At 50.2% G+C, this 280477-nt stretch overlaps 8 protein-coding genes across 28 annotated transcripts; 2 read left to right on the plus strand and 6 right to left on the minus strand.

Moving 5' to 3' along the window:
• Window positions 1-12928: 12928 nt before the first annotated feature.
• On the plus strand, window positions 12929-46906 carry TOP2A (DNA topoisomerase II alpha). Of its 5 annotated transcripts, none has more exons than XM_051825664.2 (35): window positions 12929-13128; window positions 13881-14036; window positions 14241-14331; window positions 14637-14700; window positions 15885-16030; window positions 16499-16596; window positions 16790-17002; window positions 17327-17500; window positions 17661-17762; window positions 17870-18007; window positions 20265-20403; window positions 22468-22625; window positions 23273-23398; window positions 23716-23826; window positions 23970-24075; window positions 24155-24264; window positions 24597-24689; window positions 25037-25151; window positions 25241-25362; window positions 27539-27687; window positions 30077-30308; window positions 30484-30618; window positions 30744-30944; window positions 31068-31263; window positions 33933-34024; window positions 34128-34292; window positions 34426-34509; window positions 35908-36090; window positions 37824-37914; window positions 42480-42632; window positions 42837-42960; window positions 43074-43117; window positions 43840-43980; window positions 45116-45315; window positions 45895-46906. In XM_051825664.2, exons 1-35 carry the CDS (start codon window positions 13108-13110, stop codon window positions 46021-46023), a joined length of 4602 nt encoding a protein of 1533 aa, XP_051681624.1. In that variant the 5' UTR covers window positions 12929-13107; the 3' UTR covers window positions 46024-46906. The 5 variants fall into 5 exon arrangements, with proteins under 5 accessions (XP_051681624.1, XP_051681625.1, XP_051681626.1 ...); XM_051825665.2 differs by having other exon boundaries at window positions 43843-43980; XM_051825666.2 differs by having other exon boundaries at window positions 13011-13332.
• Window positions 46907-56579: 9673 nt separating this feature from the next.
• Window positions 56580-58446, plus strand: GJD3 (gap junction protein delta 3). Its single transcript, XM_017349304.3, has 2 exons — window positions 56580-56709; window positions 57320-58446. Exon 2 carries the CDS (start codon window positions 57399-57401, stop codon window positions 58293-58295), a length of 897 nt encoding a protein of 298 aa, XP_017204793.2. The 5' UTR covers window positions 56580-56709; window positions 57320-57398; the 3' UTR covers window positions 58296-58446.
• Window positions 58447-63495: 5049 nt separating this feature from the next.
• Window positions 63496-85849, minus strand: RARA (retinoic acid receptor alpha). Of its 3 annotated transcripts, none has more exons than XM_070060737.1 (8): window positions 85671-85849; window positions 71167-71315; window positions 69808-69949; window positions 67870-68030; window positions 67600-67776; window positions 66250-66454; window positions 65397-65555; window positions 63496-65001 (listed from the first exon to the last, which is right to left on the minus strand). In XM_070060737.1, the coding sequence occupies exons 1-8, from the start codon at window positions 85846-85848 to the stop codon at window positions 64784-64786; spliced, it is 1389 nt and encodes a 462-aa protein (XP_069916838.1). In that variant the 5' UTR covers window position 85849; the 3' UTR covers window positions 63496-64783. The 3 variants fall into 3 exon arrangements, with proteins under 3 accessions (XP_069916838.1, XP_002719400.2, XP_051681628.2); XM_002719354.5 differs by lacking the exon at window positions 85671-85849 and adding an exon at window positions 76243-76844; XM_051825668.2 differs by lacking the exon at window positions 85671-85849 and adding an exon at window positions 72600-72831.
• A 225-nt stretch (window positions 85850-86074) lies between these two features.
• Window positions 86075-130355, minus strand: CDC6 (cell division cycle 6). Of its 7 annotated transcripts, XR_011383480.1 has the most exons (13): window positions 128497-130355; window positions 127697-127884; window positions 126287-126568; window positions 125986-126185; window positions 125536-125711; window positions 123251-123357; window positions 120910-121049; window positions 119946-120046; window positions 118733-118797; window positions 115430-115632; window positions 114395-114535; window positions 113964-114134; window positions 86075-86200 (listed from the first exon to the last, which is right to left on the minus strand). XR_011383480.1 is itself a non-coding variant. In XM_008271437.4 (12 exons), the coding sequence occupies exons 2-12, from the start codon at window positions 127872-127874 to the stop codon at window positions 114045-114047; spliced, it is 1683 nt and encodes a 560-aa protein (XP_008269659.1). In that variant the 5' UTR covers window positions 127875-127884; window positions 128541-130355; the 3' UTR covers window positions 113454-114044. The 7 variants fall into 7 exon arrangements, 6 of the variants coding, with proteins under 6 accessions (XP_008269659.1, XP_008269663.1, XP_008269661.1 ...); XM_008271437.4 differs by lacking the exon at window positions 86075-86200 and having other exon boundaries at window positions 113454-114134; window positions 128541-130355; XM_008271441.4 differs by lacking the exon at window positions 86075-86200 and having other exon boundaries at window positions 113454-114134; window positions 127697-127887; window positions 128541-130355.
• A 2163-nt stretch (window positions 130356-132518) lies between these two features.
• On the minus strand, window positions 132519-189395 carry WIPF2 (WAS/WASL interacting protein family member 2). 4 transcript variants are annotated; one of them, XM_008271434.4, is made up of 8 exons: window positions 189179-189395; window positions 159610-159741; window positions 155070-155202; window positions 153061-153177; window positions 151239-151895; window positions 139539-139745; window positions 138438-138539; window positions 132519-136547 (listed from the first exon to the last, which is right to left on the minus strand). In XM_008271434.4, the coding sequence occupies exons 2-8, from the start codon at window positions 159670-159672 to the stop codon at window positions 136507-136509; spliced, it is 1320 nt and encodes a 439-aa protein (XP_008269656.1). In that variant the 5' UTR covers window positions 159673-159741; window positions 189179-189395; the 3' UTR covers window positions 132519-136506. The 4 variants fall into 4 exon arrangements, with proteins under 4 accessions (XP_008269656.1, XP_069916840.1, XP_069916841.1 ...); XM_070060739.1 differs by lacking the exon at window positions 189179-189395 and adding an exon at window positions 188913-189044; XM_070060740.1 differs by lacking the exon at window positions 189179-189395 and adding an exon at window positions 188712-188905.
• Window positions 189396-208603: 19208 nt separating this feature from the next.
• On the minus strand, window positions 208604-221491 carry RAPGEFL1 (Rap guanine nucleotide exchange factor like 1). 3 transcript variants are annotated; one of them, XM_051825660.2, is made up of 15 exons: window positions 220580-221491; window positions 217828-217906; window positions 216845-216980; window positions 216512-216609; window positions 214743-214855; window positions 214400-214567; window positions 213046-213143; window positions 212809-212931; window positions 212136-212314; window positions 211948-212038; window positions 211527-211658; window positions 211198-211285; window positions 210993-211057; window positions 210642-210696; window positions 208604-210450 (listed from the first exon to the last, which is right to left on the minus strand). In XM_051825660.2, exons 1-15 carry the CDS (start codon window positions 221097-221099, stop codon window positions 210326-210328), a joined length of 2070 nt encoding a protein of 689 aa, XP_051681620.1. In that variant the 5' UTR covers window positions 221100-221491; the 3' UTR covers window positions 208604-210325. The 3 variants fall into 3 exon arrangements, with proteins under 3 accessions (XP_051681620.1, XP_051681619.1, XP_051681621.1); XM_051825659.2 differs by having other exon boundaries at window positions 211527-211661; XM_051825661.2 differs by having other exon boundaries at window positions 211527-211577; window positions 220580-221490.
• A 4164-nt stretch (window positions 221492-225655) lies between these two features.
• CASC3 (CASC3 exon junction complex subunit) lies at window positions 225656-247609 on the minus strand. Of its 3 annotated transcripts, none has more exons than XM_002719352.5 (14): window positions 247315-247609; window positions 246919-246946; window positions 246518-246555; window positions 236121-236276; window positions 235881-236032; window positions 234891-235067; window positions 234025-234707; window positions 230742-230806; window positions 230327-230441; window positions 229511-229609; window positions 229046-229260; window positions 228007-228129; window positions 227803-227866; window positions 225656-227339 (listed from the first exon to the last, which is right to left on the minus strand). In XM_002719352.5, exons 1-13 carry the CDS (start codon window positions 247543-247545, stop codon window positions 227843-227845), a joined length of 2106 nt encoding a protein of 701 aa, XP_002719398.2. In that variant the 5' UTR covers window positions 247546-247609; the 3' UTR covers window positions 225656-227339; window positions 227803-227842. The 3 variants fall into 3 exon arrangements, with proteins under 3 accessions (XP_002719398.2, XP_051681614.2, XP_008269654.2); XM_051825654.2 differs by having other exon boundaries at window positions 225656-227621; XM_008271432.4 differs by having other exon boundaries at window positions 225656-227344; window positions 247315-247608.
• A 2162-nt stretch (window positions 247610-249771) lies between these two features.
• On the minus strand, window positions 249772-262440 carry MSL1 (MSL complex subunit 1). Of its 2 annotated transcripts, XM_008271431.4 has the most exons (9): window positions 261310-262440; window positions 258645-258868; window positions 257277-257659; window positions 255330-255377; window positions 254803-254867; window positions 253466-253533; window positions 252952-253076; window positions 252721-252793; window positions 249772-252323 (listed from the first exon to the last, which is right to left on the minus strand). In XM_008271431.4, exons 1-9 carry the CDS (start codon window positions 262075-262077, stop codon window positions 252233-252235), a joined length of 1845 nt encoding a protein of 614 aa, XP_008269653.2. In that variant the 5' UTR covers window positions 262078-262440; the 3' UTR covers window positions 249772-252232. The 2 variants fall into 2 exon arrangements, with proteins under 2 accessions (XP_008269653.2, XP_051681616.1); XM_051825656.2 differs by lacking the exon at window positions 255330-255377 and having other exon boundaries at window positions 261310-262346.
• Between the last annotated feature and the right edge of the window lie 18037 nt (window positions 262441-280477).

The raw sequence follows: 280477 nt of genomic DNA on the forward strand, positions 1-280477 counted from the left end.
GCGCCCATTAGTATGAGTGTTAACCCTTAAAGTCCACAGTGCTTCATGCTGGAACCTGGCTCTTTACAGCAACCTCATGGAATGAGTACTATCATTAACCCCTTTTTAAGACAGGGAGAGTGAGGCACAGAGCGGTATATAACTTACTCAAAGTCACACAGCAAGTAAGTGCAAGGACAGGGAAATGAACCAAGGTAATCTGATTTGAGTTTGCAATGAACCCCTATACTCTGCTGTCTTGCAAAACAGCTGTCAGAGCATTCTAAAGGAAGGCCAACATGAACAAAAGACGTACAAAGTGACATCCGGGTGAGGGGGATAGGAACAGGTGGCCCCCAGGCTTGAGATGCCTTAGACGTCCAGCCTCTTTGCCTCTCTGCCGACTTCCCTAGACTCCCGCTGTGCGCACACTGAGCGGTGGGGCTCAGATCCCTTCCTCGATGGCTGACATCCAGGCCCTAGGTAGGGCACCGCTGTGGTCTCCCCAGATGTGGGCAGAATAATGGTACATCAGTACAGCTGCCTGCCCGCCCCCCAGGGCCCCATCCTTGGAGAGGTCAGGACAGCCAGGATCTGCCCAGACCCCACAGTGCAGAGAGCAGCCTGGTCCAGTCCACTTCCGGCACCTACGTCCTTCCTGCAGGACACGTGGCTCCAGAAGTGAACCTGCGGGCCACCGCGACACTGAGAGGACAGGAGCCCATCTGTAGTTGGGCTGCCACGATCCAGTTCCTTGTCCCCAGACAAGCCAGCTCTTCTGCTTGTCAGCTTTGTGACCACGTCCCCTTACTCAGCTTGTTTCGCCATCTGTTAAATAAGCCATGAGTACTCACTGAATTGTGAAGCTGCTTCCAGCTCTGGCCGCCTAGGAATCTAGGACTCGCACCCTTTTGCATGGCCCAAGGCCCCACACTGGCACGGCTCCCGGCCCTCCCAGCTCTGCACCATTTCCAGGCTGACTGGCACCAGTGAAATTGTTCTCATTGGCATCACAATGCCCGCGTAGGAGACAAGTGAATGATGTTGGACACTGTGAGAGCTTCATCTCCACCCAGAGAGGGGACGAGGCTCACCCAAGAGCACACAGCCAAGACTTGTACCAGATACATCCACTGCCTGCTACAGACTGAGCCCTTCGTGCCATTGCCAGCCAGCTAGGAGCTCAGGACTCGAGAAGGGGAGGGTGGGAGAAAGAAGAAGAAACTGGGAGAATCTATGCAAAGGACGCTGTGAAAGTAGAAATACACAGGGGATTCTGAGCCAGGGGCCACATACTGGAGTAGGAAATAACTGACCCTGCCTCTGCTACATTTGCTGAGTCCAAGAGCAGGCTTTCCACTTGCCAGGGTGTCCCTTGGCATGACAGATCAGAGGCCCAGGGTCACAGCAGGCTCCTCATCCTTGCCCCACACCTCCTGGAGGGCCTCCAGGCCCTGCCTCCTGCTCCCATCCGCTCCTTAGGAGACCCCAGAGATTCCCCACTAAAAGTCCTCTGAACACAGAGAAGTCCCAAAAGGGCTCTAGGCTCAGAGAGACCCTACAGAGGGGTCTTTGGACTCAGTAGTCCTCCAGAGAAAGGGCCCAGGACCCAGAGAGACCCCTGGCCTCCACACACACAGGCCGCACCCTTCACCCCGGCCACATGCCTCCTCCCGCCCCCAGCACTAAGAGTTCACACTGAGCGCCAGTCCACGCCTACTTATCCCCAGACCTCTCTTCTGGCCCATCATTCCACAGCAAAGTCAGGGCCTCGGCTCCCTCGGGCCAGCCTTTGTGCCTGAGCCTTTCTCTCCTTCCCCTCCTGTGCACTTCACCCCGACCTTCTGCCTCACCCCACCCAGGAGAACATCCCGGCCTTAGAGGCCTTAGAGCTTGGTGGTGAGCAGATGTCCAAATCCCATTGGGAAAAGTCAGGAGGGGTCCCCGGGAAAGGTGAATGGATTTCAAGAGAAGAAGGAGAAAGGAGGGACCAGGTCTTCAACGTCCTCATCTGCAAACCACCTGGCTTGTAGGATCATTGTGAGAAGCGGTACAGAGTGCTTCCTGCCAGGTATGCCTCATTGAATATATACATATGGCAGGGGCCGGCGCTGTGGTGCAGTGGGTTAACACCCTGGCCTGAAGCACCAGCATCCCACAAGGGTGCTGGTTCTAGTCCCGGCTGCTCCACTTCCCATCCAGCTCTCTGCTATGGCCTGGGAAAGCAGTGGAAGATGCCCCAAGTGCTTGGACCCCTGCACCCACGAGGGAGACCTGGAAGAAGCTCCTGGCTTCTGGCTCCTGGCTTCAGATTAGCGCAGCTCCAGCTGTTGCAGCCAATTGGGGAAGCCAATTGGAAGACCTCTCTCTCTCTCTCTCTGCCTCTCCTACTCTCTGTGTAACTCTGACTTTCAAAGAAATAAATCTTTAAAATAAATAAATACATATGGCAAACCCAATGGGATCCCACTACATACCCACCAGATTGGCAAAAGATCAAAAATATTGAACGTGCCAGCATGTGGGGAAAAGGTCCTCTCATCTAACGCGGGTGAGAAAGCAGATGTGGGGCTGGTGCTGTGGAGCAGCGGGTTAAGCCACTGCTTGTGCCACCTCCTGGATGGGAGCGCCACTGAGTCCTGGCTGATCTGCTTCGGGGCCCTGCTGACGCACCTGGGAAAGCAGCACAGGAAGGCCCAGGTGCTTGGATTCCTGCCACCCTCAGGGGACACCCGGCTGGAGTTCTGGGCTCCTGGGTTTGGCCTGACCCAACCCAGGCCATTGCAGCCATTTGGGGAGTGAACCAATAGACAGAAGATCTCTCTCTCTCTCTCTCTCTCTCTCTCTTTCTCTCTCTCTCTTCTCTGTCGTTCTGCCTTTCAAATAAAAAAAAAATCTTAAAAAAAAAAAGAAGTGAGGATAAAGGTGACTTTGGGAGCAGAAGGGTGAGAGTAGTTTTATGGAGTGAGGGAGATTTTTTTTTTTTTTTTTTTTTTTTTTTTTTGACAGGCAGAGTGGACAGTGAGAGAGAGAGACAGAGAGAGAAAGGTCTTCCTTTTTGCCGTTGGTTCACCCTCCAATGGCCGCCGCTGCAGCCGGCGCACCGCGCTGATCCTGGCAGGAGCCAGGAGCCAGGTGCTTTTCCTGGTCTCCCATGGGGTGCAGGGCCCAAGCACCTGGGCCATCCTCCACTGCACTCCCTGGCCATAGCAGAGAGCTGGCCTGGAAGAGGGGCAACCGGGACAGAATCCGGCGCCCCAACCGGGACTAGAACCCGGTGTGCCGGCGCCGCAAGGTGGAGGATTAGCCTATTGAGCCACGGCGCCGGCGGAGATATTTATTTTTTAAAAAGATTTTATTTATTTATTTGACAGGTAGAGTTACAGACAGTGAGAGAGAGAGAGAGACAGAGAGAAAGGTCTTCCTTTTCCGTTGGTTCACTCCCCAAATGGCCGCCACAGCCGGAACTATGCCGATCCGAAGCCAGGAGCCAGGTACCTCCTCCTGGTCTCCCATGTGGGTGCAGGTGCCCAAGCACTTGGGCCATCCTCCACTGCCCTCCCGGGCCACAGCAGAGAGCTGGACTGGAAGGAGCAACTGGGACTAGAACCCAGTGCCCATATGGTATGCCGGCGCCGCAGGCAGAGGATTAACCAAGTGAGCCATGGAGCCAGCCCCATATGGGAGATATTTATTAGTTACATGGTTTATTCCCGATGCTTTCTGTGAGCTGAGCATTTCTTATTTCCACACCTCTCTCTCTGTTTATGTGTAACTGAAATGGTTTTCATGAAAGAAAGCATTTTTGCAGAGTTTTTGAACGTGTGCTGGCTTTCCAGTTATCCTGCCCAGGCTGGACTCCTGGCAGTAGCTTCAGTGCAAGTTGTCTATGCCTCAGTGTCCTCATCTTTAAGTTAGCACCTACAAGGTGGCTGTGATGACTAAGAATGAACCTTATGAAGTGCTCAGGATGGTGCCTGCCACCTAGGAAGTGTGTACTGAGTGTTAGTTATTAGCCATAACCAGCCCAGTGAGTGAGCCTAAGAGCCCAGAGCCAACCGCCTGCACTGGATCCATTTACCAGCTGTGTGACTTTGGCGGAGCGACATCCTCCCTCTTATCCTCAGAAGCCCTAGGCTATAACAGAGGGAGAACGCCAGCCCAGGCTAGGAGGGGCTGTGCAAAACCAGCCGAGACGATGCATGTAAAGCCCTTAGCACAGTGCCTGGCATGGAGTAGGGCTCAATATATGTTAGCCATTGTGATCCCTGATCGCCATGGAAATCCTATAAACCCACTTTATAAACGGGGCTGCAAGCAGTGAAAAGACCCGGCCTAAGGTCACAGGCGACTGAGTGCATTGAAACCCATTTGTGAGACAATAGAGCCGGTGCTGCATTCAGGCCCAGCATTCTCCAACTGGCAGCCTCGCCACACACATGGAGGTTCCATGGCCTTGGAGAGCTTCCCCAAACTCGGGCAGCATCTCCTTCTCTTGCCAAGCAGCCCTGCTGCCGCAGGTGTCGGGTTCCACGTGCCTGGAAGCTGCTGAGTCTTCCCTGCCAGCCCCGCACTAGCATCAGCCTGACAGCTCTGGGACCCTGCATCCAGCTACCGGGCATGCACGGCTAAGCCCCAGCCCCAGTGACGGGAAGAGGGGTCTCTGGGGCAGAGTCTCCTCCAGGACAACCTAGCCAGTGGGTCCACAGATAAGAAGTCACCTACAGGGGCCCGTGTTGTGGTGTAATGGCTAAAGCAGCTGCCTGCAATGCTAGCATCCCATATAGGTGCCCGTTCATGTCTCAGCTACACCACTTCTGATCCAGCTCTCTTCAGATGCGCCTGGGAAAGCAACAGAGGATGACCCAGTGCTTGGGCCCCTGCTCCCCATGTGGGAGACCCCAAGGAAACTCCTGGCTCCTGGCTTCAGCATGGCACAGCCCTGGCCATTGCAGCCATCTGGGGAGTGAACCAGTGGATGGAAGCACTCTCTCTCTCTCTCTCTCTCTCTCTCTAACTCTCTCTTCCTCTGAAACTCTGACTTTCAAATAAATAAATCTAAAAAACAACAACGAATTCACCTACCATGTCAGTCCACTTCTCTGTCCCAAGCCCTCCTGAAACCTTCCTCGGCATCCCCTCTTGGCTTCTCTCTGGGGACCGCTCACATCCCTGGAATTTTTAGCTATCCTTTCTCGAGTTGTCCAGTTGCCACAGCTAGAACATCAACAACCATACCTTTAGTTCCTCCTCTTCCCTTTATGTCTTCAGTTTCTTTCTTCCCTCTCCCTCTCCCTCTCCCTCTCCCTCTCCCTCTCCCTCTCCCTCTCCCTCTCCCTCTCCCTCTCCCTCTCCCTCTCCCTCTCCCTCTCCCTCTCCCTCTCCCTCTCCCTCTCCCTCTCCCTCTCCCTCTCCCTCTCCCTCTCCCTCTCCCTCTCCCTCTCCCTCTCCCTCTCCCTCTCCCTCTCCCTCTCCCTCTCCCTCTCCCTCTCCCTCTCCCTCTCCCTCTCCCTCTCCCTCTCCCTCTCCCTCTCCCTCTCCCTCTCCCTCTCCCCCTCCTCTCCCTCATCCTTCCCTACATCCTTTGCTACAACAAACGCTGCTCCCCTGTGAGCGGCTGCATGCTAACACCCCCGTGTGGCTGGAGACTGGCATTGAATACATTTTCCGCAATCCCTCTTGGCTCACCAACCCCCTATCACACCTCCCCTTGGATCTCCTCCTTGGACTCTTCCCTCGGGGCTGGAAAGCTCATCTCCTTCTCTCCCTCTACCCCTCTTCCCAACACACGCTTGTGTGGTGGGAGATGCCTGCAGGGGCCTCCTGGGCCCCCTAGACCATGGGAAGATCATCTCTGCTCTGCTGTCTCCCTGAGAGAACAGATGTGGTTCTTGTCCTCAGGCCAGAGCTCCCTTCCTTTCTGGCTGCCCCCAACTCTTTTTCTTTCACCTCCTCTTTCTCCCTGAAGCAGCATCCTCAAAAATGCCTCTCAGGTCTCCCTGCGGCATTCAAGGTTACTTCCCTTGGCCTTGAGAAGGCAGTGTGTACAGGAGAACACCCCATAGACTGGGAACTGTAATCTTGGACTTGTCACTTCTTATATATGTCACGTCAGTGAGGCCTGCAAGAATGCCTCTCTCCTCGAGATAAATAATTCCAGATGCCTCCCAGCCCTCTCTGCTCTCATCTGTGTACTCCAAACTAAGCCATCGGCAACGCCCTGCCGTTCCCCCGGTTCCATCATCGGCTCTGCTCTTCTGAAAGTTCTCTGCCACAGTGGGTGCGCACAACCCCCACACCTTCTGCCTCCAGGCGACTTCAGGGACACCCAGTGACTACCGTGGCTCCACTTCCAGAGGTCAGACTTATTAACCTGGTTCCCACCTCTCCGCAGAGCTCAAGGGGATATAATAGCACATCACCCACTCCCATGCCCACATTGCCCCATCCTTAGACATGATCTGGGAGTCACAGAACAGGTTGGAGAAAGGCAGGAGGTAAGAGGCTTATAAATGAGATTGCTGGAGCCGCTGGCACTCTAGCCTCTAGCAGGGTCTCTCTGCCCTGGTGGGGAATTCTCCTTCCTCTTCATCTCAGGGGATTTAGCCCTAGGCAGGAGAAGGCCCATGGGACCCTGGCTGCTAAGCCCTTTGGCCACTTCTGGGTTCCCCTTCCTGCAGCTCCCTCATGAGGTCCAGGTGCAAATACTTGGGACCAACCTCTGTGTCCCTAAGAACAACCTGGCAATGTCAGCAGTGGGCATGGCACTTTCCAATGAATCCCCAAGGGAGGGAGCAAACAAACACTGGTACAGCCGACCCCAGTTCCACGTGGGCATGAGCGGAGGCACATATGGGTCTTTCCCTTTGCTTCAGGAGCTGACTTTGCTCAGCCGCAGGGCCCTGAGTCCTGGCCCTCTTGCACAAAGTGCCTGGAGCTGAGTATGCTGCCACCAGGTGGTCGATAAGAGTACTATTAGCACCACTCAAGCACAAGTGCTGAGGGCCCCAAAGGAACAGGCAAATCCACCTGTCCAAGAGCTTGAGTTCTGAAGAGACCTGGGTAGGAGCTCACTATGAGCAGTGAGCAGTGTTGTGTGATAGAGAGAAGTGCACAGGGTGCCAGGAAAACCGAGGCGCCCAGGGTGGCCAGGGAGAGCTTCAGAGGGAGGTGACCCTGGATCTGAGTCCTAAAAGCTAAGTGGAAATTCACAATCCTGGGGGCATTACTAAACCCCTTTGGGCCTCAGTTGCCTTGATTTAAAGCATATTTTGGGAGCTGAATATGTATTTTATTTGAATATGTATTTTCCTTTAAATTTCTGCCTTTAATTATTTTGTTCCAAAGATTGTGTATTTTTCCTTTCCTAAACTGTGGTTAAAAAAAAAAAACTATAAACTCCTAGGAAAATTACTGTAATATTCATAAAGTCAGAAGAGATCGTGCAGCTGTTTGTGTCCAATGCTTACCCTAGAGATCTCTTGCAACATACCTGGAAAATGATCATCTAGACTCTTCTTGAACATTCCAGTACTGGGAAAAGTCCCTATCTCCTAAGAATGTATATTCTTCCCCCACTCTAATTGGAAACAGTTTCTTTATATGGTACTTTTTCCCATGTTCACCTTTCTGCTCTCCTTGGAATCCAGAGAACTTCAAGACACCTTGACTTCAAGAGCTCTGCAGGCTTTCTCCTCTAGTGGGTAAAAGACTCACTGCCTGCTCCAAGTGACGGCCTCCACTGTGCTCTGTAAAACTCCCCTCTTTCTGCTCCTGTAACTTCTCTCCTTTTATGATCAAGAGGGAAGACAGGGAAACATGTAAGCAGGGGGCCTGCGCTGTGGTGTAGTAGGTTAAGCTTCTGCCTGCGACACCAGCATCCCATTTGGGCACCAGTTCAAGTCCCAGCTGCTCCACTTCTGATCCAGCATCCCTAATTATGGCCTGGGAGAGCAGCAAAGGCTGGTCCAAGTGCTTGGGCCTCTGCACTCACGTGGGAAACCCAGAATAAGCTCGTGACTCCTGCCTTCAGATCAGCCCAGTTCCTGCCATTGCGGCCATTTGGAGAGTGAATCAGTGGATGGAAGACCTCTCTCTCTCTGTCTGTCTTTCCCTGTAACTCTGCCTCTCAAATAAATAAATCAATCTTAAAAAAAAAAAAAAAGACAGCCTCTCAAAAACAACAACATGTAAACAGTGCTTCATGGCAGATCTTTGGAACGCACTGTGACTTTCTTCAATCATAAACAAAAGGATGTAGCCTTCCGTTTTATTCAAGTGAATGAGTTGCCCTTAGCGCCACTCCTCCTGTGCCACAATGCTGGCCCCTCAGAAGGAAAACTTTTGAACTTTGCTTATTTAAGCTAATTTTTTTACATTACAAAAATAACATGTGCCCATGGTTTTAAATTTTTAGATTAGGATAGAAGGGAAAATAGGAGGCCGGCGCCGTGGCTCACTAGGCTAATCCTCCACCTTGCGGCGCCGGCACACCGGGTTCTAGTCCCAGTCGGGGCGCCGGATTCTGTCCCAGTTGCCCCTCTTCCAGGCCAGCTCTCTGCTGTGGCCCAGGAAGGCAGTGGAGGATGGCCCAAGTGCTTGGGCCCTGCACCCCATGGGAGACCAGGATAAGTACCTGGCTCCTGCCATCGGATCAGCGCGGTGCGCCGGCCGCAGCGCACCGACCGCGGCAGCCATTGGAGGGTGAACCAATGGCAAATGGAAGACCTTTCTCTCTGTCTCTCTCTCTCACTATCTACTCTGCCTGTCAAAAAAATAAAAAAAAATAAAAAAAAAAGAAGGGAAAATAGGAAAGGTGAGTCTGGGGCCAGCATCGCAGTGCAGTGGTTAGGCTTCCCCCTGCAATGCCAGCATCCTGTATGAGCACCAGTTCACATCCCAGTTGTTCCACTTCTGATCCAGCGCCCTGCCAATGCACCTGGGAAAGCACTGGAAAATGGCCCAATTGCTTGGGCCCCTGCCACCCATGTGGGAGACCAGGATGGAGTCCCAGGTTCCTGGATTCAACCTGGCATAGTCCCAGCCATTGCAGCTATTTGGGGAGTGAACCAGAGAATGGAAGCTCACTCTGTTTCTCCTTTTCTCTGTAACTCTGTCTTTCAAATAAACAAATAAATTTAAACAGTGAGTCTTCCTCCCCTTCTACCTATTTGCAATTCCTTCTAGATGTTTTCAATGCATAGATAGATAGATTAGATATACTTTTTAAAGATTATTGATTTGTTTGTTTGAAAGGCAGAATGACACAGAGAAAGGGAGAGACAAAGAGAGAGAAAGATCTGCTAGCCACTGGTTCACTCCCTAAATGACCACAACAGCCAGGTCTGGGCCAGGCTGAAGCCAAGAACCAAGAATTCCAACCTAGTCCCCCACATGATTGGCAAGAACCTAAGCACTTGGGACATCATCTGCTGCCTTCCCAGGCACATTAGCAGGAAAATGAATCAGACAGAGGGAAGCCACAATGCCTGCTCCTAAATTATATATAATTTTATTTAACCCAATGTAATTATAATTTACACACTACCCTTCATCTCATTTTTTTAACTTAATACATCTTAGTGATATTTCCATATCAGTATACTTAGACTAACTTTATTCTCTTTAATAGCTGATTATTCTATTAGATTGCTACTAGTTCTTTTCTATTAAAAACAATATATTTCTTGGGGGTGGGCATAAGATGCAGCAGTTAAGATGGTACTTGGGACCCTTGTATCCCCTATCAGAGTGCCTGGGTTTGAGTCCTGGCTATGCCTTTGATTCTAGCTTCCAGATAACATGCACGCTGGGAGGCGGCAGATGATGGCTCAAGTACTTGGGTCCCTGCCATCCAATTAGATAGCAGGACTGAGTTCCAGGTTCCTGGCTTCTGCCTGGCCCATCCCTCACTGTGGTGGGGAATTTGGGGAGGGAACCAGCAAATGGAAGATGTTTGTCTCTGTCTTTAATTGCATTTCAAATAAAAATGAAGCTGACAATTCAATGTTAAATAAATAAAAACAATATTACCAATAACCCTGTTGTTTGTACAATTGGTGAACTGCATCCAGTATTCTTAGAAGTTAAATTGCTGAGTTTAAAAGTGTGTACATGTTTGAAATTTTGATAGATTCTGCTGAGGGAAACATCTGAGAGATTCGGGAACTAATCTCTGGGCCTAGCTGCTCCTCTCCAGAACCTCTCTTACCCTCCTCCTACCTCTGTCTGAGCCCTCCAGGTTTGTTTGCCAGGAATTACCTAGACACTGAACTTTGTGGGACACTCTGGGTTTTCCTCCAACCCAAGGCTGGTATCCCTGGCCAAAAAAAAAAAAAAAACCTGACCAGAACCCACCACCACTTGTCAACCTCAAAACAAACAGAGCCTCTTGGCTCAGCCTTAACCACCTGAGTACCCTGGCACTGGCCCGGCCTCATCCAAGAACTCCCAGTGGGCTCTAGTCTAGCCTGTTCCAAACCCCAAATCCAGAGCCTCGCTTTCAGTCTGGCCGCTGTCTGCTCGGTCCCCTCCCTGAGTGGGGAATCTGAAACACACAAAACCCCCAGAGAAACCAACCAAAGAATACTTATTAAAAGAAATTATCTGCATATGCTAATATGCTCCAAAAGACTTGATGGAGCTTCAGTTAAACAGATAAGCTTCTCAGAGCCTTGAATTTTGAAGTGGCTTTGACACTGACAAGGGGAGGAAAGTCCTGCAAGGGAGCAGAAGTAATCATTGTCAATATGGTTTGACCACTTGCTCTTTGCCAAGGCAATACACCAAACCAGCACGTCACCTGTTATCTCACTAGTCTATAAAGAGAAGGAGGTACTCCCCATTATCACCATTTTAAATGTGTTATTGATTTACTGGAGAGGCAGAGAGAAAGAGACAGACAGACAGAGCTACCATCTCCTGGTTCACTCCTAAGTGCCCACCAATAGCTGGGAAGTCAATCCAGGTCTCCCACATGAGCGGCAGGGGCCCAGCTACTTCAGCCATCACTGCTGCCTTCTAGGATGTGCATTAGCAAGACGTTGCAATCCAAGAATTGAACCCAGGGAGTCTAATATGGAATGCAGGCATTCCAGCCAGCGTCGTCGTAATGCAAACCCCATCCCCGTTTCTTTTTTCTTTTGGCCCATCCCCATTGAGATGAAGAAATGGAGACACAATGAGACTGAGTGACTTGCTCAAGGTCATATACGTGGCAAGTACTCACCAACCACCCCCCTACACATGGTTGGGGTAGGGCTGAGGGTAAGTTCCAGTTTGGACCCCTGCTGAGTGAGGGAAGGCTGTAATGAGGACCACAGCTTCCCCCTCCCACACCACAGCCCTCAGGAATTGAGGCCCAACCCATTTTGCTTAGCAGATTAGTGGCTGGCAGGCTCCAGGTGTTCTCTTTTATGTTCTGTGCCACTCAGACCCATCTGTCCAGAGTACTTCCTTCTTCAGTGATTCCCAAAATGTCCTGAAGGTGCCCCTGTGAATGGCTGTGTGAAGGGGTCAGGCCAAGCAGGAAACAGCTTGTGCCCAGAAGAGAAGGCAAAGGCGGAGGCCAGGGTAAGGTCACCCTGTGCCACAGGGTGGGAGAAGGATGGTCCTAGGTGCTTCCACATCTCAGTGAGCCCTCTGTGGCCTTGATAAAGGACAACGACCTGAGGAAACAAACCGAGCCTCAGGGATGTGGGAGTCCAAAATCCTTTAGACTCCATGGCTCTGCTTCTGGGTTTTGGGGACAGAGATCCATACAGTCAGGATAAGGCCAAGCGACAGGTGAGATTTAAGGCCGGGGGACAGAACAGAGGGTTGGAACTGCCTTATCTCAGATAGGTCGAGGCGGGGTCCTGCATGCTTGGGTGAACCACAGGGTGAGGGCTGGGAGCTGTAGGGGCCGACTGCCAGCCTTGGGCAGGCTCTGCGTTCCAGGAGGAAGAAGGCAGCGTGATTGACAGGGCCAGCCTGCGTCTGGGGAAACTTCGAGACTGGACGCTGGCCCTGGAGCCCAGGGCCTGGTTAGCCTTTGGCTGGGCAGAAGCTACCAGGGAAGAAACGGAAGCTTCGGGAAGCTTCCTCCCTCAAGATGACACAGCTGGCAAACCGCTGAGCTGGGGCTGAAACGTAGGTGGACGGAAGGAGGGGGCTCAGCCGCAATCAGCAGCCATTCCCGCTGTGCTGTTTCCCCAAACGCGCTGAACTGTGCTGAGGCGCGGGGAGAAAAAAAATCCACTCAAACACCCACAGGACGAGGGCGAGAGTAACAAGCACCACCCCCCGAGGAGGGCGCGGGGTCCCTGGCGGCCCCAAGCCCCGCTCCGCTCCGGAGCCCTGTGGATGCGCGGGCGCCGGATCCACACGGCCCTGCTGGGAGCGTGACCGCCGCCCTCTATCGCGCATAGCCTCTCGATGCCCCAAACCCACAACTGTGGAACTTTTTCGTATTTGGAAACTAAATCCTTGGGGGGAGCGGAGATGGAGGGATGCCGTGAAGGCGTCAGGTTGAGGCAGACGCCAGAAAATCTTAACCGGATGGCCCGAACTGCCTGTCCGGAAAGCCGGGGCTCAGTTTCCCCCAGGAAAACACAGAAATTGCCGTTCGCTCGCTAACTACTTTATTTCAGGGTTCTGACATAGGTTAACATCGCCTGAGGAATAAATATCTCCCTCCTCTTCCTCATAAGCCAGCAGGCAGTACAGGAAACCCCTTCCCGCTTCTTCGGCTCCGCTCCTCAGGGTTTTCGGCCAGGAGAGAACAAACCAACGCTCATCATTGGTCAGATTCCTTTTCAATCTCTCAGTTCAGATTCCCAGAGTGCCTCTGCTAACCCTCTAGACCCGCCTCCCCTGCCTAATTGGTTCATTCGAACAGGCCCGGCCTCCTTGGCCGTCCAAGGGAGGATATAAAAAGTCAGCCACGATTGGTTCTTCAGGAGGGTGTCAATGAGAACAAGTTGGGGATTGGCTCGTCTGTTTTGGGCGGGCTAGAGGCTGGTTCAAATGAGTCTAGGGGACTTCCAACCGACGCGCGTCTGTGGAGTAGCGGCTCGGTCTCCGATCGTCTCGTGGGTCCCACCGGTTTAGTCGCTTTTAGGGTTCTCGAGCCCCTTTACGGCCGTCACCATGGAGGTGTCACCACTGCAGGTACCGCTCGAGGAAGGGGCCGGAGGGTGGAGCCTCGGTGCGGCCGGGGCGTCTCTCTGGCTGCCCGTGAGGGGGTGAGGCTCCTGGGCTGTAGTCTGGCCCGCGACCGGCCGGGCGTCCATATTCCGCGGCCGGGGTGATCGCGAGGAGAGTGAAGCCCCTCACGGCGCTAGCAGTGACTCGGCTGAACGGCTTCGGGGCGTTGTATGTCGTTTTACTGTTTCTGGGGACAGTTCGCCCTCTGGTCGGCCTCCGCGCCGGTCCGTGCGGGACTCGAAGTGGCGCGTCAGGTGCTTCCCTCCTGCTCTCTGCGTGGACGCGGGATGGAGGTCGCCCGACTCGGAGGGTGCAGAGCCTGGCCCAGGGCTGCCGGCGAGGAGCCGGCCGGCCCGGCTGGCCCAGAGAGCCTCCTCCCGGGGCCAGTGGGTTGGGTTGATAGCCCCCAAACTGCCTAGACGCTTCCGTGCCTAGGACATGGCGGGCACGCAGTAGCTTCGTGTGCGGGTGACATCCAAAGTCGTCCAAGGAACAGGTGTTCGCAGCATCGACAGGTGCTGAGATAATGTGATGTCCATTTAATCTGTCGCCCGGGAGGCTGGCTGCACTGAACTTGAAATTGCCCTGTTTGCTCTAAACGCCACCAACAGCAGACAACAGATTGCAAAGTGAAGTGCATCGCTGTGGTAGACACTTTTTCGTAGTTTCCTATAAACCTGTGAGTAAAGAGCCCTTTTCTTTTTTAAAATTGCTAGCCTGTCAATGAAAATATGCAAATGAACAAAATAAAGAAAAATGAAGATGCGAAGAAGAGACTGTCTATTGAAAGAATCTATCAAAAGAAAACGCAGTTGGAACATATTTTGCTCCGCCCAGATACCTACATTGGCTCTGTAGAATTAGTGACCCAGGTAAAACTAAGCTACCTAAATGCAGTTAATTTATCGATTGAAATGTTACACTTTTCTAAGTTAGCTTTTTCGTACTTCATGTACGAGGTGTCATTGGAACTGGCCTAAACTACTATATCTAAAACCTAGAAGATTTTACAGTAACCATGATGACAAAACAATAAGTACAGAAGAGAAATAACTATGTCTTTGCCTTATTTCTAGCACATGTGGGTTTACGATGAAGATGTTGGTATTAACTACAGGGAAGTCACTTTTGTTCCTGGTTTGTACAAAATCTTTGACGAGATTCTAGGTGAGTGGTGAATGCTTTAAAGATCTACTGGTCAAATCCTTCAACTGGTCAAATCCTTCATAGGGAGCATCGCGCTTTCCAAACCCTCTGTAGTCAGAGCTCCTGTCATTTCGCACAAGTGGCAGAAGTGAGGCAGTCTACTGAAACCCAGAAAACTGTTTCCTAAAACAGCACTAAGAATAAAAATTGCTAAATTAACATTTTGTTAATGCTACTCCTGTGCTGTTTGGGAAATTTTTTTTCTATAAAGGAATTCTTTAAAACACTTCAATTTCTTACAAATATGTATTTTACTTTTCTTTCAGTTAATGCTGCGGACAATAAACAAAGGGACCCCAAAATGTCTTGCATTAGAGTCACCATTGATCCGTATGTCTCTTGCTTGGTTCTTTTGTTTCTTATAGTTCATTGGGTTGTTGTTGGTTGCATTTACTTTGGTTACCAATGAAGTTGAATTTCGTTTAAACAAAGATTTGCAAAAGTACAGAAAAGCAGAATGCTAAAATGAACAACCTGTGATACCCACTAAATAAACCCACCAGTTGTCAACGTTTTTCCATGTCTGCTGCATCTATTTTTTTTTTCTGAGTCATTTCAAAGTAAAGACATCATGGCACAGTGCAGAACTACTTCAGCAGGCATCTTGTAATTGCTCTGAGTATTATATAGTCTTAGTTTTTTCTCTTGGTGTTATTCAAATAATAAACCAGCAGATGGGAGTAGAGAATGTTCTGATATACCATTTCTGGTTATAAATGTCACTGTCCTTTATGGATGGTCACAGTGTTTGTGTCACCTTTTTATTAGCCTGCTCAGTTATGACATAAACTACTTATGGCTCTTTTGGGGAGTATATAAATGACAAACTCCTAAATAAGGACTCAATATCATAGTCTTTCAAAAAATACTGAGCTAGTTTTAATCAGTTTTGTTTATAGATAAGGTTAAGTAGTGTTTGAAATAAAAACTGTAGCATGTATCCAGTTATAACCAAAATATATTTTCTAAAAATTAGCCTAAAATAATCAGCAAGTAAATGAGTCCAAATGAATTGTCAGCATTTTATTAGTGAGCAAACTACTTTATTATTGATAATGTTTATAATGTTTTTCCCTTTTATATTTGTTTTGGGATGTGCTTTGTTGGGTGAGAAAGTTAAGGGAACTAGAGAGGCACAGCTGATCCTCTTAAAAGGGGCATGATGGTACTATTTCCAAGTTTGTTCTTTTCTTTCCACTGGGCATAAATCTTTTCCCTTTGTTTATCCTAACATTTTTAAATCAAATAGTATTTCAGCATTATCAGTGGCTCCCTCAGTGGTTGGAAAAGATATTTTTTTCCTCTTTGCTCCTATTTTAGGAGTATCGGGAAATAAGCATGGTAGAAAATGTTGTTCATGATGAATTTCAGAAAGTATTATACATGAAAAGAGTCAGAGAAATTGGACTTATGAATTTATCTATTTTAGAAATAATATTATTTAAATACTTTAAAATGTTAAGTGTTAGTGTAACATTTGCTTTACAATAAAGTTTTCAACCTTCTTTGCCTAGAGAAAATAATTTAATTAGCATATGGAATAATGGAAAAGGTATTCCTGTTGTTGAACACAAAGTTGAGAAGATGTATGTCCCAGCTCTCATATTTGGACAGCTCCTAACGTCCAGTAACTATGATGATGATGAAAAGAAAGTAACAGGTAGAGCATTGAGATATTTATTGCTGAAAAATACCTTTTTTAAAATTTTTTTTATTTTTTAAATATTTATTTGAAAGTCAGAGTTACAGAGAGAGAGGAGAGGTGGGGTGGCGGGGGGTCTTTCCATCTGCTGGTTCACTCCCCAATTGGCCGCAATGGCCAGAGTTGTGCCGATCCGAAGCCAGGAGCCTGGGAAAGCAGTGGAAGATGGTCCAAGTGCTTAGACCCCTGCATCCATATGACAGACCCGGAAGAAGCTTCTGACTTTGGATCTGTCCAGCTCCAGCAATCATGGCCATTTGGGGAGTGAACCAACTGATGCAAGACCTTTCTTTCTCTCTCTCTCTCTCTCCCTCTTCTGTCTGTAACTATGCCTTTCAAGTAAATAAGTACATCTTTAAAAAAAAAAATAAAATAAAATTGTCAATGAGATAATAACAATAAAATGGTGTTTTATATTTTGCCTAGGTGGTCGAAATGGCTATGGAGCCAAATTGTGTAACATATTCAGTACCAAATTTACTGTGGAAACAGCCAGTAGAGAATATAAAAAAATGTTCAAACAGGTAAGTAAATAGTAATTGTGTGCTTTGGTTATGAACTATAATTTTACCATTTATACTAATGTAGTTCATTTAACTTAAGTTATAAGCTATTAAACCATGGAAAATTATTGAGTTATTTTCCAGGACTCATATATTGTGTTAGTTTGTTTTTGAGATGACGGGTTTTTCATTTTTTCTATTCTCTATTTCATAGACTTGGATGGATAACATGGGGAGAGCTGGTGAGATGGAGCTCAAGTCCTTTAGTGGAGAAGATTATACATGCATCACCTTTCAGCCTGATTTGTCTAAGTTTAAAATGCAAAGCCTGGACAAAGATATTGTTGCACTGATGGTTAGAAGAGCATATGATATTGCTGGGTCCACTAAAGATGTCAAAGTCTTCCTTAATGGAAATAAGCTGCCAGTAAGTGTGTTCCTAGGTGTTAAGGGACTTTGATCATTGTCAAGTGCAAATTTTGGTGTTTTTTCTCCCATATGGTTTTCTTACTATTTTCCAGATATGTTACTAAAAAGAAAGTAGTATATCACATTTTTAAAATCAGCTCATTTAAAGCTAACAGAAGGAATTTTTTCCTCAAAGAGACACCTAAAATACTTTTGTACCCTTCTTTAATGAGCATTCTCTTATGCCCATAAGTGAACATTGTTTCATTAGTTTTAAAAAAATCCTCATAGACTATTATTTATTCCACTTTTACTAACTTTATTACCTTTAATTCCCATTCAGGTGAAAGGATTCCGTAGTTATGTGGATATGTATTTGAAGGATAAGGTAGATGAAACTGGTAACCCACTGAAAGTAATACATGAGCAAGTAAACCACAGATGGGAAGTATGTTTAACAATGAGTGAAAAAGGCTTTCAGCAAATTAGCTTTGTCAACAGCATTGCCACCTCCAAGGTAATTTTAGAAGTGTTCTTATTGTTTTTAATATAAAAAATGGATTTGATCATCTGGCTACCTTGATATAAAGGAAGCTAAATTAGATTATTTTTAAATGTTTGATTATTATGATTTTGAGTATACTGAGTTTTAAACAATTTGGTTATTTCTTCATTAGGGTGGCAGACATGTTGATTATGTAGCTGATCAGATTGTGGCTAAACTTGTTGATGTTGTAAAGAAGAAGAACAAGGGTGGTGTTGCAGTAAAAGCACATCAGGTATGATATTTTAGCAGTTTTCTTTTTCTAAAGTCAAGGGAAAAGAAAAAGACTGTAAATAAAACATGAATATATTTTTACTGGCTTTATATCAACTTTTATTGCAGGTGAAAAATCACATGTGGATTTTTGTGAACGCCTTAATTGAAAACCCAACCTTTGACTCTCAGACAAAAGAAAACATGACTTTACAAGCCAAGAGCTTTGGATCAACATGCCAGTTGAGTGAAAAATTCATCAAAGCTGTGAGTACTTAGAGGAAAATAAAAATAGAAGCACCTTACTTTTTTTTTTTTTCCATTGCTCTTTTCAGCTCTGCAGAAACAAAGATTCTTCCCACACAGATCATTGCCAAATCTCAGTCTGAAAAGAAAGTTAAAAAAATAGCTTTTACTTCACTGGTTTTACCAAGGCTTTAATTACCATCTACATGCCTATACTTCCCAATTACCTAACACCATTCAATTCGTATCACTTTCTAATTAATCTGCTTACCAAGTACCTTCACTTAAATGCTTAATATTACTCTTAATCAATACATCTAAAATTGAATTCGTCTCTCCAAACTCACTATTCCCCATGCACGGAACTCCCTACTACCTAGCAAACAAAACTACTGCCTATCTTATTTTAAAAGCCCCAACGAGCAGCTGGAATTGTGGCAGCAGTGGGTTAAGCCACCATCAGCAATGCCAGCATCTCATATGAACACTGGTTCCAGCCCTGGCTGTTCTACTTCAATCCAGCTCCCTGCTGATGCACATGGAAACATAGTGGAAGATGACCCAAGTGTTTGGGCCCCTGCCACCCATGTGGGAGACTTGGTTGGAGTTCCAGGCTCCTGGCTTCCACCTGGCCCAGCCCTGGCTGTTGCTACCATTTGGGGAGTGAACCAATGGATGGACGATTTCTCTATGTAGTTCTGCTTTCAAATAAATAAATACATTTTTTTTTTTTAAAGGGCCGGCGCTGCGGCTCACTAGGCTAATCCTCCGCCTAGCGGCACCGGCACACCAGGTTCTAGTCCCGGTCGGGGCGCCAGATTCTGTCCCGGTTGCCCCTCTTCCAGGCCAGCTCTCTGCTGTGGCCAGGGAGTGCAGTGGAGGATGGACCAAGTGCTTGGGCCCTGCACCCCATGGGAGACCAGGATAAGTACCTGGCTCCTGCCATCGGTTCAGCGCGGTGCGCCGCCGCGGCGGTCATTGGAGGGTGAACCAACAGCAAAGGAAGACCTTTCTCTCTGTCTCTCTCTCTCACTGTCCACTCTGCCTGTCAAAAAAAAAAAAAAAAAAAAAAACCTCAATGACAAGAATCATGTCTCGGATACTTTAGTGGCCTCCTACCGTTCTCTCTTCTGGATTACTATAACAGATTCTTAGTTAACCTTCATTCCTTTTCAGTCTTTTCTCTGCAATGTTCTTGAGTGATAATTATTGTCGTCTGCCTGAAAGAGATCTTCTGTCCACTAGAGCACTTCCCCAAATGCCCAAAACTGCCAGGGTTAGGCCAGGACAAAGCCAAGAGCCCAGTACTCCATCCAGGTTTCCAACATGAGTGGCAGGGGCCCAAGCGCACATGAACCATCATCTGCTACCTCCCAGAAAGCATTAGTTGGAAGCTGAGCAGCCAGGACTCAGACTGGCACTATGATCTAAAATGTGAGCATCGCAAGTACCAGCCTAACCTGCACCACAAAGCCCACCTCTCTCGGGTGATTATTTTGTGTTATAAAAGCACACATTTTTGTCTTTATGTTCTTTTGAAATCTTTTTTTTTTTTTTTGAAGATTTATTTTATTTACTTGAAAAACAGTTACAGAGAGAGGTCTTCCATCCTCTGGTTCACTCTCCAAGATGGCTACAACGGCCAGAGCTGCACCGATCTGAAGCCAGGAGCCAGGAGCTTTTTCCGGGTCTCCCACCTGGGTGCACGGGCCCAAGGAGCTGGGCCATCCTCTACTGCCATCCCAAGCCACAGCAGAGAGCTGGATCGGAAGAGGAGCAGCCGGGACTAGAACCGGCGCCCATATGGGATGCCAGTTCTTCAGGCCAGGGTGTTAACCTTGCCATAGCACTGGCCCCTTTCTTTTGAAATCTTTTGATGACTTCTATTCAGGAAAAGTCTACTTCCCCCCACCCCCCAACTAAGTTACATTATTTGGTAAACTTTACCTAATCATGACATTCATCACACGTGTAATATTTTATTTCTGGCTTCCTTGTTTTGTCTTAAAGTCTAGGCAAGGACCGTGTCTACTTTGTTTTAACCACTATAGCCCCAACCAGTACTCAGTACTTAGCACCATGCAGGTACACAGTAAATGTTTATTGAATGAATGAGCCAAAGGAACCAGCTCCCTTAACGCTGATTGTCTGACACGCCTTCTATCAGAAACTGTTCTGCTTCTTTTTAGCCTTTGCATTACTTTGATTGTTATAGGGCCTTACTTATATTCTAGATTTCTAACACAACTCTTCATCCCTATTGTGAATCTTTTTTCAGGCAATTGGCTGTGGTATTGTAGAAAGCATACTGAACTGGGTGAAGTTTAAGGCCCAAGTCCAGTTAAACAAGAAGTGTTCAGCTGTAAAGCATAACAGAATCAAGGGAATTCCCAAACTTGATGATGCCAATGATGCAGGTATTCATTTCAGATGTTTCTACACTGTAAATCTTGGAGTTTGGTTGTTTTATACATTAACAACATGCCATAGGTGTTTTTCCCATGAATAGAATAATTTTGTTAAAAATCAACCAATTCCCTCTCACTGAACATTTAGATCATTTCCAAATGTAAGCTATTTTAAATAATATTGATGATTATTTTGTAGTATAAAGCAAGAATTTTATATAGTAAGCCCATTGCCTAACAAATATTATTAATAAATACGATTGAATGAATGCTTAGGATGGACAATTGTTGTGCAATGGGTTAAGCTGCCACTTGGGTCTCCTATATCTGATATGAGAGTGCACTGTTTGAGTTCCAGCTAGCTACTCTGCTTCAGATCCAGCTTCCTGCTACTGCGCTGGGGAGGCAGCAGCTGATGACTCAATTACTGAATCCCTTCCACTCACATGGGTGATGTAGATGGAGTTCCAGGCTCACAGCTTCAGCTTGGCCCAGCTCTGGTTACTGTGGGTATTTGAGGAGTGAACCCTTGCCTGGTGGATGGAAGATATCTCTGTCTCCCTTTCTCCCTTCTACTTCCCCCCTCCCTCTCTATCTCTCTCCTGCTCTGCCTTTCAAATAAATAAAAATAAAAAAAATTTTGAAAAGAGGACATTTAAAAAAACATGAATGTATAGAAACAATGTAAGTATCATTACTTATCTTTGGGGGATATGTTCCAAGACCCCTATTGGATGCCTGAAACCATGGGTGGTCTCAAACCCTATATATACTATTTTTTCCTATACATCCATACTATGATAAATCTTAATTTATATATTAGGCACAGTAAGAAATGAGCAGTAATAGCATGTAGTTATAACAATATGCTATAATAAAAGTTATGTGAATGTGGCCGGCGCCGCGGCTCACTAGGCTAATCCTCCGCCTAGTGGCGCCGGCACACCGGGTTCTAGTCCCGGTCGGGGCGCCGGATTCTGTCCCGGTTGCCCCTCTTCCAGGCCAGCCCTCTGCTGTGGCCCAGGAGTGCAGTGGAGGATGGCCCAGGTGCTTGGGCCCTGCACCCCATGGGAGACCAGGAAAAGCACCTGGCTCCTGCCATCGGATCAGCGCGGTGCGCCGGCCGCAGCGCGCTGGCCGCGGCGGCCATTGGAGGGTGAACCAACGGCAAAGGAAGACCTTTCTCTCTGTCTCTCTCTCTCTCACTGTCCACTCTGCCTGTCCAAAAAAAAAAAAAAGTTATGTGAATGTGGGCCTTTTCTCAAAATATCTTCTTGTACTTATTGTAGTCATTCTTCTTGTGAAGGTGTTAGATGATACAGGGCGTATGTGAGATGAAATGAGGTGAATGCTGTGGGCATTGTAGTTAGGCTACCAGGGAAAGGTTACTTGACCACAAGCACCACAGTATACTCCAAATATCCATCTGATAACCTGGTTATTAGCATACATAGCATAGCTACATTAGACAAGAGGATGAATCATGCACCAGGCAGGATAGAGTGGAATGGTTAAAAATTTCATTATGCCACTCTGAACAGTGTACAATTTTTTTAAATTAATTTATTTTATTTAAAAGTCAAAGTTACACAGAGAGAGAGAGAGAGAGAGGTTTTCCATCCACTGGTTCACTCCCCAGTTGGCCTCAATAGTCAGAGCTGTGCTGATCTGAAGCCACGAGCTTCTTCCAGGTTTCCCACGTGGGTGCAGGGACCCAAGGGTTTGGGCCATCTTCTGCTCTCCAGGCCATAGCAGAGAATCAGATTGGAATAGGAGGAGCAGCCAGGACTAGAACCAGTGCCCATATGGGATACCGGCAATACAGGCGGAGGATTACTGTCCCCGCATAGGTGTTTTAACCATTAGGTCAAAAACTTAGCTCCATATTTTTAATTTTTTGATGAACTTTAGTTAAAATATCTCTCTATTTACTGGCATCGCTTTACTCCTAAGCCAACTTGTATGCTGTAAATTATTTGTGTTTTATCCAAAGTCTATTAATAACATGTCCAAGTTAGTATATTTGAGGTTGAATTAAATGTGATTATAATAATTTGTGTGTTTTTATTTCAGGGAGCCGAAACTCTGCTGAATGTACACTTATCCTGACTGAGGGAGACTCAGCCAAGACTTTAGCTGTTTCAGGGCTTGGTGTGGTTGGAAGAGACAAATACGGGGTTTTCCCTCTTAGAGGAAAAATACTCAATGTTCGAGAAGCTTCTCATAAACAGGTAAAATATAAAACTATTTCTATAATCTAAATCTAGTTTATAATGAGGATTTCATGCTTGTATTTTACTCCCAAATTGGGCATTTTGAAATATATTTTAGATAATTATTTTTAAAAATTGGGTACATTGGCTGGCGCTGCAGCTCACTAGGCTAATCCTCCGCCTTGCGGTGCCGGCACACCGGGTTCTAGTCCTGGTCGGGGCACCGATTCTGTCTCGGTTGCCCCTCTTCCAGGCCAGCTCTCTGCTGTGGCCAGGGAGTGCAGTGGAGGTTGGCCCAGGTACTTGGGCCCTGCACCCCATGGGAGACCAGGAGAAGCACCTGGCTCCTGGCTCCTGATCAGCGCGGTGCACCAGCTGCAGCGCGCCGGCCGCGGCGGCCATTGGAGGGTGAACCAACGGCAAAGGAAGACCTTTCTCTCTGTCTCTCTCACTGTCCACTCTGCCTGTCAAAAAAAAAAAAAAAAAAATTGTGTACATTGTAGCATACCCTAATAGATCTTTCTGACTTATTGAATTATAGGCTAATGCCTATAATTCAAAATATTGAAGCTCAAAAAAACCCAAGCAATACATACTGTTATAATTCTTTGTTCTTTTCAAATTTATAAAAATTATTATTTGGGGGGGACATATGTCTATTTCAGATTATGGAAAATGCTGAAATTAACAATATTATCAAGATTGTGGGTCTTCAGTACAAGAAAAACTATGAAGATGAAGATTCATTAAAGACTCTTCGTTATGGGAAGATAATGATTATGACAGATCAGGTCAGATTTGTTATTAAGTAGTTTAGATTGTTAAACACAATTAAGCGTATCTTATTGTTACATTGCTTTCCTGCCATAATAATAAGTTATTTAAGTAGCTTTATTCATTATCTCTAATAAATTTCTAATCTTGTGTCTTGTGCCTATATACTAAATATATAGATTAAATGAGTCTGAATTTGAATAGCTCTTTTTTAAATCGTTTGTTTTAAGTTATTCCCATAGAAGGTTTTTTGAGAAATTGCCAGTAGTTCAATTATAATTTTGCTTAGTTTCAAAATAATCCTTTTGTACTTTATCTTTCCAAATATTTCTAGGACCAAGATGGTTCCCATATCAAAGGCTTGCTGATTAATTTTATCCATCACAACTGGCCTTCGCTTCTGCGACATCGTTTTCTGGAAGAATTTATCACTCCAATTGTAAAGGTATGCTAATTTCTGCGATACCAGAGTGAATATTTTAAGGTCCTTTTCCTCAAACCTGATGTATACATAACCCCAGTGATGTGAGGTGGTATGCAAGGGACTCCACAGAATGCAAAGCCACAGCAATGTGCACTTCCTCACAGGTATCGAGAAACAAGCAAGAAATGGCATTCTATAGCCTTCCCGAATTTGAAGAATGGAAGAGTTCTACTCCAAATCATAAAAAGTGGAAAGTCAAGTATTACAAAGGTTTGTATTGAAACCATATAGAAATTCTCATTTTGTTATATACCATTGTACAATATTTATATGGGTGTTCATTTCGTAGGTTTGGGCACTAGCACATCAAAGGAAGCTAAAGAATACTTTGCAGATATGAAGAGACATCGTATCCAGTTCAAATATTCTGGTCCTGAAGATGATGCTGCAATCAGCCTGGTGAGTCTGAGTTGTAATTTTTATATATATATATATATATATATATATATATATATATATATATATATATAAATGAGTTGTAATATATATATATTATATACACTTATATATATATTCTAATTTTAGAAAGCACTGCTGTAACTATTCAATCAACATGTAAGTTTTTATGTGAGTGTTTTGTAAAATAGAATATTTCTAGTAAGTATATTCCATAGAAGGACCCAGTTTATTTTAGATAACAGGATTTTTGTTCTTGGTTGGTTGTTTTTATGAGAGAAAGATTTTAGAACCTGTTAGTGCCACTGACATATTTTTCCTTTTCTAATTTGTAGGCCTTTAGCAAAAAGCAAATAGATGATCGAAAAGAATGGTTAACTCATTTCATGGAGGATAGAAGACAACGAAAGTTACTTGGCCTTCCTGAGGTAACAATTTTAAATATATTCCACGAAATGCACTATTTGATAGAGCTTTTAGGATTGATACTATAGCAAATTACACTTACTGAATACTTATTTCAGTAAAAATTTAATATAATAACTATATAAATTTTCTTATTTCAACTGCTGGGTGAATGTATGAGGCCTGAAAGAAATTACAAAGGTGATGCATTCTTTTTCTAATTGTGCAACAATTAAATTCGTTTTTAATTTTTAAAACATAAATACTTCCACATAATTTATATTTTATATTTTATTTCTGTGTCTTATTAAGACCAGTGATTTTTTTTTTAAACTAAATCATGTAATACTTACCCTCTTTGATCCCTCAGGATTACTTATATGGGCAAACCACCACATATCTGACATACAATGACTTCATAAACAAAGAACTTATCCTCTTCTCAAATTCTGATAATGAGAGATCTATCCCGTCAATGGTAGATGGTGAGTTCCAATTTGTTGGTATAATTTTATTGTAAAGTAGAAATCAGTACCCAGAAATGGCTAACTATTTGCCCGTCTTCATTTTACAGGTTTGAAACCAGGGCAGAGAAAGGTTTTGTTTACTTGTTTCAAACGGAATGACAAGCGAGAAGTGAAGGTTGCCCAGTTAGCTGGGTCAGTGGCAGAAATGTCTTCTTACCATCATGGTGAGGTAAACAGACAATCCATATTTCCAAAAAGCATTACAGCAGAAATCTGCAAAATCATTCTCCAAACATGTTTGGCAGAAATGTAAGATGGTATATCCATAATAGAGAACAATTTGGTAAAATCTATCAAGCTATAAAATGTGCTTGCCTTTGATCTAACCATTGTATTTCTATAGAAATAATATTCCTACAAGGATATTCATAAATATGCAAGGTGTTCAAAGATATTTAATGATGCATATTATAACTTGGTTAGGTGAAAATTTGACATCCAAAATATTCATTGACTGGCAAATTATTATATTAAAATGTGACATATGCAGGCATGGAATCTATGATATAACTTAAGTAAAAATGTATGCACTAACACTGAAGAGGGGCCGGCACCATAGCTCTCCTGGTTAATCCTCCGCCTGTGGCGCTAGCATCCCATATGGGCGCCGGGTTCTAGTCCTGGTTGCTCTTCTTCCAGTCCAGCTCTCTGCTATGGCCCGGGAGGGCAGTGGAGGATGGCCCAAGTGCTTGGGCCCTGCACCCACATGGGAGACCAGGAGGAAGCACCTGGCTCCTGGCTTTGGATTGGCGTTTGGAGGGTGAATCAACGGAAGGAAGACCTTTCTCTCTGTCTCTCTCTCTCACTGTCTAACTCTGTCAAATAAATTAAAAAACAAACAAACAAACAAACACTGAAGAATCACCATGGTATGTCAGATAGGAAAATAGAGGCAGAATTCTTTCTTTCTTTTTTTTTTTTTTTTTTTTTTTAAATATTTATTTATTTGAAAGAGTTCAGAGTTACAGAGAGAGGTGGAGCCAGAGAGAAAGAGAGGTCTTCTTTCTGCTGGTTCACTCCCAATGGCCGCAACGGCCAGAGCTGAGCTGATCAGGAGCCAGGAGTTTCCTCGGGGTCTCCCACGAGGGTGCAGGGGCCCAAGCACTTGGGCCATCTTCTACTGCTTTCCCAGGCCATAGCAGAGAGGATCAGAAGTAGAGCAACCAGGACTCGAACCAGCACCCATATGGGATGCCAGTGCTGCAAGCCAGGGGTTTAACCTGCTGCACCACAGCACTGCCTCCCCACTTTTTTAAGAAAAAAATATTTACTTACTCATTTGAAAGAAAGAGTTACACAGAGAGAGAGATCATCCATTCTGTAATTCACTCCCCAAACGGCCACAATGGCCCAGGCTAAGCCAGGCTGAAGCCAGAATCCTGAAACTCATCTGGGTCTCCCACATGGGTGCAGGGGCCCAAGTATTTGCACCATCTTCTGCTGCTTTCCCAGGTGCATTAGTAGGGAGCTGGATTGGAAGTGCAGCAGCCTGGATAGGAACTGATAGCTATATAGGATGCTGTCATCACAGTCAGCAGCTTAACCTGCTGTACCACAATGCCAGCCCCCAAGGCCGAAGAATTCTTACAGCAAAGTGTCTAGCAGGTTTAACGCCAAATTGTTAATTTTCTTTGTCCCTAGAAATTGGAAAGGGCAACTTTATATACATCTGAATCTTATGACTACATTTCCCTTTATTCTTTTTTTGTATTTTGTTATTGAATTGCTTTTTTGCATTTATTATATGAAACAATTTTAGAAAATTAGGCTTCCTTTAATTTTCTGGAAATATAATGATTATCTTGTTGCTTTAAATCAAAATGTAGTGAAGACTCAGTAAATATTCACCCAATAAACATTTGTTGAGTGTCTACTTTACACAGCATACAACAGGATAACTATGTTCTCTACCTCCAAAGTAGAATCACAGTTTAGCCAGATGGCCAACACACACTTATAATTGTAGGATAAAATGATACATGCTAGAATAGAAATGAGCACTATTTTAACACAAAAGTGGAAATTTTCAGTTTGCTAAGAAACTTTTATAAAGGGAGAGGAACTTCAAAATTAAGAGAACTTAATAGATAGAAATTGTTGAAGGCAAGAGCCCTGAACTTATGAGGTCAGACAAGATTGGTGCGTTCAGAGTAGTATGGCCATAGACAGAGCCCTGAACTTGGAACCAAAAGTCTTGAATTTAGGTACTACTTCTGCCATCTGTTTATCTGGGAAACATCTAAACTTCATAAAACCTTACAGAATTATAGTGGAACTTAGTTATAATAATGGATGTATGTTATTAAGAGCCTACAAGTGATATTAATGAATCTTTTTCTCCCTAGATGTCGCTAATGATGACCATTATCAATTTGGCTCAGAATTTTGTGGGTAGCAATAACCTGAACCTCTTACAGCCCATTGGTCAGTTTGGTACCAGGCTACATGGTGGCAAGGATTCTGCTAGTCCTCGATACATCTTCACCATGCTTAGGTGGGTATACTTTCAAACTTATAGTAGATTGCTATTTCTAGTTTTGAAGCAATATGAGGCTAAAATACAAAAATTAATTAGAAAATACTGTTATCTAGTGAATAGAGGCTAGGGACGCTATTATAAATATTTTATAATACACAGGATAGCCTCACAAAGAGTTCTCCAGCTGGAGCAGGTGTTGTGCTGTAGCAGTTAAGTCACTACCTGGGACATTCACATCCCATGTCAGAGTACCTAGAGTCAAGTCCCACCTCTCCTTCCAATCCAGCTTCCTGCTAATGTACACCCTGGGCGGCAGCAGGTGATGGCTCAAGTATGTGGGTCACTGCACCATATGGAAGACATGGATGAATTCCTGTCTCCTGGCTTGGCCTGGCCCAGCTGTGCCTGTTGTGGCAATTTGAAAAATGAAATAGATGGAAGTTCTCCCTCTATCTCTGTCTCTGTCGCTCCACCTTTCCAATAAACAAAAATAAAGAATTATCCAGCCCAAAATGTCAATATTACAAGGGTCATAAAACTCTGGTATAGAGTTTGGGTCTGAATCAAAATGACTTTGAAATTTACTTCCTTTATAAGTCTGTGGAAAGTATAGTATGAATAGGTAGTTTTTAGCTCTCATTCAACATTTTGGTGGCATTCAACATAGTTATTAATCACTCCCATCTTTCTTAAAACTCTTCTTTATTTGGTCTCTATGACAATAGATAATTCTTCTCTTCCTTATTAGTCTTCCTTACTGGGTCTGTTTTATCTTACCAACCTCTAGATATTGCCCTGCCCTAAGGCTCCGTCATCAGATCTCTTCACTGTCTATACTCACTTCTCAAATGATCGCCCATCCAGTCTCATATATTCAAATCTGTGTCCTGAACTATAAACTATTGTATTTGTAACTTTGATTCTTTCTCCCAACACTTGCATCCAATTTATCAGCAAACTCCATAGTATCTGCATTGAAATGTGTAATTTAACCTGTCAGTCTTTCTTACAGCAAATTATTTTTTTAAAAAAACAAGCCACTATAGTTCAGAGCCTTTCAGCTGTTCACAGCAAAATCTAAAGATTATTTAGCTAATTAGACCTGAGCTCTGTGCCCCAATTCCCCATATGTATTTTTTTTATCCTATAGTTGATCTTTTTTTTAAATATGCTTTTAAAAATTTTATTTATTGGGGCTGATGCTGTGGCGGAGTGGATTAAAGCACTGGCCTGAAGCGCCGGCATCCCATATGGGTGCCAATTCTAGTTCCAGCTTCTCCTCTTCAGATCTAGCCCTCTGCTATGGCCTGGGAAACCAGTAGAAGATGGCCCAGTCCTTGGGCCCCTGCCACCCGTGTGGAAGACCTGGAGGAGGTTCCTGGCTCCTGGCTTCAGATTGGCGCAGTTCTGGCCGCTGTGGCCCTCTGGGGAATGAGCCAGCAGATGGAAGATCTCTCTATCTCTACCTCTCTCTGTAACTCTTTCAAATAAATAAAATAAATATTAAAAATATAGATTTTATTTATATGAAAGGCAGAGTTACAGAGAAAGAGGTCTTCCATCTGTTGGTTCATTCCCCAAATGGCCACAGTGATGATGGCTGGGCCAGGCCAAGCAAAGCCAAGAGCCAGGAACTTCATCCAAATCTCCCATATGGGTCACAGGAGCCCATGCTCTTGGCCATCTTCCTCTGTTTTCTCAGACACATTAGCAAGGAACTGGATTGGAAGTAGAGCAACCTGCAACTCATATGGGATGGTGGCATAGCAGGCAGCAGCTTAACCCGCTACGCTACACGGACCCCTCCCCATATCTTCTGATCCTTTCTCATACCATCTCTATTTCAACGATACTAGCCTCTGCCTGTCCTCAAACATGCGCCACACATGCCTTCTTCAAGGCCTTTTACTTAACTGTCTCTGCCTACAGCACCTTCCCCAGATATCCACCTGGCTCAGCTCACTTTCAGTTTCTTCTCTATGTTCAAATGGTATCCTTTCAAAAAGAGTTTACCTTCCCTGAGTACTCCTTTAATCATACTTTCTACTTCAGTTTTTTCCCTTGGCAGTTCCACACCACCTGACAAAATGTGTGTTCATTTTCTCTCTCCCTATACTAGAATGTGAGCTCCTTGCGAGCTGAGACTTTGAGTCCCAATACTTGGCATATAGAAAGTACTCAGTAAATCCTGTTAAATGAATATTAGTCAGCAAGCAGAGCCAAGGTAATTTTCATAAATAAGTATGAGATAACGTGTCCTTTCCATGAAAGTGTCACAGTCAGTGTCTTTTTTTTTTTTTTTTTTTTTTGACAGAGTTAGACAGAGAGAGAGAGAGAGAGACAGAGAGAAAGCTCTTCCTTCATAGCCAGTGTCTTGTAATATAACAGTCTTTGTTTTCTTTAGCCCTTTGGCTCGGCTATTATTTCCACCAAAAGATGATCACACATTAAGATTCTTATATGATGACAACCAACGAGTTGAGCCTGAATGGTACATTCCTATTATACCCATGGTGCTGATAAATGGTGCTGAAGGAATTGGTACTGGGTGGTCCTGCAAAATCCCCAACTTTGATGTTCGTGAAATTGTGAATAACATCAGACGTTTGATGGATGGAGAAGAACCATTGCCAATGGTAAGTATTCTGTGTTGTAAGGAGCCTTAGTTTTCCTCGGGCTTCAATTGTGTAGACTATCTGATTAAAGAGGAGACAGAATTTACTTCATACCTTACACTTTTATTGTTCACTGTGATTTCTGTCTTTGATATCATATTTAGAAAACATGTTATTTTTTAAAATGCCATTTTAGCTTCCAAGTTACAAGAACTTCAAGGGTACTATTGAAGAGCTGGCTCCAAATCAGTATGTTATTAATGGTGAAGTAGCTATTCTTAATTCCACAACCATTGAAATCTCGGAGCTTCCCGTCAGAACGTGGACCCAGGTGAGTAATGATTTGGATTTTGGTTTTAGTTTTGAGAACAGGAGAAACACTTTTTGTCCTGTTACTGTTGAGTATTCAGGAGCCTATGTTTTAGAAACTTACAGTAGGCTTAATTCTTTCTTTAGACATATAAAGAACAAGTTCTAGAACCCATGTTGAATGGCACCGAGAAGACACCCCCTCTCATAACAGACTACAGGGAATACCACACAGATACCACTGTGAAGTTTGTTGTGAAGATGACTGAAGAAAAACTGGCAGAGGCAGAAAGAGTTGGGTTACACAAAGTCTTCAAACTCCAAACCAGTCTCACCTGCAACTCTATGGTATGTCTTGTGAGAGAGATATATGGTTCAATTTATACTGAAGACTAATGTCAATTTTAAAAGGATATCTTAGGCTACTTCTATATAGTTTATCCAGTTTATTCTTGGCTTTTCCTTTTTCAGGTGCTTTTTGACCATGTAGGCTGTTTAAAGAAATATGACACAGTCTTGGATATTCTAAAAGACTTCTTTGAACTCCGGCTTAAATATTATGGCTTAAGAAAAGAGTGGCTTCTAGGAATGCTTGGTGCTGAATCTGCTAAACTGAACAATCAGGCTCGTTTTATCCTAGAGAAAATAGATGGCAAAATAATCATTGGTATGTTTTTGGAACAATGACTGCCTCTACTAAAACTGTGGTTATGCTAACTTTCTTTAAATATTTTTGGTGAAAGTAACATTGATAAAGGGAGGGCAAAATCCATTTGGTTCACCTGGTTACTTATACAAGCATTTCTTTTAAATACCTGAATAGGCATTTACAGTTTCAAAGAACAAGCTTTTCCTAGATTAAGCATCTTGCAAAATCAAAACTTAGTTGACATTTAGACAGGAAGAGAATAAGGAGCTAGTTTATCTTGTGTAAATTGGATGATCAAAAGAAGAGATAATGTCTATAGAAAAAAGAAATCAGGAAGGAACTTACAAATGGCTTACATTATAAGTATATTATGTAACCAAAACTATTAAGAGTCAAGTCTTGAGGTTAGTTTTGTTTGTTTAAAGAAAGTCTAGGCTGGTGCCACGGCTCACTAGGCTAATCCTCCGCCCTGCGGCGCCGGCACACCGGCTTCTAGTCCCGGTCGGGGCACCAGATTCTGTCCCAGTTGCCCCTCTTCCAGGCCAGCTCTCTGCTGTGGCCCGGGAGTGCAGTGGAGGTTGGCCCAGGTATTTGGGCCCTGCACCCCATGGGAGACCAGAAGCACCTGGCTCCTGCCTTCGGATCAGTGTGGTGCGCCTGCCGCAGTGCACCGGCTGCAGTGGCCATTGGAGGGTGAACCAATGGCAAAGGAAGACCTTTCTTTTCTCTCTGTCTCTCTCTCTCTCTCCCTGTCCACTCTGCCTGTCAAAAAAAAAAAAAAAAAAGAAAGAAAGAAAGAAAGAAAGAAAGAAAGAAAGAAAGGAAGGAAGGAAGGAAGGAAATGAAAGTCTAGGGGAGGGCTTGCCTTTTTTTTTTTTTTTTTTTTTTTTTTGACAGGCAGAGTTAAGACAGTGAGAGAGACAGACAAAGGTCTTCCTTCCGTTGATTCACCCCCCAGATGGCTGCTACGGCCAGCGCGCTGCGCCAATCCGAAACCAGGAGCCAGGTGCTTCCTCCTGGTCTCCCATGAGGGTGCAGGGCCCAAGGACTTGGGCCATCCTCCACTGCCTTCCCGGGCCATAGCAGAGAGCTGGACTGGAAGAGGAGCAACCGGTGGAGGATTAGCCAAGTGAGTGCGGCGCCGGCCGGGGAGGGCATTTGACTCTGTAGTGAAGACACCACTTGGGACACTCACATCCCACACTGGAGTACCTGGGTTCAAGTCCTAGCTCCAGCTCTCCATTCCAGCTTCCTGCTGATGTTCACCCTGGGAAGCAGTTGGTGATGGCTCAAGTACTCAGGTGTCTGCTGCCCACATGGGAGATCTAGAATGAGTTTCTTGGCTCCTGGCTTCAGTGTGGCCCAGCCCTGGCTGTTGTGGACATTTAGGAAGGGAACCACTTCATTTCTGCGTCTCTGCCTTTCAAATAAATGCAAGCAAATTTTAAAAATTTTAAGGCCTTAAAAATTTAGAAACAACAAAGTCAGGGTTTAAGTGACCAGGAAGAAAACAGTCTCAACAAGCAAGTCTCAAAATATACTAACACAAGTGACTGATCATCAAAGGCTAATTTTATGATGGTAAATAAAAATATTTAATAGTTATATGTTCATTTTCATGTATAATTAAAGAAATCACACTGGCATTATAGCCCTCTTATTTCACAGATGTTATTGCTTAAGGCATGGCTAAAGTGAGTAATACTGAATATGATTTGAAGAAAAAAGTTTATACTCAGTGACTGGAATTCAGGAAATACTAGCAACTGTCCAGTCTTCCTGATAAGTGAATATTAGAGGGCCTAAAGTTGTAATCTATGTCAAATTAACTAACAAAAGGTGGTACTCCAAAACTCATACTCTAGCTGGTAACTCCCAGTATACCTTCAAGTGTAATAAATAGACTACAGAAGACATTGAAAGAGAAGTATTACAGAAAAAAGGAGCAAATACATCCTGGAGAACCATGGTTAAGAGAAATCAGCATTTGGTTGGGTGGTACTAAAACTTGCCTGGTCAAGTTTTAAAATAAAAACCAAAGGGTATAATTGAGATAGAGTCTTATCAGAAATAGAGGTTTTGTTCTCTTCTGATCTTACAAGTTATTAGAACTTGACCTCATGTGATTTGACTGCCCCCTTGTGGTAATTTCCATTTGTCAATGAATTAGGAAGACTTGTCTATTATATCAGGATATGCAAATATATACAAGACAATATAGCTTAATTTCCAGTTTTACTCTTTTGGCTTAGTGTAGTAAAAAAAATTTTTTTAAGATTTACGTATTTGAGATGCAGAGTTACAGACAGAGAGGTCTTCCATCTGCTGGTTCACTCCCCAAATGGCCACAACAGCTAGAGCTGAGCTGATCTGATCTGATCAGAAGCCAGGAGCCAAGAGCTTCATTTGGGTCTTCCACGTAGGTGGCAGGGACCCAAGCACTTGGGCCATCTTCTACTGCTTTCCCAGGCCATTAGCAGGGAGCTGGATCTGAAGTAGAGCAGCTGGGACTTGAACCGGCACCCATGTGGGATGCCGACACTGCAGGCAGAGATTTAACCTACTATGCCATGGCGCCAGCCAACGTAGTGAAATCTTGTCTGTTTTCTGAAATATTGCTGAAAACCATTATCTTCCGCTGTCATGGAAAAACTTTTTTTTCATTATCTTTGTTTATATTTTAATAGAAAATAAGCCTAAGAAAGAATTAATTAAAGTTCTGATTCAGAGAGGATATGATTCGGATCCTGTGAAGGCCTGGAAAGAAGCCCAGCAAAAGGTACTTTCTTGCTTAGCACTTGGTTTCATATATCATTAAAGACTTTGTATAATGTTTATGTTTTACCTTTCTTATTAAACCTACCTTTTGATTCATACTTTAGGTCCCAGATGAAGAAGAAAATGAAGAGAGTGACACTGAAAAGGAAACTGAAAAAAGTGACTCTGTAACAGATTCTGGGCCAACCTTCAACTACCTGCTTGATATGCCCCTTTGGTATCTAACCAAGGAAAAGAAAGATGAGCTGTGCAGACAAAGAAACGAAAAAGTAAGTTGTTGATAGGACATGGATGTTGCATATTACTTAATTTTGCTCTAATATTAAGACTAAAGCTTGTGTGCTGCATGAAAATCTATTTTTGTACATATATATTAACTCAGTTTCCTGATTATTTATAAAGGAGCAAGAGCTGGAAACATTAAAGAGAAAGGGCCCATCAGATTTGTGGAAAGAAGACCTGGCTGCTTTTATTGAAGAACTGGAGGTATGTGGTTTATAATGCCCATGTTAAAATGTTTATTAATGAAATCATGTAGTCTAATAATATACTCCCTTAACAAGAAGTTACACAGTTAGCAATAGAAAGAATATAAAGGATATAAGGACACATTATAAATAATATATAAGAGAACAAATTATTAAATAAAGTCAATGTGCTGGGAACCCGGTTTTTAGACAGAGAGAGGAAAGGACGGAGTTGGTTTTTGATAAAGGGAAGGATCTGCTGCAGCTAAGAAGAGCAAGACAGCAGGAACGTGGGGACAAGCTGCGGCCTCCTGGTCAGCGTGAGGACAAGGCCAGCTCGTCTTCTGGGCTCACCAGGTAGACAGCCTCATAAGATCCTTTGCTACAGTTTTATAAACTTAATGCACATGTTTATGCATAAGCTTTAGTGTAAATAACCAAATCATTGTAGTCAGTGGACTGGATAAGTGCATATTACTGATATCACATCCTTTCTTATATTTGCATTTACAGATACATGTATATGTTCTATCCTTAACTCAGTTTCCCCCTTTTACCCTCAGAAAGGTTGAGTGGCAGAATCAGGAAAATAATCCAATCTGTCCCTACACTTTTCAAAGTGACCATTAATCATATCTTTACTACTGTGGTATGGGTTTTTTGGTATAGAGAGAGTTACCCTGTTCTCTGGTTCATTCCCCAAATGCCTACAAGGGCTAGGGTTGGGCCAGGCTGGAGCCAAGAACTGGAAGCACAGCCCAGCTCTCCCACACAGGTGGCAGGGATCCAACTAGCTGAGCCATCAGCAGGCCTTTCTGCACTAGCAGCAAGCTGCAGTCAGGAACCAAACCTAGGCATGCGTGGTGTGGGGCGTGGGCTCTTTACCACCGGGCTGAATGCCTGCTTCTTATCTCCACTGTGCTTGATGTTATTCTTAGTTGTTAAACAGATTACCACAAATTTATCTTAAGATATAACAAATTGAGGCCGGCGCCGTGGCTCTGTAGGTTAATCCTCCGCCTAGCGGCGCCAGCACCCCAGGTTCTAGTCCTGGTCGGGGCACCGGATTCTGTCCCGGTTGCCCCTCTTCCAGGCCAGCTCTCTGCTGTGGCCCAGGAGTGCAGTGGAGGATGGCCCAGGTGCTTGGGCCCTGCACCCCATGGGAGACCAGGAGAAGCACCTGGCTCCTGCCTTCAGATCAGCGCGGTGTGCCGGCCGCAGCAGCCGTTGGAAGGTGAACCAACAGCAAAGGAAGACCTTTCTCTCTGTCTCTCTCTCTCTCACTGTCCACTCTGCCTGTCAAAAAAAAAAAAAAAAAAAAAAAAAAAGATACAACAAATTGAAATCAGTATAACCTGATACCTTTTAGATAATTGTGATGTCTTAGCTTATAATCTTACTTATATCCCTTTGGTAGGCTGTTGAAGCCAAGGAAAAACAAGATGAGCAAGTAGGACTTCCTGGGAAAGGGGGGAAAGCAAAAGGGAAAAAAACACAAATGGCTGAAGTTTTGCCTTCTCCACGGGGAAAAAGAGTCATTCCTCGAGTGACCACGGAGATGAAGGCAGAAGCAGAAAAGAAAATCAAAAGGAAAATTAAGGTAAACTCTTGAATGTTAAATATAAACTAAGTATATTTTTGCTTAAAGTTGAACAAATTATATTATTAAATTTCTAACCCCCATCGTTTAGAATTTACTATACATCTAAACCATAACTTTCCTTTCTTATTGTGCCTGGTTGTTGTTTATAAGAACCAACTCTGTGTGTGTGTGTGTGTGTGTGTGTGTGTTTAATTTGTTTATTTATTTATTTATTTGAGAGTCAGAGTTACACAGAGAGAAAAGGAGAGGCAGAGAGAGAGAGGTCTTCCATCCGCAGGTTCACTCCCCAGTTGGCTTCAACGGCTGGAGCTTCGTCGATCCGAAGCCAGGAGCCAGGATCTTCTTCCAGGTCTCCCACATGGGTGCAGGGGCCCAAGCACTTGGGCCATCTTCTATTGCTTTCCCAGGCCATCGCAGAGAGCTGGATCAGAAGTGGAGCAGCTGGACTCAAACCGGCACCCATATGGAATGCCAGCACTGCAGTGGTGGCTTTACCCAATACACCACAGCACTGGCCCCCCAACTGTTTTTGTTTCTTTTTTTTTTTTTTTTAAAGATTGATTTGTTTATTTGAAAGGCAAAGTTACAGAGAGAAAGAGAGAGAGATTCCATCGGTTGGTTCACTCCCCAGATGGCCATAAGTCAGGAGCCTGGAACTCCATCCAGGTCTCCCACATGTGGTAGGGAATGAATACTTGGGCCATCTTCCACTGCCTTCCCAGGCACGTTACCTAGGAACTGGATTGGAAGCAGTTCACATGGCATACCAGCGTCCCAAGTAAGCAGTTTAACTCCTTGCACCACAACACTGGTCCCCTGTATTTTATTTTTAATTTATTTGAAAGATAAGGAGAGACAGAGACAGAGATCTTCCATCCATTGGTTCACTCCCCAAATGCCCACAATGGCTGGGGCCAAGCCAGAAGCTGGGAGTCCAAAACTCAAGTCTCCCACATGGGTGGACAGGAACCCAACTACTTGAGCCATCACTTGCTACCTCCCAAGGTACACATTAATTAGCAGGAAGCTGGATCAAAAGTGGAGGAGCTAGGACTCAAACCAGGCACTCCCAATATGCAATCAAGGTGTCCCAAGCAGCATCTTAAACAAAACACTGCCCCATGATTGCTTTTATTTTCATGTTTAAGAATCATGAAAAACTCACACCTATACATTTATTCAGAGCTTTTAACCAAAACCCAAGGTAAACAATAGCCTTTGGTCAAATAAAGGAGCTCCAAAAACTAGAAAATGGAATTTAAAATATTGCAAATCAGGGGCCAGTACTGTGGCATAGCAGGTAAAGCCACTGCCTGAAGTGCTGGCATCCCATATGGATGCCAGTTTGAGTCCCAGCTGCTCTACTTCCGATCCAGCTTCCTGCTATGGCCTGGGAAAGCAGTAGAAGATGGCCCAAGTCTTTGGGCCCCTGCACCCTCGTGGGAGACACAGAAGAAGCTCCTAGCTCCTGGGTTCAGATCGGCACAGCTCCAGCCGTTATGGCCATTTGGGGAGTGAACCAGCAGATGGCAAAGCTCTCTCTCTCTCTCTGCCTCTGCCTCTCTGTAACTCTGCCTTTCAAAAAATAAAAATAAAGTCTTTTAAAAAAATATTGCAAAATTTCCATGGACCTATGTGAAGCTCCTCTGCAAATATATATATATATGTATTTGATATATAGTATTCTAAATAATAAGGTGACAGAACTTAACTGGTTTTTACTATCTTAGAGTGAAAATACTGAAGGAAGCCCTAAGGAAGATGGTACAGAACTAGAAGACTTAAAACAAAGATTAGAGAAGAAACAGAAAAGAGAACCAGGTATAATAAATAACATTTAGGGAAAATGGTATAAAGTTAAGATTAAATTGTGTTTGTTGTCTAGTAAATGCACATAAATGTTCAAAATGCTTTTGTTGAGTTGAATTACTAACTTGAAGGAAAGCTATGTCTGACGTATACTTGAATTTTCCTTATATATTGACCTTTGGATTTGATTCATATTAGAAGAGATCATTTTGGAATGAAATAGTTTAACATTGTAATTTGAATTCCTTAGTTGGGAATCTAAGAAAACAATGATATGCCACTTACTGGCCAATTTCAAGATTCTAGTATATAAATCTTTGAGAAGAAAGATTCACATACCAATTTCACCCATTTTAGGTGTACCACTCACTTTTTTTTAGCAGAGCCAAAGAATTTCATAACAACTTATTACCCTAAAAAGAAGCACTGTATCCATTAACAGTACTCATTATTTCCCAAAACACCCTCTCCCACTAAGCAACCATTAAAAAAAAATCTGACTCTAGATATACCTATTCTGGATGTTTTCTAGAAACAAAATCAGATGATACGTGGTCTTTTGTGACTGACTTCACTCAGTTGACAAGTTTACAAGGGTCATCCATGTGTTAACATATATCAGTTTTTTTGTTTAGTTTTGTTTTTTAAGGTACAGAGAGAGAGCTCCCGTTCATTAGTTGACTCCATCACTACCCAGGGCTGCTGTTAGGAGCTGAGAACTCCGTCTCAGTCTCCCACTAGGTGACAAGAAGTACCTGTCTGCACTATCGCCACTACCTCCCTGGGTCCACAGTGGCCTAAAGCCTACCATTCTTTCTTTTTTGATTGCCAAATAGTATCTGGCAACATTTGGGACTAGAGGTATTTCATATTCCAGAGTTTTTCATATTTTGGAATATTTGCAGGTTTTTTTGCTTAAGTATCTATTATCTGAAATGCTCCAAAACCTAATTTTTTTAGGTTTTTCCTACCCTTTTTTGACCAATATTTTACTTTTTTTATTAGAAGTGTGTGTGTGTGTTTGTGTTTTAAAGATTTATTTATTTGTTGGAAAGGCAGACTTACAGAGAGGCAGAAGTAGAGAGAGAGAGGTCTGAGAGACAGTAGGAGAATTAGACAGATAAATACTACCCAAATGCCTGCAAGGGCCAGGACCAAAGCCGGGAGCCAGAAATTCAAAGGCCTCCCATGTGCCTGGCAGAGTTTACGTGAACCATCACCATTGCCTCTCAGGCTATACTGACTGGCAAGAAGCTAGAGTTAGGAGTTGCAGCCAGGATTAGAACCCACATATTCTGTTACAGTATGTGGGCATCTTAACTGCTTGGCTAAAGAAACACCTAGTCCTAGAAACCTGAAATTTTTGAGTGTGTTCAGAAACCTTCAGATTCTCAAGCATTTTAAATTTCAATTTTTTAAAAAAGATTTATTTATTTGAAAGGGTATCAGAAAGAGGCAGAGACAGAAAGATCTTCCATCTGTTATTTGTTGGTTCACTTCCCAAATAGCTATGGCTGAGCCAAGCCAAAGCCAAGATCCAAGGACTCCATCCAGGTCTCCCATGAGGGTACAGGGGTCCAAATATGGACCATCCTCCACTGCTTTCCCAGGCATGTTAGCAGGAAGCTGGATCAGAAGCAGAACAGCCGGGACCCCAACATGGGATTCAGCACTGGAGGTTGCAGCTTAATCCACTGTGCCATGATGCTGGTCCCTAAATTTCAAATTTGCAGATTAGAGGTCATCAACATTAATTACTTATCTGTCCATCAGTTAATGGGTATTTGGGTTGCTTCCACTTTTCTGGCTACTGCGAGTAATGATACTTTGAATATTCATATACAGGTATATGTGTGGATTTCTGTTTTCTTTGGGTAGATACTTAGAATTTTTGAATTACATGATTATTCTGTTTGGACTTTTGAGGAACTGTTGGATGGACTGTTTCCCAGAGCAGCTGTGCCATTTCACATTCCCCCAGCAGTATCTGACTTTCCAGTTCCTTCCTGTCCTCACCAGCACTTGTGGTCATCTTTCTCTTTGATCTTAGTCATTCTAGTGGGTGGAAAGTATGGTTTGGATTTGCATTCCCATAATTGCTGATGATTTTGAAAATGTTTATTTGCTTATCTTTTTGCGGAAATATTTACTCAGATCCTTTAATTGGGTTATTTGTCTTGTTTTTCTTGTTGAGTTGTAAGAGCTACATTCTAGATACCAGGTATGATTTGGAAATATTTTTTTGTTAAAGTCCAATTTGCCTGTTTTTTGTTGTTGTTGTTGCTCATGCTTTTGGTGTCATAATCTTTTGCTCCTGTGTTTTCTTAAGGTATGTGATCCACTTTGAATTAGTTTTTTTATATGATATAAGGGATTCACATTTATTCTTTTGCATGTAGATATCCATCTAAGATAGTACCACATAAAAAGATTTCTTTATCCATTGAATTATCTTCACCTTTGTCAAAAGTGAACAGGCCGGCGCTGCGGCTCACTAGGCTAATCCTCCGCCTAGCGGCGCTGGCATACCGGGTTCTAGTCCCAGTCAGGGCGCCGGATTCTGTCTCGGTTGCCCCTCTTCCAGGCCAGCTCTCTGCTGCGGCCCAGGAGTGCAGTGGAGGATGGCCCAGGTGCTTGGGTCCTGCACCCCATGGGAGACCAGGAGAAGTACCTGGCTCCTGCCTTTGGATCAGCACGGTGCGCCAGCCACGGCGGCCATTGAAAGGTGAACCAATGGCAAAGGAAGGAAGACCTTTCTCTCTGTCTCTCTCTCTCTCTCACTGTTCACTCTGCCTGTTTAAAAAAAAAAAAAAAAAGTGAACTTAACTACAAATGTGAAGATTTATTTAGACTCTCAATTCTATTCCATGGATTTATCTGTATATCTATCCTTGAGTATCTGCTTTTGATAGAATTAGCTATCAAACATATGCTAGATCTATGGACAAAAGCAATATAAAAAACAGATGGAAACATCTTAATATGTTTAAAAAGTAATAAAAGTATTTTGTGGGTACCATTTTCTACAACATTATATACTGGCCTTATAACAGCACACATTTAATTTTAGACCTAGCTGGTATTTAGTATAAATGATCAATGAGTAAAGTACTTTGAGCATTCATTTCCAATCAATGTATCACATAGTGATGAGGCACAAGAAATACAAGAGCATGATATTTACCAACAGGTTTATCAAGAAAGAAAGTTAGGGGCAGGCCCTGTGGTGCAACAGGTTTAACACCCACACATCACATATTGGAATGCCTGGTTCAAGCCCCAGCTACTCTGCACTATCAATACAGCTTCCTGCTAATGCAGCTGGAGGCAGTAGATGGTGGCCCAAGTACTTGGGTTCCTCTGCCCACATGGGAGACCTGGATGGACTTCCTGGCTATTGACTTCAGCCTGGCCTAGCCCTAGCTGTTGAGCAGGTATTTGGCATGTAAAACAGGGGATACAAGAGTTTTTCTCTCTCTATTATTCTGCCTTTCAAATAAACAAATCTTAAAGAAAGTTAAGCAGTATATACTTATATGCATGGAATTCAAACTTTTGTACCAAAATAAGTTTATCTTTCCCACAAATTTTGAAGTTCCTCATACTAGCCATTGTAGGGATTTAGAGAAAGGTTGAGATCACTATGGACCCATGTACATTACAAAGCCTTTATGAAAGAGATAAAACTTGAGTTAGAGTCTTGAAGATTGATCAGGACTTAAGTATTCCAGATTGGAAGAAGGAAAATGAGCACATAATATACACAGGGAAAAAAAACAGTAGGAAATGAATAAACACCAGACTGTTGCAGGGAAACAACTAAAAAGACTATATTCAACTGGGAAACATGACACAGATGTATTGAAGGAAAATTCCCTTCTGAGACCATGAAGAAGACTGTATCAGGCCAGTAAGACTGCCCTTGTTATCTCTGTGGGCCAAGATGAGGGAAATAAAAAGCAAAGGATGAGTGTAAGATGTTTGGGGAACAGAATGACCATGACTTAGTAACTTGAAACTTCATACTCAGTTTAAAGGCCCATCAAGGTCTGGTCCTAGGCATTCTTTTCCCTTTGCAGTATCTCCCTTGCTTTGACTTTAGCAATAGCCTCCCACTGGTTCTATATTCTTGACTCTGCATAGTCTCCAAACTACAACCTGAGAAAACTGTTAAAAATGCAAACCTGGTCGGTCATATTGGTTCTCCGTTTAACACAAAATCCTCCACCACCACTCTCCCCCGATTTCTGCTTTCTAGTTGTGGACTTTCAGTTTTCTCAGTGCACTGTTTCCCCGGAGGGTCTCTGTACAAGTTATCTCTTCCTCCCTTCAGCTAGTCAACTCCTACCTAACATTCAGATCTCAAACATCTTTCTTAAAGAAGCCTCGTCCACATAAGCACATTGTTTATGAGATTAAACGAAAAGCTTTTCATTTCACAAGAACAGGGACTGTGTCAGTTTCTGTTCACCATTGTATTACCACTGCTCAATAATTATTTGAAGGATCAATGGGTGTTGTATGGAGAAGTGAGTCAAAGAATATATAAAGGTGATTAATTTCTATCTTCCCTCTAGGTACCAAGACAAAGAAGCAAACTACACTGCCATTTAAACCAATAAAAAAAGCAAAGAAGAGAAACCCCTGGTCTGATTCAGAATCAGATATGAGCAGTAACGAAAGCAATTTTGATGTCCCTCCAAGAGAAATAGAGCCACGGAGAGCAGCAAGTAAGGAAAACTGAAGAGCATTGCTGGTGTGCTGTGAGATTTGAATGGCCAGTATATGTCAGGGCGCTTAATCCCAGAAGTTACTATGCCGTAAAGTTCTGAAGAACTGAAGCATTTTTTTAGGAGACTACAATGAAGTTAAATATTCAGGATATCTTATCAATCTGTGAACTAAGTGTTTCTTTTATTGTATATTTTTAACAGCAAAAACCAAATTCACAGTGGATTTGGATTCAGATGATGATTTCTCAGATTTTGATGAAAAAACTCAAGACGACGATTTTGTCCCATCATATGCTAGTCCACCTCAGACCAAAACTTCCCCAAAGTAAGTATCTGATCTAATGTGGATTTCATCATTGTTTTCAACAGTCCATGACAAGTTTTTGTAGTTTGACACATTTAGAAATGGTTGTCAGGATGTTATTTTTTTTATTGTAGACCCACTAAGAAAGAACTGAAGCCACAGAAAAGTGCCATGTCAGGTATGTATTTAAATGAAAATAGTGAGACTTCTGCTTACTGAGACAGAATTAGAGACAGAGACAGAGATCTTCCATTGGCTGGCTTACTCTCCAGATGGCCGCAACAGTCAGGACTGGGCCAGGCTGAAGCCAGGGGCCAGGAGCTTCTTCTAGGCCTCCCATGTGGGTGCAGGGGTCCAATTACTTGGGCCATCTTCTGTTGCTTTTCCCAGGCCATAAGCACAGAGAGAGCTGGATCAGAAGTGAAGTAGCTAGGAAGCAAACTGGCACCCATATGGGATGCTAGCATTGCAGGTGGTGGCTTTACCCAATCTGCCACAACACCAGCCCCTACATTTGATTTCTTATTAGCCATTATATTGAGATTATTCATTACATCTAGTTTTGTGTGTGAGTAAGTTTCCATGTTTTCTAGGATAAAAGTAATCATAGTGGGGTGGGTTTTTGTGGCACAGCAGGTTAAGCTGTTTGGGAAACGCACATCCCATGTCAGAGTGCTGATTCTGAAGGTATAGGGCATAGGGGCCAGCGCTAGAGATGGGAAAAATGAAATCTGTTCTTACTGATGAAGTACTCAGAAATTAGAACAAAGTTGTAGAAGTACTGTTTTAAATATGCTAGAAAAGTCATACAGAATCAGTTTCATACAGGAATTCATGGCAGGGACAAAGCATTCAATGATTTTTCTTGTGTTGCTCATGCGTACTGTTTTCCATTTGAAGTAGCAGACCTTGAAGTTGATGATGCTAAGGATGAGGCACCACTTTCTTCAAGCCCTCCTGCTGCTGATTTCCCAGGTGAAACTGAAACTGTAAACCCAGTTACTAAAAAGAATGTGACCGTGAAGAAGACAGCAGCGAAAAGTAAGTCTAAATCTTCAACATGAGTTAATAGTGAGATTAACCACGGCTCTCACAGTCAGTCTCAGGTTTTCATCCTCAAAACTGAGACTGATGTTAAACCTGAACCTTTTCCAAACAGGAGCAATTTCTTTTAGCTCTTTATAATCAAAATTACAGTCAAAAAAGCCGGCGCCGTGGCTCAATAGGCTAATCCTCCACCTTGCGGCGCCGGCACACCGGGTTCTAGTCCCGGTTGGGGCGCCGGATTCTGTCCCGGTTGCCCCTCTTCCAGGCCAGCTCTCTGCTATGGCCAGGGAGTGCAGTGGAGGATGGCCCAGGTGCTTGGGCCCTGCACCCCATGGGAGACCAGGAAAAGCACCTGGCTCCTGGCTCCTGCCAGGATCAGCGCGGTGCGCCGGCTGCAGCGGCGGCCATTGGAGGGTGAACCAACGGCAAAGGAAGACCTTTCTCTCTCTGTCTCTCTCTCTCACTGTCCACTCTGCCTGTCAAAAAAAAAAAAAAAAAATTACAGTCAAAAGGTTTAAAATCAGCATGTTTCTCAGAATGCCAGGTATTATCCAATTCATTTCTGACAGGGTTAGAATTTATACGCTGTTGCAAATGTTAAGTTTATTTTTTAAAAATTGAATGCTTAATACTACTTTGATTTTCTTTTTTTTTTTTTTTTTTTAAGATTTTATTTATTTTATTTGAGAGGTAGAGTTACAGACAGTGAGAGGGAGAGATAGAGAGATCTTCCTTCCGTTGATTCACTCCCCAAATGGCCACAACAGCTAGAGCTGTGCCAATCCGAAGCCAGGAGCCAGGCGCTTCTTCCCGGTCCCCCACATGGGTGCAGGGGCCCCATCATTTGGGCCGTCTTCTACTGCTTTCCCAGACCATGGAAGAGAGCTGGATCGGAAGTGGAGCAGCCAGGACTCAAACAGGCGCCTATGTGGGATGCCTGCACTGCAGGCGGAGGATTAACCTACTGCACCACTGGACCGGCCCCTCTGTTTTGATTTTGTAATGTATCTTCAGCAGTATTGTCTTTTCATATATTAAATGTGCACAGTCATTAGGTTGCTGAAGAAAGTTCATAATGAGAAAAATTCAGCTAAGACTCACACTGATCCAATGCCTTGTTGACCTACAGGTCAGTCTTCCACCTCCACTACTGGTGCCAAAAAAAGGGCTGCACCAAAAGGAACCAAAAAGAATCCAGCCTTGAATTCTGATGTCTCTCAAAAGCCTGAACCTGCCAAAACGAAGACTCAGCGCAAAAGGAAGCCGTCAACTTCTGACGATTCTGATTCTAATTTTGAGAAAATTGTTTCCAAAGCAGTCACAAGCAAGGTGAGTCCTAGTTATTCCTTGTGCTGTGCACATTTTAAAACACATGAACTAACCTCTTGCTCTTAATTTGGTATAGTGATTTTGTTTTGTTTTGTTTTTGAGAGACAGAGAGCCCTCATCCTAAGTTCACTCCCCAAATGCCCACAATGGCTGGGGCTGCCCTGGGGCCAAAGTCCAGGTGGCAGGAACCCAATTACTTGAGCCATCACCACTGACTCCCAGGGTCTGTATTAGTGAGAAGCCAGAGTCAGAAACCAGGGCAGGGAATCAAAACCAGGCCCTTCAGGGTGGGACACAGCTGTCTCACCCACTGTGCTAGATGCAAGCTGTAATTTGGTGTATTTTTAAGGAAATAAATTTAAATTTCACAATCCATTAGTTTTTACTATGTGTAGTTGTAATAAAGTTAAATATACCACGTATTTCGTCAGTGGGAGGATTGGTAGCCTTTGATTTATTTCTTACTAGTTAGTAGAAGATGGAAAACTCCTTGAATTATAATCTGCTGCTCTATTTTTTACAGTGAAATTATGCTGTCAGGTTTGCAGTGTACACATTGCTTGAGCTTTTCTTTTTCAGAAATCCAAAGGGGAGAATGATGACTTCCTTCTCGACTTAGACTCAAGTGTGGCTCCTCGGGCAAAATCCAGCAGGGCAAAGAAACCTATAAAGTACCTTGAAGAGTCAGATGAAGATGATCTGTTTTAAAATGGGAGGTGATTATTTTAAATAATGGTCTTGTCAAGCCCAAGACTGCTTTTAAAGTTACCGAAGCTCTGAATTCCCTCCCCAGGTGCTTTAGCTTCTTATAATACTGTCCAGATAGTGACTGTCTCATGGACATTATTTTCTTCTGTACTTTATCAATGTTTGAGTTCGTTTTCTTTTGTCTTTAAAGTCTCATTTTAAGTTCTGGACTCTAGAGTTAGTTATGTGATCACTTGAGCATAAAGTAATTTATTAACCATTCACTAAGCTAAAACTGGAGCATTCTCACTAAAGTGTCACCTGCCTGTCCTGTTTTCAGCAACTGTGAGATACACTGTGATTATTTGTTTTATCTTAGCTTTAGAAGTAATTTTCCATCAAATAGAACTTTATGGTACCCAGATGCTGTTCAGCCTTTTTAAGTGCTGAATTTTTGTTCAGATGATGAAAAACTGCTCATATTCTTTGTATCTTTTGAATATCATCAGAGGTTAAAGAGAAACATCGTAGTCATGTCTGTATAACTTCAACACAGTCAATAGGATGAAGAAAACCAGGCCAGTTGTATGACTGCCTCAGCTCCTGACTTGTCCCCTTTGGCTGCCTCTGAAAGAACACATTTCTAGGGCGCACTGCATTCCAGAGGAGTACGGCAACAAAGACCTCGTGTATTACACTGACGCTGTGCTCAGAGGAGCGCGCTACATCCATGAGGAAGGAAATCGCCACGTGTCAACGTGTAAGCCTTTCAGACCTTTTTGCACTGTTTCATGTGTGTGACTTGTGTGATGTTATCCATGTTTTTGTAAATATTTACTATGTTTTCCTATTTAGCTTAATTTCAGCAATTTTGTACTTTAATAAATTTTAGCTCTAAACATCACATTGCCCTTTTTTTATTTCAAACACACACTATACCCTTTTTCTTTTTTATATATATAGATTTTATTTATTTACTTGAAAGGCACAGTTATAGAGAAACAGAGGTGCAGAGAGACAGAAAGAAAGGTATTTCATCCACTGATTCACTCCCCAATTGCCTCAACGACCGGAGCTGTGCCAATCCAAAGCCAGGAGCTTCTTTCAGGTCTCCCACACAGGTGCAGGGGCCCAAGGACTTGGGCCATCTTCTACTGCTATCCCAGGCCACAGAAGAGAGCTGGATTGGAAGTGGAGCAGCTGGGATTCAAATTGGCGCCCATATGGGATGCTGGCATTGTGGGCGGCGGCTTCACCTGCTACACCACAGTGCCAGCCCCTACCCTTTTTCTTATTCTAAAATATAGCCCTCAAGTTTTTTTTGTTTCATTTTTTTTCTTTTTGTTTTTGCTTTTGTTTTTTGTTTTTTGTTTTTGACAGGCAGAGTGGACAGTGAGAGAGACAGAGAGAAAGGTCTTCCTTTTTTTCCATTGGTTCACCCCCACAATGGCCTCTGCGGCCTGCGCACCGCGCTGATCCGAAGGCAGGAGCCAGGTGCTTCTCCTGGTCTCCCATGGGGTGCAGGGCCCAAGGACCTGGGCCATCTTCCACTGCCCTCCCGGGCCACAGCAGAGAGCTGGACTGGAAGAGGAGCAACCAGGACAGAATCCGGCGCTGCGACCGGGACTAGAACCCGGTGTGCCGGCGCTGCAAGCAGAGGATTAGCCTACAGAGCCACGGCACCGGCCAAAAGTTTTATTTATTTGAAAGGAAGAGAGAGAGAGAGAGGTCTTCCATCCCTTAGTTCACTCCCCAGATGGCTGCAGCTGCTGAAGCTATACCAGTCTGGAGCCAGGAGCTTCTTCTGGGTCTCCCACGTGGGTTCAGGGGCCCAAGCACTTGGGCCATCTTCTACTGCTTTCCCAGGCCATTGCAGAGAGCTGGATTGGAGGTGGAGTTGCCGGGACTTGAACCGGCACCCATATGGGATGCCAGCACTACAGGCTGTGGCTTCACCTGCTATACCACAGCACTGGCCCTCTCAGGATTTTATACATAGGTATTAAGTTCTTAATCTCCTCCACACTCAATCAGTTAGTAAAATAGTTTTAAATATGGATGTATCTTTTTTAAAAGATTCCCTAGTTAGCAAGTATTTTGATAATCTCATCAGCTCCTTGATGGTATCGGTAAGTTCTAGTGGAGAACTGTAGCAGGTCAAGCCTCTGCTCGCAGCACCAGCATCCTAATACTGGAGCGCCAGTTCAAGTCCCAGCTGCTGCAATTCCAATTCAGCTTCTGGCTAATGTGCCTGGGAAGGCAGCAGATGATGGCCCAGGTGGGAGACCCAGATGGAATTCCTGGCTCCTGGCTTCCACCCAGCCCAACTATGGTGGATGGAAGATCTCTTTTCAAATAAGTAAATAAATCCAGAAAAAGCTAAGAAAGGGGGCCGGCGTTTTCACGGAACAGTGAAGCCAGTCCAGCTCACTGCTAAAGGTCTGGGAAAAGCAGCAGAAGATGGCTCAAGTGTTTGGGCCCCAGCCACCAGTGTGGGAGACCTGGATGAAGCTCCTGGCTCTTGGCTTTGACCTGGCCCAGCCCTGGCCATTATGGCCATCTGGGGAGTGAACCAGCGGATGGAAGATCTCTTGTGTTTCCCTTTCTCTGTAACTCTTGGCTTTCAAATAAATACATAATATTTTAAAATAATTTTTCCTCTATCTTTGATTAGTGAAAAATTTTTTTAAAAGTTGGGTTGAGGGGCAGGTGTTACGGTGCAGCAGTTAAGCCTCCATCTGCAGTGCCAACATCCCATATGGGCACCAGTTTGAGTCCCAGCTACTCAGCTTCCGGTCCAGCTCCCTACTAATGCGCCTGGGAAAGCAGTGGAGAATGGCCCCATGTCCTTGGACCCCTAAACCCACAAGGGAGACTTGGAAAAACCTCTTGACTTTGGCCTGGCCCAGCCTCAACCATTACAGCTATTTGGGGAGTGACCCAGCAGATGGAATATCTCTGTCTCTCCTCTCTCTAACTCTACCTTTCAAATAAATAAATCTTAAAAAAAAGTTGGTGGGGTACTAGGTTAAGTCACCGCCTGCAGTGCCAGCACCCCATATGGACACTGGTTCAAGTCCCGACTGCTCCACTTCCAATCTAGCTCCCTCCTAATGTGCCTGGGACAGCAGCAGAGGATGACCGGTGTGCTCGGGCCCCTGCATCCATGTGGGAGGTCCAGAAGGAGTTCCAGGCTCCTGGCTTTGGCCTGGCACAGCCCTGGCCATTGGGATCATTTGGGGAGTGAACCAGAGGATGGAAGATCTATTTGCCTCTTTTTTCTCTGTAACTCTGCTTTTCAAATAAAATAAATCTTTAAAAAAAAAAAAAAAAAAGTTGCATTGTGAGGCCAGTTAAGTTGCTGCTTGTGACGCCAGCATCCCATATTGGAGCACCGGTTTGGGTCCCAGCTGCTCCACTTCTGATCCAGCTTCCTGCTGACGTGCCTGGAAGGCAGCAGGGGATGGCCCAAGTGTTGTGCCCCTGTACCCACGCAGGAAACCAAGATGGAGGTCCTGACCCCTCTCTTCAGCCTGGCCATTTCAGCCATTTGGGGAGTAAACCAGCAGATGGAAAATCTCTCCCCCCAACCCAGTACCCCAAATAATAAATCTTTTTTTTAAAAGTTCACGGGAAGGGGCTGGTGCTGTGGCATAGCCAGTAAAGCTGCTACCTGCTCTGCCAGTATCCCACGTGGGTGCCGGTTCAAGTCCTGGCTGTTCCACTTCCGATCCGGCTCTCTGCTGTGGCCTGGGAAAGCAGTAGAAGATGGCCCAAGTGCTTGGGCCCCTGCATCCACGTGGGAGGCCAGAAGAAGCTCCTGGATTCAGATTGGTGCAGCTTTGGCCATTGCAGACATCTGGGGAGTGAACCAGCGGATGGAAAACCTTTCTCTCTCTCTCTCTCTTTCTCTCTCTCTCTCTGCCTCTCTCTAACTCTGCCTTTCAAATAAATAAATATTTAAAAAAGCAAATCCTTGTCAGGGGCTGCCACCATGATGTAGTGCGTTAAACCTCCGCCTGCAGTGCTGGCATCCCATATGGGCGCCGGTTCTAGTCCCAGCTGCTCCACTTCCCATCCAGCTCCCTGCTAATGTGCCTTGGAGGGCAGCAGAGGCCCCTGCACCCACGTGGAAGACCTGGAAGAAGCTCCTGGCTTTGGCCTGGCTAAGTACTGGCTGTTGCAGCCATTTGGGGAGTGAGCCAGCAGTGGAAGATCTCTCTCTAGCTCTGCATTTCAGATGAATAAATCTTAAAAAAAAAAAAAAAAAAAAAAAGAAAGAAAGAAAGAAAAAACCTCTTTCAGACTTTACAAACTCAAATTGATAAGAGCAAGCCAAATGATTATTTCATAAATGCAATAGGATGACCAGTGTGGAGGTGGGGGGGGAGGGAGAAGGGGAGGGCAGGGGAGAACTCTGAAAGGTGCAGATGGTTACTCCCTAAATGTCTGCAACAACAGCCGGCGCCATGGTGCCATGGTGCTGGCATCCCATATGGGCGCCGGTTCTGTCCCGGTTGCTCCTCTTCCAGTCCAGCTCTCTGCTGTGGCCCGGGAGTGCAGTGGAAGATGGCCCAGGTCCTTGGGCCCTACACCCACATGGGAGACCAGGAGGAAACACCTGGCTTCTGGCTTCGGATAGGCACAGTGCCAGCCTTAGCAGCCATTTGGGGAGTGAATCAACGGAAGGAAGACCTTTCTCTCTGTCTCTCACTGTCTTACTAACTCTGCCTGTCAAAACAAAACAAAAAAGTCTGCAACCAGCCAGGAACTCAATCCAGGTTTCCCATGAGGATGGCAAGAACCCAGCTCCAGAAGCCATCACCTGCTGCCCACCAGGGTTGCATTAACGGGAGCTGGAACCCAGGGAGAAGCCAGGTCTTGAACTTAGGCACGCCAATGTGGGATGCAGGTGTCCCAAGCAGGTTCTTAATCACTGCACCCAATGCCAACCCCACAATCACCATCACAGTCAAGACAGAAGGCATATCCATCACCCCGATAAGTTACGTGCCCCAAACACTGATCTGATTTCCACCACTATAGGTTAGGTCCTCCTATTCTAGAACTTCATATAAGACAAGTGGATTAGCTCAGCTCAAGAGTAAATGCTGGGGCCGGCACGGGAGCATAGGGAGTAAAGCTGCTGGCACCCTATGTGGGCGCTGGTTCTAGTCCCAGCTGCTCCTCTTCTGATCCAGCTCTCTGCTATGGCTTGGGAAAGCAGTAGGAGATGGCCCAAGTGCTTGGGCCCCTGCACCCACGTGGGAGACCTGGAAGAAGCTCCTGGCTTTGGATTGGCCCAGCTCCGGCTATTGTAGCCAACTGGGGAGTGAACCAGCAGATGGAAGACCTCTCTCTCTCTCTCTCTCTCTCTCTCTCTCTGCCTCTCCTTTTCAAATAAATAAATCTTAAAAAAAAAAAAAAAAAAAAAAAAAAGTAAATGCTGGCCAACAATAGCAACTACTCTTTTTTTTTAAAGATTTATTTATTATTTACTTGAAAGTCAGAGTTACACAGATAGAAGAGAGGCAGAGAGCAAGAGAGAGGTCTTCCATCACTGGTTCACTCCCCAAATGGCCACAACGGCCAGAGCTGCGCCAATCCGAAGCCAGGAGCCAGGAATTTCTTCTGGGTCTCCCATGTGGGTGCAGGGGCCCAAGGACTTGAGCCATCTTCTACTGCTACCCCAGGCCACAGCAGAGAGCTGGATGGGAAGTGGAGCAGCCGGCTCTCGAACCAGCGCTCATATGGGATGCCAGTGCTTCAGGCCAGGGCGTTAACCCACTATGCCACAGCATCGGCCCCAGCAACTACTCTTAAAAAAAAAAAAAGCTTGGCCGGCGCCGTGCCTCAATAGGCTAATCCTCTGCCTGCGGCGCCGGCACACCGGGTTCTAGTCCCGGTTGGGGCACTGGATTCTCTCCCAGTTGCCCCTCTTCCAGGCCAGCTCTCTGCTGTGGCCGGGGAGTGCAGTGGAGGATGCCCAAGTGCTTGGGCCCTACACCCCATGGGAGACCAGGAGGAAACACCTGGCTCCTGCCTTCGGATCGGCACAGCGCCGGCCATAGCGGCCATTTGGGGGGTGAACTAACGGAAGGAAGACCTTTGTCTCTGTCTCTGTCTCTCTCTTGTTGTCTAACTTTGTTAAAAATAAATAAATAAAGCTTTATTTCTTTGAAAGGCAGAGGGACACAGAAGTGAGAGAGAGAGAGAGAGAGAGAAGACAGAGATCTTCCATCCACTGATTTGTGGGTGATGCTGTGCCTGGCTGGGAGACTGCCTGCCCTGCCCATGCAGGAGGCTGAGGGGCGGGCACACCATGCCTCCCGGGAAGGACCCTATGACCTGACTGCTGGCAGGCAGCGGGAGCCCCAGGCGCATGTCCCTCACTCCGCTTGCTTGAAGGGCCTTGTAACTGCCAACCAGGTAAACAGTTCCCATAGAATTAGTGTTGCCCTGAGTTAGCTTCGCCCCCTCTGCCTGCTGTGTAAAAGGTGTGCTTGGTGGTCAATAAACGGACATGTTCGAAACTTGTCTCCGGTGCCTCTCGTTGAACACCGGCGCCCCACCATCCCGGCAGTGCGCGGGCTCCCAGGACCAGTCCACACTAATTCAGTCCCCAAATGTCCCCAGCAGGCAGCCCTGGGCCAAGCCAAAGCTAGGAACCCAGAACGCCCTATGAGTCTCCCACATGGGTGGCAGGGACCAAGCACTTGGGTCATCATCATCACACAGGTACATCAGCAGGGAGCTAGACAGGAAGTGGAAGCAAGGGAACGGAAACATATTAATTGCTTTAAAAAATTCCTTCCAGGCACACTAGCAGGGAGCTGGATCGCAGGCAAAGCCAGCACTGCAGGCGGAGGCTTAACCGTGATGGGTGCTTTTATTTAAGTTGAAAGGCAAAGTGACCCTGAGAAAAGCGAGCAGGATCTTCCATTCACTGGTTCACTCCCCCATGCCACAAAAGCTGGGGCAGAGCCAGACGAAAGCCACGAGCCCGGAACTCCATTAAGATCTCCCATGGGAGCAGCAAGGACCATCCCCCGCCGCCTCCCAGGGCGCCATCGCCCAAGAAGTGGCATCAGGCAGAGCGGAGCTGCAACTCCAGCGCTCCACGGTGGGCTGCGGCCGGCCCAGGAAGCATCTTACCCCTTATTCCAGGCAGGCGAGAAGGAAGCCCAGCCTAAAGGAACGATTCTTGCCGCCCCCAGAACTGTGGTGAGAAGGAGTTGCTATGGTGCGCCAGCAAGTGATCGAGCTGACCTTGTCCACTTCCGCCCTGTGTGGTCCTTGCTGAAAGATGCTGGGAGGGCGGGGTCCTCAGAGTAGTCTCAGTACTGCCCCCAAGTGGTCAGATTCGCCAACAACAACCAGGGCAGGGCCAGGCCAAAGCCAGGAGTCAGGAGCTCCGTCCGGGTCTCCCACACGCGTGGCAGGGGCCCAAGCACGTGGGCCATCCTCCGCTGCCGCCCCAGGTGCGTTAGCAGGGAGCTGGGTGGGAAGCAGAGGCGGAGCCTCAACCAGGCACCCCAGTATGGGATGCGGGCTGCCCACACGGTGGCTTACCCCCGCACCACAGCGCTGCTGGGAAAGACTGCAGACCGAGACCCTTCCCTCTCCTCCCTCCACCCCACAGCAGCCCTCTCACCTGTCACTCAAGCCGGGCTCTCAAGGACGCGAAGGGAGGGACTCCGGGTTGCTCAGAGGGGGCCACTGCAGAGCCCGGCCACCTTCAGGCAGAGTTACTGTCTGGCTGCCACAGGCACAACCGAAACACGGGTGAAATGGAGCAAAGAGAGTGGTGGGGGCCTCTCCTTGAAGGTAATGAAGACCCCCCACGTCCCAGCCTCGCTGCCCAAGGACGGGACCTCACGGGGTGCAGAAGGCGCTTGTTTGGAAGGGCTTGGGGACAAGAGGAGGAGGCAGCCTGGGGCCGCCTCCCCATTCCTGAGAGGAGGTGCGCAGGGGCGGCGGGGCCTGGCCAACACCTGAGACCCGGAGGGCTCTGTGGTCCCCTCCTGGACGCGAGGACGCCCATCATGAGGACCACACTTCCCAGCGTCCCTTGCCGGTGGGCGTGGCCACGGCGGCTGGCCAATGACGTGCGAGCAGGCTGGTCACGTGACCAGCCCGTCACGCTCCCAACGGCAGCCCTCCGCGTGAGAGAAGCGAGGCGAGCCGCTGCATGGTGGTTCTGTGGCTGCGGCCGAGCCCAAGACGCCCACATTGTCCTAGAGCCCGAGGCGGCGCTGGGCTGACACGGCGCCCTTAGTGCGGAGCCCGCGGTTCTGTTCTAGCGCCGGGCTGAGGCCTAGGGTGGGCGATCCGGCGACCTCGAGGTCCTGGGTCCAGAGTTTCCAGGCGTCGGGTCAGAGGTCGTGCGGCCAGCCGGGGGGCGGGGGGCGCAGAAGGCCAGAGAGCCCGCGAAGGGCCACCCTCGCCCCTGCCCTGCCCTGGCCTGCCTTCAGCGTCCCGCGTGGTGCTGCGCGAAGGCTCCAAACCCCGGCCGGGGGGACGCGTCTGGGGCAGGCAGGGCGGCCTCGGAGCCAGCCTGTCTTCCAGCAGGGCCAAGAATGGGGTCGCGTGCACCGGCTCTGGGCAGCATCAGCGACACCTCCCAAGCCGGGTGGCGCTATCTGGGAAGGGGAACGGGCCCTAGAGATTGTGGAGTCTCCTGTGTCTGGCCTGGTGGCAGCGGGCTGGGAACCGCCCAGGGTGACCGTCGGCTGTCCGCCCCAGCCCACACCTCAGTCCCCTTCCCTCCCCATCCCCCACACCCAAAGCCAGACAAGGGTTGGATGGGATTTTTCCAGGCTGGGCTGCTGGCCTGGCCCGGCGGGGGCCACGGGGGGATGGGGCGGGGACCATCTCTGCACAGATGGGGGAGATGAGGTGTGACCCAGGACCCCTGTGGCTGGGGACCAGGGAAGGCAGCCGCTTTGCCACGAGCAGAGATCAGCAGGGCCCCCACCCCACATCCTGTTTTTGGACCGTGGGACCCCCATGTGCTTTTCCCTTTGTAATTTATCCGGGACATATGTCCTACCCCTCACCCCCCACCCAGCCCACTCCCGAGGGACTCCTCCCCATCCTCATGCTCTCCCAAAAGGGGTTAACTTTGCGTTTTTCCACTCTGGGCCGGGACCCTGAGCCAGGGGGGAAGGGCATGTTTCCCACCCCTTCCTGACAGTGGGGCGGGGCAGGGTGGGGGTCACTAGCAGATGGAAAACAGCGCAGGTCCCTGGGGGCCTACAGGGCCCAAGTGGGAGCAAAAGGCAGGCTGGCGCGTGAGCCGGGGCAGGACAGGGGCTTCGTAGGGGCTCTCAGGCATGGGGCAGGATCTGTTCACTGGCTGTGAGATGTGGCAAGTGGCTCAGCCAGTGAACAGTGCCCTCCTGCGGGCCGCGCAGAGGACTGAAGGAGCTAATGGCTGGGCAGGGCTCCACACCACAAGGGGGCTGGCCCAGCAGGTGCACAGGTTCAGGAGTGAGTTGTGTGAGCATTTGGCAGACTCCTTAGGAAGGCGGAGGGGACAAGCTAAGCATTCTAACCCAGGAGTGTCCCTTCCTGGACACTCAGATCCCCATCAGTGGTCCTGGCTCCCCTCCCACAGCACGGCCTCTCCCACACCCACAGCAGGAGCAGGGACTCAGTTCAGAGCCTTCTCGCCCTTTGTTTTCCCGTTAGGAAATAACATCTTCATTGTGATAAGCCCAAGATGTGCTTACTCAAGTCAGAATAACAGAGAGAGGAAGAGGTCTTCCATCCACTGGTTCACTCCCCAGATGGCCACAACAGTGAGGGCTGGGCCAGGCCGAAGCCAGGAGCTTCTTCCTTCCAGGTCTCCCACATGCGTGCAGGGGCCCAAACACTTGGGCCATCATCTGCTGCCTTCCCAGGCGCATTAACAGGGAGCTGGATCAGAAGCTGAGTAGTTGCCAGGACTCCAACTGGCACAATTAATATGGGATGCTGGTGTCGCAGGCGGCGGCTCAACCTGCTGTGCCACTGCGCCAGACCCGCCAGCCGCTCTTAACACCTTACTGTTGCTGTCTTGTTTTCTGGGCTCTCTGTAACATGGTTGGGACCAAGCGCTAAGATGCAGGGCTAAAAGAAACGCGGGTGTGAGTTGGCCCAGCCTCCTTGGGTCACAAGCCATGAGATCTAGCCGCAGAGAGCAGAATGGTTGTCCAAGGTCAAGTTCTGGCCGAGCTGGAACCAGAGGCTCTTAGCTGCTTCCTGCCCCTCGAATGCCAGCTCACCCCCACCGCAGCATGGATGCCCACCCTCCAAAGGGCCTGTCACTCGCAGCCGAGCTAGTCTCCCTGGTCCCGGGGTCTGCTGGGGGAAGCGCCCCCCCTGCACCCCCTTGTTCCCCAAAGAAAGCATGTGGTCTGGGTACTCCTCCATTTCCAGAGGGAAACAGCTATAGGATGGGGTGGGAGGGGGGATGGAAAGAGAGAGTTGGCAGAGCCCATCAAGAGGCGTGGCCCTGGATCTGTTCCCAAGGGCAGCGCCGTCCACCAGGGCCACCCTGTCCCTTTAAGAGAAGGGGGAGAGCTAGCCCCTCTCAGCCATCCCATCCTGTCATCCAGCCCGGCCAAACCCAAACGGGAAAATGAAAGAGGGACCAGGAGCAACAGGTCCCAGCTGGCTCCCGAGGCCCCTGGCTCAACGCTGAGGTCCTGGCTGCAGCCCAAGGTGCGAGGGGTCCAGTGAGGGGCTGGGGGCCGCTGGGGGCCTGGGACAGTGTGGGGGGGGGTGGAGGGGCCTGGGGGCTGGAAGCAGCGAGTCCTTGGGTGGAGGTGGGAGAGGGCCAGGCCGTGATCCCTCCACTGGGGCAGGAGTGACAGCAGACACCTGGGCCAAAGGCCCTGTGAGAGCTGTGGAGGAGGGAGGGCTCATTCTGCGTCAGTCCCCCACCCTCAGGGGAGCTCCGTGCGGGGAGAAGGAGCTGAGGAAGGCAGGCTGCCACTGCTCCTCCCTCCCCCCCTCCCCGGGGTCCGGAGGCCTGGGCGGGAGGCGCTGGCTGGTGACTCCTACCCCCTGAGAGCACCCAGCACCTTAAGGGCCCTGCTGGCTGTGTGCTTCCTCGGTGCCAGTCATGGCGGCCCACTGTTCCCTGGAGGACCACAGGGTCCCAGAAGCAGGCCAGGGTGTGTGACTGACGCCAGGGTGGGGCTCCTCCCCAGACCCCAGAGAGGAGGGACCCCCTTAGTGGAGAGTCACCCACTACACGCAGACCCTGGCCGACCCCAGCTTCTGGGGTCGCTCAGTGCCTGCCCTACCCACTCCCCATCTTTCGCCCTAGAGATTGAGAAGGTCAGGTTGCCCCCAGAGGACGCGGGGGTCCCTGATCGCGCCTTCTAGCCCGCTGTGTCCCCAGCGCCATGGGCGAGTGGGCGTTTCTGGGGTCGCTGCTGGACGCTGTGCAGCTGCAGTCGCCGCTCGTGGGCCGCCTCTGGCTGGTGGTCATGCTCATCTTCCGCATCCTGGTGCTGGCCACGGTGGGCGGCGCCGTGTTCGAGGACGAGCAGGAGCAGTTCGTGTGCAACACGCTGCAGCCGGGCTGCCGCCAAACCTGCTACGACCGCGCCTTCCCCGTCTCGCACTACCGCTTCTGGCTCTTCCACATCCTGCTGCTCTCGGCACCGCCGGTGCTGTTCGTCATCTACTCCATGCACCAGGCCGGCAAGGAGGCGGGCGGCGCGGAGGCGGCAGCGGCGGCGGCGGCGGCGGAGGCGGAGACGGAGACGGCGGTGGCGGCGGAGGCGGCGCGCGGCCCCCGCGGCCCCCGTGCCCGCGCCGCGCGCCGCTGCTACCTGCTCAGCGTGGCGCTGCGCCTGCTGGCCGAGCTGGCCTTCCTGGGCGGCCAGGCGCGGCTCTACGGCTTCCGCGTGGCCCCGCACTTCGCGTGCGCCGGCCCGCCCTGCCCGCACACGGTCGACTGCTTCGTGAGCCGGCCCACCGAGAAGACCGTCTTCCTGCTCTTCTACTTCGCCGTGGGGCTGCTCTCGGCGCTGCTCAGCGTGGCCGAGCTGGGCCACCTGCTCTCGAAGGGCCGCCCGCGCGCTGGGGAGCGCGACAACCGCTGCAACCGCGCTCACGAGGAGGCGCAGAAGCTGCTCCGGCCGCCAGCCCCGCCGGCCCCGCCAGCCCCGGGCGCTGGCCCGGACCCGTACGCGCCGCCCGCCTATGCGCACCAGGCGCCGGCCAGCGCCGGCGAGGGCGGCAGCGCGCGCAGCAAAGCGTCCCTGGTCACCGTCCGCCAGGACCTGGCCATCTAGCGGCGGGATCCCCGCCTCCTGCGTCCACACCGCTGGAGCACGAAGCGGCTTCCGCGGGAACCCGAGCAGGGCTCTGCCAGAGCAGGCGGCGCGCGGCAGGGGAGCGGCGCGGAGAGCGCGTGGCGGGTGCCGGACGCTGATGCGGGCAGGAAGGGAGGAGGCCGGGCCGAGAGAAAGTGGACAGAAGGAGGGCAGCTGGTGACCTGGCCGTTTTACTGGGGACAAAAACAGCTGTGACACCAGCGTTCCCCGGCGCTGTCCCCTGCAGAGGGGGCGCGGGCTGGGTCTGAGTGTGCACACAAGCACAAGCGGTACGCGGTGGGCTGCGTGCGGGTGCCGGTGCACCGGTGACCCCTGTGCGAGGTCTCTGCGCATGCGCGTGCACCTGTGCCTCAGCGTGCAGCTCGCACCCGTGCACGTGTATGTTCTCGTGAGCTCCGCGTGTGCACACCTGCACATCCTCGTGAGCTCCGCGGCTGCGCTCTCCGCTAGATCCCGGGCGGGTGGCTGGGGCGGGCGCGAGGTCGGCAGCAGCCATCAGCCCTCCCTGGGCGGCAGGGCGTCACCGGAAACGCTCCCCCGCTGAGAGGGCCCAGCTAGGAAGGGAGGGAGGAGGCGCCCCTCCGCCTGGGTCTCTGCGGTGGAGACAGCTTGGGGCCAGAGGCCAGGGCAGACGGTGGTTCTCCTCCGTCTTCAGCCGCCCTGTCCGCCGCTGGCCTCCCAGTCTATAAACTCATCCCCTCCAGCCTCAGAACCAGGTGCTCCTGGCCCTGCGCTCCCCTCCAGCTGCCCCAAGTCCCCTGCCTGTCCCCCCACTCCATCGGCCTCCCCCGCACCTCAGTGGGGGTGCCCAGGACCTCGGCCACTGTGGGACCGCGGGCGGCGCCTCGGCTGTCTCATCCCAGTTCTGTCCCAGTCCAGATGTCCCCTCCCACTCCTCAGCCCCCTCAGGGCCCCCCCCCCCCCCAGCCATCGGGGTAAGGCCAGTCACTTCCTAGGGTGCTCTGTGTGGGCTGTGAACCACAGGACTGTCCCTAAGAAGCCCCAGGGCTGGGCGTGCCCTGCCTTTACCGGGAGCTGCCTCTCTGGGGAGCCCTGTCCCGCCCCGGCTCACGCGCCAGCCTGCCTTTTGCTCCCACTTGGGAAGAAAGCTGAGGCTGCCAGGGCGGGCGTCCCCTGCTCGCTGGATGCCAGGGCACGGTGCCTCCCCGGGGACAGCCCTTCCCCTGCCGCTCGGCCTCACTCCCTCCCCGTCCAGGGCGCATAGTGGGTGCTTAGTATGTGTTGGGCGAGAAGCTGAAGCTGTCCCCAGACCCCAGGCCATTGCCATCTCCCTGATGCCGGCCACTCAGCCGTGCACGCCCAGCTGTCTCCCAGACGCACTCATTCCGCAAGCTGTGTGTCAGCATCGTGGGACAGGAACCGCAGGGGGCACAGGGGCCATCAAGCTTCCCATGAGCCACATTAAAAAACTGAAAACGGGGATGGTGTCCTGGCACAGTAGGCTAAGCCGCCGCCTGTGACACCAGCATCCCGTGAGCGCTGGTTCGAGCCCCACCTGCTCCACTTCCCATTCAGCTCCTTGCAAATGAGCCTGGGAAGGCAGCAGAAGATGGCCCAAGTGCTTGAGCCCCTGCAGCCACATGGGAGACCCAGATGGAGTTCCTGGCTCCTGGCCATTGCAGCCATTTGGGGAGTGAATCAGCGAATGGAAGAGCTCTCTCTCTCTCTCTCTCTCGCTCTCTCTTTCCCCCTCCAACTCCCATCTTTAACTCTGCCTTTCAAATAAACATCTTTTTTTTTTATTTTAAAGTAAAAAACAGATTAAATAAATTCCCAAGTATATTTTCTCTAACACGGCATATCCAAAATGTTATCATTTCAGCACTTCAGCATCGGAAAGTACTAAGGGGCTGTTTGCCATTCTTGTACCCCCACCCAGCCTCCCAGGTCTGGTGCGTCTTCCCAGCGACAGAGTGTCTCGGGTCAGGCCAGCCGCACTCCCAGGGCTCAGATCTGCATGTCGGCTGTAGGGGGACAACCCCTGTCCTGCAAGGGGCTCACAGGAAGCAGCGAGAGTGCGGGGAGAAAGCAACATCTCCAAGGAGGTGGCACTTTAACGGCTGTGGCCAGGGGCTGGCCATGAAGCTGTCCCAAGAAGAGCCCTCAGGGGAGGAGATAGCAGGTGCAGGCGGCCTGAGGTAGAAGTGCATGTGGTGGGGCGGTTAGGCCAGTGGAGCCAGTGGTGCTGTGCAGGGAGAGGGACCCAGCACCTGCAGTGCCCTGGACCCCGGGGTCAGTGAGCGGCACCTCCCTCCGCCCAGCTCAGGCCAGCTCATCAGTCACCCGGTCCTCCCAGGTCTCACCACCTAAGCACATCGGCCCCTCGGCCACCCCAGTTCCCACCAGCACTCTCCACTCCTGACTTTCAAACTGCCCTTCCCTGCTCCTGCCCTGGGGACCAAGTCCAGGTCCTGAACTGGCTTTGACCTGAGCCCATCCCGGCGTCACCAGAAAGAAAAGAGTTAAAAGGCAGAGCTGATGGCTCATCACCTCTGCCCCTCACCGGGCTAACTTTTCCCCTTGGGGTTGTAGCTGGGGGTCACCTCTTCCAGGAAGGCTTCCGAGCTCTGTCCCAAGCCTGGCTACGACCTCTGTGCCACATTCCCATCGTCTGGGGTCAGTGCCCTCCCCAGACTGCGTTCAGCCCCACCACTGAGTCAGTCTCCCTGAGCCCTCGTGAGCCCTCCGTGATCAGACTCAACAGCAGTGGTCTCGGCGGGGCGGGGGACCGATGTGGACAACTGTCCGAGCTCAGGAGGCGGTGCCATCAACATCTAACCTGTAGCAAGGGGGGTGCTGCTGCCCGGGGGACCGCGCACGCGCACAGGACTCCCTGTCACACCAGAGAATCTCAAAACGTCACCAGCAGCAACGTGGAAAAAGCTGCTGGGTGGCGGCGGGCGGCGGCGGGCTGTGGGGCAGGGAGGAAGACTCCAGCCCCAGGTTCCCAGCAGCAAAGACGCAGCCCGGGGGGCGCCTGGAAGATGTGGCAGCCACAGCCTTGGTTGCCATAGTGATGGGGTGGGGGTGTTGGCACTCGATGGCAGGAGTTCCGAATGCCAACACAGCCTCCGAGGTAAAGGGCTGTCACCCCCACAGGGTGGGCCTTCAGCCGCGCGGGAAGAGGCTGCGACGCCCACATCGGGGGTCGGAATGCCTGCCTCTGGCCTCCCACGGCTGCAGACCCCAGGAGGCAGGGCCGGGGGCCCTCAGATGAGACCGGGAAGGAGCTCCCAGCCCCGGCCATTGTAGATCTTTGGGGAGCAAACCAGCAGAGGGCAGCTCTGTCTGCCTCTTTGCTTCTCGAATAAGTAAAATAAAAATCTGTACAAGGCGTCATCACACGCAGCGGTAGAGCGAGTCTGGTGAACCAGCTCCAGCGTTACCTGAGCCCGCAGCCCAGCGAATGCCAGCAATTTTGGTTGGGATTCCTTTCTGTTTGTTTGCATGTTTGTTTTTTAATGTAGCAAATGTACCAGTTTCTATTTTATTTTATCCTATTTTTATTTATTCATTTGAAAGGCTTCCTGCTCATGCACCTGGAAGCAGCAGATGATGGCCCAGGTGCTCGGGCCCCTGCACGCATGTGGGAGACCCACGTGGAGTTCCTGGCTCCTGGCTTTGGCCTTCCCTAGCTCTGGCTACTGCAGTCATTTGGGGGAATGAACTAGCAAGTAGAAGATTGTCTCTCTCCCTCTCTCTCCCTCTCTCTGTGACTCTACCTTTCAAATAAATCGTTTTTTAAAAATCCCAGTGCATTCGTTAACAAGAGTGAGGAGCGAGCACCAAGGTACTGGCTCACCCAGCACGTGCGCAATCCCTGTGCGGTGCCGCGGCGGCTAATGTCTGAAAGCGTGGCAAAGACTGTGAGGAAGCGCCGCTTAGCGGGGGCCGTCACGGTGGCAAGGGTGAGGCTGCTGTGTGGGGCGCCAGCATCCCTTGTGAGCCGCAGTTCGAGTCCCAGCTGCTCCACTTCCAATCCGGCTCCCTGCTAATGCGCCTGAGAAGGCAGTGGAGGATGGCCCAAGTGGCTGAGCCCCGGCCACACACGTGGGAGCCACAGATGGAGTCCCTGGCTCCTGGTTTAGGTCTGACTCCAACCTTGGCTGTTGCTGGCACTTGGGGAATGAACCAGCAATGGAAAATGTCTATCTATCTCTCCCTCTCTAATTCTGCCTTTCAAGTAAGTCATTTTTAAAAAGAAAATATGGTTAGATGAAAAACGCCTCCAGCCGCTCCCTCCAGCCTGAGTTATGCAAAGAACTGCTGCCACCTGGTGGCCCAAGTGGGAATGGCTGCCGGCTGCCAGAGGAAGGACACTGCTCTGCCCGGCCCCACCTTGGCCTTAGTGATTGATAATCCTTCTGAAATGACTTCTGGGGCTTCAGCCATCCAGGAAAGGAGCCCTGGGGTGGAGGGGGGAGCCCTGACCTGCCACCACCTTGCTGTGTGAACCCGGGCAAGGGCACTTGCCCTCTGTGGGCCATGACACATAATGTGAGTGACGGGCAGAGCCGGTCTCTGGGGGCCGTCCAGGGCCTGCCACACGCTCCCAGCCAGCAGCATCCAGGATTTCTACAACTTCATCCACTGCTCCCCGCCCACAAGCGTGGCCTTGAAGATCAAGAGAGGCGGACAGGAGCCTGCAGACAGGTGGACAGGCAGCCTGGCCTCCTAGGCCACCCCAAGCTGCCGTCTTGACCCTTGACCCCAGCCCCAGGGCTGTCTGCCATTCATGCCATGAAGGTTGTCTGTGGTCACTCCCAAAACAGAATCCCTCTGCCACTAAGGCCAGACCCAGGCTCTGGCCTAAGGACCAGGAACTGGGGCTGGATTCCTGCCTCGGACTTGGGGGAAGAGGTCATTTTTTCCTCCTCCGTCCTCCCCATGCCCACACTGGGGCTCCCTGACATGGGTGGTGGTGATCCCCAGGTTGAGAGCTCCGGGGGGCGGGTCCGCCTCCTTATCCAGGGTCCCCACCGACCCCAGCACCGTGAGACAGGCTGGGAGGGCAGCTTGGAGGGAGTGCGTTGGCCAAGCCCTCGGCCCCCGGCTCGCATCTGACTGTCTGGGACCCCTTCCCGAGCCCTGAACACAGACGCTCAGAGAGGGCGGAGGCAGCAGGCGGAGGCACAGGTAGAATAAATAGAACTTTATTCTTTATCCAGTAGATCTCAGTGGAAAGTCCAACAGTAACAGGTGCACCAGCGGGCTCCAGGGGGATGAGACCCCAACCCCGGGGCGAGGAGGGCAGGGCAGAGCCGGCTCCCCCAGCCCAGGGGTGTAGGGATGCAGGGTGGGGGACCCCCTGTAGGCCCGTCCTGCGGGGCAAGGAGGGGGCACAGGTGTGGGGCAGGTGGGGAGCAGGGGCAGGTCAGGGAAACGGAGGAACTCAGGCCAAGTGTGGGCCCATCTACTGTCCACAGTGTGTGTGTGTGTGTGTGTGTGTGTGTGTGTGAGAGGGGGCCCCGTGGGGTGCTGGTGGCTGTGAGGCAGGGGGCGGGGGCAGCACAGTCCCCTTGGCTGGCCCCTTCACAGTGGGGGCTGGGGGGCTTGGATGACGTGGGTCCTGACGGGGAGGCAGCTCCGCCCGGAGACAGCGTGTCCACAGGGGCCCCGGCTTTGTCCCCGGGCGGAGGCAGGTGGGTAGGCCAGGAGCCCCTGCTTCTTGGGCAGCCGGAAACTGCCCCCACCCAGTGGTCAGGCGGAGGGAGACAGGGCACAAAGGAGGGCCCGGTGGGCTGGGGACGTCAATATTTCACAGTTTGAAGGAGAAAACCGAGGAGAAGAGGCGGAGGAGGGCTGGGGGGTGGGGGAGAGCAGGAGCCCCTCTGAGCCACGCCCTCCCGGCCCCTCCCTCCAGCTCTGAATCCAGCTCCCCCCAATACACAGCACAAATTCCTTCAGTATAAATGTGCTTAAAATGAAAATTCTTATTTAAAAAAATCAAAACAAAAAAATTAAAATAAAAACAAAACCAGCGCGAATTAATACCTGGGGTTGGTACGGCGGGGTATGTACAGGGAAGCCCGCCCCGGCCCACCCCGCTGTCACCAACCGAGGCAGGCGAGGGCCCCAGCCGGGGCGATGGCTTGTGAGTCGGGCGGGCGGGGGGCCAGGTCCTGGAAGTTGCTGGTGATGAACATGTGGCGAGGCGGGCAGGCGGCTGTCCCGACGGGGGCGAGCCCCAGGCCCGGGCCGGGGGCCTCACTCAGTTCACAGCTTTGCCCCTGCCGTCAGCCCAGGCTGCAGGGGTGGGCGGTCCATCCCGGACCCAGGCCTCTGTCCAGAGAGCCGCTGCCCCACCCCCCCAGTTCTGTCTGGGAGGACAGGCGGGGCAGGGCTGGCAGGGGTCGCATGGGCGGCAGGAAGGCAGAGAGAAGCCGGGGCGTGGGGCAAGGGCTGTGTCCATGTGGCGCGGGCGGTCACGGGGAGTGGGTGGCCGGGCTGCTTCTGTTCGAGCTGGGGCTGAGGCTGGGGCTGCAGCTGCCCGGCGGGGGCCCCAGGCCACCCTCGTCCCGCCCCCCGCCCCCCTGCTGTCCGCTCAGAGTGTCCAGGCCCTCCGAGTTCTCCAGCATCTCCTGGATAAGTGGCGGCATGGAACCCGGGATCTCCATCTTCAGCGTGATCACCCGCTCGGCCCCTGCAGGGAAAGGCCAGGGTCAGCGTGCCGGCCACGCCCCGCTCTGGGAAGACTGGGGTAGCAAGGTCAGCACCTACAGCTCCTCCTTTGGGACCCATTTCTGTGACAGAACCCAAGTCCAGGGGCTTGCGGCAGGAGGGCGGTGGATCTGAGCCCAACCTTGGTGCTTCGTCCTGCAGACGCCTCCGTGACACCCCACCCCCGACTCCCGAGGTGGGAATCTAAGGCCGGCGGCTGTCAGGTGACCTGCTAGGGGCCGTGCAATGGTGAAGTGGCCATGGCAGAGCTCACAGGGACAGGGGTGGGGCTTCTGAGGGCCTCGGTCTAGCAGGGATGGCGACAGGGTCCCAGCACTGGATGGGGGTGCAGCAACCCTGCCGGCCCGGGAGCCTCACCCTTGGCGCTGATGCTCCGCAGGTCGGTGATCTTCATCAGCATCTTGGGGAACATGTGGGGGCGGCTGGGTCTCCGCTTCCGCACGTACACCTTCAGCGCCTCGAGCAGCGGCTCCTGCAGCATGTCCACCCTGTCTGGCTGCTCCAGGTCCTGCCGGTCTGAGGAAGACAGGGCCACCCCCTGAGCAGCTGCACTTCCAGCCTCGGACACTGGGGGGCGCACTTGCCCAGGCCACAGCCAACAGTGGTCCTGCATCGGTTCTCAGAGGCCTCTCCCAGAAGGCAGGGCTGGGGGGGTCCCTGGGCTGCCGGCGGGGACAGACAAAGGCTCTTAAATGTGAGCACGGAGGGGCTGCAGGTGGAGGGGCGGCCCACAGTGGGGGTGGGACCCCCGAGCACAAGGCAGCGCCATCCTGGAGGAGAGGAGATGCCCAGGCAGGCCTCGGGCTGGTGGCAGCAAAGGGCAGACATCACAACAGTGGCGCATCTGACAGCCGTGGGTCTCTCCCTGAGCACACTTGTTCACCACCTCCCCTAGCCTCCCATCGACTCCAGGAGGCCAGCACTGGCCCCGTTTTGTAGAAATGTAGGCTCAGACAAGTTCAGCCATCTGGTCAAGGTCACACCCACCACCAGGCAGAATCTGAACCCAGGTGGTCTGACTCCAGCCCCCAGCCCTAGCCCCCCAGAAGGAGGATGCCCAGGAACAGAGGGGCAGAGCTCAGGTCCCTGGTCCTCGCTACTCTGGGCCTTGGTTTCCCCTTGAGGGACCAGGCCGGGCGGCAACTGAGCATCCCGCAGGAGCTCCGGAGGCTGCACCCCATTGCTGGGCCTGGCCCCAGCCCCTGCCCACCTCCACAGATGAGGCAGATGGCGCTAAGCAGCCCAGTCTCGGCATCGTCCATCTCCAGGGGCAGCAGCTGGTTGGCGAAGGCGAAGACCAAGTCGGTGAGAGGTCCGAAGCCAGCGTTGTGCATCTGGGTCCGGTTCAGGGTCAGTCCATCCGAGAAGGTCATCGTGTCCTGCTCGGGCGTGTACCGCGTGCAGATCCGCAGGATCTGGAGGCCGAAGACGCACAGGTGTAGGGATCCAGCCCCAGCACTCCAGGCCCAGCGCACCCCAGACGACCACCAGGCAGGCAGCCAGAGTGGCGCTGTCCAACCAAGTTCTCTACCCTGATGGAAAGCATCGGGGTCGGCGCCATCCCCATCGGCAGCCAGCAGCCACAAGTGGCCGTGGAGTCCCTGCGATGCGGCACGGAATCGAGTTTGGTGTTAATTAACAGCCGCCCCGCCCGCGAGAGCAGCTGCGGGCCTTGGCGGTGCGGGCGGGCCTGGGAGTTTAAGGGAAGCCAGAGTTTGCAGGAGGTGCGGAGCGTGGCGGGTTGAGGGCTAGTTTCCAGGACGAGCCACATGGGAGCGGGTAGTGAATACATGCCTGCTTGACTGTGCCTCCTGCTTCTGGGGCCTGGGGCTGTGAGGCCCCCGTGCAGAACCCGAGACCTCCCACCCCACCAGCTCCTCCGCGGCACAGAAGGAAAACGTCAGACTGCTCAGATCCCAGGTTCCGCACCCAGAGGCGGCCGAGAGGGAACCAGCAGACTGAGGCCCGGTCGGGGCGACAGAGCAGAGTCCTCCTTCCAGCCTTGGTCCTGACAGTCTCCCTACTACCCCACATCCTGCCCTGCCTGTCCACATGCAGGGCTCCACCAACTACTCTGCCTTCCCCCGAGTCAGGCAGGTCTCACAGCAGCAGGCCGTGCGTCCATCTGTCCGCCTCCTGCACCCAAGTCAGGGACCCCCCGTGCCTCTCCTACAAACCCCTCGATACTTCCTCCTCCAGGACGCCTCCTCGGGGGCAGGCGGCCACGGCCTCCCCACCTCCACGCGACCTCTGCTCACGTATGTGTTGCCCCTGTCACACGGAAGCTTTCGGGAGGGGAGGTGGTGGCCAACACCCCAGTGTTCCCGACAGCCAGCAAGGTGCGCGGTGAATCTCACGACGCAGTGGGCGGATGGATGGAAGGGCCGTTGGACAGACGGGGTGAGGCCGGGAGACGCACGTGTGGGGGAGTGGGGAGGCTGTGCATAGCAGGACGCAAGCAGCCAAGCGGGGAGGTTAACTAACTACGGGGACGGGAAGAGGTGGGGCCCCAGGGCAGGCAGCAGCTGCATGGCTGGGAGGCCAGGGCACAGATCCTCACCAGGATGTCCAGGCAGGCAGCCTTGAGGAGGGTGATCTGGTCAGCGATGGTGAGGGTGGTGAAGCCGGGCAGCTGCTTGGCAAACTCCACGGTCTTGATGATGCACTTGGTGGAGAGTTCACTGAACTTGTCCCAGAGGTCGATGTCCAGGGAGACGCGCTGCTCTGAGCTGTTGTTCTGGGGGAGGGGGAGAGTGAGGCCCTCTGTGGACTTCCCCGCCCCCCACAGGTCCCCGCAGAGGGCGGTGGGGCCAGAGGAGGGGTGCCGTACCGTAGTGTACTTGCCCAGCTGGCAGAGGGCGGGGAAGGTCTCCTGGTGCGCTTTGCGCACTTTCTCGATGAGCTCCCCCACCTCCGGCGTCAGCGTGTAGCTCTCGGAGCACTCGGGCTTGGGCGCCTCCTTCTTCTTCTTGTTCCGGTCGTTCCGCACAGCTGTGGAGGGCAGGGGCCGGGCTGGAGGACAGCTGTGGCCACAGCCCGGCCCTGTCCAGAGCTCTTCCCACCAGACTGACACCCGCTGAGGAGGTCACGGCGCTGGCCATGCACACGCATACACGGTATACACACCACACACAGCCAGACGCCCCCACCCCCACCCGCCCCACATGCACACACCCACAGTCCTGCAGTGGCCTCGCACACTTGCCCCGTAGCCATTCCACACCCCAGGGACTCGAGGGCAGCGCCCTCCTCTGTGCCTGGTCTGCCCCCAGGTAGGATCTGCACCAGCCCTCCCGGCAGGAGTCCCTGGGGGCGCCTGGGATAGGCTAGGGAGTAGGGTCCCCCAGGATGAGAGTGGGGGCCCCGACAGGACAGTCTCTTGGCCCATTAGCCGGGGAGCTGACAAATCACCGGGGGCGCTGAGCCGCACACACCGCTCGGCTTTAAAGAAGCGATGGGGTCGTTACCAGCCGATTATCCCAGACACACAATCACTCACAGGGCCAGTGGTGGCGGCTGCTGACGAGGGAGGAAGGGAGGTGGGGGTGGGGGCCCGGGGAGGGGGTAGTGGGTGGGGGGGCGCTGGCATAATTTGGAGATCACTCATGTCGATTCTGCAAATTCAATAAAGTGAAGGGGAGAGAAGGGAGAGGGAGAGGGAGAGTGGGGGGATAATTTGGGAAGAGAAAATTGCAGCTGTGACAAGACGTTTATCATTCGGAAGCTTTAATTCTATTGAAATGGCAGCTGCTCAGCTCCGGGGCACAGAGCAGCCAGCCGGGAGAAGGGAAGGAGGGAGGGAAGGGGGGCTGTTGGTGGGAGGGAGAGAGGGTCCCCACCCTGATCCTGCTGCGATGAAAAGAGCGGAAGGGGGCGCAGAGGGAGGAGGAGGTGACGGCCTTAGGTGAAGGGTCCCGGGCCTGTGGGTCCCACGTTGTCACCCACTCTGCATCAGGAAGCCATGGCTTCCCGGGGGCAGGACAAGGCAACCGAGTCTCCTGTGGCAAGAGGAAGCAGGACACTGCAGGTCCCTCTGCTCCTGTCTGGGCTACTGCCTGTGATGTGAGTCAGAACCACTCTCCGCAGTGCCCCCTCCCCACCTCCCTCTTCACTACCCTCCCCACAAAGGGCTAGGGGGTCCTGCAGACCCCTCCCCCTTCTTCATCCCCCAAGGCTCAGGCTCCATGGCAACGGCCACGCAGACAAGGAGGCGTCTGTCAGCGTCATTTATCTCTGACATCATCAATCACTGGTCACCACGGCAACACCCATGATTCAACACAAGAGGGTCTCCCTGTCCAGCCCTTCCCTCCCTTCCTCCCTCCCTCAGGCCTCAGCTGAGCCCAAACGGAAGACCCCATTTCTCTGGGACCTGAGAAGTCCCAATTCTGTCTTCAAACTCCAGATCTTCAGCTTCACCACATCCTGGCTTTTCAATCCTTATGCAAAGCCCTCCAAACCCACCCAGCACCCCTCGGATCCCAGGCCTCTCCCCTAAGACACACGCTCGGAAAGGACTCAGGGAACCCTGGGAGCAAAAACACACACACGCACATGCAAGGACACACAGCCAGTCGCACATGCACACTGGACCTGCACACACACACAGCCAGCCAGAATCTCACAGGTCCCTGCAGCTTTAGCCACACGCCCCAGCACGCATGCTCAGACACACGTGCACACACAGCCACAGGGCCCAACGGCCCGGCCTGCAGGAGCACCACGGGCCCCACCCACGGCCAGTCCGGCCTCCGCCCGTGGCACTCACACTCCTTGGACATGCCCACTTCGAAGCACTTCTGCAGCCGGCAGTACTGGCAGCGGTTCCGGGTCACCTTGTTGATGATGCAGTTCTTGTCGCGGTGACACGTGTACACCATGTTCTTCTGGATGCTGCGGCGGAAGAAGCCCTGGGCACGGAGAGGGGAGAGTCAGGTCACCAACACCCACAGCGGGAGTGGCGCCCAGCCGGCAGTCGCAGCTGGGGAAAGTGGGCCAGGCCAGCGGCTGCTCCCAAGCCTTCGCCCATCACCCCCCTGAGCAGGCCAGAAAAGATGGGGCGATGAGTCACCCCTGGGAGAAGCCCGCTACTGCCTCAGCGCTACGAGGTGGGCAGGAGTCTTCCCCCAGCCTCCATCCACACACCTGACCCCTTCCCTCTAGGGAGAAGGACCTCGGGCTGCTGCTGAGTCAGGAATTGTAACCCGTGGGGCTGGCTGGGACAGAGGCGGGAATCTGGAGCCCACAGCCTGGACTCAGACACGTGAGCTGGCCAGAGACGGAGGCACTCATGCACTCACACACGCTCAGGAGCCAGGTGGCAAGACCCAGTCACCACCCGGACAGACGTGCATGAAGCACTCAGAGATGGACCCGGGCTGGTCAGAGGCCCCACACCCAGGCTCCCCAGGGACACAGATGAGGAACAAGTCAGAAACGACCTGACAGAGCAGGCAGACACACACAGTCTAGGTCCTGAGCTGTGCCCTGAACCTGTGTCCCACACCGACAGGTAGCTGATGGGCAGCCCAGAGCCCCAAGACTGTACAGCTTCCAAACCCTAATATCTAGAGAGAGAAACTGGTGTGGAGGCTCTGGTCCTAGGAAGAGGACCAGCCAGGCCCAGAGCTGCTGGGGCCTAACATGAGGACGGGAAAAATGCAGACGCTGGGGAGCCCACAGCCTCAGCACCTGTAGGGGAAGCCGAGGCAGGGTTCCGCTCCTAACTGCCGCCTGCCAGGCTGTCATGGCGAGGTGCAGGCAGGGCCGCCGGGGGCAGGCCTCCTGGGTCCCCAGCCAAGAGCCGGTCGGCAGCCAGCTCACCATGGCAACCTGGGCAGCGGTGGCAGAGCGGAGCACGCCCTGCCGGCTGGAGCATGGAGACGGGGGCGGGGGGAGCTCGGGCAGGAGGGGGCCTCTGGTTTGGGGGGAGCCCTGCTCATCTATGGGGGAGCTTCTGTTGCTGGCACCCCCTCCTCCTTCAAGGCTGCTGGCAACTTCCACACACAAGCAAGAGCAGCAGCATCAGGGACAGCCCCTGCCCTCAACCGAATTCTCCCAGGGCGTGACAGCGGGGACATCCCATTTATCTAAGCAAGACTGCCCTTCCCAGAGTCCCCAGTCTCACCTTGCAGCCCTCACAGGCGCTGACCCCATAGTGGTAGCCAGAGGATTTGTCTTGGCAGACAAAGCAGGGCTTGTAGATGCGGGGGAGGGGGGGTGGCGAGGGAGGGCTGGGCACTATCTCTTCCGAACTGCTGCTCTGGGTCTCAATGGCTGGAGAGAGAGAAAGGGAGGGGGCGGTTAGAGACCAGGCGCCATCCCTGATGCCCTGCCCCGCCCTGCTCAGGGTCTCCCTCCAGAGCCTCTCCCAGCCTCACTACTGCTGGCAGGGACGGTCTCGGGAAAGCTGGGACTCCCCAGTCAAGCTTGGGGGAAGCCTTGGGACCCCATCACGCCCGTCTACTTCCCCAGGACCCCGTCCTCAACACAGAAAGCTGAGATCATAAACCATCAGATGTGGGTGTGTGTTGTGTACTGGGCTCTGCCTGGGAGGAGGTGGTCCGGCCCTATTCTTAGGCCTTGCCTCGGGTGGCCTGGCCGGTACTCCCCCAAGTTAGGAAGGAGTTAAGGCTGGATGAGGAGGGAGGAGAGAAGACACAAGCTGGGGGCAGAGGAAATGGGGGTCAACAGGATATTCAAAGCCAGCCACTCCCTCACCCCCTCTGCTTCCGCTTGCCCCTCCCTCCACCCCCCTCTGCCAACAGCCAGGGCCCCTCCTCCACCCAAACAATCCCCAGGCCGAGGACCCAGGCAGACCCAGGCGGGTGTACAAAGAAGAATCCCGAAGGCTGGGGCACAGCAGGTGGGGGTCCCCTGAGATAGGTGGAGAGACCACCTGGGGACAGAGCCCTAGAAGCCCATCACCCTGGGTGCCCCCTGCCTCAGGGGAGGCAGCATGACAAAGGGGGGTCTGTTCCCATCAATGCTCTGTCTGTCTGGCTTCAACAGTATGTCCGGGTTACCACCCCTCCCCTCCTGTTAATTCAGCCCCCAGAGGGCAGCCAGGAGGGGTGACCTAGCCAGCAGGAGCTGTCCCCCACTGACCAAAGCCTCCCCAGTGCCTGGCTCTCTGCCATCGCCCCAGGCAGAACAGGGATGGGCTGGCAGGGGTGGGGGGTGCAGTGTGCTGGATGAGAACCGTACAGCTTCTCCTGCAGCCCTGGCCACCTCCACCTGTGCAAGGCCTAGGAAGGGTGAGGATGCGATCCTGACAGCCCAGCTCCACGCCCCAGCCCACAGCTCCTGGCTCAAACACCTCACGGCCGCGCGTCACCCCTTAGCCGCAGACACGCCCGAGACCCAGGCTAACAGCCTTGGCACCAGAGCCCACATCAGCCTGACAGCCCTGCCCTGCCCAGAGACCAGCCTGCAGCAAAGGGACAGTAGATGCTGTCCCCCACTGGTCCACAGATTCACTCCTCACTGACCTCTCCCAGAACCTCAGCTCCTCATCCCCACACCCAACCGCCCTGGTTTTCCCCCCCATCTCATTCTCACCAGGCCAGACAAGCAAATCAGACAGGCAGGGAGGCCTGAGGACAGCTGCTGGGGGGGGGGGGGTTGGGGTTGGGGGGCCTGGGTGAGGCCAGGAGGCAGAGGGGTGAGCCACAAAGAAGCCCTTTGTTGTGCTAACTTTTTCCAAGACGTAAAAACAGTAACAATAGACAATCCAGACTGGGGGGGGGGGTGTCAAGGACATGGGGGGGGCAGCCATGGCCTAGAATCCCCGCTCAGCATTCCAACAAGCAGAGGAAGAAGGCACTGGCCTCCCTTGTTAATCCACCCTTTGCCCTGGGCCCCGCCTCCTCCCAAGGCCCCACCCCAAAAATGAGCCAGACCAGCAGCAGCGGCAGGACCCAGGGGGCAGGGGGCAGGGAGCAGAGTGGAGGCCGGGAGGCGGGGCCCGGGGAGAGGCAGGGCTCTAAGGCCCGGGAAAGGCACACAGAAATTGGGAGCTAAGGCAAAGTCCAGAGGGTGTGTGCAGAACTGGAGGAAAGTGCTTTTTAAAATGATCTTTGGCAAGACGGGGGAGACAACCCACGCAGGGGCTACAGTTCGGACTCGGTGACACCTCCCACCTCCCTTCCGGCCACTGACCGCAGGCCCTTGAGGCTGCAACACCCCAGCCTGAGAATATCCCCACCTTTCTCCCAGGTAACCCAGCTCTGAGGTTTCTGGCTCTGCCCTTTGAATCCAGAGCTTGGGGCCAAGGCCTCCAGCCCGCAGCCTAGGAAGACCAGGTAAAACGACCCAAGGCAAAAGTGTGAGGGACCCCAGGCGCCCCTCAGTTTCTGCGCGAGTTAGGATACAGCAGGAACTCCTGCACTCGGGAGAGGCAGGGAGAGGCCGCCCGACCCGGCCTCTCCCCTAACCTCCCTACCCAGAGGCCCTGGCCCACAAATCCCTCTCCAGCTGCAGAAGGGCTCAGGCGGGAGAAGAACCACACCTTCTCAGCTCAAAGTTCCAGCGCCCAGCGGAGGGCTGGAAGCGGACCAGGAAGCCAGGCGTCCCCTCCCGCCGCCGCCAGGGCGCCCCTCCCCCGCACCTCCCTCCTGGCCGCCGGGCGAGCTGAGCGCTCCGGATTCCCCACGCCCCAGAGCCGTTCGTTCGCAGGCTCGCACAAGGGGCCGGTTTCCTGGAGGAGATCAGCAGGAAATCAGCCGGGCCCCCGGCCAGCGACTCCCCTTCCCAATCCAGCTGGCGCCCTCTCCTCTGCAGCTCCCTAAACAGCCCCCGGGGAGGGCTGGGGAGTGGGCTCTGGGCCCTCGGTGCTGCCCTTCCTCCTCCTGGGAAGCGGGTGGGGGTGGCTCCGGGTGTAGCCCGGCGGCGGAAGAAGGCCCCTAGCCCAGCGGCCGGCTGATAAGCATCTCCCCCTCCCCCCACTACGGGCATCCACGTGCTTCACATTCTTGGACGTCTGGGAGCGGGTGGAGGCGTGAGCGGCGCAGACGGGTGGGGGACAGATGGGGAGCCACGTCCTGTGCACCCCTTGTTCTCTAGTGCATGAGAAGGGGACTGCGGGGGGGGGGGCAAGGTCCAGGGCCCTGCAAGACCCAAAAGGTCTCCTGCCACAGCTAAGCCTCTCCTGCAACCCTTGGCAGAGGGGAAGGGGGAGGGGAGAATTCTCAGGGAGGGGCTGCAAGGCAGGTCCAGGCGCTGGGAGACCTCCACCCACACCAACGGGCTCCTTCCAGGGTGGCTAACATTGCCCCCACAAACTCCATACTGCGCTGGGTCCTGACCTTGGCCTCCAGGTCCTGCTCCTTCCTGTGCCTCAGAGCAGCCCCCACACCGCCATCACAGCCAACCCCCAGCCTTGGGGACTTCACTGACACCCCCACCCAGAGATTACAGGAACAGGAAGCCCAGGTCTGTGGCTCTATCCCACCCCAGACCCCACTTCCCCACGTCCAGCGGTTGGGGGAGTCATCGGCTGCCTCACTCTGGCCCTCCTCCCCCTCTAGTTCAGTGCCAGGAAGAACTGAGCTGTCCCCACCAGACACTCAGGGAGAGCCGGGCTGGAGCCCCAGGGCTCGGGTCCCAGCTTCCACCCAGTCCTGTGGAGAAGGCAGTGGAAGGTGTAGTAGCCCTGATGACCCTGTCCCTGTTACCCCCACCGAGCCGGCTCTGGTAGAATGGTCCTGGCATCACCCCTCATCTCTGTCCCCTTTTCCAAAGCCTGCGGTCACTCACCCTCCCTTCTCCCCTCTGCAGCTTCTACAGCCTTTTCTGCCCTGGAGGCAAAGGTCAGGGGCAGGACAGTAGGAAAGGCTAGGGTTCAGGAGGTGCTGGGAGGGTAGAGGTGGGCTGTCTGCCTTGTCTCTTCCTAAACCAAGGGGGGCTGTGTGTGTGTCTCTTAAGGGGTTAGGAATCCTTTACCCTCCGACCTTCTCCAGTCTCCCTGGGCCCCAGAGACCCACTCCTCCCCTCCTCCCTGGCAGGCAGGAGGGTGGGAGAACCTCCAGGGAAGAGCTGAGCCCAGAGCTGGGTTAAGAGGAAGGAACCTGAGCCAGCTAACAATAACCCCCTAGCACCTACTTCCAGCCACCTAGCAGTACTGCCTCACAGCAGGCCATGCACACGCCCAGGTGTGCACTACCTGGCTCACCCCTCCTGGGTGTGCACAAAGCCCCTCCATCCCAGAGGAGCCGGAGGGGCATCGGGCAACAGGGCGAGGTGCCCAGGCTGCAGGATGCCAGGGCTCTCCTCAGTGCCCCTCTCAGGAAGGGACAGTGCAGGGCCTGGGCCTACCCCCAAGTGCAGATGGGGTAACAAAAGGACGCCACTCTGCAGGGCTGGGAGGAAAGGAATTCCTTCTTTCCAGAGCCAGCCCCAGACCCACAAGAACAAACTCATCCCCCAGAGGAGACAACCGGATTAGGATTAGAGGGAGGGAGGATTCTTCCCACCAGAGCAGCTTCTCCCTCCATTTATAGGACAGAAGCCTTGAAGATGCCCGCCAAGTGTCGGCCCAGGACAACCCCCAGATGGCCGAGATGCCCCTCCCCGAGATGTGCGCGCTGGGCTGGATGGCCAACGGGCCTCTGATGAAGTTGCTCCCTCCTGCCACACCCCACTGTCAACACCAAAGACAGGGAGAGCTCCCCTGACACCCACTGTCATGACGCAGGCACAGGGGCTGGGTGCAGCAGCTGTCACACAGGGAGGGGGGCCTCTCCCCCAGGTCTTGGCAGGAGTGGGATCTGGAGGGGTGGGCCCTCCTCCCTGGAGCAGGCAAGCCCAAAAGCAAGGACCCTTACCCAGCCCCCAGCCTTGCTGTGAAGCAACTGGATTTCAAGCCAAGAAGACAGAAACTGCGGCAAGGGGTCCTGGGCTTCATGTGCCCCGGAAAAAGTGCGGACGAGAGAAACAAATGTTTCCTCCAAGAGCGAACCCTCAAAGTTCCTCAGCCCGAACATAACTGAAATAGCTCCCAGGATTACTGGGGCGGGCGAGAGGGGGTGGGGGAGTCCAATTGTCCAGCGAGGACACCGAATTGCAGCAAGAGACACGGGTAGTGAGGGTAGAAACAAGACCCCACCTCGACTCCTGGTCCCCATCTCCCCGGATAGGAACGGACGCACCACCGCCCACCCGCACCCCCGGGGCGTACAATGGCAGAGGGGCGGCCGGTACGTACAGTGGTTTGAGCCATTCCAAAGCGGAGTCCGGAGCGGGGTGGAGTAGGGACCAGGGGCGGGGAGCCCCTTCTCCGGAAGCAAACAGGCCCGGTTCTGGTTATAAAAATCCACCACTAGGAATGGGTTAGGGGCGGGGGTGAGCCCCCCCACTTCCACACTCTCGTACATCGTCCCCCGCGAAGACAGGAGGTCCGGGCGGGGAAGACCTGCGCGCCGCCTCCCTCACTCAGCTGGCGGAGCCATCCGAGCACAGCAGCTGGGGGCGAGGGGCACGTCCCCTCGCCCCGCCTGGCGACTGGGCAGGGGGCGCCCCCTGCCCTGAAGCCCCCGCCTCTAAGTCCGCCGGTCGTTGCGCCAGTCCCAAGTGAACAGCGGAGAAGTTGTGTGTGCGGGGAGGTGGGTCCCTCGATCCTCCCACGGAACGCCCGACAGAGGCCTGGGAACTCAGTGGCTTCACCTCGAGGGGCTCCGGTCTCCAGCCTCTCGGGGCCTGAGACAGAGGACCGCGGCTCCCCGAGTCCGCAGCCCGGGGGCGGGATCGGCGCACGGCGGGGGGGGGGGTCACCGAACACTTCCTCCTGCCGGCCGGGGCTCCCGGGTTTCTCCGGAGCGAGGATTCCGGGTGGGGGTGGGGACCCTGCGGGCTCCGCCTCCGCTGAGCCGGGGGCGGCGGCGGCTCGCTCGGTCTCCGGCGGCGCGCGCCGCGCCCCCTCCCTGCAGGCTCCGCCCCGCTCGGCGCAGGCTCCGCCCCTGGCTTAACCCTTTCCTGGCGGTTCCAGCCGCAGCGACGAGACGCACAGGACCGAGAGAGGGAAGCGACGTGAGGACAGGCGGATGAGGGGGAGCCTGGGAAGGGGGAGGAGAAAAGAGGGACAGGAGGAGAAAAAGGCACCGGAGGGGAAGCACGCAGAGTACGGGGAGGGGAGGGGTCTGCGGGCGGGGGCGAGGACGCAAGAGGGGCGGGCGTCTAAGCCCTTCCCAGTTCCGGCTCCCGGCCTCCCCCGTGGTCTGGTCAATCCCCGGCCCGGTGATTCCGTGGCTGGGGAGCTGATGGGGCGGGGAGGACGGGGGTGGTCCCGGTGTCCTCCCCCTAGCACACACCCCCCACCCAGCCCCGGCCTCATTTGCCTAATGCAATGCGGCTGAACTCTCGCTGAACTCGCCTGGCGGCGTCTCACCTCCGGGTGACCCACCCACCACTGCCCGTCACTTCGCCAGCGCACGGGGCCCGGCCGGGTCGGGCCGGCTCCCCCGGAGACGCGCAGCGCCGGGGTGCATGTGGCCAGGTGTTAGTGCCACGAACGCGGAGTGCCGGGTGTCCCCGGCTGTGACACTGAGCAGCTAGGGTGCCGTGTCCGAAAGAGACGGCCGTCGGTGACATCACTGTGTGACTCGGACCGCCCGCCGCCAGCCGAGCTGCCGGCACACACAGCGGAGGGGGGCTCTCCTCCTGACGCTCGGCGCGCTTCCGGCGAGCAAAGCCCCGCCCAGGGTGTCTCCCAGCTGGGGAACCAGGCTCAGCCCCTCCACACGGGCCGGAAAGATGAAAGGAGGCTGGTGCCTTCCCGCTGATGACTTCCTCTCGGAAGCCCAGGGATGCCTGTTCCGTAGGAAGAAAAGCCGAAGCTGAGCAGGTCCCTAGAAAGAGGAGACGCCGATGGAGGGGGTATCCTAGTGCCTTGAGAATCTACTTGCTACCCAAGGATATTCTAGAAGCCAGGTTCTCTGCATATGTTCTCATGTAATTCCACAGTGACTCCTTGTGCATGCCCGCCGAGCGCAGAGTGGGTATTTGAACTTGCTGCCAGTCATGCTGTGCTCCCTCCAAGTCATGCCCATTCCAGAAACACGTCCTGAGTGCCTTCCATGTGGACACCCTGGTGAGCCTGCGCTTGGAGACCTTACGGAGTAACAGTCAAGCAGATAACAAATATGCGTATAATACACTACACGTAACTGCAGATTGAGGTGAGGGGTACTGTAGAGTGGTGGTCTCTGATGGAGAATTAATGTCGGTACCCTATTTAGGCTGATGGGTCAGGGAATAAGCAGCAGGGACTAAAGAGGTCAGAGTTCCAAGGAGTGTAGTCCCAATAAAAGGGAACCAGCGTTGGGGTGCAGGGGGTTAAGCCACCATCCCACACTGGAGTGCCAGTTAGAGTCCCAGATGCTCCGGTTCCGATCCAGCTCCCTGCTAATGTGCCTGGAAAGGCTGCGGAAGATGGTCCAGTACCTGGGCCCTGCCGCCCATATGGGAAACCAGAATGGAGTTCCTGGCCCCTGGCTTCAGCCTGGCCCAGCCCTGGCTGTTGCCACCATTTGGGGAGTAAAACAGCAGATGGAAGATATTTCTCTCTCCCTCCCTTCATCCCTTCCTGCATCCTTCTTGTTTTTAAAATATTTATTTTATTTATTTGAAAGGCAGAGTTACAGAGAGAGAAAGATCTTCCATCTACTGGTTCACTCTCCAAATGGTCACAACTGCTGGTGCTGGCCCAGGCTGAAGCCAGGAGCATGGAACTTCATTTGGGTCTCCAAAGAGAGTGGCAGGGGCTCAAGCACCTAGGCCATTTTCTTCTGCAGTCCCAGGCACATTAGCAGGAAGCTCAATCAAAGTGGAGCAGCCGAGACATGAACCGGGGCTCATATGGGATGCTGGCAATGCAGGTGGCCACTTAACCCGCTGTACTATATCGCTGGCCCCTAAATAAATCTTTTAAAGAGCCTGTGCAAATGTCCTGGGGTTATAGAAGTTAGCGAGTTCATTCAAGGGAACTGATAGAACACTGGGATGGATTGAGCACTGAATTAAAGAGGAAAAGGTACACAAGCGCAAGCTGAAGAGGTAGGCTAAGGCCACAGCAAGCAGGCTTTTCAATTCTATCCTAAGTTCAGGAGAAGCCATAGAGAGGTTCCCAGCAGAAGACACATAAGAGCTGAGTTACAGCCTGCATAGATCTCTTCCAGCAGCTGTGTGCAGAACAGATTATGAGGAGCAAGAGAGACCAGGCAGAAGCTCCTGCAGCTGTCCAGGCAGCAGACAGAAGGATACGTTTTACAGGGAGACTCAATGGAGGGGTGGGGAAAGGAGGCAGCACGCAGGACTGGTGCGTGGCTTATGCACTAGCAGAGTTCCCGATCCTGCAAAACCAAAGGCCGTCAGGCAGGCGGGTGGGGGCTGGAGGGAGGTCTGCAGTCCTGCAAGTCTTGCCAGGGGACCAGTCTGGGGGAACATGCAGAGGGCTTGCATGCCCGGGGTGTCTGTCCTCCCAAATGATGTGGCACCTGGCGTGCTAGGCTCATGCTCCCGGTTACCAGGTGCTAAGGGGCCTGAGACTCTTTTCCCTTATGAAGAGGGAAAGATCTCCCAAGTGATTATAGCTCACAGCAGAACAGGGAGGAAATAACTCTGTGGTAGACAGATGAGTGTTCTAAGCGGGAAAATAAAGACCCACAGGCCTTCAAAGGAGAGGGGGAGAGTGGCAAGGGACAGGGAACATCTGTGAAGGTTTCTGAGATGAGGCGGCAGTCAAGATGTTCCTTGAGGGACAGATAGGATTTCCGGAGCTAGAGAAGAGGAGCTGGGGTCAGATGCCCGGGCTGGGCAGCAGCAAGGCCACAGAGAAGGTCAAGGCAGAACACCGTGTCCTGGGGGAGAGGGGGGAGTGGGAGATGAGGGGAAAAATGAAGGTTCTTGCCAGCAGCTGGGGCTGGGAGACTTCGGTAGCAGCTGTCTGCAGGCCTCATCCCCCTTAAATGCTTTGTGCTTTGCAGCCCCACAGCAGATGAGGCTGAACTGGACCCACTGGTGCTACCCAGGTTCTGTCCTGTTCCCAACCCCATCTGGAGGGGACAACAAACAGGAAATTATGAGGCCTGGTTCCAGGTGTACACTGGGTCCAGTACAGGGTGGCAGTCCCCCAGCTCCGCCCATCCCCATCATCCCTGCCCTTGAAGGGCACTTGAAGCTCACTGCGGCCATCACCAGCAAGAGGTCACCCTGGCCTCACAGCAGCTCGCCCAGCGAGGGACAGATAAGGAGCCTTGCTTTAAAGATGAAGAAACAGATTCAGAGGGAGGCTGGTGACCTGCCCAAAGCCAAAGCCACGAAGAGTTGTCTCGTAAGATTAAGAGGCAGGGGGTTATCTTTAGGCTGGAGGAAGTCTACCAAATGGGGAGGAGGAAAAGACATTTATTTCTGACCTAGCCAGGGCAGAGCGGACTCCAGTCTACCTCAGGAGAGCCATCTTGACTACCCCACGGTGTCATGAGAGAGAGGAGGAGGAAGGCATTGCCCCAAAATGATTGGCAGAAGAGAACCACTTCCTCTTTCCTAGATGCTACCGTGCAAAGTGTAGTCAGGGCCTGCACTGGACACGATGCCTCAGGTTCTGGCTAGCCTAGGTTCCTCCTCCAGTCCATGCTGGGACCCTGCCCTGATGCCCTGCGGGGGTCTGTGCATTTACTCGCTGGGGAATGAAAGGTGAGGGCACCCATGTTCATGGAAACCCCCAGAAAGGTCCTTTGGCTGACTGCGTGTTGGACCCAGGAAAGGCTTTGCTTGGCAGCATCCCCTTCCCTTGGGCTGTCCCTCTTATTCTCCAGGGAAAGAGAGGGAAGGAGGACCCCGAACTGCACAGGGAAGGAAGTGGCAGAGGACAGGGCTCTGTGTCCTACCCGGGAGTTCCCCCAGACCCTCAGGCCTTGTCCCCACTCTCCAGGTGCACATGCTCATCTGTGGATGGAAAAGTCTAGGCTCCCCCTTTCCAGCTCCCATCCCCAGCTTCCCGCTTCCCTGCCCCCACCCTACAAATTGAAACAGAATCAGGATAAGAACTGTGGCTTTTACACTCTGTTCCTTCAGTGCCTGTCTGCAGATGGGGGGAGGGTGCCTGCTGAGTTCTGCAAGCTCCCTTGGGCTGCTGCGGGCAGATTCGGGGGTGGGGATGGGTGTGAACAGATTGTATCCACAGCTTCCAGGACAGGATGGAGATCTGGCCCAGGCCTCTTATCTTTCTTTCCCTCCAGCCTTCAGGATCCAAAACAGAGCAGGGGTGGCATGGCTGGGGGGGCGGGGAGGGCCGGAAGGGGGCCTTCCTTGTGCCTCCTACTGGAGGCAGAATATCAACAGTGGGGGAGGGGGTTTCAACATTGGCACTGAGCCCTCTCCCGGCTCCCCACACCAGGAACCCCCATGGCAAAGCTGCCTACTGGGTGGTGGAAAACAGCCCCCACCTGCCCCCACTTCACAGCCCTACACACTGGCTGCTGTGGTACTAAACTTCCCCAACCCTGTTTCCTCTTCTGTCAGTGGGGGATAATGTCCCTCTCCCAGGACCTTAGGAATTAAGGTTTCTAAAACAGAGGAGCACAGATGTTGCACCCCATTCTCGCCAACTCCAAGCTATGAAGGGCCTGGGTCCCACACACAGGGTCAAGTACAAGGTGCAGGGCTGAGTGCACCGTGTCTGTGATACTGCCTGCTTCTCAGCCCTTTCAGGTAGCTTCTGGTAATACCCCTGCTTTACAAATGGGAAAACAGGCTGCTCAGAGGGGTTTTCAGGACACAGCAAGTGGCACAACTGTCCAAGTTTTAACCCAAGCTACAGTGCCTATTCCACAACCCCTGGTCAGACTTCAACAGAAAAGGCAGGAAAGTTCTCCCCTCCAGACAGAAGAGTGATAAGAAATAGAGATGCTCCTCTCCCAAACACACAATCCAATCTGAAGACCACCCCGCTCCCCTTAAGCTCTAACCCTGCCCCGCCCCAGCCTCAGCACACAAACAGGCCCACTGACAACCCCTCGGCAGCTCTAGATGGGATCCTTACCAGACAAGACAGCTCTCTGACCCTCTCACCCAGTATGCAAAAGCCAATAATCCCCTTCCCAACACACACTCAGCCTTGACCCCTACTCCTTAGACACACACAAGCATGACCCCCCCTCCCAAAATACACACCACCCTGACCCACCCCACAATGCACACAGAATCCTAAACCTCCAGGGTAAACACCAGTCCCCAGAGGCCATGCCCCAGGGGCTATTGTGGGGGCACAGGGGAGAAAATCCAGTCCCAGCTCTGGGGCCTCTCAACCTCTTTCCCTAGGAGACTGTGGCAGGACAAATACTCACCCCTCCCCAGGGACTAGGAAGGGCTGCCTGCTGTCCCACACCACCAGGACACAAAGGTGCTACCCTCCTTCTCAACTGTGGAGAGGGCTGGGAGGGGAAGGAGGACCATTTCCACACCTTTGTTTGGTGGGGATGGGGCGAGGTGACAGAGGACCAGAGCACCCCATTGTTGTTCCCTGCAGGGATGGAGGGCCACCCACTTCTACTCTACCCCTCCTAGGGACTGCCTGAACCTCCGTGCAGAGGCAAAGCTGCCTCCATCTCTGGGGCAGGCCTGTCTTGCTTCCCTACCCAGAGCTGAGGTGCCTTGCACAAGAAGGAGGGAAGGGGGAGGGGGGCCAGTGCTGTGGCGTAGCGGGTAAAGCTACCCCCTGCAGTGCCGGCTTCCCATATGGGCACAGGTTTGAGTTCCAGCTGCTCCACTTCTAATCCAGGTCTCTCCATGGCCTTGGAAAGCAATAGAAGATGTCCCAAGTCCTTGGGCCCCTGCACTTACGTGGGAGACCTGGAAGAAACTCCTGGCTTCAGATTGGTGCAGCTCTGGCCATTGCAGCCAACTGAGGAATGAACCAGCAGATAGAAGACTGTTCTCTTTCTTTCTCTCTCTCTCTCTCTCTGCCTCTGCTTCTCTCTCTGTGTAACTCTGCCTTTCAAATAAATAAATAATCTTTTTTTTAAAAGGGAGGAGGTGGACATTGTGATGCAGCAGGTTAAGCTACAACTTGCAATGCCCACATCCCATATCCAAGCTGGTTCAAGTCCCAGCTACTCCGCTTCCATGCAGGTTGAGTTCTGGGCTCTTGGCTCCTGCCTGGCCTCACCTTGGTTTGTGGGCATTTGGGAAGTGAAACAGCATATGGAAGATCTTGATCTCTCCCTACCTCTGACACCTTTCAATTAGATGAAAATAAACTTTTAATTTTATAAAAAAATATTGTTTACTTGACACGAGAGTGACAGATCTTCCATATGCTGGTTCACTTCCCAAATGCCCGCAATGGCCAGGGCTGTTCCAGGCGTGAAGTCAGAAACCAGGTCTCCCTTGTGGGTGGCAAGGGTCCAAGCACTTGGGCTATCCTCTGCTGCCTTCCCAGGATGCATTAGCTGGGAGCTGGATCAGAAGCAGATTAGCCAGAACAGTGCTCTGATACGGGGTGAGGGCGTTGTAAGCAGTGGCTTAACTCACTGCACCATAGCACACACATCCCTTTTTAAAATTTTTGTTTATTTATTTGACAGGCAAAGTGACAGGGAAGAGACCGAAACTTTTTTTATTAAATTGGAGGGAGGAAGATGCCTGTCTCCCTCAGGTCCACTGCCACATCCCTGGTCCCAAGGAGGTGAAGGTCAGTGAGGAGGGAAGAGTTGTTGTTTACTAGGGAGGGGGAGGAGCTGGGAAGGGAGGGGGCAGGAAGGGGGCATTGCCTAACCTGGGTGGGGAAAGCGAAGAAGGCTGCACTTGCCCGAAATGTGGGCACCCCACCCTGGGGGTAGAAGGTTACCAGGGTGGGAAGCCCTCTCCACCCAGCTCTAGGAAAGAGGAAGAGGCTTGCAACACTCAGGGGAGGGTAGAGCATTTGTTCATCTGGCACAGCACAAGCAAGGACTGGGCCAGGTCCTAGCCCCCTGCCAGCCCTGTGGTGATTCCAGGCCCCAGGTGGGCAGTGTAGAGCACCTCTGTTCCTGTCACCTGGGGAAGGACACGTTGTCCACAGACGCCAGGTTGCAGGCTCCAACGCCTCCCCTGCTTAAAAATCCCATCCTGGCAGGATGCAGACGCGATTCTAGCTCCAGTGACCCAAGCCCAGAATATGAATCTCAATCCCTTTAAATACAGTGATTATCCCACTCAGATACACCCATCTATTTCCCAGCAGCCCAGAACCCCCTAGGCTGGCCTCCCCCCATTCCCAGCACAGACTGGACCAGGGTCAGAGTTCCCGGGCCCCATCTGCCTCTCACTGTAGTGTGAGGTGAAGAGAAGAGAGGGAGAAAACAGAAGACGAAGGTTTGAGGAGGGATGGCACGGGAAACTGAGGCAGCACCTGCCTGCCCCCCTTGCCCCAGGGTGTAAAGGAGCACAGAGTGGAGTTGCTGCTCCTGGCAGCTAGTGGGGCCTGGGAGGGAGGGGGCTGCGGCAGAGCCAGAGGAGGCGATCCAGGAAGCAGTGGTGGCGGTGGGCAGACGGCCAGTGTGGGCAGTGAGGCGCCCAGCCAGGGCCTGCCCCAGGGACAAAGAGACTCCCTGGCTCCGGGGAGAAAACGCTGCCCCCACACCAAGAAGGGGGCACTGACCCAGCCCAGCCCGGGCACACAGGGCAGTGGTGCCAGGCAGCCTGCCAACAGCCGTGGGAGGGGTGGTGGGTGCCCGGGGCAGGGTGTTCAGTCCCTGTTGGCCCACAGAGGTGGGACACGTTTCCCAGGTCAGCAGCTGACCGGCCAGCCGCTGTCCATTGCCTTTTCTACTGCTTCCACCCACTCCCGCCCCAGGCCAGGCCCGGCTCCCTCCTCCCCAGCCCTGGCCTAGAGCCCAGCTGGGCCCTGGGGGCCAGAGTTACTGTAAGCGGCCTGGCAGGCCCCAGGCCTGGACTCTGCCAGCTGGCCATAGCTGCCGCCACCTCCCACTACCTGGCTTGGCCAGCCAGGAAAAGGGTATTGAGACCCCTGCCCAGCCAATGGGTGACCCCCATGGCAGAAGGCGGAGGCAGAAAGAAAACACAGGCCTTGCCAAGACCATGCAATCATCCAAGGACAGAGTCCAGGCTGAGCGCCCCCTCCTGGGACACTTGCCCTGTCCACCAGGCTAAAGGGAAGCCCATCCTAGCATGGCCGGGAGCAGGCAGGCTGGCCGGGGAGGAGTGGTTTCCCACCTTGCTCCTCTACTGGCTGGGGATGGAGGTGGGGGGGTGCTCTCAGTAGAGCTGCCATTTCCACCAAATGTTGAGAGGTTTGTTTACCGGTCTCTGGCCTCTTTGTCCAGTCCTTGGAGCTATTTATAAGGCCCTCAACAACAGAGCACAGGAGAGGGGCCCAAGGGGCACCAGGGGCTGGAACATCATGGTTTCCTCTCTCCCTCTACCAACCCCCTGCATCAAATATAACCATTGTTATCAGCTCACAAGCTATGGGCTCTCATCCTTGAGCCCCCCAAATGATGGTGCCCTTTGTATGAGGAAAAGCTCCTGGCTCATTGTACCTGCGGTAGAACAGATGTGCCCAGAGCCCAAGCCCTGAGGCCTGCTGCCCTCCACGGCCCCCTCCCCCACTCCCACCCCCACAGCGCCACAACTTACTGGCTGGGGATGGTGTGCTGTATCCACTAACTGGAAGCTGGTGCTGAAGAGTGGTCAGAGCGCCTGGCGGAGAGAGGCCACCCAGCATAGGGGGGAAGAAGAAGGCGTAGGGGGGCACTGGGTACCCATTGAGGTGCCCGCCCCCAGGTGTTGGGCAGGAGCTGCTGTTGCTGGCCATGCCAAGCGGCCACAGTCAGAAGGACAGGCAGACAGTCTGGTGCAGGCTGTGGCGGGCTTCAGGCCGCCCCTCCTCGGGGCATGGGGCCTGGGCCCAGAGGGGGCTTGGGTGGTCAGCCCACCCCCCCCTTCGGTCTTGAAGCTGCTCTCTAAGGTCAGCAAGCAAATTTCAGCCTTCCGGAGGCCCCCAGCCGGGGGCCAGATGGGTTGGGGATGCCCCAAGAGCCAGTCCGTTGGTCAAGCAGTTCTGGGAGCTTTCCCGGGAAGGTCCAGAGCCGGCTTTCAGGGTGCCAAGGATGCTGCTCCTAGATGGGCCCCAGTTCAGCGGCTGGGGGGGGCCACGTCCTGTGACGCTGCAGAAAGAGGAAAGGCAGGTGAGTGGGCGCTGAAGAGCAGGCACTCGGGCATTCCCCATGGAGCTCCCCAACCTGGGCGGCCTGAGATTCTCCTGTGGCACCCAGCTGAGCAGACAGCTGGCACCGTGCCTGGCTGGCAGAGACAGCCTGGGAGCAGGGCCCAGACACTGCTGGGGGTGGCAGGATAGCACCGCCAGGCTAGGGAGGCAGGACAGAGTCCAGAGCCTTGGAGGGCCTCCCACCCACAATCCTGGGGGAAAAGGGTTCACAGTACCACCCTAAAGAGCGCTGCAGTGGAGGCAGAAGCTGGCTCCTTCCCCCAGTGTGGGTTACCTGAGGTCAAGATGCAGAGAACGTGTGCTTGGCGGGTGGGGAGGGAGGAGGGAGTGGGAGGAAAAGCCGCTTCCCTAAAGCATTGGCACTTCTCAGAAAAATGACTGCTAAGCTGGAGGGCCCCTCTTACACCACTTCCCTCCCCCCAAATCCAAGCCCCAGCACCCAAGATGGGCTGGTCCCACAGGCCTGGGGAGAAAGCCTAGGCACACACAGACAAATAGGGAAATGGGGACCAAGAACTGTCAGGTTATCACCTCCAATGCATAACAGCATGGATGGTTCAGAAGTAGGTCCAGGAGGGCAGGAACTGCCCAGGACAGGAGCCTCCTGTCCCCAGGCAATGAAGGAACAAGAGACCAATCTCAGAGTTCACCCATACTTCTGTCTGCAGAGGCAACACGTCAGAGGGCAGGAGGTGGGCAGGAGATGAAAGGCCAGAAGCCCACCTCAACATTGTAGACACAGACCCACACCCTGTTTGAACAATGGGGACCAGAGCACAGGCATATATAACACCAGGAGGTAGAGAGAGAAAGATGAACCCAGAGATCCTATGGCAGGGTGAGACAGGCAGTGACAAGGGCAAAGCAGAAGATGAGAGCCACAAGAGGATATTTCAGATCCGTTTTAGGCACACATTATACATAAATACACACACACACACACACGTGAAAAAAGTGAAACAAAAAAGAAGCCAGAAATGAGGCAGCACCTCACACACTAGGATGGCTATAATCAAAAAGGTAACAAGTACTAGCAAGGGTGTGGAGAATGTGGAATCCTCACCCACTGCTGGTGGGAATGTAGAACAGTGTGGCTACTCTGGAGGACATGTGGGCAACTCTTCAAAAGATTAAACACAGAGTTACCATGGGCTCAGCAATTCCTCTCCCAGGTGAGAGATCTGACAACTCTCAAGTTCACAAAGAGAACTTGTACATGAATGTGCATATAGCAGCCAAATGGCAGAACAGCTCCAATCTAGTCAGCTGATGAACAAAGTATCATACAACCACAAGAGAATATTACTGTGTCAAAATAAAGGAACAGGAAGGAAGGAGTGACACACTACAACAGGGATAAAACTTGAAAACTCTATGCTAGTTACAAAAGATCAAATATAATTCCATTTATACGAATGTCCAGAACAAACAAATCTGCAGACAGACAGCAGATCCGTTGTTACCAGGGGACTGGGGGCAGGGAGTGAAGGGAAATGGGAAGACAGCTGATGGTGTGGAGGCTCTTTTTAGGGTGAGAAAAAAGTGTTCTGAGGGCCAGTGTTGTGGTATAGTGGGTAAAGCCGCCACCTGGGACGCTGGCATCACATATGGGCGCGAGTTTGTGTCCCAGCTGCTCCACTTCCTATCCAGCTCCCTGCTAATGGCCTAGGGAAAGCAGTGGAAGATGGCCCAAGTGCTTAGGCCTCTGCTACCCTCAGAGACCTGGAAAAAGCTCCTGGCTCCTGGCTTCGGCCTGCCCCAGGTGCTGGTGGTTGCAGCCATCTGGGGAGTGAATCAGCATAACTGACTTTCAAATAAATAAATCTTAAAAAAAAAAAAAAGTCCTGGGGACTGGCACTGTTATGTAGTGGGTAAAGCCACCAACTGTGGCACCAGCATCCGATATGGACGCTGGTGGTTCAAGTCCCGGCTGCTCCACTTCTGATCCAGTGCCCTGCTAATGTGCCTGGGAAAACAGTGGAGGATGGCCCAAGTGCTTAGGCCCCTGCATCCACATGGGAGACCCAGAAGAAGCTTCTGGCCCCTGGCTTCAAATCAGCTCAGATCTGGCCTTTGTGGGCATTTGGAGAATGAACCAATGGACAGAAGACCTCTCCCTCCCTGTGTGTGTGTTTGTGTGTGTGTCTCTCTCTGTAACTCTGCCTTTCAAATAAATAAATCTTTAAAAAAAAAAAAAGTTCTGAAATTTATTGTGGTAGTTGCACAACTCTGAGTGTACTAAAACTACTGAATTATTTAATGAGTGAGTTTTATGATATGTGAGTTATATCTCAATAAAGCTGTTAGAAAAGAAAACAGAGCCACAGAGACCCAAATTAAGATTTGACCTTTACCAACATTCTCCCCTGTCCCCACCCTTAGCTCAGAACATACCGGGCTCCAGGCTTAAACCTGGAGTCCAGGGGACCCACAGGCGGGCAGCATTACTGGGGGAGCTCTTGCCAGGGCCACTCCAGAAGAGGAAAGGACTCTGGGCTCAGTTGAGCCAGCCGGCCAGGCTCTGCTAGACTGGGGGAGAAAGGACAGGTATGGGTTAGGGAAGGGACGGCTGCCCCAGGAGTGAAATCTAGACCTTGTTAATGACCATGATTTCTACTGTTACTTCTTAGGACAACCATAGGACCTCTCCCCTCACTCCTGAATAAGGTGCCCTTTGCCTTCCCAGAAGATTCCCTCCCAGGCTGAGGGCTGACGTCAAAGGAACAGGGACCCCACCCACCCACCAGACCTGTTGCTGCCCTGCCCCCCCACCCACCCATGCGAGGCCCCTTACAACGGGAACTTGAGCTGGGGGAGCCAGGCAAAGGAAGGAGGGGCTGGCTGAATCTCATTGGCATCTATAGTCGGACCCTCACACACAAACACACACCACGCATGTGCAGAAACTCCCACATGCAGGTCTACAGAAAGCATCTGGGTGGGCAAGAGCACGCTTGCAGCCCCGGCCTGTGTGTGTGCAGGCATGCACGTGAGGAGAGGGAGCCTGTAGATGCAATCTCTCCACACCTGGGCTCCACCACACAATGAGCAGTTAAAGGCCTGTGTGCATGGGTCCTCGTACACAGCCCCCGCAGACACACGACAGGCTCACAGCTTTCCACCCAGCACAGTCCCTGACCCTCACACAGTCAGGCTGGCCCATGGACTTGACTCTTCTGCCAGGAGACACTCCACAGCCCCGCCTATGGGCCCAGCCCATGTACGGAGCCTGACAACACACACCAGGGTTCACAAACACTCAGGTGTTCAAGTCCACACAGTCCTGCCTCCTTAGAGGTGACACTCTGGAGGCAGCTGACCCAAAGTAAGACCTTCTCAGGCAAGGCACAGAAATCCATTCACTCTGACCCCAAGCCTCCTAACCCAGCTCCTGGGGGGCTGAGGACAGGCTCAGTCACTCCAACCTAGCCCTTCTAGGACCCACCCTTGCCCCCAGAGAAGAAATAACCACAGCTTCCTTAGAATTAATTGTTCAGCTCTGCCCCCAGAGGAGTCTGAAGCTGGACTAAACTTTAAGCCTCCCAATAGATATATACCCCTGGGAGAGGCTAGAAGGTCTCCCCTCCTGCTAGGGGAGTCTCCCCTAGTCTGACCCAGCTAAGCCTGCAAACTTCAGTGCAGTTACTGAGCTCCTGGGAGGGAGGGAGGGAGGGCAGGCCTTGGGCCCAGAGAGGGGTAAAGGTCACAGAAATGGGCCAAGAGCCAGGCTAACAAGGGAACAGGGACGGGCAAGGGCAGGGATGATGGGGCGGGACAGAAAGAACACAGGTCCTGCCTCAGACGTGGGTCCTTCGTGAGCTGTGACCCTCAGGGAGACACCTGGGCCCCAGCTGCTGCACCCAAGGGTGGAGAAAGCCCCGTCAGAGAACTGAAACCAGCACTAAAGAGAGGGAAATAAACTACCTACATCCAACCTCCACACTATGCCAGCCACCTCCACTGCCCACAGGCACCCTCCCTTGAGGGTAAACCACAGGCCTGCACCTCCAGCACACAGAGCCCAGCCCAAGCACAGCAGAAAAAGGGGCAGGGACTGGAGGGCTTGCCACCAGCCATGTGCCCGTCTGCGGGCCTCCCTCACCCCTGGAAGATGCCAGCATCCATTCCCCACCACTGCCCACTTAACACCTCCGAGTAATACACCTGGAGAAAAAAGTGAGAGCTGTCTGAGCCATGAAGAGGGTAGAAAAACCCAGAGGCGTGAAGGGTCAAATCTCAGCTCTGCCACTCCGGGTGACCTTAGGCAAGTCATTCAGCTCTCTAAGCATCTGTTTACTCGCCTGTGAGCTGCACACCTCAACAACGGCAGTGCGATCTGTGAAGTCCTGGAAAGCACCGAGCACCGGGTCTGGCTGCCGGAGGCCCCAGGCAACTGGGATCCTCCCTCCCCCCACGCTTCTCACCACCACCTCCACCTCCGGGGTGTGGGGTGTGGGGCCCGAAGCCTGCTCACCCTTGCCTCCCCACAGGGCCAGCATCAGGTGGACAGGCCTGCAGGGAGTATTACCCATTTCCCAGGGTCTGCTTCCCCCAGACAAGGAGAGGGATGTGGGGAGAGGGATATTTGAGGTGCGGGTGGAGGTCTGACCACAAGCCTTTCCCAAATTCCCTTTTCATTTCACAAACCAAAAAAGGGAAACCTTTGGATTTGGGGAGGGGGAAGGGGAAGAGATATAAGACCATTTCCTCCCTTATCCTCGGGGGAGAAGAGCAAGGGGCCCAGGAGCTCAGCCAGTCTAGCCTCCCTTCTTCAGTCTCTCTGCTCTCCTGGCTCCCCTCAAAGAGTGGTTCCCAAGGAACAGAAGTCAGGCAGTCCCGGAGGGGCTGAGAGGGGCACAAGGATTGGGGCGCTTAGGAGAAGGGGAGACGGGGGTTTCCTAAGCATTCTAGACAGTTAGTGAATCATATGCAAATGACACCCAGTGCTCAAGCTCAACTTGGGTAGGAGGGACTCCAGCCCTGGCAGCAACAAAGACCTGCCCCCTTTGGACCCCTACCCTACCAAGGAGCTGGCCCAGGAGGGCGGGACAAGGCAGACTTCAAACTAGAACAGTGGGTTGGAACTATTTATAAACTTTCCAGGAAAACACACTCAAACCACAACCTTGCCCCTCCCCCATGCTCCTCAGATCTGCCGAGACGGCAGCAGCGATGACCACCACTCCCTTTCTCCCCTTTTTCCAGGGGTCCCTCTGGCCAAGGCGCTCATGCCCTGCCTCCCCAGCGAACCCACAACCCCACCACTCTGTTCTCTGTTTCCCATCCGCTCACCAGAATCTGGGCTGGGCTGCAGGAAGCCATGTAAGCCCAGCCTCCTTGAGAAAGAGACCACCTAGGAGGGTTTAAGAAAGAGCGCCTGGGAGAGGCTGGCACAGGCCAGGGCGTCTCTTCCCGACCAGCCCCACAGAACCCGGGGCCTGCCTCGCTGTCGCCGGGGTGGGTGTAAAAATCTGCCCCAGCAGTGCGGGTCCTAAGCATGTCCTCCATGGGGCTAGGGAAGGCCAGAAGTCCAGCATCTTGCCTCTGGGCGCCACCTCTGCCTGTGGCTCAAGACACAGAGCCTTATCCCAGAAGAATGGATCTGAGTGCCCCCACTCATCCTCCACCCAGCCCAAGGTTGTGCCCCAGCTACACAGAGCTGCCTGACCCCCACCCACCACAATTTTAGCAGTGGCTAAATACCAACCGGCAGGGAGGACGACTGGACAACCCAGGCCCAGGACAGGTCAGGCTCCAGGGAAAGGAAGTGAGAGTCTGTTCCAGGAAGGTAATGCTCCCATCCCCTCCACCACGAGGGATGGCACCCAGAGGCCCCTGCTTAGGATGCCCAGAGCCTAGGCAGCTGAGGGGGTCCACCCAGAACAATAGCTGAAGCCTTCCACCCCGTCCCGGACCTGCTGAGAGCCAAAGAGTAGGTGAAAGGGCAGGGGGCAGCCCAGGCCTCAAGGAGAGCGACCAACCCATAGGGAAGGAAGAAAACAGGAAGAGGAAGAGACCAGCCTGCCTAGGCCACAGCCAGACCACAGGAGTGTGTGGACCATACAAAGGCAGCTCTGTGTGTGTGTGTGTGTGTGTGTGTATGCGCACGCACATGCACACCCGCGTGTGTGCAGAGGGGGGCCAGTGACTAAAGGGGCACAGACAAAAGGGGACCCCCCAGCTTGGAAACCACCGTCCTCAAACCCAGCCTGGCACGGGGCTTTCCCCACCCTCACCTTGGCAGCTGCCCCTCTCTCCACCACCTCACCCTGCTCTGCCACGCAGGAAGCACAGCACGCTCATAATGTCGCATGGTGGCCATGGGGGCTGAGGGAGGCTACAGCAGCTCCCTCAGCCATGCCCTCAGCCCAGCCCCACACCCTGAGACTGCTGCATTCTGAATCCCATGGCAAACTGTGCACAGAACTAGATGCTACCAGCCCCTTCCCAGCATCCCTCCCTGGGGACCCAGGCTGCAGGGAAGCCAGGAACAATCCCCCCTCCTGCCTCAGGATATCCTTTTGGCTCTCACCCCAGACCAGGCCTGAGTCACACTGGGCCCCGCCCCTTACCCCCACACACACCCATCAACCCCCCAAGGAACTTCCTACTCCACACTCGCCTACTCAGTGGGGGGCTAGAAGCAGGGGGACTCTTTTCCCCTCTTAGTCCCCAGCAGATCCAGGAAGCCCACAGAGGGGGGCAGGGTGGATGGGTCATGGAGCTCCACGACCTTCCCCTTAAAGAACAGGACCCGCGGGATCAGGGAAAAGCCGCTTCAAGCTGTGTGTAGAGGACAGAATGGCCTGCAGAGTCCCCACTTCCCCACCCCCAGAACAAATACAGCTGGTGTCCCTCCCCAGTCACTCCACAGTCTGGCCTGGACCCCAAGAAGCCACAGAAACACCCTGGGGAAGGTGGTTCTCCAGAACACAGATAGCAGAGAAGGCTCCAAAACTGTCAAAGGGCACAGGGAGTCCAGAGTCCATGCACTGGATGGGAGAGGACCACAGACCAGCCAGACTCACAGCCACCTTCAAGTACAACTAGACGCGGTCAAAGTCTCCCCAGCACTCAGTCTGAGTAGGTGGCTGTGACAGAAGTCTGGGGGCCCTGGGAGATCTGGGTCATCAGAGACCACACACAGCCTGAAAGGGCCCCTGGTCAGGTCCCCAAGGCCTGCCCCCCCATAATTGTGGGCCCCGGGGGGAGGGCTGGCTCCCTCCCCACAAGAACCAGGGGTAGTGCCAACGGTGGCCATCACCATGGCAACCAACAACAAACATCCAGGGAACCACAGTGGGACAGGAAGTGATTGGCCACGTGACAGGAAGACTTTTTTTTTTCCCTCAGTGTTGAGGGTGTGTGTGAAGATTGTTTGCAGCCCCTGGGGAATCAGCTATCCAACAAGTTTCCCCGTTTTAAGCTGGAGAGAAGTGGGGGCCACCGGGAGGGTGGCCACCCCCATCAATGTGTACAGTCAGCCGGTGGCAGGGCTAATAGGCCCTCCCTCCCAGCCTGCCACTCACGGTTCCCCCTCAGCCCCCCTCCTCTCCACTTCCTGCCGTGACTGGAGATCAGAGAACTCCCGACCGCAGCTTCCCCTTCTCAAGTCTCGATTCCTGGGCTGAAGGTTTCACTGTGGGGCGAGGGACAGAGGGAAGGAGGGTTGGGGACCTGTGGTAGGACCCAGGGGATAGAGGCTCCAGGGGGAGGGGCCGGGAGGAAGCCAAGGTAGATGCAGATGCGTACACAAAGCAGCGAGTAGGTCATGGTGACACACCAGCCGGATGGGCGCAGTGACACACAGAGACCTGTGTGACCTCAGGCAACACTGGGGGAGAGGGAACAGAGCCAGAGGATCCTGCCTGCACACCCCACTCTAGCCTTGTCCTGAGCCTCTGGGTTCATCTCAGGCATCTACCGGCCTCCAGGCAGGCAAGGTCCCAACTGTGCCCAGCCCTTGCCGCCTCTCCCCTGCCTTTTGTGCTGAGGAATCTCCCTCCCTGCTCCAAGGTGCCCGCCCAGACGAGGGCACCTTGGCCAGAGGTAGGGGGAATGGAACCTCCCTCCACCCCCCTCCCCTTCTCTGCAGATGTCCCAGACTATATTTAGCCCTAACCGGGCGGCCAGCCAGACCCAGACTCCCCACTGGCCTGGAGCTGAGCTCCCAGTTTTTATGCAATTAAAACATTAACAGAAAACCACCCCCACCACCCCTTTTCCTCCCACCCCCATCAGGGCAGCAGAATTCTGAAAACTTAAAAGGAGGGCAGCCCAGCTCTGCAGCCAACGACACAGTGGGGGTCAGAAGGCAGGAGAGGGTCATCACCCACGATATCAGGTTGAAGCTGGGGAAAGGGGGGGCTCTCCTTGTTCCAGCCGGAAGAGAAAGGCATATGTTGGTTGTGGGGGGGGGGGGGTTGCTGGGCTGCAGAAATTCCACCTGTCGTTTTGCAGCCCCCTCCCTGGCCAGCTCCAGTTACAGGGCTGGGGTTGGCAACAGGTGCTGGCCAGGCTGGCAGCAGCCTAATCCCCCCTCCGGCTCCCCAACTGACAGTGGTGCCTGAAGGTCCAGCAGAGGCCCCGCAGGGCAGGATATTAAGCAGGAGGCGGCTTTGCTGCCTGCAGGGAGGGGCAGCCCATGGCCCTTCTGTAAGAGCTGGCCCCTGGCCCTGGTGATGTGTGCTGTAGGGTCTGAGGAAGCCAGGGAAAACTTAGTTCCATAGCACCTATTTCATTTCCCCACGATGCCAGGCGGGCGGGCTAGAGTGTGGGAGGTCTGTCTGCCTGCCTCTTCCTCCTCCTCCTTTCCAAATTCCAGGAACAGGCAAGGGAGGCTCCAATTGCGGGGGGGGGGGGGGGGTAGCAAGCAGGCGGTCCCAGCTGGGGGGGCTGGAGGGGGTTGGGGAGGACTAGGACTGGAGCGGGAGGCAAGATCCAGACGAAGCAAGAGACACTCACACCCGAGCCAGACTGGGGACAGACACACCGACGCTGACACATTCTCACACTGTGGGCCAGGTCTCCGCACACCACCCACCCTGCAGGGACACCCAGACACCCTCAGCCAATCCTGCCAATTCCCAGAACACTCCCGGACACACACAGAGATCCAGGCCCTGCCCCCTACCCTGCATTCCCCCACAAACCGTGTGGGCTCCAGACAGCAGCCGGAGGGTGGAGAGGGGAGCAGAGGGAGGAAAGAGCAGGCGTCAGAGAGGATGTGCAGCCAAAGCCCTGGGAGCTGGGGGTATCAGTTGCCACACTCCTTTCCCAAAACCCAGTAAGTTAAGACAACCCTCTTCATCTTGCCAAGGGCCCTGCCAGCTTCCCACACTCTCAAAACCACCATCACCAGACAAGGGTGTGGGGTGCTAGGCGAGTGGAGATTACCCCATTTAAAGGATTACCTTCCCCGGATGCCCATCACCCCAGATCCCAGACAGATCCCACAGAGACCCACACCCACCCACGCTTCTAGGTCCTGCCCTGCTTGTGCTGCCCAAGGTCCAGGGATCTGGGCACTGCAGCTATGAGGACTAGCCCATCAAAGACCCCTGGAGTTTGAGCAAGAAGTGGCCTGGGTAGGGGGAAGGTCCCAGAGGACAGAGCCAGCCTCAGAGATCAAATGATTTAGAGGACGAGGAGCTCCTTAACTGGAGACTGGGTCATTGTCTCCAAAACAGACCTGAAGGGTCACCCAGACAATGCACCCCCCACCAGACTGGGTGGCAAGAAGGACGTCATGGCACGTGTGGGTGACTGTGCCCAGCGGGGAGGCACAGAGGCAATCAGGATGGGGCTGCCTACAGCTAGCTTCCTGCCTGGCTGCGACATGGTTGGGAGTAGGAGGGGAACTAGAGAGGTGGCTCAGGGTGGCAGCAGGCGGCATTTAGGGTCAGACTGAAGGGGCAGAGATTTGGGGGCTGTAGGAGGAGGTGGCCAGGGTTAGCCTGTTCCAAGCCCAGCATCTTTCCAGAACTGCTACTACATCTGTGTGCCTACTGGAGTCTGGTGGTGGAACCCCCGCAGTGACTGCCACAGGCACATTCACTCACATCCCTCAAAGTCCCTGCAAATCCAAGTTCCTCAGCTCCCTAGGGCCTAGGAGAGTCTAACCCTACTGACCTCTCTGTTTCAGGTCACCACAGGCCAGGACTCCCAGGCAATACTGATGTCCTAGCCTCTCCCAATGCACCCTAATTCTACAGACAAACCAAGACCTTCAACCCCAACTACTTTCCTTTGTTCTTTCCCCCAGACTCATCTCAAACAGCACCCCCTCACCCAGAGGAAGCCCCAAGGCTCCAAGCCACCCCTCCTCCAATCTGGGCCTTCCCTGACCCAGTCTCCCCACCTAGCTGTGCAGGAGCATTTGAGGCCTGAGCCCAGACTTTCTAGCAAGACCTAGGCGGGGTTCCTACTAAACCACTTCCCCCACTAAACAATCTTGCCCTATTAAGACTGAATCTTACCCTAAGAAAACAGATAAAAGACATCTCTGAATCTCCCTACTGGTGTGGGGGTGGTCCAGAGCAGAAATGAGGACTGGGGTAAGCAGCAGGGGGTGGGGAGTGGAGGAATGTTCTCAGGAATAATCCCCTCCAAACACATACAGACACACATGTGCACACAGCCAGTAGGCAGAAGGCAATCTGGTGACAGAAGAGGGAGCTGCACCAGGTGGGGCGAGGAGGCACCCTTCCGTGCCAGCACATAGAGCATGGTATCCAAGAGCTGATGGAGAGTGGATGGACTCCTCCGAGGCTGGGGAGCATGTTCATCTGCAGTCTATGACCCGGCCGGACCTCCACCCTACTACACAGTGCCCCCCACCCCCATCCAACAGCCTGACAACAGGGCAGCGCCCAAAGAGGAGAGTGGGCAGCCAAGCTTTATTTCCAGTACCCCCACACACACCCCCAGCCCAACACACACAACACATACACACATCTGGCTAGCAGCTTCCAAGCCTCGTGGGTGGCACTAGGTCCCAGACACCCTCAGCAGAGCAAGGTCGGACAGTCTGGTCCGTCCTCCCCTCACCCTCATCAGCTCCCACAACACTGCGGTAGCACCAGACCCGGGCCGGTCTACCCCCGCCCCCGCACACCCCACTGGCTCCTGCACTCCATTCTGACGGCTCCCCTCACTCCACGGGGGACACCAGCTGAGCGGCCCCGCCCCCCAGCCGGCTCCCTCTGGTGGGGGTGGGCCCCCTGCCCGATTCTCCCCAAACCACAGGGCGGCTCAGATAACAGGAGGGAAAGAGGGAGGGGGCTAGTCCGTTGGGCATCTGATCTCTCCCCAAACAGGTTTGAAAGTCTTTTTGTTTTGCTTGTTTTTGAAGAGAGCAGGAGTTCCCAGCGGCGGGTCCGCCACAGCTCAAGCGCCGGAGACGAGCGAAGCAGACGGCCCCAGACGCCTCAAGGCTGCGCGCGAAGACTCGGCGCAGACAGGCGCACAGACGGGGCTCCCCCACTCAGGACACGGCGGCGGCGCGTTGGGAAGCCCAGGAAACCCCGGGTTCCCTTCGGACTCCGCCCGGTCCGCGGTCCCCGCCCGCAGCTCCTATCAGGAGGAGGCCATGGGGCCCCGAAGCCTGCAGGACCCAAGGGCTCCCCAAAACCCCCCGGGAAGAGGTTACCTCGCAGCAGGGGGACGCAGCCCATCCGGGGTTCCCGCGGGCACGGCGTCTGCCCTAACCCGGCGCCTCGGTGCTGCCTGGCGTCAGGGGTGCGGGATCCCGGGAGAGAGGCCGTCCGGGGGGCCGCGGCTCAGGGGCGCGGGGCGACGGCAGCGGCCATGGCGAGTCACGTGCGGAGGCTGAAACTTTACCCGGAGCCCCAGACTGGGGGGGGCGGAGGGTATGGAGCACGGGTGGAGGGGGGGAGGCCCTCCCGCTCGGGCCCGCCCCCGCCCGCCCCCTGACCAATCCTCATTCGGGGGCGTGTCCTCAGGCTTACGCCCGCCCAGCTTTCCTTAATAGACTCAGGGACAGGCTAGTCTTAAAGGAGCCGCTCCTAGCTGAAGGTTAGACCGTGGGAATCTGGGATAATCCCTCCTGCAGGCCCCAAACGGGAGATCCACAGAGAAGAGAGGGTAAAGTTTTGCGGAAAGAATGGGAACAGGACTCGGTAAAGAAAAGAACGCAGTGTGTGGTACTCTACACTCCCCTCCTCCCGGGGCACACACCCACACTCACAGGGATACTGATACATACACACCCCACACCTAAACTTGGGAAGAGAGGGGCCAGCTTAATATGGAAGGGAACACAGTGGCTCCTACCTGGCGTTCAAGCCCCTATCTCCCATAATTATAACCCTTCAGGGACGAGTTGGAACTGAGATCTATGTGACCTTGAGCAAGTCACTTCGCTTCTCAGGAACTTAATTTTCTGAAGAAAACAAAACAAAAAAAACCTCTCCACACATACATCACCACTTTCCCCAAACACCTTTCCAGCGTGAGTGGGTCGGAAGAACTCTGGTCCTAACCCCTCAGACCCCACCTCGAATACCCTTCCCCTAACAGGGAAGTTCTCCCATCTCCCGGTAGCGGAGCCCAGGAGCGCCCCTCCATGCTACAAGACTAGAATCGAAGCAGGAAAACTCTGTCACGTTCCAGCTGGACGAGATCTGAATCACCCTCCGTCTGCGGCGACCTCGGACCCCGACACAGCCGCCAGCCTCTCCCAGCCTCCATTTGGGAGGTTCACAGTCCCAACCGCTGGGAGTCCATTGGGAGTCGGAGCAAACGCGCACCCCGCCGTGTCCCCTTCCCGGGCTGAAAAGTGACCACAAGTGCCCCCACAGGACTTCCCACTAGAAGGGGAAGTGCCACACTCCCAGGCCTCCACCCCAGTGAGACTTTTTGCTTGACCGGGTGGCAGAGCTCCGACCCACCGGGCTGACGGCTCCCAGCTTTGCAGACGAAAACAGGAGGCCCAGATCGGGCACAGGGTTTTATCCAACGTCTCATGGGTTGCAGTGCCGAGGCTAGAACTGAGTAGCCCCCACCCCCACCCACAGCCGTAGACAAGTCGGGTTGGCCGTGGGCTCTGTCCGGTGCTGCCATAATAAGTTTTGCCCTGCGAAGGGCTCAAGGCAGAACTTCCCCAGGCCCCTTCCCGCCCGCTGGCCCAGGGCTGTCTCCCGCTCCCGTCTGGATTTCCGTCCACCGGTGCGAACCGCCCGCCCAGCCCCTCCCGCCCCGTCCCGTCCAGATCCATCCGCAAACATGCGCTCAGCGGGTAGGAATGCGCCAATGGCTCCCAGATGTGGACGCCGACGCTTAACCCCTTCTCTCCCAACCCCGCCCCCAAAGGCCTTCCAGCCTGAGCCCCAACCCCACCCCCCACCCCCACCAGCAGCAGAGGACTCCGCCCAGGTGAGGAGCCAGCCCACCTCCAGCCCCCAAAAGGCTCCTCCTGGCCTAGATCCTACCATTCTTCCCCTTCCAGCTGTTAGAAGGGAAAGCTCATAGACACAAAAATGCAAGTGTGCATGCCCATGGCTACAGTGTCTCCCATGTCGGGTGACACGTACACCTGCCAGCATATGGACTGAGGTTACACTTTGCACACCAAGATTCAGGCATCTTTGCACAAATGCACACCCACGTGCGTACTCAGGGCACAGATGTGTACACCTCCAAGATGCATGTATGAACATCCGTACAGAAACAAGCATATACAAGCATGCATGTGTGCACATATCAGCGAAGGAAGCAGGGGGTGGGGCAAACTTCTGAACAACCATAGCAGTGGGTCCATGTGCCTGTGAGGGAGGGAATTTACGTACACAAGTACCCGCCCCCCTCAGAAAGTCAGACACACAAGACCAGCACCCATGTGTGCAAATACCCAGCCTGCACACCTTGGGGGCACTCCCTTCGTCCCAGGGCACTCCCATTCCACCTGTCCAAAGTCCAGCCCTACCCATACTTGACTCCAGGAGGCAGGAAGAGTGCTCAGGTTGGGGCCCAGGAGTCTTGAATCCAATACCAGCTGAACTCCAGCTGTGTTGGCCTCACCACAGGGCATCTACCCCCTGCTGTCAGGGCTCCTGATGCTGGAGGAAAGAAGAGTACCCAGGAGGCAGCAGGAGACTAGCAAAGAGAAGCCACAGGCCCATGGGCATTTCAGTTTTCAGCAAAGACTTTCTTTCTTGGAGCCTACCCTTTGCCAGCACATGGGAGTCAGGCTGGGGGAGGAGCCTGAGTCACTGGTTTCCCAAGACAAGGATTCCTTTCCAAACTAGAAGAAGCCAGAGGAGAGAGCCCAGACAGGTACAGGGTCAGTGACAGCTCTAGTAGTCAAAGGCGATACAAAACAGCTCTGAGACACCCCAGAAGGACCCACACTTCTAGGAAGACAAGGCCTCCCTTTCACAGCCTGTGGGAACTCCTGAAGAATAGCACAAGTCTAAGGAGAGGAAGGGAAACCACTGTCCCTCCAAGACCACCTGGATGCAGTGGGGGTGGGAGATGTCTGGAACCAGCCCCCGCTGACCCCTCTTCCTCTTTCCAGCCCTCCAGCATCTCCCACAATTACCTTCATTACCCCACCCCATCTGATTCTCACAGTCCTGAAAGAGCAGGGCTCCTGTTTCCACTGTACAGATGGAGAAACTGAGGCTCAGATAGGAAATTGCTGAGACGGGCGTTGTGGCGCAGCAGGTTCAGCCGCCACTTGCGACAGACTCCGGCATCCCATACCAGAGTCCAGACTGCTCCATTTCCAAACCAGCTCCCTGCTCATGTGGCTGGGAAAGCAGCAGCAGATGGCCAAAGTACCTGCGTCCCTGGCTTCAGCCTGGCCCAGCCCTAGCAGATGCAGCCATCTGGGGCAAAACCAGTGAATGAAAGACACCTCTTTCTCTCTGTCTCTCCCTCTCTGCCTTTCAAATAAACAAGCATCTTTTTTTTTTTTTTTTTTAAGTTGCTTTGTCCAAGGTCAATGGCAGCTTGTCAATGGGAGAGCGGATCTGGGTTTCTAACCCACAATCTTCTCCCTAACTCCCTCCTTCCCATTTATTCTAAATCAAACCTAGTCCACCCCACTCTGTACCCTGCCGCCTCGTTCTTTCGTCCCTCAGTAGAGCACATGGAAGAAATACCATCCTCGCCTGGCTCTACAGGTTTAAGGGTGGAGCCAGGGTATGCCAGGGAGAGATCAGAGCAGGCACTGGGGGCTACACACATGGTCTTCCACCCCTACCCCAAGCACAATGCCCACCTGCCTAGCAGGCATGGCTGGGTGACTCAGCTACATCCGGGGGAGATGCCAGGGCAGTGACTCACCTACCGAGAAGAGCTGAGCCTGGCACCCTGCCAGCCCCAGGACTGAAGCAACTTAGTCACCACCAGGACTGAGATGCCCTGCAGGCAGGGCCCAGGCATCAGGGACAGGGGCAGACTGTGCTCTCCTTGATTATGTGTGCCCTCTCATGAAGACAGGCTTCCACATCCTGGGCAAGCCATGGTCGTGCCCTCCCTTGCCCCTGCACCGCTGCCCACCCCCATCATGCTAGGCCCTGCTCCAGTGCTGACAAGTTCTGTGAGACCCCTGGGCTGCCTTACCCCCCTGCAGCCTGCCCCCTGCCCATCACTTACCACCCACTCTCCCACCTGCCTCAGCTCCTCCTGCCACCCAAGTTGTACCTAGGCTGTGAGTCTCCTTTAACATGTCCTGGCAGCACCCCCTGCCCCCACAGCCCCTCTCGCCTCCCTGCCACATACACAAATGCACTCATACACACTTCTGCCAGCAGCTGCTGAAGTTGTTGAGCAGGAGGGAAATCTGGAGGGTGGGGTGTAGGAATTGAGTTACCCGGGCTGATGGGGTGGGCTGTCACCAACGCCTTCCCCCGTTAGCCCTTCCTCCATCTCCCTCACCCACCTGCCTCCTTCCCCACCTCTGGCTGGCAGCCACTGCCCTTTAAGCCCCTCTACTTCCACTCCACCCAAACTAGAAAATAAATGTTCAAGCATATTTTCATGCCAAGACCAGCCCAGTATATTTGAGAGAGAGAGAGACAGAGAGAGAGAATGAGAGGAACAGAGAGAGTGGTTCCTGTGCTCAGTGCTCTGGCTACAGCCACTAGGTGTGTATATTTATGTGTATGTTAAGCTGGAAGGGGACTGAGTAACTCTGCAAGTCCCACGAGAGCTGAAGGGGCCCACGGGGAGTCGACAGACTGAACAGCCTCAATCCATTTGCACTATTGATTTCTCACACACTGCGGCAGGACTGATTGGGAGGGGGGCATTATAAATCAGCCCCCCAGAGACACAGAAACGGAGTGGAGGGAGGGGGAGCTGCTCCTGCACCACTATTTGTGGCCCACTGAGACCTGCTTGGAGGAGAGGGGTGGGCAGTGGAGCAATAGATGTTGAGTGGCAGGAGGCAGTGCCGGGGACAGGGTGTTGGACTAGGCCTGTGTGGAATACCTCCTTTCATCTTGCTTTTAATCTAATTTGAAGAAAGAGGGTAGAGAACAGGTGCACCACAAGAAGCTATGTAGGCAGGGCCCTGAACTGAACAACTTACAGGGGGCGCCAGCCACATTATAGTCTACAGCTGTACAACATGGTGGCCCTGGGGGAGAGGCTGGCAAGAGACATAATATGGACTGAATTCTGACACAATTCTCCACTGAATTTTCTTCCCATGCCACCCCCCCAACTTTCCTCAAACACATGCCTGGGCCTCCATGCCTCAGTGGAAGAATCCCTTCTGACCCTGATCAGAAGCCTGTGAGCCCACTCCTCAGCCCTGCTCTTTTCCTGTGTCGAAGGAGTTGGCAAACCACCACTACAACCCACAGGTCCAGGGCATGGCAGGACTCACACAGGGCTTTGGAGCGCCTGGAGACCTGCGTCCTACCCTTCCACTCATCCTGGGACCGTGGACAAATACCTGGCCCTCTATGGGTCTCTAAAATAAGGTAGCCAGGGTTTCCCTTCTCTAAGGTGCCTCTGAGTCCCACAGCTCACCAGCCTGTGAGGCTGCTGGAACTCTCCCAGCACCTCAGTCCACACCCGTGGTCACAGGCCACCCAAACAAACTCCAGCCTGAACACAGACCTTCCACATGGTGCAGATCTATAAACAAACCAAGCTGGGGTTTACCAGAGACCCTGCACAAACAAACAGAGGGAAACAGACCAGGTGTGCCTGGGCTTAGGTCCTCCTGGCTTCAGTGGGGAGTGGGAGGGACCATGATGAGAAAGTAACAGTGTAAGCTGCCTGGGTTCAGACTGCAATGCAGCCAGTGACTGACTGACTGTCCTAGGGCAAATCACTGCCTCTGTTGCCCTCTCTGAAAGGAGAAAGGATTGCCCAGGTGGCCTCAAAATCTCCTTCCATCCTGAGTCCAGCTGGCCAGAGCATCTTCAGGGGTCCAGGTTTTTTCTGCCCAGCCCAGCTCATCTACCTGGATCAGGCCCCTCCCAGTAAGGTCCTGCCCCTGCCCAACATGCTTCCTTCTCTTTCTGCTGCCCCTCCAGCCCTTCCCCGCTCCTCTGCCTGCCTGATTTCCCTCACCTTGGCCAGCCCCTCTGCCTGCCCCGTGCTTTTCTGCACGTCCCTCCTGCCAGGGGACAGACCAACTAAAAATAGTCCCTGCAGCCTTTCTCGCCCACAGCTGCCCAAAGAGCAGGAAATGAAGGGGGCAGGGAGGCCCATGCCCTGCCCTCCCCCAGCACCTCCCAGCTCAGAACCACGTCCAGCACTCCAGCCTGGGACTAGTGCCAAGTTGGCCATCTCAGGGGCATCCCACACCCCTTCCCTAGGGGGAGGCCTGCCCATAAGTGCCTACAATCACAGAGCTGCCCCTACCCTGTGGGAGGAGAAAGGAGGCAAGCGGTCTGGAGGGAAACCTTCCCAATTTCTGACAAATCAGTGCCAACCACATTGTGGGCACCAAGAAGGCAGGGTCTGGCTCCACTGACTGATCTTTTGAGGGCAGAAGGAATTGGCAAGGGGAAGTTTGTGCCAGTTTTCTTCATCCTGGCCTGGTTAGGGGGAAGACAAAATAGTACCCCAGCCTCGATTATGTTAATCCCTGTTCCCTAAAATGTGTGGGTGCAGACATACGGGTTTCAATGGCCACCTCCAGATACTATGAGAAAAAAGGCTAAAAAAGGCAGATCTTGGCTACGAATGTGTAAAGATAGATGCTTGGAGGTGAGAACAGGCCATGCCTGCCAGGATGGGCATGCACTGCCCCCAAGCTGAGTCAGAGGCTCGGAGAGAGAAGCCTGGTGCTATGATGCCAGGGGACATGCTCCCCCCCCAGACCACCTGGGATTCCTGACACCTCCCAGCCTTGGGGGGAGGCCCTCCTCACACAGGCGGAAGGAAAGCAGCTTAGTGACTCTCTGGAGGCCTGCAAGGGAGCTGTGTACCGCGAGGCAGGCGGGAAACCCGGAGTCCTGGCGACCAGCCCAGAGAGTGAGTGAGAGAAATACCTCGGAGGGGAGGAAGCAGCCCAGATTGAGGCAGACACATGGCATCCCCAGCAGCTCCCAGATGTGACCCATAACGAGGTACTGGCCAAAGGGGCTGGATGGGGAAAGTGAGCACACTCCTGAACGAGAGGAAAGCGGGGCCATGGGGATGGGGAGAGGGTAGGGTCAGCCTGGCGCTCATCTGCTGTCCTCTCCTTGTCAGAACCACAGACACTGGCATGAAGGCCACTGAATATCAACTAGGTCCTGAGGTCCTGGGTGTGTTGCTCTCTCCTTGCATCTCCAGCCCCCAGCCCCTTCATTCCTGAGCTTCCTCTGGCCCCCATCCCTGGGGCCACGCCAAGTGAGGAGTCAGCAGGCCCGGGGTGGTGTTCAGGAGGCGCGGGCAGTGCCAGGGGCAGCCCTCACACCACCCTCCCACTGGCTTCCCTCCCGCCTGCTCTCAGCCGCCACACATATCTCAGCTGTCGAATCCGATTAGGGCTCCTGCCCAGTGAGCCGGACAAGGAGGCCACTGGGCAGGGGAGAGACAGAGACAAGGACGCCGGGCAGGGATGACAGAAAGAAGGTGGAGACAAAGCTCAGGGGAGAAGATGTAGAGCCCCAGAGGAAGAAAAGCCTGATGGGCAAACCATAGACTCTCCGGCGACAGCTACAACCCATGTTAGGGGAATTCTGCAGTACCTGGGGCATCAGCCCTGCCTGGTTCTACCATCCCCTAGATGGGCAAGGATGGGGGAAGGAGAATGAAGGCAGAATTGAATTGACCTAGATTTAGGAAAAGGAACCCATCTACCACCTCCCCCCTGCACACACACACACATACACCCCACCACAACCACTATTTGTCCCGGGCATTATAATGCATTTTCACATAGGCTCTTTATGGCACTGTCCCTGTCAGACAAGCAGGGCTCGTTATTGATAGCCATTTTCATAAATGAAGAACCTGTGACTTAGGGAAGAGAAAGATAACACATGTACACAGTTAAGTGACCCTGGGGAGAGTGAAATCCAGGCCTCTGCTCACAGTCAGAATCTACTTCCCTTCTGCAGTCAAGAGCAAAGCTAAGGAGCTACTCTATGAAGCATCCTTTCCTTCAAAACCAACTTTTAAGGGACCCAGGGAGACATGGAGGAATACAGAGCATTCTCCACCCTAGACTGAGTTTCCAGAGGGGCATATGGCGCCCACCCACACCACACATTGAGAGCTAGAGGGCTTCGCTCAAGCTGTGACCAGTTTCTTCAGTCATTCCCTCCTCCTAAGCTACTACCCACCAGGCAAGATACACAGTTACTTGGACAAGTCATACACCCTTCCTGTCAACCCACCAAACCAGAACGAGATGCCCTAGATCTTCAGAGGGCAGGGCCTGTCAGCCCACCACAGGAGGACAAACAAACCACCAGAAGCAATAGGCACCGTCCAGCTCTCTCCTAGAGCTTGCAGGAGGGCAGAAGCTTGGGGACCTCTCAGCTCAAGGGTAAACTGGGAGCCCCGGGAGGCGACATTGCTGGGCAACCTCCCAGTCTGGTCCATACCCCTGCTCCAGCCATCTGGACAGGGCCTGTCCTGGTCTGGGCCACACTCTTGAATCTCTACCCTTGGATGCTCGAAGTGACCTCTATCCAAATTTATGGACCTTACAATCACATGGACAACACATACCCACACACATACAAGGGGAAGGGGGTTTTTTTGGTAATAAGTGTGGAGGTGATGGGAGGGATGGGGGCTATAAGCTCAAAGCACTTTCCCTGTAGGAAAAGGCCACCAAAATGCTCATAACCTCTCCTACCCTCCAGCAAAGCCTTGGCTGTCCAAACGGGAGACAAACCTAGAAGGGGACATCAGTATGAGTAGGGGCAAAGTCCTGGGCTCCTTGGAATGGGAAGCAGAGAGGAAGCAATCGTTCAGGAAGGCTCCTGTGCCCCTCTGGCTGTCTCTGGCTATTCCACCATCACTTGCCAATTCTCCAGTCTAGGTGAGGTGGGGGAAGGGGTATTAGGCAATACTGCAAAGGAGGGTGCAAGGGCGTGGGGCCTGGGCAGACTCCCCCCACCCCCTTTCCATTCTTGGCTCGAGAATGGGGAATGCCTCAGAAGAAAAGCAGGGAGGCTGCTGGAGGGTGCAGAGGCTGAGCTTCTAGACACCCCGCTGTTCCAGGGCTCCCACCTCCCAGGACTACAGGGCGAGACGGGGGAGGAGGGATGGGGAAAGCCTGAACTGGCGAAGAGGGAAACGGCAAGATCTAAGAGCAGAGAGGTCGGGGCGAAAGGCGGCAGAGGGAGAATTGGGAAGGGGTGCGCATGATCCTACCTGCTCAGGTGTGTGCTGGCAGGGGGCGAGGGGGTTCCCAGGAGAACCAGGGAAGCCCTCAGCTCGATTCAGGATTCCCCCCTGCTTCTGGGTTAGGCTGCTGCAAGAGACACAGGCTCCCGTTGGGTCCTAAAGCCCACTGTCTAACTGGTAGACACTCCCCGCCCTCTTCTACCAGCTCTGACTAGGTCAGCCAGTGCAGAGCTGAGGACAGGAGAGAAATACCCGCTGGAAGCAAGATGGGGGTCTGAGTCCCAGGTTGGGACCAGGCAGTCCCTAGTCTCATATACAGCATATGGATGACTTCAGCTAGGACAGGAAGAAATCGTTTCTTCCTGCCAACCCTGAGCAGATGGATGTGGGTTTTGGTGCTAGAGATGGGGTTAGGATCTCCTTCATACATTTTCAACAGGTGTTCACTCTCGCCCTCTTCCTCACAGATTAGAGCAGTCTCCTCATTCCTCCCAGTCACCCCTAAGTACCTAGGACACCATCCCAGGGGGATAGACCTCAATTTTCAGCAAATAAAGGACAGGATGACTTAGATGGCAGTTGGAAATTGGTAGTTTTATACATTTAGACTGCGATGTGTGTATTTGGGAATGTATGGAGCATGCAAATATGTAGGCCAGAGTCTGAGCACGTGAGGCTGGGGGAGAAGGGGTAAAACGTTCTTTGGGTTGCAAGGATGACCGGAAATGGCAATCATCAATGGGAGAACAGGATGTAGAGGCAAGAGGTCAACCAGCACCCCTACCCAACCCCCAACAGTGCCTGAGTCTTTATTACCAGAACGTACAAGTTAAAGACAGACAGTGTTTTCTCAGGTACCATTTGACAAATGCAGGGGGCAGAAAGACTTAACAGATCAGCCTTCTGAGCAGCTCAGAATGAGAATTCAGGTTAGGTAGGCCAGGTGGGCAAGGGGAAGAAGGTGAATAGAGAAGTTCGGAGTGTGGATTGAGATCATTTTGTAAGGAGAGTTGCAGGTTATCTCCAGCAGCAGAGCAGGGAAAATGTCATGGGGTAAAGGTCAGGGAACGTCCAGGACAGACTTGAGGCAGGGGAGGGGGCAGCAGCACTGCCCCCACCTCTTGCAGTCTTGCAGGAAGAACCAGGGAAAGGAGCTAGTCAGTAAGGACCCAGGGCCCCAGGGTGGAGTCCGTGGGGTGAGCTTAGGTCAACCCTTTCACCCTAAAGTGCCTCAGTTCTCTCCCAGCTGTTAAACAGGACTCTCGGTTCTTCCCAGGCAGTTAATGAGTGTTTACAAAAGGGCTTGGAGATCCTCAGATCTCAGCTGGGCCACCACTACAGTTATAAAGCTCAATAAGGGCTGAGTGTTACTTGGGAGGGGAGGAGTAGGGGAAGAGGGAAACAGACTACTCTCTGACAAACTAAGGAGAAAACCAAGCCCAGAGAGAAGCACAAGGCTAGCTGCCACAGGATATCCTTGTGCCCATGGATGGAGGTCACCCTCCCCCCAACCTCTAACCACCACCAAAGGCTGGCCTCCAGCTAGCAGGAGGCAGAACCCAGACGAGCAGCTGGTCTTCATTAACTCCAGCTTTTTCACCCCCCACTGTGAACCCACAGCTTCTACAGGCCTAGGCTAGAGGGGGCTGCCCTAGCCCGACCTTGCAGCTGACTCTGGGATGGGGGGCATCGCAGCACAGGCTATGTTACCAGCTGAAAAGAAAATCGAAGCAAGACTCTCTTTTTCCCATTGGGATCCAGAGGAGAGAAAGGAGTGTGGGGGTGAGAGGGTGGAGGTGGGGGAATTTAGGGCAAACAGCAGGCAGTGAAGTCAGCTGGATTGAGGCCCAGAAACCCCCACACCCTGGGGCCAAGTCTTACTCTAGCTTTGCTTTCAGCTTCTTGGCGAGGCCCCAAACTAGGAAAGGCCCTGGCTGCCCCTTTCTGCCTCCCTACCCCCACCCTTATTAAATACACATTTTATCTCTCAGCATCTTCATTATCTTAACTGAAGGAGACAAGCAGTGGATGGCGGCAGCAGAGAGCGTCAGGAGAGGGGGGGCAGTGCGGGGAGCAGGCGCACCCTTGTTATAAAGTGCTGATCTAGCTCTTTCAGGCAGTGTGGGAAACAGAGGAGGGATCAAAGGGAGTGAGGCTGATTCAGAACTCAATTAGAGCTTTTTAAAAAACGGAGTTGGCTCTTTCCTTTTGCCAGTCTTCAGCCTTTACCCATGCCCCTTGCACCCAATTAGCTTCTACAGCCACTGCCTTGGGGCTGGGGTTGAAAAATCAAGGGGAAGCCAGAGGGCACAGCTTCTCCCCTACAGAACGCACCTCTGAGAAGAGGAAGACCTGCACTGTTCCGGGCTTAAGAGGATTACGTCTTAGAGGGCACCTTGTTTGTACAGGAGGGATCTGAGATCACAGCTTTCCCCAAAAGTTAAAAAGCGAGACATCAAAGGTGAGTTCTTCCCTAATCCCTTACCAACTGGAGGCAGTTTTGGGCCAATCTCTAGGGACTAGGTGCTATCCAAACAGGTACCCCCCTTCCCGACCAATGGGCAAGACTCTCCCCATAGTTTCTCATGAGCAACATGGAAGTTGCTTCAAGCACAATAACCACTACATTAGGAGTGACTGGAACACATCTGGGCAGCCAGTAAATGCCCCACAACTCTGCCCTGACACATGTTGGAAGAGGGAGCACCCTCTTTGGCAGGAGCCTGTTCCATCTCAATGTAAACGTACCAACAATGTCTCCCTCCAGCTCAGACTGTCCTCTGATACAAGGAAAGGCAGTATCTTACCTGGCTCATTTATCTGCTCATTCAACAGTCTCTGAATATCTACCTGTTGCAGTATACTAAGTGCTGGGGACAGATAAAAATACACACAGGAGGGGCTGTCATATAGTGGGTAAAGTTGCTGCCTGTACAACGCCGACATCCCACATAGGTGCCAGTTCCTGTACTGGCTGCTCCACTTCTGATCCACTACCCTGCTGGCCTGGGAAAAGCAGCAGAAGATGGCGCAAGTCCCTGGGCCCCTGCACCCAGGTAGGAGACTCAGGCTCAGCCCTGGCTGTTGCAGCCATCCAGGGAATGAACCAGCAGATGGAAGATATCTGACTCTGAAATACATAAATCTTAAATAAATAAATAAAGAGGTGAGTAATGTGATACAGCAGGTTAAGACACTGCTTGGGACGCCTACATTCCATGAGCACCAGTTTGAGTCCTGGCAACTTGGCTTCTGAACAACTCCCTGCTAATGTGCCTGGGAAGAAGCAGGTGATGGCCCAAGTACTTACTTGAGTTCCTGCTACCCCTGTGGGAGACCCAGATGGAGATTCTGGCTCCTGGTATCAGTCTGGCCCAGCCCTGACTGTTGGAGGGCATTTTGGGGAGGGAACATGGATGGACTATCTCTATGTGTTTCTCTCCCTTTCAAATATATAAGGCAAAAAAATTTAAATATAACCTCAATCTTGGCTCTTTTGTTCTCCCTCAGTAGTTAAGGTAACGCCTCTCAACAGATTTTTTTTTTGACATGCAGAGTGGACAGTGAGAGAGAAAGAGAGAAAGGTCTTCCTTTGCTGTTGGTTCACCCTCCAATGGCCGCTGCGCTGCGGCTGGTGTACCGTGCTGATCCGAAGGCAGGAGCCAGGTGCTTCTCCTGGTCTCCCATGGGGTGCAGGGCCCAAGCACTTGGGCCATCCTCCACTGCACGCCCAGGCCACAGCAGAGAGCTGGCCTGGAAGAGGGCCAACCGGGACAGAATCCGGCGCCCCGACCGGGATTAGAACCCGGTGTGCCAGCACTGCAAGGCGGAGGATTAGCCTATTGAGCCGCGGAGCTGGCCTCAATAGATTTTTTAAAGATTTACTTATTTGGGCCAGCATGGTGGCACAGCAGGTTAAAGCCCTGGCCTGAAGTGCTGGCATCCCATATGGGTGCCAGTTCTAGTCCCAGCTGCTCCACTTCCAATCCAGCTCTCTTGCTACGGCCTGGGAAAGCAGAAGATGGCCCAAGTCCTTGGGCCCCTGCACCCAAATGGGAGACCTAGAAAAAGCTCCTGGCTCCTAACTTGGGATTGGTTCAGCTCCAGCCATTACAGCCATTTGGGGAGTGAACCAGCGGATGGAAGACCTCTCTATCTGTCTCTACCTCTCTCTAACTCTTTCAAATAGGTAAACCTTAAACAAGATTTATTTATTTAGTTGAGAGAGAGAGGTCTTCCATCCTCTGGTTCACCCCCCAAATGGCCACAACAGCAGGACCTGGGCCGATCTTTTTGGGTCTCTCATGCAGTGCCTTCCCAGGCCATAACAGAGAGGTGGATCAGAAGAGAAGCAGCCAGGACTCCAGCCGGGGCCCAAACGGGATGCCGGCACCGCAGGCGGCAGCTGAACCTGCTACACCACAGCACCAGCCCCTCAACAGATATTTTCTAAAACAGGACCCAAGTCATTTCTCATTCCTCCTTCCAGTTCTGTTATATCTTGAAATGGACATGTAACAAAGGTAGGAAGCAGTGGGGGAAATAAGGTTCTGGCAACTTTTTTGATCTCTGGGTGGGTGGGTTGGCCCTCACACACTCTTGCAGTTAGCTAGCCAGAGGCCATCTTATTGAGCCAGAAGCAGTGGCAGCTCTGAGGTTGAAACTCACACCAACTTTATTGCACCTATGCACCTTCCACAGCAATGCCCAACATTCTATCAAAGCTTGGTTTGCTCATCCAAGGAAAAAACAAAAAGATAAACCGAGACAGGCACACACCCCACCACCTTTAAAAGAATGTAGGTCAGCATCTTTGCCACTACTCTACGGGAAGCATCCTGTGACCCTGGCAAAGAACTAGAGATGGTAAGCTGAGCCCCTCCCACCAGAACTCCCACTACCTTCCTGTAGCTCTCAGCCTCAGTGAGGAGAGCCAGTCAGGAAAGGACTTTTCCTCCCTGCTTTCCTGGCTGTCTGAACTACACTTAAGACTTTACTGACAAGCATATATCAGCTTTTGCTCCCACAAGGGCAGCGGAAGCCAAGCAGGGACTCTAAGTCTGCTTCACGCGCCATTGACAGAACCAACCCTGTTCCAATTGCTAAAGTCTTAAGAGCAGCAATGACCTAGAAATTGACAGTGGGGAGAGAACTAAAGGAAGGGAAACTAACAAACCGGCATACAGAAAACCCTATTTCCAAATACCAGGGGAAAGGGAGAGAAGGGAGGCAGAGGGGAAAGAAATTTGCCTCTTTGAATCCGTAAATGTGATCTTGGCTGAAAGCCAGAGAGGATACATAGCAGCCCCACTGCGAGTCAAGCCATGTTCCGGACTCAGGCCGTACAGTTAAGAGGAAGGCGCCAAGCCTCAAACACAACGAGGTGGGGAGGCCGCTCCTTTTTGGGCAGGATCCTACTGTGGACACAGAACAGACAGCAGCTGCCCACAGTGTGGAAACAAACTGTAAAGCAGTCACGTCTCTTAAGGCTGCAGCATCCAATAAAATGTAATTTAAATCAAGCCTCGCATCTGTTCTCAATCCCATTCAGTCTCTGCTTTCCATCAGCCTTCGGACAATCTTTGCAATTATCCTTGTTAACTCTTATAGCCCCAGACACTTTCCAACCTTCGAGGTATAGAACTGTGTTTCCCACGTGCAAATTACCCCCAGAGGAAATGTGAATGCTGTAATAAAGGGGTGTGAGGGAAGAACGATATTCAGACTCAGGTCCACTGACTGTCTTCTGCTGCACACTCCAATGGGCAGTGTTCATTTCAGAGGAGAGGGCTCTCCGCTTGCCCTTCTATCCCATACCACCTGCTGTAGCTCAGATCACATTACAAGGATACAGCGGGGAGAATGAATGAAACAGTGGCCAACTTATCATTGGTAACATATCAAGTTTCCAAACTCAAGGCCATGTCAGAAGGCACAAGGAGACAGCAGAACTCAAGGATGAGCAGAGACTCGATAGTGCCTCTTTAGACGATTCGCATCACATGGTTTAAATTTCAAGTTTTTGCATGAGCTATAAAAACACAATCTCCCAAACAAATTAAACTTTTAGGTATCTTCCCCTCCTTCCCTCAAAACCACCCCAGCCCCAAGCCCACACTTTGTCAGTGTTATAATGGTGCCCTCTGGTGTCCCTATTAAACATTGCCATTTAATGCCACTAGAAACCAAACCCAGAAGAGAACTTGTGACTATCCACATGGATTAATTTATCTAATGAGGCTGGGAAAATATGTGTTCAGATGAAAATCCAACCCCAGACTAAGGCATCTTGAAACAAAGGTTTCATCTGAGAGTAACTAAGACTGTGGGACAGTTTGGGAAGGAATTTTCATATTGCCATCTGGAAGCTTGAGCTCTCTCGAAATGTGATTGCTTAAAAAGACTAAGACTACAACTTGAAAATAAATAAAATAAAATAAATATATTCACAATTTGCAGAGTTACATTCTCCTTACCAGTCCCTCAAGCTTCGGAGTACCCAAGAAACACAATGAGTCTTTAAAATGTCACAATGTGGTAGAATCCGCAACATGAACACAGTATACCCCCCCAAAAAATTCTTTGTCAAAGTGTCCTCCAAATCACCATGTGGTCTTGCTTTCAGGATCATTCCTTTCCATTCTTCTTACCCTAACTTCAAAGTTCTTAACATAATATATCAATGTTTGAAGAAAGTAATAGGTAAGTGTATATGCATTCCACCATACAAATCTGCATACCTGCAAATACAAGTGGTTAGAGGCACACAAGTGGTAGAGGGTACTGGATGTAATTGAAAAGGGTCTACGTGGTCATTTTTATGGGTGAAAATAAGATCCAAACATATTATTCTGTGCTAATATTCATGAGTCTATAGGTTAAAATTCATTGGTTTCAAGTATAAAAGGTCATATTTGTTTTCAGACCTGAGTGTATAAAGTACTAAAACGAAGACTCCTTCGCTAAATGCCAGCTGAATACTGCCCGATGTGCAGTAAGTGAACAATTTAAGGCAATCCAGTAGCTAAGATATTTCCCATTAAAGCTTTGTCTTTCAGAGCATGCTCTATTTCCTTCTCTTCAATCTTCAAAGACACCTGGAAAAAGAAAAGCATGATTCATGATGGAGAACTCACAGAACCAAAGTTGTTACACAAACTTCTACCACAAAAAACTTCTCACAAGAGGCAACTGAGACAAGCACTATCTCATTTGTCCCTTACACACCTAAAATCCTATCAAACAAAAAAGCAAACGATCTAATTGTGCTCATTTTAAAATCCTTATTTTAGCAAAGGATAAGCTCTCTAGAACAAGACAAGTGAAAGCATTATTACAAAGAAGCAGTTGGTTGTACCTTTGTGAAACGGGTTTCCTTATTTTTCTTTAATCCTAAAATGCCTCTGGCCTCCAAGAGCCCTGAAAGTGACAGACACTCTGACTGATCCACAGCTGCCACCTGCTGTTTGCGACAGACGTTACTGTAAGCTTCATACAACTGGAAGGAAACACAGGAGAACATAGGTTGCTTAAAAAAAAATCTCTTTTTTAAAATTTATTATAATCTACTTTTTTTAAAAAAAATTTTTATTGACAGGCAGAGTTAGACAGTGAGAGAGACAGAGAGAAAGGTCTTCCTTTCCATTGGTTCATCCCCGAAATGGCCGCTATGGCCAGCACGTTGCGCCAATCTGAAGCCAGGAGCCAGGTGCTTCCTCCTGGTCTCCCATGTGGGTGCAGGGCCCAAGCACTTGGGCCATCCTCCACTGCATTCCCGGGCCACAGCAGAGAGCTGGACTGGAAGAGGGGCAACCGGGACAGAATCTGGTGCCCCAACTGGGACTAGAACCTGGGGTGCCGGCGCCGCAAGGCGGAGGATTAGCCTAGTGAGCCACAGCGCCAGCCAGATTAATGGCTATTAAAGGCCAGCTGTGCAGCCAGCGCTGTGGAGCAGTAGGATAAAGCCCCAACCTTCAGCCTTCAGCCTTCAAGCACCATATCATATGGCACCAGTTCTAGTTCTGGCTGTTCCTCTTCCAATCCAGCTCTCTGCTATGGCCTAGAGAAGCAGTAGAAGATGGCCCAAGTCCTTGGGCCCCTGCACCACATGGGAGACCTGGAGGAGGCTCCTGGCTCCGGACTTTTGATCAGCTTAGCTCCGGCCATTACAGCCATTTGGGGAGTAAACCAAAGATGGAAGACTTTTGTCTCTACCTCCCTCTGTAACTCTTTCAAATAAAAATAAATCTTTAAATACCAGTATTTATTCTTACTATTAAAATCGATTTTTAATTCCTATCAGCTGGAGCATGATAGGACTTTGGGAAAACATCTGCTCTGCAGAGAAGATTCTCATCTCAATGTCAGCTCCAGTGGCAGATTCCCAACTTACCTTTCCCAGAGTGACCTCTTTGATTTTCAGCTGCCTGGTCAGGAGCAGCAGAGAGCACACCAAAATCTTCTGCTGAAGAGGGAAGGAGTCTTGTGCTCCTTCTCGGCTCAAAGTCATCCTATTACCATCAACTTCTGAAATGACTTGGGATATGTGAGTAAGACCAACTCTCTTGGGAACCGGAGACTCAGAGGATGATTTACCTATAAAGGAAATGAATTAAGCTTAATTTGACTTTTAAAATATTATGTGCTTGTGTGTTGAGACAGGTGATACTAAATTTTAGCTAAAGGAAATCCAAGTGCAGTCATGTGGTGGCAAAGCTGAGGTTCTAACTAGATGCCAACCAACGAGAGACAATGCTCTCCTTAGCAAGATGCCAAAATAATGTGGGATGACTTGGTAAGTAGGGTTATCCTTTCTCTGGGTAGAAGAGTGAGCTATTTTGTCCTGTGGAATGTAATTTTGTCAAGGAGACAAAATCCACCTCATGAAAGAGGAAGGATCAGACAGAGAACCACTGTATTCTACCATGAAAGTTTCTAATGCCTCAGAGGTAAAAAGGGAACCCTTGGAGCAAAGATGATGACTGTGCCTGGTAATTAAGGAAGAAAAATAGCTGGAAATTCTTTCTTCCAAAATACTGAGTATTTTGAAGCAAATGTGTGGATAAATGTGGACAGTAAAAATCCCACATCAGTCCTCCAGATGGCCTCCCCAAGTGACTTTTGAGGTTTAGTTCACTTGCCCAAGCTGATCCGCAGCACAGCAACACTTGAGAAAATGTCATTGGATATCCTAGCAGATAGCACCATCTCTAAAGCCAGAGGTTGGGAAACTGCCAATGAGCTACACAGGACTATGGCCTCATTGTTTGGAGATGCATAAATTGCAAGACAGAGGAGGGATTTGCTCTCAAACAACCTTTGCCCAAAGTTACTTCCTGAGACCATTTGCAGTTGCCCCACAGTAATCTGCTTCTATTTCATGACGACAAACGGAATGCTGCAGAGGACTGATAGAGAAACCAGAGATCACAGATCAAGTAACAGATTTTACAAATTGAAAGTAATGTTAAGGTCTATTCTTACTTCCTATCTAATAGCTGAGTGTCCTCTAAAACAATCCCAACACGTGATCATTGATGCAGTTTTCCTCTGATTATCTTTAAGGCTATGAGTCTACTATGTTAAGAAGCCTAGTTGGTCCTATCAGAAAATTTCTTCTTATACTTAGTTGAAGTCAGTCTCCCTATAGCTTTCTGAAGCCATTAAAAGTCAATCTCACATACCAGAAGAAAAGAATTAATATAATACTTTATGGCAGGAACTTACGACATCCCTATATATCTTTTTAGCATTGTGATGTTTTCAAAAAGTATACATTATTTGGAAAGTGGGGAGTGTGGGTATGGATATCAATTTTCCATCCACTAGTTTACTTCCCAAATGGCCACAACAGCCAGCTCTACGCTAGGCCGAAGCCAGTAGCCAGGAACTCCATCCTGGTCTTCTACATGGTTGGCAGGGGCCCATCTTCTGCTGCCTTCCCAGCTGCATTAGCAGGAAGCTGGACTAGAAACAGAGTATCTGGGACTTGAAGGGCACTCCTATAGGGAATGCCAGCATAGCAGGTGATAGCTTAGCATGGTGCACTACAACCTCTTTAAGTTATGTGTGTGCCAGCGGTGCTCATGGGGGGCACTGAGAAGCCTAAATGTTATCAGTAGAGGAAAGGAGAAAGGGGAATCATCTGAGAAGCTGAAGAGAAATCAGTACCTCAGTATATGTATTGCCTACCCTTAGCCTTAGCACTGATTCTGGCCACTTCTGAAATATTTTGTTTTCAATAGAGCCTAGGCTACTTTACTAGAGACCAGGTTTATCACAGGCAATAAAAATAGCTCTTTACTTCATTTATACAACATATGAGATTTTCAGCCTAGATAGAGGGAATAACAGATCCTCTTGGCTCCAAATGAGTTTCAAGTATCTTCTACCACAAGATTACTTCCTATAATCTATAGCTCTTATTTACTTAGATTAACAAACTGATTAAACTTGTGACCAAGGGCAGGGATTTGGCCTAGGGTTAAGACACTCACATCTCCTATAAGGATGCCTGGGTTCAAGTTCCAGCTCTATTCCCGATTCCAGTTCCCCACTAATGTGTACCCTCGGAGGCAACAGGTGATGGCTCAAATGGATGGGTCCCTGCAACCCATGTGGGAGACCTGGACTGAGTTCCTAGTTCACAACTTCAACCACTGCATGCATCTGAGGAATGAACTGGTAGAAGGGAGTCTTCTCTGGGCCTCTCAAATAATTAAAAACAAAACAAAAAACTAATCTCTAGACTATTGCAGGTGTGAAGAAATTAAACTATCCTTTTTTCTATAAGATTAACATTGGATATTAAACACTAACAACACACGTAGTTCATGGCCATCTAAGACAACAAAGCTGAGGGAAAGGAAAACTAATTTTATCATTTGTGGGAGCCTGCAGTTTACTGGAGCACTATGACCACTATACCTCCACCCTCCTAGATTTTTTTTTAAGATTTATTTATTTATTTGAAAGTCAGAGTTACACAGAGAGAGCAGGAGAGGCAGAGAGAGAGAGAGAGGTCTTCTGTCCGCTGGTTCACTCCCCAATTGGCAGCAATGGCCAGAGATGTGCTGATCTGAAGCCGGGAGCCAGGAGCTTCTTCTGGGTCTCCCATGTGGGTGCACGGGCCCAAAGATTTGGGCCATCTTGTACTGTTTTCCCATAGGCCACAGCAGAGAGCTGGATCAGAAGTGGAACAGCTGGGACTCGAACCAGCGTCCATATGGGATGGTGGCACTGCAGGCAGTGGCTTTACCTGCTATGCCACAGTGCCGGCCCCCCTAGACTTGTTTTAAGGCTGAAGATACCCCAAGTTGAACTCACAATTCTTTTGCCCAATGCTCCCTTATCAGTTTGCTTTCACCTACATTGAGACCTAAAGTGTCCTCAACAAAACACCCATCGAATAGCTGATTTGACTTTACGGTTTTCATTCCTAGAGCTTGGAAAGAAAACACCCTGCAGCCCAGCCATTTATGTAATGCCCTGGGGAACTCATTTTCCAGTAATGCATGGACCATGGTACTGACAGGCAAGATTGCAATAAAATAGATGAAAGTGACTAAAAACAGACACATACCCCAAAATGGGTGAGTGTGGATTTAACTATGTTCATTTCATCTTTCTACCTCTTTTCTCAGAAAAGTTAAGCTCCAAATAATAAAGGAAAACAGAAAGGAGATAAACTACTTACATTCAGATAGTGGTTTCAGGATAGTCTGGCTTTTAATATCCGACTCTACGATTTCAATAGCTCTTCTATAAAAATATTTAAAACATTAATTTAGTTAGTCAAAGCAAACACACCAAGCCATCAAGCTCAAAAGTAGGCACACTAAGAAGATATTTTATAATTTTAAAGCCTCCAAACAAAACTGAATCATGCCTCAACTAATGAGGACTTAATAACCTTGAAATAATTCATAGGCCAGGGCTATGAGGAACTTTTAACACTATATGGTTTCATTGGAGATGCCAAGTAGGCCATCATACATTGAGCCAACACTAACGTTTTGGATGAAGAGAAAATATCATGGGTAGGAGAGAAGATATGTGGTGGGAGTAATTGATTAAAGAGAACCAGTACCATCCACACACACTAGACCTAAAAGGGAAGTCCTGAGTTTACACATATAGAGTTCCTGTGTAGGCTGAACCCTGCCAGCTACATGACTGTTACTCATAGCAGCAGTCTTCACCGAGCAGTGTGCTGACTAGGGAAAATTTTCAAATTCAGGATCATGCAATCCAGCAATAGGAAGAGCTTGCTCTCCCACTGCTCTCTCCAAAGCACTTTGCCCACAGGAAGCTATAAGCCAGAACTGGATCCTCTGCAAGGCAGTGGGGGGAAGCTGGACCAGCGGGCCAGCACAGCAAGTATCATTTTAATGGACCCAGTGTCCCTACTGAGAAGGAAGAAATTCCATCAGTCAGCAGAGGCTTCCCCAGCAGGAGGGCAGGGGGATGGGAAGGGAGAAAGAGGTCTGGAGTACAACTGTGGGGGATCACCAACTGGAGGGAAGGGGCGCTCACAAAAGGAAAGGAAGGGGAAAGAAGTCTAAAGGCAAAGATGGTTCAGGTCCATAAATAAACCTGCTTGAGACCAGCTAATGGAAAAGTAAACTGGAGTCTTTTTTAATACAAATGTAATTAACCAATCTATAATCACCACAGGGAGTGCCAGCAACATCTCATTTGTTTCTCCCTCTGTAGGTAATGGACTGATAATGTTTCAGACATTAACACGGTGGAAATCCAGAGCTCCCCACTGAGAAACAAGTCCTCCTTTCTGAGCGTAAAAAGTAGCAGAATGGAGCCTCTTAAGCCACATTCACTTGAGTTACACAAGACAATTAACAGTGTTTCCTTTTTTTTTAATAAAAGCTGCCGACGGCGCCATAACTCACCTGCACACATCTAGCGCTTTGCGAACATCTCCTGAAACAGCAGAGACTTTGCGGGCACAGAACTGAATGGCAGCACTGTCCACAACCTGATCTCTAGACGCCTTAGGACAAGACATAGAAGACAACAATTTGAAGTTTAAGTTCCTCTCTCTGCAACATAGGTCTCACACATAAATATTTTCATATTTAAGTCTAAACTTGACTGGCCACCCTTTAAAATCAAAGAGATACCTTTTCTGCTTGTAAATAAATGGACATGATTAAGTTCTTGCACATCTAAGCATTTTGTAAGAATGTATTGGAGGTTCATAAATGGGAAAAAAGCAATTGGAACTGGCAAAAAATAAATCTATAGTCACTTGCAAAAGCTTTTTTCAAAGGCCCTATTTTTTAAAGACCATTAAGGAAGCACCTGAGTGATTCCTCTGCCCTTTTTTTTTTTAAAAAAAAGATTTGTTATTTATTGATTTGAAAGGCAGAGTTACAAAGAGACAGGGAGAGACAGAGAGAGGTCTCCCATCCACTTGTTCACTTCCCAAATGGCTAAAACTACTAGAGCTGGGCTGGTTCAAAGCTAGGAGTAAGGAGCATCATTTGGGTGTTCCACATTTAGTGCAGGGCTCCCAAGCACCTAGGCTGACCTTTGCTGCTTTCTCAAGCACATTGGCTGGGAGCTGGGTCAGAAGTGGAGCAGCTGGGACTCAAACCAGTGCCCATATTAGGCTGCTGGCATCCCAGGAGGTGGCTTTACTTTACCACAATGCCAGTCCCTACCTGCTACTTTTAATTCAACATTGAGGCATCCAATAAATGGAACCATGTGTGGAAATTCCCATAAAAAATGTCCTATGGTCCATAGGAATTCCTGTTCCATTAGCAAAGCAAAATATTCTAACTATTGTTAGGCGTCTGCAACAAAGGTGATTCAAGAAACCCAAAATTTGGCACAATGGTTGGTACTCACCTGATTAAGTCGATCCTGCAAGATAGTGGCTATTTGATTTCTGGTATAAGGTGGGAAGTTCAACAGCTGAGGCTTACAATTTTCTCTAGCTTGAAGCCTAGGCAGAATTCTGTCTGTGAGGTCCAGGGTATTAGCAATACCTGAGAAGATAAATAACATTAATCACCATTGGTCAGATCATCCTAAAAATAAAGCCAAACCCTCTGAAAGATAAATCGAATTTCCAGTTATAATCCAGCATTCCAAATGTTACTTCCCACCGGCTCCCCAACCCACCGTCATTAAAAAAATATACCTATTGGGTAAGATGTACTTAGTCATCAAAGAATGTCCTTTTCAAAATCAGGTTTCAAATTTTTCATTGATGAGCAGGACAAAATACTCCAAAAATCCACTGTCCCTAAAATGTCATTTCTATTCAGACTTAGCAAAATTGATTTAACAGATTAGGGGCTGGTGCTGTAGCATAGAAGGTTAAGCCTTTGCCTGCAGTGCAAGCATCCCATATGGGCATCGTTTCACATCCTAGCTACTTCATTTCTGATCCAGCTCCTTGCTAATGTGTCTGGGAAAGCAGCGGAAGATGACCCCTGCATCCACATGGGAGACCCAGAAGCTCCTGGCTTCAGCCTGGCCCAGCCCCAGCCATTGCGGCCATTTGGGGCATGAACCAGTGTACAGAAGATCTCTCCCCTTCTCTCTGTATCCCTGCCTTTCAACTACATAAATAAATCTTTAAAAAAGAAAGAAAGAAAGAAAGAAAGAAAGAAAGAAAGAAAGAAAGAAAGAAAGAAAGAAAGAAAGAAAGAAAGAAAACCAACAGATTAAAATGACTATAATTATTTTTAGTCATTTTCTTATTTTGACAAGGCAGAAAGCTGATTTAAGATCAAATAATAGGTGAAAAATGAGCTGAATATGTTAAATACTTCATTTTTTTTATTATTATTATTTTTTTTTATTTGGCAGGAGCCAGGTACTTCTCCTGGTCTCCCATGGGGTGCAGGGCCCAAGTACTTGGGCCATCCTCCACCGTACTCCCTGGCCACAGCAGAGAGCTGGCCTGGAAGAGGGGCAACAGGGACAGAATCCGGCGCCTTGACCGGGACTAGAACCCGGTGTGCCGGTGCCGCAAGGCGGAGGATTAGCCTACTGAGCCGCAACACCGGCCACTTCATTTATTTTTAAAATTTTAATTTTTAACTAGTTTTTAACAGATTCAATATGGTTTATAGATACAAATATTTTAAAGATTTATTTATTTATTTGAAATTTAGAGTTACACAGAGAGAGGAGATGCAGAGAGAGAGTCATCCATCCATTGAGTCACTCCCCAAATGGCCACAACAGCTGGAGCTGTGCCGATCTGGAAGCCAGGAGCCAGGAGTTTCTTCCAGATCTCCCATGAGGGTGCAGGGGCCCAAGGACTCAGGCCATCTTCTACTGCTTTTCCAGGCCATAGCAGAGAGCTGGATGGGAAGGGGAGCAGCCGGGACTTGAACCAGCGCCCATATGGGATGCTGGCACTACAGGCAGCAGCTCTACCTACTACGCAACAGCAAACAGCCCCAATAGATACAACACTAAGAACATAATGATATTCCCTTCCTCCCTCCCAGGAAGAACACTTTAGAACCACCTTGTTTGTTTTTGACAGGCAGAGTTAGACAGTGAGAGAGACAGAGAGAAAGATCTTCCTTCCGTTGGTTCATCCCCGAAATGGCCGCTATGGCCGGCACGCTGCGCCAATCTGAAGCCAGGAGCCAGGTGCTTCCTCCTGGTCTCCCATGCGGGTGCAGGGCCCAAGCACTTGGGTCACCATCCACTGCCTTCCCAGGCCACAGCAGAGAGCTGGACTGGAAGAGGAGTAACCGGGACAGAATCCAGCACCCTGACTGGGACTGGAACCTGGGATGCCAGCACCGCAGGCGGAGGATTTGCCTAGTGAGCCGGAGCACTGGCCTAGAACCACCTTGTAACATCAACAACTGAGCACTGGGACAGGCACTTGGTGCAGCACTTAGGATGACTTCATCCCAAATAGGAGTTCCTGGGTTTGAGTCCCTGCTGTTTCCAATTTCAGCTTCCTCTCACCCTGGGAGGCAGCAAGTGATAGTTCAAGTACTTGGGTCCCTGACACAAACAGGATACCCGGATCAAGTTCCCAGCTACCAGCTTCAACCTGGCCCAGCCTTGGCATTTGGGGAGTAAATCAGAACACAGACAAACTCTGTCTGCCTCTCTGCCTTTCAAATAAAATGTAAAAAAAAAATGTATGTATGTATACACACACACACACACACACACACAAATAAAAATAATAGAGAAACTGAGCACTAACCAATCAGCACCAATCGAGAACTGCTCAGCCACGGCCATTCAAACAGTGTGTACAACACATCCTGTCCTTTGCTGTCCAGCTGATCCATCTCGTCCAGCACTAACAAACTACAGAGAAAAACAATCACTGTCATTATTCATCTTCTTTTTTAAAATGTTTGTTGACTTTTCATTTACTTGAAAGGCAGGGTGACAGAGAAAGGGTGAGACACAGAGAGAAAGGGAGATCTTCCAACTACTTGTTCAATCCTCACATGGCTACAATGGCTGGGGCTGGACCAGGCCAAAGCCAGGAGCCAGAAACTCCATCCTGGTCTCTGAAATGGGTGACAGGTGATGTAGCCAAGACTCAATGTCACATTCCAAACAGTGGCTTACTCTGCTGCACAATTCAGACCACTATTTACCTTATTAACTCTCCAATCTGTTTGATCCAAGCTGACATTAGGTTATATTCCTAAAGCTGTAGACTAGTTTGAAAGTCTTAATCTGTCCTCTCTACTCTGTTACAGTACTTTCCGTATGAACAAGTTAACAGTTATTTTTTTTTGTTTGTTTGTTTGTTTTTTAAGATTTATTTTTTACTTTATTTGAAAGGAAGAGTTACAGAGAAAGAGAGATTTTCCATCTGCTGGTTCATTTCCCAAATGGCTGCAACAGCTGGGGCCGGGCCAGGCCAAAGCCAGGAACCAGGAGCCTCATCTGGGTCTCCCCTGGGGGTACAGAGGCCCACAGATTTGTGGGCCATCTTCTGCTGCTTTTGCAGGTGCATTAGCAGGAAGCTGGATCAGAAGGGGAGCAGTCAGGATCCAAACTGGTGCTCACAGAGAATGCCAGTGTTGCAGGCAGTGGCTCAACCCACTGCACCTCAAAGCTGGCTCCTATTCAGGTATTTTTTTAAAGCAATTAATCAAAAAACATTTTTTTCCAATTTAAAATTAGAAGGTGGAGAAGAGGAGGAATGTTGATTAACAGTATTAAGTTATAGTTAAATAGGATTAAGAAAAGTTCTGGTGGGACAGGCACTGTAATGAAGCAGGTTAAGCTGCCTCTAGGGATGCTGACATCCTATATTGGAGTACTGGTTCAAGTCCTGGCTACTCTGCTTCTGATCCAGCTCCCTGCTAATGCCCTGGAAGAAGCAAATGATGGATCAAGTACTTGAGCTGCTGCCAATCATGTGGCAGACCAGGATGGACATACTGGTTCCTGACTTTAGCCTGGTCCAGCCTTAGCTGTTATAGGTATTTGGAGGGTAGACAAGCGTATAGAAGTTCTCTATCACTTTCAAATAAAAAAAAAATTTAGCATTCAACTGCACAGCAGAATGACTATAGGTAACAATAATGTACTGTATGTTTCAACCAAAAATGCTAGAAATGGAGCCAGCACTGTGGCATAGTGGCTAGAGACACTGCCTGCAGTGCTGGCATTCCATATGGGCCCCAGTTCGAGTCCCAGCTGCTCCACTTCTGATCCAGCTCTCTGCTATGGTCTGGGAAAGCAGCAGAAGATGGCCCAAGTCTCTGGGATCCTGCACCCATGTGGGAGACTTGGAAGAAGCTCCAGGTTCCTTGCTTCGGAATGGCTCAGCTCTGGCCAAGCTGGCCATTTGGGGAGTGAACCAGCAGATGGAAGACCCCTCTCTCTGTGTCTCCCTCTGCAATTTCCAATTCCCCCTTTCAAATAAATGAATCTTAAAAAAATAAATAAATAAAAGCTAGAAGGGTGGGTGTTATGGTACAAGAGGCTAAGCCACCAGTTGGGATACCTGCAACCCATAATCGGAGTGCTAGTTCTGAGTCCTGGCTACTCTGTTTTCATTCCAGCTTCCTGTTGATGCATCCTGGGAGGCAGATGATGGCTCAAGTGCTTGGCCCTCTGCCACCCATATGGAAAGCTGGATGGAACTGTAGGTTCTCTGGCTTCCGCCTGGCCCAGACCTGTATGTTACAGCCACTTGGGGAGTGACCCAGCAGAATGAAGATCTGTCACTCTGCCTTACAAATAAATAACTAAATCTTCTAAAAAAATGAGGTTAGGTAAAAATAATAATAAAACAAAAGCTACAAAAAGTTTTAAATGTTTTCATCATAAAGAAATAAATGTTTGAAGTATGTTCAGCTTGATTCAGTCTTCAATGTATAATGTATTAAGTCATATGGTATCCCATAAATGTGTAATTTTTATGTTCATTAATGCTAAATTAAGAAGTAAAACATTCTGTCTGTGGGCATCAGATCTTGCAGGTTTTCACACAGCAGCATGCATCAGAGCAGTACTTACATCATGGGGCCCTTCTCTGCAGTCAGATGTCTTTCCAGTTTCCTCATCATCTCCTTCCCAGCTGGCCTGGACACTTCTTCCTGACAAATCTCCTGAGCAATAGCTGGGAACACAGCCTGGGCACTCCTCAAGGACATGCAATTCAGCATGATAGTTTTAAAGCCTTTCAGTTCCTTCTACGAAAAAAAAAAAAAAAAAAAAAAAGCAAACGTGGGAGTGGGAGTGGGAGTTATTTTGGTCTCAAAGATCTGATGGAACTAGAAAAGTCTTTGAGGAGCTAACAGTTTATAAAAGAGAAAGCCTTACTTTCGTTTGATAAAATTTTGACAGTAGAACTAAAATTGTCTTATTTTGAGGAAACCATACATTTCCTAAACCTTTACTCTTTTTTAACTCTTAAAGACGGACTATCATTTTAGCAAGAGCATCAAAATTCAATCTGCAAGGTACCTTGAGGTCTTGCAGGATTCGGCTTAAGCAGGCAGTTTTTCCAGTTCCAGGAGCACCAGAGAGGTAAAGACTTCCCGATTTTCTCCCACAGATGTGCTCCCTCAGGAAATTCCTGATGACATCCATCTCCTTCTCCCTGGCAGGCAGCCGATCCGGGACAGCTGTATTCAGGACAAGCTTCGCTTGCTGGTAGCAAGTACCTGTGCCAGATGAAAAAAGGGCAATTAGTCAACAGAAGGTGACCCCCGGGTTTTATTCAGTCATCAGTTTTGTTTACAACTGCTGCCTTGTGAGCACAAACCTTCTTGCTTGAACAGTCTCATGCATACAGATTCTTTCTCCGATGGACATCTCTGCTCAGAATTTGTTGTACTCTCTTGACCTTTTTGAGACGAGGAAAGTATTTTGTTTTGGGGAACTCTGGCTTGTTCTTTTTTGCTAGGAGACTTAACTGTCAACGAATTTTCAAATATTAATCTGCGTCCCTTAGGTGTATGTGAGCGAGGGGGGCCGTTCTCTTTCTTGCCTTGCTTTGGTGGTGAACAGGGAGGTAACTGCGGAGTGTTGCATAGGTTGTCATCACCTGAAACACATTAAAATCACAATGTAGTCGTTCATAGCAGTGGAGAGTGAAAGGACTTGCAAAGACCTCTGCCTTCCACAGAAAGACATAAATTTCTACCTCAGTCAGAAATACCAAAAATAATAAGGCCGTCTCATGTAGAAGCAAATATTGTCCACCAGATGGTACCACTGAACCTTACTATTTGATAGAAACCAAATCAGTTTTCAAGACAGTTCCAAAACAGTTTCTTAACCTTAGCACCACTGACATCTCAGACCAAATAATTCTCTGCTGTAGTGCATTGTGGAATGTTTAGCAGCACCCCTGGTTTTTATCCACTGTGCCAGTAGCATCTCTTCAGCTGGAACAAATAAAAATGTCTCCAGATATAGCTATATCACCCCCTCTTAGTTAAGACAAAAAAAAGTGCTCTAAGACAAGAAAGGATTATCAACTACTAACACAAGAAAAGGACAGAAAATATTAAGAACATCATGTCCTTGTTTTTCATACTTCTACCAAGATTGATCAAGCTTCTTTTTTTTAAAATTTATTTACTTATTTGAAAGAGTTACAGAGGAGTTACACACACATACACACACACACAGGTCTTCTATTAGCTGGTTCACTCCCCAGATGGCTGCAACGCCTGGAGCTGCACCGATCCAAAGCCAGGAGCCAGGAGCTTCTTCTGCACCTCCCATGAAGGTGCAGGGGCCCAAGCACTTGGGCCATCTTCCACTGCTTTCCCAGGCCATAGCAGAGAGCTGGGTCAGAAGTGGAACAGCTGGGACTCGAACCAGCGCCCACATAGAATGCCAGCACTGCAGGTGGTGGCTTTACCAGCTAGGCCACAGCACCAGCCCCCAAGCTTCTTAACCATATAACCACAAGGTCGATTAAAACACTGACAACACTAAATTCAGTCTTAAGGAATCGAAGTCCAGATCCATTAAGTAGTTTAGGAAGTGATCTCAATGAGTGGCTTAACCCTGTAGTTCAGTAAGCACTTAGCAAATATTCTGGAAATCACTAAAATGAACACAGTAGTCTTAACTGAAAAAGCTCCTTTGAAGGACAGGCATCTTATCACTGAGAAAAAGGTTGAGGGCTACCAGTCCAAGAGGTGCACTTATCTAAACTTACCCAGACGTTTTCTGGGGCTCAGAGGCAGAATTTTTGTGCAAGGAGAAGAGGGCAGAGTGTGCGCATTTGCTGGTTCTACTTTGACGTCACCAGGGTTTTTACTTTTGTCTACTGTCCGAGAAAACTTCTTCTTTGGAAAACTGATTTTAGCCTGTGCCTGGGATCGGGTTTGAGGCATGATGGCAATACTGCTAGAGACAAAAAAAAGAACACGTCAGCCAGTGAACATGTGAAAAGGAAAAATACCTAACCCTGAGTTCGCTTATACCGATGATCAGCACTCATTTCAGAAGCAAACAATGTTATGAAAACGTTCAGTTCTGCTCCACATCCCAGCCTGTGTGGTAACAGCTACCCTGTGTTGTGTAACACGTTGTCATGCATTCCTTACGTACTAACTCGCTCGCCGAGGGGTAGGCCCTATTATCATCCTCATCCAGCAGATAAGAAATGAGGTGCACAGAAGCCCAAGTGGCCGAAAAGTCCGACACGCACGGAACCCCGGGATTCCGGCCCCGGTGGCCCACAGCCGCCGCCGCCGCCGCACGGTCTCCGGAGCCCTCGCACCGCCGCTCGTCCGTCCGCCTTCAGCCCCCTCTCACCCTGCTCTCAGCCGCAGCCGGGAACTTTTCCTGTCCGCAGCTTCAGCTCCCTCACACCACGCACAACTGCTAGAGCCACTTCGAGGGTGCACCGCCCCGCCCCGGCCCCGACTTCGGATCTCCCGCGATCTCCCTTCCCTTCCCCTCACTGTTTCTCGGGTCTCGCGGAAACCTCAACCTTCGCGCAGCTCCCCAGACCTCAGTCTCCCGAGCAATCTTCTCCTCTCTCAGGGCTGCGTCACCTCAGTGCAGGTTCCTCACGTCCCTCACACACCGCCTCAGACTCCACCACCGTTCCCGGCCAAACCGAACACCAGCAGGCAGCAAAATACAGACGCGCTCGCGCCAAATTCGCTCAGCTACACCGTTCCCGTCTCCCGCCAAAGCCCGGCTACGCCTTTGATTGGCTGCAGCCACAGCGCCGCGCGCATTGGCCTCCGCCTCTTCCTTCGTTATCCAAGCCAATCAGAAACATCACAGCCAATAAGAGCGCCCCAGGTCTCAGGCCGAGAGGCCACGCCCACTAAGAAGGCCCGGCACGTACATCCGGGGCTTCCGCGGAAACCGCGCAGTTGCGGTGGGACGCTAGGCGTTGGGCGGGACCACCACGCCGCAAAGCCCGCCGGGAGGGGTAGTCTTTGCTTGGGGCACTGTACTTCCGCGCTGTGCGCACGGGAGGAGTCAATGTGGTTGTCCCTGCTCACCTACGCCTTCTATTTTGGGGGTGGTTCTGAGCTGAGGCATGACTCCTCTCTAACGCTCCACCCTACAAGGCACGAAGCAAATCCTGTGCTCTGGGTTAGAGGTCACAGCATGTTGGTAGCAGGGGCTGCCTAAGACTGGGATCTCCCGACATCTGAACGAGTGCTTTTTTGGTAAAGTTCTATATAAAGAACATACTAGACTTCATCACTACATCTTTTGACTTCAAATGTGGTAAATGGGACTCTTTGCTTTTATTTAAAGAAAATTTGTGTTAGATTTTCTGTATTATTTAACCACCACTTAATTGTGGGAAGTAAAATTATGGCTCCTTATTCTTAAAACCTTTTATGGCTAAACACTAGGGTTTCAGGGCCAAGAAAGACAATTACAGAAGAGGCAAGCTGAGCTTTTAATGAAAAATCTAAATTAGAGCAGTAATTTGTAGGCCAGCTTTCACAGCTAATAACCCTTCTAAATCTCAAACTCCTTTAAAAGCGAGAAAACCCAACTCTAGGTGATGGTAAACATTTATCTTTTATCCTTCAATATCAGATAAAATAGCTATAAAACCGGGAAATAGGAAGGCAACAATATTAAAACCATCAGTCGACTGTACTTATAGTACAGCCAATATCGAGTGCTTACATGTATTCCAGGGACAGAGCTCAGTATGTGGATCCACCACCTCATGAATCTTCACAAGCACCCTACGAAGTTGATGTTATTTCATTTAACAAACGAGGAAACCAAAGCAGAGCGAAGAAACCATGTAGATTTGAGTAAACTTGCCTGAGAACATAAAATTAATAACTAAAATTTGAACTCTTAAGTTCTGATGGGAATTCAAATTCTTAACCACTTAATCATAAGGAGAGCATTAGACAAATGCAGGTTTTGAAGAGGAAGAGACGGAGTACATTTTGCGACGGCTTCCCGGCAGATGAAAACTATGCAAGTGAAAAGTGATTAGGCTGCCATGAATAGAAAAAGCTACCATAGAATTTTTGTCTTTTAGGCTTTTCTAAAAAAATTTTTTTTAATTTGTAAGGCAGGGTGATGAGAGAGATATCAACCTTCCACCTGCTGGTTTACTCCCCAAATGGCCCCAACAGCCAGGCTGGACCAGGCTGAAGCCAGGAGCCTGGAATTTCATCTTGGTCTCCCACATGGGTGGCAGGGATCCATGTACATGGGTCACCTTCCACTGCTTTTGTAGGCAGGAAGCTGGATCAGAAGTGGAGCAGCTGAAACTCCAACTGTGCCCCTATGGGATGCAGTGTTGTAGATAGTAGCTGAAGGCATTGTACCACTAAGCCAGGCCCTTAACCCTTAAGGTTTTTTTTTTTTTTTTTTTTTTTTTTTTCTTAATAGGACAATAGAACCCAGGAAGTAGTTTTCACTTTTCTAAGCTGGGACCCTAAAAACTGTCCTTGATAACCTGAAACAGTAATGTATGCCCAACCCATGTTAAGGGTTGGTGGCAGTGAACAGCCTACCTCATTATGGGGGTGGGAGGAGCACAGGAATTTAAAACTTACCACACATATTTGAACCTATGAAAATGCCAGGGACTACAGCACTGGCCCAAACCCTGCAAGAGTAAATGACCACTGACAGAGCACAGAACCACAGAAAGGTCTGAGCAGTTATCCACTGGAAGCTTTCTTTCCACAACTGACCCTCCAATGACATGATGTGCACATCATCATGCTGTTACTTCTGTGCTTTTTGATGTTTCCTGCCTAGGATGTCACCATCCTTCTTTGGTTAACTCCCAATAAAAGCCTTTTAATCCACCATATGTTTCTCCTTGTAGCGATCCTGAAATCTATTCAACCATGAGCTTCTTGGAGGCAAAGATCATGTCTTACTCTTCAAATTGTAGGTACCTGGTACAGTGTAAAGTATACAATAAACATAAATGCCATCCTTTGAATCTCACACCCCTACATCTAGAAGTGGAAATGAGTTCTGTGTAAAATGTTTCAGACTGAGGCAAGGTCTGGGGTAGTTGGGATCCTGAAGTTGACATTTTAGTCCCTTCCCTTTTTAAAGATTTATTTATTTTATTTGAAAGAAAGCAAGACACAGAGAGAAATATCTTCCATCCACTGGTTCACTCCCCAAATGGCTGCAACAGCTGAGGCTAGGCCACGAACTCCATTTGATCTCCCATGTAGGTGGCAGGAACCTAAGTACTTGGGTCATCATTAGCTGCCTCCCAGGTGCCTTGGCAGGAAGGTCCACTGGAAGCAGAGTGGCCGGGACTCACAACGAGGCACCTCAATACAGGATGGAGGCATCCCAAGTGGCAGCTTAACCTGCTACATCACAACACCCGCCCCTACATTTCAGTTCGTTAGCCTCTGTCTGCAGAGTATGATGATGTCAAAGACATGCAACTTCCTCCCAGTGAGTCAGAGTTCATGGCTGGAATGGGTGTGAAATACTTAAGAGGCACATTCACGGAAAGCAGTTGTGCTTCAGTAGTAATTAGAGTGAGCAAACTAGTGTCCTTATTGCCTTCTACCTCATACACTACAGTATCACAGAGGAAGAATCAAATCACACTGGAAGAACCTGTCTAGCCTCCTTTAGCTTGAGCAATACCATCCCAAAAAGACAGAAGGCTCACAGGGCTACGAAGCTCAAAGCCATTTAGCCATGCTCCTTTTGCAAGCTATTTAAAGTCAGGATGAACAATTAAATCAATAAATAGTTTATTAATCATATTAATAACAATGGTGGGTCAAAAAATGAAGAATTCAGCCAATCTGGTAAGCACGGATGAAAATAAAAGGAGCCCTTTTTTTTAACCCTCCCTCACCCTCCTAGGTTTTTATATCTAAATTATGTGAATGATTCATACACACACCCATTATGAATCAGTATGGGAAATAATTTCAAGACCTTTGCTAGTTATGAAAGTACAAGTTAAGCTCATTAAGCCTTAGTGGTTATTACATCAGCTGGCTACGGTAAGCAGAGAATGGTTGAATTTTTACACGTAAAGTCAAAGTTCATGAAAACCAGCTAAGATGCCAGCTTAAAAAAGTTAAAAAAAAAAAAAAAAAACCTGGCCAACACCCATATGAAAACAGATACACATGAGTCTGTGTGCCCTGCCCCTACCTTTTCTTCCTCTCCTCAATTTGAGAACTTGCCATGCAACACAGGTGGAAAGGATCATAAGGAATATAAGGAAAAGGACACAAGGCCATGAGGCCTCCTGGATTCCCTAAAATCACAAAAGGGAGTGAGGTGGAAAGTACAGAATAATGACTGTCAGAGTCTCCTGGTCAGCATGGCTAACTCAACTGTGATATTTTCAGAATAGCAGAAGGGAAGGAAAAAACCTGGGGAAGCTGCAGCTACTGCCTCTGACCAGGTCAATGCATCTACTACCTCAGAGGCCCTGGACTCAAGCCACTGCACTCACTGAGAACATGAGCAACAGATCTTTCCCTCTGTCTATGAGCACCACTGGAAGCAGTATTCCAGACAAGAGGACACAGTTTTCACGTCTATTTTTGTTTTTGTGGTTTAATTAAACTGCACGGCATTCAGAGAAAGAAATGTACCAAGGACTCCAACCTGAAACCAGATTACATTGGGGAAGGGGTGTAGTATCAATGCCATTTGGGAAGAACACTGTAATCAAAATATAACTCCAAAATAAATCATACAATAAATTATCTTTTAAAGGAAATTGATTCACATGCAGACGGATGGACACACACACGCACACACACACACCTGCCCGCACATCATGCTAGTCTTTTATTCAGTGTTGACTGTGACTTAACATGCTGGTCACTGGGAAAGGATAAAGGTTAGACATGAGAAAAGAAGGTGAGGCCCCTGTGCTGCCGGTGGAATGAGGTTTGAGACAATTAGAAAAGGACCCCACTAGGTTATCAAAAACAAGAGTAGAAAGATGAAAACAGCAGTTATCAAGGAAGATTTTAATTACTTCAAAGAGGGAGAGGAAGAAAGCACAAAAATCTAACACAAGTAAAGGCACAATGAACGTGGAGTTGAATGGAATCAAACCCTTCCTTCAGTTAAACAATTTTTTTTTTCCTTTTGGTGTGTGGTTTTGAAGGTGGTTGTAGTTTGATTTCATTGAATCTTGAAGGCAGAGTTGTAATGGCCCTCCTTTCTCCCTTCCCACCTCTAAATCAGGCTGGCTTCATAGAGGGCCACCTCAACCACACGGGCAGACACCGAGATTCAACAGGGAAAGGAAGACTGCAACTGGAATGTGGAGAATCTGATTTGCAGTTGATGCAGGTCAGGTAAGCAGAAGGACAAGCAGCTCAATGTAGTGCCATTAAAGGGCATCAGATGCCCCACACGCCACCCCTAGAGCTTTGCAGAGGGAAGGACCCTGGAGTCACGCTTCTCCCCCACTCCCATAAGCACTCGGCCTACAGATTATTTCAAGTGATCAGGAGAATTAAAACACACCCCAACCCTGAGTTGCTCTGTAGTAAGTCTATTTACAATTTTTCCTCGCCCCTCCCCGGGAGGTAAATCTGGGTTTCAAGTGGGAAAGCTGCAGGGTTAGGGGATTCCCCCAGTGCGAAGGCCAGTGACTAGTCTCCTTGCCTTTGCCAGTTAGGAGGGCTGGGATGAATTCCTGGAGACAGCAGCCTCATTGGCAGGGTAGCTCCAGGCTCTTTCTTTGCTGGTCTAGGCTGTGGAAATAATGGGCGCAGTACAGCCGAAGCAAATCCCCACCACAGAGCAAACCACACCTGGAATATCAAAGTGCTTTGGTCCAGGTTTGGTGACCAGAGAAGAGGGGGAAGAAGGGTACCTACCTTATTTAAAACCTGGAGGCCACTGCCCTGTTTCCCAGACAAGGCAGTAAGAAACAACTACTGAGTTTTTTCCACTAGGGAAAAACATTATAAAATCAAACCCACACAGGGGCTGTTAATACAGCTTCCTAATGCTTCAGTGGGCAATGTCTCTTCCTTCTGAGAGGGGACAGGGAGTTAACAGGACTGGGGAACAGCCTCAACATGAGACCACCCAACCTTCCACTGAAGAGACAACATTCCCACAAGCAGATAAAGAGAGCAGTTTAAAAGGTGAGAAGTTTTAGTGCTCTTGTAGACAGCCCACCTTAAACCTGTATTACAAGCTTCTTTTTACAACATACAAAATAAACCAGTAACTATGAGGATCACATTCCCATCTTCAATAGTAAATATACATGATAATACATCTATTATTAACAGTGGACCAAATAATGTATAAGGCAAAGACATTTAAACAGATGCTGTCATCAAACATGCTCTGAAACAGAAAACCCATGGACAGGATCTAGACATAGGCCTTTTCTCATGAGGCCTAGAGTGAAATACAATCAACACCCAGGTGACAGTCCAACTGCTGGGAGTGTGAGGGGCAGCAGGTCATGGGGAGGAAGGTAGCAGCCCCAAAGAACAGCTGGGGTTTGGCCTTACTTGTGATACTTATTTTGACGCTCCATGTTTGAAATAAAGAAAAAGACACTTTGATAACATTGTACAAAAGGCATCAACTCCCATTTCAAAAATAAATGGGAAGACTTCACAGTCAAAGTTCAGTAACGTGTCAGCATGTACCCTGGAACTCTGCTGAGCGTCAGCCCTGGAACTCTCTACTTTTCCCTCCACCAGCATCCCCCCTCTCAGCTCTATTCACTTCAGGAATGCTGGGGATACTTCTGAGAGGTAACTGCTAATGGATATGAAAAGAACGATTAGAAAATGTTTGGTGACAGACCTAATCATTGTTGGTGCCAGAATCAATGTGGTCCAAGGGATGGCTAAGGATAGCAGACCCCACACAAATAAACCAAGTTGGGCCCCTCACTAGTACTAGGAAAACTTGGGTTTCACCTGAGACAATCCTTAGCCTGTGATCCAACAGATCAGAAAGGTCCCCAAGGCAATTTATGCCTATGATGTGTCTGGTGAAATTTTAAACTAATTTTCCCCATCCTTTTTAAATAGCCATGGTCTGCTGGCTCTCATGGCAAGCTCTGAGCAGCCTCTGCAGGTGGCATCTTATGTGTGCAGTCCAGGAACCCCAGCCTGCTGTTGCAGAAAACAAAGTCCCTGTCTCACTGTCCAACCTCAGTTAGAACCTCCACTTTCTCTGTGCTTTTTAATAAAGCAGCACCTGGAAGACAAAAAAGAAAAAAGACATACTGCTGGCTGCCAAGGAAGACCTACTGAACTGAGGCACACCTCACTGATGTGTTTCTTGGCATAGAGGAATCTTTGAATATCCCTGTAAGCTTCTACTCACTTCCTTACCCTTCTCTACCCTGCTGTGTTAACCCCTACTGCCTTGGGAAGGCAAGGGTGGTGGAGAAAGGAACAGGAAGAGCCTGCTCAGTCAGACAGGCTCTGAGTTTCAGTATGAGCAGACCATAAAATCCTCTGTAGCCCCCTCTCCCCTGTCTGTCCCTTCCATGAAGTGCTTCACTCTTACCTTTTCTGTCATCTGCAGGCAGCCTCCAGGAGCTAAAGGACTCCAAGGCCCACTGACCACTTTATGGACAGTCAGAAACAACTGAGACAAGACTCACAGTTGAGGTTAAGGCCAAGGTTCAGGCTCAGGCCTTATCTTTTGATCTCTCAACAGAGGTTTTTGGAATTTGTTAATGAATGACTTTCCCAACTAGAAGTGATTTTTTTTCTTGAGGGAATGGGTGGCAGAAGGGAGGACGAATATGCCTCAGTCTAGCACCCTGAGGAAATGGGGCAGAGAGTCTCAGAAGGCTCAAATGGCTCCTGGTCCCTTTGCTGCAGAGGAACCGACTAGCTCTAAAATGATCCTCAGTTTACTTTACCCTTTCTTTTTATTGAATGTTTAGTTTAACTGATTAGTATTTAGTCTTTATATCCAACTTATCCCTGGGCAGTGGGGAGGAAAAGTGAGAAAAAAAAACAAAATACCCCTAAAAATAAAGCAAACCCATTTCCTTGCCCATTCTCCAAACCTGACCTTTAAAACAGATCACTTCTCTGAAAACTCCTTTCCTGTTTCACTAATAATGTCCCTCTTCCCCAGAAGTCCTTGCCATGCCAGCCTCCTAAATGATGAAATATTGTACACCTGCGAAGCTCCCCCACAGTTGGGAGGAGGAGGTAGGGCTATCATTCCTCACCCTGCCCCAACAAGTTAACTTATCATAGCAAGGCACCTTTCCCCAGGAGGAGAGCAGGAGACACAGAAACTTCTTCCTCATTTGGCTAGCAAGGCTTACTAGAGGACGGATGCAGGGTTTGAGACCCTACTGCAATACAAAGAGTCCGATCGCCAAATCCAGAGATGAGATGCATAGATGGAGGTGAGCTGGGAGGACGCTTCGAGTCTAGGGGTTGGTTGCACTGGAGAAACAAGTTAGGAGCTCTCATGCAGGATTCAGGGGAATGGAAGGGACCATCTGAGAAGTAGAGAGGGTCCATCCTTTTCCTGAGAACAGGAGCAAGCCAGGCTTCACCTGAGAATGGGTGGCAGAGGTGGGGCTCCACGGGCAGCTAAAAAAAAAAAAAAAAAGAAACAAAATAAAAACCACACACATACAGATTACCCACCAGACACTGAAAAATCCCAAAATTCCTGAAATGAGAAGCTCTTGAAGCTCAGCTTTAAAACCTAGGCACATGGGGCCAGTGCTGTGCCATATGGGTGCCAAGTCCCACCTGCTCTACTTCTGATCCAATTCCCTGATAACATGTTTGGGAAAGCAGAAGATGGCCCAAGTCTTTGGGCCCCTGCACCCACATGGGAGATGCAGATGGAGCTCCTGGCTTTGGTATGGCCCAGCACCAGCCAATGCAGCCATTTGGGGAATAGCATAAGGATAAAGCCATGCCTGCAGTGCCAGAATCCCATATGGGCACCAGTTTGAGTCCCGGTTGCTCCACTTCCAGTCCAACTCTTTAATGCACCTGGGGAAACAGCTGAGAATGGCCCAGGTCTTGGACCCCTGCACCCATGTGGGAGACTTGGAAGAAGCTCCTGACTCGTAGTTTCACCCTGGCCCAGCCCTTGTGGCCATTTAGGAGTGAACCAGTGGATGGAAGACCTCTGTCTTCCCTCATCTATCTGCAACTCAGCCTTTCAAATAAATAAATCTTAAAAAAAAAAATCAGAAAAAGGTTTTTTGTTTGTTTGTTTGTTTTTAAAAAAGAAAATGAAGGGGTAGGCATTTGGTGAGGTAGTTAAGATACCACTTTGGGGGACAGGTGTTGTGGCAAGGGTTAAGCCTGTGACACTTCTGATCCAGCTCTCTGCTAATGTAGGGACTGGAAGGCAGAGGAAGATGGTCAAAGTACATAGGTCCCTGCCACCCATGTGAGAGACCCAGATGGAGTTCCAGGCTCTTGGCTTCAGCCTGGCCCAGTCACAGCTGTTGTGGCCATTTTGGAAGTAAACCAGCAGATGGAAGGTCTGTCTCTCCCCATCTTTCCATAATTCTGCCTTTCAAAAAATAAAATACCTGGGGTGCAACAGGTTAAGCCACTCTTTGGGATTACGGCAACCCATAGTGGAGCGTCAATTTGAGTCCCAGACACTTCGATATATATTTCCAATATAGCTCACTGCTAATGCACCTGGAAGCAGTAGATGATGACTCAAGTACTTGAGTCTCTATGCAGACTCTCTACACAGATTTGCCTATGTGAGAAACACAGCTGCAGTTCCCAGTTCCTGGCTTCAGCATGGCCCAGTCTTGGCTACTGCAGACATTTGGGAAATGAACCAGCAGACAGAAGATCTCTCTGTGGCCTCTTCCTCTCAGTGACTCTGCCTTTCAAATAAATAAATAAATAAACAAATCTTAAGGGGGGCGGGCAGGGTTACAGTGCAGTGTGTTAAGCCATTACTTGCAACATCCATATCCCATATACAAGTGCCAGATCAAGTCACAGCTACTTTGCACTTCTGATCAAGGTTCCTGCTAACATGCCTGGGAGGCAACAGATGATGACCCAAGTACTTGGGCCACTGCCATCTACATGAAACACAAGGAAAGAGTTCCTAGCTCCTAGTTTCAACCTAGCCCAGTCATGGCTGTTGCGGGCATTTGGGGAATGAAACAGCAGAAGGAAGATTTTTCTCTCTCTTGCAAATAAATAAATAAATCTAACAAAAAGATACACCACTTGGGACACTTGCATCCCAGCTCTAACCTCCTGCTAATGTAAACCCTGGGAAGCAGCAGGTGATGGCCAAGAAACTGGGCCCCTGACATCCAAATGGGAGACCTAAACTGAGTTCTAAGATCCTAACTTCAGCCTGGTCCAGCCCCAGCTGTTGTGGGCATTTGGGAAGCAAACCTGCAGAAGGAAGAACACTCTCCTTCTCATTGGCTTTCAAATAAATAAAGTGAATTTGTATTAAACTTTCTTTACTCTTCTCACCTCGATTTGTTTTGCTGGGGTATATTCTCTGAAAGTGTTTATATTCTTCTGGAGCAGGAAAATCCTCTACTGGATGGAAGGAATACTTTGATTCAAAATCATCTGGGAAAAGAACAAAAAATATTGATTCCTATCACTCTTCCTTGTGTTTCCACAGACCTCTGACCACTACAATTGTCCTCCTATACCAATGTGAGTGTATGAGTACATTCTGATGTGCGTGAGGCTGGCCTTGCCCAACACATTAAGATTCCCAAGAACAGCTCAAAGGGTCTTTATATTAAGGAGTTTTTGAGCTGATTCTTTAACTGTCATCATGGGAAATTAATTCAATTGAAATTGGTAGAGAATTAACCTAAAGTGAGAATACTTGTCTGCAGCTGGTTGAGAGATCTGAGTGTTCCCTTTCAGCCTAGGTGACCTCATTGAGCTGTGCGGCACAGCTCAGCTAGCCACCTCACGGTCCCCACTCCCACTTTCTAGGGTCCCTCTACAAGAAGGCTCAAATTTTCTCTAGTGTGTGGGTTGATCACATTCCTAACATTTCTACAAAAAGAACATATATTCACAGAAAAACCCTGGTCCAACTTATAGGAACAGACTGAAATGTGAAGGAGTGCCCCATTGAAGGATCTGGAGTGCTATGGCTGCAAGGGCCCTTACAAATCTATTCTGGCAGTCCTCAGCAGAGGCAATACCAACACCCTTCTTTTCCTGGGGCTTCATCCCAGCCTAATAAATTAGCAGAAACTCTCAGGCAAGGGTCTTAATATTTATAGCCTTGGAAAAATTCATCTGATATACTCAAAACCATAAATAATGATCCTTGGAGGGCATGAGACTGGCTTTAGAGTTAACATAGCACCTAATGATTACACCTCTATCTATTCCAAAGCAACCATGCCTGGAATTCACACAAGGAAAGGCATGCCAATGGACGGAGCACAGAAGTCTAGGGGTAATGTCAGGAGAAGGACTGCTGTGAACCAAGAGATACCAATGGCCAATCCCAGCCTGCACTAGCCATGTGGTGGCAGCCAAGGCACTGGAGTTAGCAAACTCCCCAGAGGAACTATAAAACCAAACCAGCTAGCTACTTACCCAAGAAAGACCGGACAGTGGTGATGGAATCTCTGTGGCCATTCCTTAGAGGTGGTGGAGGAGGGGGTGGCCCAGCTGGTGTCCTTGAAGGCGGAGGTGGGGGCTTTCCTCGGCTCAGGGGCTCTGACCCATGCATTCGGTATGGTGGGGGGGGAGGCGGAGCATCCCTGGCACCATTTCGGATCATGGGTGGTGGGGGTGGAGGAGCTGCAAGTAAAATCCTAAGTAGTTAGGCCTGGAAATGGAGACAGCAAGGAGTACAGGGCTTTGACAGACATTAGGTAGCAGTGCGCCCTGGTCTGAGTCTTGGGGAGGCAGGTTAAAATATCACATTCACCTTCCCCTCATCTTCAGTCTGGAACAGCATTATTATTCTTCCAGACACCAAGACTCAGAATAAACGTATGACTTTGTGTGTATGTTTGTGTGTGTGTGTGCGCAAGCAAAGCAAGATTTATTTAAGTCAGAAACCACCTACCACTGCAACAGGAGGGGGGCTCCAAGAGAGACCCCCAAATGTATGACCTTTTCTCATTCCCCTCAAGTCAGTTAACAACCCTATCTATTCTTGATTTTCTTTCCTCCTGCTCCCATGTCTTCCTCTACAATCCCTTCTAGATTTTTCTCATATTTAGCTATTCTATTTCCAAATGTTCTCCTTGCTTCTAATGTCTTACCACTCCACTTCATTTTGCATGCCACCTTACGCATCTCCTTAAATACTTGTTGAAAATTTTTCAAGGGCTATTTCCTATACCATAAAGTCTCATATCTTCTGCTTACATGATAAACAACTGTATCAGTTCACCTGACCTTGGTGTCTCCTCTTCCTTAATTCCTAGGCTGTGTTCTGTATTTCTACCACAGTCTGTATATACCCCTACCATTCTGTAGTATCAACATTAACTGTTTTATGTTGTTTTTTAAGATTTATTTATTTTTTGAGAGGCAGAGTTACAGAGAGGGAGAAACAGAAAGAAAGGTATTCCATCTGTTGGTTAACTCCTCAATTGGCCACAAAAAATGGCCAGAGCTGTACTAATCTGAAGCCAGGAGTTTCTTCCAGATCTCCCATGAGGGTGCAGGGGCCCAAGCACTTGGACCGTCTTCCACTGCTTTCCCAGGCCATAGCAGAGTTGGATCAGAAGTAGAACAGCTGGGACTCAAACCAGAGCCCATATGAGATGCCAGCACCGCAGGCAGAGGCTTAGCCCACTACGCCACAGTGCCGGCCCCTATTTTATGTTCTTATTTTCCAAGATACTACGTATTCCTGTCAGATCAAGCATTCCATGTCAGATCAAGCAGCTCACTAATCTGGATTCTCCAGATCAGCCAAATGTGCTGCACATAGTAGGTGCTCAGTAAATGCTGAATAAACCAAATTATATATTCTCTCTTGTGACTCCCCCACAGCACTCTGGAATACTTTTTTTTTTTTTTTTTTTACTAGCAAATCCTACCTATCCTACAAGGCTTAATTCAAGTCCCATCTTCTCAAGGTTCTTCCAAAGCATTCCACTCTATTCTGAGCCCCAGTCCTGCTCCTTTGTTCTCCCACAACATCTATAGGCCATGTCACTTATTTTAGCACTCAACAGAATAGATTAAATGAGTTTCTTTAAAATATGTAGGGGCCGGTGCTGTGGTGTAGCAGGTAAAGCCTGCAGTGCCGGCATTCCATATGGGCGCCAGTTCAAGTCCCAGCTGCTCCACTTCCAATCCAGCTCTCTGCTATGGCCTGGGAAAGCAGTGGAAGATGGCCCAACTCCTTGGGCCCCTGCACCCATGTGAGAGATCTGGAAGAAGCTCCTGGCTTCGGATAGGCGCAGCTCCAGCCGTTGCGGCCAGTTGGGGAGTGAACCAGTGGATGGAAGACCTCTCTGACTCTCCTTCTCTGTGTAACTCTTTCAAATAAATAAATCTTTAAAAAATATAAAATATGTATAATTATGTTCATCTTGAGAAGTTACTTATCTCCAGTGATAATCTTATTGCTCCAAAAAACTGTGAACAACTCTTTCAGATTGTTTCTAAAGCCCACTTACCACAAACAGCCACATATATCATGACACGATGACCACATTTTATTTCTGAGGTCATCTCACCACCACCAACAAAAATATTTACACATATGTCTGATTCTTTTTGCCATTTTCAAAAATCAGATTCAACCTTAAAAGACAAAAATTTGCCATCATGTAGGAGGTAATGTCAAAGCATGTTTGCAGAAACGGCTACATCACCAGATTAGGTTGCAATGTGACAGTATCTTTAAGTTGTATTACTCCTGTGCTTTGAATCAATTGATATATTATAGCTACTACCATTTACTGGGTATCCAAAATGTTCCAGGCATTTTATATTTATGAAACCTTTAAAAGATCTTAAGGCCACCCCTGCAAAGCATGACAAATGACCCCTATTCCTTAAATGAGAAGACTGAGACCTGGGTAATTTGTCTAAGGTCACAGGTCTAAGACAAGCAAACTGAACACACAACTGCTCTTCCCACTACCCCACAGTTTTTTGTTTTGATTTTTTTAAAAAAGATTTATTCACTTGTTTGAAAGGCATAGTGACAAAGAGGGGGAGAAACACACAGAGAGAAATGGCTTATCAGAGGGTTCACTCTTCAAATGGCTGCAACAGCTGGGACTGGACTAGGCTAAAGCTAAGAGAATGAACTCCATCAGGGTCTCCCAAATGGATGGCAGGAGCCCATGCACCTTGGCCATCATCTGCTGCTGGCAGCTGGATCAGAAGCAGGGTAGCCAGGACTAGAACTGCCATTCTAGCATGGTATACTCCTGTTGCAGGTGGTGGTTTAACCCACTGTGCCACGAAGTCAGCCCTCCCAACTACCGCACAATTTTTCTTAACTACCCCAAGTATTATGCATCTTATCTCCCCAACTAGATTTGCAATCCAGCAAGTTAGAAGTGTGTCTTTTGGTAACTAGGCCATGTTTAGTATTCTAATATACACAAGTATCAATCCTCCTGAATTGCTGTCAGAACTTCTGCAGTAACCATAGTAATGAGATGATGTTTAAGCACACAAATGTGGCCTACACATCAGACCAAATAAATTTTAGTTTTTGCTTCCCCTAAGACACACTCAGAATTGTCAACTCTCCTTCTTTTCAGGTATCTTTAAGTATGGCCAGGAGCAACAACCAAAGAGAAATCGCAATACCTCTCAGATCTCTAAGCTGTTTTTCATTCCAAGCCTACCCAACCATGGCTCTCTGAGGTCACTGTGAAAGTATTCCCTAGAACTCAGCTTCTCAAGGCTCTCAGTAGATTCTATATCCTATGCCAGGGCCAGGACCAGGCAGTCAAGACAGACAGTGTTAGGTAGGCTCACAAGGATACTACACAGCAAGACACTGGGCAGGTGACAGGGAAGACAGCCAATCTGGACGGGCCAAACAGCAGAACTGGAGGAACCTGTGTGCCTCCTCCAGCTCCTTCCCTCAGGGAGGGTCATCCTCACCAGGCTTTATTATCTCCAGTAATCTTCTCAATTCTGTCACATCCACTTTTTTTTTCTTTTTCTTTTTCTTTTTTTGACAGGCAGTTAAGACAGTGAGAGAAAGAGAGAGACAGAGAGAAAAGTCTTTCTTTTCTGTTGGTTCACCCCCCAGATGGCTGCCACGGCTGGCGCACTGCACCAATCCAAAGCCAGGAGTCAGGTGCTTCCTCCTGGTCTCCCAAGCGGGTGCAGGGCCCAAGTACTTGGGCCATCCTCCACTGCCTTCTCGGGCCACAGCAGAGAGCTGGACTGGAAGAGGAGCAGCCGGAACAGAATCCAGCACCCCAACGGGGACTAGAACCCAGTGTGCCGGCTCCGCAGGCGGAGGATTAGCCCAGTGAGCCGCAGCACCAGCTGTCACATCCCCTTTTAAGATGTTTCAAGAAATACAGAACCCAAGGATGCTAAAAAACAACCAGTTTGCAAAAGAAGCCCTGGGAGTGCCTTTTGGAATACAAGATAACCACAATTTTTAGGAAAAATGATGGTATCAATTCCTTAAATAAATTTTTAAAAATCCCTTTAAAATGGGCAGTTTTTTATTCTTTAAAGAAAATATTCAGGAAACAAACTCTACGGACCAGTCATGCTGGTTTTGAAGTCTCTGAGCACTCTAGGAAGGCAAAAAGACTTTCAAATACAAATAATTCATACAGAAACAAAAGTAACTTATCATATGTTACCCAATGATTTAATTAGACAGACGTAAGTACACGAAGTATTTTTTTTTTTTTTTTTTTTTGACAGGCAGAGTGGACAGTGAGAGAGAGAGAGAGAGAGAGAGAAAGGTCTTCCTTTTGCCGTTGGTTCACCCTCTAATGGCCGCCGCGGCTGGCGCGCTGCGGCCGGCGCACCGCGCTGATCCAATGGCAGGAGCCAGGAGCCAGGTGCTTTTCCTGGTCTCCCATGGGGTGCAGGGCCCAAGCACCTGGGCCATCCTCCACTGCACTCCCTGGCCACAGCAGAGAGCTGGCCTGGAAGAGGGGCAACCGGGACAGAATCCGGCGCTCCGACCGGGACTAGAACCCGGTGTGCCGGCGCCGCTAGGCGGAGGATTAGCCAAGTGAGCCGCGGCGCCGGCCTACGAAGTATTTTTTGTAACTAAGATTATTAACTCAGATTATTATAACTCAGATTATTAGACTGCCCAGTGTCACACAACAAATAGAGCCAATACTCAAAGACTGCTGACTAAAATACCTCATTTTTTTCCCCAATGAGTCACCCCTAAGAGCTGCTGCTCTAGTTACCAATAATGGAAACAAAGTCAAGACCTCAGCTTTACCTCAAAGTTGATGATACTAGGAGAACAAGCCTCCTAACTTCAAAATTTTCTAAAGAAACCCCAGAGAAAGAACTGACAAGAGGGAAGCAAAAAAGTCAGCAACCATTTAAAACGACTCAGCTCAATCTAAACAAACTGTATTTTTTTCTGCTTCTATTCCTAGACAGGGGTAAAAAGGATAGGTTTTGTTCAGATAAAGGGTCTTTTTAAAAATTCCTAAGTTAAGGGTATGGGTGTGTAGCTCAGCAGTTAAAACTGCCACTTGGGTTAACTGTATCCCATATCAAGTGTCCGGTGAAATTCCAGCTCCCCTTCTGAAGCTGCTTCCTATTAACGTGCAGCCTGGGAGACCGTAGATGATGGTTCAAATACTTGGGTTCCTGCCAACCATGTGGGAAAACTGGACGAATGCAATTTCAAGCTCCTGCCTTTAGCCTGGTTCAGCCCAGGCTGCTGTATGCATTTGGGGAGTGAGCCAGTGTATGGAAGATCTCTTTTCATCTACCTCTCTGCCTTTTAAACAAAATGAAAATAAAAATTTAGGGGCCAGCGTTGTGGCACAGTGGGTTAACGCCCTTGCCTGAAGTGCCGGGATGCTTCCTGGCTGCTCCACTTCCTATCCAGCTCTCTGCTGTTGCCTGGGAAAACAGTACAAGACGACCCAAGTCCTTAGGTCCCTGCACCCATAGGGGAGACCCAGAAGAAGCTCCTGGCTCCTGGCTTCGGATCGGCGCAGCTCTGGCCACTGTGGTCAACTGGGAAATGAATCATCGGATAGAAGACCTCTCTCTCTCTCTGCCTCTCCTCTCTGTGTAACTCTGACTTTCAAATAAGTAAATCTTTATAAAAATAAAAAAAAAATTAAAAAAAAATAAAAATTTCTGGGGCCAGTTCTGTGGTGTAGAAAGTTAGGTAAGCCTCTGCCTGCAGTGCTGGCATCTGATATGGGTGCCAGTTCGAGTCCTAGCACTTCCACTTTAGAGCCAGCTCCCTACTAATGCGTCTAGGAAAGCAGCAGCAAATAGCCCAAGTCCTTGGGCCCCTGGACCCAGGTGGGAGACCTGAAGAAGCTCCTGGCTTCTGGCTTCAGCCTGGCCCAGCTCCAGCCATTGCAGCCATTTGGGGAGTAAACCAGCAGATCAAAGTATGCTCACTTGCTTGTTCTCTCACTCTCTTCTCCCCTTCTCTATCTCTGCCTTTCAAATAAATAAATAAATAAAATAATTCCTAAGCCAATAAAATTGTAAGCCTGTACTCTATAGCAAGGGTCATCTTAGCACTATGTACTTAAGCTAAGGAAATACAGGGTCAAGAATGCATGAGGGGGCCGGTGCTGTGGCTCACTTGATTAACCCTCTGCCTGCGGTGCCGGCATCCCATATGGGCACTGGGTTCTAGTCCCAGATGCTCCTCTTCCTGTCCAGCTCTCTGCTGTGGCCCGGGAGGGCAGTGGAGGATGGCCCAAGTGCTTGGGCCCCTGCACCCGCATAGGAGACCAGGAGGAAGCACCTGGCTCCGGGCTTTGGATCGGTACAGCGCAAGCCGTAGTTGCCATTTGGGGAGTGAACCAACAGAAGGAAGACCTTTCTCTCTGTCTCTCTCTCTGTCACTGCCTAACTCTGTCAAATAATTAAAAAATAAATAATTAAATAAATAAATGCATGAGGTTGGGGCCTGTGCTGTGGCATAGCAGGAAAAGTCGCCGCCTACAGTGCCAGCATCCCATATGGGCGCCGTTTCAAGTTCTGGCTGCTCCACTCCCGATCTAGCTCTCTGCTGTGGCCTGGGAAAGCAGAAAATGGCCCAAGTCCTTGGGCCCCTGCACCCGCGTGGGAGACCGGGAAGAAGTTCCTGGCTCCTGAAGCACTTGGGCCATCCTTTGCTGCCCTCCCAGGTATAATAGCAGGGAGAAAGCAGAGCAGCCAAGGCTTCAATTGGCACCCACATTCAGCCCACTACTCTAAACACTGGCCCCTTACTCCCTTATGTTGTACTGCCAACTCTCGGGAACAAATCTGTTATGTTTCCAACCAAGCAGCAGCACAGGATAATGGCATAACTTCCTAATCCTCTATCTGTAGAGAATAACTTAAAAAAAAAAAAAAAAAAAAGCTTTAAAGACACAGTGGGGGCTGGTGCTGTGGCATGGCAGGTTAAGCTGCTGCCTGCAGCACCGACATCCCATATGGGTGTCGGGTTTGATTCCCAGCTGCTCCACTTCTGATTTCACTCCCTGGTAATGTGCCTGGGAAAGCAGTGGAGGACAGCCCAAGTCCTCAGGCCCCTGCACCCACGCAGGAGACCCAAAAGAAGCTCCTGGCTCCTGGCTTCTGTCTGGCCCAGCTTTGGCTGTTGCCAACAATCTGGAGAGTGAACCAGAGGACAACAGATCTCTGTCTCTCCCCCTCTCTGTAACTTTTTCAAATAAAATAAATAAATCTTTAAAAAAAAAAAAAAAAGCCATTTGTCGAGGGTTTGGTTCAAAGTTTAATATAGGAACCCAAACTCCCAGGTTCAAAAGGGTCCCACAGAGCTGTCCTGGTCTGGCCCCTCTCAAAACTTTAATATCATTTTGTAAAAAAAAAAAAAAAAAAAAAAAAAAAAAAAAATCAAAAAAACCTCTTCTACTAGGGTTCTTTAATCCTCTCCCACTCCCGCCCCTCTGCAAGCTCAGGCTTCAGGGTCCATTACTACAATCGCTCCCTTACACACGCCCTCCACTCCTGTGCTCTACTCTCCCTTACAGTCCATGTGCCCAGAAAATGTTAATGCTGGCTAACTGCAACCCCATCTTTTTATTTTGTACCTGCAAATGCACACCATGCTGATTAATCCCATCTGAAACACATGGCCCAGAATCTCCCATGGGCCTCTCATGTGGCTGGCTGGCTTTCCCGGCACCCGTCCCTAGTCCACTCACCCTCCCACACTCCAGATGACCATTTCATGCCTTTCCTTTCCTTCCCTCACCTCATTCACAGCTGATGCTCTTGCTTTCTCTTACTGAGAAAACACAAGTCAATCAGAAGCTGTCCACACGCTTCTGCCAGTACATCCACCTACTTGCTTCTATGCTTTCATGCTCCACCTCCTGTGCTGTCCTACGGAAGAATGACCTGTGTTCCCATCTAAGGCCAAGCCCTTACCCAAGGATTACATTCCATCTCCTCTTTTACTCCAGCAATTTGGTACCTCTCTCCTGATTTCAATTTTTCCTCTCTCTACTGCCTCATGTCACTCAATTCATCAGCAAACAAACTCATCTCACAACTTGAGAAAATAATGAAACAAAAACTTCAACCCTCCAGCCCACATGCTCCGTGGGCAACCATTTCATTTATATACACTCTCGACCCTCCCACCCTAGCCTTTACAATAAACTCCCTAAGGGATTTCTATTATGCTATCTGCAATTCCTCCCCTCTTACTCCTGCATTCTTGAACTCACTATTAAGCTTTCACCTTCACCCTCTATGCTGCCACTGAATTGACCCAGGTGTCACTCTTGATGCTCAGACCAGTGTCAGTTCTCAAGTCTCCAACTTACCTGACCCATCTGCAGTACTGGACACAGTTGAACAGTCTACCTTGGAGTCTTTATTTTAAAGATTTATTTATTTACTTGAAAGGCAGAGTGAGAGAGAGAGAGAGAGACAGAGAGACAGAGAGAGACAGAGAGACACAGAGAGAGACAAAGATAGAGAGAAAAGTCTTCTACCCACTGGTTCACTCCCCAAATGGCCACAACGGCCAAAGCTGGGCCCATCAAAGCCAGGAGCCAGGAGCTTTTTCTGGGTCTCCCATGTTAGTACAGGAACCAAGCACTAGGGCCATCCTCCGCTGCTATCACAAGCACATTAGAAGGGAGCTGGATTGAGAGTGGAGCAGGGGCCAGCACTGTGGCACAGGTTAATCCTCCGTCTGTGGTGCAGGCATCCCATATGGGTGCTAATTCTAGTCCTGGTTGCTCCTCTTCCAATCCAACTCTCTGCGACGGCCTAGGAAAGCTGTCGAAGATGGCCGAAGTGCTTGGGTCCCTTCACCAACGTGGGAGACCCAGAAGAAGCTCCTGGGTCCTGGTTTCGGATAGTCCCGGCTCCAGCCATTGTGGCCATTTGGGGGAGTGAACCAGTAGATGGAAGACATTTATGTCTTTCCCTCTCACTGTCTGCAACTCTACCTCTCAAATAAATAAATAAATCTTTAAAAAAAAAGAGAGCCGGCGCCGCGGCTCACTAGGCTAATCCTCCACCTTGCGGCGACGGCACACTGGGTTCTAGTCCCAGTAGGGGCACCAGATTCTGTCCCAGTTGCCCCTCTTCCAGGCCAGCTCTCTGCTGTGGCCAGGGAAGTGCAGTGGAGGATGGCCCAAGTACTTGGGCCCTGCACCCCATGGGAGACCAGGAGAAGCACCTGGCTCCTGCCATTGGATCAGCGCAGTGCACCGGCCGCGGCAGCCATTGGAGGGTGAACCAACGGCAAAGGAAGACCTTTCTCTCTCTCTCTCTCTCTCACTGTCCACTCTGCCTGTCAAAAAAAACCAAAAAACAAAAAACAAAAAAAACAAAAAAAAGAGAGAGAGAAAGTGGAATGGCTGGGGCTCAAACCAGTACCCTGATGGGATGCCAGCACCACAGGTGGGTGCTTTACCTGCTATGGCATAGCGCTGATCCCTCCAATGGAGTTTTTCCATCTCTCTAGGTTTTGTTCCTCCCTTCCTCACTGGAGGCTTTTCTGAGTGTACTCTACTGGTAAGCTTCACTTCTCTTGACCCTAATGTAGGAGGGCCCCAAGCCTCCATCCTCCTCCTATGCATACTCACTCCCTGTGTGATCTCATCTAGCACAAAGTTTTCAATACCATTCAAATTTATCTCTAGCACAGACACTTCCCCTGAACTTCAGAGTTTGACAGCAAATCAGGTCATTTTCTCCTCTTGGATAGCTAATAGCAATTCATATTGAACTTGTCCAAACTGGACACTTATCTTCCACCAAACTGGCTATGGTCTTAACCACCTGCCCAGGCCATGGCAATAGCCTCCCAAGTGGTCTCCTTTGGCCACCCTTGTCCTCCTGCAGTCTGTTGTCAACAAAGAAGCTAATGATCTTTTTAAAGGTAAATCAAAGCCTACCACGTCTCTCTTCCAAACTTTCCAGTGTTTGGTGTAGTAGTTAAGATGCCAATTGAGATGCCTGCATCAGAGTGCCTAGATTCACGTCTCTGCTCCACTCTGATTCTAGCTTCTTGCTAATGCGCAGGGGGTGAGGCAGCAGGGGATGGCTCCAGTTGAGTTCTAGGTATATGGGTTTGGCCTGGCACAACCCTAACTGTTGATAGCAATTTGAGAGGTGAACCTCTGAATGGGAAATGTCTCTCTCTCTGCTTTTCAAATAAAGAAAATGAAATTTAAGAAAAAAATAAAACCCTTCCAGTGACTTCTCATCACACATGGTTAATCTCCAAAGTCTTTACAAAGTCCTCTAATGTTTTCCCATGGAGATCTAGCTTTCTGACCTCTGTTAGCCAACCACTCTCCCCTTTACTCATATCACTTCTGCCATAGTGGTCACCTTGCTATTTCCAAGATATGTCAAGAATACTCCTTCAGGGCTGGCGCTGTGACGTAGCAAATAAGGCTGCCGCTTGCAGTGCTGGCATCCCGTATGGGTGCCGGTTCGAGTCCCTGCTGCTCCACTTCCAATCCAGCTCCTTGCTGTGGCCTAGGAGGGCAGTAGAGGATGGCCCAAGTCCTTGGGCCCCTGCACCCATGTGTGAGACCCTGAAGAAGCAAGCGCCTGGCTTCTGGCTTCAGATTGGCCAAGCTCTGGCCATTTGGGGAGCGAACTAGTGGATGGAAGACCTGTCTCTCTCTGCCCCTCTCTGTAATTCTGCCTTTCAAATAAATAAATAAATATTTAACAACAACAACAAAAAAAGTACTCCTTCAAGGGCTGACATTATGGCACAGAGGGTTGAGCCACCACCTGCAAAGCCAGTACCCCATATGCTGCCGGTTCATGTCCTAACTGCTCCATTTCCAATCCAGCTCCCTGCTAACAGGAAAAGCAGTAGAAGACGGTCCAAGTGTTTGGATCCCTGCACCCACCTGGGAGACCTGGAAGCAGCTCCTGGCTCCTGGCTCTAGCCTGGTCAAGCCCCAGCTGTTGCAGCTACCTGGGGACTGAACCACTGGATGAAGGATCCCTCTCTCTGTCTCTCCCCTTCTCTCTTTCAAATAAATAAATAAATATTTTAAAAACATATATGCATCACTACCAGAGTGTGTGTTCAGCCTAGTAGTTAAAACACCTGCCTGTGTTGCATACTTGAGTGCCTGAGTTCAACTCTCAGCTAAGGCTCCTGACTCCAGTTTCCTAACAGTGCAGACCTTGGGAGGCAGCAGTGATGTGTCAAGTAACTGGATTCCTGCCACCCTCTTGGCAGACCTGGGTGTGCTCCTGACTTATCACTTTTACCCTAGCCCAGCCCCAGCCATTGTAGGTGATTGAAGAGTGAACTACTAGCTCAGAGTTTTCTCTCTGCCTCTCAAAAAATAGTAGCATTACCCTACCTCTACCCCAAGATACCTTATTCCCCTTCTCTGCTTTGTATTTCCATAAAGCATACTATGTGCTATGTATTTTCATATTTCACTAGTTTGTTTGCTGTCCAGAACAGGAAATTTCTGTTTGCTATTTTATTGCTGTTTACCCAACAACAGAGTCTGACACATAAAAAGGCATTTAATAACCCAGATGAATGAATAAATTCTTATCTTCTTCAATCACTAAAGGAGTGCTTCGGGAAAAAGGCTAAACAGAAAAAAACTCAGGTCAGAGCATGGACAAGGAAAAAAGGTAATTCCAAGCACTTACCTGCTCCCCGACTGGGAGGGTCTCGCGCTGGGGGAGGTGGCCTATTACTCAGTAAAGAGGGAGAGGCTGAGGTGGGTGGAGGAGGTGCCAGGCCTCTGACAGGCCCTGGTGTCTTCCTATGCAAAGAATTGTGTCTCTGTGGAAGCTCAGGGGCTGACTCATTAGTGGGACTGGAGGGTCCATTGGGGACCCCAGGAGGCTGGCGGTAAGGCGGTGGAGGAGGAGCCAGAGACTGGCTACTTGGTCCCGTTCTGATATTCACAGGGGAAGGAGGTGGTTTGACTGGGGGAGGAGCAGGAGGTCCTTCTCGGCCAGGATGAAGCCTCTGTCCAGGTGTTGGCGGCAAGGGTTTCTCTCTGTTGTAGGCTGGGGCTTTGTTGCTGTGCATAGGCAGAGGTGTAGGGGGTGCATTGGCACGCCGCCCTGGGGGGGGCGGAGGTGGGGCAGAGGAGCTGTGCTTCATGCCAGTACTGCTGGTGGTATTAGGCCGAGAGAGGTCTGGCAAAGAGGGTCTCTGCATCCGCGGCAGTTCTGGGAGTGAGGCTCGACTGCTGTCTGTATCATCCTGAGGACGCCCGCTGGCTGTAGACACTGGAGGCCTGGGGGCGGCAGCTCGAGAACTGGGGACTTGTAGAGCTGGCTTACCAGCTGGATTCTCTATAAACACATCAGACAACACTGGTCAACAGAGCATAGCATATCTATCAGTATCTCTACCCAGCCTCCTCAGTGCAAACTCCATGGCGGCAAGGACAGTACCTATATAGTTCTGCTTTTAATCGGGTTTCCGACTCAGGGCCTACTAACAAATATTGCTGATACAAGTGGAGTACATTTGTATTTTATTTTTAACTGACAAATGATAATTGTATACATCCATGGGGGACACAGTCACATGCACAAGTCAAGCTGATTTAACATGTCCATCACTTCACATACTTCTTTGTGGTGAAAACATTTAAAATCTACTTTCACAATTCTGAAATACATATTATTAACTATACTCACCATGCTGTGTACTACACCACTAAAACTTAACTCTTCCCACCTAACTGAAGCCCTGTACCCTTTCACCAGCATCTCTCTTTGCCCCATACCCTGTCTTACCACCTCCCAGCATCCTACTCTATTTCTACAAGTTCAACTGTTTCAAATCTCCTATCTAATGGAAATTATGTGGTGTTTGTGCTTGAGTTCTTTCAGTGAATATAATGTCCTCCAGGTTTATCCATGTCATTACAAAGGACAAACTTTTCTTCTCTAAGGCTAAGCAATATTCTCTTGTATATCTATATATTTTCTTTATCCAACATTTTTCTTGAATCCCTCAGTTTTTGCTTTTGATTATAACTTCTCCCCTGCTTCCACTCCTCTTTCCTCCCACCTGAGCCACACGCCTCAATCCAAGATGGCCCACTTGGGACAAGTCATCATTAACACACTTGGGAAATAACCTAAGAAGTATCTACCAGGGGGCCAGCGCTGTGGTGTACTAGGCTAAGCGTCCATCTGCAGCACCAGCATCCCATATGGGCACTGGTTCTAGTCCCAGCTGCTCCTCTTCCAATCCAGCTCTCTGCTATGGCCTGGGAAAACAGTGGAAGATGGCTCAAGTCCTTGGGCCCCTGCACCCATATGGGAGACCCAGAAGAAGCTCCTGGCTCCTGGCACCAGATTGGTGCCGTTCTGGCCGTTGTGGCCATTTGAGGAGTGAACTAGTGAATGGATGACCTTTCTGTCTGTCTCTCCCTCTATCTGCTGTAACTCTACCTTTAAAAAAAAAAAAAAAAAAAAAGAATAAGAAGAAGTATCTATTAGGTACCTGAAGCATCCTTGGCTCCCACAGGTCTGAGCTTGGGCACTCCTCCTTGGAAAAGTCCTCCTTTGGGCTGCAAGGCAGCTGCTCCACAGCCATAACCCCCACTGCTCCCTTTGGGCTCTGGAAAGCACATCATTACAGTATTCACTTCACAGGCTCTGAGCTGGTACCAAGCCAATCCTTAGGAGGAAGATCTCCCTCATTAGAGCTTTAATTCAAAAAAAGCAAGCTTAGAGCAGCTATCAAGCCTAATGGTTAGGGGGTCTGCAGTCAATATCAAAGTACATTGATTCAATGCCCAGCTCTGGCCTGACTCTAGTTTCCTGCTGGTGCAGACCCTGGGAGACAATGGTAATGGTCTGAGTAGTTGGGTTCCTGCCACCTGTGAGGGAGGCCTGGACTCAGTTCTTGTATTTCAACTTTAGCCTGGTCTACCCCTGGCTATTGCAGGCATCTGGGGAATGAACTGGAGATGGGAGCACGTTCTGTCTCTCTCTGTGCCTCTCAAATATATAAAATTAAAAATTTAAATTAAAAAGAAAAAAGCTGGAGCCAGCATTGTGGGTGTAGCAGGTAATGCTGCTACCTGTTATGCCAACATCCCATTTGGGCACCAGTTTGATTCCCAGCTGCTCTACTTCAGATCCAACTCCCTGCTAATGGCCTGAGAAAAGCAGCAGATGACAAGTACTTGGGCCCCTGCTACCCACATGGGAGACTCAGATGAAGCTCCTGGGTTCAGCCTGGCCCAGCACTGGCCACTGTGGCCATATGGGGAGCAAACCAGCAGCTCTCTCTCCCCTTCTCTGACTCTTTCAAATAAATAAATCTTAAAAAGAAAGAAAGAAAGAAAAAAGCCAGGCCTCTGTTCCACAGCTAAAATTCTGCTGTGATAAAAGAGAAAGAATAGCAACAAGCAGCCAATCTTGTCTTATTTAGAGCAAAAGGATAAACAAACACTCCACGTCTCAGATGGTAAAGGGGCCATGAAATGGCCAAGGACACAGGTGTGAACAATCTTTTCAGAGGCCTATAGGAATAGACACCTGTAGCAATTACAAAACCATCCTGGACTTTGGCCAAGAGGTTTCTATGTATGTGGTGGTCTTCTCAGAAAACAGCGAAGGATGGGAATCTTAACTCTGAGAATGCTACTGAAATGTCAAGAAGAAACTTTTACAGTATTCAAGTGAACACACAGTAGGAGAGCCAAAGGACATCCAGCAACAAAACTTTTCTACTTTGGACTTAACAATAAAAATGACAGCCACACAATGTTTGATGTAACAGTTAAAATGCTATACAGAATGTCCACATCTCATACTGGAGTACCTGGGTTTAAATTCCAGCTCCACTCCCAATTCTGGCTTCCTGCTGACATACACCCTGTGAGACAGCAGGTGATGCCTCAAGGAGTTGGGTCCCTGCTACCCACGTGAGAGACCAGATCGAGTTTCTGGCTCATGGTGTTAGCCTGACTCAGCCCTGGCTGTTGTTGAGAATGTGGGGAATGAACCAGTTGAAAGGTATTTCTGGGCCGGCGCCACGGCTCAACAGGCTAATCCTCCGCCTAGCGGCGCCAGCACACCGGGTTCTAGTCCCGATGGGGGCGCCGGATTCTGTCCCGGTTGCCCCTCTTCCAGGCCAGCTCTCTGCTGTGGCCCGGGAGTGCAGTGGAGGATGGCCCAAGTGCTTGGGCCCTGCACCCCATGGGAGACCAGGAAAAGCACCTGGCTCCTGCCTTCGGATCAGCGTGGTGCGCTGGCCGCAGCGTGCGGGCTGAGGCAGCCACTGGAGGGTGAACCAACAGCAAAGGAAGACCTTTTTCTCTGTCTCTCTCTCTCACTGTCCACTCTGCCTATAAAAAAAAAAAAAAAGATATTTCTATTTCTTTCTCTTTCTTTCTCTCTCTCCCTCCTCCAAATGATTTTTTTGGAAGTAACAGCCCAGCCCAATCTCGAAGTCAATCTTGGGATCCTGATGGTTCACTAGGAAATGAAGCTTAGACTCACTCTCCAGGATGGGAGCACTCCGGTCATTAACGTTGGTCACCTTCTTCAGCTTGGTCCCTTTGCATATGTCCTGTAAGAGGGCGCCTCGACCTCGCTGCTCATCTCTACTCAGCTTGGGCGGCTCTGTGTTGGCCTAGAGGAAGAGGGAAATTTAAGTTCAACCTAAATAATTCCCTCCATTGCAAGTCCAGGATAAATGAGTTATGCCAAACTGGATTCCAGGAGATAGCTAGCCCAGGGTAAGGAACCTTTTTTCGGCCAAGGGCCATCTGGATATTTATAACATCACTCGTGGCTGGCACTGTGGCATAGCGGGTTACGCCATCTTTTTTTTTTATATAAATAAAACTTTTACTTAATAAATATAAATTTCAAAAGTACAACTTTTGGATTATAGTGGTTGGTTATGCTGTCTTATGCAGTGCCGGCATCCCACATGGGAGCCAGGTCGAATCCCAGATGCTCCACTTCTTTTTTTTTTTTTTTTTTTAAAGATTTATTTATTTATTTGAAAGCATTTTTACACAGAATAAAAGTGGGAGAGGGGGAGGGTGAGGGAGAGGGAGAGGGAGAGGGGGAGAGGGAGAGGTCTTCCATCAGCTGGTTCACTCCCCAGTTGGCTAAAACAGCCGACCTGTGCCCATCTGAAGCCAGGAGCCAGGAGCTTCTTCCAGGTCTCCCACATGGATGCGGGAGTTCAAGGACTTGGGCCATCTTCTACTGCTTTTCCAGGCCATAACAGAGAGCTGGATGGGAAGTGGAGCAGCCGGGACTTGAACCAGTGCCCATGTGGGATGCCGGCAGCACAGGCAGCAGCTTTACCCACTATACCACAGTGCTGGTGCCTCCACATTTGTTTAACCTGCCCATGAGGTTCACAATTTTCCTGCCTCTGTGACCATCATTAGTGACTTCAAATCCACCAATGTAACCATGCTTCATCATGACAGGTAGAAACCTGATGATGACTTTGGAGCACATCCTAATAAGAACTTGGCATCTGCCTCTTTTTAGGGCATTGTTGATGCTCTTGAGAGCATTGGCCAGGACATTCATGCACACTGTCGTGGTGGCATGGAAAGAGTAAGCTTCATATTTTATGTACCTCTCATCTCACCTAAAATGCAACACATCAACCTCATGTTTCTGAACGGGAAGACACAATATTACACACTTGCTAAATATTACACACTTACAGTGTAGAGCATTTTAAACACTCAAGGGAATTTTTTGGAAGCCATTAAAAATGATTCCAGGGGTAAGCATTGTTGGGCAGTTGGTTAAGCTGCCACCTGTGATATGGGCATCCCATACTGAAGTGCCTATTAAAGTTCCAACTCCAATCCAGCTTCTGCTAATGCACCATGGAAGGCAGAGGAAGATGGTCTAAGTACTCGGGTCCCTGTCTCCCATGTGGGAGACCAAGATAGAATTCCTGGCTCCTGGCTTTGGCCTGGCCCAAACCTGGTTGTTGTAGGCATTTGGGAAGTGATCAAGAGGATGGAAGATTTCTCTCTCTCTGTTGCGCTGCCTTTCAAATAAATAAATCCTTTTTTAAAAAATAAAAAAACCAGGAATTAGTGCTATTGTGTAGCAGTTAAAGCAGCCACCTGCAGTGCTGGCATCCCATTTGGGTGCTGGTTGGAGTCCTGGCTGCTCCACTTCTGATCCAGCTCTCTGCTATGGCCTAGGAAAGCAATGGAAAACGGCCCAAGTCCTTGGGTCCCTGTACCACATAGAAGACCCAGAAGAAGCTCCTGGCTTCTGGCTTCAAATCAGCCCAGCTCCAGCCATTGCAGAAATTTGGGGAGTAAACCAGCAGATGGAATACTTCTCTCTCTGCCTCTCTGTAAGTCTGCCTTTCAAATAAATAAATAAACCTTTAAAAAAATTAAAAAAAAAAAAACATAAACAATATAACCTCAGGGAGTAGTTCTGAGAAATAACTAACACTAGGCACAGTGCCTATTGAGTATAAAAGCTCAATAAATGGGGGGCTGGCACTGTGGCCTACTGGGTAAAGCTGCCGCCTGCAGTGCCAGCATCCCATATGGGCACCAGTTTGAGTCCTAGCTGCTCCATTTCCTGTCCAGCTCTTTGCTAGGGCCTGGGAAAGCAGAAGATGGCCCAAACCCTTGAGTCCCTACACCTGCATGGGTGACCCAGAAGAAGCCCCTGGCTCTAGGCTTCGGATCAGCGCAGCTCGGGCCGATGCAGCCAACCGGGGAATGAACCAGCGGGTGGAAGACCTCTCTCTCTTTCTCTGTCTCTCCTTCTCTCTGTAACTCTGACTTTCACATAAATAAATAGGGCCAGCACCGCAGCTCACTAGGCTAATCCATCTGTGGCGCCGGCACCCCGGGTTCCAGTCCCGGTTGGGGCACCAGATTCTGTACCGGATGCTCCTCTTCCAGTCCAGCTCTCTGCTGTGGCCCGGGAAGGCAGTGGAGGATGGCCCAAGTGCTTGGGCCCTGCACCCCATGGGAGACCAGGAGGAAGCACCTGGCTCCTGGCTTTGCATTTGCAGGGTGAACCAACGGAAAAGGAAGACCTTTCTCTCTGTCTCTCTCTCTCATGTCTAACTCTGCCTGTCAAAAATAAATAAATAAATAAATATTTAAATTTTAAAAAAAGCTCAATGAACGGTATATTTTGGAAAGAAAAAAGGTATGCACACATGAAAACTTAAACAAGTCCAAAAATGAGTTTGCATTCTTCTCTACAAACTTCTCTTTGTAAACAACACCATCATTCAATCAAGCCCCCAAACCAGAATCATTAAACTCTTCCTCACTCTCCCACATCTGTCATCAAATTCTTGCAAGATTTTACTTTCTAAATATCTCTTGTCTCCACTCTTCATCCTCTTTGCTTCCATGGAGACCGTCAATTTTCCTTTTCTTTTTACTTTTTTTTTTTTTTGGACAGGCAGAGTGGACAGTGAGAGAGAGAGACAGAGAGAAAGGTCTTCCTTTTTTTCCGTTGGTTCATCCCCCAATGGCCGCTGCAGCCGGCACACTGCGCCGATCTGCAGCCAGGAGCCAGGTGCTTCTCCTGGTCTTCCATGCAGGTGCAGGGCCCAAGGACTTGGGCCATCCTCCACTGCCTTCCCGGGCCACAGCAGAGAGCTGGACTGGAAGAGGAGCAACCGGGACAGAATCCAGCGCCCCAACCGGGACTAGAACCTGGGGTGCCAGCACCGCAGGTGGATTAGCCTAGTGAGCTGCGGCGCTGGCCAAGACCCTCAATTTTCAGTAACAGCCTTCTCAATCCCCTATCTTCCATCTTGTTCAAAGTGACCTTTCTAATACAAATCCAAACAGGTTACTCCTGCTGCTGAAAATACTTCAACATCTCCCCCACTGTCATAAGAAAAATTCAAAACCCTGAGCCTATATCTCTAGCTCATTCCTCAGCTCATCCACTCCAAGCACTAATCCAAACTTCTACAATCTTTCTCACCTTCAGCATCTCTCTACCGTCTGCTTCCTCAACATTAAGTGCCCTCCTCCCTCTTCTTTCTGACTGAACTCTACTCATTGTTTAAGACTCGATTCAAGCATCAGCTCCCCCCTCAGCCAGGAAGCCTTCTTCCACTACCTTCTTTTCTTCTCCAACTATAGCCAGAGCAGCTCTGCCTTTATCTATTTCATTTATTGGGCTTCCACACAAAAGTTCATCTAAGATGGGGTTCCTAAAAAATGTCTGAAAAACAGACGTTATGAGAAGAAATCAAAAGTTGGCAGATCTGAATTCCATCCTAATTCTGAAACAAATTAGATAGGGAACTTCTTTTACTACCTCTGGGCCATTCTCTCTAAAGTTGCTTTTATTTCTAAATTTCACAGAAATGAGAAAGCACACAAATTCTTTCTCATGTGACACCAGATCACAATCCAGGTATGATTAAAGTGGCCACCTTTTTGAGTCACAAAATACACTGCTTTTCTTCCTCTCGTTGTTGAACCTTTCAATCTTCTTACCAATACATTTTCTGAACTCTTTCCTTATTGATAGGGCATTAGACTTGATGGACTTGATTTTAAAAATGAACTGACTTAACAGCAAAAAGCAACCACCAGGAATCCCTATCTTTTTTCTTAAGGATGCCAGAGAACTGACATGCTGACTTTTATGGAGCAAATAGTTTTAGGGGGAAACACTAGCTGCTCCTCCTCCAATGACACCTGTTCAAATCTCCATTGAGAATGGACCCAGGACAAGGAAACAAGACATCCATTATGGTCCAAAGAGGACATCTCAAGAATCACCACTAGCTGATGAGGACAAACTTGTTACTTTGTCATCTTCCTAGAGCACATGTCTTATATAGAAGCCCCAAGTATTTATTAATTAATACTAGGACTAAAAATCTTGGATGCTAAAATTAGAATTAAAGAACAGTTCACAATAAAAATGCTATGGGTAGGAACATCGAGAATTTTCTAAGAAAAGGGGTAAGAAAAAAAAGAGTAATGTAAGGCCCATTCCATCCATTTCCTCAAAGGTTTTGAGTTGGCCTGGTGCAAGGGCTACCTACCTGATTAAAAGTGGGAGGTGGAGGAGGACCAGGTGGGGGTGGAGGGGGAGGAGGAATTGGCATCCTTGCCCTGCTCCAAGTTGGCACTGCTCTCTCCCCGTCTTTATTTGCAGCTTTGGGTCACTCATATACCTGTAAACAAACAGAAACTCCTAAGAACAACTTTCCCATTAGGGATACTGAAGGCCCAGGAGAATGAGATGGCTAGGCACAGCACCCAACAGACAAATGCCTCCCCTCCTCGCCCCACCCAGGTAGAGGCCAGGGCTTGAAGAGCTTTCTCTGTAAAAGGTCAGATGACACACTTTTGGTTTAGGGACAACACAGGGTTTCTGTTATCTAATACCCTTTTTTTGTTCATCTGTGCTGCTTAGGAATGAATTTCATTTTCTTACAGTTTTAGGTTCACAGAAAAACTGAGCAAACAATAGAGAGATCTCATACCCCGTTCCTACATATGCCTAACATCCCGCACCACATCGTACCTTGGTTAAAACTGGGAAATCCTCAGCAACACATCATTATCATCTAAAGTGCACAGCCTACAATGGAGTTCACTGCTGTTGTTCATTCTGTAGGTCTTCACAAATGTATGATGTATCCACCATTGCGGTATCAAACACAATAGTTTCACTGCCTGAAAATCCTGTGTGCTCTGCCCATTCAACTCCCTCCCACCCCCGCCAACCCTGGGCAACCACTGATCTTATTGTCTTCAGTTTTCCTTTTCTAAAATGTCACATGGTTGAAATCATATACATCTATATTTTCAGATTGGCTTCTTACATTTCTTAAGAAAACTTAAGCTTTCTTCTTGTCTTGATAGCTCTTCTCTTAAGTTCATTTCTTACCAGCACTGAATAATAGCCAATTGTCAATATACACCCCACTTATTCACTCACATACTGAAGCACGTATCTTAGTTGCTTCCAAGTTTTGGTAATTATAAAGTTGCTACAAACATTCATGTGCAGATTTTTGTGTAGACAAGTTTTCAATTTATGTGGCTGAGTATCAAGAAGTGAGATTGCTGAATTTACATGTTAAGAATATGTTAAGTTCTACTTGAAACTAACAAACTTCTTCCAAAGTGGCTGAACCACTCTCCATTTTCTTCAGCAATGCATAAGAGTTCCTACAGCTCTACATGTTCACCAGCATTTGGTATAGTTAGTGTTTTGAATTTTGACCATTCTAATAGGTCTGTAGTGATATCTTGTTTTAATTTGCAATAACCATTATGACTTATGTTGAAGATCTTTTCATTTGCTAATTTGCCATCTGTTTATCTTCTTCGGTGAGGTATCTGTGTGTGTGTGTGTTTGTGTGGCTTTTGGTTTTTTTTTTTTTTTGGACAGGCAGAGTGGACAGTGAGAGAGAGAGACAGAGAGAAAGGTCTTCCTTTGCCGTTGGTTCACCCTCCAATGGCCGCCACGGCCCGCGCACCGCGCTGATCCGATGGCAGGAGCCAGGTGCTTCTCCTGGTCTCCCATGGGGTGCAGGGTCCAAGCACTTGGGCCATCCTCCACTGCACTCCCAGGCTGCAGCAGAGAGCTGGACTGGAAGAGAAGCAACTGGGACAGAATCCGGCACCCTGACTGGGACTAGAACCCAGGGTGCCGGCGCCGCAGGTAGAGGATTAGCCTATTGAGCCGCGGCGCTGCCCGTGTTTGTGTGTTTTTTAAAGATATATTTATTTATTTGGAAGTCAGAGTTACAGAGAGGCAGACGAAGAGAGAAAGAGATTGAGGTCTTCCATCCACTGATTCACTCCCCAGATGCCACAATGGCCACAGCTGGGCTGATTCAAAGCCAGGAGCTTCTTCTGGGTCTCCCATGTGGGTGCAAGGGCCCAAGAACTTGGGCCATCCTCTACTGCTTTCCCAAGTCATAGCAGAGAGCTGGATTGGAATTGGAGCAGCTGGGACTCAAACCAGTGCCCCTAACGGATGCCAGCACTGCAGGTGGCGGCTCTACCCATTGCACCACAGTGCCAGCCCCATAAGGTTGTCTTAAACCTTTCTTGTCATCTGCAAGTTGTATTCATGGTGCTGAATTATTTGGGCTTCCATTTTTAGAGGGTCATGAAATAGGATTTCCTTAGGAAAGTTGTTTGGGAATGGTTACTGTCCTTGAGCTCTGGTTTTATCTTTGCTCATGACTTCTGGTTTTAGTTTCATCCATAACATGAGGATTTCTTACAGACTGTAATAGGGGGACAACTGTACATTTTTTGAATGTTAAGTGTTTTATGGCCTGATAAGCAGCTGTGGTATTTATGCTGCGATCACATTCCAGGGATATGACTGTACCACAAGTCAGTAACCTATGGCCCATGAGTCAGATCTGGTTCTTGGCCTGTTTTTGAATGGCCCACAAACTAAGAATGGTTTTTATATTTTTGAAAGGTTGTAAAAGTCAAGAGAATGAGAAGACAGGCAACATATTAGGGGAAAATATTTGCAGACAACATAAACTGTTAGAAGCTCTTGGCTCCTGGCTTCAGATCAGCCGAGCTCCAGCCATTATGGCCATTTGGGGAGTGAAGCAGCAGATGGAAATGCTCGCTCTCGCTCTCGCTCGCTCTCTCTCTGTTTTTCAAATAAGTAAATAAATCTTTAAAAAAAAAAAAAAAAAAAAGACAGCCTCACAATCAATCAATTCCATGAAGACCTACTTCCAAGCAAGGTGATTAATGAAATTAGGACAAAGGTGTGTACAAAGCCAAGCCTGAAAACCTAGCCAGTATGGCAACCCACTGGGCAGGCCTGGTTCCGAATTCCTTATGGGGAGGTCAAAAATCTCTCTGTAAATAAAGGAGTAACATCGCTGGCGCCGTGGCTCAATAGGCTAATCCTCTGCCTGTGGCGCTGGCACCCCGGGTTCTAGTCCTGGTTGGGGCGCCAGATTCTGTCCCGGTTGCCTCTCTTCCAGTCCAGCTCTCTGCTGTGGCCCGGGAGTGCAGTGGAGGATGGCCCAAGTGCTTGGGCCCTGTACCTGCATGGGAGACCAGGAGAAGCACCTGGCTCTTGGCTTTGGATCAGCACAGTGCGTTGGCCGCAGTGCGCCAGCCGCAGCAGCCATTGGCGGGGTGAACCAACAGAAAAGAAAGACCTTTCTCTCTCTCTCTCACTGTCCACTCTGCCTGTAAAAAAATAAATAAATACATAAATAAAAAAGGAGTAACAAACACTTCTCTCAACTCTCAGGGAATTATAAAACGAAAGAGAAAATACTATACAAAACTAGGAACTTTTGCATCAGAATAGGGTTTGATCAGAAATGTGACTGAAAATTTTCAAAATTCCAACTCCTATTGAGGTGACACCACTACAGGGCGGCTGCTCTTTAGAGCTGTATGCTGCAAGCACACAGAGCTGAACCCTGCTCTGGTCAGGTGCTTCCCAAGGGGCACAGCGTCTGAACTAACTTCAAAAACAAGTAGATAACTGCTCTAAGGGAAATACCTTTTCATTTCTGGTTTCAAAGCTAAGTGTACTCTTTCTTTGCTAGGGATCTAACACACTAGGCTTTAAAAATTGATCAAAATAGTAAACCCTCGTAAACAGAACATCTGTCACTGGGGGGTAAATTTAAAATAAAAGAAACACAAGAAAAAATAGGAAAAAATATTATTTTTGAATTACTTGGGTTTACCATGACCATTCCACTCCAAAGACCCCACAGCATTTTCAAAAGAAGCTTGTGGGAAACAAATGCAGAAACAAACATTTTCAACTAATTCAAGTTACCCCAGTCCTTGTCTTCTCTGCAGTTCTAGTTTTACTGACCACTAGCCATTGCCAATGTTGAAATGATCTCCTAGAATTACCTGGAAAAAAAAAAAAAGATTCAAAACTGTCCCTAATTCTTTCCATATCCATAGATGGTCCAACCTATACACTTTAAGGTATGTAAAGTCCTAAAAGTACAACCTTATGTCTGATGGTGAGTTCCACTTAGGCAAAGAAGTAATTCTCTAGCAAGACAAATCTTGTTTTAAAGCAATCCACTGGAAAAGACCACCAACAGATTACAGTTAAAGATGTCTTCTTAAAGTAAGCACAACTCAAACTCCAATTTCAAAACAGATCTATCAAAGAAGACCACCTTCATCAAGTGATGACTTCACTCTTAACTACAGCAGCAGTCTTCATTCCTTCTTCTGGTTCCAGAAGGCTGCAGGCAGGATATGCTCCTATCAGTGATATTTTTATATATATACACACATACATTATATTATTTATTTATTTATCTGAAAGGCAGAAAAACAGAAACAGAGAGATCTCCCATCCATTAGTTCACTCTCCAAATGTCCATAACAACCAGGGCTGGGCTAGGCTGAAGACTGGAACTAAATCTAGGTCTCCCAACTAATTGAGCCATAACTTGCTGCCTTCCAGAGTATGCATCAGCAGGATCTGGGAATTGGGAATGCAACCAGGATTTTTCCCAAACATTACAATACAGCACACAGTTGGCCCAAGTGGTGTCTTAACAGCCACATCAAACACCTGTCCCAGTGATATTTATTAAGTAATAATACATAATAGTATTATTACCCTTCCAATTTCATAGGTAAAGACATCAAAGTCTCAAGATTAGAAGTGTATTTGTAGGCCGGCGCCGCGGCTCACTAGGCTAATCCTCCGCCTAGCGGCGCCGGCACACCGGGTTCTAGTCCCGGTCGGGGCACCGGATTCTGTCCCGGTTGCCCCTCTTCCAGGCCAGCTCTCTGCTGTGGCCAGGGAGTGCAGTGGAGGATGGCCCAGGTGCTTGGGCCCTGCACCCTATGGGAGACCAGGAAAAGCACCTGGCTCCTGGCTCCTGGCATCGGATCAGCGCGGTGCGCCGGCAGCGGCGGCCATTGGAGGGTGAACCAACGGCAAAGGAAGACCTTTCTCTCTGTCTGTCTCTCTCACTGTCCACTCTGCCTGACAAAAAAAAAAAAAAAAAAAAAAAAAAGAAGTGTATTTGTTAGGGCCAACATTGTGGTATAGTGGGTGGGGTCACCGCCTACAATGCCAGCATCCCATGTGGGTGCCAGTTTGAGTCCCAGCTGCTCCACTTCCAATCCAGCTCTCTGCTGTGGCCCGGGAAAGCAGTAGAGGATGGCCCAAGTCCTTGGGCCCCTGCATCCACATGGGAGACCCAGAGGAGGCTCCTGGCGCCTGGCTTCAGATTGGTGCAGCTCCGGGTGTTGCAGCCAATTAGGGAGTGAACCAGCAGATGAAAGACCTTTTTCTCTCTCTGCCTTTCCTTCTCTGTGTAACTCTTTCAAATAAATAAATAAATCTTAAAAAAAAAAAAAAAAAAAGAGAGAAATGTATCTGTGCAAACTAGAAAGATAAACTAATAGAAGGCAACTGTCCAATATCACCCAGGAATAAACTGCATTAGGACACATATCAAGATTTTCTGAGTCCTTCCCTTCCACTAACTACTATCAGGAAAACACACAAAAAACACTCCTGAAAATTGATGTGGTTTAGCAATTTTCTATTATTTTTCCTCAATTTTTCATGTTTCAATAAAGCTTTTTTTTTTTTTTTAAAGATTTACTTATTTGAAAGTCAGAGTTACGTAAAGAGAGAGAAGGAGAAGCAGAGAGAAAGAGAGGTCTTCCATCCGCTGGTTCACTCTCCAATTGGCCACAACAGCCGGAGCTGGGCCAATCCGAAGCCAGGAGCCAAGAGCTTCTTCCAGGTCTCCCACGTGGGTGCAGGGACCCAAGGACTTGGATCATCTTCTACTGCTTCCCAGCCCATAGCAGAGAGCTGGATTGGAAGTGGAGCAGTTGGGACTCGTGCCCTATGGGATGCCAGCACTGCAGGTGGCACTTTTACCCACTACACCACAGTGCCAGCCCCTCAATAAAGCTTTATTAACTAAAAGAAAAAGAGGGGCAGGCATGATGACACAGCAGGTTACACCACCACTTGCGATGCCCGCATCCCATATTGGAGTGCCAGTTCAGGTCCCAGCTACTCCACTTCTGACCAGCTTCCTGCTAATGTGCCTGAAAAGGCAGTAGATGACAGCTCAAGTGCTTGGGTTCCTGCTACCCACATAGGAGACCGGGACAGAATTCCTGCTCCTGGCTTTAGCCTGGTCCAGCCTTGGCTGTTGTGGGCTTTTTGGCAGTGAACCAGTAGATCGATCTCTCTCTCCACCTTGGTTCTCCCTCTCCCCTTCCCTGTCACTCTACTTTTCTAATTAATTTACTAAATCTTAAGAAAAAAAAGTCACACTGTCCATAGAGTTATATCATTTGAGATAGAAATACTAATTACCCTGATTTGATCATGACATATCATATCCATTTATCAAATTACAACACTATAGCCCATAAATAACAATAAATATTATATCAATTAGGGGCCATCATTGTGGTATAGTAGTGGACAAAAGATTCTATGTGTCTCTCCTCTATAATTCTGCCTTTCAAATATATAAAAAATAAATTAAAATGTAAGTAAGAGGCTTAAATGAACCTAAAGTCACAAAGTAAACCAGAAGTTCAATCAGTTATTTCACTAATCCCATAGAACATGCTTGATCTCTTGACTTAAGTGCAGCTCTAGATGTATACACTAACTAGAAGCCTCCCAGGGTAAAAGTCACCTGAAGATAATCCGCCTGCCTGTCCACCTGCCCTTCAACTTTGCTCCTGAAAAGCACTACAGTAGGGGGAGGCAGCAGCTCATGACCACAATGGCTGGAAAGGCATCCACTCTCCAAGTTGGGAAAAGAGCCAGGAGCTGCCTAGGAGTATTCACGTGCTACTCAAGGAGACTGACAAACAGCAAATAGAAGCCAAACAGGTTCCTATAATTACTTTGGGAATGAATGCCAACACAGAACTAAAAACACACCTTCTGTGTTCTAAGCCAGACTATAGTAGAGGGTTTCCACTAAAGCATTTCAGGTTTCTCTAAAATGCAAGAAAACAGATTAGAATAACTTTCATGTTATACATATTTCACAACTCAAAAAAAAAAAAAAAAAGAGGCTTTAAATAGTTCATAGCTTTCTTCTCTCAATGGAGAAGGTGTTACCTCCTCTGTGAAATGCAATTCAGTCAAATCTCTGGTAAAACAGATTTCTATCATGTATTGAAACAAAATTAATTAAAATTCCAAGGTTACTTGATGAAGGGAAAATTATTTTCCTACTACAAGCATTCTTTATCATGAAAATTCAACTGCGTGGCAAATCTGACTGATCTCAAAGTAATTTAAAAAGTCACATATCAAACATGAATATTTGAACAGAAATTCCTAGGACAACTACAGCAAACTAAACCTGCATGCTTTTGTCTTTAGAGCAATGAGTTTTCACTGTTACAAGGAGCCTACAACCTGAAAAAGAACACGAGGAGGCCAAAGAAATATAACTTCATGATAAAATCTCTTTAGGGGGTTGGTGCCATGGCACAGTAGGTTAATCCTCTGCCTGAGGCACCAGCATCCCATATGGGCACTGGTTCTAATCCCGGCTGCTTCTCTTCCAATCCAGCTCTCTGCCTTGGCCTAGGAAAGCAGTAGAAGATGGCCCAAGTCCTTGGGCCCCTGCACCCACACAGGAGATCAGGAAGAAACACATGCCTGGCTCCTGGCTTTGGATCGACACAGCTCCGGCCGTTGCGGCCATTTGGGGAGTGAACCAACGAAGGAAGACCTTTCTCTCTGTCTCTCCCTCATACTGTCTGTAACTCTATCTCTCAAATAAATAAATAAAATCTTAAATTAATTAATTAATTAAATCTCTTCAGATCAGGCATTTAACCGGAAACAAAATGCCCAGACCCCACATCAGAGTATGTTGGTTCTATTCCCAGGTCCAGCTTCTGGCTCCAGCTCCCAGCTTGGCAATGACTCATCTGGGCTCCTGCCCTCTTCTATGTGAGACCTAGATTCCGTTCCTGGCTCCCGGCTTCAGCCCCAGCCCAGCCTGGCAACTGCAGGCATGTGAGGAGTGAATAAGCCTATGCAGGAGTACTCATCTGCTCACTTACTCTGCTTCTCAAATATTTTCTAAACCTTTCAAATAGAATCTTGCTAATAAAAGCCTAAGGCGGCCAGCGCAGCGGCTCACTTGGCTAATCCTCCGCCTGCGGCGCCAGCACCCCAGGTTCTAGTCCCAGCTGGGGCACCGGTTCTGTCCTGGTTGCTCCTCTTCCAGTCCAGCTCTCTGCTGTGGCCCCGGAGTGCAGTGGAGGATGGCCCAAGTGCTTGGGCCCTGCACCCGCATGGGAGACCAGGGGGAAGCACCTGGCTCCTGGCTTTGGATCAGTGCGGTGCGCCGGCCGTAGCAGCCATTTGGGGGTGAACCAACGGAAGGAAGACCTTTCTGTCTCGCTCCCTTTCTGTCTCTCTCTCACTGTCTAACTCTGTCAAAAAAAAAAAAAAAAAAAAAAAGCACACGACTACATCACAATAATGTAGTGTTTTCCCCTAATGTAACTCTTCCCTCTTGTTTCAGATTTGTTTTTTAAAGATTTATTTATTTATTTTAAAGGCAGAGTTAGAGAGAGGCAGAGGCAGAGGTCTTCCAGCCACTGTTCACTCCTCAGATGACCACAACGTCTGGAGTTTGCCGATCCAAAGCTAGGAGCCAGGAGCTTCTTCCGGGTCTCCCACGTGGTGCAGGGGCCCAAGGACTTGGGCCATCTTCTACTGCTTTCCCAGGCCATAGCAGAGAGCTGGATTGGAAGAGGAGCAGCCAGGACGAGAGCCAGCACCCATTTGAGATGCTGGCACTCCAGGTCAGGGCTTTAACCTATTGTGCCACAGCGCTGGGCGCTCCCACACAGTTTTTTAATTGAGTATTTTTTCTGTGACTTTGTTCACAAAAATTACTTCAACAGACGCTGATCTCCTGTGTGTTAGAGCTGTTTCTACAAAGCTCCTCCTATTAGAACACAAATCAGCTCTAAATCAGAGCCAACATGGCTTCCTCAGGCTGTACTTAGATAATAAGAGCCATAAGATTTCCAAGAACTGGGTACTACACTTGGCCTCTGCAACACTACTAAGACAAGTACTATTTGGCATCTGACCTGCAAGCAATTCACAGCAAGCACTCAGTAGTTATAAACACGTTTCCAGAAGCTTTACAGACCAGCAGTAAAAGACACACCTGTTTTTCCTCTCTAGACCTAGGAATCTATAATATGTTATAAAAAGAGAACATGCCCTTTCATATTGTCTGAATTAAAAACAGGTGCCAGTGCTGTGGCACAGCAGGTTAAAACCCCAGCCTGCAGCGCTGGCATCCCATATGGGCACCGGTTTGAGTCCCGGCTGTTCCTCTTCTGATCCAGCTCTCTGCTATGGCCTGGGAAAACAGCAGATAGCTCAACTCCCTGGGCCCCTGCACACACATGAGAGACCAGAGGAAGCTCCTGTCTTCTGGCTTCAGATCAGCTCAGCTCCAGCCGTTTGGGGTCACTTGGGGAGTAAACCAGCAGAATGGAAGACCTCTCTCTCTCTGGCTCTACCTCTCTCTGTAACTCTTTCAAATAAATAAAATTAAAATTAAAAACAAAGTTCAAATCAGTGCTTTAACATCTGTGAAAAAGATGCCGCATTTATATCTGTATTCAAAATAGATTCTACATCAACCTTCCATTTCACCAAAAATACCAACAGATTCCTGGATTCAGACAGTGAAACGATGCAGAGAGTAGCTCAGTGTTCATTGTATTTCCTTCCTACCCACACATCTCAGAAAGCAGCAAGTTTAGAGATGTTGGCTAAAAAATGGGGGAGAGGGGCCGGTGCTGTGGCATAGCAGGTAAAGCCGCTGCCCACAGTGCCAGCATCCCATATGAGCACCAGTTCAAGTCCCAGCTGCTCCTCTTCCGTGCCAGCTCTCTGCTATGGCCTGGGAAAGCAGTAGAAGATGGCCCAAGTCTTTGGGTTCTTGCACCCATTGCTGGAGACCCAGAAGAAACTCTTGGCTCCTGGCTTCGGAATGGCACAGCTCCAGCCATTGCGGCCATCTGGGGAGTGAACCAACGATGGAAGACCTCTCTCTGTCTCTATCTCTCTCTCTAACTCTTTCAAATAAATAAAATAAATCTTAAAAAAAAAAAAAATACCAACACATGAAGGCACAATATCACTGTATTTTAGAATACAAGGGGCAACATCCTAAAATCTTCCAGAGAAAAAAATAGATTTCATATGATCAGAATCATAATAGTATCATAGGGGCTGGCGCTGTGGCATGGTGGGTGGGGCTGCTGCCTACAGTGCAGCATCCAATATGGGAGAGAGTTCAGGTCCCAACTTCTCCACATCTGATCCAGCTCTCTGCTGTGGCCTGGGAAAGCGGTGGAAGATAGCCCAGATCCTTGGGCCCCTGCACCTGCGTGGGAGACCCGAAGGAAGCTCCTGGCTCCTGGCTCTTGGCTCTGGATTGTCAGAGCTCTGGCCGTTGCTGCAAATTGGTGAATGGACCAGCGAATGGAAGACCTCTCTCTCTGCCTCTCCTTCTCTCTGTGTAACTCTGACTTTCAAAGAAATAAATCTTTAAAAAAGAAAAAGAAATAGCATCATAGGGGCCAGCACGGTAAAGCCGTCACCTGCAGCACTGGCATCCCTTTTGCCGAGTCCCAGCTGTTCTACTTCCAGTTCAGCTCCCTGCTAATGTGCTTGGGACAGCAGTGGAAGATGGCCCAAGTCCTCGGGCCCCTGAAACCACATGGGAGAACCGAAGAAAGCTCCTGGCTTCAGCCTGGCCCAGCCATGGCTGTTGTGGCCATTCAAGGAGTGAACCAGAGATGGAAGATCTCTCTTTCTATCTCTGTAACTTTCAAATAAATAAATAAATCATTAAAAAATAATAGCATCATACCCTGTTGATAGAAGACCACAAAGCAAGGGCTTATAATTTCCAAAGATAATATCCAATACACAATTTTGTATCCAGTCAAACTACCAACAAGTGTGTGACAGTAGAAAAACAGCCTCCCCTGCCACACTGGGTTCTTTGAATAAAGTTCCTGGAAAAAGTGCCTCCCTAAAATGTTTGGACTATTTTTTCCTTAAAGATTTATTTATATATTTGAAAAGAAAGGCAGAGTGACAGAAAGAAGATGGGAGATACAGAGAGAGATCTTCTATCCACTGGTTCGTTCTCCAAATGGCCACAATAGCCAGGAAAAGGCAAGACTGAAACCAGAAACCGAGAACTCCATTTGGGTCTCCCACACAGATGGCAGGGACCAAAGTACTTGAGCCATCATTCACTGCCTCCTGGATGGCAAGTGTGGACCAGGCACCTGGAACAGGATGTAGGCATCCCAAGTAGTGGCTTAGCCCACTGAACTACAATACCCACCACACAAATACGTGGAAATACTGCAGACAGATTTACACCATCATCCTGTCAGAGATGAAGGATGAATCAATGATTTTCAAGGGGCCGGTGCTGTGATGTAGAAGGCTAAGCCTCTGCCTGCAGTGCTGGCATCCCATATGGGGGCCAGTTCGAATCCCAGCTGCTCCACTTCCAATCCAGCTCTCTGCTAACGCACCTGGGAAAGCAGAAGATGGCCCAAAGTCCTTGGGCCCCTGCATCCATGTGGGAGACCCAGAGGAAGCTCCTGGTTTCCAGCTTCGACCTGACCCAGCCACAGCTGTTGTGGCCATTTGGAGACTGAACCAGTGGATGGAAGCTTGCTCTTTTTCTCTCTCGCCTTCTAACTGCCTTTCAAATAAAGAAATAAGTATTTTTTTAAAAAAACTTATATAAAAAAGATTTTTAGTAGGTTAAGCAAAATTAAAAAAAAAGTTGGGGAGGGAGACAGTGTATCTAGGGGAAATTGTATAAGGAAGTAAATGTAATCATAGTACACTTGGTCATTAGATTGCTAATTTTTTTCTTCTTTTGGTAACATTCATCTCTATTCCTTTCTGAATTCATTTGAGAGTAGGGAGAGGCGAGAGGACTAGAAACATTTCCCAAAATCTTCCATTTAAACTCTACCAACAGGAGTCATTCACTCAAGATTTGGAATGATGAGGGCTGGCATTGTGGTGCATCAAGTTAAATCACTGCTTATGACATTGGCATTCCATATGGGAGCACCAGCTCCAGTCCCTGCTGGTCTGCTTTCGATCCAGCTTGCTACTAATATAGCTGGGAAGACAAAAGATGGCTCCTGTGGGGCCATCCAAGTGGTCACCCATGTGAGAGATCAGGATGGAGTTCCCAGCTCAGGGCTTCAGCTTGGCCTAGACGTGGCTTTGCAATCATTTTGGGAGCACACCAGCAGATGGAAAAATCTTTCCCTCTGTGTCTCTCTCTCCTCCCCTCTCCAGGTCTCTGTGTCTGTCATTCTCCCTTTCAAATAATCTTTTTTTTAAAGATTTATTTTTTATTTATTTGAAAGGCAGAGTTATAGAGACAGAGGGAGATTAAATAGAAATCTTCCATCCTCTAGTTCACTCCCCAAATGACCCCAACAGCAGGGGCTGGGCCAGGCGGAAGCCAGGAGTTTCTTCTGGGTCTTCCAAGTGTGTGCAGGGGCCCAAGGACTTGGGCCATCTTCTACTGCTTTCCAAGACACATTAGCAGGGAACTGGAGCGGAAGTGGAACAACTTGGTCTCGAACCAGTGTCCACATGGGATGCCAGCATCACACGTGGAGGCTTAACACGCTACATCACAATGTCACTCAAATAATCTTAAAAAAAAAAAAAAACACACACCCTGGGGTGGGGGAATAGGTCCAAAGCTTTTATACAGCAGGTTAAGCCACCACGTGCAACTCCAGCATCCCCTACCAGAGCACCAGTCTGAGTTCTAGTTGATCTGCTTCCAATACAGCTCTCTACTAATGTGCCTAGAGAAGCTGTAGAAGATGGCCCAAGCCCTGCGGCCCCTGCCACCCATCTGGGAGACCCAGATGGAGTTCCAGGCTCCTGGCTTCAGCCTGGCCCAGGCTCAAATGTTGCAGCCATTTGAGCAGTGAACCAATGGATGGAAGATCTCTTTCTCTATCTTTTCTTCTCTCTGTGTCACTCTTTCAATAAATAAAAATTAATCTTAAAAGAAAAATCAGACAATAAAAGGAAGGCAGATTCCATTATTGCAGCTCCAATGGCAATGAGCTTTGTAGTGTGACCCCCAACAGCATGTGTTTTGTTACAATCTCCAGTGTTTTGCAAACTGCCTGCTTTGGTGCTTATAGCACCTGAGAACATTAAAAGCCTACAATACAGCTTTGTCTGACCTATGCTCTCCCAGCCTACCAAAGGTTTTGTTGTAAGCATTTCATACGTTCTTTGAATACCAGAAGTGATTTGGTTTTCTGATTGAACCATAACATGTAAGGATATGCAAAATATGATTCAATCAAAAGTGTGATGTATGTGTATTAGGAGGACAACAGGAAGTACTGAGAGTAGGTAGCAGTATAAGAATCCAAAATCTTCATCTTTCCTAACAAATTCAATATATAATAGCTAAGAATGGAAAACCAAGAAATAACAATATAGCTTACTGTAGAGAAACACAGAGATAATTGACATGAGGAAAAAACACTAGAAGTTTTCAAAGTGCTTGAAAACAAAGACGAAATAGAGCAGCTAACTTGCTTTTGTTTTTCCTTTATTATGAGCCTTGAAGTATCATCTAATTCTTTTTTTTTTTAAGATTTATTTATTTATTATTTGAAAGGCAGAGTTACAGAGAGGCAGAGGCAGAGAGAGGGAGAGAGAGGTCTTCCATCTGCTGGCTCACTCCTCAGTTGACCGCAACATCCGAAGCTGCACCAATCCAAAGCCAGAAGCCTCTTCTGGGTCTCCCACGCGGGTGCAGGGGCCCAAAGACTTGGACCATCTTCTACTGCTTTTTCAGGCCATAACAGAGAGCTGGATTGGAAGTAGAACAGCCAGAGCTCGAACAAGTGCCTATATGGAATTCCAGCACTGCAGGCAGCAGATTTACCCACTATGTCACAGTGCCAGCCCCTCATTTAATTCTTTAAAGTATATACGCTTACTATTTTGACAAAAAAAATTACTAAAATCAAAAAACCTTAACACTGCATAAGCAAAACTACAATATATGGAGCAAAAGTTCAAAAAATCAGGTCAACGCAGTTAAGGAAAATAAAAAAACGAACCAGAGCCAGCATTGTGGTGTAGCAGATAAAGCTGCCAGCTACAATGCTGACATCCCATTTTGTCACCAGTTCATGTCCTGGCCACTCCACTATTGATCCAGCTCCCTACTAATGGCCTGGGAAAAAGCAGTGGACGATGGCTCAAGTGCTTGGGCCCCTGCCACCCACATGGCAGACCCAGATGAAGTTCCTGGCTCCTGGCTCTGGCCTGGCCCACTCCTGGCCATTGCAGCCATCTGGGAGTGAACCAGCGATGGAAGCGCGCTCTGTCTCTTTTGCGCTCTGTAGCTCTGATTTTCAAATAAAATAAATAAATCTTTTAAAAAATCAATAAAATTAAAAGGCCATTATGCCCAGTTCTAGAACCTGTGTCTTGACTCATGGAAACAGGCTCTCATGACCTGAATCTCAGCCACAGCCTGGGTGTAACCACACAGTGAATACCAATCCCAGCGATTATTCTAACAGAGATCAAATACCAGTGTGAGCAACTTCCAGGCCACTCAAAGAAATTATGACCAAAATTACTTGCAAAGATAAGCACAAAAGGCCGGCGCCGGCACCCCAGGTTCTAGTCCCGGTTGGGGCACCGGATTCTGTCCCGGTTGCCCCTCTTCCAGGCCAGCTCTCTGCTGTGGCCCGGGAGTGCAGTGGAGGATGGCCCAAGTGCTTGGGCCCTGCACCCCATGGGAGACCAGGAGAAGCACCTGGCTCCTGCCATCGGATCAGCGCGGTGCGTCAGCTGCGGCGGCCATTGGAGGGTGAACCAATGGCAAAAGGAAGACCTTCCTCTCTGTCTCTCTCTCTCACTGTCCACTCTACCTGTCAAAAATATAATAATAATAATAATAATAATAATAAAGATAAGCACAAAATTAGAGAGATAAATATTAAAATCAATTACCTCCTTTTAGATCTGGCTTTCAACTTAATGCAACTGCCGAAAAACAAAAACAATCTGCATTTGTTGTCAAAACTTCATTAGAAGTCCTAAGAAACTTTAATTAGACAAAAAGTCTATTCTAAGACAGGCCAAAGCCTAGTTACTGATGGCATAAAATGGCTCTTAACATTCTAGACTAGCCATTATCTCATGTTATTAGCCTCCGACTTCCCTGAGCCAGTTGTCGTTTGCGGACTCCAATGTAAATGCGGAAAAGCATATACAGAGAACAAAATCCAGTGATGACAGCCTCCATTAAGTACAGGGCTGAAAGAAAACTCAAGCAGATGCTCTATAAAATGCTGATCCAGACTTCACAGGGAGAGAAGTGTCATGCCTCATTTCAAAGATAATATATGAAGTCCCAAGTCCCCACAGATAATCTAATAACAAAGCTGTGACTTTCACTGTCGAGGAGCCTCTGCTTTCTCACTCTAATACCCTTAAGCCATCGGAAACACAGATGCTCCTTGCTGAAATGCTAGAAAAATTTGCACATTTTCATTCCTTGATCACGAGTGACAGGCTGCTAAATGAAGAATCTACTCTAAGCTATGAAAACAGGGCAAGCTGATCCAATTATATAAGAAAGGTACTAAATCAAACAGGACCATCTGGGCTTTGAGTACTGTGATTTCTGAACAAAAGTCAATATACTTGCAGATAAAAATGCTTTCACAAGCCCAGAATTACAATGGCTCCAGATAAAAACATTTTAATATATTCAGAGTTATAATGACCCTTGGGCTACTGATTCATGTTCACATCCAACAAAACTTATGTGTCATGTTAAGACATATGGCCTAAATGACAGGTATGACAGAATATATACTCACCAGTTCATAATAAGAACATCTGTGCTCTCTCTCTAGCCCCATGAGGACAACATAATAGTCAATATCTCCTACAAGTAAACAGATTTTCTGTTTCCTAAGTAGCAAATCTGGCAAACCAACATCCCCAACACCCCTCATAATCTAAGAATTGGTCCCCAATAATTCTAATTTCCAAACCAATTTCTAAGACCTTAAACTTGCTTCACTTCTGATCCAGCTCTCTGCTAATGACTTGGGAAAAGCAGCAGAAGATGGCCCAAGTGTTTGGGCCCCTGCTACTCCAGTGGGAGACCTGGATGAAGCTCTTCAGCCTGGCCCAGCACTGGCCATTGCAGCCATCTGGGGAGTGAACCAGAGAATGGAAGATCTCTAACTCTTTCAAAATAAATAAATAAATCTTAAAAAAAAAAAAAAGGTTTAAGGCCAGCCAAGTTTAATTTGAAGGACCTAAGAGAAATCAAGACTCAAACACCAGGTTTTATCCAGTAAAGTTCTTAGAGAAAACATACTGCTCTGCACAAGTACCAGGTACCAGCCTTCTTTACCATACTGATGGCTTCAGCACCAACACCAGTAAAAGAACATTGTGGAAAGAACTGACTAAAAAAAAACTCTACCTTCAAGGTTGAGCTCAAAATTCACTGTAGTATTTATCTGTTTTTAAGGAAAGCCCACACCCTGGAGCCTTGCCTCTTCCCTCTCTGCTTCTCACTTTCCAAGTTCCAGTCACAGTGGAACTTCTTTCAGGTCCTCAAAATACCCATTTATTTCCCTCCTCAGAACCTCCACCTATAATAGTCTCATCCTCCCCTAACCCTTACTGTTCAGCCTTAAAAGTCAATTCCTCAGAGACTTTCCCTGACTGCTTTTCTTCCCAATCAACTTGGGATGAGCTGTCTCCACAGGATTGATTCCAACAATAATTAATTTTTAAAATATTTAATTAATTTTATTTATTTAATCACACAAAAAAGAGAAATCTCCTATCCACTGGTTCACTCCCCCGAAAGCCCACAACAGCTGCGGCTGGGCCAAGCCAAAGCCAGGAGCCAGCAGTTCGATCCAGTTCTCCTACGTGGGTGACATGGACCCAAGTACTTCTGAATCATCACTTGCTGCCTCCAAGGTGTGTATCAGCAGGATGCTAGACAGGAACCAGAGCTAAGATTTGCACCCAGGGACTCTGATACGGGATGTCAACATCCAGAGCAGCAACCTAACCACTGCGGCAAATGTCCACACCAAACTGTTTAAGGATGCTGGCCAGTGATGTGGTGTAGTGGGCAAAGCCACTGTCTGCAGTGCCAGCATCCCATATGGGCACCAGTTTGAGCCCCAGCTGCTCTACTTCCAATCCAGCTCCCTGCTAATGCACCTGGGCAGGCAGCAGAGGATGGTTCAAGTGTTTGGTGCCCTGCACCTGTCTGAGAGACCCAGAGGAAGCTCCTGGCTCCTGGCTTGGATTAGCCCAGCTCTGGCCATTTTGGCCATTTGGGTAGTGAACTAGCGGATGTTAAGCTATCCCTCTCTCTCTTTGCCTCTGCCTCTTTATAATTCTGCCTTTTCTTTTCTTTTCTTTTTTTTTCTTTTTTTTTTTTTTTTTTTGACAGAGTGGACAGAGAGAGAGAGAGACAGAGAGAAAGGTCTTCCTTTGCCGTTGGTTCACCCTCCAATGGCTGCCGTGGCCGGTGCGCTGCGGCCGGCGCACCGCGCTGATCCGATGGCAGGAGCCAGGATCCAGGTGCTTTTCCTGGTCTCCCATGGGGTGCAGGGCCCAAGTACTTGGGCCATCCTCCACTGCACTCCCTGGCCACAGCAGAGAGCTGGCCTGGAAGAGGGGCAACCAGGACAGAATCCGGCGCCCCGACCGGGACTAGAACCCAGTGTGCCGGCGCCGCAAGGTGGAGGATTAGCCTAGTGAGCCGCGGCGCCGGCCAATTCTGCCTTTCAAATGAACAAATAAATCTCGGGGGAGGGGAACATACCCCAATAAAAAAAAATTTGTTTACGGATGTCTCTTCCACCTGGAGAATGAGGACTGAATCAGTTTGTTTATTAACTGCTTTACATGCAGAACCTAGCACAGTCCTTGACACAATAGGAGTTCAAAAGCATTCTGGATAAATGAATAACATTAAAAATCAGTCTCAGCAATTCTTTTTATAAGAATTTACCCTACAGATATAGTCATACATGCAAAGGGCCAAATCATACGGTTACTCACTAAAGCTCAGGTTTTGTTTAAAGACCTATATATTTATTTATTTGAAAGCCACAGTTACAGAGAGGCAGAGGCAGAGAAAGTCTTCCATCCACTGGTTCACTCCCCAAATGGCCACACAGCTGGAGCTGGGCTGATCCAAAGCCAGGATCCCGGAACTCCTTTCAGGTCTCTCACAAGGTGCAGGGGCCCAGGACCTGGGCCATCTTCCACTGCTTTCCCATGCACATCAGCAGAGAGCTGGATCATAAGTAGAGTAACTGGGATTCAAATCAGCACCAATATGGGATGCTAGCACTACAGGCAGTGGCTTTACCAGCTAAGCAACAGCACCAGCCCCAGAGCTCAGTTTTTAATAGCAAAAGACTAGAAAGAGTTTATTATCAATTCCCAACTTGACTCTCACTGGGATTAAACATGACAATAGGTCTGATCTGATTTCATCATCATTTAAAAAATCATCTATTATTTTTCACTTTATGTTTCTGTGTGGGAGCAAACTGTTGAAATCTTTACTTAATGTATGCTAAACTGATCTGTATATAAAGAGAATCGAAAATGAAAAAAAAAAATAAAGACTAGAAAGAGTTTAAAAGTCTATCAGTATAAGGCCGGCGCCGTGGCTCAATAGGCTAATCCTCCACCTTGCGGCGCCGGCACACCGGGTTCTAGTCCCGGTCGGGGTGCCGGATTCTGTCCCGGTTGCCCCTCTTCCAGGCCAGCTCTCTGCTATGGCCAAGGAGTGCAGTGGAGGATGGCCCAGGTGCTTGGGCCCTGCACCCCATGGGAGACCAGGAGAAGCACCTGGATCCTGGCTCCTGCCATCGGATCAGCGCGGTGTGCCGGCTGCAGCGGCGGCCATTGGAGGGTGAACCAACGGCAAGGGAAGACCTTTCTCTCTCTGTCTCTCTCTCTCACTGTCCACTCTGCCTGTCAAAAATAAAAAATAAATAAATAAATAAATAAAATAAAAAAATAAAAAAAAAAAAGTCTATCAGTATAGAGCAGACACCCAATCTCATTATTGCTGAAAGGCAATAATTGCCAAAGTAAGTTAAAAACCAGGGGCTAGCATTGCAACACAGTAGATTAAGTTGCCACTTGCACTACCAGCATCCAACATGTAAGAGCGCCAGTTCAAGTCCTAGATGTTATGCTTCCAATCCAGCTCTCTGCTAATGCACCTGAGAAGCAGCAGAAGATGGCCCAAATGGACCCCTGCCACCCACATGGAAGACCCAGGGAGTTCCTGGCTTCAGTCTGGCCTAGCCCCAGCCAATGCAGCCATCTGGGAAGTGAACCAGTGAATGGAAGATCTCACCCCTCTCACTCTGACTTTCAAATAATATTTTATTTATTTATTTATTTATTTTTTGACAGGCAGAGTGGACAGTGAGAGAGAAACAGAGAGAAAGGTCTTCCTTTGCCGTTGGTTCACCCTCTAATGGCCACCGCGGCCAGCGCACTGCTGCCGGCGCACCGCACTGATCCGATGGCAGGAGCCAGGTGCTTCTCCTGGTCTCCCATGGGGTGCAGGGCCCAAGCACCTGGGCCATCCTCCACTGCACTCACAGGCCACAGCAGAGAGCTGGCCTGGAAGAGGGGCAACCAGGACAGAATCCGGCGCCCCGACTGGGACTAGAACCCGGTGTGCCAGCGCCGCAAGGCGGAGGATTAGCCTAGTGAGCCGCGGCACCGGCCCGACTTTCAAATAATATTTAAAAAATAAATCTCCCTAAAATTTTGGCTGGCGCCGCGGCTCACTAGGCTAATCCTCCGCCTTGTGGCGCTGGCACACCGGGTTCTAGTCCCGGTCGGGGCGCCGGATTCTGTCCTGGTTGCCCCTCTTCCAGGCCAGCTCTCTGCTGTGACCCAGGAGTGCAGTGGAGGATGGCCCAAGTGCTTGGGCCCTGCACCCCATGGGAGACAAGAAGAAGCACCTGGCTCCTGCCTTTGGATCAGCGCGGTGCGCCGGCAGCAGCACGCCAGCTGTGGTGGCCATTGGAGGGTGAACCAATGGCAAAAGGAAGACCTTTCTCTCTCTCTCTCTCACTATCCACTCTGCCTGTTAAAAAAAAAAATTTTTTTTTTGCACATAGTATTAATAGTATGTTATATTTTCTTTTTAACAAATAAGAAACACATATGTTAGCTTTATATGTATATAGTACCTCTTGTTAAGGACTTTAAAAACAATAGTATTAGCTGCCTAACTGTTCTTGGGAAGAAATGGGTTAAGAGAAGTCAAAAGCAGACTGTTTATCTAAGGGTATCACTATATACTTTTTTGAATTTTGGATTATCTATTTAAAAAATAAAATTTGCTAAAAACATTCTTGTCCTTACTTCTAAAACAGTGATAGAAAAAATTCAAGTGTCTCACACCTACATCTTAGATGACAAATACCCTGCCAATGACTGCACACTGGGAAAGCGGAAACGGAAAGAAAATCCACAAACCCTGGGCAGCTTAACCCCATACCAGATCATACAACTTTAGAAGAAAAATTCATTTTAGATCTCTGTCTCTCCTTCTCTCTCTTTGTAACTCTTTCAAATTAATAATAAATAAATCTTTAAAAAAAAATAAGGGGGCTAGTGCTGTGGCGTAGCAGATAAAGCTGCTGCCTGCAGTGCCAGCCAGTTTGAGTCCTGGCTACTCCACTTCCAACCCAGCTCTCTGCTATGGGCTGGGAAGGCAGTAGAAGATGGCCCAAGTCCTTGGACCCTTGCACCCACATGGGAGACCTGGAAGAAGCTCCTGGCTCCTGGCTTTGGATAGGCCCAGCTCCGGCTGTTGCAGCCATTTGGAGAGTGAACCAGTGGATGGAAGATCTTTTTCTCTGTCTCTCCCTCTGTCTGTAACTCTACTTCTCAAATAAATAAATAAATCTTTTTTTTTTTTTTTTTGACAGGCAGAGTGGACAGTGAGAGGGAGAGAGACAGAGAGAAAGGTCTTCCTTTGCCGTTGGTTCACCCGCCAATGGCTACCATGGCCGGCGTGCTGCGCTGATCCGATGGCAGGAGCCAGGTGCTTCTCCTGGTCTCCCATGGGGTGCAGGGCCCAAGCACTTGGGCCATCCTCCACTGCACTCCCTGGCCACAGCAGAGAGCTGGCCTGGAAGAGGGGCAACCGGGACAGAATCCAGCGCCCCGACCGGGACTAGAACCCGGTGTGCTGGCGCCGCAAGGCGGAGGATTAGCCTAGTGAGCCGCGGCGCCGGCCCATAAATCTATTTTAAAAATTCATTTTTTATATTCAAATGTCCCAATATATCTGGCTTCGTGTATCTAAAGATAAATGAAGAACATTTTCACAGTCAGACAGGATTAAAAAAAAAGGATTATTGGATTCAGTGTTTCCTTAAGCATACAAAGTAGGTCAGTGAATTTGTACTGAAAATATAATAATTGACTAAAATCAAACGGTTTTCACTCAAGGGCCTCAAAATCCAAGCGGAACTTAATTGGAAACTACAAAGTTTTTTTTTTTTTTTTTTTAACTATGAAGTTTAAGAAACTTACATTCTAGCCGGCGCCGTGGCTCACTAGGCTAATCCTCCACCTGTGGTGCCGGCACCCCGGGTTCTAGTCCCGGTTGGGGCGCCGGTTCTGTCCCAGTTGCTCCTCTTCCAGTCCAGATCTCTGCTGTGGCCCGGGAGGGCAGTGGAGGATGGCCCAAGTGCTTGGGCCCTGCACCCGCATGGGAGACCAGGAGGAAGCACCTGGCTCCTGGCTTCGGATCGGCGCAGCGCACCGGCCGTGACAGCCATTTGGGGGGTGAACCAACGGAAGGAAGACCTTTCTCTCTCAACTCTGCCTGTCAAAAAATCAATAAATAAATAAATAAACTTACATTTTGGAGTCAGTGCTGTTGTGTACGGGTTAAGCTACCACCTGCAATGCCAGCATCCCATATGGGCACCAGTTCATGTCCAGGCTGCTCCACTTCCCATCCAGCTCCCTGCTAATGGCCTGGGAAAGCAGCAGAGGATGGCCTCTGGTTCCTGGCTTTGGCCTTGCTCCACCCTAGTCATTGCAGCCAGAAAACTGAACCAGCAGATGGAAAGACCTCTGTCTCTCCCTTTCTCTGTAACTCTTAACTTTTAAATAAATAAATGTCTAAAACAGTTACTTTTTTGTTTTTGTTATTTTTAGGATTTATTTATTTTATTTGAAACTCAGAGTTACAGAGAGAGGGGAAAGAGAGATCTTCTATCTACTGGTTCACTTCCCAAATGGCCACAAAGGCCAGGGCTGGGCCAGGCTAAAGCCAGGAGCCAAGAGCTTCATCAGGAACCAAAAGACTTGGGCCATCTTTTGCTGCTTTCCCAAGCACATTAGCAGGGAGCTGGATCAGAAGTGGAGCACAGGGGACACGAACCAGCGCCCATATGAGATGCTAATGTCACAGGTGATGGCCCCAAGTTTAGTGTTCTTTTGAAAACTGATTGTAAGAGGTAGGAAATCCTTACATATACAATTTTTTTTTAGTTTTATTTTATTTATTTGAAAGAATTACAGAGAGAGGTAGAGGCAGAGAGAGGGGTCTTCCATCCGCTGGTTCACTCCCCAGATGGCTGCAACGGCTGCAGCTGCACCGATCCGAAGCCAGGAACCAGGAGCTTCCTCTGGGTCTTCCACGCAGGTGCAGGGGCCCAAGGGCTTGGGCCATCTTTTACTGCTATCCAAGAGCTGGACTGGAAGAGGAGCAGCTGGGACTAAAACCAGCGCCCATATGGAATGCCAGCGCTTCAGGCCAGGGCATTAACCCACTGAGCCACAGCGCTGGCCCCTACATATACAGATTTACCAGACTTTCCATTCTTCAGAAAAGAAAATCCTGAGACCAAATTAAAGACAACAATTACATTTGTTTCCAAAAACAAAGTGCTGAATGAGAGTCAAACCCTCTGAACCTGAAACTGCTAGGTTCTCAAATCCACATATCGGGAACCAAATGCTATAAATTATTAGTGGTAGGAGAAGATGAATCCAGGGCCACTAGCAAGAGGTTTCATTTTGGGGTGATCTCCAACAAAGGCCACTGTCATAATGATCTTCATAATCCATTTCAAGACCTATCAGAGACAAGGTTATCTTCAGTTTTTACCCCCTGTAAAACAAAAGGGTATTTACTAAGTGGAATGTACTGTCAGACAGCCATTGTAAACTGATTTTGCCAAGCCTAAGAGGCAAGCTAAGAGCCAATTCCTGTCTCCCATTCTCAGTAACTCATATGCCTTCACAGGCTCTTTCTGTTTGCTAAGCCAAAAGCTGAAGAGACTTAAGACTGCCAGAGACATTAGCAAGCCTATCACCTTTTCTTCTAATTTCATTTTTCCCAAAAAACTTCTTTTCAGCATTTTAAAATGCCTATCCAAAGACAGTATCAAGAAATACTCCATAGGGGCAGGCACTGTGGGCACAGCAGGTTAATCCACCACCTACAGCACCAGCATCCCATATGGGGCTGGTGTGAGTCCTGGCAAAACAGCAGCAGATGGCCCAAGTCCCTGGGCCACTGTCACCCATGTGGGAGACCTGGAAAAAGCTCCTGGCTCCTGGCTTTGGCCTGGCCCAGCCCTAGTCCTTGCGACCATTTGGGGAGTGAACCAGCAGATGGAAGATTTCCTGTCTCTCCTCCTCTCTGTAACTCTTTCAAATAAATAAATAAATCTTTTTTTTTTTTTTTTTTTTTTGACAGGCAGAGTGGACAGTGAGAGAGAGAGACAGGGAGAAAGGTCTTCCTTTACCGTTGGTTCACCCTCCAATGGCCGCTGCAGCGGGCGCACCACGCTGATCCGAAGCCAGGAGCCAGGTGCTCCTCCTGATCTCCCAAGCGGGTGCAGGGCCCAAGCACCTGGGCCATCCTCCACTGCACTCCCTGGCCACAGCAGAGAGCTGGCCTGGAAGAGGGGCAACCGGGACAGAATCCGGCGCCCCGACCGGGGCTAGAACCCGTTGTGCTGGCACTGCAAGGCAGAGGATTAGCCTAGTGAGCCGCGGCACCAGCCTAAATAAATCTTTATTAAAAAAAAAAAAAAAAAAGCCGGCGCCGTGGCTCACTAGGCTAATCCTCCACCTTGCGGCGCCGGCACACCGGGTTCTAGTCCCGGTCAGGGCGCCGGATTCTGTCCCGGTTGCCCCTCTTCCAGGCCAGCTCTCTGCTATGGCCAGGGAGTGCAGTGGAGGATGGCCCAGGTGCTTGGGCCCTGCACCCCATGGGAGACCAGGAAAAGCACCTGGATCCTGGCTCCTGCCATCGGATCAGCGCGGTGCGCCGGCTGCAGCGGCGGCCATTGGAGGGTGAACCAACGGCAAAGGAAGACCTTTCTCTCTGTCTCTCTCTCTCACTGTCCACTCTGCCTGTCAAAAAAAAAAAAAAAAAAAATACAATAAAAAAAAAAAAAAAAAAAGGAAGAAGGCCGGCGCCGCGGCTCACTAGGCTAATCCTCCGCCTTGCAGTGCCAGCACACCGGGTTCTAGCCCCGGTCGGGGCGCCGGATTCTGTCCCGGTTGCCCTCCTCCAGGCCAGCTCTCTGCTGTGGCCAGGGAGTGCAGTGGAGGATGGCCCAAGTGCTTGGGCCCTGCACCCCATGGGAGACCAGGAAAAGCACTTGGCTCCTGGCTCCTGCCATCGGATCAGCGCGGTGCACCGGCCGCAGCGCGCCGGCCACGGCGGCCATTGGAGGGTGAACCAGAGGCAAAGGAAGACCTTTCTCTCTCTCTCTCTCTCACTGTCCACTCTGCCTGACAAAAAAAAAAAAAAAAAAAAAAAAAAAAAGACATGCTCCTTAGGGGCTGATAGTGAAGCATGTAGATTAAGCCACCAACATACCTTATCAGCGCACCTGTTCAAGTCTTGGCTGCTCTGTTTCTGATCCAACTTCCTACCAATTTCCCCCAGGGAAGGCAGTGGAAGATGGCCCAAGTACTTGGGCACTTGCTACCCACTGGGGAGACTAAACTGGAGTTTCTGGCTTTGGACTGGCCCAGCCCTCGCTGCTGCAGCTATCTGGAGAGTGAACCAACAGCTGGTATATATATGTCTCTCTCTCCTCTCCTCCCTTCCTTCCCCCCCCCTCCCTTTCTCCCTCCTCTCTCTCTCTCTCTCTCCCCATTTTCCTGTCATTCTACCTTTCAAATAAATCTTGGGGGTAGGGAGGGAAAAGGAAAAAACTGCTCCCTAAATTTAGCCTGTGGGTCCTCAGGCTCAAAGGCATGGGAGTAAGAGTAGGGGAAAGAAAGGAGGAAATACTGTTTCTTCCTCAGTGCCCTAGACTCACAAAGCCAGGCAAAGGCAACGATTTTGCTTTTAATCACCAGATGAGTATGAAGCAGATTTAAATTTAGAAGAAAAATAAAGAATTACAAGGACATTCAGTAAAGTACAGCCTCTATTTCTTTGCAGAGCAGCTCTCGGCATCTGCCAATGAACCTCGTTTTGACATGGAACGCCCCATCCACTCTAATCCAGGGCATATCCCTCAGAGACAGTCAGTCAACCGGAACTCTGCCAACTTCTGCTTGGGAGTTGTGTGAGAACAGTAGCAACAAGAGCCTACTTTGAGAAGGAGATCAACAATCACACTCAAGAAGAAAAGAAGTTATTTGGCAAAGGGATGCATGTTGCCAAAATGTTAGTCACAGCTTCAAGGTCCCAATTTGTGCCTCTGCAACTATTCTTTGCTTTGACAGAGTCCATTCTCTGGCCCAGGAAACCCAGCTCAGCTTCTGTCACCCTCCACATCTGAGGCAGTCAAGAGTCCTTTCAATTTATTGATATCAAACTGCGCCACAGACAAGATGTCCACCATACTAAAAAGGACAGGAAAAAAATGTGCAATTTGCCATTTTCCACTTAAAACTGGCTCAAGCAGAGCAATGGAAAAATGTGACAGGACAGGAAAAATTGAAAATCATTATGTTACAGAAGCAGGCTATACCAAAAACCTGCCCCATAAGTTATTTCAAAACCCTTTTAACAACAAACCAAAGGGGCCGGCGCCGTGGCTCACTTAGTTAATCCTCTGCCTGCAGTGCCAGCATCCCATATGGGTGCCGGGTTCTAGTCCCGGTTGCTCCTCTTCCAGTCCAGCTCTCTGCTGTGGCCCGGGAAGGCAGTGGAGGATGGCCCAAGTACTTGGGCCCTGCACCCACATGGGAGACCAGGAAGAAGCACCTGGCTCCTGGCCTCGGATCGGCGCAGCGCCGGCCACAGCGGCCATCTGTGGGGTGAACCAACGGAAAGAAGACCTTTCTTTCTGTCTCTCTCACTAGGAAGAAGCACCTGGCTCCTGGCCTCGGATCGGCGCAGCGCCGGCCACAGCGGCCATCTGTGGGGTGAACCAACGGAAAGAAGACCTTTCTTTCTGTCTCTCTCACTAACTTATCCAAAAAAAAAAAAAAAAAGGTACACTACAGATTGAAGTACCAGTAGAATATTAGGCAGGTTTTTACTCCCTAACTAACTAACTGCATATACTTTGTAATCTGCAGCTCTTCCTGGGGTTAGTATAAAGACTAACAGTCCTGATTTCTAGAATTAATTCAAAGCAACAGGAAGACACAATCAAGCGCACAAGGTACTCTCCCACAGAGCCCAAGAGGAAAAGTTCAGTAACTCCACCTTCTAAAGAACAGACTCTTCTCCCTTCCCTTCTTACACATAAAAACCCCACGGTTCTCGACACCTTCTACCCTCTCTTGCATTTCACCTTTGTGCTGACATCACGTAACTAATCAGTACCAACAAGGGTAAACACTACTCTTGATATCAAGTGAGGCAGATCAGAAACTGCCCCTTCTTTAGCAAATCCACGTCAGACTTCAGAAATGCCAAGACTTTCAGGAATACTTCTTCTGAGATAAAAAAAAAAAAGTTCATCTATGGGCAAACTGTTAAGAGTATTATGCCCCAAAAGAAGTTAAGAGTCAGAATTTCAAAGGGTTAATCATAAGGAAGGGGTGGCAACTAGTGCAGCAAGATAAGCCAACACTTCGGATGCACCTGCAACCCCTATTAAAGTGTCAGTTAAGAGTCCCAACAGCTCTACTTCTGATCCAGCTCCCTGCTAACCCACTCTGGGAAGCACATGATGGCTCAGCAATTGGGTCCCTACCACCTAGGTGGGAGATCCAGATGGAGTTCTGGACTCCTGACTTCGGCCTGGCCCAACCCTGGCTGTTGCCAGCAACTGGGGAAGTGAACTCGTGTGGGAGACCTGAAAGAAGCTCCTGGCTTCAGCCTGACCCAGCCCTGGCTGTTGTGGCCATTTGGGAAATGAACCAGCAGATTGGAAGACTGATCAACTGATCAATCTCTCTCTCTCTCTCTCTTCCCCTCTCTGTAACTCTGCCTTTCAATTAACTAAATCTTTAAAAAAAAAAAAAAATACTCAGGTGGCCAGAAAATAAAACCCTGCCTTCCTTGGTAAGACACCAGAGGATGGCCCGGGTCCTTGGGCCCCTGCACCCTCATGGGAGACCCAGAGGAAGTTCCTGGCTCCTGGCTTTGGATCGGCACAGCTCTGGCCGTTGCCGCCACTTGGGGAGTGAGCTGGGAGACAGATGCCTTCTCTATATATATATATAACTCTCTGCCTTTCAATAAATAAAGAAATCTTTAAAAAAAATTTTAAAAACCCTGCCTTCTACCAAATTTTCCATCAACTCACCTCATTCATTCCCCAACTCTAACTTCCTCATCTTCAGCTTAATGGTAGATTATACAACATAACACAATTATGAAGTTATTTACTGAAAGTTCACATTAATAACAGCTAGAAAATTAAATATGCATCAACTAAAAACCAACTCCTCAAGGCTAGTGTTGTGGCACAGCAAGTAAACCTACTGCCTGCGATGCCAGCATCCCGTTGGGAGTGTCAGTTCATGTCCTGTCTACTCCACTTCCAATCCAGCTCCCTGCTACTGGCCTGGAAAAAGCAGTGAAGATGGCCCAAATGTTTGGACCCCTGCTACCCACATGAGAGACCTGAATGAAACTCCAGGCTCCTAGGGCCAGCACTAGGGTGTGGCGGGTAAAGCCATTGCCCGCAGTGCCAGCATCCCATATGGGTGCCAGTTTGAGCCTCCGTTGCTCCACTTCCAACCCAGCTGAGAAAGCAAGAGAAGTTGACCCAAGTGCTTGGGCCCCTGCATCCATGTGGAAGACCCAGAAGCAGCTCTTGGCTCCTGGCTTTGGATCAGCCCAGTTCTGGCCACTGTGGCCACTTGGAAAGTGAACCAGCAGATGAAAGCTCTGTCTCTTCCTCTCTTTCAAATAAAATAAAATAAATCTTTAAAAAAAAAAAGGGAAACTCCTCCATGGCACACACAAAATAATGCAGCACAGCTTAGCAGAAGAAACTGAGAAACACGCATCTGCACATGGGTACCTCAATCTGGTTCTGGGGAACACTTCTCTGCAACCACTTCAAAGATCTCATTTGGTTAACACAATCTTTTAAAGGCAGGGATGGACCAGACCTATATTTCAAAGGGGGGGGGGGGGGAGGCGGAGAGTTTAATGATTTGCCTGAAAGTTACTTAGTAAATTTATAGGTGGGCCAGCACAGTCCTGATCCCCTGAGGTTCTCCTCTGGTTTTTAAAGGCAGGGAGGGAAAAAAAAAAAAAAAGGCAAAAAAAAATCAGTCATTTAGAAACCAAAACAGTAACGCAAAAATAACAGCACACCAGAAAGTGGGGAGCCCTGGGACAGCCCAAAGCAGATTATGCAAGTCCTTTTAAAAGTATGCATTCCAGGCCACAGCAGCGCCTTCCAGCTTCTCACGCCAATGCTCTCTCGTACGAATCTTCCTTCTGGATCACTCAGCCACACGCGCGCACTCTCCGTCCCCTCACCTCACTCCACCATCAGCCCGCCACTCCGGGCGCTCCATGCCATCGCAACACTCCTCAGCACAACCTTCGATTCAAGGCCGATTGCCGCTCACCCAAGGGCTCCTGATCACGACCCCCTCCGGTGCAAGCGGCTTCTCGAGTCATGCTCCCAAGCTCGGCTGTTCACCCAGTTCAGCGCTCAGAATGTCACACCGACCTCCCTCTCCCACAGCGTCCGGCTCCCGACCCGCTCCCCACCGGTCCCGCTGCGCACGGTTAGCGCGTCCCTCACGCCGCGGCGCCGTCCTACTCACCTCACCCAGCCCTCCAGGATCCCTCACTTCCTGTCTCAAAACCTGCCTCCTCTTCACAGTCCGCCCTCGCCCACACCAGTCCCCGACCACTCCTCCCTCCTGAACACCCCCCACGCCCCCTCTCCTCCGGGCTCTGCGGACCCAGCCCCCCGCCCCCGAGACCCCGCTCCCGCTCAGGCCCCTCCTCCAACGCCCCCCGCTCCCCTCAAACCCCGCCTCCAAGCCCCGTCCCCCGGCGCTCCCTCCCACTCAGGTCCGCAGGTCACCTCAGCGACGGATCCAGCCGTCCTAGCCTCTTTGCAGCCTGGTCGCAGCCGCTCCAGGAGCGAATCCTCTGCCCCCTCCGCTCCGGCTTCGTCCTGTCCCGCTCGCCCCTCGGCAAGCTCTTTCTCACCGCCGCCGCCGCCCCTTTTGCCAACCCGGAAATGGATATGCTCCCACCGTCCCCAGCGTCCGCGAACAAAATGGAGGCGGGGGAAAAAGGAGGAGGGAGCAGTGAGCGAAGAGACGCCAGGCGCGTGCGCAGCTATAAAGCCCGCCCCCTTTCGGAGCACGTAAAGGCGGAAGTGGTTGACCTGGCCGCCATCTTGGGAAGGTCGCAAAAATTCCGCTAAGCAGCTAAAAGGCTCGTTTGCAATTTGTCTATAAGCGGGAAAACCTGGAAGGCTTTACCTACCTAGTAGTGCCTGGGTCCCACCCCCCAGAGAGCCTGATTGATTGTTCTGGATGCAGCGTAGGCATCGGGGCTTGTAGACTTGCGGGCGTGATTCTAACGTGTTGCTGAGGGGGAGAGCCCCTGAACTAAAGTCTTTCTTGAATTTACTTCTTTTTCGTGTTTATTCCATGGCACACACACCTCCTCCCCCCCCCCCCCAAATGTCCTTCCCTCATCTCGAATTAACGAAGTACGCGCTTCACTCAACCTTGGAAGGGCCCAAGTGGTCAAGCTCCGGTTGTCACAGCAACAGAGGGGCGGGCTCTGGCTAACACCGTTTACGTCATCTGGGCCATCGGACCCGAACCCCGGTGTCTTCTCTCTGGCGGGCCAGAGGTTCCTGGCTTCCATGGCTGGGGGATGGTGATGCAGACTCCAGCTGCTTGGGCCAGGGAGAGGAATCCTGTGCCCTCCGTTGGCGGAGCTGCTCTGAGCTAACGATCTCTCCCCTAGGCACCCACTTTCCTGCGACAGCCAACACCACTGACTTCCAACCTCCACATGCTCCCTCCATTCCTAGCGCTGAATCCAAAGTACAGGGACGGGGTTGGGATCTGGTTCTCACGACTGACTAGCTGTGTGCCCTCGGGCTTCAACTCCCCTACCTCTAAAATGGGTCTAAAATGCCTGCAGTATCATGGGGGTGTTGGAAGGCTCAAATCAAGTAATGAATGGGGAAACACGTGATATGCCATAAGTGGTTGTTATTTCTATTTTACTTCTGTTCCGCCGTGAGCAGTGCTGGGCACCACCCACTAGTCAAGTAAATGTCACATTGCTTACCTGCTGTGGGCCAGGCACTGGAGGTGTCACCAGGAGAAAGATACAGAAGTGACTCAGAGCCTCTACCCCCAGGAAACTCAGTGTGTGTTGGTGGGCAGATTGGCATGTAAACAGCCAGCTGAGATACAAGTCAGCCTGTGATTCACCCCATGGGGACACACGTGCCGTGGGGTGGCAGACAAGGAAGTGATTAATTCTTGCTACGGAATGAGAGAAGGTTTCATAAATGATGTTGAACTGGGCCTTGAAGGACGAGCGGGATTTTTCTGGTAACTAGAGAAGGCAAGGAACACATTTCGGGCATAGAGACCAGTGCATGCAAAGGTCGCGACGTTCAGGTGTCTGTATCCTGGGTGGCTGCAGGTGGGATGACAGCCAGGGAGGTGGTGATCTAAACTCCTTAATAGAGTCTCCCTGCTCTTCAGCCTCATCTGTCTATTCCCTCACAGGTCACTCAGCTATGTGGACCTGCTTTCCAGCACTGCAGGAGACCAGAGGGGCTGGTGCTGTGGCACGGCAGGTTAAAGCCCTGGCCTGCAGCGCTGGCATCCCATTTGGGTACCGGTGGTTCAAGTCCCAGCTGCTCCACTTCCGATCCATCTCCCTGCTATTGTGCCTGGGAAAGCAGCTGAGGATGGCCCAAGTGCTTGGGCCCCTGCACCTACATGGGAGACCTGGAAGAAGCTCCTGGCTCTTGGCTTTGGCTTTGCCCAGCCCAGGTCATTGTGGCGATTTGGGGAGTGAACCAGTGGATGGAAAACACCTCTCTCTCTCTCTCCACCTATTTGTAACTCTGCCTTTCAAACGAATAAAATAAAAATTAAAAAGAGAGAGAGAGAGAGAGACAGAAGAGTCCCCACGGTAGGGCCTTTATACTGGCTCTGTTCTTCCTCTTCTTCCTTCTTCAGTCTTAGCTCACGTGTCTTCTCCTCAGAGGGTATTCCTTGCCCACAGTCGCTAAAGTAAGCTCGGTGATGGGGACAGCCGCTAGGGTAAATACAGAGACATCTCACCCAGACTTGGCTTCATAAAGAAAGTGACTAAGGGGGCCTGCGCTGGGGCACAGAGGTTAAAGCCCTGACCTAAACCGCCGACAACCCATATGGACACCAGTTCTAGTCCCAGCTGTTCCTCTTCCAATCCAGCTCTCTGCTATGCCCTGGGAAAGCAGTAGAAGATGGCCCAAGTCCTTGTCCCTGTACCCACGTGGGAGACCCAGAAGAAGCTCCTGGCTCCTGGCTTTGGATCAGTGCAGCTCTGGCCGTTGTGGCCATCTGGGGAGTGAAGCAGCAGATGGAAGACCTCTCTCTGTCTGTCTCTACCTCTCTCTGTAACTCTGTCTTTCAAATAAATAAAATAAATCTTAAAAGAAAGAGAGAAAGAAAGAGAGAAAGAGAGAGAGAGAGAGAGAGAGAGAGAGAGAGAGAGAAAGAAAGAAAGAAAGAAAGAAAGAAAGAAAGAAAGAAAGAAAGAAAGAAAGAAAGAAAATGACTAAGGCAAGCCATCACCCAGTAGGAAGGAAGTGTTCCAGAGAGAGTAAATGCAAAGCAAGAAGAAGCATGACATGTTCCTAGAACTGAAAGCATTTCCGTGTCATTAGAGCTAGAACTTGGGGCAGAGGCGATAAATTCGGTCAAAGAAGTGAGCATAAGGACCTGTCACTCACGTTGACCGTACTAGAGACGGGCATAGGCTCACATGCTGTAACTCATGGAATCCTCACAATGACTTTCTGCAGTAGGTTATTCTCCCGTTTTTTAGATGAACAAACCAAGACACAGCAAGGTGAGCTGTCTTACTCAAAGTGACATACCTACAGAGTAGTGGAAGTGTCTCATATCTGTGTTAGTGACTCCCAAACCCAATGCCCCGTCTTCCTCTCTCTCTCTCTCTCTCTCTCTCTCTCTCTCTCTCCCTCTTTCCTCTTTCTCAGATTTATTTATTTATTTGAAAAGCAGAGTACCGACTGGCACCGCGGCTCAATAGACTAATCCTCCGCCTGCAGTGCCGGCACCCCAGTTTCTAGTCCCAGTCGGGGCGCCGGATTCTGTCCCGGTTGCCCCTCTTCCAGGCCACTCTCTGCTGTGGCCAGGGAGTGCAGTGGAGGATGGCCCAGGTGCTTGGGCCCTGCACCCCATGGGAGACCAGGAGAAGCACCTGGCTCCTGCCTTCGGATCAGCGCGGTGTGCCAGCTGCGGCGCGCCGGCAGTAGCGGCCATTGGAGGGTAAACCAATGGAAAAGGAAGACCTTTCTCTCTGTCTCTCTCTCTCACTGTCCACTCTGCCTGTCAAAAAAAAAAAAAAAAAATCAGAGTACCAGCGGCTGGCTTGTGGCACAGTGTGTTAAGCTGCTGCCTGTGACACCAACATCCCAAGTGAGCACTAGTTTTAGTCCTGGCTTCTCTGCCTCCCATTCAGCTCCTTGCTAGTAAGCCTGGGAAAACAGTGGAAGAAAACAGTGGAAGTGGGCCCAGGTACTTGGGTCCCTGCCACCCATATGGGAGAGCCAGATAGAGCTGCACACTCCTGGTTTCAGCCTGATCCAGCCCTGTCCATTGTGACACTCTGGGGAATGAACCAGCAGATGGAAGATCTCTCTGTCCCTCCCTCTGTGTGACTTTTTCAAATAAATAATTCTTTTTTAAAAAAATGCACAAAAACGTGAATTATCAGGTGACTATTAAAAAAAAAAAACATCATGCTCTAAGTACCAGGTAAAGCTGTCACCTGTGATGTTGGCATCCCATATGGGTGCTGGTTCAAGACCCAGCTGCTCCACTTTCAATCCAGCTCCCTAATAATGTGCCTGCATTAGAAGCGGAGGAAGGCCCAGGTCCTGGGCCCCTGCACCCCTATGGGAGACCCAGAAGCAGCTCCTGACTCCTGGCTTTGCCCTGGCCCAGCCCCAGTGGTTGGAGCCATTTGGGGAGTAAACCAGCAGATGAAAGATCTTTCTCTCCTCCTCCTCCTCCCTCTGTAACTCTGCCTTTCAAGTAAATTAAAAAATAAATATTTAAAAAAAGAAAGGAAAAGAAGAAGGCATTTCAAAATGCAAATTCTGAGGCACCGGTATCCTGGAAGATAGAATAAGGAAGGTGGACTCTTGCATCCAATACATAGAATCACTAAGAATATGACAGGGACAAATGCAGACTGACCTAAAAGTGTTCTATTGGACAACATTGCTATTGGTGTTGTGATTTTCCAAAATGGTATATAACGGGGCCGGTGCTGTGGCATAGTGGATAAAGCCGCCGCCTGCAGTATTGGCATCCCATATGGGCGCTGGTTCGAGTCCCAGCTGTGCTACTTCTGATCCAGCTCTCTGCTGTGGCCTGGGAAATTAGTAGAAGATGGCCCAAGACCTTGGGCCCCTGCATCCATGTGGTAGACCAGAAGAAGCTCCTGGCTCCTGGCTTCAGATCGACACAGCTAAGGCTATTGTGGCCAACTAGGGAGTGAACCAGCAGATGAAAGACCCCCCCCCACCTCTGTGTAACTCTGACTTTCAAATAAATAAATAAATCTTTTAAAACATGGTGTATAATACCAAACAATTTACACCATAGTTGTATTCCTGGAAAAGACAACAGTGCAGAAACACTTTATGTTTCTGCTTTCCTTTATTCAAACTAAGTACCTGGAAGACCATCTCCCTAAAAACAACTGAGAATTCTGGATAGAAGTGTATATATTATATGTGTGTGTGTGTCTGTATATATGGGGGGGGGGGCATTCACGTGGAAGTCAGAGTGGCAGAGAGAGACAAAAAGATCTTCCATCTGCTGGTTCACTCCTCAAATGGCCACAACAGTCAGGGCTGAGCCAGGTTGAAGCCAAGAGCCAGGTGCTTAAATTTTAAGTGCTTTGATGAGCAGCTAAAACAAAGACATTTTCATGACAGGGGCCGGCATTGTGGTGCCTACAACACCAGCATCCCATATGGACACCAGTTTGAGTCCCGCCTGCTCCACTTCTGATCCAGCTCCGTTCTAATGTGCAGCAGCAAATGGCCCAAGTGTTTGGGCCTCTGCGTCCACGTGGGAGACCTGGATGGAGCTCCAGGCTCCTGGCTTCAGCCTAGCCCAGCCCTGGCTGTTGTAGCCACTTGAGGAGAAGATGAGAGATTTTCTCCTTGTTTCTTTCTCTCCCTCTCAATTCTGCCTTGCAAATAAATAAGTACATCTTAAAAAAAGAAACAAAAAAAGAAATTTTCATGTCAAAACTAAGCGAAGGCAGGGGACATGGAGAGACAAACGGAACTGAAGCAAGTCTTGGCTCTGATGGCATCGCCTGGCTCGGTGCACCGGAGCCTTTGTCTGGGAAACACCCCAGAACCTCCTCACAAGGGGAATTCAACAGGAGATTCTCCCTCCTCAGCAATGGGGCTCAGACCACTACATCTTCACGGTAAAGTGAACCACAAGGACACCAGTCCTCTGCTCCCGAGGGAGGGCTGATGGCAGTAGATTCTGGGCTCAGAGAGTTATAAATAGATCCTGCATACACGACGTCCAAGAAAACGTCCAGAAGTCACGGGGGCGCAGGATCCGCCTGCATCGTCTGGAACTGTCCTTCACACCGCAAGCACTCCAGCAGCCCTGACTCAGGAGCAAGTTCTTGTCATTGTGGCAGAGAAAAAGCAAGTTCCCCACAGGCGCCGTGGTGCAGCGTGAGTATGCTGCTGGAGATGCCCACATCCCATACCAGAGCACTTGCCTTCAAGCACCCGCTCAGCGGCTGCTTTTTTAAAGATTTATTTATTTGGGCCGGCGCCGCGGCTCACTAGGCTAATCCTCCGCCTTGCGGCGCCGGCACACCAGGTTCTAGTCCCGGTCGGGGCGCCGGATTCTGTCCCGGTTGCCCTTCTTCCAGGCCAGCTCTCTGCTGTGGCCAGGAAGGCAGTGGAGGATGGCCCAGGTGCTTGGGCCCTGCACCCCATGGGAGACCAGGATAAGTACCTGGCTCCTGCCATCGGATCAGCGTGATGCGCTGGCCGCAGCGCGCTGGCCACGGCAGCCATTGGAGGGTGAACCAACGGCAAAGGAAGACCTTTCTCTCTGTCTCTCTCTCTCTCACTGCCCACTCTGCCTGTCAAAAAAAAAAAAAAAAAAAGATTTATTTGTTTGAAAGTCAGAGAGAGAGAGAGAGAGAGATCTTCCATCTGCTGGTTCACTCCCCAGATGGCCTCAATGGCTAGAGCTGAGCCAGGCTGAAGCCAGGAGCCAGGAGCTTCTTCCAGGTCTCTCACTTGGGGGCCAAGCACTTAGGCCATCCTCTGCTGCTTTTCCCAGGCCATTAGCAGAGAGAAATGGAGCAGCTGGGCTTGAACCAGCACATTGCAGGTTATGGCCTTACATGCTACACCACAATGCTGACCCCCTGCTCTGCTGCTGCACCAGCTTTCTGCTAATGCACACCCTGGGAGGCAGCAGGTGAGGGCTTAGATCCCCTACTATCTTTTCTAACTTTTTAAAATATTTATTTGCTTATTTATTTATTTGAGAGACAGAGTGAGCAAGCTCCCAACTATTGGCTCACTCCCCAAATGCCTGCAACAACCATGACTGGGCCAGGCCAAGGCTAGGTTCTAGGAATTCAGTCCAGGTTCCCCACGTGGGTTCCAAAGATCTAAGTCCCTGAGCCATCACCTGCTGCCTCCCAGGGTACGCATTAGCGGCAAGCTGGAGTCAGAAGCCGAAGCCAGGACTGAACTCTGGAATGGGGTGCAGGCATCTCGAGCTGCGGCTGAACTGATAAGTGGATGCCCGCCCCCAGTCCTCCCAGCTATGGAATAGGCTGAGAGCTTGCAAGTTATCCACCCTCTGCCAGCCTCAGGCTTCTCATTGGCAGAGTGTCGATATGACTAAATGGAATGCATCCCAGGTGTTTACACAAGGGAGAGCATGCACTGACCTCAGCCACCACCTGTTATTAGGGTGTCAGCAATTGGAGGTAGATAGAAGTCATTCTAGAGATATTCAAGAAATGGCATGTGGCACTGGAGAGAGGGAGGGGCCAAGGATGACGGCCGGATTGCAGGCTTGAACTCCTGCGTGGAGGTGACGCCAACACTTAGCTGGAAAGCGATGCGGAGGAAGAGGAGGGACTCAGACGGAGAAAGAGGCTAGCAGCTTGGTGGGCTATCCAAGAAGAGGGGGCCAGAGGTCCACTGCATATTTGGATCTGGAACATGGATGAGCAATCTTTGCAATTTGAGACTCAAACTGTGGCAGCCATTCTCCAAAGATGGCTCCCGATGAACCAGAGCGCCTGCTCCAGACTCCCGCCTTTGGCCTGGCCCAACACTGGCTGTTGCTGACCTCTTTCTCTGTCTTGTCTTTCTGTCTTCAAATAGAAATACATACATATTTCCCAAAAAGAAGACCTGGCAGCTTCCACTTTTGTGCTTTGGGGACCCCTAAGCTTCCATGTGGGAAGGCAGCTACTCTGCTGCTGAGATCACCCAGAGGGGGAGCCCTGGACGTGTAGAGTGAGAGAGGGGCAGCCACCCCGGCAGCCTGCTGCTCCCACCGTGCAGGACACAAGCAGACAGCCAGCGTGGACATCCCAGCTCCAGTCACCTGCCCTCAGCCACGTGGCAGACCCTACCCAAGAGCACAGAGCCGCCAGCTGAGCCCCCATCAGCCTGCAGTACAAAATGCTTGTTGCCTTAAGCCACTGCGTGTGGACCAGTTTGTTATGCAGCAGTGGATTCCCAAACGGAAAGATGATGATGAAATCAGAACCCAAGATTATAGAGGGAATAGGGCTTGGGAACTCCACGGCAAGGACTAGGGAGAGGGATAAGACCGGCAAAGAGACAGAGAAAGAGAGGAGAGAGGCGAATCCCTAGAGCATGATATTCTATCAGAGAGTATCGAGTGTTCAAGAAGCCGGAATAGGGGAAGGCATGTGGCCTAGCGGCTAAGACACACACACACATCCCACGTCAGAGGGCCCTGGATCAACACCCAGCTCTGGCTCCTGACTCTAGCCTCCCGCTAATGGCTAATGCAGGCCCTGGGATGCAGGGGCGATGCTTAAGCAGTAGGGTTCCTGCCACTCAATGCGGGAAGCCCGCATCGAGCTCCTGGCTCCAGGCGTCATGCTGCCCCTCCTGTGGCTGTTACAGGGATTTGGGAGGTGAACCAGCAGATCCATGGGAGCTTGCTTTCTCTCCAGCCTCTCAAATAAATAACTAACTTTACAGGAAATTTAAAAAAAAAAAAAAAAAGAAGAATGTCCTGAAATATCAAATGCCAGCGAGAGGAAAGTAAGTGTCCTTGGATTTGGGAACAGGAGCTCCCTGGTGACCTTGACCAGGGCAATTTTAGTGAGTGATCAGAGTGGAAGCCATATGCACCAGAGTGCAGAAGGAGAGAGCAACAGAGTAACAAACGAAGCACACCCGAGCTACACCCCAACCCCAGTGAATCTCAGAGCACAGTGTTGGTGGCGGTGAACCCCATGTCCATTGTGATAGTATTCATATAACATCCAAAATTGGCAAAATGCAGGACCTTGCATTGTGGTGTAGATAGGCGGCCGCCTGCAATGCTGGCATCCCATACAGGAGTGCCCACTAGAGTCCCAGCGGTTCCTCTTCTAATCCAGCTTCCTGCTAGCTGCCTGGGAATGCAGCATAGGATGGCCCAAGTGCTTGGGTCCCTGCAACCCATGTGGGAGACTCAGATAGAGCTCTGGACTCCTGGATATCCCACCCTTTCATCACTCTTCCCTTCAAATAAATAAATTTTTAAAGATTTATTTTTTTTATCTGAAAGGCAGAGTTACAGAGAGGGAGAGATGCAGAGGCAGAGAGAGAGAGAGAGAGAGAGAGAGAGAGAGGTCTTCCATTAGCTGTTTCGCTCCCCAAATGGACACAACGGCCAAGGCTGGGCCAGATTAAAGCCAGGAGCCAGGAACTTCTCCCAGGTCTCCCATGGGGGTGGCAGAAGCCCAAGTACTTGGGCCATTTTCTGCTGCTTTCCTATGTGCATTAGCAGGGATCTGGATTGGAAGTGGAACTCGAATTGGCATCCATATGGGATGCAGGCACTGCAGACTGCAGCTTAACCCACTATGCCACATTGCTTGCCTCAATAAATCTTTTTGAAAGCATTTTTAAAACTCAATAAGAGGCTGGCGCCATGGCTCAATAGGCTAATCCTCTGCCTGTGGCGCAGGCACACCGGGTTCTAGTCCTGGTCGGGGCTCCAGATTCTGTCCCGGTTGCCCTCTTCCAGTCCAGCTCTCTGCTATGGCCCGGGAGGGCAGTGGAGGATGGCCCAAGTGCTTGGGCCCTGCACCCCATGGGAGACCAGGAGAAGCACCTGGCTCCTGCCTTTGGATCACCGTGGTGTGCTGGCCGCAGCGAGCCGGCCAAAGCGAGCCAGCCATTGGAGGGTGAACCAATGGCAAAAAAGGAAGACCTTTCTCTCTGTCTCTCTCTCTCACTGTCCACTCTGCCTGTCAAAAAAAAAAAAAAATTCAATAAGAGGGGTCAGCACTATGGCATAGAGGGTTAAGCCGCCTCCTGTGATACTGGCATCCCATATAGGCACTGGCTCTTGACCTGGGAAAAGCAGCAGCCCAAGTCGTTGGGCCCCTGTCACTTACATGGGAGATCCTGAAGAAGCTCCTGGCTCCTGGCTTCAGCCTGGCCCAGCCCTGGCCCCTGCAACCATTTGGGGAATGAACCAGCAGATGGAAGATCAATTTCTCTCTCTCTCTCTAACTCTGACTTTCAAATAAATTAATTAATCTTTTATTTTTAAATATATGTTTGTTTATTTGAATGGCAGAGTTACAGAGACAGAGAGAAAAAGAGCGGTCTTCCATTTGCTGGTTCACTCTTCAAATGGCCACAACAGCCAGAGCCAGGCTGATCTGAAGCCAAGAGTCAGGAGCTTCCTCCAGGTCTCCCATGCAGGTGCAGGGACCCAAGGACTTGGACCATCCTCTACTGCCCTCCAAAGCCACCAGCAGGCCACCAGCAGGGAGCTGGATCGGAAGTGGAGCAGCCAGACAGGAACCAGCGCCCATATGAGATGCCGGCCCTGCCTTCACTCTTCTTGCCACAGTGCTGGCCCCATAAATAAATCTTAAAAAAAAAAAAAAAAAAGGGCTGGGCCAGCACCGCTGCTCAATAGGCTAATCCTCCGCCTGTGGCGCAGGCACCCCGGGTTCTAGTCCCGGTCGGGGCGCCGGATTCTGTCCCAGTTACCCCTCTTCCAGTCCAGCTCTCTGCTGTGGCCCGGGAGTGCAGTGGAGGATGGTCCAAGTGCTTGGGCCCTGCACCCCATGGGAGACCAGGATAAGTACCTGGCTCCTGCCATTGGATCAGCGTGGTGTGCCGGCTGCAGCTCACTGGCCACGGCGGCCATTGGAGGGTGAACCAACGGCAAAGGAAGACCTTTCTCTCTGTCTCTCTCTCTCACTGTCCACTCTGCCTGTCAAAAAAAAAAAAAAAAAAAAAAAAAAAGGCTGGAGTGGGCCGTAGCACAGCAGGTTAAACTGCTACTTGGGATGCCTGCATCCCATACTGGAGTGCCAATTCAAGTACAAGTCCGCCACTTCTCATCCAGCTCCCTGCTAATGTGCCTGGGAAGGCAGCAGATAATGGCCCAAGTGTTTGGGCCCCTGCACCCATGTAGGAGACCCAGATGGAGTTCTTGGCTCCTGACTTCAGGTTGGCCCAACCCTAGCTGTTGCCAGCACTGGGGAGTGAACCAGCGGATGGAAGATCTCTCTATGTTTATACAAATAAAATAAAGAAAGAATAAAGAAGTTTGGTCATCATCTGGCGGGGAGCTAGGAGACAAGCCAGACAGTGCACATGTGGGGGCAAGGAAAGTATTTTTAAAAATAGAGGCTTGAGAGGGTTTAGATGCGAATGGGAACGAGCCAATAGAGGGAAAGACAGAAGACCTGTCCTTCTGATCAAACAGGACTCGTGCCTGGGGATAGACCTTCTCAGAGAGATCATGATTTCCTCAATAAATGCTCTCAGCCCCTCTGTTCCCCCTACCCTGCTCCCCATACCCACAGGCCAGGAGAAAGTAATCTTGGTGGCGACACCTAGTGGAGTAAAAGGGCACTGTCTCGATTCTTCACTCCACACACCCTCGCCCTGCCAGCTTTCTGACCACTACGGGTTACTTCTACACTTTTGCTCATTGCTAGCCCAGCCTGAGAGGCCCAGTGCTACTTCACAAGCCCCTCTGTCCCTCAGAGTCCACAGGGCCCCTTCACCATCCCTGGGGGCTCTGAACACTGGTAAGGAGGATGGAGCGCCAGGAGGAGGCGTGCCCCCAGTCACAGTCGGGTGAGCCCAGCCTGGTGAGCACAAGGTGAGTACTTCTAGCTGTTCAAGCTCTTGGGACTTACAGAGCTCCATCTGTGGGCACTGGGGTCGGAATAACCGAGTGTGAATCCTGGTTAGCTGGGAACTTGGCTTCTCCATGACACTGTTAAGAGGCTCTGGAAAGTGGAGCTGACAGAGCCAACCTCAGGGTTCACGGGGAGATTACTCGAGAAGAGGCACGGAAAAGCAGGTGCAGTCTGCAGGATGAGGGCCTCTCATGGTGACTGACAGGTGTGCAGGTGACTGGGGGGGGGTGGAATAACCCGCACTGCTCCCTCTGCCCTCCTGGGGTGGGGGGACAAGGGCTGGGCCCCCACGATCCTGCTTTCTCCGAGGGTGCGATCAGCACTCTTGGAGAAGGGCAGAACCTTCGGCCCCCACACTTCTGGACACCCCCAGTCACCAGTCCAATGGGGCAGAAACAACTCTACAGAGTGAGACCCCAATCCAGAGCCCCTGCCAGTATCTCATCCCTCACTGTGCACTGCCACACTGTAACCATTATGTGTGGGGGCCGGCGCTGTGGCATAATGAGCTAAGCCCCCACCAGCAGTGCCAGCATCCCATATGGACACTGGTTCGAGTCCCGGCTGCTCCACTTCTGATCCAGCTCTCTGCTATGGCTTGGGAGGGCGTGGAAGATGGCCCAAGCGCTTGGGCCCCTGCACTTGTATGGGAGACCTGAAAGAAGCTCATGGCTCCTGGTTTTGGACTGGCCCAGCTCTGGGCATTGTGGCCATTTGGGGAGTGAGCCAGCGAATGGAAGACCTTTTTCTCTGTCTCTCCCAGAAGAAGTCCCTGGCTTCAGATTGGTATAGCTTCAGCCATTGTGGCCATCTGGGGAGTGAACCAGCAGATGGAAGACCTTTCTCTCTCTCTGCCTCTGCATCTCTCCCTCTCTGTAACTCTGTCTTTCAAATAAGTAAATAAGGGCCGGCGCCGCGGCTCAACAGGCTAATCCTCTGCCTAGCGGCGCCTGCACCCCAGATTCTAGTCCTGGTCGGGGCACCGGATTCTGTCCCAGTTGCTCCTCTTCCTGTCCAGCTCTCTGCTATGGTTCAGGAGTGCAGTGGAGGATGGCCCAAGTGCTTGGGTCCTGCACCCCATGGGAGACCAGGAGAAGCACCTGGCTCCTGCCATCGGATCAGTGCGGTGCACCGGCCACGGCGGCCATTGGAAGGTGAACCAACGGCAAAGGAAGACCTTTCTCTCTGTCTCTCTCTCACTGTCCACTCTGCCTGTCGGAAAAAAAAAATAAGTAAATAAATCTTTTAATAAAATAAACCCTATCCTTGCTTTGAGGCCCAGGTCATCTCGTCCAAGAAATTTTCTCCTCTTCTCTGTTGCCACCTCCCCCCAGCCCCAAATTGGTAGTGGCTGCCCTTGGCTTCCTTCCTAGGGCACTTTTCATCTCGTGTCCTGTTCTACTCCCACAGCTCCTATTGCAACCAACCTAATTTATTCATTCAGCAAATATGTATCGAGTGTCTTTTGTGGGCCAGGTATTGTTCTAGGTTCTGGATGGTGAACAAGACAGGCCCCTGGAATCAACATTCGGTGCTAGAGGTAAACCAAGGACCCATTATATGGTATCAGGTGTAAGCCATGCCTGGAAGGAGATAAAGGCAGACTGGGGGTAGCAAGGGAGGATCTTGTCCTCCGAGTGCATGATGAAGGCTCAGGGGATGATAAAGGCAACCTCCCTAGGCTAAGCGTGAGTGACCTGTATTTTAGGAACTGTTAAGTGGTCAGTGTGACAGGACGGGAGTGAGTGAGAGATAAAGGAATAGGAGATGTGGTCAGAGAGGGAGGATTCTGATTTTTTTTTTTTTTTTGACAGGCAGAGTGGACAGTGAGAGAGAGAGACAGAGAGAAAGGTCTTCCTTTGCCGTTGGTTCACCCTCCAATGGCCGCCGCGGCCGGTGCGCTGCGGCCGGCGCACCGCGCTGATCCGATGGCAGGAGCCAGGAGCCAGGTGCTTTTCCTGGTCTCCCATGGGGTGCAGGGCCCAAGCACCTGCGCCGTCCTCCACTGCACTCCCTGGCCACAGCAGAGAGCTGGCCTGGAAGAGGGATTCTGATTTTTTATTTGAAAGGCAGAGAGACAGAGAGAGGCATAACATAACAAAACGTGTAACTTTTGTATGCAAAACTTACACCTGTATAACCACTCCCAGGCTGTGACTTGGGATAGGCCTAAAAAAAAAAAAAAAAAACTGTATTTTGGGGCCAGGCACTGATTTTGATGCAGTGAGTTAAGCCACGACCTGTGATGCTGGCCTCCCATATGAGCTCTGGTTTCAGTCTCAACTGCTCCACTTCCGATCCAACTCCCTGCTAATGTGCCTGGGAAAGCAGCTGCTGTCAGCAATGCTGGCATTCCATATCGGCAGCAGTTCATATTCCGGCTGTTTCACTTTTTTTTTTTTTTTTTTTTATTGACAGGTAGAGTTATAGACAGTGAGAGAGAGAAAGAGAGAGAGAAAGGTCTTCCTTCCGTTGGTTCACTCCCCAAATGAATGGCCGCTACAGCCAGCGCTGCACCGATCCAAAGCCAGGAGCCAGGTGCTTCCTCCTGGTCTCCCATGCGGGTGCAGGACCCAGGCACTTAGGCCATCCTCCACTGCCTTCCCGGACCACAGCAGAGAGCTGGATCAGAAGAGGAGCAGCCGGGAATAGAACCTGGTGCCCATATGGGAAGCTGGCGCCACAGGTGGAGGATTAACCAAGTGAGCCACGGCACCAGCCCTCGGCTGTTTCTCTTTCAATCCAACTCCCTGCTATGGCCTGGAAAAGCAGAGGAAGATGGCCCAAGTACTTGGGCTTCTCCCACCACAGTGGGAGACGTGGAAGAAGCTCCTGGCTCTCAGATCAGCCCAGCTCTGGCTGTTGCGGACATTTGCGAAGTGAACCAGAGGATAGAAGACCTCTCTGTCTGTCTCTGTCTTTCAAATAAATTAAAAAGTTAAAAGAAGAAGAAGATATCTCAAGGACTTGAGCCCCTTCTACCTGCATGGGAGACCTGAATGAAACTCCTGGCTCCTGGCTTTAACCTGGTCCATCTCTGGCTATTGTGGTCATTTAGGGAATAAACCAGCAGATAGACTTCTCTCCCTCCCTCCCTCCCTCCCTCCCTCTCTCTGCCTTTCAAATAAATAATTTAAAAAAAATCTCTTTACAAGCCGGCGCCGTGGCTCAATAGGCTAATCCTCCACCTTGCGGCGCCGGCACACCGGGTTCTAGTCCCGGTCGGGGCGCCGGATTCTGTCCCGGTTGCCCCTCTTGCAGGCCAGCTCTCTGCTGTAGCCAGGGAGTGCAGTGGAGGATGGCCCAGGTGCTTGGGCCCTGCACCCCATGGGAGACCAGGAAAAAGCACCTGGCTCCTGGCTCCTGCCAGGATCAGCGCGGTGCGCCGGCTGCAGCGGCGGCCATTGGAGGGTGAACCAACGGCAAAAGGAAGACCTTTCTCTCTCTGTCTCTCTCTCTCACTGTCCACTCTGCCTGTCAAAAAAAAAAAAAATCTCTTTTCAAAATAAATCTTATTTGGGGGCCAGTGTTGTGGATCAGCAGGTTAAGCCACTGCTATGACAACAGCATCCCATATTAGTGGCTTCCAAATAATTAAATATTTTTAAAAGAGTAACAGAGAGAGAGAGAGAGAGAGAGAGAGAATCTTCCATCCACTGGTTCACTTCCCAAATGGCCACAACTCCTGGGGCTGGGCCAGACCAAAGGCAGGAGCTTGGAATTCCATCCAGGTTTCACCCAGGGGTGGCAGGGACCCAACTAACTTGAGCCATCTTCTGCTTTCCTAGGTGTTTTAGCAGGGAGCTGGATCAAAAGTGGAGCAGGCAGGACTCAAATGGGTGATCTGATACGGAATGTCTGTGTGGTAGGCGGTGGCTTAACCCACTGCACAACACTGGCCCCAGAGGGCTGCTTCACACTGCTTGCCATTAATTCCTCTCCAATCCTGTGGAGTAATCGCTATTTTTACTTCCACCCCCATGGGTTAATTTTGCCTGTTCTTTGCTGGCGCTGCGGCTCACTAGGCTAATCCTCCACGTAGCGGCGCCGGCACCCTGGGTTCTAGTCCTGGTCGGGGCGCCGGATTCTGTCCCGGTTCCTCCTCTTCCAGTCTAGCTCTCTGCTGTAGCCAGGGAGTGCAGTGGAGGATGGCCCAAGTGCTTGGGCCCTGCACCCCATGGGAGGCCAGGAGAAGCACCTGGCTTCTGGCTTCGGATCAGCGCGGTGTACCGGCTGCAGCGCGCCGTCCACAGTGGCCATTGCGGGGTGAGCCAATGGAAAAAGAAGACCTTTCTCTCTGTCTCTCTCACTGTCCAATCTGTCAAAAAAATTTTTTTTGCCTGTTTTTGAGCATCTCTTAAATGGAGTCGTATAGTGAATGGTCTTATGCACCCGATAGCAGGATTCCAGCACATGAATAGATCACAACGTATTTGTCCATTCACTTGCTGAAGGACATGGGTTTTTTCCAATTTCTTCATTATGACTAAGACTGCTATGATAATTGTTGTATATGTCATTGGGGGACATAAGCACTCAGTTCTCTTAGGTATACTGTAGCTTAGGTGTATTTTTGTGTGTTTGTTTTGACAGGCAGAGTGGATCGTGAGAGAGAGAGAGACAGAGAGAAAGGTCTTCCTTTGCCGTTGGTTCACCCTCCAATGGCCGCCACTGCCGGTGCGCTGCGGCCGGCACACCGCGCTGATCCGAAGCCAGGAGCCAGGTGTTTCTTCTGGTTTCCCATGGGGTGCAGGGCCCAAGCACTTGGGCCATCCTCCACTGCCTTCTCGGGCCACAGCAGAGAGCTGGACTGGAAGAGGGGCAACCGGGACAGAATCCGGCACCCCGACCAGGACTAGAACCCCGTGTACCAGCGCCACTAGGTGGAGGATTAGAGGATTAGCCTATTGAGCTGCAGAGCCGGCCGGTGTATTTTTTTTTTAAGTGTTTTTTTTTTTTTTTTTTTTTTTTTTTTTTTTTTTTGAAAGGCACAGACAGAGAGGGAAAGACACAGAAAGAAGATCTTTTATCCGCTGGTTCAGTCCCCAGATGGCTGAACAGCCAGAGCTGGGCCAGGCCAAAGCCAGGAGCTTCCTCCGGGTCTCCCATGTGGGTGCAGGGGCCCAAGCACTTGGACCATCCTCCACTGCTTTCCCAGGAACATTAGCAGGGAGCTGTATAGGAAATGGAGCAGCAGGGACTCAAACCAGCACGCATATGGGATGCTGGCATCGTAGGCAGTGGCCTTACCCACTAGGCCATAATGTTGACCTCTAGGTGTACATTTAATTTTAGTATTGCCCAAGCTTCCCAAGTTGGCTTTGCAAATTTACACACCCAGCAGCAATGTATAGAAGTTTCATTTGGGGCTGGTGATGTGGCATAGTGGGCCAAGCCTCCACCTGCAGCACCAGCATCCCATATGGGCGCTGGTTCTAGTCCTGACTGCTCCACTTCTGATCCAGCTCTCTATTATGGTTTGGGAAAACAACAGAAGATGGTCCAAATCCTTGGGCCCCTGCACCCACATGGGAGACCTGGAAGAATTCCCTGGTTTCTGATCTGCCCAGCTCTGGCTGTTGCGGCCAATTGGGGAGTGAACCAGCGGATGGAAGACCTTTCTCTCTGTCTCTCCCTTTCTCTGTCTATAATCTTACTCCTCAAATAAATAAATTTTTAATTCCCATTAAAAAAAAAGTTCATCGCTCCACATCCTGACTCTAAATATTGCTAACTTGAAAAAAAAGTTTATTTATTCCATTTATTTGAAAGGCAGAGCAACAGAGACAGAGAGAGATCTTCCATCAGCTGGTTCATTCCCCAAGTGCCTGCAACACCTGGAGGTGGGCCAGGCCAAAGCCAGGAGCCTGGAACTCTATTCAGGTCTCCTCCATGGGTGGCAGGGATGCAAGCACTTGAGCCATCATCTGCTGCCTCCCAGGGTGTGCACTAGCAGAGACTCAGATCAGGCACTCTGATATGAGAGGCAGGCATCCCAAATAGTGGCTTAACCCGATGCGCCGTAATACCCACCTCAGCATTTTTCATTTTAGTCATACACACTCCCATTGAGGCTTTTTAATTTTACTTATTTATTTTAAAGATTTATTTTTATTTAATTGAAAGATGGAGTGCCAGAAAGAATAGGAAGGAGAGAAAGAGATCTTCCATCTGCTGGTCCACTCTCCAAATGACTGCAATGGTTGAGGCTGGGCTAGGCTGAAGTGAGGAGCCAGAAACTCCTTCAGGGTCTCCCACATGGGTGGCAGGGGCCCAAGGACTTGAACCATCTTCTACTACTTTCCCAGGCTCATTAGCATGGAGCTGGATCAGAAGCAGAGCAGCCAGTACTTGAACCATAGGGGAAGCGGGGGTGGTGGTGGTGGTGGGGTGGGTGTGTGTGTGCTGTGGCTCAGCTGGTTAATGCCCTGGCCTGAAGCACCAGCATCCCATATGGGCGTTGGTTCTAGTCCCAGCTGCTCCTCTTCTGATCCAGCTCTCTGCTGTGGCCTGGGAAAGCAGTGGAAGATGGCCCAAGTCCTTGGGCCCCTGCACCCATGTGGGAGACCCAGAAGCTGCTCCTAGCTCCTGGCTTCGGATCAGTGCAGCTCTGGCTGTTGCGGCCATCTTTCTCTCTGCCTCTCCTCTGTGTAAATCTGATTTTCAAATAAATATATAAACCTTAAAAAAAAAATAGGGGAAGCTGGCATCACAAGTGGTGGCTTAACCCCCTGTGCCATGACGTCAGCCCCAAGGTTTTTTATTTTAATGTTTATTTATTTGAGAAACATAAAGAGCAAAATAAACAGATGGGTAGACAGAGAGCTCTCATCTGCTGGTTCACAACCCAAATGCATGCAATGGCAGGGGATTGGTAGAGGCTAAAGCCGGACACAACCCAGCTGTGTCATGTGGGTGCGCAGGCGGCAGGAATCCACTTATTTGGACCATCACCACTGCCTCCAGGGTCTGCACTGGCACGAAGCTGGAGTTAGGAGCTGGAGGCAGCTTTTAAACCTAGCTTGGTATGAGATATGGGTTTCTTAACCTCTAGGACAAATGCTCACCCCGCACCACCCTGGTTGCAATCTGACAACTCAACTGGTAGTGAGGCGGGCTGGGTTGGAGAGAGGAAGCTAGGGGACCTGGTGGGAGGCCAGTGTAGTCATCCAGGGAAGACAGGAAGGCCTGGATGCGGGTGGTCACAGAGAAGTGGACTGAGCAGGATACGATCTAGAACTGTAGCCAATGGGCCTGGCTAACGTGATCGGCGAGGATAGGAGGAAAGAGGCATCTAGGGTGAATCCTGGGTTTTGTCTTGGAAACCTAGGTGAGTGAGAGATTAAGGGAGGAACAGACCCAGGACCGGTGAAGATCAAGGGCTCCCGGGTAGCTATTTGATCTCTGACGTCACTGGAGCTTAGACTGCTATTAGAGCCTAATGCTAGGTTCTCTGTGCCTCCTATCTTAGTGGAAGTGGAAGTATTGGTTGTGGGAACTTGCATGCTGTCTGCAGCAGACAGACCTGGTTAGGGTACCAGTTCTGCTCCCTCTTTCTTTCTCGCCCTAAGTTAGAATTAAAATGATCACCTGTTTATGCAACCCAAACAAAGGTGCGTACTCTGCCAGGTTGCAGGCACTTAGGGACACGTCTGTGATGCTGACATGCTTTCCTCTCACCACATGGCCAAGGTCACTCCAGAACAGCCCTGCAAGCTGGCCCTGAGCATCGGGAGGCCAGCCCCTCTCCCCCTTCTCCCCTTCCCCAGCCTCAAAGAAGCAGAATGGAGAAGAGCAGGCACGTTGATTCATAGGCTTTATCGGCTGCTTCTCCAGCCAGCAGTGTGTGCAAGGACAACCTGTACAATACACACAGTTCACTCTGGTAAAGCTGTGGGGCAGGGGGCAGGGGCAGGGGTGGGGTAGGGAGTGGGGGCCCTGGGAGGCGGTAGGACAGGCATCAAGGCTAGGGGCAAGCAGCAGCCAAGACTGGGCCAGCAGGTCTCAGGATTTGAGGGGGCTCAAGGGAGCGGGATCGAGAAGCTGCTGAGAGGGGTCAGGACGAAGGGGCGGAGTCTGGGGCTGCAGGGAGAGGAGATGCATCGCAGTTGCAGGGAAGAGGCAGAGAGCAGGAGGGGCCATGGGCACTGCGAGGACTGCAGGGGGCTGGACACAGCGCCTGTCTGTAGACAAAACAGACTGCGGGGTAGAAGGGACTGTACAATGTAGCCTATGATACACTTTTTACATATGATACAAGGCTCTTTCCCTCTTTGAGGTTTAAAAAATAAATGTACAATTCCAGAGCTTTGGATACAAAATATATACAACCCTCAGAGTGGAGCCCAGCTGCTCTTGCTGCGGCTTCTTCAGAAGGGAAAGAGGGGGTGCCAGAACGAAGGGTGAGGCTGCACCAGGAACCTCACCCAGTAGCTGCCAGGAGCCCTGCACCCCTCAACCCTAGAGGCCCACGATGGGAGGGGGAGGGGGAGGGGAGACAGAGAGGTAATCAAGGCCTCGGCAGACTCCAGTGTTCTGCAAGGTCTCTGCCATCCCCCACTTCTGGGGGGGGGGGGAGCTGCCTGCCCCAGGAACATGGATCCGCCCCACCCCCACTCTGTGGGGGGGACAAAGGGGGAGTTGGGAAGGGAGAAGAGCAAAGACCACACTCTTGGCATCAGACACAAGCAAGCAACTCCCTCCCTAGCAGTGGAAAAAGTAGGAGTGAGGGCGACAGGCTCCTGATACTGCTGTACCCTACTGCCAGGCAGAGGGACCGTGCTACTGGCAGAGAGGCCCGTGTTTCCCTGAGCATCTTTTACCCATCAGGGACCTTCAGGAGGCCTGAGGGGGGGCTCGCAAGGACTGATGGGAGCCCCGCCCACCTGCTGCTGCTCCCTGCCCTGGGGAGCCGCTTGGCCCACAAGACTGGGCTTGCAGGGCAGCAGGAGGAGGCTGGCAGGGAGTGGCGGGGTGGGGGAGTACCTGCCTGGTCCCAGGGGCACGGCAGACAAGGGTAGCACCAAACAGAAGGAAATCTCCCCCAGCACACACAGTACGCTCCCTCAAGTACCAGACACGCTCCTGTTCCCTAAAAGGGGGTGCGGATACACACACACACACACACACACACACAGGGTGACGTCGTGTTCCAGGGGCTCGCAGCCCTGACCAGCGGAGCCGGACAGCTGGTGGAGACGAAGGCCAGCCAGCGCTGCCACAGGCCTGCTCTGAGAGGCACCCATAGCCGGAACTCCTTCCCCGGAACTGTCCTCAATGGGAGGGCCGGAGGAGGGGGTCCCTGCCACCTTGTGCAGGGCTGCTGCCACGCGTGGTTGAACGGGGCAGGGGGTGAGGGCTTCCGCAGGAAGGACAGGCTTGGGGGCTTAGGGGCGGTCCGTCCAGCTCTTCCTGTGGGGTGGGGAGGAGGTCCAACTGTGGGTCGGGATATCGAGCAAAGTGCCTGAGTGCCAGCTGCCCCCAGAGCCCGGCGGGCGTGGGAGCGACAGCTTCTGCGTGCTCACTGACTGTTAGCCTCCAGCTTGTAGGAGAGCTCGAAGAGGAGGTTCTGGTTGTCGATGACCTGGAACTGGCGCACATAGGCCTTGGTCTGCAGGTGATGGGGGGACGCCTCCATGTCCAGGCCTGCGTACAAGGCGGGAGAGAGAGGCGGTGGGCTCCCTCCCCTCCCTCCTTCCTCTGCAATCGCAATGGGCAGAGGGACAGAGGTTAGGCAGGAGGGGCCTCCAGGAGGCCAATGCCTGAGCAGTGCATGCTCCCCTGAGCACCACCCCCCGCCCCTGCCAGGCAAAGCTCCCCCTGCAACACAGACTCACAGAGGGGCCGGCTCCGGTATCTACGGATTGTCCTCACTTTCTCAGCCACTGAATGCTAGGAGGTGAAAAGAGATGAGTTGGTTTCATTCCCTCCACTCCCCACCCCCAATTCCGGAGGTGCTCTGAAGGACCAAGGGAGAGGGTGGAAGAGGGTGGCAGGTGGGAGGGAGATGGAGTTGCCCCCGGCGGCCTGTCAGCTTTGCCACCGTGGGTGGGTTGCCACAGTGATGGCACCAGGGAGGCAGCTGGGAGCGCTGTCTGGCAAGCTGGCCACCACGGAGGAAGGCCGCTATTTTGGGGGAGGTGAGTGGAGATGGGGGTGTGTGTGGCTGGGTTGATGGGGCCACTCACCAGCTTCTCAACGTTCACCAAGCCGTCTACAAGGGTCTTACTCCCCTCATGCAGGAATGTCAGGTCTAGCGCATGGGGAGAGAACCAAGCGATAAGAGAGCAGGTTCAAAGGCCTCCACTGCCCCCAGGGACCCCTGCCCTCCCCTGGGCATGGGAGAAGCGCGGTGGGGGACAGAAGAGCCACCCCTGGGAGCCACTCTCTCACCTTTGAGGATCAGAGGCACAAAGGGAATGACAGGGGGCTTCATTTTGGAGATCACTTCGCGGTAGCTTTTGTGGTTCCTGCAGGGGTCCTAGCATTCCACAGAACAGGGGTCAAGGGGCAGATGGGGCCCAGTACCCCAGGGTGTTCCCCACTCCCTCCATCATCTTCCTACACCTCCAGTCAGACAGGGGTGCCTATGGGAGTCTGGCTGGGAAAACAAGGGAGCAATCCTCTCTCTTTCCCTCCCGGCACTGGAGGGAAGGGGCGGGGCTTGAGGAAGAGTTCATAGGAACAGAAGGGCTCTGGGGTGCAAGTCCAAGGGCACTCACTGTGAGGTTCTCGAATTTGCGGAACAAGTTCTTGAACTTCCCCGGCAGCTTCTGCAGCGGGTGCGAGGGAAGAGAAGGCATGTCTGAGCGCGGCTGCTGACAGGGCTTGCATGTCAGGTAGGGTCTGGGAGGCTGCTGGGAAAGCCGCAAGCAGCCCGGACCAATGGAAAACAAGACCTTTGCTTATGCAGGTGCCGCGCAACCCAGTGAGTGCTGGCTGAGACCCAGCGCAACTCCTACACCCGCGGCTGCCACCCGGGCAAGAGCCTCGTGCGCCCAGCTCTGCCCCAACTCACACAGAGCCAGGGGCCCTTGGCCAAGCTGTGTGCCCCAGGATCGCAGCTGCCACAAGAGGGCGCCTCCCTCCAGCTGCCACAAAGGCTCCCCGGGGGCCTGCCGCAGTCGCCGGACGCCTCCTCACCTCCCAGGTGAGCCGCAGGCGGCTGACGGCGGCGTTGTCCAGCCCCATGACCACCGCGTAGAAGGAGAGCAGGTCCTGGTTCTGCTTGCAGCTGTGGGGGCGGGAGGCGGGGTCAGGCGGCGTGGGCTCGGCCCCGCGGTCCGGCCCGCGCGCCCCGCGCCCACCGCCGCCGCCCCCGCCGCCCTCACATGGCTGCGATCTTGATGAACTTCTTGAGCAGCTGCGCGCGCTTGCCCGGGGCTTCGCAGAGCAGCACCTCGGTGGCCACCCAGTGCGTGACTTCGCTGCAGCGCTGCAGCAGCAGCTCCAGGTTGGCCGTCTCCCGGCGGCCGCGCTCCCCGTGGAACACGTAGTCCACGAACTCCAGCTGCGCGCACGGCGGCCGATCCGAGTGGCGGGCAGCGCGGGGCAGTGGAGAGGCAAAGGCAGGAGGCCAGGGGGCGCCACGGGTGGGAACCAGGAAAGCGTGGACAGGACGGGATGCAACCGAGAAGGGGCAAGCAAAGACCCAGCATGAAGGATCCTCTTCCATCCAGGGGCACCTGGTGCTGGGCTCTTGCTAAAGGCTGGCTTAGCCTCAAGACAACCGTCTACAACCGTCTAACTGTGGTTGCTACCTTATTTTACTTCCTTAATAGTGAATATTTTAAAGACACTAGCCCTGAATGTGGTGCTGTGTAAGTAGCACTTGGGCCCTGAACCACTCCGCTATGGGGTCTCTCCTTCTGCCATTTTTTCAGATGTGGGATGAGGGCTTAGCGGTCACAGCCATGCACTGGTCAAGGGCAAGCTGCTGGGGAACCATCTGGAGCGTTTCCTCCTCCAGGCCCCCACCCAGCCCCTGCCTCCCTCCGTCCCCACCTCGTGCACACAGCGGAACAGCTCCCAGTGGAAGGCTGTAAGGTGGTTGGCAACATCCTCCGGCTCCACTCGGTGGATCTCCGTGTCTCCAGGGGACACCTGGATCTCCTCGGGGAGAGGCACCTGGGGGCAGGCAGGGGCTTAGGGGACTGGGCTTGGGATGGCAGGGTGACAGACTGTGCCCACCCGCCCCCACCCGCAGCCCTTGCTCTCCCCACGGCCTTGTGACGTTCTCACCAGGGCTTCATAGCTGTCCCGGGTACAGGCAAACAGGTGGCTGTTGATGCCCAGCGTGGTGAAAACGCAGTCCTCAGTGGGCTGGAGAAGGACCTTCTCTGCAGGAGAGCCGGCCGCTCAGCGGCAGCACCGCCACCTGCACCCTCTGACACCCTCCGTGGCCATCCCAGCCTGAGACTCCGAGGCCCCTGCTCACCATTCTAAACTAAGGACCCCCAGGTTATCGCCAGCGAATGCCATGTGCATCTGGAATTTGCCCAAGGAAGGTTTTTTTTTTTTTTTTTTTTGGACAGGCAGAGTGGATAGTGAGAGAGAGAGACAGAGAGAAAGGTCTTCCTTTTCCGTTCGTTGACCCCCTCAATGGCCAATGTGGCCAGCGGACTACGCTGATCCGAAGGCAGGAGCCAGGTGCCTCTCCTGGTCTCCCATGCGGGTGCAGGGCCCAAGGACTTGGACCATCCTCCACTGCACTCCTGGACCATAGCAGAGAGCTGGACAGGAAGAGGGGCAACCGGGACTAGAACCTGGTGTGCCAGTGCCACAGGTGGAGGATTAGTCTATTGAGCCACGGCACCGGCCTGTTGTTGTTTTTTCTTATAGGAAAATGAGGCTGCACCTACATGGCTACCTTCTTACAGGGGCTGGAGGCTCACCCTGTGTCTTTAGCTTGAAAAATGTAGCATGGGGTGCAGCGGATTAAGCTGTTGCCTAGGACGCCTGCAATGCCAGCATCCCATATTGGAGCACCAGTTTGAGTCCCAGCTGCTCTGTTTCTGATCCAGCTTCCTGCTGACATGCCTGGAAGGCAGCCCGAGTGCTTGGGGCCCTGCCACCCATGGAGGAGACCCGGAAGAAGCTCCTGGCTTCAGTCTGGCCACTGGGACCATTTGGGGAGTGAACCAGTGGATGCAAGATTCTCTCTCTCTCTTTCTCTCTTATCGTCTCTCCTTACCTTTCTGTCTCTTTGTCTTTCAAATAAATAAATAAATCTTAAAAAAAAATAAAAGTAATGCCTCAGGTGTTCAGGGAGGTTAAAGGATCAGGACACAGTCCTCAGGGGAGTGAGAGGCAGTACCTGGATTGCAACCTAAGGATTGGAGACCAGGGCTCCCAGCCTGTAATGCACAGAGAAATCCCTGAAGGGGCCTGTTCCAATTCAGACTGTGATCTGACAGGTCTGGTGTGGGTCAGAGAGGCTGTGTTTTGAACAAGCTCCCAGGTGCACCTGAGGCTGGTCCAAGGACCACACTTTGAGTGGCAAGGGCCTAGAACTCAGTCTTTACCCAAGACCCCGAGCTTGCGAGTTTCTCTCCCCCGGACGCCCCCAGCCCAGCTCTTGCTGAGCCTCACTCACCTCCCGAGGAGGCCACAGCTACCAGGATGAGGGACTCCTCCCGCTCCGCGGGCTCCTCCGAGTACTGCAGTTTCTCCGTCACAGAGCCCAGGATGTCCTGCACAGACGCTGAGAGGCGGCTGCGGATGGTCACGTAGGAGTGGTCGGGCATGTAGACCCGGCAGAAAACTGGGCAGGAAAGCGGTTTTTCACCAGAGGGCAGAGTGGCAGGAGACCTTTACGCTATGAAAGGGGTTGGGTCGACTACCAGGGAGGCCCCACTGAGGGCGCCCAAGACCCAGGGACCCCACCTGTCTGCCTGAGCCACTCCAGAAGCCCTGCCCCTCATCACGCCCACACTCACTCTCATCAGAGCCCCGGAAGGCCACTCGGGTCTGCAGACAGGAGTCTATCCGGCGGAAGTGACGGAAGAGGGGTTTCACCTGCTTGCTGGGTGGCTGGCTGTCCTCTGGAATCCTGGCATGGACACAGCCAGGCCTCAGCAAGCCCTGCTGGGCATGCGCAGTGCCAGGCAGGCAGCATCAGGCAGGGATATCAGAACTGGGTCAAGGATGCACCAGCTCCAGTTTCAGAGGTGGTTAAGGGGGTCACGAGAGCAGACACCGGCCAGTGGGGGACAACTGTCCAAGTGACCTAAATCAAATGCCACCTTTTCCATGAATTCTTCTCTGACCACTCCACCCCCTCCAGGATGGCTCACTTCTTGGCCTCAACTGCTGTAGAACATTGGGATAATATTTGCTCATGTCCATGTGTTATTTGCTACAAGCATAGAGCATTTGAGGACTGGGATTGATTCTTTCAGAGGTTTTTTTTTTTTTTTTTTTTTTTTTTTTTTTTTTTTTTTCAGCCTCAAGGGCCTAGCACACCGCTGGGCACATGATAGGTGGCAGGTTGTCAGCTGTTTGCTGAATTTTGCCAACCAGGATTTCACAGTCTGGGAGGGAGACAGACACACACACAGCTACTTCTAACACAAGGCAGGAGGTGGCGGTGAGAGAACAGAGGCACAGGGAGGGGATGTTGATGTGGGGGAAGGAGAAAGTCCTTCCTAAAAGGAGGGTCCGGGAAGCTTTCATGGAGAAGAGATCACATTTGACCTGGGCCTTGAAGGATGGCAGGAAGAGAGGGGTAGGGAGGAGGGCATTCTGGGCTGGATGATGGGAGCAAGATGTTGGGAACGGTGGGTGTCACAGGAAGTGTCACGGGTGGGGGGTGGGAGAGAAGGATCAGCAGAAGGCAGAGAGGGAGGGGTGAGCCTGGTGGCCGTGGGAGCATGGATGCTCTGGGAACAGGAGTGTGATGGCGTGGTTTACGTAAGTTTGAAAGATCTCTCTCCTATCAGTCCAGAGAAGGGAGAGAAAGGACAAAGCACACGAGACCCCAAGCTGAAGCCCTGAGTAAGGGGCTGTGGCAACAACAACCCAGGTGAGAGATCATGAGGCCTAAGCAAGGGTTCTGGCAGTGGGGACGGAGGGGAAGGAAACCACAGGGGCAGAGGGATGGATGGAGCCAGCTCACACTGGCTCACGAGAACAGACTGTGACGCTGCTGGGGATTTCGCCAACTGGTTTCTAAACACAACCATGAAAAAAAAAATACAGGTGTATGTGTGTGTGTGTTTTACAAACTTATGATCAAATGGATGATTAGAAAAGGGTAGTGTCCTAGTTATTGTACCACACGTCACTGTCGTCGGTGCCTCTGAGGCTCTTTATGTGTGCCTGTGTGTCTGGTGGAACTCCTACGTAACAGCCCACTACTGTGCATCTCCCCCTGACTCCGTGTTCAGTGATGTTCTCTTGGTGGCCTGAAATTGGCCACGGTGGGAGAGTTTACACCACGGCTATCAGCACAAGCTACCCCTCAGGGCTCCTTCTCCTGCCATGCTCGGAATTAAATGTTTACTAGGACACCCGTGGATCAACAGACACATGGAAAGGCGAATGGACTAAACAAACCAACTGTACACAGTGCCGTGGGCTCCCCTTCCGTAAGAGAAAGGGGGTTGCTATAAAACCATGTTGGGGCCAGAGGCCAGAGGCAGCCTGGGTAACAGAAGAACTCGGAGGACTTCCCTGCTGCCCCCTCCCTCAGCCCGCGCCCCCTCACTTCAGCTCCACCGTCTCCACAAGCTGGTGCAGCCTCAGTGTGTCCTCTCGGAGGTCCTGGTAAAGGGACTCATCTTTCATAATTAGCAGGTACAGGTCCTGGGGAGAGGAGGACAGAGAAGATGAGGGTAGGGGTCTCGTCCCAAGGACCTCTCCCTGCGAGGACTGGGGCAGGCTCTCCCTGTCTAGCAGCCTGGAAGAACCACATAAGCAGTGGCCCCCCGCACCTCTTGTTTCCGGGGAGACACCCGGTTTGAGGAGTGTGGCTGCTGCCAAGGGCCCCCCTCGCAGAGCTGACAGCCTGCTCGCCCGCCGTCTCTTCTCCCAGGCCCACCTTGATGATGTGGCCGGCCCCCTCTTCCTCTTGCAGCAGGCCCTGGAAGGTGTCCAGGAAGTGGAGGAGCATAGCTAGACAGGCCTGCTTCCGGCCCAGCCCCTCTCTGCCCTCCACGCCCCCTGCTCGAACGAAGCTGACCCCTAAGTTAAGAAAAAGTCCTGGCAGGCAGACCTGTAGGGAAAGGGAGATGGGAGGCTAAACTGCCCCCTGAATATTCTTGAGAGCTGCCTGGGGCCAGGGAAATGGGTGCAGGGTCCTGGAGCCCAGAATCCTTCCTGTCCTAGCCCAGGCGGCCATGGCACGCCCTTGGCCACATCCAGCGCTACCTGTTACATTTTCACCTGGGGAGGCTCTGTCAGAACCCACCCGACCTCTGGCTGACCCTCAGCCTAGACATCACTGTGGGACAGAAAGAGGCCAGGGGAGCTGACCACAAACCTGACTACACCTCACCGTACGGCCTGATGTTTCCACGAGAGCCTGTGCCCTTCTGCTTCATGGCCTTGACTTTTCCAGTCAGGTCCTAAAATAACTCAGTGAGAGGCCCCATGCCTCTGTGAGACCCTATGAATAGCCCAGACAGTGGCCTGTCTCTAGCAGGCCCTACTGAGAGAAGCACAGCTGTGGCGTGGTGTTTACATCAGACCCTGTGATGACTCCCTGGGCAACCAGATGTGCAGAGCAATAATTCAGTGGGGGAGAGAGGCACCCTTCATGGCCTAATAACACCTTACATTTGCATGGGGCTCTGCAGCCCCACAGCTCTCCCACGCGTGCTCCCAGGTTCACCGTTGCAGCAGCTCCCCAGGTGAGCAGGGTAGGTGCTGTTACCTCCATTTTACAGAAGTGGAAACTGGGGCCCCAGGAGGTCAGATCTGGGTGTATTTTCCAGGGGAGAGTTTGGGTTCTGGCGTCACACGTGAGGTGGAGGGCTCGGATGCCCTCCTGAGCTCCCCTCTTACATCTCCACAAAAGGATATTACTGGTGGAGCTCCTGCAGGAATTTCTCCGTTGGGAGGAAGAGCGAGTGTGTGAGGACGATGTCATCTAGCAGGATATCTGCAGAGATCAAGGGCAGCACACGTGTCAGGCGGGCATCTCCATGACCAAGCCGGAAGCCCTGCACCCCCCTCCTCTTCCCTCCCAGGGTGAGTTCTCTTTAGCCAGGCTGGAGCCCCAGCCACCTGCCCTGTCACGCACGGCACATGCGCACGCGCACACACACACACACACACACACGTGTGGGGCAGCCGCTGCGGGGGTGGGGTTGACAGCTGCCAAGGCAGCTGGAGGGATTGGGGGGGCGCCTTTGATGGCCATGAGCACTTGTCTTCAGGATATGTGGGGAGTTGGTCTGACAAAACCCCATGCTTGAGATCTGCCTGGAAGAGGTAGTCAGCCCACAGAAGGGCCTCTAGACAAAGAGGTTAGGGTCAGTGTGCGTGTGGTCCATGCGTAGCCCTTTTTCCTACCCTCCCTACTCCCTAACAGGCAGATGGGAATGCGCCCCAAGAGTGACTGCCATCTCTCTCACATCCCAGAGCTTTTAAATAGAAACGCTGTGTCCTCTGGGTGTCCAGAGATGGAAGGGTTAACGATGGAAGGGTGGAGGGGAGGGGTTCCACTCACCTCCCTTTTCCCCTCCACACCCGTCTGGGCCTGGTTCGGCTAGTCAGCCGGGTACAAGGTCGCCCTGACTTGCAGCCAGCCCTGGGGTGGGGCAGGGCCGCCTGGCACACACAGACAGGCAGGGCGCAGGGCGGGAGCCAGGTGTCCTCGCCAGGACAGATTAGGGCCAGGGCCCCAGGCCCTGCTCCAGGACAAAACCAGGGCTTCTGACCACCCTCAGCTCAACAGCTCTGAGCCTCCAACTCTAGTCATGACGCTGGAGGTGAAGACGCAACATAGGAATGATCTGTTTCAACTATTTCATTTCACAAGTGAGAAACCGAGGCCGAGAGCTGGGAGGCACCTGCCCGGAGCTGGAATAAGAACCCAGACTCCTCCGCGGTCTTTGAACTTTTTTGCCTGGTCTTTTTTGCCAGGTTCGAAGCTGGTGATCAGATGGGTGGCTTGAACCTCTGAAAGGTTCTGACTAGGTTTGGAGTCCCCTCCTCCGACACACCCTGGACAACACGGAGATGGCTTGAGAACACGGGTCACACTGGGGAGCAGCAGGTCAACCCGAGTTGCATTCACTCTGGGACTGGTCTGAGGTTTCCCAAACCAGCTTCTGGGGCTCCTGCCTGCCAGGCCAGATAATATGGGTGACAATGAATTCAGGAATCTCACTCCAGGGCACACTGAGCAGTTTGTGGCTTGAAGCCCCTGTAGAAGGGGAAAGAGCACCTGTCTCCCCCTTTTCTTCTCTGCTCAGCTACACTGCCCTGTTCCTAAATTAGTCAGGGAGCCTGTAGCCCTGAGCGCCGGCTCCAGAGATGAGGACCAGGGCCAGGCTGCCCAGCATCCTTTCTAGAACATTTTATCTCGCAGGAGAGAGAAGCCAGAGCAAAGGAAGAGGAACATGGGGCAGAGTGGGGGAGATGCTGCTATGGGGGCTACAGTTTGGCATCTGTCTCTCCCCAGGCAGGCGCTGGTCCAACGTGCAGCCTCCCTAGGGAATGTGTCATAAAGACACAGGGTGTGTGGTGTAGGCGGGAAGTTATGGTTAGGAGAGCTGTGTGTGTGTCTGATATTTCTCTAATTAAATCCGAAAGGTGTCAGCTCCCCAGGGCAACTACAGCCTGAGCAAAGGACAGGGCCCAGGCTTTGAAAATCTAGGGGAGCGGCACCCTACTCCTCACACTGAAGCTGGGGTTCCCCGCCGATGTCCGAGAGCCAAGGGTGAAGCCACCCATCTTTAGGGCCCAACCTCAGACCCTCCCTGGGCTTAGTGCAATGCCTGGAGCTAGACCTCAAGATTCCTAGGTCTTCAGCCAGCAATCTGGGGCCTTGGTTTCCTCAAAGGCCCCTGGAAGGGGTGCTGGTGGGGAATGGTGAACGAGCATCATCGCATCATCGTTTAGGGACTAAGCCTCTCAGGGTGTGGTTCTTATTTTTTAAAGAGGCCGTGTGCTGAGGCCTGCAGCCACCAGAAGGGTGGGAGCTGGAGAGGCTCACTCCCCTCTGGCCAGGGCTGAGCCCTGATGCTGCCCGACAGCCACCTCTTCCCTCACAGACATCCCAGGCCATCCGGGAGAACCCTATCTTCCCCCACCAAACTGCTAAGGACAATGCATCCTTTGCTCAACCCCAAAAGGCAGCCGAGATCCTGTGCTGGTGGGGCACTGTCCCCCCGCCCCCCATGAGTGGGCCAGCGCCTGCTCTGGGGCTTATAGGCAGAGTCAGGGACTCGGGATGGGTTTCTCAGGGCTGGGGCACCCCACTGCAGGGTGGCACGGGCTGTGCTGGGCAGCTGCCATTTTAGTAATGTCAAGCCCTAATTTGGGGCCACGGGAGGAGGGGATCAACATCAGGGACCCCACGGGTTTCCGTAGCTCAAAGGCGCAGGGGAAAGCAAGGGTGGTTTAAGGAGAGCGGCTCCGCTGCTTCTCCCTGCTACAGAGAGGGAGGTGGGCAGGGCGGCCTCCCGTCCGCCAGGGGTCCGTGCCTCAGCTAGGCCCGCCCCGCTCCGGAGGACCCTCACAGCGCCACCCCCACTCTCCAAGGGCGAGGAAGAGGAAGCCCGGGCAAGCCCCCTGCTCCGGGCTGGACGAGCCGCTCACTCCTTACCTGATGCGCCGCTGTCCCTGGTGGCCCCTCCAGCCAGCCGCTCCAGAACCCGGTGCAGAAGATGCTCCGGCCGCTCGGGGGCGCCCAGGGGGGCCCAGGGCGGCGGAGTTAGGGGCTCTCCCGGGGACAGCTCATCCGAGGAGTACGAGGACGGGGAGCGCAAGGGACCCCCGCCCCCGAGCGGCCCAGGGCCTGGCACCTCCTCGAGCTGCAGCCAACAGGGTCCCCCGCTGCCCGGCTCCTCCGCGACCCCCGCCAGCTCTCCCGCTTCCTCCTCGGCTGGCGGCTCCAGCTCCGGCTCGGCGGGGGGCTCCCGGAGGAAAGCTGGGAGAAGCAGGCGCGACACGCTCTGCCGCCGCTGCAGTGGCCGCGGTCCCCCGGTCAGACCGCTGCCCCCGCCGGATCCCCCACCCACTCCGGGCCCACCGCAGCTCCCCGGACCCCCGCCGGGACCTCCCGCCACCGTTCGCCCGGCCAGTTGCGACGTCTGCTTCTTCAAAAATTTCTCCAGTGGCTTCATGCCCCCCCCCGCCCCTCTCCTAGGGGCCGCCGGGGGACCCAGGTGTCCCAGGCGCGGGGGGGGGGGGGGCGGGGACACGATGCTCAGAGCCGGAGGAGCAGAACGGAGGGCCGTGCCAGGCGCCGGACTGGGGTCCAGAGGTGCCCGAGGCTTGCTGGCCAGAGGCCAGAGGCCAGTGGCCGTAGGTGGTGCCAGAGAGAAAAACGTCCGCTCTCAGCAGCCCCCCATGTCGCCGCGGCCGGCGCGCGTCCGAATGGTGGGCAGGCTGTGGGGCCGGCGTCCCGAGCTCTGCGCTCCTGGGCCGGGGCTGCGGCGGCAGAAGCAGCGGGCGCAGCGCAAAGCTGAGAGGACGCGGCGGCGGCGGCTGCGCTCCTGGCCGGGGGGAAGGTGGCAGAACTGAGACCGCGCCCCCTCCCGAGTCCCCGCCCAGTCCCCGCCCCGGCTCTTCCTGGGCCCGCCCTCTGGGCCGCGCGAGGCTTGAACTAGGGCGCCGCGGCTGATCGCGAGGGAAATCTTAAAGGGCTTGGGTTCCGACAGTCGCAAAAATTAAGGGTCTAAGTGAGAGTGATTTACCGATGGAGAGGAATTGTCGGCTCGGGGAATTTCTGGGTCTCTTAGCATCATTTCAAAGAACCAGGATAGGTCTGTGGTCTGCACACTCTGACTTGGCTGTCTGTACCAGGTGAGGCCTATGAAGACAGCACCTTTGTGAGAGGGGCTGGGAGAGCCTCTTGAGTGCACTAACATCAGCACTGGGGGCGATGCCCATCTGCCCGCTCCGGTAGGGCTCACTGGGTGGTGCAGGCCTGGCCTGTGAGGCAGGTACTGACAGGTAGGTAGGAGCCAGGTAGGGCACAGCAGGTTGCAGCAGGTCTGCTTGGGGTGAGAAGATGGTAGGCAGTGGGGGAGGAGCCCAGCTGACAGCAAAAGCAAGCAGGGCCACGGGGATGGGTGACAAGTCCCAGAACTGCCAACATCAAAGAGCTGAGTGTACGTAGCCATGGAGTTGGAGAAGTGGTGCCAAATTAGCAATCTGAAGAATTCTCAGGCCAAGGGCCATCTGTCCCTTAAGGGTACACTGCTACACTGCCTCAGGAGGGGAAATGTTCACTCAGCATGAATACACTCGGAGAGGCTTACAAGGTGAGGGAGTGGCACCTGGTTCTGGCCGGGTTGTGGCTCCCTGGACAATGCCCCACCCCTGTTTACTGTGAACCAGCCAGGCAAGCACAGGAATGCTAATGGCTGGGAGTGGTGGTAGAACTGAACAGGGTGTGTACACATGTGTCAATGTGCATGCCTGGTCACGTGTGTGCTAGAGCATGTGTTCACAGAAAGAAGGCTTTGCACACCCATCTGTCTGTGGATTTGGAAAGGGAACAGTAAAGAGAACACAATTTGGGTTAAGAAGCAGGATTAGGGACCTGAGCATAAGTCTTCCTGGGCTCCCTTTAGTGGACACTATCCCTAGGGTGGAAAGGGGACACTGGTTGGAGTGGCTTGGAGCTCTCCAGGCAGCATTTTATGAACCAAATGGGAAGAGGGGAGTTTCTCTCCCAGCACATGCCACAGTTACCAGATTAAGCTGGTTGCCTTGGTAACCTCCTCTCTGGGCAGGATTTGGGATCGTCGGTTAGGAAGGGCGAAGAATTGGGGAGTGTGGAGGATGTGGGGGCTGGAAATAAAATGGGCTGACAGGCTTTTGGAAACTAGAATTTGGGGAACACAACCCCAGTACCCCACCCCTCCAACTTGTTGAGGATATCAGACAGGGACTGAGCTTAAGTCCAAGACCCTGAATCAAGGGAGAGCCAGCATCAGGTTATGGTCCTCCCAGGCCAGTGGTTTCCACCTTCACCTCAGACTAGAGTCACACAAAGCTCTGCAGAAATACTGATGCCCAGGCCACACCCAAGGTCAATTAAGTCAGACCTCTGAGGCAAGGCCAAGGCCTGTGGCATTTCTCAAGGGCTCCCCAGTTGATTCAAATAGCCAAGGTTGAAAATCACTGCCCAGACAACCCAACTCAAGTGGGTTAGATGCTGGGAGATGACTTTGGGATTCTAAGTCTTGGCTGTTCTATCACTAACAATGTAGTAGGCCCGTGTGCTCCCCCCCAAGGGGGAGGAAGGGCAGCAGGATACCTGCATTCTATCATAGAAGGGATAAAGGGGAAGGCAGGGTGGTATGAATAATCCTGATGCAGGCCTGAAGCGCTTGAGTGACCAGCACCATGGGCTTCCAGAGGCAACTGTCAGGGCCACCTAAGGCTGATCTGTCTCTGCCCCTCACACTATCCTCCTTTTGGCCTACAGGGAGGCGGGGGGGGGGGGGGCAGAGAACCTGGGGGCTTTACTGAGCTCGAGTTCCTTCTTGCTGAGCTGGTTACCAGGGCAACAGCGACAGCAATGGGAACTAACCACAGGCCTAGGGAAGCAAGGCGCAGGGTGAGGGGGAAGCATCTTAACACTTTCATTCCTCCTGCCAGTAACCCACCCTCAACATTGGTTGGCATTCTCTGCATGACCCCAGGAGACTGGGTCTGTAACTCCATCACCCTGGCGGGGAGAAGAGAAGCAAACTGACAAGACTTACAAGGTGAGGGTCAAGAAAGTTAGGGTGCTATGGCTGTAGCAGAACCACCAAATGGTGTGGGAGCCCCATCTGTCATTTTATGATGTGTCATGATCTGTGAGGATTTGTGATACCCAAAATGAAAGCGAGCTCCCCATAAGTTCAACTGCTCACCCATATCAAGGACAGTGTCTAAGGTAAACTTCCATCCCACTCTAGAAACAGCAGGGGACCAGGTATTCTGGCACAGTGGTGTAAGCTGTGGATTTGGAAGCTCTCATCCTATACTGGAATGCCTCATTCAAGGCCCAGCTATTGTGCTTCTGCTATGCCATCTGAAATAGCACACGATGGTCCAAGGACCTGAGTCCCTTCCACGCACATGGGGGACCCAGATGCAGTTCCTGGCTCCTAGTTTTGGCCAGGTCTAGCCTTAGCTGTTGTGGCTATTTGGGGAGTGAACCAGCAGATGGAAGAGCTCTGCCTTTCAAATAAATAATGGGACAGAAACGGGCAATTTAGGGGAGGATGTTCTGGTGTGATGGGTTAAGCCCACACTTGGGATGCCAGCATTCCAGATTGAGTGCCTGATTTGAGTCCCGAGTCCACACTTCCAACTCAGCTTTCTGCTAATGTGCTTGGGAAGCAGTAGATGGTGACCTGGATCCCCGTCACCTATGTCAGAGACCCAGGAAGAGTTCCCAGTTCTCAGCTTTGGCCTGGTTCAGCTCAGCTATTATGGGCATTTGAGGAGTGATCCAGTGGATGGAAGATCTCTCATTCAAATTAAAGAAAAAGAAAAAAAAAGAAAAAGCCAGATACTCAAAGCTGAGAATTGCCCTGAATGCATGAGGGACCCAAGTCACATTATCAGCTAGAGTGGGGGGTTTTTATTCTTTGCTTTACCTATCATTTTGACTATGGTCCTTAACAACTCAGTACAGCATTTAATTAGCCTTTTTTTTTTTTTTTGACAGGCAGAGTGGACAGTGAGTGAGAGAGAGAGAGAGAGAGAGAAAGGTCTTCCTTTGCCGTTGGTTCACCCTCCAATGGCCGCCGCGGCTGGTGCGCTGCGGCCAGCGCACCGCACTGATCCAACGGCAGGAGCCAGGAGCCAGGTGCTTTTCCTGGTCTCCCATGGGGTGCAGGGCCCAAGCACCTGGGCCATCCTCCACTGCACTCCCTGGCCACAGCAGAGAGCTGGCCTGGAAGAGGGGCAACCGGGACAGAATCCGGTGCCCCGACTGGGACTAGAACCTGGTGTGCCGGCGCCGCTAGGCGGAGGATTAGCCTAGTGAGCCGCGGCGCCGGCCTAGCATTATTATTTTTAAAATATTTGTTTATTTGAAAGTCAAGTTGAAGAGAAAGATCTTCCATCTGCTGGTTCACTCCCCAGCTGCAATAGCCAAGGATGGGTGAGGCCAAAGCCAGGAGCTTCCTCTGGGTCTCCTACATGGGTAGCTGGGCTTAAAACACTTGGGCCATCTGCTGCTGCTTTTCTCAGGCCATTAGCAGGGAGCTGGATCAGAAATGGAACAGCCAGGACACAAACCAGTGCCCATATGGGATGCCAGGGTCACAGGTGGCAGCTTTACCCGCTCTGCCAGTGCTGGCCCCAGCATCTTTATTTTTGAAGAAACACAGCTACTTGTGCCTCCCTCTCATCTAGGAGCTGGTACAATTGTATGGTCATTTAGTAGCACATTACCTTGGGACACTTACTTGCCAAACACAAAAGAAGGAATGAGGATACCAGATGTGCCATCACATTAGCTTTTCTGTCCCTGGCACTGCCAATCTAAAGCAGCACGTGATATCCTGGGGTCCACATGGCAGTGTGGTTAAGGCTGGCTTCCTCACCTCTGGGCTTCCACTTGACAAGTCTGAGGCAGCCTGAGCTGTGACTGTGACTCCGTAGGGAGTCAGGGAGTCCTCCTCCCTTTCTTCCAAATCAAGACTCATGTCAGACACTGGCCAAGAAGCCAAGTTTATAGTCTAAATTTTATTATCTCCAAGTCACAATGCAGATCACAAATGTGCACCCTTTAAAACAGTAACAAAAAAACAACACCACACATGGAGAATTCCTTGCAACTAAACACAGTGGACCAATGGAGACAACTGTCACAGTGTAGTAAGGTCTGGGAATCTGGGCATGCTGCCCACAGCTTGAGGAGACATCTTCAGGTTTAAGGCAAAGGGAAGCCTACAAAAGGCACAATCACCAGCTACCCCTAGAAGAATCTCTTAATTATCTCCTCCCAGGGGGATTACAGCTTGAGTGCCCCCCCCCCCCACACCTGTGACTCAGGAGTGGTTAGGCCAACTGCCGGAGGGAAGGAATTAGTGACACTACTAGGGAAGAGACACAGCCATCACCTTCTCCATCGGGTTCTGGAGGAGCACAGCGACAGTGGCCAAGTCACCCCTGGCAGACACAGGTGGAGCAGTAACAGGATTCTCTTCTGCAGAGGCAGCAGGGGGTGGTTCAGTGCCATGGACAGAGAGGAATGGAGGGCGGAGCCCTAACCCACAAGGTGACTGGCTTCCTTAGGCCTTAAGCCCAGGTGTGGTATCTCCTGTTTCCAAGAACAGGAGTACAGTTTGGGAAAAATCAAACAACATCCAAAACATCTGTAGAAGGAAAGACATGGAGAAGAGCAATGGCAAAAGACAGGCTAGGTTGCTTGCTGGATAGTATTTTCTTCTAGAGAGATGCATTGGTCCACAGCAACTGGAAAGAGGATGCGGTTGTTGGGATGGAAAAAAAGAGAAGCAGGGTCCTCTAATTCCACTTACCTCAAAGGCTGAGCCCTGAGCACTGTGTGAATATACACCCCTACGGTGCAAAGGCCCATCCTCCACCCGCTCTTGCTCACAAATGCATCTGGCTTGCCATCTCTCCTCAACGGAAGACTGAACCCCACAGATTACAGGTACTAATGGAGGCTCAGACTTGTAAAAAATGAAGCCAAAAAGGGCTCCTACTCGCCCACTCTGAGCTTTTCTTCTCAATGGGAAACTACACAGACAGCTTTGCTTCCATAGGGTTAGAAGAGTTAAGAGAATCCAAGTATACAAGCGAATAGCAAACGCCAGCTCAGACTTGGGGAAAGGCTGGCTGATACATTCTCAATTATCTGGGATACAGCAAAGAATCAAAAGGGAACATGGATGGGTCAGTAAACCAAAAGAATGAGCCTGTTTCATTTAAAGGTAGAGAGAGAGAGAGAAAGAGAGAGAGCAAGAAACAGAGAGAAGAAACTAACAGAATATTAATTAAAGAACAGCAAGCCAGGCTTTAAAAATGAGCATCTCAGAAAACAAAACAAAACAAAAGCGAACAGGAAGGAACTTCCCTGGGACCAGAAGACACTTGAATTTCCTAGGAGAAAGTGAAGCAGAACAAAGCTGTGGGCTTCTGGATCTAGAATCAGAAGCCAGGGCTGCCTGGATCTCCGCTCCCCTGAGCACAGCCACCTCAAGTAGAGTGTAGGTGGGAGGAAGTCCATCGTTTCTCTCCCTCTCCAACAGAGCCTGTCCTCAGAGGAAGGCAGGGGTCTTCCTCCTTCAGCTGTCACTGGTAGGAGCCACCCTGTATCTTTGAAGCCCGCCTGGAGTAGCCAGCCAGTCGTATTTCTCTTCTCTCCTGAGTTCTCATCTCTGCTGTTCTGACAAGGATTGGGAAAACGGAAGACCCACCAAAATGTTAGTGGACCTTCTGGGCATTTATAAACCATTTTCAAAAATCTACATTTCTAAATAATGCTTTCAAGTGATGCCCTTAAACAAAACAGAAACCACCACCACCACCAAAAAACCCCAGTGTCTTTCTCTTCTATGATCTTTAGAACTGGTTCTTTCTGCTGTCAAATTTAGATTTCCTTTTTCCTTGATCAAGTGTAGATGGCACATCCACATTTCTTCCTTGCAGCTTCCCAAATGAAACTGTCAAGTTAACAAAGGTTTCCACTTCAGCTCAGCATAATGCTTTTATAAAACAAACGTGTATTTCAGGACTGCTCTAGGTCTCCTCTGTGATCCAATGTTAGAACTTCAAGAATTAAGAGCTGATTTCTTGGTTAAGCACGTAAGCATGAGCACTGGTTTTAAGGAGTTGTATACTTACTTTTATATGATGTTAGTTTAAAAATATTCAGAAACTCATATTAACTGGAGCCCCTGCTTACAACCTGAAATAATAAAGTGGAAATTTATTATCAGGCCATATAAAAAAAAGACCATATTTTGTAGAAACATACCCAGAAAAAGAGGGAAAAGGAAAGCATGCCAATGTTGCATGTGCCTTAAGTATAGGAAGGAGCTCTCCTACCTCAGGTGGAGGGGGTTTGATGGTGACTGGCTGGGGAGTCCTCCGTGGTGGGGAGGGCTTTGGCTGCACCTGTTGCTGGGCTGGGTTATAGTAGGTCACTCCCCCATATACCTGTGATGGGGCCTGGGACCCCACAAAAGAAAAAGGAATTAATTCATTCAACCTATGTGGAACAGGAAACATTCAGCTACAAAAATAAGAGTATTTACAATTTTTTATATCTCTACGCTGTCCTGCAAAATAAAGTATCATTACTATGCTCTGGTTTCTGTTTGTTCAAAGAACCATCCAGCTTTCTCTAACTCTTATCATCAGTTGACAAATGGAAAAGGTTGAGCTCAATGGTGACACTCCAGATATCAGATGGTATCAACATGTCAGGAATTCAGCAGGACAAAAGGTGGGGCTGGTAATGAGCAGGAAACAGCTTCTGTCTGCAGCTGAATGAACAGCAGAGCGCCTATAATGCACCAAAAACATTTGCCGAAACACCATTAAAAACCCAAAGAAAAGAGCTGGTGCTGTGGTGCAGTAGGTTAATCCTCCGCCTGTGGCACCGGCATTCCATATGGGCACCTGTTCTATTCCCAGCTGCTCCTCTTCCAATCCAGCTCTCTGCTGTGGCCTGGGAAAGCAGTGGAAGATGGCCTGGGTCCTTGAGCCCCTGACCCCACGTAGGAGACTGGGAAGAAGCACCTGGCTCCTGGCTTCGGATTGGCGCAGCTCCAACCATTGTGGCCACTGGGGAGTGAACCAACGGATGGAAGACCTTTCTGTCTGTCTCTCCCTCTCACTGTCTATAACTCTACGTCTCAAATAGATAAGTAAAATCTTTATTAAAAAAAAAAAAAGAAAGAAAGAAAATTAACAGATGATAGGCATAACATGAACTGCATTTCCAACTCCTGACCACCAAGAGGCATCCCAGCTCCACACCCAAATCAGTGGCCCTGAAATATTCTCAGATTCCTTTGGCATTCTCCCATTCCACATTTGTATCTGATTTTAAGGACATGTACCTAGAAATTAGTCATCTCACCTGTGTGTTAGAATACAGATGAGGAGGTGGTGGTGGGGGCAGTGCCCCTGGAGCGTAAGGGTAACTGGGATTACCAAAGTTCATGACTCCTGGGGCAGAAAAGTAAGTGGGAGCAAGCAACTGCTGAGGTGGTGGCTGTCCGGGAGACATAGACACTGGTGGGGGATAGAGGCCCGGATTGGGCAGAGGCGCTGGCGTCTGGTGGGGATGTAAACCTGGACAAGGGACAGAAAACAAAAACTGAAAAACATATTGTTATTTTCATGGCATGGCCTGGTTGGACTTTCAGCACAAACAGGCTCAGAGATGAAAGTCTTCAGGATGGACCTAAGAGGAGTTTGCTGCCCAAGCAGCCAGGGTGGCAAGACCCAAAGGCAAGCAGCACAGAACTCTGGGAGATGGGGTTTATGGAGCCCCAACACACATCCTCACATAGGGAAGAATACAGGTAGAGGGAAGGCTTACCTGGATGGGGGAGATGCATTTCTGGCTGCACAATCATGCCCTGCGGAGGCAGTGGGGCAGGGCTGTCACCGTGGGTATAGATTGGTCCCTGGAACTGCACTGTAAAATACCACATTGGCAGTCTCATAAATCCTCACCTACACATGGAAAGGTCTTCTTGTCCTCCAAACCATTTAAAAGATGTTCTGAATTTCTTTGTACAGAATACAGTAAATAGGCAATTTTTTTTTTTGAGGAAATTTCCTCTTCGTTTTCTCTTTGTGGCTGCACCCACTTACATTCCCCACACAGTGTACAAGGGTTCTTTTTTCCACAAATCCTTGCCAGCATTTGTTGTCCTTTATTTATTTATTTATTTATTTGACAGGCAGAGTGGACAGTGAGAGAGAGAGACAGAGAGAAAGGTCTTCCTTTGCCTTTGGTTCACCCTCCATTGGCCGCCGCGGCGGGCGCGTTGCGGCCGGCGCACCGCGCTGACCCGATGGCAGGAGCCAGGAGCCAGGTGCTTTTCCTGGTCTCCCATGGGGTGCAGGGCCCAAGCACCTGGGCCATCCTCCACTGCACTCCCTGGCCACAGCAGAGAGCTGGCCTGGAAGAGGGGCAACCGGGACAGAATCCAGCGCCCCAACCGGGACTAGAACCCGGTGTGCCGGCGCCGCTAGGCGGAGGATTAGCCTAGTGAGCCGCGGCGCCGGCCTTAAATAGGCAATTTTTGATAACAATTTTGAGAGGTCAAGGTCAAAAGGAAAAATCAGGAGGCAGGTTAGTTCATTTCACCCTACCTAAAAGGTTAGCTGAACAATAAGAAAAACTCACGTGGATCATAGTAATGTCCCTCCATGATACTGATATGCACAGGAGGGGCGGGAGGCTCTGGAACAGGTCTTTGCCGCTGAGATGAATACCGTTTGGCTCGACCACCCTGAACACCCTGAGACAGAGAGAGAGGCCTAAGCAAGACACCTTCCAGAGGGCCGACTCTCCTCAAGTCCTACTCTCTGTTAGGTGCTGCCAAACACTTGGTACACGGCAAATGTTTATTAAGTACTTGCAAAATGCAAAATCAGTAGAAAACATCAAATTCTGAACCTACAGCCTATATTTCTGAGACACAAATGAAAAGAAACAAGGGTGATTAAGGGGAAAACTAACTTTGAGACCTCATCTTTTTTGTAAACAGTACATGCTGTAACCATCAGCCCCTCCATCTATCCCTTCTGCCATTTTGTACCATTTCTTCCATCCGGTTAAACTGAGGCGGAGGTCCTGCTCCCATGTGTATGTGGTTGGGCATACCTGTAATATAAAAAGTCACTGGTGAGGAACAGACGTACGCGAGTAGGACTCAAAGATGTCATCAAGAAAATGACGGGCGGCAGTCAACGTGTATAACGGCTTTCTTCTTTTCCTTTAAATTGTGTTTTCTCTGAGATTGGTGTTGTGGGGTAGTGGGTTAAGCTGCTTCGTGCAATGCCAGCTCCCATATGGTCACTAGTTTGAGTTCTGGCTGCTCCTACTTATGATCCAACTCCCTGCTAATATGCCTGGAAAAACAGCCAAAGTTGGCCCATGTGCTTGGGCCCCTGCCACCCATGTGGAAGACCAGGATGGAATTCCAGGCTCCTGGCTTCGGCCTGGCTCAACCCTGACTGTTGTGGCTATTTGGGGAGTGAGCCAGTGGATGGAAGCCCTAACTTTGCCTTTCAAATAAAATAAATCTTAAAAAAAAAAAACAAAAACCCAAAGTAACATTCTGTTAGCATTTTGAAAATTTGATCCCCATTTCTCACCATCATAATACAGCAGTAAAGTTCTTGAACATAAGAAAAATTACTTAAGTGAAATGAACTTCAGTTCAAGTTTTTCCTATCAAATATACTTTGGAGAGAATCTTTAGGAGGTTACAATTAACACATTACATTATTAAGCATACTGAACAATCCTGGCCCAAAAGTTTGAATTTTCTAGGAATCTAAATCTCAGTTACAGAGGTTTAGGCTGAAAGTGCAGGAGGAGATGCCCTCCTGGCTGAAATCTCAGGACAAAAAGGAATGTGCCTGCAGGCTGGCACTGTGGCGCAGCAGGTTAAGCCACCGTCTGCAGTGCTGGCATCCCATATGGGCGCCAGTGTGATTCCCAGCTGCTTCACTTCCAATCCAGCTCCCTGCTAAATGCACCTGGGAAAGTAGTGGAAGACAGCCCAAGTCCCTGGTTGTTGTGGCCATTTGGAGAGCGAACCAGCAGATGGAAGATTTCTCTTTCTCTGTAACTTTTTTGAATGAAAAGGAAAAAACAAAACAATAAAAAATAAGGAATGTTCCAGAGACTGTCTTGCAATGATAGTAAGTTATCAGTAGGCAGGTAAGTTCCTTTATCCAGAATCCATTTCCAGGTCCAGTGTAGGCTGCATTACTTTTTGGTGTTCAAAAATCACCTATGGGGTGGATCTTTTATCATAGCAGTTAAGATATTGGTTAACTGCTGATGTCCCATACTGGAGCACCCAGGTTTGCTACCTGATCCAGCTCCTAACTAAGTGACTGCATTCCCTGGCTCTCAGTTTTGTCCTGACCCAGTCCCAGCCATTGTTGGCATTTGGGGAATGAATCAGTAGAAGCCAGCTCACTCTACCTTTAAAATAAGTTTAAAAAAAAAAAAAATTCATCCTACATCAGGGATGTCCGGGCTGGCATTGCTCTGGCATCCCATATGGGTGATAGTTCAAGTCCCAGCTGCTCTATTGGGAAAGCAGCAGAGGAAGGTCCAAGTGCTTGGGCCCTTGCACGTGTGTGGGAGACTGGGAACAAATTCCTGGCTCCTGGCTTCGAACTGGCTCAGCTCTAGCCATTTGGGAAGTAAACCAGAGGATGGAAGACCTCTCTCTCTGTGTCTCTATCTCTGTTAACTCTTTCAAATAAATAAATCTTTAAGGGGCCAGAGCTGTGGTATAGCAGGTAAAGCCACCACCTGCAGTGCCAGCATTCCATATGGGTGCCAGTTCAAGTCCCGGCTGTTTCACTTCCAATTCAGCTCTTTGATATGACCTGGGAAAGCAGCAGATGGCGGCCCAACTCCTTGGGTCCCTGCATCTGTGTGGGAAACCTGGAAAAAGCTGCTGGCTTTTGATCAGCCCAGCTCCGGCCACTGCAGCCATCTGGGGAGTGAACCAGCAGATGGAAGACCTTTCTCTCTGCCTCTGCCTCTCTGTGGCTCTGCCTTTCAAATAAATGGATAAATCTTTAATCAATCAATAAATAAAATCTAAAAAAATGAACATGTCCAATATAAGTTTGAGCTAGATTTTTTTTTTTAAGATTTATCTATTTACTTGAAAGTCAGAGTTACACAGAAAGAGAGAGGTCTTCCATCCACTGGTTCATTCCCCAGGCGGCTGCAACAGCCAGAGCTACACTGATCCAAAGCCAGGAGCCAGGAGTTTCTTCTGGGTCTCCCACACTCGTGCAGGGGCCCAAGGACTTGGGCCATCTTCCACTGCTCTCCCAGGCCATAGCAGAGAGCTGGAACAGAAGTGGAGCAGCTGGGACTTGAACCAGTGGCCATATGGGATGCTGGCACTGCAGGCGGCAGCTTCACCCTCTACGCTACAGTACCAGCCTCTGAGCTAGATTTCAGAAACTACCACCACCACCAAAATCCTTGAGTCTATCTGGTTAGGGGAAGAAAAGGCCAGATGGGCAAAAGAGGTGAGAGGTAGGCCCTAGTTCCTAGAATTACACCGTCCAATATGATACTCACTAACCACATGCACCAAAGTTTCTATTAGTTAAAATCAAAAGTTCAATTCCTTCCTTTGGCCACATTCTTATAGCACTCCCTTCTCTCTATTTATATTTTATTATATATTGTAAGTAATCTAGAGGTGATTAAAGTATAAGGTAGAATTTGCAGTTTATATGCAAAGACTATAGTATTTTAGATAAGGGACTTGAGTATCTGCAGATTTTAGGATCCACAAGGTCTTGGAGCCAATCCCCAGGATACTGAGGGATAACTATACTCAAAAGCACCATTGTTGCAGAAAGTCCTATTGGGCAGTTTGTCTCTAGAAGATTATGAAAACTGGAGAGGCTTTTCTTTCAAAGAGATTAGGGAAGATCCTGATTCAAAGTCAATGAGTAAATTTCTGCCTTCTAATGTTTAACTATTAGCTCAAGTAAGAACACTGTCTTCTTCCATTTTTTCTAGAGTAGAAAAAGATTCTACATGCTGGAGCTCAAAAGTGATCAGTTAACTGTAGGCAAAGCAGTGGCACAGCTATGGGTAACTAAAGAAACTACTAAAAAAATTAAAAAAAAAAAAGAAAAAAGAAAAAAAATAAAGAAACTACTGTGGGGACTGGGTAAATGTGCTTATAAATCCATCTTTTTTTCCCCCTCAGATAATGAAAAGGTAGTTATTTGTCAGATACTAGCTTCCCAAGAGATAGAAGTCCCATGCTCCTCAACCCAGTGATGCAAAGGGAAAAAGCTGGCCACCAACCCTAAGACACCTACCCCGAAGCTCCCGTGGTTGCAGGAACGAAGGCTGCCCTGGATTCCAATTCTGTTCTGCTATATTTAGTTGTGCTACATCTTGTTCAAGTCCACTGGTAGAATCCACAGGAGCCTCCCAGTTCCCAGTCTTAGCAGGTGGAGGAGGGGTAGTTTCTGGAACTGCAGGAGCTGGGGTCAGCCCTTCAGGGGGAGGGGGCACCTCCTCTGCAACTTTGACTGCATCTCCAACTTTGGTTCGGGTTCTTCTTGCCCGGGAATAGGATTTCTTCTCGATGGGTCTGTCAGGGGCTGGTGGTGTCGTGTCAGGAGCTGCAGCTGGTGTCTCTGAGGCTGTCTCCTCCTTCTCAGGGCCACCAAGCACTGGAGAATCTGCTTCAGGAGATGGATCCCTCACAGGAGTCTGCTCCAGGCGCCGTGACCGGTAATTAGTCTCATGCGTAGCAGTCTCACCAGCCCGGCCTCCATGCTGCCCGCCGGCCTCCATAGGCCTAAAACCAGCACGACCTTCCTTGAAGCCCCCAGATCGAGAGTAATTCCTGGGTGCAGACATGCGGCCAGTACCTGCAGCATTCCTGTTAATAAATGTCCTTGGTGGTAGGGTGCCCCCAGGTCCCTGGTGGCGATGGGATTTGTTTGGCCGCTCACCAATCCAGTTTGGATCTCTTTGTGGAGGGCTTCCAAATCTAATAAAAATGGAATAGAGAAACTGCTACAAAAAAATAACAAATGGGACCACTAGAGAGAGAAACTGCCAATCAGGAAGCCTTCCCATAGTCCTTACCCACTCATTTACTGGCTAGAAAGGCATTCAGAAAAGCAGGGAAATTCTTTCTAAAAATACAATTTAGGCTTTACAATCTCCCCACCTGGGCTTCCGGATTCTTCGGGGTTTAATGTCATCAGGATTGTGAGCTGAGCGGATATCATAGCCATAAAGAGCAATGAGCTCCTGTCGGGACTTCGGGGCCTGCTCATCCTCCCGAAACTTGTCATGCTCCCAACGACCCTCATCCTTCCATAGCTTTCGCTGACGCCCCTTGGGTCTGGACAAAACCAAGGAAAATTGACTTAGGTTTGCAGTGTCTGTCAGGTAGAGATGTTCATAAAACAAATGGGTTTAGGCAGGAAGACAGTAGGAACTTCATGTAGTCTGTTCACATTCCAGACAGATTATACAAAACAAACCTCCCCAAAACAAGAGTAAATCACAACACCTCAGGGCCTGCTGGGCTCAAATACAATAGGAATAGAAGTAAGACAACTTCACTTCACAGTAGCTTTGAGACATTGTTCTCCCAAGACAGACAAGTACTAGGCAAATACTTCCTAACTCAGAAGACTTAGGCCTCAGATTAAGGCAGGCAGAAGTGTGGTGATCAAAAAAACCTAGGGGCCAGCGCTGTGCCACAGCGGGTAAAGCTGCCACCTGCAGTGCTGGCATCCCATATGGGTGCCGGTTTGAGTCCTGGCTGCTCCACTTACGACCCAGCTCTCTGCTACGACCTGGAAAAACAGGAGATAGCTCAAGTCCTTGAGCCCCTGCACTGCGTGGGAGACCCGGAGGAAGCTCCTGGCTCCTAGCTCCAGATCGAAGCAGTCCAGCCATTGCTGCCATCTGGGTTATGGAGACAGATTGCTCTGTTGTGGATCTCAGCTCCTCTATCAAGAATTACCAAATTGAATATTCTAAGCCTTACTTTCCTCATTTGTACAATAAAGATAAGCATAATACTTAGCTTAAAATGTGTTTGTGAAGAGTAAATGAGATAGTACAGGCAAAGTACTCAGCAAAGTGTATGGCATATAGTAGGCATTAAAACACAGGCCACATAGCAGCAGCAGCAGGTGGCTGTTACCTGACTTCTTCTTCCTGGGTTTGGCCTCGAAGGTCATGCTCAAAGAAGAGCCCTTTCCGGGGTATGTACGCTGGATTCTTTCGATCTTCATCATCATCCAAATGTTTAGGGCCCTTTTTACCCATTTTATTCTCCACAGGCTCTGTGCTCTCCTGGAGGACAGATAAAGGGATCCTTACTCCTCCAAGGCAGAGAGCCCCTATTCCAGCCCCAAGATGAAGGACCATGCTGCATACTGACCTGTCCATCCCCACTTTGCCTCTCTCCAGTCACAGTGCCTTTGGGGTCATGCTTATCTTCCCCCTTCTCTTCTTTTGCTGAAGAATTGGCAGCATCATTAGCTTCTGATTTCAGCTCCACTTTGGAGTTTTCCTCTTCACTGTATTCCTCTTCACCCTGGAAAAAAGTTTCCCTGTCAGCTATGGAAATAAGATCTGAATGGTGCATTTTTATTTTCCATTCTTCATTTGCTGACAAATTTTTATTACGAGAATTAAAAGCAAGGCTGGCACAGTGAGTTAAGCTACTACCTGCGACGCCAGCATCACGTAATGGCATCGAATCCCAGATGCTCCATTCTGATTCAGCTCTATGCTAATGTGCCTGGGAAAGCAGCAGAAGGTGGCCCAGGTACTCAGGCCCCTGGCTTCAGCCAGGACCAGCTCTGACAGTTACAGCCATTTGGAGAGTTTCTTTCTCCATTTGTCACTCTTTCATATAAATAAATCAATCTTAAAAAAATTAAAGCAAATATACCAGGGCAGACACTTGGCCTAGAGGTTAAGATGCTGACTGGGAAGCCCACATCCCTGGTTCAATCCCTGCCTCCTACTCTTGACTCCAGCTTACTACCAAGGCAGACCCTGGGAGGCAGCACTACTGACAAATGGTTGAGTGCTGAGTGCTTGCCACCCACACGGGAGACCTGGACTGAGTTTTTGGCTCCCAGCTTCATCCCCAATCCAGCCCCAGCTGTTGCGGGTATTTGAGAGCTCTTTCCCTCTGCCAAATAAAATCTTTTCAAGAAGAAGAAAATATACTAATAATTCTTGCCTGAATTTCTAGAGAATAAGTGCACTATTAATAATAGCACATTCAGGGGTGGGCAGAGTGGTTAAGACACTACTTGGTGGGGCTGGCACTGTGGCGTGGCAGGTTAAACCTCCATCTACAGTATCAGCGTCCTTTATGGGCACTGGTTTGAGTCCCAGTTGCTCCACTTCTGATCCAGCTCCCTGCTGATGGCCTGGGAAAGCAGTGGAAGATGGCCCAAGTGCTTGGACCCCTGCACCCATGTGGGAGACCTAGAGGAAACTCCTGGCTTCAGATCGGCCCAGCTCCAGCCACTGCAGCCATTTGGGGAGTAAATCAGCGGTTGGAAGACTTCTGTCTCTCCTTCTCTCTCTCTATCTCTGCCTTTCAAATAAATTATAAATATTGGGGCCAGCACTATGGTATAGCAGGAAAAGCTGCAGTCTGTGGCGCTGGCATCGTATATGGGCACAGGTTCGAGTCCCATCTGCTCCACTTCCGATCCAGCTCCCTGCTGGTATGCCTAGGAAAGCAGCGGAAAATGGCCCAAGTGCTTGGGCCCCTGCACCCACATGGAGACCTGGAAGAAGCTCCTGGCTCCTGGCTTTGGACCGGTCCAGTTCTGTCCATTGCAGCCATTTGGGAAATGAACCAGCGCATGGAAGATCTCCTTGTCTCTGTCTCTCTCCCTTCTCTCTGTAACCCGGTTGTTCAAATAAATAAATAAATAAATCTCTAAAAAAAGAGATTAATAAATACTAAAAAAAAAAATTTTTAAAAATTTAAAAAAGATACTGCTTGAGCTACCTACATCCCAAACTGGAGGGAATGGCTTCAAGTCCTAGTTCCACTCCTGATTCTGGCTTTCTGCTATTGCACACACCGGGCAGATTGAGTTGGGCCTCTGCCACTCATGTGAGACTCCTGGACTGAGTTCTGTGCTCATGTCTTCAGCCTGGCTCAGCATTAGCAATTACAGGCTTTTAGGAAGTTGATCAGCACATGAAGTTCTCTCTCTTTCCCTATATGTCAGTGTGTCACTCAACCTTTCGAATACATAAATTTTTTAAAAACTATTTATTTATTTGAAAGAGTTACACAGAGAGAGGAGAGGCAGAGAGAGAGAGAGAGAGAGAGAGAGGTCTTCCAACCGCTGGTTCACTCCCCAATTGGCTGCAACAGCCAGAGCTGTGCCGATCCGAAGCCAGGAGCCAGGAGCTTCTTCTGGGTCTCCCACGTGGGTGCAGGGGCCCAAGGACTTGGGCCATCCTCCACTGCTTTCCCAGGCCAGAGCAGAGAGCTGGATTGGAAGAGGAGCAGATGGGTCTCGAACCGGAACCCATATGGCCAGGGTGTTAACCCACTGCACCACAGCACCAGCCTGCCCCAAATACATAATTTTTTTAAAAAATTTACTTGAGGGGCTGGTGCTGTGGCTCACTTGGTCATATGGGTGCTGGGTTCTAGTCCCAGCTGCTCCTCTTCCAGTCCAGCTCTCTGCTGTGGCCCGGGAAGGCAGTGGAAGATGCCCCAAGTACTTGGTCCCTGCACCCACATGGGAGACCAGGAGGAAGCACCTGGCTCCTGACTTCGGATCGGCGTAACTCCGGCCGTTGCAGCCATTTGGGGAGTGAACCAGCGGAAGGAAGACCTTTCTCTCTGTCTCTCTCTCTCACTGTCCATAATTCTACCTGTCAAATAAAAAAAAAATTATTTGAGAGGTAGACCCAGAGGCAGAGAGAAAGAGAGGTCTTCCATCCACTGGTTTACTGCCCAAATGGCTGCAATTTGCTGGAGCTGGGCTGATATGAAACCTGAAAGAAAACAGGAGCCAGGAGCCTCTTCCTCAAATAAATAAATCTTAAAAAAAAAAAAAAAAGATATCATGGGGCTGGCGCTGTGGTGTAGCAGGTAAAGCTGCTGCCTGCAGTGTTGGCATCCCATATGGGTGCCAGTTCGAGCCCCAACTGCTCCATTTCCAATCCAGCTCTCTGCCATGACTTTGGAAAGCAGAAGATGGCCCAAGTCCTTGGGCCCCTGTAACTACGTGGAAGACCCGGAAGAGGCTCCTGGCTACTGATCAGCACAGCTCCGGCCATTGTGGCCAATTGGGGAGTGAACCAGCGGATGGAAGATCTCTCTGTCTCTGTGTAACTCTGACTTTCAAATAAATAAATAAATCTAAAAAAAAAAAAAAAAAAAAAAAAAAATTCCTAGAAAGATGACAGAGAATTGGAAAGGACTGTTTAGACAACCCCAAAGTATGAGAATCAAGTCTTCACATACAAATTTTTTTAAAGTAATCAAGCACCCTTGATTCTTCCCAGTTCCCTCAAAGTTTTCTCTTGAGATGAGGAAGGGTGGGTGGTAATCATTCACTTCTTTTCTTGGTTTTATGTTCTCCTCAGGTTTTGAACCAGAAATTTCAAGAACTTGTTTAATCTGTGTATGTAACTTTAACCTATTAAACACCTCTAACATATACTCAGCTTAAATTCAAATACCAGTATCTTAAAATAGAGTCAGCATGAGTAATGAGGTAACTCTATTTTATGCTCCACCCTTTCTAGTGTGTCAAATAAGGCAACTATTTATTCCAAATAAGAAACTCATTCTAGGGACTGGTGCTGTGGCACAGAAGGTTAAGCCTGCAGTACCAACATCTCATATAGGCACTGGTTCAAGTCCCAGCTGTTCCACTTCTGACTCTTCCCTGCTAATGTGCCTGGGAAAGCAGCAGAAGTTGGCTCAAATCCTTGGGCCCCTGTACCCACATGGAAGAACCGGAAGAAGCTCCTGGCTTTGGCCTGGTACAGCATCAGTCATTGCAGCTTTTGGAGAGTAAACCAGTGGATGGAAGATCTTTCTCCCTCCCTCTCCTTCTATTTCTGTCTTTCAAATGAATATTTCTTTTTAATGAAATTGTTTCCAGGGCAGCACAGGAAGACACTAGTAACACAATGCTGAGGACACAGAGTCAAAGTCTGGTCTAATTGAAGCCAAGGCACTACCCCAGGGCTGCAATGCTCTGGAGAGCATCTTCCCAGAGGAGTCAAAATCCCCTACACCACCCACCACACCAGAGTACTCTCTTTCCAACTCTTTCAAGTTTCCCCTATAGCAATCCACTTCCTTTGAATAACCACTGTGCTGAAGTTTTAGCTGATTCTTCCATTCTCCATGTATTTCAGATTAAGGGACAGGGTCTATGTCTGCCATTCTCAATGTCTCTTCCAATTTAAGTCCTCCAGCCTCATTTTAAACCCCTGCTCCTCTGAGGAGTCAGTCACCAATGCCTGTGTCCACCCTGCAGCTGAGCTGAAGACTTCAGTACTGAGGTCACAGTCTTCACCTCCATTTCAATCATCCATTTACTAAGCCACAGTCCAAAGCACTTACGCCTGGACTTTAAAGGTAGACCTGCTCAACACTACAATCTTAAGTTTCTCAGTACAAAAAAAAAATTAGATTCTGACCTAACCCCACATACGAAAATTAGGTCAAAATCAGTCAAAAATCTAAATGTGGAATAGCAGATTAGGCTGCTGTTCGAGATGCCAGCATTCCATATGGGAATGCCAGTTTGAGTCCTGGCTACTGCATTCCTGATCAGGCTTCCTGCTAATGTAGCAGGGAAAGCAGCAGAAGATGGCCCAAGTACTTCTTGGTCCCCTGCCATCCGCGTGGGAGACCGGGATGGAGCTCCTGGCTCCAGGCTTCAGCCTGGCCTAGCCCTGACTGTTGCAAGTATTTGAGGAGTGAACCAGTGGATGGAAGATCAATCTCTGTCTTTGTGCCACTCTGCCTTTACATATACATATATATACACATGTATATTTAATCTTTAAAAAAAAAATCAGGCAATCACAAGCGCAGTGAGAGAGGAGAACCTGGAACCCTATGCATTGCTGCCAAGAATGTAAAATGGAGCCACTATGGAAAACAGTCTGGAAGTTCCTCCAAAGATTAAACAGGGTTACCATGACTCTGCAACTTCATTGCTAGGTACATACTCAAGAGAAGTGAAAATGTATCTACACACAAATATTTGTACACTAATGTTTATACTGCACTAGTCACAATAACCAAAGAAGGAAACAACCCAAGTGTTCATTGCCAGGTAATAAAGAAAATGTGGTATATTCATGTGCTGGAATATTATCTAGACCTAAAATGAAGGAAATTCTGCTATCTGCAATAACACTGATGAACTTAGAGGGCTTTTTTTTTTTTCTTTTTTTTTTTTTTTTACAGGCAGAGTGGACAGTGAGAGAGAGAGAGAGAGAGAGACAGAGACAGAGAGAGACAGGTCTTGCTGTTGCCGTTGGTTCACCCTCCAATGGCCGCAGCAGCCGGTGCGCTGCGACCGACGCACTGCGCTGATCCGATGCCAGGAGCCAGGAGCCAGGTGCTTCTCCTGGTCTCCCATGGGGTGCAGGGCCCAAGCACCTGGGCCATCCTCCACTGCACTCCCGGGCCACAGCAGAGAGCTGGCCTGGAAGAGGGGAAACCGGGATAGAATCCGGCGCCCCGACTGGGACTAAAACCCGGTGTGCCGGTGCCACAGGTGGAGGATTAGCCTACTGAGCTGCGGCGCCGGCCTTAGAGGGCATTTTTTAAGTGAAACAAGCCAGACACTGAAAAGAATAGAAAGGTGGTTCCCAGGGGCTGGCGCTGTAGCCTAACAGGTAAGGCCACACCACTGGTGCTTGAGTTCTGGCTGCTCCAATTCTGATCCAGCTCTCTGCTATGGCCTGGGAAAGCAGTAGATGATGGCACAAGTGTTTGGGGCCCTGCACCCATGTAGGAGACCTAGAAGAGGCTCCTGGCTCCTGGCTTCGGACTGGCTCAGCTCTGGCCGTTGTGGCCATTTGGTGGGTGAACTAGGGGATGGAAGACCTCTCTCTCTCTGCCTCTCTGTAACTCTGCCTTTCAAATAAATAAATACATCTTAAAAAAAAAAAAAAAAGAAAAGAAAAGAAAAGAAAAAGACAGTTGCCAGCGGCCAGAGGTTAGGGAACATAGGAGAGATTTTAGTCAAAGGATACAAAATTTCAGTTGTCAGATTAGTAAATTCTGGAGACCTAATATACATCATGGGAACTACAGTTAATAAAATATATTACAAACATTTAATTTGCTAAGAGAGATCTCACCACTTAATAATATGATAGCCAGGTGAATTGTGAATATGTTCATTAACAGGACTGTGGTACTCACTACAATGTACACATACATAAAAGCATCACACTGCATACCTAAAATATATACAATTTTTAAAAATATTTTTATATGACAGGTACAGTTATAGACAAAGAGAGAGAGACAGAGAAAAAGGTCTTCCATCCGCTGGTTCACTCCCCAAATGGCTGCAATGGCCAAAGCTGGGTGATCGGAGGCCAGGAGCCTGGTGCTTCTTCCAGGTCTCCTACGCGGTACAGGGGCCCAAGGACGTGGGACATTCTCTACTGCTTTCCTAGGTCATATCAGAGAGCTGGATTGGAAGTGGAGCAGCTAGGACTCAAACTGGCACTCACATGGGATGCTGGCATTGCAGGGGGTGGTTTTACCCACTATACCACAAAGCCAGCCCCAAAGCTGTTTCTTAAAAAGTCTTTTAGGGGCTGGCATTGTGGCACAATGGGTTAAGCTGCCACCAGTGACACTGACATTCCATGTCAGAGTGCTGATTTGAGTACTACTACCTGGTTTCTAATCTAGCTCCCTGCTAATGCACTTGGGAAAGTAGCAGAAGATGCCTGAGTCCCTGCCCTCTTCATGCGAGACCCAGATGGAATTCCAGGCCCCTGACTTCAGCCCAGACCAGCCCTGTAGTTGTGGCCATTTGAGGACTAAACTAGCTGATACAAGATCTCTTTCCTTCTCTACAATTCTGCCTTTCACATAAATAACAAAAAATAAATCTTTAAATAAGTGAAATTTGTCTACTTATAGCATAATTTCATTAGAACACTTTTATAGTTTTTCACTTGCCTAGAATAAAATCCAAATAGTTTTTTTTTTTTTTTTCTTTCTTATTTTAGAAATAGAGGGGCAGGGCGAAGAGAGAACACTCCTAACTGCTGGTTCACTCCCCAAACACCTGCAACAGTCCCTGTTCCAACTAATTTTTTTTAAATGGTTTATTTAATTATTTGAAAAGTAGAGTAAGAGAGAAAAAGAGAGTACACTTCCACGTGCTGGTTCACTTCCCAAATGGCCACAAAAGCAAAGTCTGGGCCAGGCTGAAGCCAGGAGCCAGAACTCCATCCTTGTTTCCCACATGAGTGTCAGAGGCCCAAATACTTGGGCCTTCATCAGCTGGTTTCTCATGTCCATTAACAGGAAGCTGGCTAGGAAGTGGAGCAGCGAGGACTGGAACTGCCACCTCTTCATAGAAAGTTAGTGTCACAAGTGGCAGTTTAACCTATTGCACCCTAATACCAGCTCCTGCCCCAACTACTTGAGCCATCACCACTGATTGCCAGGGTCTGTATCACCAGGAAGCTAGAAGAAGGAGCAAGAGTATCAAATCCAGACACTCCAAAATGGGATGCAGGCATCTTAACCCACCTCTCCAAAAACATCTGAACCTTGCTTATGAGATATTTTGAGATTTGGACTGACTCATCTTTTAGCACTTCACTTCTTATGTTCTAGTACATTAAACAGTTCACACATGGAGTGGGCGTCACAGCACAGTGGGTTAACTGTCATTTGAGATGCTGCCCAAATTCCATACTGAAGTGCTGGTTTGAGTCTTGGCTGTTCCACTTCCCTTCCAGCTTCCTGCCAATGTGCCTATGAAGGCAGTGGATGATGGTTGAAGTACTTGGGTCTCTGCCACCCACATGGGAGATGGGATTCCTGGCTCTTGGCTTGGGCCTGACCCAGCCCCAGCTCCTGGGAGATGAACTAGCAGATGGAAGATCTCCCTCTGTCTCTGTCTGTCACTTTCAAATAAATTAATTAAAAATAATTAATTAAAAAAATTTCATGCAACCTATAGTTTCAAGACTTTCTTTCCACACTATTTCCTCTACTTAGAAAACTCTATGTGGGGGGCTGGCTCTGTGGCACAGTAGGTTAATCCTCTGCCTGCAGTCCCAGCATCCCATATGGATGCCGGTTCTAGTCCTGGCTGCTCTGCTTCCAATCCATCTCTCTGCTATGGCCTGGGAAAGCAGTGGAAGATGGCCCAAGTACTTGGGCCCCTGCACCTGTACAGGAGACTTGGAAGAAGCTCCTGGCTTTGGATTGGCCCAACTCTGGCTGTTGCAGCCATTTGGGGAGTGAACCAGCGGATAAAGACCTTTCACTCTGTGTCTCCCTCTGTCTGTATAACTCCACCTCTCAAATAAATAATTTTTTTAAAAAAGAAAACTCTTGGTGGTTAACCCTACTCATCTTTCAGGTCTCCATTTATAAACATCCCGTTCGCCAAGTGTTGTGGCACATCAGGTTAAGCCGCTGTTTGTGTGATGCTGAAATCCCATACCCCCATATTGGAGCACTGGTTTGAGTTCCAGCTATTCCACTTCCAATCCAGTTTCCTGCAAATGCACCTAAGAAAGTAGCAGATGATGGCCCAATTACTTGGACCTCAGGCATCTATGTGGGAGGCCAGGATGGAGTAGCCTGGCCCAGACCTCGCTATTGAGGCCATTTGGACAATGAACCAGAGGATGGAAATAGACACCTGTCTCTGCCTTTCAATTAAAAAACGAACATCAGGGGCGGCGCTGTGGTATAGCAGGTAACGCTGCCGCCTTCAGTGCCAGCATCCAATACAGGCACCGGTTCAAGTCCTGGCTGTTCCACTTCTGATCCAGCTCTCTGCTATGGCCTGGGAAATCAGTAGAAATTGGTTCAATTCCTTGGGCCCCGGGACCCGTGTGGGAGACCCAAAAGAAGCTCCTGGCTTTGGACCGGCACAGCTCTAGCTGTTGCAGCTATTTCGGGAGTGAACCAAAGGATGGAAGACAATTTACTCTCTCTCACTCTGCCTCTGCCTATCTGTAACTCTGCCTTTCAAATAAAACAAGGGGCTGGCACTGTGGTGCAGCGGGTTAAAGCTCTTGTCTGAGGCGCAGGCATCCTATATGGGCGCAGGTTCTAGTCCCGGCTGCTCTTCTTCCGATCCAGCTCTCTGCTATGGCCTAGGATAGCAGTGAAGCATGGCCCAAGTCCTTGGGCCCCTGCGCCCGTGTGGGAGACCTGGAAGAAGCTCCTGGCTCCTGGCTTTGGATCGGTGAAGCTCCAGTCGTCGTGGCTATCTGGGGAGTGAACAGTGGATGGAAGACCTCTCTGTCTCTACCTCTCTAACTCTTTCAAATAAATAAAATAAATCCTAAATAAATTAAAATAAACAAAACAGCAAAAACACGCACCAAAAACAAATACCCTAAACCTCTTAGCTTCCCTTGCCATGGGCTTCCAAAGCACCCTAAGTTTCCAATATTACGGCACTTATCAAACGTTACTGTAATTACTTGCTTAGCTGTCCTCTTCCCTCCTCTAACCCAGCATGTAAACTCCACAGAGGAAGCATCATTGGTCTTTTACTCAGTGCCTATTACAGTCCTGACACTGAGCAGGTACTAAGAGAAAGAACAAGTAAGCCCCTTCACAGTATGACCCCTGCCCACCAATCTGCCTTAATCCTAACAACGATCCAGCCACACCAAAGTACTCCCCAGTCCCCAGATGTTACATCTTATCTCCTGTCTCTGGGCTTTCTTGCCTGTGTTCCTTCTGCCCAGAACATGTTTTGCCTAGCTAACTCTAACATATTCTTTCCGAACTGCCTAATTTGAATTCAGTGCCCAGCCATGACACCCAACTTAATGAAATTCCAGCAGTTGTCACCACACTCACTGTACGACTGCCCAAATGTTTTTTTCTGATTTCAGGTTAAAGTGTTCACTGTTGTAGCTCCACGGACTCAACAGAGTCTAAGATATAACAGTTCTAGAAAACTTATAAACCTTTGACACAGAATCGAATTCCCTTTGTATTCCCTTCAGATGATGCAGGATTCCAGGACTCCACTCATCATCAAAGGAAACAACCAATCATTCTGATGGCAACTTTAGTAGTTTACCCAATCAAAACAAGCTCACAAAGTCTTCCTTCAGGAAGCTTTCTCCTACAGATACACAGTCCCAACTGTAACATGAGGGCCACTGTTGTCACAAACCATTCAGAACCCTACCCTTCAAAGTCTTCACTCACACTAGGGGAAAAAAAAAAAAACAAAACACCAGCCTGCTGGCTTCTCAACTTCAGTAGCAGAAAATGAAGCATTCGATACTTCATGAGGAACCTGAAGAATGTCCTCATTCTCTTACTTAGACCCTTCTTTACACAGGAGGGGAAGACACCTGCTAAGTGCCAACACCCGTGGCTTCAACAGGCTTGCCCCAAGTTTCCCTCGCTCCAACTGAACAGGACATTCTGTAACAGCTTTTCAGAAGCATAAAATAAATGAAGAATGCACAAAAGGAGAAATCCATAGGTCATGTTAGTTTTGCACCACAGATACGTACATTTTAAAAACAGATTTTTCTGACCACCCCATAGGAAAAAGAACCTATCACACTCACTTCTGAGTCTTCTGCACTTTCGTAATCTGAGAGAACAGCTGAAAGAAAACAGAAATGTGTGAAAAGAAAACAAAGCAATAGAAATCATAATCACATTTCCTCACTGCTTGGTGTGCGTCAAGCTAAAGTTAAATCTGACATCAACCTATGAGGGGGATACAAGGTGGTCCCCATTTACGGATGGGAAACAGGTTGTGGGTGCCTTGTCCAAGAGAGCACACGCGCACACAGACACACACACACTGCTAAACCGATGCTCCCACGCCCACTGTTACACAAGGTCGCCCCGTGGCGCCCTCCCTCAAATCCCGACCAGAATGAGAGAAGTCCACTGCTGGAAACAGATGACACGAGTTTGCGTGCCACACACTCGTCAGGATGAGGTCAAAGAGTCTACTCACCATCGCCCTCGATGCCGTCTTCACTCTCCTGAAGGAAAGCAGAAGACATGGGTTAGCGCAGAGATTTCCAGAGGTGGGCAGCCCGATCAAGAAATGTAGGTGGACTCAACACAAAATGGTCGAATCGGAAGACGGGGAAAGGAAAATCTTTTAGCAAACAGCCTCGGAGGGAAGTCCGGTGTCTTCACCTCCAGCCCCAATTTCTGAATAAACATCCGCTTTGCATCCGCAGCGGCTCTGCCCTCCTCTCAGGAACCCCCAGCCCCAGCCTTGCCTCCCGCCTCCGGAGGGGATGCAAACCCGCCCTGGGCTAACTCTCGGCTCCTCCAGCAGAACACGCCCCAGCAGCCGCCGCCGACCGCCGCCGCCCCGCAGCGCCCGCCCGCGTGCACTCACACACTCCGACTCCTCGGCGCTCTGGGCCCCCCCGCTCTCCACCCGCCGCAGATGAAGGGCCCCGGCCCGGCCGCCGCGCTGGGAGGGCAGAGAGCCGCTGCCGCCGCCTCCAGCGCTGCCGCTGCAGCTGCCGCCGCCCCGCGCCGGGGAACCGCCGCTGTCTGAGCCCGAAGCGCCAGATTCTTCGTCCTCCGTGTCCTGCGAAGCGCGCTGCCGCCGCCGGTCCGCCATCTTACACAGAACCGCCACCGCCGGCCAGTTCCTTACGCACCACGCCCGTCGCAGAGGCTACTGGGAGGCTCGAGCGCTGTTCCCGGCATGCTCTACGGGTCGCGCTCGGTCGCCGCGCTCTTCCAGGGGCGGAGCGGGGGCGGGGCCTGCGGCCTGCGGCACGTTTGCCGGCGAGCAGGATTACGTCGATCGGTGCCGGGAGGGGGGCGTGGCGCGGCTCCGGACTTCCCTCGGGCAGGCCCAGGGCTCGGAGAGCCGGACTCCGGCAGCGTCCCGGGGTTGCCCGGCCATCTTGGGCTTTCCGGGTGGAGGGCGTCAACCTGCCACAGCTCCGCTGCAGCTTTGGGGCTGGTTCTTAGTTTTCTTTCTTCATTTCCCGTTTCTAGCTGCGTTTGAGGCAAATCATCTTACTGCCTTCGTTTGCTTGGGAAAGCCAGCGATCGAGGTGCACCTCTAAAGCGGTAGTGCCGCATCAGATTGGCCACACCAGCGCAGGTTAAGGGAAAGGGCGAAGGAGAAACTGGTTATCTGCAGTGGAGCCACAGGGCTGTGTTGCAGCATTCTCCCCGTCTTCTTCCCTCACGTATTTTCCCACCCAAGACATGGCCTCTCCCAAAGTGCAGGCTGGTAGAAAGCTAGTCTTATCAGGATTCTAGAACCGATTTAACAGGAGATAAGCAGAACCCGGTGTTGGTTTAAAGTGCTGACAAGATTTCCTTCTTGTTAAGGGTTACCAGACGGAAATGCTATGATTTTTGGCAAGGCCACTTGTCAGCAATGAAAGAAGTCAGTGTATTTTCTTTGGGCCATAAGTAGGATATACAAGAGGCATAAGCTATTAGTGCATGTTAATAATGGATACCAGATAAAGGTCACTATGAGCACAGGATTCTGCACTGGGTCATTTTTTATAGATGCTATGGGTAAGGATCCTGATGCCTATCAGATTTATAGACAACTTGAAACTAGAATTATGAATGCCTCGGGATTGACTCAGACCCAAACAATTTCAACTGGTGGCCAAATGAGACTTGTAAGTCCCCCTCCAAAAATCAACTGCCTGAGTTCAAAATGGAGGGTGTATGTTTCTAAAAGTTAAAAAAAAAAAAAAAAAAAAAAAATCGGGCCGGCGCCGCGGCTCACTAGGCTAATCCTCCGCCTAGCGGCGCCGGCACACCGGGTTCTAGTCCCGGTCGGGGCGCCGGATTCTGTCCCGGTTGCCCCTCTTCCAGGCCAGCTCTCTGCTGTGGCCAGGGAGTGCAGTGGAGGATGGCCCAGGTGCTTGGGCCCTGCACCCCATGGGAGACCAGGAAAAGCACCTGGCTGCTGCCATCCGATCAGCGCGGTGCGCCGGCCGCAGTGCGCCGGCCGCGGCGGCCATTGGAGGGTGAACCAACGGCAAAGGAAGACCTTTCTTACCTGTCTCTCTCTCTCTCTCACTGTCCACTCTGCCTGTCAAAAAAAAAAAAAAAAAATACCTGCAGGCTCTTAAAACCGCAAGCTAAATAGGCACATCTAAGGCTGTCTGAATAAAGGGATAATCTGCCACTTGTCCTTCAGTTGTTTGGTCTGGGTCGATTTTTAAATGGACATGAGTAAATTTTCTGTTCATCACAAGGGAACCAAAACTTCCTGATCCTTTATTTATTATTTTATTTATTTTGAGGTTCAATTGTTAAGATTTCTGAATATTTAACATGAAGAGAAGACCTGAGATAGCCACAGCAATCTAACAGATTGACCATGAGGAAAGAGGAATTGGTGTATTTTTCATCACCCTAGAAGACAAAGCAAAGAATCAATGGGTTCAAAGTTACAAGAAGTCAGATTTGGTCAATGAGAAAGTTCAAACATTTGAAAAATGTATAGGGAAAAACATTCTGTTGAAGTAGAAGCTGGACTTCATTTGTCTGAAATGTTGTCCAGAAATCATGTATCAAGGTTAGACTAGATGACCTTTAAGGTCTTCCCAACCGTGAGATTTTATTCATTTAGACACCAGCCACTAAGCATCCTATATTCTCTTGTTTTTAAAGTTGCCAATTACGTTTAAGGTAGGACAATAGACAAAGAGGGATGAAACACACATGTATTCATACACAAATGGAAGTAAAGGGGAAAGCAGCATGTCATCTGTTTGATTGTGGAAATGAATTTCTTTCCAATGTTTCAAATGTACAAGTAGATTTAATGTTTCCTGATAAATCTAATAAACTGAAGCAGCAGTTCAAAATTTAACAGCCACAATAGTTTATTTACAATTGAACTCTTTATAAGATATTTACAAGACAACCAATTTTACACATCAGAAATGGTATCAAAAGTATGAATTACAACACAGACAACAATATGAAATGAGCATAAAAAAAGCTTAAGTGGACAGACAAGCAATTTTTCATTTTAATTTATTAACACTAGCTTAAACTTTGTTAAAGAAACAAAGGACTATGTTTTAGGAGAATTGCAGGGCTTTCAGTTGAAGATTGAATTTCACAGTGTTGTATCCCATGTAGGGAAAAATAAGACTAATTTTCCCCTCACGCTCTAACACACTGTAATTTTGCTCTTAGAACTTTGCTCTAACCTCTTCAACAAACCTCAACATAACCAAAATCAAAGAATTGATCTAGATGAGGGAACAATAACAAGAGGGGAAGGGAGAACCAAGGAAACAGAATCCACGTAAGTCTGGCCAGATAGCACCTCATGGATTCCTCTCAGTCTAGCTCAAGTACAGTATCTGGGGAAGTCCCCTGTGTAGGATACAAACAGGTTAAATTTGCTAGCCCATAGCCAACATTAGGAATCTGAAAAATGCTTAAATCAATAAGAAACTGAGAGGGATCAAGGAACAAAGTAAAGAGACACTGATTGGGGGTATTTTTATTCTTTCTGGGCACATTATGAAGGAACATAACAACATAGGTCAGAGTAGGAAAGCTAATCGCTTGCCACATTAAAATGATGGAGAACAAAAGAAAAGTCTGGCCCAGTTTTTCTAGAAATCTCCTCCTTTAGGTGTGAGATGAGAGCCCCTAGTGGAATAAGTCCTATTTCTCTCTACATCCTTGCTGCAATAAAGTTTACAGCAGGTTCCCTTATAGAGAGCCCACTCTCCTAAGCAGATGGAGTTAACAAAATGAAAACCCATAGCCACACACACACACACACACACACACACACACAGGCGCGTGCGCACACACGGAGAAATAAGAGCAGCAAGATCATCCAAGAATACTACATGTGCTGCCAGAATAATTCCTTTCAAAGTCAAACCCAGGGAGCACAGATCAGCATCTCACAAAAAGCTTAAGCAGTGGGAGGCCCCTGAGGAACTTCTCTTCCCACAACGATGTCCCATCCTCTATCATGCTCCACTCATGGGCCGGCCACACACCCTACATACCTTGGCTTCTCCTCTAAAAGTGCTAATAATCTGGGGACATATTCTCTTCAAGGATAAAAGCCCCTACCTTCTAGGAGATTAGACCCCTACTTGTTTTCACACAATAGTCCTTAAGACTAGTGAAAGGCATTTCCTATATATTTAAGACCAGAGGTCTTGGCTCTATTTTCCTTCCAGATAGTTAACAGGGATCTTTCAGAGACCAAAGTGGCCTGGGAGTGCTGTCCTGAATTTCTTTCTTTCTTTTTTTTTTTTTTTTTTAAACAAAATGGGGGCAGGGAAGGGGGGATCAAGATGGTACACATACAAATCTATTTTTACAAAGTGAACGGAGAAGCTCATTAGGTATATCTGTTTCAAGATATAGACATTTGCCAGCCAAAGGGCTAATATTTCCTCCCCCTCCCTAAATCTCGACCTCACCATCCAGAGCTGTAAAAACGATAAAGTCCAATTAAGGCATACTTGAGAGGTGATGTGACACAAGGACATCTATACAGGTTCTGGTACGCCATTCCCAAATGCCAACTGCTTTTGTTTAGAACCGTAACTCTTCTGGAACTAACCATTCCCATTCTATTTTCTAAAGATTTTATTTTCTGAAGGGTGGGGAAAGTACTTCAGTTACCCATTAACTAAAAAAATAATCAGAAACATCCCTTCCCACATGGGTATATCAGAGAACAGTGTCCGAGGAAAGCTAGCTTTTCAGATATTTATCTACCAACTGTCAATAATCTCCTTGCCACTCTCTGGAGATGACTTGCTTCATCACTTCAGCTGTTCTTCCTGATCTGGTCCTAAAGCTCATGGTGAGACTTTTTGTTTTATTTCAGGGTAAAAACCACTATACCCTGACTATGAGGTGGGTATACCAAGTTGAGAAGAGTGCCAAGTAGGCATGCGCCAGCGGAAGGGGTTGATTCACCTTCCACATATCTACTGAAGACGGCCTTTTTACCACTTTAACATAGGCAAATGTAAAGAAGCAGACCCCTGAAACTTCCAAATCTGCTACAATATAGATTTAACTTGAGAGTTTACTTTCCCAAAAAGGGAAAAGAAATCCCAATCACCTTCCATAATTCACAATTAGCCCAATGAAAGTTTTAGTGGAATCAGAGTGATGAGAACAAAACCAAACTCAAGGGAGTATGGGAGGGCATTACCAGCGAATGATAACATACATGAGGACACAGGTCACATATACAGGTCTCTGCCACTCTCTGGGAATGGCATGCTACAACTATCTGAAGACAGGGTTCATTCTTGCCAGCACAGCTATTTCCTACACGTCCGGTGAGGTGTTTGCTTCTTCTGGATCTCCAACCTGCATCGGCTACGCTCATCCAACCAGGGCAGCTCAAAATTCCTGGCAAAAAAGGATGAGGAAACCAACTTGTAAGACTAAAAGGGATTCACTGAACATGATAGTATCTAAAAAAGCCACTAAGTCCCTCACCACTCCTAAATCCTGACTCCCAAGATTCCAGTTTTGAGTCTTCTCTGCCCCAAAGCCAAAACAATAGGCAGTGCTTTGGAAACAAAGTGATGGAATAATCTACTTCTAACTTAAAAAACATTCCTCCTAATTCCTAGAATGGGAATCGTATCACTGCAAAAACTAGTTACCCAGGTAGCTTCACTTCTGTCAAAGAATCAGGGTTATCTCTAAGCCACCTAGTTCCACTTAGTACCTAGGCTTCTGTGAAGTGTAAAAGGGAGGCACAGGCTACCTGAGAGGGGAGAGGAAAAAATCTCATACTTACTGTGGAGTTAATTTTGGTAATGGTCGTCCAAATGCTACAACAGGCAAGAAGGGGGTAATCATCAAACTTTCAACTATGGAAGAAAGTCAAATGGGACCTTGTTAGTTACACAATGGGAAATATCCAGTAACTATACCACTGCAGTTCATTCGTTCAGAGAAAGCTGTATTCTGGAGCCTGCATCCTTTTTCTTCTTTACAAAATCAACTCTTTGAGACAGGCAAAACTTACCATCATCTGGCTCAGGGAAAAATGAGGTAACCTCAGGCTCAGATTCCTGAATTCCTTTCTTTTTATACATTCTGAGCTGTAGTCGCTGTAAAATTCTTTGTTCCCTGATCCTCTGAATATCCCATCTAGGAAAAACAAATCAGACAAACAAAACAAACCCAACATTACTGCTTACCCAAAACCTGCCCCATAAAAGCAACTCATACAATCCAGACTCTAGGAAGATCCTTACTGACTCCTCTAGATGGGGTCATGAGAACTAACTGACTGGTTAGGGTAGAGCTGCTTAAGTCTAGCAGTCCAGATCCTGTGCAGGTGTTCCACATAAGGTGGAACCAAGGAAGGGCATATATGAAGAAAAAGAGGCCAAACGTGCATAGCTACAACAAATATCAACCAACTGGGAAACCAGTAACTTAAGACTTAAGAGCTCTGGGATTCTTGACAGCATGGAAGAAGGGAGGTTAGGTCCTAAGGGCTCGACTGTTCCCAGGATGGACATCTTTGGCCTCACCTTTTCCTCCTCTTCTCGTCCAACTCCAGTTTTGCATGCCGCTTTGAAAATACACTGTCATCCAGGTTCTGTGTGAAGAACAGCAGCTGATCAACCATTTATCACCACGTTCCACATCTACACACTGACTGCCCCCGGCTTCCAGGAACGGAAAATCTGTTCCTCTTAAGTTGAGTCTGTGAGTTCTATGGATATCATGTAAACCTCTTGGTAACAGATTCAACAGAACACATGCTCCTTTCACCACTCACACCTTCTAAGGATCTCCAAATTTAAAATTATTTCCATAACTTTGCAAGGTAAAAGTCACATCAAACAACCAATCCTGGAGACTACTATAAACCATTCCTACCTTCTATACTTTGTAAGAGTATGAATTTAAAATAAACACACATTTTTAAGAGTCAAATGAGTTTGGAATTCAAAATTATGCTGCTTAACACATACTAACTTGTTTTCTTTTTTCTTTAATTTATTTTTTATTTATTTGAAAGGCAGTTTTACAGAGAGAGGAGGAGAGAGATGAAGATCTTTCATCCACTGGTTCACTCCCCAAGTGTCAGCAACAGCTGGGGATGGGCCAGTCAGAAGCCAGGAGACTGGAGCTTCTTCCAAGTATCCCACATGAGTGCAGGGGCCCAAGTACTTGGACCATCTGCTGCGTTCCCAGGCGCACTAGCAAGTAGCTGGATTGGAAATGGGACAGCCAGGTCTTAAACCAGAGCCCATATGGATGCCGGTGTTGCAGCCAGCGGCTTAACCTGCTATGCCACAATGCCAGCCCCATGCTAACTTTTCTACTTAGCAACAAATTTACCTATGTTTTGAGCACTACCCAGCTGTTTATTTTTGAATAATCACTTAACTACTCTGAATTTCAGAGTTTTCTTACCTGTAAAATTAAGGGGGTTGGCAGTTAGTCTACTGGTTAAGACATCCTTGTCCCATATCAGCATACTTGGGTTTAATACCCAACTCTGCCTTCTGACTCCAGCCTCCTGCAAATGCCGACCTGACCCTGGGAACCAGCAGTAATGGCTCAAGTAGTTGGGTCCCAGCCCCTCATGGGGGACACTTGGATTGCATTCCTGGCTCCTGGTTTCAGCCCTAGCTGGAGGCTGCTGGAGGCATTTGGGGAAGTGAACCAGTAGATGGATGCGAGTGTTCACTCTCTCAAATAAGTAAGTAATAAAAAACAGTTAGACTAGATAATCTCTCACATTCCTTTCTGCCCTCAAAGTTCTATTTAACCCGTCCATAGGACTCTTAGTCCAGTTACACCCCTCCATTCTATTCAGTTTCTTATTTCCTTCCACTGACATCTCTTGGGTACCTACCTCCAAAAGGTCTGAAGGATTTGGGTCCCTTAGAGGCTCTACTGAGTGGTCCCTCCAAGAAGGAACTGGAAAAAAAAAAAAAAGAACAAGAAAGGGAGGAGGGGGTGGAACCACCTTTAAATCCAAAGTCGCACAACCCTCCAACTATTCACTAGGTCAAGAGGTCTCTCCCCAGAAAGACAAAGTTACCAAGTGACAGGAATCCATTCTATGGCCTCACCTGAAGCCATATTCAGTGTCCTCGCTATGGTATTAAAGAACCTAAAATACCATTTGCAGTCTGCCAAACTCAGGATCACAAAAAACCCTAAGCCAATACCTGACAATTCATAAATGGATGCTATTGCAGTTCCTGAAAAACAACTGAAATTTGTTGTCATTTTGAAGGCTATAGGAGTGTGATCAATCATACACCAAGGAATCTCACTCTCCCACATCCAGTGGATGGGGAATGCAGCTCCCAACCATCCACCAACCCCCCAACCCCCCACCCCAGGCCCAGCCAGCATAATTCCTATTCTACTCACCAGCCAAGACTGAAGTTTCTCCTGCAACACTTGATGGCATCAGACACCCTAAATAATGCAGGAAAGAAGAATCATCTCAGTGTAAAAAGAAAAAAAGCCCATACCCAAAATGGAGGAAAGGATCATCACTGAAGTCTCACTAGGAAGCCATTTTGTTTTTTTGAGTCGTTCTTTTGAGAATTTCTCTCTGGGGGAGGGGAAGAGGGAACAACAGACAAAAGAAAAGAAAATAAGCCCACCACTTTTTTTTTTACACTGAGACGACTTCTTTTCTTCATTATTTAGGGTGGTTTCCCTGCAACAGTTGATGGCCAAGGATATCAAACCTTAAACTCAGAACATGGCAGGTGAGTAAAAGTTGACCCTATTTTTCAAATAAAAGATCAGTGTTCTCAAAACTTACATATGTAGTCTTCTTAAACAGCTCCCTCCTCCCTCCAAACAAACTACCTTGCTGGTCCAGCCTGAACAACATGCACAAAAGACTTTGGCTTCCTTAGGATAAGCCATTGAGACTTCCTCTTGAGATAGGGGCATCAAGAGTAAGGATCCACACGTTCATTCACAACTCAGGCTCCTCAAGGGGCTGGGATCTCCCCAGTCAGACTCCTTCGTACTGTTATGCCCAGAATCTTAGAGGTGTTTGGAATTTTCTGTGCTAGGGCAGACAGGGTTTTCAAAAACAGCCAGTCACACAGAACAGCTCCGGAACAAGCCATTTCCCAATCCCGGATGGGAAGTTGCTTCACGGTTTCTCTTAAGTTGTTACACAGCATTGCCATGGCAGCAAAAAGGTTAAGCATTAAGGATGAACCTGTTCAACTGACTGAACCAACAAAAAATCTGAACCTAGATCAGGATCCTGATCTATCTCATGTACCCAAGTGTGAAGCCGAACGAATGTTAGATAATTAACAGTAATCTATCTTCCCCACTTAGTTTTGTCACGAGAACAGCCAAACAAAGCCTGGAAAATGCTTATTGGAAGGGATTCCCATCCCCATCCCTGCTAGGGCAAGACATAGTGGTAGCGACTTGGGGCTGCAGCTCTATCCAAGAAGGCTTTCCCCATTAGCCCGGAGCACCCACAGTGACTGTCATAGACTACTATTACATGACGGAAGGCACACTCCAGTTACTGGTTGATGTATGAGATAGGGGAGCATCTCTGTGTGGAAGCCATAAAGAAACAAAAAGGGAATGAAGACCAAGGTCCCACACCCCAAACCCTCCCCAAGCAGCTCAGATATCCCAAGATAGTCCTTATTGTTTGAAAAATAGTTTGTAGACCATTTTATTTAAATATATGAACAACCAATGGGCTACTGCAATCCAAGTGCACTCTCCACATTTTAGAACCTGTGTGAAGTATAGGAAGATAAAGTAAGACTGTTGGTCTTTGGCAGATTCCTCCTGCCCCCCAGACCGGGACATAGAGATACAGATAAATGTTTATATAGTTAAAGAGCGGAGGCCCAGGTGATCTTCCCCACCCCAAGCTGGCTCCCCAACCAAAAATTACCATTGGCCCCTGAGAACACCCAAAGACCACCCTCCCAGGTTTCACACAGTATCAATTGCAGGAACAGTCGTGCATGGCAAAGTATAAGTTCTATGCATTTCACAGCACAGAAAACCCTTCTTTCAGAGGGCATGCAAGTTGCCGGAGATTACACACCCCCAAGTCTGGTGCTCTTGTGATGAGCAACTTACTGGCAAACACATCTCCCAGTGTTGTAAGCAGGCAAACACATTGAGCACATTTTGCTGTAATTCCATCTATTTGCAATGCCTGCACAGTGTCTGTCTCTGGCTGTTAACTTACTCATTCTTGACAGAACTCTGCTTTATTGATTGCACTTTTTAAAAAATGCCAAAGGCATTTTCACACTTGTTAGCTTGACCGCCACCACTAGGGTATAAGAGCAAGTGTTCTCTATGCCTTACTTGCTACAGTCTCCTCCTTCTTTGGAGAGGATTCCCGTAATGGTAACGGTGATGGGGGAGGCTGGTGCCAACGACACAAATACATTTCTGTGGTGGAAAGGTACGGCAAATCTTCTATCTCACTTGAGAAGGCTTTCTCCTTGGGATGGGCGCTGGGTCCCTTTTGGGGAGTGGAGAGTCTTGGTGGGGTGTCCACTGAAGACCGGGGCTTTTCTGGGGTTTCTTGGCTCCTCAATTCACGTTTACAAACAGTTTCTGATAAGGAACCACAGGGTTCCTCTTTAATGGGAGAGTGCTTAGGAGTTTTTGTTTTGACTTTTGAAAATTCAGGAGCCAGCTTTTTAACAGGAGTCTTTCTTTCTGTACTTCCAAATGGGGATTTCCTATTAGATAGGGAAGAAAACATTGTAAAACTTATTGACTCTTACATAAAATCTGATTTGAGTATATTTGGGGGCAAGAGAGATAGCTTGTTCTCTTGTCCCACAATGAATAGTATTCAGATAACCTGAAATATCTGGCACTCATTTAGAAATAGAATATGCCCTTAGTCAACATTTGTTGAACAAGTAATTTTTCATGCTTAAGAGTATCTTATAGTATTCTGCTGTCTACTGTATTTAAAGATTCCGGTTATAGTCAAGATCCTTTAGCCAACATCTGGTGCCACGACTCTGTGCCACCTATTTCATTACTGTCCACCAGAGACCAGTCTAGCTTACCTCCCACCCTTAAACCATGTTAACTACAATCTCTAGTTCCTTTTTTTTTTTTTTTTGCTGTCTGCTGCTTTCTTCCCTGCATTTGCCCAGAACACCACCTTTCCATCCCACCAACCTAAATTCTATGCCTCTTTTTCAAGATCCCTCTCTTCCTCGAAGTTTCACAATAATCTTTAATATCCCTGAATCTTACAAAATTTCATTTACATCCATCTTGTATATCTGCATATCTCATTGCATCTGAATTCCGAGTTTTCAAAACTTTTGCCCATCCTTAGTTTGAATAATTTCTTTCAGCCGAAGAACAGTTGTATTTTCTTTGTATGTCTACTGGTGCCTACCACACTGCTTTACACCTCCTAACTTGAAGTGACCTGCTATAGTTTTAAGAAACTCAGTCACATTTGTTACCTATTCTCTTTGTGATGTACTCTGTATTCTATTATCACTACTGTGACCAAAATGTTCCTAACAGACTTCTATACAGCATGGTGGTTAAGAGAGTCTCAAGATAGTTTCTCAGTATAATAGAAGTAATTCATAATTCAGGCTATGGTCACTATAAAACCAATTCATAAATCCCAGTCCCCTACTCTCAGTCACTGGTAACAAGTGTCCAGACAGCGTAACAAAGTTATCAGCACACCTTTTGTGTCCCTTTCCACTCCGCCCACACGAGAAAGGCTTGGGAGGCAGAGTCTGGGATGTCTCGGAAAGCTCCGGCTGGCAATCCAGTTTAATTTTCTCAGATAGCTCTGTTTCCTCTCTCTCTTCAGTTTCATAGCCCTGAAACAGCTTGTGCCTTTCCTTCTCGTTATCCTTCTTTACCAGCTGCATCCGCCTTTCCATACGTTCAATCCGAGCAAGGAGCTAAAAGAGAGAATGGCAAAATGCAGGCTTAAGACACAAAAATTTAAACACAGGTACTTAGCCCCATTTAGGAATCAGTATAGTCTTCTGCCTCTTTCAGCAGATCACATCAATTCAACTTATTCTGTACAGGCAGACATTAATCTGAATAGCTTTACTTAAATGTAATGGAAAAGAAAAGGTACACTCTAACCTAGATGGCAAGGGACATTGGGGAATTTGTAGTTTGTTCTTCTGAAAGAGGATCCTCTTACTAAGAGGGGCCACAGAGTACCTTTTAATGACCAAGTCTCTTCTACTGCTAACCATGTGGGAGTTGAGAGTTTCCAAAATTAACCTTATATACTTGTACATTCTTTTGAGAGTACCTAAGGCTATCCAAATCCAATCTTCTCTACTTCTGCTCAAAAACTATACATGATGGCAAAGTCAAAAGAGTATATCAAGAAAGAATGAAGAGCTCATACAGTGCCACTAAGAATGGCAGTGTTATTTCAACGGGGTGTGTGTATGTGTGTGTGCGCAGGGAGGGGGTGTCACTTCTAAAACAATGAACATTCCATTTGAAAGAATTCTAACAGAAATCAGTGCCCACAAATCTCAACAATCATGACATATACATATCCCTTTGCATTTTAGATAACAGAAAAAGTTATACCTATTTAAATATTGATTGAAATCAAAGTTCTTTAATTCTAATTAAAAGGGAGGACTACCTAATCCAACAGAAAATGGAAGTCTATTATCATGAAAAACTTCACATTAATTTAGTTTAAAGGAAAGGTGCCAATTGTGCTACTTACACTCTATTACAAGAATTCTATCTGGGTTAGACAGTGATATTAATGCTGCCTTAATTACATCCATTACACAGATTTCAGTTGAGACCAAACAACTGGAATAAGAGAAGCAAGCTTAAGCAACACTAAGACTGCAATACACAACACAAGCAGTGGATGCCAAGTTCGGACTGACACTCTATCCTTAGTTCACCCCAGTTTTCTTGCCTAGGAAAGCCTGCAAAAGGGGGCCATTACCTCAGGAACTGAGCAGAAACCTCCACAAGCAGCAGAGACACCTCCTGTCAGCCACACTCTCAATTTCATCTCCTTACATCTGGTTTGATTCACAGCCTTAGCATTACTTAACCACGGCTCGTGGCTGACATTTCCTTGATATCTTCTGCTTCACTGGTCCTCACCCCCAACACCATGTAAGGATGTGATCTGTTGTAATTACAGTACCATCACACCCCAAGACTGCAGTACAGTAGCTAAGCAGTGCCACCTCCATGTTGAGTAACTTCCAGAAATCAACACCACGAGATATTTTAATAAGACCTGCCCCTGCCCCAGCTCCCAAGCCACCTTGTGGAACGCATTCTCCAATAAAACGGCCATCTGATGCGATTCATTTGGAAGGCAAACAAAAATGAATAACCCTCTGCTCCCTTGCTCAGCCCTTGGCGCACACAACGTGAGAGAGACAGAGAGAGAGAGAGCGAGCGAGCTGCAGCCTGAATACAATTGTAGAAACCATGTTTATTTTTAGGCAGCTGTAATGTATGCTAGCACAATAATAACCCACCGCCCCAGCTTCCCTGATATCCAAAGGAAAATGTTTTCATGCAGAGGTGCCCTTAACTACTGCTGCAGTAGAAACAAGCCTAGGGGGTCATGCTTCCCAGAAGCAGGAAGAAATAGGAAACGACCGCCCTACTACCTCAAGATTCTAAAACAGGGATTTGGTGTGTGTTGGGGGGAGCGGCTATGCAACACACTTGATAAGCTTACTTTCCCCTGATGCCTCAAAAGTCTTGCAGCTTCAAACCTCAAGGCACCTGGTTATGTTCTATAACTCAGAGTCCTACTAAAAACTGTCTGAAATCCCAGGCAGCGGTTCTTAGAAGAACATTTAAGAAACACCAACTGCAGTTCCACAGAAATCACCTGTCCTCTGCCCACTACAAGGCCTACTGCCCTCCTGTCTGAAGATGCTGCAGCAGTGGTTAGGGCAGCAGCTGCGGAGCCCCTCTCCTCCACAATGCTCTTCCAACCTACCAGCTCTTTAATTTAACCCTTCCACAAAGCTACCACAGAGACACTGCACCCTTCCATTTTTAACCCCTCCCAAATCAGGTCTTTTCCTACTCCATACATCCTTCCCATAAGCCTGGAGCTGTCATTTTAAATTAACCCTTTGGCCTCTGAGTCGCCCCTCCCCCTCTCCTAGGGAGCGTTGCCCTTTAACCCCTCCCTCCAACCCAACGTGTGCGTGTGAGCCTGGCTCCCAAGGACTCAGCACCTAGGACACCCCTACGCGGGTAGCCAAGCTCCTTTACCCCTAACCGAGGGGTACACCTCGGCTTCCTACAGCCCCCTTCCCCCGAGCATGCGCACAACTCGCTCCTCGTCCCGAACGCAGATTAACCCCTCCCGTACCGTGTCTCTCTCGGACTTCAGCTCCTCGATCTCCTTTTCCTTGGCCTGCAGCTGCTGCTGCTGCTGTTCGATGAGGTCCAATTGCAGGAGAAGGATCTGTTTGAGGCAGGCGGCCTGACTGGAAGCTCCCGAGCCGCCGCCACCCCCGAGAGGGCTCTTCCTCATGCTCTTCCATCTGCCCTCGCTAGCCGCCAGGGTCCCGGCGGTGGCGGTGGGTGCGAGGGGTGGCGGCCCGGGCAGAGGTAGTGGTGGGGGTCCCGCCGGGTCCGAGGCGGTGGCAGCTGGAGGAGCCGCCCCACCCTTGTCCCCAGCCCAGGGCGTAGGCTCTTTGGCCGCCGCCACGAGAGAGCCCGTCTGAATGGGCAGCACCGCCTGATACTTGGGCCGGGGGCTGCAGCCTGCTCCGGCAGCGGCTGGCTCCCCCCCAATGCCGGCTTGTTTGGTGGCCGGGGGCGGACAGGGCAAGGGCACCGAACCGCCCCAGCTCTCTTCCTGCTGCCCAGGGGCCGCCCCGGCCGGCAGTAACAAGCCCCGGCCCTTGCCGCCGCAGCCGGCCGGGGAGGGCGCGGGGCTCCCGCCCTGGGAGGAGGCCAGCGGGGGCCCCGGCTCCTTGAGCTTACGGTGCCGGGGGAGGAAGTGGGCTTCGGCCGCCCCGGGCTCGTCCTCGGGCCCGCCCAGCGCCGCAGCCCGCTCGTAGTCCAGTCGCTGCTCAGGGTTGCCGCCGGCAGGGGCCGCGGCCGCCTTGAACACTGCGGATCTCATGGTCATAGTGGTCCGGAGCAGCGCCGGGGACCGAGACGGAGGAGGGGGGTGGGGAAGGGGCGAGGTGCGGGGGGTCGAGGACGGAGGAGGGGGAGGGGAGTTTGGCGGGCTCGCCTCAGCAGCGCGGCAGCAGGCCTCCGCTAGCGCGGCTCCTCCGGGGCCCGGGCGCCATCCCGCCGGCGTGCGGAGAAGTGGAGGCCGCGGCTGAGGCCCGCCGCCGGCCCATGGGGGCCTCGCCGCCGCCTCTGCTGCCGCCGCCGCCGCCTTCGCCTCAGAGGCAGGAGCTCGCACCCAGCCGCCCCCGAGCTCATCCCCGGAGCTCGCTTCGGCCCCCCCTGGCCCGGCCGGGCCCGCCTCGTCTCCCCACCCCACACCCCCCCTTCCCCGCCCCGGCCCCCCGCCCCGGAGCTCGCCTCAGCCGCCCCGAGCCTCCATTTTTCCCCCCCCTCCTCCTTAGGAGGGGGTGGGAGGGATGGGTCCGCCCAAAGCCCTCCTACTCCGGGAGGGGGCTTCTGTCGCCTCCCCTGGGGGTCTCCGCAGCTTGGGGTCCCCCTCCCCCACAGTCACCCCTGGCGCCTCGGCGTTTCCCTTTAAAAAAACGGAGCCGCTCGGAGCCGCCACCGCCGCAGCCGCCGCCGACCGGAGAGCGCATGCGCCGCGAGGGAAGCGGGCGGGAGTGAACCGGGAGCGGAGAAGAGGGAGGCGGGCCGCACTATTGTGAAAGGGGCTACGGCCGCCTCGAGGGGGGCAGGGAGGGGGCCAGAGGGGCCGCGGGAGCCGGGGGCCGGCGAGGGGAGGCCGGGGATGAGGGGGCGAGGACCGAGGAGCGCGCGGAGGAGCGGGGTGAAGGTGGGCTGCCGAGGGAGGGGCGAGCCGGAGAGGGTCAGGAGGGAAAAAGGGCGGCCGTGGGGAGCTGGGGAATGCGGAGGCGCCCGGGGAGAAAGCGGCGGGAGAGCAGGGAAGACGGCTTCAGGAGGCCGATGAGCCCTTCGCGGCGGCGAACCGGAGCTCCGCGGACCCGGCCTGCTCCGGACATCCCCTTCCCGAGTGCCTGGCGACGCGCCCGGCCCGCGCCTGGCTCCCCGGACCAGTCAGGATCCAGGCTCTGAGCCTATGGGGGTTTCAGCGGGGACGGGGAGGGGCCGTAGAATTCTGAGCCCGCCACCCCTGTGCTCCCCAGCAGTCCCACACTGGTGTGGGAGAGAATGAAGTTCTTTGTCTCTGAGGGATCCGGACCAGAAACGGAGGACCTCTGGTTCCCAGAGGGGACAAATCCACGGAGTCTGCTGCCCGGGGAGTTGTTGCCACAGCCTCCTCGGGATGAGGTGGTGCCAACTACCAAGAGTTCCCTCCCGAAGGAAATCTCTGGAGGTTGGAGGGATTCCAGGCTTTGCAGGGAGCAGAAATACTTAAGGGTATCCTCCGTGGCGCGTTTCCGCCTGTTGCTCCGTGTTCATTCCACTTCCAAGCCACTGTAGCCAACAAGTGCTCACAGAATTCCTCGCGGAGGAACTTCAAAATAGTCTTAATTGCTTGTTTTTCTCTTCTGTCCAAAGTGTGTTTAAAGCTTAAGTGGAGATGGAGAAGACCAACATTCTGTGGCCTGATGTGAAAACTTCTCATTAAAACTGTGTCTCTGCCTTGAACAAATGGGTGTGAATGTGTTCAGAAGCCAAGACAGCCCCAGCCCGCTTCCATCAGACTGTATGGCCTCAGATCTGCAAGGGAAGTATCTGGTTTAGAGATACCAAAGAATGGTGCGGTGGGAGGCTGGTAGAATATGGCCACCTCTTTCAGTGTCTAGACTTTCTGTACCATCTGCATGTTGCCAGCTCTCAAATTACCTTATTATAAGCCATAATCATTTCTCACTTATTTTTTAAAGATTTATTTATTTGGAATGTGGAGTTGGGGCCGGCACTGTGGCATAGCAGGTAAAGCCACCGCTTGCTGTGCCGGCATCCCATACTGGCACCAGTGGCTCCCCGACACAGCTCTCTGCTATGGCCTGGGAAAGCAGTAGAAGATGGCCCAAGTGCTTGGGCCCCCGTACCCATGTGGGAGACCCGGAAGAAGCTCCTGGCTCCTGGCTTTGGATCAGCCCAGCTCTGCCCATTGCAGCCACCTGGGGAGTGAACCAGCGGATAGATCTCTGTGTTTGCCTCTGCTTCTCTTTAATTCTGCCTTTCAGACAAATAAATAAATCTTAAAAAAAAAAAAAAAAAAAAAAAAAGAATTACAAAGGCAAAAGCAGAGGGAGAGAGAGAGATCCTCCATCCACTGGTTCACTACCCAAATGGCGGCAATGGGCGGAGCTGTGCTGATCCAAAGCCAGGAGCCAGAAGCTTCTTCCGGGTCTCCCACGTGGGTGCAGGGGCCCAAACACTTGGGCCATCTTCTGCTTTTCCAGGCCATAGCAGAAAGCTGTGTCGAAAGTGGAGCCGCTGGGACAAACCATATGGAATGCTGGCACAGCAGGCGGCAGCCTTACCCTCTATGCCATAGCACTGGCCCTTTTTTTTTTTTTAATTGGTCTCAGTTTCAACCTTTGTCTTCTACTTAAGTCTGCTCTCAGCAACCATACAGATCCTGGTGAGATATGTATGGGATCATGTTCTTTGCTCAAAACTCTTTCCTGGCTTTCCCTCTTAGTTGGAGTAAAAGCAAAGTCCTCTATTTTTTTTTTCTTTAATAAAGATTTATTTTATTTATTTGAAAACAGAGGAAGGAAGGTCTTCCATCTGCTGGTTCATTCCTCCAAATGGCTGCGAAGGCCAGAGCTGGGCCAGGCTGAAGCCAGGAGCTTCTTCCGGATCTCCCACAAGGGTACAGGGGCCCAAGGACTTGGGCCAATCCTCTGCTGCTTTCCCAGGTGCATTAGCAAGGAGCTGGATCGGAAGTGGAACAGTTGGGACTCAAACCCTTGCTCATATGGGATGCCAGTGCTGCAGGTAGTGGCTTAACCTAGGCCACAGCACCAGCCCCAAAGCAAAATCATCTTGATGACCTGTAGGATTTGGCCCCCTGGCATTGCTGTGACTTCAGTCCTTCCTGCTGTCCCATGCACTCCTCCCAGACCATATGCTCTTCTGTGCTGTCACACACACAGAATGTCTGTCTGCTCAGGTCCTTCCACTTGCGGTACCCTCCGCCTGGATCACTTTTCCTTCAAATATCCGCCCAACTTTCCTCACTCCTGAAAGCTCTTTTCTATGTGTCATCTTTTCAGTGCTACTATCTCTGGCGATCCAGTGTACGCTCACAACCCTTTCCAAACTCTCCGCCTTTTTGGCTTTCTCTCTCTGGGGTACTCACTGCTGTCTCACAGGAATTCACCTTGTTTATTGTCTTCCCCTGCTAGCTAGCGTCGTACTTTGTTCACTACTGTGTCCTCAGCATCTGAAACCACGTATGTGGCACAAAGCAGGCATTTAATAAGTATCCCTGATTCAAAGAGTGAGCTGTTCAGGTATATTTAAAAAAAAAAAAGTATCTACCCTTGACCTTTAACTTGGTAGAGCATGGCAGTCATGTAACATTAATATATATTACAAAAAAAAAAAAAAAAAAATACCAGGGGTTAGTGTTGTTTCTTAGCAGGTTAAGCTGGCATTTGGGAAGTGAACCGCAGGTAGGACCTTGCCCTTATAAATATGTGGAAAATATAGGGGATAAGGCAGGTAAAGTGGGTTGGAGCCAGGTTATGAAGGTCTGATTCCCATTTAAGAAGTGTGTAATTTATCAGCCACAGTGATTTTAAAAAAAAGGGTTTCCAGCAAAGCATGTTACAGTTAGATTTTGTTGGTCTGAAAGCTGACTTCAGTGTTTGTGTCTCTGCACCAAAACAGGAGGCTGTTGGTCCAGGTGTGAAATGATGTTTGATTAGTCTAATGTACTAGTGACGTATGGATATAAAGAATGACAGGAGACTCCAGCAAAGGCGCTGGTGTGAAACTGCAACAGCAATCACAGTCCCACTACTTTGTTATTTCTCTACCTCAGTTTCTCATCCGTGTATGACTGTAATAACTTAGCTCAAAGGGTTACTGTGAGAATTAAATGAGATAATTGGAAAGTATTTGTCATGGATGGTGAGGCAGCTGGTAATGCTTGATAATGTAGTTATCATCTTATTAATTGGCAAGATTTGTTGATCAGTGTGGGGGTTGAGGAGTGAGCACTGTGGTGCAGTGGGTTAAGCCGCCACTTGGGATGTCCGCATATATACCAGAGTGCCTGGTTTGAGTCCTGGCTGCTCCATGCTTCTGATCCAGCTTCCTGGGAAGTGGCAGATGACAGCCCAGGTATTCAGGTTCCTGCCACCCACATGCGAGACCCAAATGGAGTTCCTGGCTCATGGCCTCAGCCTGGCCTAACTCTGGCTGTTGCAGAGTGAACCAGTAGATGGAAGATCAGCTCTTTCCCTCTGTCACTCTGTCTTTAAATAAATCTTAATAAAAATTAAAAAAAAAAAAAAGATTCCTGAGGCTGGACAGATGGCAATTCTGTTCACCAGTTGTTCATTTTCTTCTCTAGCGTCCTAGACCTGCATCAGTATCACCTGGAAACTTGTTAGATACGCAGAGTATCAAGCCACATCTTAGACCTAAGGAAGCAGAAACCCTGGGGTGGGGCTCAGCACGCCCTGTTTTTCAAACAAGCCTTGATTTACCAAGCTCTGAGGTGATTCCGGTCCCCTCAAGTTTGATAACCAGGGCTACAAGAGGTTGATCACCCTGTTCCTAAAGGGCCAGATAGTGACTCTCTTAGGCTTTTAAGAATTTTTTTAATATGTATGTATTCATTTTCATTTATTAGAAAGAGAAACAGGTAGACCTAGGTTTTCTACCTGCTGGCTGACTCCCCAAATGCCTGCAACAGCTGGCACGAGGTCAGGCTGAAGCCTGGAGGGGATCTTTGGGTCTCCCATGTGGGTGGCAGTCACTCAAGTACTTGAGCCTTCACCTGCTTCCTCACAGGGTGTGCAGCAGGTAGAAAGTGGAAGTGAGGGGCGGGCGCTGTGGTGTAGCAGGTAAAGCCACTGCCTACAGTGCCAGCATCCCATATGGGCACCAGTTCAAGTCCCAGCTACTTCCCACCCAGCAGTGGAGGATAGCCAAGTCCTTGGGCCCCTGCACTCGTGTAGGAGACCCAGAAGAAGCTCCTGGTCCCTGGCAACGAATCGGCGAAGCTCCAGCCATTGCAGCCAGTTGGGGAGTGAACCAGTGAATGGAAGACCTCTCTCTGCCTCTCCTCTCTCTGTGTAACTCTGACTTTCCAAAAGAAAGAAAGAAAGAAAAGTGGAAGTGAGTTAAGACTCAAACCCAGTCACTCCAATACAGGAATGCGGGTAGGATAACCAAGAGGCATCTTAACTGCTGCACCAAAGGCTTGCCCCGTCGTAGGCTTTTATAGTCACAGTCTACTTCCACTCACCTCTGCCGATGGAGTACAAAAGCAGCCCCAGTAAATGAAATGAGTATAGCCATGTTCCAGTAAAACTTTACTATTTGTTGTATCGAACTTGAATTTCACATATTTTCCATGTATCATGAAATACTATTTTTTTAAAGATTTATTTATTTTTACTTGAGAGATTTACACAGAGAGGAGAGGCAAAGAGAGAGAGGTCTTCCATCTGCTTGTTCACTCCCCAGTTGGCCGCAACGGCCAGAACTGCGCTGATCCGAAGCCAGGAGCCAGGAGCTTCCTCTGGGTCTCCCAGGCGGGTGCAGGGTCCCAAGGACTTGGGCCATCTTCCATTGCTATTCTAGGCCATAGCAGAGAGCTGGATTGAAAGTGAAGCAAGTCGGCGCCACGGCTTACTAGGCTAATCCTCCGCCTTGCGGCGCTGGCACAACGGGTTCTAGTCCCGGTCGCCCCTCTTCTAGGCCAGCTCTCTGCTGTGGCCAGGGAGTGCAGTGGAGGATGGCCCAAGTGCTTGGGCCCTGCACCCCATGGGAGACCAGGAAAAGCACCTGGCTCCTGCCATCGGATCAGTGCGGTGCGCCGGCCGCGGCAGCCATTGGAGGGTGAACCAACGGCAAAGGAAGACCTTTCTCTCTCTCTTTCACTGTCCACTCTGCCTGTCAAAAAAAAAAAAAAAAAAAAAAAGGAAAGAAAGAAAAAGAAAGTGAAGCAGCAGGACTAGAACCGGCGCCTCAGGCCAGGGCGTTAACCCACTGCCACAGGGCTGGCCCCATGAAATACTGTTTTTAAATTTCAAAGTACTTAAAAATTCTTGGCTTGTGAAACATACAAAGAAAGTGTTGGACTGGGTGTGGCCTTCAGGCTATAATTTGTTTGTCAAGCCCTGGTCTAGGGACCTAGGCCAACCTGGAGACAGCCTAAGACAAAATGAAAAGAAAAACAGGCACTTTATAGTACTTATGAAAGTCCATGTAGGGTGGTTGAGACCTCTTATTAATTGTGAGATGGCCGGCGCCGCAGCTCACTAGGCTAATCCTCTGCCTAGCGGCGCCGGCACACCGGGTTCTAGTCCCGGTCGGGGCGCCGGATTCTGTCCCGGTTGCCCCTCTTCCAGGCCAGCTCTCTGCTGTGGCCAGGGAGTGCAGTGGAGGATGGCCCAGGTGCTTGGGCCCTGCACCCCATGGGAGACCAGGAAAAGCACCTGGCTCCTGGCTCCTGCCATCGGATCAGCGCGGTGCGCCGGCCGCAGCGCGCCGGCCGCGGCGGCCATTGGAGAGTGAACCAACGGCAAAGGAAGACCTTTCTCTCTGTCTCTCTCTCTCACTGTCCACTCTGCCTGTAAAAAAAAAAAAAAAAAAAAAAAAATTGTGAGATCACACAAGACTCCTATTTTGGGGCTGGCGCTGTGGTGTAGGAGGTAAGCACTGGCTGCTCCACTTCCCATTTAGCTCCCTGCTAATGGCGCCTGGGAAAGCACTGGAAGATGGCGGCTGCCTGGGCCCCTGCAGCCACGTGGGAGCCCCAGAAGCAGCTCCTGACTTTGGTCTGGTGCAGCCTTGGCCGTTATGGCCATTCAAGGAGTGAACCAGCAGATGGAAGAGCTCTCTCTGTAACTCTTTCAAATAAAATAAATCTTTAAAAAAATCTATTTTGTGTTAAAGTGTACTTTGTGAAATGGCAGTGATAGTAAGCAACAATTGGTTGAAGTTTGTAAATGTCCTCATTGACAAAATTAAAAGCTGTCAATTTCATCAGTCCCCACTTTTTTTTTTTTTTTTTTTTTGGAAACACTGCTGCTCAGAGATCCAAAAGTCTAGGATTTCATTACTTCAGACTAAGTAAACATGCTTTTCTCCTCGAGCCAAGGGTGGAATTTTTTTGAATTGGAGGTCGGATCTTGATCTCAGTTTATGGGGAAAAACCACCAGAAAACTGAAACCTGAGAAGAGATTTTCTAAGAAGGAAGGAGAATTCTCGCTTTCAAACCATTAGGTTTTAAACTGTGGTGATCTAGGGAGGTATCAAGGGTGAAGGCCACGAGGGAGGGAGCAGAGCCCAGGAAAACCACAGTTGGGACCCATAAATCAAGTTCCTAAACAGTTGTCTATTTTATCCTTAATGGGATAATGACCATTCCTTTTGCCCTCTGGCTAAGGGTACAGATTTAAAGGCCAACACTCACCATGCCTCTAATGCTTACAGAGGGGCAGAATTCCATTTCCGTGACCAACATTCTTTGAAGGGAATGCCCAGGGTGTGGAAAGACCAGGCAGCAAGCCCTCTTACCTGGCTGGGTCTTGGTTTTCCCAGACCAAAAAAAAAAAAATTCGAAACAGTTCCTCCTTACGGTCCCTTCCAGCTCTATGACCCTGTGAAGCCGCCCTTTCCCACTCACCGTGGGGCAGAAGTAGGTAACGAGACACCGATTTTGGCTACTCCCCACGGGGAGTTCAAGTGCGCGGCTTCCTCAGGCTCTCGGAAAAGGTAGCCCAGATCCCCCCCAGGGCACCTAAAGGAGACCGTGGCTTCAGAGGCCACCTTTCCCTTCTCCGGGGATGGGGCGCCAGCACGGAGCCACAGAGGCTTCCGGCTCAAGGCTGCCCTGCGTCCCAGGCCTCCGCGAGCCGGGCGCTCCCGCGGGGCCCTCTCCGAAGGCAGGACACACCTCCTCTGCCGCCTTTTTCTCCCCCACCTCTTCAATAAAATCACAACTCAAATTTGGGTATCTCTCTCCGTCTGCCAGCCCCGCCAAAACTTTCACCGCGCCCCGCCCACTCCACGTGGACCTCCCTTCCCTGTCCCGGCAACCCCTGCGAGAACACCCCACCCCCAACACGTGACCAATTGTTGTGTTTCCTTCCTGGGGCTCCGTCGTCGCTGGCACCCGCCAACGACTGAACAAAAGTGCCCCCTTCAGGGTGAGTGTGGGGCAGCACAACGGCGTAACGTGGCTGCCTCATAGCTCCGCGGTTAATAAACGTGAAGAATCGCACAGCTAAAAGAGAAGACGAATTCAAGCGATTTCTTTAGAGGAAACTATTTTGGGTGGATTGGATAGAGTTTTAATCCCTGGTTCTGAAGTGGGTTACCTCCATTCCAACTGCATTTCCCCCTAGAGCTCTTCGTGTTGTTGGCTGAGTGCTCAGATCCCCTCAGGCCAGACAAGAGCTACGAGTTCCCTAATTGGGGCCGATGCTGTGGCTGCCTGCAATGCCATCATCCCATAGGGGCATCAGTTACAGTCCTGGCTGCTCCACTTCCCATCCAGCCCCCCACTAATGGCCTGGGAAAAACAGCCTGAGTGCTTGGGCCCCTGCACCCAGTGGGAGATCCAGATGAAGCTCCTAGCTAGCTTTGGCCAGGCCCACCCCCTACTAGGATGGCCATCAGGGGAGTGAACCAGCAGAAGATTCTATCATTCAAAAAAAAAATAATTTAAAAAAAAAAAAGTTCCGTGATTAGGGCTGGGTGATGGGGTACCCACCCACACACATCCCATTCCCTCCCCAACCCCTTACACACCACAAAAAAAAAAAAAAACTAGGCAGTTCTATCCCTGTGAGCTTAGTCCCCTTAGACTGATATGAATTGTGTGTAAAACTGAGTTTCTCCCTTTCTTAGCACTGGGAACATTTGCCCTGGGTGGGAAAAGTCCCAAGTGATCATACTGAGGAAAAGTGGCAGAGCAGCAATTGGGGGACTGACCAGGAAAAGCTAGAAAAATAGGTCAAGTGAAGCCAAACAATGAAGCAGTTGCTTTGGGAAAAATTCTGACTTGGGGCCGGCGCCGCGGCTCACTAGGCTAATCCTCCGCCTTGTGGCGCTGGCACACCGGGTTCTACTCCTGGTCAGGGTGCCGGATTCTGTCCCGGTTGCCCCTCTTCCAGGCCAGCTCTCTGCTGTGGCCAGGGAGTGCAGTGGAGGATGGCCCAAGTGCTTGGGCCCTGCACCCCATGGGAGACCAGGAGAAGCACCTGGCTCCTGCCATCGGATCAGCGCGGTGCACCAGCCACAGCACGCCGGCAGCGGCAGCCATTGGAGGGTGAACCAAGGGCAAAGGAAGACCTTTCTCTCTGTCTCTCTCTCTCACTGTGCACTCTGCCTGTCAAAAAAAAAAAAAAAAAAAAAATCTGACTTGGGACTTGAGGAATCAGGTAGGGATTGGGACTGGTGGCTGACTGGTAGAAAAAGTTGTGGGTAATGCTCAGACAGGAAGAGTAGGACTAAGTTGTGTGTGTAGGGAAGGGTAAATTTAAAAATAAGAATTGTCTTATTGGGGGGCCATTTATCCCTCCAAGGTCATAGGGGTCATGACTGGTAGTTGGATGGCCCAAGAACCACATGTAAGGAGCCGTGTATTGAGAGAATGGGAGGAGTGCTTTGCACCGACTCCCACGTAATCAATCTAGAATGCTGAGGACCGTGTCCTGGACACTTGCTCTCCTATAACTCAGCATCTGTCAGCGCTCCCATTACCAGGTGCTATTTCCAGAGTCCTGGGGTTAGGGGGAGGAAATGGGAGGGGCGGAAGTGGAGAGGCTGAGGGAAGCCCGACGGGCTCCTCCCCCAGCCCAGCTGCAGTTCCAGCTTTTAGCCACTGAGAGGCTCCCGAGCTCAAGCACAGCCTCAGAGTTAGGGAGGGAGAAAGGAAGCACAGGAGCCGCCAGAGGACAGCTTGGGACTTCAGGAATGACCCTGCGCGGAGAGGTGACCCAGGGGTCACCTGCACGTGGCTGTTAGGAAAGCACGCAGCCTCAGCCTTTCTCTCTCAAGGGGGAGATGTATGATGTATGGCGCTGGGAACTGTCTCCTCTTGTCCTCATCCTCTTCTCGGTGGTCATTTCCTCCCCTCCCCCATCCGCATGGTGAGAACCATTGCCCAGCCTGTCCGAGTCCTGAGGAATGCTGTCAGCCTGTCTGGGTGCCAAGCTGTGGACTTCCTGGGCTTTGGGGTGGGACTTGGCCAAGGGGAAGCCCTTTGGACGGAGAACCACCCAGTGCTGCCTAGCCTGCCCACTTTCTCTGCTAAGCAAAAGGCCCATCTGTCATTCCCTGTCACCACCACCTAAACTTCCTCCTCCCACAATAGGATTTCCTTGCCAGAGCAAAAAAATCCACAATCGGAGGGCAATGGTCATCCTGTAACATGTGGCTTACAGCGGGTGAGAGGGAAAGCACCTATTTCAGACACTGCCTCCCCGTTCCAGAAGGCAAGAAGCTAGAAGGAGGCATTCAGTTGCTAGGGTCCCAAGGTCAGGGGCTATAAATGGTAATCTGCCCCTTGGGACATCTCAGAACCCTTGAGTCTAAAGAAGCACACGGTCTCTATACAGTTAAGCCTGGGAGTTTGTGGGTTTCGGCATAGCTAACCTCTACTCAGCCGCCATTTCCCTGAAATAAATCAGCTGAAATCTTAACTCATTCTTCTACATTGAGACCAAGAAAATATTTCCAGCCTACTGCAGCAGACGGGGAGCAGGCAGAAACCACTCCCAAGTCTCCCGGAGAGTGACCAGGCCTGTCAGGGATCTCTGGCTCCTGTCTAAGGGGCCACTACTCAAAAATATTTCTGTATTTGGAGACAGAGGGTCTTCGCTACTATCCACAAATGAGAGTGAGAATTCAGTCCTGTGGCGCCCCCTGTCTCACGGCCCCCTCAGTGCCACTTCTGCGGCCTGTCTGCCTGACGTCATCATCTGTAGACCTGTGCCAGATTCCCAAGTTCCTATCTTGAAACCTCAGCCCCCACACCCAGGGCCTAGGGGAGAGCCGATGTAGGTCACTGCAGCTGAGCCTGCGGGGCTGTCTGCTCCTTGAGCCCAGAGCCTTTCAAGCACAGAAAGGGAAGCTTGCAACGATGCAAAAGAAAAGACGCCGTAAGAATCAGAGGGGAGAGCATATCGCTCAGAACACGAAGCAAGGAGAGACAAGGGCCACCCGGTCAGATCTGAGACAGTAGCAGCTCTGCTCCTGAGGGCTGGCGGTGATGGAGGGCAGGACAGAGGTGAGGGGCTGGGCCCTCCTCCCTTCCCTGGTTTTACCCCCTCCCCCTCCTAGCCAACACCCTCCTCCCCCTGCCAGTGCTCAGTTTGTTTTTGTAAGGGAACCCTTTGGTTCCATCCCCCATTCTCCAGGCTCAGGTTTTATTCTCAGGAGCCTTTGTGATTTGCCTTAGAGACCCTCTGCTTCCTTTGGCCACAGTCGCTGGGTCTCAGGAAGCTGGAGTAGGCCAGCTGTCTCCGCCCTCCCCTATTGAAAGACTTTTCCTGCTTGTTATCTGTGAAACTCATTTTGCCCAGGGAACTTCCAGCTCTCTGCAGCCTAATTCCTTTTCTTGGCTCTCCCCACCCGTGCCTCTGAGATATGAAGCTGTGTGTATGGTCCTCATACGTGTGTTAGTTGTGCATGGGGAGTCAAGGGCCTATGGCTGTAACCAGCTTGGGGGTCCCCGTGGCCAACAAAAAATAGACAAGAACTGGTGTCTACTTCTGGCCTTAAAAGGATTTGAAGCACAATCAGTTGTTCTAATAGGAGCCCCGAGACGGAAGAACAGTAGGTAAGACGGGGGAAGGATAAACAATTACAATCCTAGCCTTTTCCCTTCCTTTCCTTCGTCCCCCAGGGGCCGGCAGTTCATTATCCCACTTGCCCGGTTTCTAGAAGCCTTGCACACAGGAGGCCCTGGGTAAATGCTCTCTATGCTGAGTCAGCTTAAATCTGGCCATGCTCTCCGGCTGAACTTTGAGATGAGCGGCACAAAGGCGGAAGGAGGCTACTTCCCCAGGTCCTGGACAGGATTCTTCTCCTCCAGGATCAAACACTAGGGAGAGAAGACCTAGGACGGTGGTGGCCAGATTGCAGCGTGCATCAGAATCGCCCCCCCAGCCGGGGGGGGGGGTTTGCCGAGCTCTGCCTCCAGAGCTTCGGACTCGGCCAGCCTGGAGTCAGGCCTGAGAATGTGCATTCCGGGCATGGTCCCAAGGTGATGCTGGAATTGTCGTCTTAGAAAACCCCAGCCCCTACCCCAGTGTAGGGGTAGGCATGGACCTAGATGATTCCAATGTTATAAAGCTTAGGAGGAAGAAACAGGTGAGGGTTGTGAGCACGTGACTTCTGCTTAGTCCTCCATCCCCAGAATGTGTGTCCAGGGATCTAAGAAAGATGAGGCAAGGACAAGCCTAAGTCAGTCTCAGACTGATCATCCATTCTGTCTCTTTTTAAGCGGTCCATTGACTCCCTCCTTATTGAAAGTCACTTCCCAAAAACATGTTTTGCAGCAGCGAGGGAGCACTAGGAATTTCCTGTGGCGCGGCAGCACCAGCGCTGGGGAGGGGTGGAGGCAGTGCTGAGCGAGCACCTTCCCTTGGCTCGGGCAGGGCCACGTGCCCCACCCCCTCGCTCGCACATGTCTCCACCGCCACCGCCGCAGCAGCCCGGCTGTTTATGAGCGAGTTGTTGTGGTAGAAATGGAGCAGGCTGCACATGCCCGGGCCATGTGACCCCAGCAGCCCGCGTGAGCCTTGCGCCGGCACAAACACACGCAGCCCTGTCCTCCACGGCCGCCAGAGAAACGGGAGGCAGGAAGGGGAAGGAGTGAAAGGGCACTGGGCTCCCTGCTTGTCTCCCAGCCCTTTATCCTGCTTCTGTCTCTTGTCTTTCCCGAGCCACCAGGGAAGCAAACACTCAGCAAAGAAACATGGTTTCTAAAGGACACATGCTCCTCCCAGGCAGCCCCTTTTCCTTTACACAACCCAGAGCCCTAAGCCCCCAAAGAACAAAGGGGATCCCCAAGCCAAGAACACAGACTAGCCCACCCCAGCCCTGCTGCCGATGGGCTGACAGCTGCCCAGAGCCAAGGTTTGCTTTCCCAGCAGCCTGGGCTCCCCTAATATGCCACCCTGTCCCCTCTTTCTAGGAAGGAGGATGCCACATATGCAGGCAGCAAGGGCCCACTCCAAGATTAAAACAAGAACTCAGGGATGTGTGGGGTCAGGGACACGAACCAAGGGTTCTACCGCAGCAGTGGTCCATGAGGTTCCTGCACAGGGACAGGAAAATCCCTTTGCTGCTTGTTGATGGGGAGGAGCTGAGGGCTGGGGAAGACCTAGAAAGGCCTTCATACCAACCTCCGTCCTGCTGGTGAACAAATATGAGCGCAAGACTCAAGTTCAACCTCTCCCACCCGCCCAGCACCCTAACCCCAGATCCCCCGCTGGTGCTTTGCTCCCGCCCCCGCCCCCGCCCCCCTCCTCCACCGCCTGTGACCCTGTTCTGAGCCGCAGTGCCTCTTGCTGGGATGTGAAACTGTGCTGGAGTCAGGCGGACAGTAGGTTAGCAGGAACAAGCAAATGAAATGAGCACGACCCACATTTCCTCCTCGTCGCACCAAAACTTCGCAGATCCTGCATTGCAGAGCTAGCGCTTTTTTTTTTCCCTTCCTAATCTCTGCTGGGCCCCTACACACGTCTGCATTTTTGCAACCAGCACAGATTTTTTTTTTTTCCAGGGTGCAAACTGCGCATTCTAATGAGCCAGAGCTCCTTCCTGCAGCACTGAAAATCTCTTTGGCAAATTGCTTCTTCCCCCTCCCCCCCTTCAATTTAGAAGAGGGGGAGGGATCCCAAGTTCCAAAGTCTCATCCTCTTTCTCTTCCTCCTGCCTCCCTCCCCCAAGATACTGCAGTCTTTCCAGCCCAACTAACAGCTGCAGACCAGAGGAGAAGGGTGGGAGGAGGGAAAGTGAGCCTTGTTCTCCTTTCCACGCAGGCTGGGCTGGCGGGTGGGGTTTGCTTCCCCCGTCCCCGGCAGCCCATGGCACCCCCCTTTTCCTCCTCACCCCAGCCAGTGTTTATGTAAGTCTCGCAGAAGCTACACACGGCCCCTAACGTCTGCCCAGGCTGCAGCTCCTCGGAGGTCCGTCCTGCTCACGAGGACTGTCATGAGTCTCTGGCCTCCCCAGGCAGCCGCATGGAGATCTGGAGAGGCCCAAGGAATGGGGAGCCGCCAGACAGAGAGGGTTGGAGACGGAGCTCAGGGTAAAGGCTGGGCATGGGAGCAGGACCACAGATACCCCACTAACTGCACTGTGCCTGCGCACACACACACACACACACACACATTCCCCTGCATCAAGGACAGCTGGTGGGCAGGTGCAGGGGCTCGGAAGATGACATCACCAGTGGGCTCCAGCAGCAGCATGGCAAAAATTGGAAAGGAGGCCTTGGCTTTGCGTGAGCTGCACACCACTGCCACCTCCCCATGAGGAGGCTCCCCGTGACAGAAAAAGGGTCCTCTGAGGCCCAGGCGCCCTCTCCAGGATCCCAGGGTGTGGGTGGGATCCTAGACTCTTGAGAGGGGGTCCCTCAGGGCTCCCCAAAGCACCTGCTGCAGCAGCAGTGGCCCAGGATGGTGGCCTTTGGAAGGGCTGGTTACAAAGGGCACACTGCTCGAGCAGGGAAACAGGAGGCCGGATACTTCCTTGGAACCTTTCACACAGCTAGTCTTCGGTGACCTTTCACACTCCTTCAACCAATCTGTTCTTATTACGGCCCCTTGGAGGAAGCACCATGGGATCTATCTATTCCCCTCCCCTCATCACCAGCTGCAGACCCCAAAGTCAGGGATTTCAGGAAGAGAACAGAGTCCAGGTGCCTGCTTTAGTTACTCACCTCTCCAGCATGTGGGAGTTTTCTTGCTTCTTTGTTTTTTAAGATTTCTTTATTTGGGGACTGATGTTGCAGTATAGTGGGTAAAGGCGCCACCTGTGACACCGATGCTAGTATCCCATGTGGGCGCCAGTTCAAGTCCTGGCTGTTCCACTTCCAAACCAGCTATCTGCTAATGCACCCGGGAAAGCAGTGGAAGACAGCCCAAGTGCTTGGGCCCCTGCATCCCCGTGGGAGACCCAGAAGAAGCTCCAGTCTCCTGGCTTCAGCCTGGCCCAGCCCTGGCTGTTTGGGGAGTGAACCAGTGGATGGAAGATCTCTCTCTCTCTCTCTCTCTCTGCAACAGCTAGGGCTGGGCCAGGCTGAAGCCAGGAGCCTGGAACTGCAGGCTGTGTCTTCTAGGTGGATGGGGAGGGGCAAGCACTTGAGCCATCTTCCGTTGCTTTCCTAGGTACATTAGCAAGAAGCTGGATTGGAAGTAGAGCAGCCTGGACTTGAACCGGCGATCACATGGGATGCTGGCATCACAGGCAGCAGCTTAACCTATGGTGCCACAATGCTGGCCCTTGCTGGTTTGGTTTTTGTAGCCTACCCTGGCCCCCTTTCACCTCTACAGCCAGGTGAGAGGAATGTAGGTTGGAGAGAGGGAAGAGTTTAAGGGAAGTGTGTTTGGCGTTCAGACAGGTTCTGGGAAGCTGAGGTCCTTGTGGAGCCAGAACAGAGGGAGCTTTAGGCTCCTGTTCTCCGTGATATACCTTGCTACCAGGCACCATCATCACTTGGGAAATGCTAGAATCGGACATTCCCCCAGGACCATTATTCTCTCTAGGGAGGGCAGCCTTGCTTGTGGAAAACGTCATCTTTAGGACCCTGGGACTGAATCCCCCACACTGCCACTTTCACTGTGACCGTGATAATGGTACCTTCAAGAAATGGCTGGGGCAGCTTCAGCCCTTCCAATCATCTCCACCAACTCCGCCATTCTTTTCTGTGACACCTTCTCTGCCTTCCGTAATGTGCTGTGTGCAGCTTCAAGACAAATCGCCTAGTATCTCTGGCGCCCTGGGCAAGTTAATAGGCATATCCAAGTGTGTTTCCTCATCTCTAAAAATAAAGAATGCAACCCACAGCATAGGGTGACTGTGAATATTAAGTGAGAGAATGTGTGTAAAGCCCTTAGCACAATGCGTGGCATACAGTTAGTGCTTAATACATATTTATTATTTCCTTTCCTTAGAAAAAGCCAATAATGAGGTAGAGATAGACTCTGAGGCAAAGCACTTCCATGGAGCCCAGCCCTGGCTCACGCCTCACCCTTTTTTCTCCATTTCCCCCAAAGAACAAGTTAGCTCAGCCTTGGCTCCTCCTCTGGCACATTCTCCCTAAGACATCAGGGTTTTGGGTGGGGTAGGGAAAGTAAGCTGGGCTTCAGAGACCAGGAAAAGGACCCAGGAGGCCAGGGAACGAGTCTCCCCGAGCACATGGCTGTTCTCTGGTTCCAAGGCATCCCCAGGGTTTCTGTCCCAGGTTTACTTCACCTGGGCAGACAGGTTTTTATTTTGGGCAATGATTCCTTGGTGAGAAAGGAGGGGGATGGGAAGGCACCTCCTGAAGCCTGACCTGTTTTCAACAAGGATCCACCCTCAGTCAGTCAAGCAGTGGGCCCAAGATGTAGGCCACCACGGATTTGCACAGGGCGTTGCCCAAAACAACCTCCTGACAAGGCAAAGAGATCCCAGAATGCACACACCCATGTATTCTCAGAACATTTGCACTCACATAAACATTCAACCTCACCCTCGCAATCCTACACTCACACACTCGCACTCTGGCCAGAGTTTAGAGCTCTCAATCCCTTTCCCTCTACTCAGTCTCTCTTGTCCTACCGAGTCCAAAGAATCCAGGAGAATTAAATACATATTTGGAAACACACACACACACACACACACCCCTAAATGGTGAGATCAGTTCCCAGAATACTCTGGGATTCTGATGGAATCCCATGGTGGAAGTCTGCATTATGGAGCCAGGTACATTCCTTGTTGTGCCAGGGCTTGGAAATGCATCTGTTCTGCCCAATCTGAGCACTGTTACCAAGAGCCCAGTCTCAGGGTGGGCATTTGGTGCAGCAGTTAAGATGCTGCTTAGGGGGGCCAGCTCTGTGGCACAGCGGGTTAACACCCTGGCTTGAAGTGCCGGTATCCCATATGGGCGCCAGTTCAAGACCCAGCTGCTCCAATTCCCATCCAGCTCTCTGCTACAGCCTGAGAAAACAGTATAAGATCGCCCAAGTGCTTGGGCCCCTGCACCCATGTGGGAGACCTGGAAGAAGCTCCTGGCTCCTGGCTTCAAATCGGCACAGCTCCGGCCGTTGCGGCCAACTGGGGAGTGAACCATCAGATGGAAGATCTCTCTGCCTCTCCTCTCTCTGTGTAACTCTGACTTTCAAATAAATAAATAAATCTTAAAAAAAAAAAAAAAAGATGCTGCTTAGGGTGTTCACATCGCATATCATGGTACCTGGGGTCAAGTCCTGGACTCTGCTTCCAATTCCAGCTTCCTGCTGATGTGCACCCTGGGAGGTAGCAAGCGATGGCTCGAGTACTTGGGTCCCTGCCACCCATGTGGGAGACCCAAATTGAGTTCCTGGCTTCTGGCTTCAGCCTGGCCCAATCTCAGCTGTTGTGGGCATTTGGGGAATGAACCAGTAGATGGGAGATCTCTGTTTGTGTATTTCTGTCTCTCTGCCTCTCAAATAAATTTTTAAAATTTGAAAAATAGTTTGAATTTGGCTATGGGAGGAATGATGTGTGTGAGTGTGTGTGTGTGTGTCTATAGAAGTGAACTGGAATGTTCAGCTGATAGAAGAAAGAGAGGATGTGTTTAGATGCACCTGTTGGCTTAAGGTTAAGGCTGAGATCAAAGAGAGGCCAAGATTCCACTCCAGGTCCCCAAGGGCCAGACAATCCAGGCTTCCCCTGGGGACCTCTGTTTTGGTGGTTTGGGGTCCCATCGTCTCTGCCCTTCTCCCAGAGAGACAGGAGCAGAGTGGCAGGCTAGAAGCTTCTGGAGCCAAGGAAGAGCCCTGCCTTTTCATTCTGATCCTCTCACTACTTGTAGAAGACACACCCTGAAGCTGCTTCTTTGTCAGGGAGAAAAGGAGAGGTCTTAGAAGACAAGCAGAGGCAGGAGGGAGCCGAGGCAGCCCCCTTCCCTTGCCTCCGCTCTCCCAGCCTTCGCCTTCATGCCACACACAGACTGCCAAACAAACCGGCTTCTTGCCAAGAGCCGGGCTGACTGAATCCCAGCTCT

The sequence above is a fragment of the Oryctolagus cuniculus genome, chromosome 17 (genome assembly GCF_964237555.1).
Source record: "Oryctolagus cuniculus chromosome 17, mOryCun1.1, whole genome shotgun sequence".
NCBI lineage: Eukaryota > Metazoa > Chordata > Mammalia > Lagomorpha > Leporidae > Oryctolagus > Oryctolagus cuniculus.

Excerpts from the sequence above, each read along its gene's own strand:
- RAPGEFL1 (XM_051825659.2), bottom strand. The coding sequence starts at position 221,099 with ATGAAGCCACTGGAGAAATTTTTGAAGAAGCAGACGTCGCAACTGGCC. Across the intron at positions 216,981-217,827 it reads CTGCAGGAGCTCCACCAGTA|CTTCGTTCGAGCAGGGGGCG; the intron begins ATATCCTTTTGT and ends CTTAGGGGTCAG. Across the intron at positions 212,039-212,135 it reads TTCATCAAGATCGCAGCCAT|CTGCAAGCAGAACCAGGACC; the intron begins GTGAGGGCGGCG and ends CCGCCCCCACAG.
- CDC6 (XM_008271437.4), bottom strand. The coding sequence starts at position 127,874 with ATGCCTCAAACCCGATCCCAGGCACAGGCTAAAATCAGTTTTCCAAAG. Across the intron at positions 118,798-119,945 it reads AAAGCGCTAGATGTGTGCAG|AAGAGCTATTGAAATCGTAG; the intron begins GTGAGTTATGGC and ends ATATTTTTATAG. Across the intron at positions 114,135-114,394 it reads AGGAAACCCGTTTCACAAAG|GTGTCTTTGAAGATTGAAGA; the intron begins GTACAACCAACT and ends TTCTTTTTCCAG.
- MSL1 (XM_008271431.4), bottom strand. The coding sequence starts at position 262,077 with ATGACCATGAGATCCGCAGTGTTCAAGGCGGCCGCGGCCCCTGCCGGC. Across the intron at positions 253,534-254,802 it reads ATCCTTCAGACCTTTTGGAG|AACCTGGATGACAGTGTATT; the intron begins GTAGGTACCCAA and ends TTCTTCACACAG. Across the intron at positions 252,794-252,951 it reads TTTCCCTGAGCCAGATGATG|TTGAAAGTTTGATGATTACC; the intron begins GTAAGTTTTGCC and ends TTTCTTCCATAG.
- GJD3 (XM_017349304.3), top strand. The coding sequence starts at position 57,399 with ATGGGCGAGTGGGCGTTTCTGGGGTCGCTGCTGGACGCTGTGCAGCTG.
- WIPF2 (XM_008271434.4), bottom strand. The coding sequence starts at position 159,672 with ATGCCAATTCCTCCTCCCCCTCCACCCCCACCTGGTCCTCCTCCACCT. Across the intron at positions 153,178-155,069 it reads GAGTGCTCCCATCCTGGAGA|AGCCCAAAGGGAGCAGTGGG; the intron begins GTGAGTCTAAGC and ends TGTGCTTTCCAG. Across the intron at positions 151,896-153,060 it reads GGGAGCCAAGGATGCTTCAG|AGAATCCAGCTGGTAAGCCA; the intron begins GTACCTAATAGA and ends ATGTGTTTATAG.
- TOP2A (XM_051825662.2), top strand. The coding sequence starts at position 13,335 with ATGTCGTTTTACTGTTTCTGGGGACAGTTCGCCCTCTGGTCGGCCTCC. Across the intron at positions 23,399-23,715 it reads TAATGATTATGACAGATCAG|GACCAAGATGGTTCCCATAT; the intron begins GTCAGATTTGTT and ends AAATATTTCTAG. Across the intron at positions 24,265-24,596 it reads ATGATGCTGCAATCAGCCTG|GCCTTTAGCAAAAAGCAAAT; the intron begins GTGAGTCTGAGT and ends TCTAATTTGTAG.
- RARA (XM_051825668.2), bottom strand. The coding sequence starts at position 72,816 with ATGGCTGCCCCCCCCATGTCCTTGACACCCCCCCCCCCAGTCTGGATT. Across the intron at positions 71,316-72,599 it reads TGATTTGCTTGTCTGGCCTG|CCATTGAGACCCAGAGCAGC; the intron begins GTGAGAATGAGA and ends CTCTCTCTCCAG. Across the intron at positions 68,031-69,807 it reads AGTGGGCATGTCCAAGGAGT|CTGTGCGGAACGACCGGAAC; the intron begins GTGAGTGCCACG and ends TGCCCTCCACAG.
- CASC3 (XM_002719352.5), bottom strand. The coding sequence starts at position 247,545 with ATGGCGGACCGGCGGCGGCAGCGCGCTTCGCAGGACACGGAGGACGAA. Across the intron at positions 236,033-236,120 it reads GGCAAAGTGGGGATGGACAG|GAGAGCACAGAGCCTGTGGA; the intron begins GTCAGTATGCAG and ends TCTGTCCTCCAG. Across the intron at positions 230,442-230,741 it reads TTAACCGGATGGAAGAAATG|GGTGTTCAGGGTGGTCGAGC; the intron begins GTACAAAATGGC and ends TCTCTGTCTCAG.